Source organism: Equus quagga, chromosome 4 (assembly GCF_021613505.1).
Source record: "Equus quagga isolate Etosha38 chromosome 4, UCLA_HA_Equagga_1.0, whole genome shotgun sequence".
NCBI lineage: Eukaryota > Metazoa > Chordata > Mammalia > Perissodactyla > Equidae > Equus > Equus quagga.
The window spans coordinates 105,149,725-105,438,082 of NC_060270.1; the positions used below are offsets into that span (position 1 = coordinate 105,149,725).

At 37.3% G+C, this 288,358-nt stretch overlaps 2 protein-coding genes across 5 annotated transcripts in view; both read right to left on the reverse strand.

The window, feature by feature from the left end:
* Positions 1 to 37,075: 37,075 nt before the first annotated feature.
* Positions 37,076 to 198,512, reverse strand: COBLL1 (cordon-bleu WH2 repeat protein like 1). 4 transcript variants are annotated; one of them, XM_046658149.1, is made up of 16 exons: positions 198,143 to 198,512; positions 197,385 to 197,502; positions 170,531 to 170,651; positions 105,305 to 105,493; positions 91,650 to 91,851; positions 82,764 to 82,992; positions 81,951 to 81,989; positions 77,059 to 77,156; positions 76,711 to 76,947; positions 59,312 to 59,465; positions 58,760 to 58,834; positions 52,748 to 52,982; positions 51,630 to 51,724; positions 46,165 to 47,732; positions 43,910 to 44,086; positions 37,076 to 38,358 (listed from the first exon to the last, which is right to left on the reverse strand). In XM_046658149.1, exons 1-16 carry the CDS (start codon positions 198,389 to 198,391, stop codon positions 38,272 to 38,274), a joined length of 3,873 nt encoding a protein of 1,290 aa, XP_046514105.1. In that variant the 5' UTR covers positions 198,392 to 198,512; the 3' UTR covers positions 37,076 to 38,271. The 4 variants fall into 4 exon arrangements, with proteins under 4 accessions (XP_046514105.1, XP_046514107.1, XP_046514103.1 ...); XM_046658151.1 differs by lacking the exon at positions 81,951 to 81,989 and adding an exon at positions 57,332 to 57,469 and having other exon boundaries at positions 46,165 to 47,729; positions 198,143 to 198,511; XM_046658147.1 differs by lacking the exon at positions 81,951 to 81,989 and adding an exon at positions 57,332 to 57,469 and having other exon boundaries at positions 198,143 to 198,510.
* A 59,642-nt stretch (positions 198,513 to 258,154) lies between these two features.
* Positions 258,155 to 288,358, reverse strand: part of SLC38A11 (solute carrier family 38 member 11) — a 51,045-nt gene continuing 20,841 nt past the window's right edge. Inside the window, exons 8-12 of the mRNA XM_046659411.1 lie at positions 272,365 to 272,435; positions 271,522 to 271,683; positions 268,383 to 268,495; positions 265,372 to 265,503; positions 258,155 to 258,709 (exon numbers count right to left, since the gene is read on the reverse strand). Coding sequence (XP_046515367.1) covers positions 258,416 to 258,709; positions 265,372 to 265,503; positions 268,383 to 268,495; positions 271,522 to 271,683; positions 272,365 to 272,435 — 772 coding nt within the window. The 3' untranslated portion in view covers positions 258,155 to 258,415. The remainder of the gene's footprint in view (positions 258,710 to 265,371; positions 265,504 to 268,382; positions 268,496 to 271,521; positions 271,684 to 272,364; positions 272,436 to 288,358) is intronic.

Consider the following 288,358-nt stretch of genomic DNA (forward strand, 5'->3'; position numbering starts at 1 on the left):
CCTTTTTAGGTATGTCAAATCTAACTCAACATCTAGTTGAACATGATATATCTGAAAACTGCCATCATCACAAGATAAAGGACAGTGTAATACAACTAGGCAGCAGAGAAAAACCTACCCATACATCTTAAATATTTGTATTTCTTGGTGCTAATACACTTCACATGAGTATGTATCATAACATTATTAACTAGCTCCATTGTTACAGAAAACATCTTTGTGCCTCATCTGTGATTTGGGTGACAGTTTGGGCGAAATGACATTAATACATACAATGTACCCCGGGATCATGTATCTGCCTCTCAAAAGTGGAGGCAATAACAGAGAATGCAATGCCTAAGGTTTAAAATGTGAACACTATCATTTTTAGGGCGTCTTTCTCCAGCTACCCGGGGCTATTCCCAGCAGGAAAGTTTTTGAGGTGCCTCTTTGCCTACTTTCATTCTCTAGGGGGCAGTTGTGGTGTCAAATGGTCCCAAATTGGTAATACTCAGCTTTAAAAAAACTGTGGAAGATGATTTTCAAGTGGCCCCTCCCCCACCACAGACAGTGGTTTTGACTTCACTCACAAGTACTTCTGCTTGAACCTCTGCAGTTTTCCATTCTCCCTGTTCTAAACTGTGTTACCCATCCACCTCCACATGCACTTGCAAACCAATCAACCAAGAAGTATTTATTTACCACGATGGTGTGCTCGGTCCTGTCCCAGAGCTTTGGGGATTTGCATGTGAAGTGTAAAAAATCATTCTTGTTCCTGGAGAACTTATAGTCCAGATAAGAGACAAAATTAGTAGGCATAAAAAGGCATTGATGAGTGTTAACTAGACTTATTGTGGTGATCATTCACAGTATATAAATATGCTGAATCATCATGTTGTATACCTAAAACTAATATAATATTATATGTTAGTTATATCTCAATTTTTTTAAAAGAAGGAATGGTAAAATAAAATCAGTAAATAAAAGCAAAAGAAGCACTGAGTCTTAGAGGACAAAATACAACTACAGGATGTGGCCCTCAAGCTCATTCTGCAAGTAAGAGAGAAGGGCATTTCAGGCGAATGGATGAAGGCATAAAGGATGAATATGGCTTGTTTGTGGACCTAGAGGAGACCTGATTAAAATGGAGTCTACACTGGAAAAAAGTGAAAAATGCGGTTAGTTAGCAAATGAGAACATATCATCAGGACGTTGAATGCTAGACAGAAGGATTTAGATTTGTTTGAGCAGAAAACTTGGAATTATATTTACTCTCATCTTTCTCCCCATGTCCCAAATTTGTAGAGAAAATAAAAAGACTTCTTTTTGTTGACTAATTCCTTCCTGGAAGTCTTCTATTTGTAGTAATGACAGTCAAAACCCTCTGAAGGTATGTTAAGAATAGTGGCCGAAACCTCATGCTGGGATTTTTAGCATTTATATGTTTTTTCATAAGGTCCTTTTGCTATTTTTAAACTTAAATAATTTGGTTTGGAGGAATGAGAGAAATGATCTTTAATGAGAGGTGACTTTTTTCTGACAGCGAATGGATTTTTTATTTCAACTGTGTCTTAGGACACAGTTACTTTCTCCATTTTCATAAGCTACTTTTGGTTTGTTTCAGCATCTGGAATAAAAATATATTCTATGCAGTTGGGTAATGTATGACCTAAATATTAATATATATTTTTAAATTTAAACCTTATTTCTATCACTCTGTGACCTAAATTATCGTCAAAGGAAAGAAGAAAATTTGTGGAGCACCTATTATGGACCAGTGTATTAGTCAGGATAGACTAAGATAAGTTGCTGTAAAAAATTTACTCTCAAATCCCAGTAGTTTAACAAGACAAAGATTTATTTCCGTCATGAGTTGACAGGGGTTCTGTTCTGACAGCTGCTCAGAGACCCTGGCTGACCGAAGCTTCATCATCTATAGCCCCACCATCTAGAACACATGATCTCCTTGGTCCCAGCATCAGGGGAAGAGAGCATGAAAAATCACACACTGACTCTGATGTGCTTTGACACATTGGCCAGAATTAGTCACATGGCTCCACCTAACTGCAAAGAGTCTAGGAAATACAGTCTTCCAAGTATGCAGGACAGGTGGGAGAAGCAGATTCTGGTGGGCACTAGTAAGGTCTGCCATGACTAGACATCGAGCTTCATATATGTTTTATTTAATGTTCACAGAAGCTTTAAGGAGTAGTATCCTCATTTTTGCAGATTAAAAAACCAAGGTAGCATGGTGAGGTAGAAAGAAATTTGGGTCAGAGGTCCTGGGTTGGAACGTCAGTTCAGTTATATACTAGTTGGCAGACAAGTCAGCTGACATGTCACTCCTTCTGCACAATTAATTGTGCACATCACAATTGGATGATTTTCCTGACCTCTTGTTGGTGTTATGTGCCTGTACTCTATTGTGGGAGATCAGAATTAGCCACCCCAAAACATGTCTCTCAGGTCACATTGTCTGTAGTTGGCCCATTTACATTTCCATCTCCATGTAAATTGCCTTCCATCCCGTTGAAGTCCCAAACCACCACTCGCAACATCTTCCTTTGTCTTTAGCTGAAGATGGTATTTAAGATGAGGGCCTCCACCATTTCGGGGAGTTACTTAGTTTTCCTGAGTGTCTCCCATGTATACATGTTATAAAGCTTTGTTTGATTTTCTCCTGTTATGCTGTCTCATGTCAATTTAATTCATAGCCCAGACAGAAGGACCCAGAGGGTAGAGGATTTGTCTTCCTTCCCTACTCTATCATCTTCCCATCATAATCTGTGCTCCTATCCCATCATTGCAGTTATTGTGTTATAACTACTGTTACAATGGTAAATTTCTTTTTTTTCTTTTTAACATTGGCATCTGAGCTAACATCTGTTGCGAATCTTCTTTTTTTTCTTCTTCTTCTCCCCAAAGCCCCCCAGTACATAGCTGTATATTCTAGTTGTAGATCCTTCTGGTTCTGCTATGTGGGATGCCGCCTCAGCATGGCCTGATGAGCGGTACTAGGTCCATGCCCAGGATCTGAACTGGTGAAACCCTGGACTGCCAAAGGAAAGCGCATGAACTTAACCACTTGGCCGTGCAGCCAGCCCCTAGAATGGTAAATTTCTTGAGGAAAAGGGCTGTCCCTACTCATAGTTTTACCCATTGTGTCTAGTCCTGTCTCTAGCACCTGGTAATTGCATAATCTTTATTGAAGGAATAAATTCAAATACTTAACTTTCTGGTCATCTATTGAGTTAAGACATCAGATGAAAATAGAAATGTTGATAATGACACAAAGTAACTTGCCATATTCCAGAAAAGCATAGCCAAAAATATGTACTTTTACAAATTCCTGGGGTTTTATATTTGTAACAAAATTACTTAATATTACATGGTGGTAAACTGTATATGTACATACATAGACATAACACTCAGAGGCATGTTTATTTACTATTGTGCTAGTTTCCTAGGGCTGCCGTGACAAAGTGCCACAAAATGTGTGGCTTAAAACAACAGAAATTCATTGTCTCACTGTTCTGGAGGTTGGAAGTCAGCAAGATTGGTGCCTTCTGAGGGCTGTGAGGGAGACTCTGTCCTATGCCTCTGTTCCTGGCTTCTGGTGATGGCTGGCAATCCTTGCCACTCCTGATGTGGTTTGTAGACACATCACTAGAGTCTCTGCCTTGTTCTTCACTTGGCCTTTTCCTTGTAAGTTCCTCTATTCTTTTCTTATAAGGATACCAGTCATATTGTATTAGGGCCCACCCTCATGACCTCATCTTAACTTGATTAGATCACAAAGACCATATATTGAAGTAAGGTCACATCCACATGCACTAGGGGTTAGGACTTCAACATATCTTGTGAGGCAACACAGTTCAACCCATAACAAATATGAATAGTATTTTTTAAATATTTGACCCAATGTTGATAAGATGTGGACTTCAAATAAAAGTAGACTTCAAATGAATATCTGGATTTCTACTTCTCTCGAAAAATCAGAAGATCTTGAAAGAGAGGATCTGTCTTCCCAAATGGTATCAATCCCCTGGAACTAACAGATAGCTGCCCCTTTACATGGGCCTGTGCTCTCCAGTTTGCCACACTCCCCACTGATCACTGATGTCTCCCTGACCAAGTTTCAACTTCAGTTGACGCCAAGGCCAAGTTTCAACTCGAGTACCGAACATTAGTTATGACAGCATCAAAATGCCAGAATTTTTGCACTCAGCCCACCTCTCTCCACTGCGTTACATCTCTGGCCCTGATGATTTATGATTCTGCAACTCCTGTTATAAAGAAAGAGAATCAGCTCTATAGATGGAGATAAAAGTTTACTAAACTCAGGGGCTGGCCCCGTGGCTCCGTGGTTAAGTTCATGTGCTCCGCTGCAGGCGGCCCAGTGTTTCATTGGTTCGAATCCTGGGTGTGGACATGGCACTGCTCATCAAAACCACGCTGAGGCAGCGTCCCACATGCCACAACTAGAAGGACCCACAACGAAGAATATACAACTATGTATTGGGGGTCTTTGGGGAGAAAAAGGAAAAAAATAAAATCTTTAAAAAAAAGTTTACTAAATTCACTTTATTGTATAATCTTTCTTTAAGACTCACAATATTATTTACTACCAAAAAGACTTTATTCGTGACAAATTGCTTCAGAATGGCTTATTTATAGAGTCTGGAGTATCATCAGATATAGCCCATGAGAAATGCAAAGGTAGTGTCAAAGGAGAAAATAAGGTCAATAATCACTTTTCAACAAAAGCAGCTGAACCGATGCTGGCAATAATTAAGAGGAAGAGACACAAAAAATGATTTGTATTATATGACCCACCCATGGGCAAAATAAAAAGATGCTGTACTCAGAAAAAAAAAATAACACTATTAAAAGTTATAACAGTCAACTTTTAAGGAATACACAAAGAGGATTTATAAGTGAGGAAAGAAAATCCCTGAAGGAACTTGAGAAATGAGGGTAAGATGTTAATTCTTTTTCAAAGTTGTTCTTTTGTTTCTTAAATAGACTAAACAGAAAGTCGTAATTCTGTGCAGCATACGAGGACAATGGACTTAACAAATTGGAGCAAGAATAGATCTTTAGAGCCGAATGCATGTGAAGCTCTGTTCCTCAGTCATTAAATTTCATGTGTCCAAAACCCGTTTCGTCTTCACTTTTCACTTCTTCCACCAAATCCACACCTGCTTCTCCTGTTGGATTCCGTGAGTTAAAAAACAACCCTGTTTTCCAGTCATCTGAGCTTCAGGCACCCCAGCATGCCTCATCCTGCACCCTCAACCTCATCCAGTCAGAGATCTGGTCCTGTCATGTTTGACCTCGTAAATATACTGGGAGAAATCTATTTCCTTTTTTGCATCCTTACTCTCGCTGCCTTCATCATGCCCTCTTCACCACACACCTCTTACGAAACTGAGCTATGAATAATCAGATAAATAAATTAAGGCAATTTAAGTACTCATCATCCCCCACAGGACCAGTGCACTTCCTGGAAATTAGTCCCTACCACATACCTTCCCCAATTTGCTATCTTTTTTCCACACCCACACCATGGCCGTTTGCACTTCCGTGTCCTATATAAAATATTCCCTCTACTCAAATGCATATAATATCTCCCCTTTCACCTTCTATTACTCATCCCTCATCTCCGTCTCACTCTGTGGAGCCTTCCTTGTGGAGTTAGTTTCCTTTCTTCTGTGCTCCTCTAGCATCTCTCTCTTTACATGTCAGGGCACTTGCTCCTCAAACTGTGGTCCATCGGTCAGCAGTCTCCACAGCCTGGGAGCTTGTGAGAAATGCAGCATCTCAGGCTCCACCCCAGACCTACTGAATCCAATCTGCATTTTAAGGTGATCCCCAGGTGATTCTTATGCACATAAAAGTTTGAGATGTGTTGTTAGAGATATGTGATCGGAGGTTTGGATTTCTGTCTTGTACACTGAACTCTGAGCTCCTCCAGATGAGAGCCACATATTTTAATTCTGAACCCCCTAACACAATGTCAGTATATACTGAGCACATGTAAATGAGTAAAAGAGAAAATGGAAACAAATTGTTCAGTGGTCACCCAAGTAGTGGTGGCAAAACCAGCGCTACCCGGGCACCAACATGTCAGAGCCTTTCCATCACCCATGTGCACCGCTTACAAACTGTCTTTCTTTTCCACTTCTAAACCTCAGAGATGCTGGATGATGCACTTACTGTAACCAGGCTATTTTAAGTGCAAAGAGGACTCTAGAACACAAGTTTTTCTTTTGACACTTAGTTGAGGATCTTTCCACTGTGTCATTTGGCCTCTATCTGTCAGAAGAACAAATGTAAAACACATTAATTGAACTTCTGTTCTCACAATTCAAGTTTCAAACAGCATCTGCCACAATGAGTAAAAATATATTTGTATTTCCCCAGCGTGCTTTGTTTCAGTAGGTCCTGGATTATGGTCCGGTAAGACAAGCTCAGTGAACATGTTCATCTCAAAGCTAAGGCAGGGGCTCTAACTGAAAGACAAAAAAAGAGTCAGAAATAATTATATAGAAATATAATGAGTCAATTTGCCAATTTTATTTTTCCTATCTGGTGCAATAATTTGTAGCTTGTAACGTTAAATGCATTTTTGCAGTACATTTTGAAAATGTGTGATGTACAATGATTACAAGCTTCCATTTTGAATAAGACATATTTATACTTCAGATGCTGCATTTACTTATGTATTTCCAGTGTGCTTGAATATTGGGGAAGGAAACAAATAGGATGCTTGCATAATTGCCTCCAATATATTTTGCCTTGCTTTATTTCTCCGTTTTTAAATTAACAACCGTGTTATGTCATAAGCAACCTATTCACTCAGGAGAGCAAGAAATATTTACTACATGTGCACTATATACCAGGCACTATCATAGGCTCTGCCCTCAGAAAATTCTGACTCCAAGAATTTTATGGATTAATAGGGAAGACAGCCCAAGAAGCAAGCAGTTACCATGGAGTTTCATGAAGGACAGTGTGAACACAGATACTAAAGGGCATCTAGGCAGAAAGAGCCCCCGGTCCAGGTTTGGGAGAACAGCAAAGCCTTTGCAAAGAAGATGACCATGAAGCTAAGTCTCAAAGAAGAAATGAATTTAATCAGGCAAATTATGTGGGATGGGACTTTCCAGACAGAAGGACAGCTGCATGTAAAGGCCTTAACTCAGGAGAAAAAATGGAAGGTTCGAAACAACTGCAAGTAGTTCAGAATGGCTAGAGCTGAGTGTTGCTGGTGCCAGGGAGGGAATGGTATGGAGAGTGATGAGGGTTAATGCTGGACAGGAAAGGAGGGCAAGATCACGAGGGGTGCTGAATGCCCTGAAAGGAATTTGGATGTCAAAAGTCCATTTGGATGTCTAAATAATGAGTAACATAAGCAGCATTTCTAGTGCTTCCTATGGGCTCTGCATTGTTCTAAACTTATCTCATTTAGTCTTCACAACTAGTGTATGTTCTAGGTAATGTTATTACTCCAGATTTCGTAGATAATAAAACTGAAGCACAGAGACTAAAGGTACTTTGCCAAAGTTGCACAGTAAGAAGTAATGGAGCTGGGCTCCTAAAGGTAATGAGAAGAGGCTTGATGCAATTTTTGTTTTACAAAGATCATTTTGGTTTGAGTGCAAAGACAGAATTTGAGAAGACATTTCAGTAATCCACGTGAAGTAAGCTGAAGACCTGAAGTAAGTCAAGGCAACAGGAAAAGAAAGAAGCAGATGAGTAGAGAGAAGTTCCAGGGCTGGGATAAGACTTAGTTATGGGTTGATAAGGTGTGAGGCCAAGTATGTGACCAGGGCTTCTCCAAAGGAGGTGTGAGTACTAGATGTTAGGACATATACGATCAAATATGCATTTTCTATGACCATATTTTGAATTAAAATGACTAAAACGAATATCAACTGACCTCTAATTGATGACACACAAATTAATTTGAATGGTGACATAATTTAAATGAAGAAATTGAAAGACCCAGGTTTCACTTTATAAAAAATATGTAATCTACCTCCGGTGTTACTTCGTTCTTATCTCAAGTTGCTTACAGTATAGCTCTCTCTCGCTCTCTTTTTTTTTCCTGCCAATTCTAATTCCGCATCAGAAGAACCTCATCTGTGACTGTGTTCTTCCAACACAGGAACTCAAAATTCGGGTGGTTTCACTGCAAGTTTCAGTCTATCTTTGATAACTCAGATTCCAGGTTGTGAGCATCTTCCTCGACCCCATTCCTCTCTCTATCTTGTCTCTGATTATCCTACTTAGTGTGCCAGTTTCTACACTTGGCCTTTCCACCCTGCAATGCCTGCCGTTCACACAGCTCTGAACCCTGGCCTCTCTAGCTCAGAATCTCTATTACCAGCTGCCAAACCAATCTATCAGTTCATTAACTTGTTCATACTTAGTGGTCTCTTCCCTTCTGCTGTGAGTTTTTTGGTAACATGAATGATGTTATGAGAAAATGAACATCTTTCAAACACAATGTTGTTTATGAATCTTACCCATAATCTGTATTAAAGTGTCAGCTCAGTATTCGTTAGCTGTGTCCAATGGCCTTGTCCATCCCTGAGAAGACACCTTTGAACTTTTAGAACTTTTGTCACTTATTCTTCTGATATGCTTGTCCTTTTTCCTTGGATGTATGGCCAAGCTTTGAACTCTCTTTCAATATCATATCTTCAACTCCTTATCTTTAAAACAATTATCCTTGTGTGTTCATATTTCAAGTTTTCGCCTAAACTATAGTCCTCCCTGTCCTTTTTTTCTGACCTTCCATGTGCTGACCACTTCCACCAGGGCCAATATTATAAACAGTCATTAATCCTCACTTTAGACTAAATTATTATTAGATTAGCCAAAATTGTGATATTACATAGCCATATTTTAAAGATAATGTATCAGTAAAGGGAAAGGTGAGGGAAGAAAATTTTATTTTAATAAAAGGACAGAGAAACACACATTGCATTTATAAAAACCTAAAACATAAAATGATGCCTTTTATCAGGGGAAGGATAAAGAAAAAGCAAACATATCCTTTGTTATCATTTATCTCCCTGATATAAATAATATCTGTCATTTATTTCCTTGATATAAATAATAATACAGCAAATCAAAGCAAGTTTTGAAGTACACAAGATTGAAGGTAAAATGGTTGATTGACAGTAAAAAAAAAAAAAGGTAGTGAATTTGGAAAACACTGTAAGTTCATAAGGAGTAACAAAAGAAGAAAAGTGAATTATGAGTTTAAGATGAAAATTCTCTGCAGAGATAAAAAGTAAAAGTAAATTAGAATGATTAAAATGCCACTATCTTTGCATCTTTATCATCAACATTTAAAAAATTATTCCACTGGTGGATTTTTTTTTATTGAGGTAACATTGGTTTATAACGTTATATAAATTTTAGGTGTACATCATTATATTTCCATTTCTGTGTAGACTACATCATGTTCACCACCCCAAGACTAGTTACCATCTGTCACCGTACCCGTGTCCTTTTAGCCCTTTTGCACTCCCCCTTCCCCTTTTCCCCTCTGGTAACCACCAGTCTAATCTCTATATCTATGTGTTGTTTGTTGCTGTTGTTGTTGTTTTTATCTTCCGCTTATGAGTGAAATCACATGGTATTTGACTTTCTCCACTGATTTATTTCGCTTAGCATAATACTCTCAAGGTTCATCCATGTTGTTGCAAATGGCAAGATTTCATCTTTTTTGTAGCTGAGTAGTATTCCACTGTGTATGTGTACCACATCTTCTTTATTTATTCATCCATTATTGGGCACTTAGGTTGTCTCTAGGTCTTGGTTATTGTGAAAAATTCTGCAATGAACAGAGGGGTGCATACATCTTTTCACATTAGTGTTTTTGTGTTCTTTGGATAAATACCCAGAAGTGAGATACCCAGAGCCTGGATCATATGATAGTTCTACTCTTAACTTTTTGAGGAACTTCCATACTGTTTTCCATAGTGGTCGCACCAATTTACATTCCCACCAGCAGGATATGAGAGTTCCTTTTTCTGTACATCCTCTCCAACAGTTGTTATTTGTTGTCTTTTTAATAATAGCCATTCTGGTGGGCATGAGGTGACCTAGGTCTGATTTCACATTTATTGCAGATGTCAGCAAACTACAGCTGGTGAGCCCACAAGCTGAGGATGCTTTCACATTTTTAAATGGTTGAAAAAGCCAAAAGTAGAATAATATTTTGTGACACATGAAAAATAAATAAAATTCAAAATTCATTGTCCATAAAGTTTTATTGGAACATAGACAATTGTTTATTGTTTATGGCTGCTCTGTGTTACAATGGTAGAGTTGACTAGTTGCAACAGAGACCATATGGCCAACAAAGCCTCAAATACTTAATATCTGGCTCTTTACAGAAAAAGTTTGTCAATTCCTGATTTTGTGACTAAAGTAAATTTTATCTTATTTGACAAAGACCTTTTAATTAATATATTTTGTAAGTATTCTTTTCCCAGAGCAGTAGATGACTGTATAGTACGATAAGATGAAAGTGAATAGAATGACTCATTTCCTGTACGGATTATCATGTCACTTAATTACCAGTCCATACAAAAACAGCGATTTTTGTGGCATATGTGACAGTTGAACAATCGAGAAAACTTATCTAAAATATTTTGTTGCTTGTTTATTGACTTCTGTATACTTCTCTGGAAAGTTCATTTTGAGGGACACAATGAGGTTGTTTTGGCCATACAATGGGAAATAAAAATCCTTGGGAATTCTGAAAAGGAACAAAGAATAATGACAAATGAATAGAAGAGTCTACATAAAATGACTGTCATTTTTACAGCACATAAGAATATCCCTTCAGCAATAAATAGGACCCCTAAAAATGACATATGTTTGTGGAATAAGTTTACCATGCTAGATTGAACTTGACTCCCCTATGTAAAGGCCGCTGAAATCCTTCAGCCAATCTATTGTATTTACATAGGTCTTCAGTGCACTCTATCATTTCATCAACCTTTTAAAAAAATACAAGAGCTTTTGTTTTTGTTTATATATACATAAAATTTGAGAGTTAAGACAACTACACAGTATATACATCATAGGTAAACACGTATAAAAAGTTAACACAAGGCAGGTCGTCTATATTAACCAACAGATTTCACTAAAGTTTAGGAGGAATATCTTTTGCTAAACTGAATTTGAGACACTAACAAAATAAATTAGTAAAATATATTGTAATGAAGGAGAGGTTTAAAAATTGATATTCCAAAAAGGAGTTATATATTCTATCACTGATGTTTTTAATGTATTTATTTCATAAAAAAAAAATTATTCAGCCTGCAAGCATCACAGGCAGTGGTGTGGCTAAGCACATAGGCTGTGATAGAAAAAGACCTGAGTCCAAACCTCAACCCCATCTCTAACTAGCCATGTAACTAACTTTTTTTTTTTCATGAGGAAGCTTGACCCTGAGTTAACATCTGTGCCAATCTTCCTCTACTTTGCATGTGGGATGCCTCCACAGCATGGCTGATGAGTGGAGTAGGTCCACACCAGGGATCTGAACCTGTGAACCCCCCTGCCAAAGCAAGAGCATGCAGAACCTTAACCCCTTGGCCACAGGGCTGGCCACTAACTTTTTTTTGTTGTTCCAAGTTTTTCTCCCTAGAAAGTAGATGTAATTATATACCCATGTCATAAAGTTAACTGATATAAATTGTTATGATCATATTATGCCAGGCCCTGTGTGAAGAATTTTAACCCAACACAAGTGTGAACATTTACTATCTTCTTGATTTTTCCCTCCGTCAGCTCATTCAGAGTATCATTATTCCTAGTCACTTCAGCTGTGTGTTTTTGGTTTTTTTGTAATCTTGGTGCAGTATGGGAAAACTAAAATGTTTCAAACAACACTATGTCACTTATGAAATTTACCCATCAATTGTCCATATTATATATTAAATTGACCACTAATCTTTAGTTGTATCTGTGATAAAATGCGACCACCATTGGCTGCCACAATGTGGGGATTTAGTGTAGCTGGTGGAAAAGCAACTTTCTGAATGCATATTCCTTCTGTGTGAACTTCCCTATAACCATGGAGCCAGTCTCACAGTGAGACTGTGGGAGCCAGTCTGACTATAAGCTTCACTGAATGAAGTCCTGTTCTGATCTGGCATTGCCTTCAGGAGATTGGAGCACACCCAGTGGTCACATCCAAGACCTCATTGGGAATTTCCCTTTAACACAGGCATGACTCAGGTCAGGTAAATAAAACCAAAAGTCCCCAAGTATGGGAATTTCATATTGCTGGCTGAGCAGCCATTTCTGAATGACTATTCCAATTGTCTGGTTTCTCTATGGTAACCCTATCTGGGAATTTGGATCTACCCTATAGTAAACAGCATAAAAAACTGTGCAAAATTTTGGTCAATTATCTTTTTGTCCAAAAGATAAACATGCTTCTCTGAATTCACAAGACATTGCTCTGTTGTGAAAGTTCTGTGCGGCTCACATGGGAGGACTGTAGGAGCCATTGCAAGTGAAATCTTCTCTGAAGATTTGGTCTTGGTTCGGTATTGGCTGCCAGAAGATGGATCCAGGGGGATTTCCTGTAAGCTTGAGAAACTCCCTAGTAGATACACTATGAAAGGGGAAGCCAAACAACTCTGGAGTGCCATCATCTTTTCCTCCAAAGAATATGTACGATCTTTCCCAAAGCAGAGAGAAGAGATTTTGTGTTGCCTTGAAAAGGTTGGACCATCCTCGGAGGTGACATCTAAGCCACTGAAGAAATGACTCAGATGAGGTGAATTAAATGGAAAGTCCCCAAATTTCCTCATAAAGAACCTTGGCACCAAGTCCCTCATGAAGATTTCTGTACCAAGAACCCACACTCTCTTGGGAAGGGTGTTTCCTGAGTTTGCTGTTCTCCAGACTAGAGCCTATCTCCAGACAATCAACTTGTGTTGGAGCTCAGAAAATAAAATTGGACTATGTCAAAAAAAGTCCCAAATTTCCACACGTACAATGGAAAATCGTATTCATGACCATTAAATTTTGCCAACTTTGTTCAATAATCTTTCATTATATGTTTATATACAAACATAAAAAAAATCCATTGTAACAAAAAAAATTAGCCAATTTGGTTCACTAAGAGTTTCTTTAATATTTTAAAACTAGTGCAGTGGGTACTGCCAAGTCCCAGGCATATGGCTCCACCATGTGGATGAGCTTCCGCAAATAACACTGACAGTAATTTTTAAAAAGAAGAAGTTAGTTATAGTGAAAATCAGAGATCAGAGGTCAAATTCTCATTTTATATATGAGAAAAGAGATTTATAGAGGTTAAATGATTTACCCAGACACACAACAACACCAAAGCTAGAATTTGGGGGTTCTTTTTATCAAGTAGTTGCTTGAACTAATTAAATCTTACAATTAATTAATGCATTCATTCATTTTAATTAGTAAACAATCAGATTAAACATGTTCAGTGGGTATTTGCCTGGTTTTTGTTTGCCCATAATCTAAGCCCCCTTCCTACTAGGTAGGAATTCTGCTGTGTGCGTGTGGTGAGGCAAAGCCCCACTTCCCTCTAGAGAAATGGAAGGAACATTTATGTCCTTTTCTCACCCTAAAGCTAAGGTGTATGCATTTCACTTAGGTTTGGCCGGCAGGAAGCTCTGTGCAGGAATGTTGGATCTGCAGGAAGTGACGGAATCAGGGGTAGTTAGGAGTTGTCTGGAGGCAATAGAGCAGTTATGCCACAGTGGTGACATGTCTTCATGTCAGCAACAGTAGCAAGAATCCAGTGGTGGCACTGTTAGTGGCAATGGCCTACCTCGGCTGATCCTGAGACATGAACTTGGCTACATTCTCTGCTTCCCAGTCTCTAATTCAGGCCTATTTTCCAAGCTTGTTTCTTTAGCCCTTGTATAGACTATGCGAGCCAACCCATATTCTCCCAATGTAGTATTTTTCTGCTTAGTAGGACCAGAGTCAGTTTCCATTGTGCAAACAAGACCCCCATTTAAACAGAAATTATTACCAGTAATGAGTTGCAGCACAGACCCTCAGTGAAAGTGGCAGAATCTAAGGCTTTTATCTGGCCTGCCTGAAGGTGAAGGAATTTAAAATCCTGGTCATTTTAGGGATAGAAATTACACCTGCCTGATTCTAGTATGCAAAAGAGAAAGATCAAATTAAATTCTTTCCTGCAGTCACTGGGAGTGAAATCTTTGCGCCTTGTTGCCATCATGCTATGTGATTGCCAGAAGAGGCCACATGTAAGTGCTCCAGCTGCCAGTCCTAGTCCTTGAATTGGTCCAGTCTAGGTACCAGATATGTGAGTGAATGAGCCTTCAATGGTTCCAGGCCATAGCCATCGAGACATCCACAGTCTTCAAGATTTCCGAGCTGAGGCAGCAGGTATGGTGGAGCAGAGAAAAGCCATCCCCAGTGTCCCACCTGAATTCCTTACCCAGAGAATCCATGATCATTATAAAATGATTGTTTTAAGCTGCTAAATTGTAGGTTAATTTTTTTGTGTAGCAAAGATAGCCAGAACAGGAATCTACACCAATTCAGAGGCTAATGAACTAGTTGGATGGCCAGGTGGTTGGAAAGAGCAAGACTGGAGCATCGTGGAGGGAGTTGGGGGAAAGGGTCTGCTGAAGTGACATGACCTCTCGTGACGAGCCTGGAATGTCAGTATATTTCTTGGGAAGTTATCTGTTCACCACAAGGCCTCGAGTGTGGATAAGATGACCCACTCAGTAGATATAGGTCAACTTCCTTTCTCAGCAGTGCCAGTGGATTCATCAAATGTTCACATTCCACAAATGTTCACCATGGAAGGAGTGAAGATTATCCACAGTTTCAACCACATGGAGGTCTCATCAATGGCCATCTGGCTACAGCCTTGAGGAATGCTCCATTTTCTAGTATCAGTAACTGATCATGGGCTCCTGAAAAGCATTATACCTTGAGGAACCAAAGAACTATCTGGTGTCAAGTTGACTATACAGGATATCTATCATATTTTGGGGATCAACAATTTTTCCTTATTGCAGTAGGTGTTTATTCTGGGTTTGTTTTTGTTTTCCATGATCATTTTTCTTCGTCATTATGCTATCTGCAGATTAATAGGTTGCCTTAAGCAAGGCCATGGTATCCCACACAAAATATCTTCAGTTTAAAATAACTAATTTTCTAAAGAAACAAGCAAGGCAATGGGCTAATGTTCAAGGGAGTTATTGGCATATTGAACACCCCATTACTCAGAAGGAAGTGGTCGTTGAAGATTCAGATGAGCTTAACCAGGGTCAACGACCTGGGATTTGAGGTGCTGTCCTTCAGGATGCAGTTTATGCTCAGAACTAATAACTACCACGTGGAGTTCCTTTTCCCCTTGGCCAGACTATCCGAGTCTGAATCATAGGGTTCAAAACTGGGATGGAGGTTCTGAGGATTACACTTACTCACTTGCCAATTATTTGCTTTCTGTACTTTAGATTTGGGATTCTGATAGAATAGCACCAAGAGAAGAGGAAGTCCATAGAATTGCAAGCTACAGCTGTACCTAATAAGTTTGGGTTCTTCATGTCCTATGTAAGCAGGAAAAAACAAAAACGAAACAAAGAAAAGATTGTTACTCCTATTACTGTTACTATGTTTGTTTGTTCTCCTTAAGGGAAAGGAGAGTTATTGCCACATTTGTGGGTAGGAAGAAAATGTCAATATACTGCAACCTGATTTAAGCGAAGGCACCAGGGGCTCAGATCCCTCACCATATTGAGTAAAGAATCATGATCCACTGAGGTTCAAGCTGAAGGCAAAGGAAAGTGTAGTGGAGGACGGGAGTCGCAAAAATCCAGTTAAGGCCTCAGCCGAAGAACAATCTTGGTCGTTCCCATGGTCCCTTTTTGCTGTATCATGATTCTTTCTCGTTGTCACTGTTTATTTGGTTGTTTGCAACCAAGAATTCTGACTGATATAGTTACCTAATTTGTTGTTGACTCATTTTTCTGTTAAATGATACAAAAGTGCTAGTCCAATTTAAGTTTATAACTATTGGAATAATATAAATTTGCATGTTTTAATAAAACTATATTAATTAAACAAATTATAGCTCTAGGAAGAAATACTATATTTCAAGAAAATGGGTGTATAAAAAATTTCAAAATAGAGTTTATTTGATGTAAATATTTCATCAGGCAGTGACTTAAGCCCCAGTGAGTTTCTCATTTTTGGATTTTGTAGTTGTAGAGACTGTACCTGGGAAGTTATTGACTTTTAGATAGTTTTTTATGTTACAAAATGTTTATTTCTCAGCTTCACATAAAATTTTTCCTTATTAACTATAAGAATGACATTTCAACTAGTCTCCACCATGAAAGTGAACTCCTTTCTTAAGAATATTTTTGATGATAAAGTAACTGAGTCTGGAAATAGAGCACTATTACTTTAGTATTGATTTTAAATCTCAGCAAATTTTAATTCTAAGCATTTTTCATTATTGGAGACACTATAGCTCACAATGATAGTATTTACTGTATTAAAATAACACAAATATTTTGAGTTTTAAAAAATGAGAACCAGGTATGGGATAGAAATAAGCATTTTATAAATGTTAGGATTATTTGCTACAGGATAGGAAAATAAATTCCTGAAGGATACAAACTTTGGCTCATGCAAAGAAAATAGGATAATGATTTGGGGTTGTTGGGGCCTTTCAAAATAAATTGGTAGTTATGTAAGAATATTATTTCAGTGTTTACAGAGTAATTTATCACAGAAAATTGTTCAATTAAGATTCCAAAATGATCTACCACAGACATTTTAAGCATATCCAAACATTTCCACATAAATTAAACATGATGTAATTGAGTGTTACATTAAGCAACGCACGACTGTTGATTCTTGTGGAAATCACAGAAGTTTCGCTGATTACTATCCTTTCACTGTGTGTTAATGTAGACGTCACAGATGCCTTCAGCTGTAAATGGACTTTCATGTACCATTTTAGAGACTGAAGCAGAGTTTTCAAAATGTCAGTCTACTTATGCACATTCACCAGATTTTTAGAATTTAATTTATAAATAAGTACTCGTAAGATTACTTTAAGGAAAACCATATGTTTAAGTAAGTCGTTTTCCTATGCTAGCTCTTTGTGTTTATCAAAACATGAGTTAACGTCTGTTAAAAAGTGACGCTTTTTTATGGTTATTCATTTTCTATTTTAGCATAAACATAATTAAGACAATAGGCTGCTTTATAGTTCTGGTCTTTTGGGTTTCCTAATCATCATACAAATTATGTAGTCCCTATTTATTTATTTACACCCAGATATGCACCAAAAACAATTTAAAGATTACTAAAAGTCCTCTTAATATTTAAAATTTTTAAAAATCAGTAAGTGATTTTAAATAAGGTAAAGGAACAACAAGAATGGAAAAGTTAAATGGAGCCAGGAGGGAGGTTAATATCTAAAAAACACACACTTACTAGTGATGAGCTGCAAATTTGGCTCCAAGCTCTCCAGCAGCCAGATATTCCTTAAATAGCTTGGGGCTGTCTTCACACAGAAGCCAAAAACCAGTCTGAATGACCTTGAGGCTACTCAGCCTTGCTTTCTTGTATGGTATAAAAAGATTACAAGTAGACCATGTTTTACACAATAGATTTGTTACTGAGAAACTGTGTGGAAATGGAAATTTTGCACATGCAATTGTGTTGTAAATGTACTGGTGGAGGGATCATAAATGGTTCCTTTTAAAGAAAACCTGCAAATGACTCCTTGTGACACATGCAACTTATACACTCACTTCTTATATGTATTTAAAATTTTTACTATTGGATTTCCTCAAGAGTCAGTGTATAATATTATTGTGCCATCCTTTCATCTCAGTATCATGGTTGTAGAAATATTCAGTGTATGCAATGAATTTTTGAGGGAATGGTTTTAGTCTCTGTGTAAAAACCTCTAACTTCTACTTTGTTGTGTTGAGTTGTGCTTAGTATGTTTCATTTCCTTTGTTCAATTTTCTGAGGGCATAGGGAAACCTATAGTTTAAATTTCTTTGTGCAATACACATATCTTTGAAAATATAAATACACATATCTGTAGCCATATTCAAAGATAACCCTAACATTTACCAGTATTGTCTACCATGGTAAACTCTAAATATTGAATCGGGCATCTCTTAAAATATCTTTATTTTTTCTTTAAAGTTTTGCTTTTACTAAAATGTGTAATCTTATCTGATTCTTGCAATAAAAATGATCAGATTTATTAGAGACTTGATCCCTAAAAGGGCCCTTATAGATAAAGTGTCAGTTTCCCATTTTGCAGGTGAAGAGCATAGGATGCGGAGAGGGTAAGGTTTTGCTTACTGTTGTACCCAGGGCCTCACATTGAGCCTAACATGTAGTAGATTCTCGGTGCATATTGCTAAATGAAGGCCAAGTGTTTCCATAGTATTCCATGATGGCACTGCTTGAATGTTCACCTATGATGGTTAAATTAGCCCTCAGAAGTGCACTTACATGTCGCCTATGAAAACACGGAGTTACATTTCCATTTGGAGAAGCATAAGTTTCTGTACTAATATCTGGTATTTTCAAATGCTAAAAGAACTAAGTCAAAGCATGGAGTCAAATCAGAGTCCTTGCCTATAATCAAGACCTTATGACAAAAATGAAAAGCCCAATTAGTACTTATATGTATTAAGTTGAAAATTGCTTTAGGGCAATGATCCACTTGGAAAGAAAATGTTTCAATGTGAATAACTCAGAAACTGAATCACTAACTCCAAAATGGGGGTACAATGACTGCAGACAGACTAAACAGTAGACACCTTGCTCGTTTACTCCAACATGACTGAAAAATAGAGTTACTATTCAACTATGAGACAAACTGTATAAACTAAGTGACAAAAACTATTTTAATAGCAGGTGAAAAAGTACTGTTAATTTCTCACAGGCATTTATTTATATTAAATAAACCTACAGAAATTTAAAGCATTTCCTCTGTTTATAACAGAGAGTTTCAATAAAAGACAGGAATAATGAGATGTTCTCAGTGACACAAAGCTATTCTCATTTAGTTCTCCTGAGAAATTGCTTAACCAAATAAAGTGTTATTTAAGAGCTGGAGTGGAGTTAACCTTTATTTATGTCCACTACTGAAAATGGAAATGCAGCCAGTCAGCCAAGGTATCTTTAAAAAAGACACAAAGCAGGACGAGAGTCAAAGTACATTAGAGAATCAACTATGAATAACAAATAGAAATGACAGGTAAAATAATCATAACAAGATGGAAGTTGAAGGAAAAAAAATGTACAAAAAGGTACTAAAAAGGGAGCCTTGAAGACACGTTGATGGCGGGGAAAGCAATTTGTAAGAGGAAGGAGGAAAGAAGCAACATTCATGTCTGCTGTGGAATAAGAAAAAAAGAAGGGAAGAAAGAAAAAGACAGGAAGAAAGAAAGGGTATAATCTAATTTTTGAAGTGATATCTTACTGAAAATCGAAGACCCGATTCCAGAAGTTCATTCTCAATCTCTTTTCTTGCTAGAGTGACTATTTCATACATAAGCCCTAAAATCACCAGCTCTCCTTGAAGGCAAATGGCAAGGAGCTTAGTTTTTGATGTGTTTGGTTGGTTGGCATCCATCACACTCTGTAACTGTTTCTTCTTCAATTTTTTAAAATCCTGCTCGAAATATGACAAAGAAAACTTTTCATCCATTTATTTATCTTATTTATTGATTCTTTTGCATATTTCAAGCAGGATTTTAAAAAATTGAAGAAGAAACAGTTACAGAGTCCATATTCCTATTTTAACAACATTGCTTCTGTCAGTCAATGTTTCCTCCCAGTTTATTCACGTCATGTGGTATAATCAAAGTATACAGATCATCAAGTGCTCTGCTTCCTAACTTTTTGTTTTTCTATGTTATTACACAGTTTATGTTTATAATTATTTGAGGGGATAAAATATTCCATGGATGTTTACTTATCTATTTGTCTATTGTTGAACAATCAGTATGCTCCTTAGTTTTTATTTATAATTAACTCTGCATTTGAATTCTCTCTACATTTATGGGTTTTTTTCTTCTTAATTACTGCCTTAGGATAAATTCCCAGGAATATGGGGAACTGTGCCAAATGGTATGAACATTTATAGTACACTTTGTAAGTGTTGCCAAGTTGTTTTCTAAAGGGAATATACCAATTTACACTTTCATCAGCAAACCCTGAACGTATCAGTTTTCTGCAAAAGTTGACATCAATTTTGCTTTATCATTTGACCACATCTGTGTTTGGGGCTGCTTTTTCTTTTCCCTCTTTCTCACTATCCAAAAGGGATGAATAAATGAACATAGAAAGCATGGAACTTATAACTTAGTTTGGAATGACTGAGGAATCCTGTTGTTTTCATTCAATAGCCATTGTTACGTCTACTCAATGAAATATTATGCAGGAATAAATAAGGATAAACACAAATGCTGCATAGTGACATCAAAAACACATTCTGGAATTCAATTCAAAGGAAAAGGAAGACTTAAAGGGTTTGGCTTGTCCACTTATGTTTCCAAACCCACACCATCTGAGAGACAACTGTGTATCCTCAGCCTTGTTTTATGCCAAAGACTTTCTTGCAACACAGTCTGTTTCCAAGGGTAATACAAATCTATTTTTCCAAGAACACTGCTTGCTGCCTAACCATTTCTAGCCACCTACAAAGTTCAGAAGAAATGAATTAAATGTGAAGCCCTCTAATTTTGCTGGATGGGCATAATGGGCCTATTGGGAATGTTGCGAAACATTCTATCTAAAGGTATAGGACATCTAGCTAATTCTTTTCTTGGTATTTCTCTATCTGATCCTTTTCGAATTAATTGCAAATCATGTACTTTTTAGAATGTTTGACTTAAACTAACATTTACAAAAATACCTGCTCAATAATAAACTCTTCTGTATCTGTTTACAAGAAGGGACCCTGGAACTAGGTTGATTGCATTCAAATTCCAGCTTTGTCACTTAGCTGTGAGACCTTGCATGTTACTTAAACTGTATTTGACTCAGTTTACTCATCTGCAAAATGAAGATAATAATAATACCACCTGTCTCATAGGACTGTTGTGAGGATTAAAGGAGTTATGCTATCTCAGTGTCTGGAACCATACAGTAAAGTATTCAATAAATTGTCTATGGCGCTGTTATGTGAGAAAACTGACTTTTCTGTACTGCACTGACTCCAAAAGCCCAAGTCACAATAGCTTGCTAGTGACTTCATTTCCTCCCCTTGAATTGCCATTTTTCCATTTAAAATATAATACATAACAAAGATAATAATAACAATAGCTGACATTATTCAATGCTTATTATGTCTCACACACAGCATTGCGGGCTTTGCATGCATTATCTCACTAATCACCACAATAACGAAGTTGATACCAGTTTTCAGATGCAGTGATGGATGCTTAGAGAAGCTAAATGACTTGCCCAAGACCAACTCGTAAGTGGGAGAACTTGAACTTGAAATCAGTCTTGCTTGTCAGAATATGTACAGAAAAAAGTCTAGAGAAAACGTGCCCCAATATCATCAGTGTTTGTTTCTGGATCATAAAATTAGGAGTGATGTTTTAAAATGTCTCCACATTTACCTCTGTTTTATGTAATAAGTACATATTTCTTTGATAATAATAAGTTATTTAAATCGATTTCAAATTGTGTAGATATTAGCATTTCTACTTCACAGTGAATAGTAGTTACTGTTATTGCTCACTCCTGTGAACTAAAAAGTAATCTATCTTTGAATAGGTCTTTTTATCCTTTGCACAAAGCAGTTCTATTACCGCTTTCTAAAAATGAATATAGTGTTTCAGAATCTGAACTCCATCTATTTGTTCTTAGCACAAATGTAACATGCACAGATTTTTTAAAATTCAAGTTAAAATCCAGCATCAGGTTTCCCTCGGCATCAGAAGGTCTCCTTGCTCTTACCCTTTATGTCCCTGAGGGAAATCCCCCCTGAGTTTGCATGGGGACCAGCAAGAGGGAGGAGAGGCCGAATGGAAGCAGAGACACAGCCTGGGGACTCTCTCAGAGGAGGCTGGTTTGTCCCTCACTAATTCACTTCCAGAACCGCAAAGGAATGGAGAGGAGGAAAGAAAGGCAGTGTGTGACAGATCAGATTCACGGCCAACTACCATTTATTCTAGTGCCTACAGCCCCTAGATGATTTTATCAGTATTATCCCATTTTATCCTCCAAGACCAGTGTGAAACTGGTATTGCTAGTCCCACCTTACAGGTGAGGGCAATAAAGCTCAGAGATCAAGCAGCTTACCCGAAACTATGCAGATGATAAGCAGTGGAAAAGGGATTCGAACCCTGGTCTCCAAATCTCCTACTCTTTTCTCTATGTAAGGCTGCCAACGCATTCTTCGTTCCTAATGCCCAGAAGTAAAAGACAGGCAGTAATCTATTATGAGAAGTACTGTGTGTAAGAAAGTATCCATAAATTGGAAACCTATTAGCAAAGAAAATTAGTAAATAAAGAAGTATGGGTCCATTTACTACACCAATCTGTATTTCCTTCGCTTTTTTAATGTAAGAACCTATTTTTTTATTACATGTTTCAGCTCAAGAAAGGGTTTGCCAAACCTATGGTCCTTGCTATGACGTGCAAGGCAAAATTTCATTTAGTGACTCAATAAATAGTTGATCTTATTTATAAAAACGAATAGTTGGAACCATAATATTACCGTAACTAGAACCACAATCCACAGATGTGTTAATTATTCTCTCCTCTGAGGTCTCTGGAAAGGTGATGATAACCCATTCTGTGACCCGTCTCTAAGGCTCTCATCATCTTTGACGTTTCTGTCAATTTATTATTCTCTATATCTGTCAACATGGAGATTAAACAGAGCAGAGTGTGGACTTATATTGCTTTCAGAACTTTATGAGGATAAGGACATTTAGATGATGGAATATGTTACCAAAGCACGTTATGAAATTTTTTTTTTCCAAGAGGCTGAGCTGTCATTTGCCTGGAATGGTTCAGGACAGTTCTGCCTGGAGGCAGGACTATGGACTCATTAACCTCCTAGCCCTGCAACTCTGTCAATCTCAATTCTCTCCATGGTTTCAATCATATACAGCTGCCTCTATTTTCATTCTGGATGGTTTAGCGTGGCTGTGTGCTCTTGCAATTTTCCGTATTGCAGGGGTAAAAAGCATCTTCAATATGTGTCTGTAGCTGTGCACAAGGCATGTGCATAGTGGATCTTTCGTCACTGAAAGTCTTAGCGTAAAATATATTGTTAGATGAGCACCCTGCTATATAGAAAAGCACCATGTGTCAAATATAGATGATTCTTATGATTTCTCTTTGCATATAGATGAATACACAGCTGCAGCGCTCTCCGGAGGCCTAGGAGTCAACTGGGTCCAAAGGAATGACTGTGCTATTTTTGCACTTTCCCTCACATTATTTCTCAAGGCGTGAGGGAATTTAAATGTGACTTACTTGGCAATGACAAGTCTCTGTCCCCTCGGTGCCTTCTGAATGAGATCATTTACACAAGTCACTTCCCCATAGCTCATTCTATTTCTTCATAGAGAAACAGGGTCACTTAGATGGAATCTAGATTTCAAGAAAGGACAGGTTTCTTTTCCCCTTAAAATGGCTATGTTAAAACATGTTACTATTAAATTCACAGTATTTGTGTGATGATTCACAAAAATTAATGTTTTCTGGAAGAGACAAGGGTCATTTAACAGAACCTGGGTATTGCCGGTGAAGGAATTGCGACTCAGAGAATTCAGTGACTTGGATAAGATCTCCAGGTAAGTTGGTGGATTCACCAAGACTAGAACTCAGCTCTCTGGTGTCCTGGTCCAGCATGCAAACCTCAGCACCTTACTCAAGACTCTCTGTGCTCCCAAAGGAAACTGATTCTACCAAAGGCAATGAAACCTCTCCCCAGTCAAATGTTACTAAACTTATATCATGAAGTAGAATTTTGGAACAAGCAACCATATTTATTAGTACACATAATATCTATTGTTCCTTATGAGTCTAAAATAATTTTATTATTTATGAGATAGTGAAAATTGTCTGTTCCCTTATGGAGATCTGTCAAAATGGAGACAAGTAATAATCAAGTCAAGCTTAAAATACACAATGAATACAAACTCAGAGAAAGTGGCCTTTCAGAGTTATTCTCTTCCATAGAATTAAAAATAAAGGCTTGGCGAGGGGTGGGGAATTGGTTAGAAGCCACAGTACTTTACAGAGTGGGCACTTAATAAATGCTTTTAGGATAGATTAATGAACTCACTTATGTGAATTTCTAAGTGTGTAAACCACTTTTACAAGTACTATGAAGAGTTCTGTGCTTTTTAATGTATTTATGTGTATTGATGGCAGAATATGTTTAAATGGAAATCAAGGCTACTTCGAGCAAATTTAATCTAAATGACCAACATTTGCTTGATATCTTCTTAGAATCTGAGAAAATTCTATAATAGCTACATCAAGATTGAAGCTTGGCCATTGTCATATTATTATGCCATCAATACTATTGGCTACCACTATTTTCTTACAACATTTGCAGGGAGGTGGATCAATATTTCTAATGAGAGATAGAATAAAACTTCAAATGATCTATTTTACTCAGCCACGCTAAAAAAAAAATGTAACTTACTGAATGGCTCATTTGTTGTTTCAACAAATATGTATAATGCCTGCCTAAGATGACAGGTCATATAGAAGAAGGAGGAATCGAGTCACAGTACCTGGGTTATGCTCTGTTCTATTTACTAGATATATCTTGGGTAATTTGTTCCTCAGTTTCCACATTTGTAAGTTGGAGATAATAACAATAATAGCTATTACTGTTATAGATTAAGTGATTAATATCAATAAAGCATTTTGAAGAGCATATCATACGGGAAAATAAGTGTTAGTTGCTGTTATTATTATGTGTTATGGACTATGGATGGAGAATAAACAAGATAGATATGGTTCTGTCCTCATGGAGAATAAAAGTTAGTAGTGGGAAATAGTCATTAAATAAATAATTGGATGAATACTTTTAAATTACAATTACGTTAAATGGTAAGGGAAGTATAGTGTGAACAAGGTAACAGAGATGTAACATCTCTCTAAATGTTCACGTGTCATTTTCTTCTGCTTTGGAACCAAACAGAACCACATTTCGCTATGCTATTCCACGCCCTGGTGACTGAGTCTCTAAATCTTTGCTATTTCCAGGGTGAACATACCCTTTCAAGTGAGTAGCAAGTGGAATTTCCCGTCACGAACATTGTTTTGAGCACACAGCCCTGGAATAATTAATTTTTCCGTTTTTCTTCTCATTTCTCTATGACCACTTAAAGTTTCAAGAAAACAATCCTAATTTCATTTTGCTGCATTCCTTGAGGCACAAATCTCTGTTATGCTCCTAACCTTTATCCTGATAAGAGCAAGTACTTCTGGGAAGAAATGAAAAGACCAACTGCCAGTGTTTGTTGAAGAGGAACTCAGTTGTTCCTCACATTATGCAACAGATGGCATTGACAGCTTGATGGTTCCGAAGGAGGAAACATACATTTCCATTTACCCAACCACCATCATCTTACTCCACAACACCACGTCATAATTACATACTCATTTCTCTTCTTCTGATTCCACTTTTCAGCCTTCTAGAAGCAAGCCTATGTGGGTAATCTGCAAAAATATTAACCAGTGGAGCTGGCCCCGTGGCTGAGTGGTTAAGTACACATGCTCTGCTGCAGCGGCCCAGGGTTTCGCTGGTTTGGATCCTGGGCGCGGACATGGCACCGCTTGTTAGGCCATGTTGAGGCGGCGTCCCACATGCCACAACTAGAAGGGCGTGCAGCTAAGATATACAACTATGTATTGGGGGGATTTGGGGAGAAAAAGCAGAAAAAAATTATATTAACCAGATATCCCTAAACACACTTGGCATTTTGGCCCCCATTCACATATCAAAAATGTCTAAGGCAGATTTTAAATCCATATTTAAATGACTGTTGGCTGTTCCACAGACAGCTCATCTAGACGAGGATTTAAAAAGAAAAGAATGCTGTCAAAGACTCTTCAAGAAGTCAAGCTTATTTCTCTGATTTTTTTTTTTTCTTAAAAAATGAAACAAAACGATTTTCACATTAGGATTCCCCAAATCAAGACTGGACAAAGAGTGAGTCAAAAGTTCCAGGGTTACTAACAATGATTTACTTTATCATCGGCACTTGTATTAAAAATCTTATCCTATTTTTAGACAAGTTTTTTGAGGTCTCTTCTAAAATATAGGGGTAATCAAAATATCTTATGTTTCCTTTCTTTTTTCTTCTTGCAACAACATGGATATTCTTTATGACGGGTGAATGGGAAACTTTGGGCTCATCTTTTCAATTGGAAGACACAGATAATATAAGCCCGGGCTGCCTGCTGGAAGGGAAGGTGCAGTCCAGGACGGCCGCGGGCATATAGGGAAGTGTTACAGCATTTCCGCCGTGTGGTACTTGAGTACGCTAAAAATAGGTAACCCTGAACTATACTGCAGTTGAAGGACAAGATAAAAATAGGAAATAAACTTGAAAAATAATTTGTATAAATAGAGTCCTGGGATTAACAACCTGCAGGGTTGAATTCACTAATAAGATTGGTTATTTTTATCAAATGCAGGAAATAGGATACTATTAAAATATTTAAGAGAAATATTGATTATAGAAGTGTGCTCTGAATTTAATAATGATTGACATTCAAGCAGTGACAACTTACACTGTCATTTGGAATAGAGTTTCTTTAACCTTTTCATCTGGGATGTCCCTTTTATCTTTTAATATACTCCTCCTGGTATAAAAACAGACAAAAATACCACGAAAAACCGGGGCTGGCCCCGTGGCCGAGTGGTTAAGTTCGCGCGCTCCACTGCAGGCGGCCCAGTGTTTCGTTGCTCTGAATCCTCGGCGCGGACATGGCACTGCTCATCAGACCACGCTGAGGCAGCGTCCCCCATGCCACAACTAGAAGGACCCACAACGAAATATACAACTATGTACCGGGGGGCTTTGGGGAGAAAAAGGAGAAAAATAAAATCTTTAAAAAAAAAATACCACAAAAAACCAAACGTGGATAATATCTATCAGTTAGATAAAAACATCTGATCTAGCAGATGCATCTACAACCCAGTGGTGATTTGGAGTGTCACAGCTTTGGTCTTGTTTTCAATTCCCAGTGCGTAGTAAGGACTGGGAAGAGCCCAAGAAATGGAGGCATTCTGTATCATTTAGCATAAATTTAGCCACTATAGACAGCATCAATTGATTTGACATTCTTCTTATCTCCTTAAAAGACCGTATTTAAAATGCCGGTTTCAAAAATTCTGTTGTGGAAAGCTATTGGATTCCTGGATTATTAACTCTTGGCCTTCTATTTCAGTCCTCTCTTATTTTTGCCTCTGCATTTCCACCAAGAACACTCTCTCAGTTATTAGCCCTGCTTCTCTTTCCTTCCCATTCTCTTCTGATGCGACAGCCACGCCTAGGGCCACAACTCCCTCAGTTCACAGTTGGATTTTGGCAAAGATTCTTAACTTCTGAATTTCTGCTTTTGTCCATTTCTTGCTGGTTAAGTTCGCATGCTCCACTTTGGGACTAGGGTTTGCGGGTCTGGATCCCAGGGAGGGACATACACACCACTCATCAAGCTATGCTGAGGTGGCATCCCACATACAAAAGACTAGAGGAAGATTGGCACAGATGTTAGCTCAGTGACAATCTTCCGCACACACACACACAAAAAGTTCAGAAGATTACTTAGAGGATAAATTTTAGACTGTTAGGATAAAATTCCAGACTTTCTAAACCCACTTTTCATTTTTAACAGTAATTAATTATACATTCACTTTTATTTAACCGATTTATTAATTTTAATCCCTAAGTCCACAATCCAATTCATAACACAGAATAAAATATCACCAGGGGCCAGCCCTGTGGCTGAGTGGCTCTACTTCGGTGGCCGGGGTTTCACCAGTTTGGATTCTGGGCGCAGACATGGCACCATTCATCAGGCCGTGCTAAGGCAGTGTCCCACATAGCACAACCAGAAGGACCCATAACTAAAAATATATATATAACTATGTACTGGGGGGCTTTTGGGAGAAGAAGAAAGAAAAAAAGAAAAAAAAAGAAGATTGGCAACAGATGTTAGTTTGGTTGCCATTTTTTTTTTAAAAAAAGACAATTACCAATAACTTACCCAAGTGCTCCTTGCCTACACTGATCCTATCCTCTTTCTTCCCTCTCAGAGGTAATCACTGTCCTAATTTTAGTGTGTATCATGCCTCACTTTTTAAAAGTTTTAGCACATATATGTACATATAAACAATAGACCTTTAATTTTATGAAAAGGTTATCATGCTATATTTTGCCTTCTATGACTTGCTTCAAACTTTTTCCCTTGACATTTGGTTACTAGGACTCATCTATGTTGTTGCATGTGGTTATAGTTGACTAATTTTCAGTTTTGTATAATATTATGTTGGGCAAATATATCACAATTGGCTTTGTGTTCTTTCCCTTTTTTTCCTTCTTTCTTTCTTTCTTTTTTTTTTTTTTTTTTGCTATTACCAAAGCGTATTGCAAACATTCTTGAACGTGTTTCCTGGAATGCATTCCTGCTTTGGTTTCTCTTGGGCATATGCCTAAGAGTGAAATTGTTGAGTTTTAGGTTGTACCAATAAGAGTCCCGGCAGGAACAAGATCAAATTGTGTAGTGATTGAGGAAAGTTTACTACAGGCACTATTACAGGATAATGAAGCTTGCTAGGACTAGCAAGGGCAGGGAGCCATAACCACCCCTATCCCTGAAGAGGTATAAGGGGGGAGAATGATTATTGGAACCCAAAGAGGAGAGATGCAGCTGTAGGAGAGGATTACTCAACAGAGCTCTAGCTTTCAGAAGAACTCAGCGAATCAACAGCCTGTCACAGAGGGAGCTGATCTCACTAAAAACCCTGACCTCACTCTCCACCTGTTTTACCAGCATCTCTTACTGGCTGAACCCAACCAGAAGCCAGAATGCGAGGGAACCCACTGATGAAGATTATAAAGGTCAGCTTCCAAGAACACAGAGCAGCGTGGAGAAGGCTGGAGACTGGATCTAGAGAGGTAAAAGGATATGTGCAAATATTAAATATGATATAATTCCATCCTGTTTCCCAAAGTGTTGGTACCAATTTATACTCCCACCAGCAGTGTATGAGATTCTGTTGATCCATATCTGCTCCAACACGGCATTATTAGATTTCTGAATTTGTGTCAATATGTTCAAGTGGTATCTCCTTGTGGTCTTGATTTGCCTTCCCTTGATTACTAATGAAGTTGAGCTATTCTTTGTGTTTATTAGCCAGAAACATTAACTCTTCTGTAAAGTTCCCATTGATGTTCTGTGGAACTTAACAAGTTTATCGTAAAATTTATATAAAAAGAGGAAAGAGCCAAGAACAGCCAAGGCATTTCTGAAGGAGAAGAAAAAGGAGCGACTTCCCTTCAACATATAAAGGCTTATTATGAAGCCATAGTAATGAAGACAGTGCGATATTGGTGCAGGAATAGACGTCTTGACCAATGGAACAGAAAAAAAGAACCCAACACAGACCAATTCATTTCAAGAACTTCAAAAATGGTGGGGTTGGTGTCAGGTCATTGGGGAAAGGCATGGTTATTTAACAAATAGCATTGGAAAAATGGACCCTTGATATAGGGGGCAAAAGGGGAAACAGATTGCTACCTCATACCATACAAGAAATCAACTTCAGATGCATCCAGACCTTAAATTTAAGAAACAAAACCTTAAAACTTTCAGAATAAAATATCAATGAATACCCCTTTCTGACCTCAGGTTAGGGAAGGATTTCTTCAATATGATGCAAAAAATCTTAGCCATAAGTCTCATATATTTAATTACTTTAATAAGAATTTTTCATTAAAAACACAGCTTAAAGGGCCAGCTCTGGTGGCCTAGTGGTTAAGTTCGACATGCTCTGCTTTGGCAGCCTGGGTTCAGTTCCCAGGTGTGGACCTACACGACTCTGTTAGTGGCCACGCTGTGCTGACAGCCTACATGACAAAAAAAATAGGGGAAAATTGGCCTGGATGTTAGCTCAGGGCGAATCTTCTTCAGCAAAAAAAATCCCACAACTTAAAGAATAGGAAACAACAAGCTACAAACATGAAGAAGATATTTCCAATACACATAACTGATAATGGGCTGGTATCAAGAATATATAACGAACTCCGAAAAATCAAAAATAAAAAGACAATGACCCAGTGGAAAAACAGGCAATTAAATTTTCTAGCATACTTTTCTTTTACGACCATGTGTCATAAACTCTTGCTAGTTTATAGTTCTTGGAGGACTAGAATTGTGTCTTGGTTATCTTTGTTTCCTTACCACCCAGCACAGTGCCTGGTGGAAAGAAAATGGTCAACAGATACTCATTGAACAAACGAGCAAACTTGCCATTCTAGGATAATGTAGACTCTGTTAACAAAACTCACCATATGCCCACTACCCTCAGGGTCCTCGCTCACATTCTCAGCTTAAACACCTCTCCTCCTATATTCATATTACCAACTCCTATCCATCTTTGGAAGTCCAGATCATGGTTCCTGTTTATGTCATAAAGTCTTCACTGCCCCTTACATCTACCAGATATTCCTTTGGGACACCTCATGCACTATTGAGTTGTGTTACTCTTTGTTGAATTGTGTTGAAAATCCACATTTTCACATTGGTGTCACTTCTCTCTGGCTTAGATTCTGAACTCCTTGAGGGCAGGGGCCATCCTCTCGTCTAAATACCCAGCAGCTCTATGAGGTGCTCAATTAACATTCACTGGGGATGTTGCACAACACCCAGCAAAATTAATAGCCATCCTTCAAGTTTCAAAATGGCAGAATAACTTGTCTCAGAGAAATATTGGTCACTACATTTTGATTTTTCCCAGGTTCAGGCAATTGAGATCAGGTTACAAAGGCTATGGATATGCTCTATAAGAGACAATCATTGCAAAGAAAAAACAACTTTTTGAAGATTGTTCAAGCACAAATTTTTGACTGGAAAAAGGCAGCAGAGTATAGTAGAAAAAATGGGGGCCATGGAATCAAATATCTGTCTTCAACCTCAGAACCACCCTAGGTGAGTTCCTTAGCTGTTCTGGGCCTCAAGTGTAAGAAAGATGATAAAATCCACCTCAAAGGTCACCCAGCAGAGTGAATGGTGTATCGGTGGTACTTAAATTTTGTTTTCCTCACTTCTCTCCTCCCTCTTACAAATAATGCTGTGTTCAGTCAGATTTTGGAGTGTACGTTTTTTAGTTAAGACTGAACCATAAAACCCTTCAATAAACTTTGCTGACAGCAAGTTGCTTTTGCCAAATGAATACTTGCTTCGCATCATCTACCCTGACTTGCTGAAAATTCTTAATTTGTAGAAGGGAAACAAATGACCACAAATTAAATCTCTCTCTCCCGACATGTGTATAGTGCAGCTGGTTGCAATAATAGGAATGTCTCAATAATTTATTTCCCAACTTTATTATGAATAATTCCAAACATGCAGGAAAGTTAAAAATCATGTATAATTATAACCACATACCTCCCACCTAGATTTAACAATTGTTATAACAATTATCATAATAATAATGCTGAAGTTAATGAGGATATTAGCAGAATTTGTTAAGTATATTATTTCCTGATGATTTGAAGTTATCTAAAACCCACCAACAGAAGTCATCCAAAGGGTTTCTTCACTGTGAACTCTTCAATGAACTTTTCCACACTCATTACATGAGGGTTACTCTGATGGTGAACTATCAAGGAGAACAAAGGTTGAACTACTCTTTTCCATAATGCCACTTCTTGCTCTCTTGACTTAGCTGAGCCTGGGCCTGCTCGCTTCTCTCTTTTCTCCACATGATGGATGCTCCTTTTTGCTTCTGTTTACTCCTTCAAGATTTTCAATGAAACAGTAGAGTTGCCAGATTTAGCAAAGAAAAATACAAGATGCCCAGTTAAATGTGAAGTTCAGAAAAACAATTTTTTCGTATAAATATGTCTCAACTATTGCATGGGACATACTTATGTTACTGTCCCAGATTCGTTTTTGCCCGCCACCTGGAAAGCCAAACACTGAGATGATGAGATTGCAGCAGAGAGAGGGTTTTAATCACAAGGCAGCCATGTGAGGAAGCAAGAGGAGTCTCAAGTCTGCTTCCCCAAAAATGGGGACTCAGGGATATTTATGGGGTATGAGGGAGGTGGTCTGAAATGTGGAGACAGGTGGTTGGGGGTGAGGAGAAGTGAGGTAACTGATGATCTGTACAAGTGTAGTCAGACTCCACGCCTCTTCATAGGATGCATGTCCACAAAATGGTGGTGTTGGCATGATCTGAGGGAGGAGTTTTTAGCTTCTTGATGCCAAAAGGTCGCTTATTGGGCATCTTCATGGGCCCAGTGGATGGGTTGGTGGTCTCAACTGGCCTGAAGTGGACAAAGGGTTCTAATTCCTGAAAAAACCTCTCACACACCCATTACCATGGTGACCCAGGCTCCAGGGAGATGTTATCTATAGGAAACCAGTGGGAGTCAGATAGCATATTGCCTAAACAGCATAGTTAACAATTGGTGGGTTAAACAGCTAAAAGCTACAATCAGTAATTGCAAAAAGAAAAAAAACCTTTAGTTCCTACCTACTTAATCATCAATGGCTGTTTGCTGGTTTCACTTATACTAAAAAGTAATTCATTGTTTATCTGAAATTCAAATTTAACTGGGCATCCTGTATTCTGTCTGGCAATTCTACGAAATGGACAAATCCAAAGAGCTTCCAAGGGGGCTGTGGACCTCTTTGATAGTTGGGCTCTCATGCTACCAGGTCTGAAGTTAATATGAGACAGAAGAATAGAGAAAGGGAGAGAAAATATTTCTGTACTACAAATAATAAAGGGCTTACTAAGTTAGAATTGTTTTGAAATAGTTGGGAGCTAGACAGTGAGCCTGAGGTGTCTATTTGTTGGATTTAGTAAATAGTCTGTGGGACTCTGTGGGACAAAGGGTGTGTGGACCTGAACAAATTGAGTAAATTTTTGATTAGGGGTCGAGTCATATGTGAAAGAGTTTAAGGGAGCATATGGCATCTATTGCCACATTCATGCTGTGGAACAACCAGCCATGAAAGGGAGTAAGCACTCATCGCCCACACATCAGAGTCAGCTATGGGGTGGCTATGCGGCCCTGCTGGTCTTGGCTGAACTTGCTCACGTCTGGGGGTCTGACTGTAGAATGCTTTAGGCTGGCCTCAGTTGTGAGTTCTCCTCCAGGCACCTCTCAGCCTTTTCTAAGGCCCATTCAGCTAACAGAGATGTCTTTCTCACGGCAACATTTCAGGCACCGGTAGAGCAAGCAAAAACATGCAAGCCTTTGAGGCCTCATCTCAGAACGGGCACAGCGTCATTTTCACCTCATTCTATTAGTTACAAAACCTGCTTCTATGGGTGGAGAAATAAGCTGTCTCTAGTGAGAAGAAATGCAAAGTCACATGGCAAAAGGCGTGGATGCAGGTGAGGTAAAGAATTGGGGCAATCACCATAATCTACCACAAGGGGTGGGTAGGAACATAAACATGAATTGGGAAGTAAAGAAGTTGCTTGTTTTGAAAACTACAAATTTGTTTGGTATTGTAGCACTTTTTCTTCTCCAAGATGAGTAATTTGCAAGACTTCCAAATGAATTTCTCCAGTTTGTGAAGCAGAAATGCCAACAGTTCTACACAAATTACCAGAATGTTTCACAATTCCTCTCGAAATACCTGCAGAAAAGTTCTTCTGAGGGAGCACATGGTGGCATTTTTCTTGCCATAAACAAAATACATCTATCCATATGAAGAGTGTGAGGTGTTAAAGATGAAAACTTGCAGGAGAGTGGTAACATTTAAGAGAAAAAAAGACCAACTGAAGATCCAGAATAAGCAGGTTACTATTTTGGTGTCCCTTGAAATCTAGCACCATTTTCCTCATCATTTGCAAAGTCTGGCTATCGGAAAGAGCAGACTGGAAATCAGATTGGGAATCTGACACTTGTCTGGTTGAGTGACCTTTGTAAAGTAGCAGTCTCTTTGTGTACTTTTTTGGTTCCATATGTGGATCAAATAGCATAAAAGTTCTGTGTAAACTCTGAAGAACCAAATAAATGAGCTATTTTTTACTTCAAAAATAACCTCAGAAAAAAAGCTTCTGTCCATGGAAATCTTCATTGTGACCTCTAATTGCAAGTTCCCTTTTCTTTCAAGTCATTTATCAAAGTCAATAGACAGTAAAAATGCTAAGTTTGATTCTTGGCTATTTTTGTATTTATTGTATCTACTGGTAGTGGGGAGAAAACGAACTGGCATTAGACAAATAATTGTATTAGTTGGGACTCTTCCAGTTTCCAGTATAGGCAACTTTATGTCTCAGGAAAAAGACTGGTCTCATTCAAGGACTTGGATCAGGTGGCAGAGTGTGGATTCGGTTGCCATGCCTGGTGGCCAAGGCCAGATCTGGCCTTCAAATGAGAGGGAGGGTCACTCTTTAGAAGGATGGCGAGTATATTAAATAAATAATACCTGTTCACTAATAGTAGTATTAAAAATAGGTAGCTTTTTAAAACGAATTATATGCTAGACACTTTAAAAATTCATTTAATCCTTACAACCATTCCCATGAGGTAGGTATATTAATAATTCAATTTTTCAGAGATAAAAAGGAGGTATCTAGAAAATAAGTGATATGCCCAAGATCCCATGACTTGTAAGTGGCAGACTTGTGATTGAACCCAAGTATATTGGCTCTAGCCTGAACTATGTACCACTGCAAGAAACAAACAACAGAAGAATGGGAAACTGAAATATGATAGAGTGGATCTATCTATGAGTAAAGAAAAGCTCTTCCAGAACACCACTGGTGTAAAAGGCAAGTTGCTAAAGGGTATTAGAGTGTGATTTTTTTTTAATGTTAAAAAAAACCCAGTAACAATGACAAAACCTCACAAAACACCAAAGCCCAAAGCAAACCTATAGATATATATTGGATGTAAATAGTACACCTATACAGGGATTCATATCGAACCACTCACAGTGGTTATCTCTCGAGAGGGGACTGAGATGCTGGAGACAGAAAAGAGAATATTTCATTTTGTACCCTACAATTTATATAGAATCTGGAGAATTTTAAAATATGTATTACGAAGAAATAACCTGATGGGGGAAAAAGGAAAAGCAAAATGCCTAGATGCCAAAAATTAAATATGAAAATCAAACTTTGTTTCTAGACCATTCCTGTATCTTAATTTTGCTATTACTTGAGATACAACTGGTGAAAACTACCTGTCACAAATCTCTTTCCCAATTGACTAGAGAGGGTAGCACACGTTTTTCTCCTGAAATTTTGTGGAGAAGGCAATATTTTTAGAATGTGTGTGTATTAATGGCTCATGTACATATTCCCGAGTCCTATGTGATTTTTAAAAAATATTTTAATTATAAACTATTTCAAGTATGCTAAAATCTAGAATAAAACTACTTTGTTTTCAAGTGGCATGAAATAAAATACTACAAACACAATTGATGCATCCTGTAAATCTCCCCAGTCCAATCCTCATTTCTTCATTCCCACCACCAAACCTGTGTATTTTACTTTCTATATACACAGCCATAATAGTATGCTTAATAGTATCATTTTGCATATTTTGTACTATTCATAACTACTATCATAAAACACAAATTTTTCCACAATTTGCTTTTCTTGCTCATTATTTTTGAGATGTATCCATGTTTTCATGCATAACTCTGGTTTGTTCATTTTGACAGTTGTACAGAAGTCTGTCATGTTAATAACTACCAATGTTGAGTGCTGGTGAGGGCTCCTTTCTGCTCTTATACACAAGGCTGTCATGAACACTTTGTATATGTCTCTTCATGCACATTCATAAGTACTTCTTTAAGGTAACATGGTAAGAGATTTTTAATTTTACTAGATATTACAAATTAGATGCCAATGTATTTTCCCACCAACAGCAGAAACACTCCCATTGCTTCACTGTCCTTGACAACTCTTACTATTTTGACACATTTTTGCTAATTTGAGGGTGTGATATGGTACTTCCTTGTGTTTTTACATTGTATTTCCTTGATTATTAGTGAAGAGTATTTTTTCCATATGTTTGTGGCCGTTCAGATTTCCTCCTGTAAGAAATCTTTGTTTTTTTAGTGTGTGCTTATTTCTACTGTTATAGGAATTTTTCATGAGTTATAGGAATATTTACATTTTTATAAATCAACCCTTATATATATTAAAAACATCTTCTTACTTGTGCTTATTTCTCCACTTTTATAGTACTTAATGTACATAAGTTTTAAATTTTAATATAAATTTATCATATCTATTTCTTATGACTTTGTGCCTTAAGCACCTTTGTGTCTTACTTAAATAACTTTTTCCACATTGAGGTCTGAAAGCATCTTGAATATATTTATCTAAGTTTTAAAATATTACTTTCAAAAGGCATCTTTAATCCAATCCAGATATATTTATGGTTTGAGGTAGGGATCCAGTTTTTTTTTTTTTTTTTACCAAGAGGAAAATCAATCATATAAACACCATTTTTCAAAAAGCCAGTCCTTTTCTACTAGTTTATAACGACACAACTGAAGTTTCTATATAAAAAGGTCTCTCCAAGTCTGATTCAAAGAAATAGCATCAACAGTTAACACTTAATGTGCACTTGCCCTGTGTCAGGAACTAAACCAAGCATTTTACATGCTTTGCTCATGCATTTTGGAGTTGGAATGCCTCAGCTGAAATGTATACTGGGGAGCTCTGGTAAATGGTAGGCCTTCCTATTACTTGTTTGTTTACTGGCTGATAGAGCTGTGGTCGTCAGGTCAAGTACACAAATATGCTGGTTGACATGAACTGCATTTAAAAAAAAAGCATCCCAAATATATAACTTGCTTTTATTAAACAGGGCAAAAGAATCAACACATTTTCCAAAGAGACAGATATCCCAGTAGCTTTAATGAAAACCAGCTTAACATCAGCTTGTTTGACAAAGCTTTTAGAATAAGTGAGCAATTAAATTCTTAAAGTAGGAATAGAACATCAACAAGCTCTAGACCCCAGAACAACAAATTAGGCATCGTTTTGCTTAGCAGTTTTAGCTTTAATGTAAATATATATTATATTTAGAATATTAGCATCCGAACTACATAATAACTTTATCATTTTATTTTAAGTAAAACCAGGATTTCTGGAACCTCCAAGTAGTCTTTAAAGTTTTCCAATATGGACATAAACTAAGCCCTATTCCTCTCTATATATTGAATGTGAAACAGTTGTCACAATATATCAACATTTTCACAGGAAGATTTTTAAGGCTTCTGGCACATAAAATGTGTAATATCTGTGTGACAATAATGTCATAATTATATACAGAAAATATTTAAAATTCTCTTTGTGCAACTTAAGTTCTAAAGATTAAAAAACCAAGTGTTCCACGTTGATAAAATATTAAAATATTATGAGCGTCCTATAAATTTGACACTGATCTTGTGATTACATAAAGAACGTGCAAGATAAGACTTGCATGCTAAGTGATTCATCACTGAAATTAACTGTGGAACTGAATATACTTATTTGATATCATTAGTTTTCTAGATCATACTTTCAGCACAAAACAGGCTTTAATATAACTTATAAACGTTTCCAATTAAACTGTGACATTGACGCAGCCCGCGTCAATCTATGTTTGCCTAGTTATTTATATGACATACAAATATACGTCTATGAATCTTAATTTATCCTTTTGTCTAAGTCACCATTGTAGAGAATGTGTCAATAAGTAAGTGGAATCAACAAAAGGTGACTATTTCTCATTTGAAAAAAATGAAAGTCATTAACACCTTGTCTTAAAGATCTAAAGCAGCATAATCAGCTCTTAAGGCAAAAAAGGCCAAAAATATTATTATAAATTATAAACTCTTGTAATTCTTTCTTTTGGCATTAAAAGCCACAGCACAAATTCTTACACTTTAATAGATAATATATTAGTGTACATCTGAATATACATTTGCCGACATTCTCCATCAGTATGAAGCTGTTCTGTGAAGTGGAGGTGGAGAAGGGCAGGGCAACATTTAATGGGCGTCCTGGGCATCAGAGGACATGGAACGGCTGAGTCCTGACCTCCCGTTCACAGATATTGTATTTGATGGAACAGTCACCTGAGAGAAAGAAACATACTTTGCACCCATCAATTTAAAACAGGACAGCTATCTAATTTTCAATTTTCAACAGTTACCACATTTTAACTTCTGTTTAATTGTAAATGCTAACATTTAGTATTTTTTATTCAATAAATTACAAATAATCGAGAATAAATGTTCATTCTACCATGAAATTAAAAAACGAGCGAGTTGTTATTTCCACAACAAAGTTAAGTAATCCATTAACACATCATAGTCTTTACAAAATGACCAAATCAACTCAAAGGACAAGAACACAAACAGACTGCAGGCAAGCTGTTAACGACATTTTTAGCTACACTAATTCTGGCTTCCCAGAATGCCTTGGAGAATGTAGAAAAATAAAATGAATTCCACATAGCAATGAATTTTACAATTTTTGTACTGATAGTATAAGGAATTGTTTGTTTTTGTTTTCTTTAGTAAATAAACTCCTAAGTTCCAAAATTCTATGGCAAAGTCTCCTCTTTGCAAACTGTAAGTGAAAGAAAAACACTAATATAAAAATTTTCTAAATAGCTTGAAATTCCAATATTATTTAGAAGAATATAAAGAAAAATCACCTGGATTCTGAATAGGAAATAGGTATAATATTTAGAAATATTATACATAACATATAAGGACAATATATTAAGAAAAATGGTTTATCTCCAGATTATAATCTGACTAGTTTAGATTCATAATTAAAAACAATCATCTTCTCATAAGTAGGGAAGTGAAGTAAGAAAGGCCACAGATTCTGCCTAGCAACAGAGGAAGTTAGCAAAACAGAAAACAAGATTCGCAAATTTAGTTTGGATTTGGTTTTCTTGTGCTTCATTTCTTGCCTTTTACTAAATGAAGATTGGTCATCTAAACTAAGCAATTTTCTTGACTGTCTTATCAATCTAGGATGGAGTAGAATGGTTGATACCATCCACCTGAAATAAATTCCTAACATTCCTAAGAATTCCAGGGGAAGGAAAACTCATGTGCATCCTGTTTAGCATTCAGGTGGAATTCTTTCCAAGTAAAGCCAACAAACAATAGACAGGTAAGAACTTCTCACTGTGTAATCTGGTCTGAAAAGTCTCTGTATGTAGGAGTTATTTTTGTAATCCTTGCCCAAATTGCAGTTCTCCTAATTCTTTGTAAAGTGAAAGAGAGAAAAGTTGTTTTAAGCATTTTAAAAAACATACTGATGGCTCTAAATTTCTACAAGTAAAAGATGTTCATTGCAGCATCATTCACAGAATGAAAAACTAGACTCTAGTTAAATGTCCACCAATAAGGAACAAATAAGCTACAGTTCATTCATATAGTCGAATGTTACATAGTCTTAAAAAAATAGCACGGATATATATATATAATAAGATGGAAAGCTTCAGAGAGAGAGATGTTTATGAATGATTCACAGAGGATTCTATCTTCGTAAAATAGTAGTATGTAGTTTACATACTACAAAAGTGGTCTGGAAGGTTACACTATAATTTATCAAGAGTAGTTACTTTGGGGGGAAAGTGGTATTTTGTTTGATATTTAAAAATTTGTTTACTAAACTTTCAAACATGAGAAGGCATCGTTCGAAGACTCATATAAATTCTGTGAGGTCAGAGAACTTGTCTATTTTAATGCCACTTTATTCTCATGTTTATTTTAGTGCCTGGCACACTGTAGATCAATGAATACTTCTTGAATGGAATATGGTTATTTTTTACAAACATTTATAAAATAAGAAAGTATTGCTAGAATTTCTTGAATAAACATACAATACTTATAATAAAGATCTTTCTTAAAAACAGCGTTTCAGGATTTACTGATAGGAGCATCTACTAGTTGACTCTCCACCCTTTAAGTTGAAAGAATCTTCAGGAATATTCACACAGCTTTCTGATTTCCATCAAGGAGTGTTAACTATGAAACTATCATTTATTTTTGCTTTAAAAATATATGGAAAGAATTGCCAACCTGAAACCCTTAGATAATTCAAATTCAAACCAAGGAAATATGAATAAAAGGCAGACCAATTTAAAAAACAAAACAAACCAGCAAGATTCTGGGTGACTTATCCAGTTTTTTTCTTCCTTCCAGATTTCTATCTAGCCAAAGATAAGTTTTACATTCTGAGGAAACACTTATTATCAAGTACTAAATTATCATTCATTAGTGTATTCGCAGACTTTATTTTTACAAACCTATATTCGACTTGTAATCGTGTAATAATCTTTAGTAACTCAAGCACCGACAAGAACTTTCTTGTCTAGTCGACAATAAAGGATTACTTAATCTGCCTTATTCTCTGAAAAACAATTTGCTGACTCATATAAATCTTGACATCAAACACGTTTCATAAAATACTGAGGTAGATTTATTAGTGCTTCTGTGAAGACCAGACAAATTTCTGTGACTACATGGGGGTCAAGCAGGGGTAAGGTATGGAAAAAACCTTAAGAAACGTGAAAAAACATAGCATGCTCCTGACTACATTTACACTAGAGCAATCAACTAGATAATTGTTCTAATGTGAACCAACTATTATAATGAAGGTTAATTGCTCGGGTATGAACCAGAGCCATAAGGCAGGTTGGTACCTGGAGTTAAATTGAACATTTGGGTGCCAAAATGTAGGCAAACACAGAGCCAACTTTCTGATGAACAATCTAAACCAACTGTCAAAATCACTGGAGATTTTATTTGGCACTGTAACTGCTGTTCTATAAAAGAAATGTTAGAATTTAAAACAAACCAGGAGAAATGTTCAGTACAGGACAGAAATTTGGGACTTAAGCAAAGATCACAAGAAATGAGAGTCTTCTTGTGTCCATCTTTAACCACTTTTTTCCAATATTTTGAAATACACGTACAGAAAAATGCACTGAACTTAAATAAACAGCCGAATGAAAACAAACACAAACATGTATATAACCCACCACCCAGGTCCAGAGACAGAGTACCTCCAGCTCCCCACGGATCTTGTCTTTAGTTAAAATTTTGACATTTTCTTCATCATGGATTTTTACATTAATTTGGACATTTAAAAAATACTGCCTTAAGATTTATCTTGATTACCTAGTTTTTTTTGGTTCCCTGTTAAATTGTATGCCTGTCCTGCTCCAATAAGCCCCTAACAACCCCTTTTCTTCCCCTCTGGAAGTAACCGCTATCAAGATTTTTATAATTATTTCATCATTTTTAAAAATAATTGCTACCTATGCATGCATCACTAAAGAATATAATTTAGTTCTGCATGCTGTCAAACTTTACACCTATATTTTTATATGTCTCTATCTACATTGTTGCATTTAGCTGTATTTTGTCCAATTTATTGCTAAATGATTGTTTATTCTTTGAATATACTATTAATTCTACTATTTTTGAATATTAAGGGTATATTTATTTGGAGCTATTACAAACAATATTCTAGGATATTCTTTTAATATGTGAGTTCTGGTACACAAACACACACCTTTTTAGGATATGTAACTAGAAGTGAAAATGCTGATCATGGAGTGGGGATATTGAGAACTTTACTAGACTAGACCCTGTGTCCATTTTTAGTGGGAAAAAAATGGAAATGTAACAAATTTTCATTAAATAAAATTTAGGAGCTGGCCCTGTATAGACTTATAGACTCAGAACTATCAATAACCTCCTACTGAAAGAGAGAAAATTTAGACTCAATAGAACCTAAAGTAATGAGTTATAAACAGGATACAATTATAGGATCATCATTTAGGGCCTGTTTTCTGTGTTGGTCCACATCCAGGCTCATTCTGGAAGCAATGAGTTTTATATGTGAAGAGACTGCCAAATCAGGGCCCATAACACACCAAGCATACAGCTGCTTGCCTGTACAATTCTGTTGGCCTAAAAGGCAATTCCAATTTAATGCACTGTTTTCTGCACTTAATTCATTGAAATGATTAATCCAGCCACTGACAGTACAAAGACACTGCCATTAGTTTCTGTGTAGGTACTCGGTTCTTGTGCAGGCCTGATGGACCACTGTTTCTCAGTCCCAGGCTGCAAACACCCAGAAGGCTGAGGCTTCATTTTACGCATTTTTGTAGCCCTAGTATCTGGTACAATGCTTGGTCCTTATGTGCTTAAAAGAATGCTTGTCAAATTTATAGACTTGATAAAAAGCTTTAGATCGGAAATGATTGATTTCAAATTTGTCCTTAATTTACAAGATGAGAAATAGAAAAATTTTTATAAATGAGAATGTGTGATTAACAGGGGCATATTTGCCCACAAAAATATAAATATTGTGACCTGTGAGGTACCAATTTTAATATTTAAAGCTATACCAAATTTTTTTGCTGCCTGGCACCTAAATTCAGACTCTACAAATAATCTACAGAATTCAAACCTAATCCCCTGAATTATTCCTTCGTGTTTCCTCCACTCCAGACAGCACGCAATATTTTGCCTTGTCTCCATGTTTGCCCAGATGGGAGCGCCAAGCCCTCTGTGAGGACGGCTGTCACTCATGGCTGCATGGAAACACGCTGCAGAAACTGGCTGGTGTGGGCGAGCCTGGCTGATGTAGATGCGTCCGGGGGCCTTCCCCTTTCTTTCTGCCTTTGCAGCATTCCTGTTCCTTCGTGGATTTCATTTCTGTTGAGCTCAGTGTTTTACTCAACAAGTCTCTTACTCTTCTCTAAATATAGCTTCTAAAATGATGAGGGAAGGAATTCACAAAATGAAATGCCTAGGGAGTCAGTAGAATAATGAGCACTTTTCTTGTCTTGGGTGTTGAGGAACTGGCAACCAAGACAACTGAGGAGAGAACAAGAGAGACATTTAGGGAGACTACAGGCCCTGGGAAGTCCAAGTGATGACGCCAGGCTTCAAGCTTCCCCACCTCCTCTCTCAGTGGATGCCGGTGACAGAGGGAGGAAACTCAGCTGCAGAGTTCCCTGAAAGAATTGGTGGGTGTTTGCCCCAGAAGCAGCATACCTGGTCTCCTGAAGTTCTGCTTCCCCTCAGTTAAGGAGGAGCCAGGCAGCTCTGGCAGGGGAGGATTAAGACTTGAATTTCTGCATTAGGTCTCATCTAAATTCTCCAGATTTCCCCTACATTTTTTGGTTTAACCTGTAAAACTTCCCCCCACCCACAATCCCACATAGGGTAGTAACTTTGATCGCTGTAGGAGTGATGACTGAAAACTTGCAGGCTCCTATTGCTAGGGCAGTTTTTCTGAAATAGGGAGGGATTTTCTTTCCAAAAGAACCCTTCTTGCTGTGCTAACATAATTTCTTAAAAATAAGAGACCAGGGCACTCTCTCTATATAGTTACACAATAATGAGCAAAACTCATGTTCTGCACCTGGCCCGTGTTGCGGAAAATAGACCTGACACATTTTTAAGTCCATGTAAGACTCTGGACTCTCTCAGCTGATACTTCTAAAATGACCCCGACATAAAAAAATAACTTCTGGCATCTTCCCTATTCAGATTTAAATGCCAGAAAACAATTTCCCCTAAGTATTAGTTTGACAATGTTGAAAATAAACCTACTGTCACCCATCTGATAAAGAAAACTTACCCTTTTCAATTTGGCAGCAGCCTCTCCAGAACGGATTGCCGTCAGCAAACTCTGCCGGACCTGTTCTGGGTCAGAGCTTTGGAATGGTAAAGAACTTTGTCTCTTAAGGGTGAATGATGGGCAGTCAGTCAGAGATGGTATTTGGGAATTCTGTTCATTATGTGCAGAGTTATTTTCCTATAAAAATAATGCAAAATATTTATATGAATACCAAGTGAAGAATGGGCCAGTTTTCAAAAATTTTCATTATCAGTTCTTAAAGAATCACCGTTGGCCACACTGCTGTTCGAGGCACAGCTCTGTTTCCTCACTCACTGCATTATGTCTGCTGCCAGGACTCAGTTGGAAGATGAGCACATTAACTTCCCTTCTCTTGAACTCAGGGGGCTAAGGAAGAAAAGTGGTACCTCTCTTTGTTTCATGAACACACGGGTAATTTTAGTGTCCTTGAGTCAAATAATGCTAATTTCTCTAATGGAGTTGCCTAGAAGAGCCAAATTAATAATAGAAATATTCCACAGACTAAAAAATAACCCCTTTTCATAGTGCCAACATATTAGGTTGTGAAATTATTATTTTTGAAGGAAAAAAATGGACAAATATTGGCAATTTCATATTGGTTGAATTTAGCATATCTTCTAATCAAGGAATACTAATTACTATGCTACACATAACAGCTTATTTTGCTACACATAATAGCTTATTTCTGGAAGTCACAGGGACCAAGTGATGGCCATATTTTCTAAAATATGAGGAATTTCCAAATTGAAGAATCAAAAAATTAATTAAACTTCTTAGCAAAGAATATTTAGTAACTGATTTAACTGGCAACTGTTATCAAATAATCTTAAAAATGTCTTTTTCAAAGTGCCAAATATCCTTACAAAAGATGAGCTAAAGAGAGCTCAGGCAATGGCTCAAAAACTGTATTTTCTAAACCCAGCTTCCGTTGTTTAGGAATGGTATTCCATTCCAAGAAAAAACACAGGCTTTGTTCCCAAGTAGAGAATTAATCTCTCTACCATACATCTCTTCCTGACATTATAACAAAGTAATAAACATAAATGTGAAATATATGAAGAAATATTCTACAAGATAAATATTGCTTTAAAATTATGGAAAAATCTTTACTTGGCAATATGGTTAATGTTCTGTTACTCTAGAATGTTTGAAAAAGTAATATAAAATACTTCTGGATCTGTCACACAAATATGAACATATTCTTTAAACACTATCAGAGTAAAAGTACACAAAGCATTTTTTAAAAGTTGCATGTGGATTATCATAATTCATACTGTGAATTTCATCTTCTCCTTTGACCAGACTATCTCAACCTAGGAAATTAGAACATTCAGTCAACTGAACACTAAGTCAACAAATCCCTCTTTTTGTAAATTATTACGGCTACATAGTGGTTAAATGATACTTTGGCCAACATACATATAACTGGAAAAGTTGACATTGAATTAACAAAGTGGGAAATTACAAAAATTACATATTTAAACTCTGGTTTCAATTTAAATTTACATGTAAAAATGTTTGGCAAGCTGAAGTTGAATGTATAGGATAGAAAATGCATAGCTGAGATATGTTTGGTTATTTTATCTAGTCTTTGACACTGCTTATGTTTCTATGTAATTGAAACTATTAATCTTGCTATTATGTAGAACTGGAGAAGAAAATCAAGTAAACTAGAACATCCAGAAAAGTTATAAACAAATTGAGATAGCAAAACACAGGAAAATATAGAGTCAGAACTACAAACTAGTACATTATACAAATGTATGAGCAAAGAAAAGTTAAAATATTTGCTAAGGATACAATTATATAATGATGACCTTATAGTAATACCTGATCAAGTTATGTGAATTACAATAATTCTGAGAGTGAATAATCGGATTCTATGTATTACCACTCTTTTTTCTTACAGCAGCTCAATATTAGATTAATATGAATTCAGAAATAAGTAACAGACATACCAACAAGCTTGTTCACCCCCGTTTAAACCATGTTGTATATGATGCCCTTATTAATTTTTTTTGTGAGGAGGATAGGCCCTGAGCTAACATCTGTGCCAATCTTCCTCTATTTTATGTGGGATGCTGCCACAGCAGGGCTTGATGAGCCACACTAGGTCCATGCCTGGGATTGGAACCTATGAACCCTGGGCCAGCAAAGCTGAGCACTGGAACTTAACCACTAGGCCACCAGGCTGGTCTCCAAGAATCCCTTATTTTTAAAAAGGTAACATTTACCTTATCACTCACACCTAGTTGTGGGATGTCCACAAATTTATCTACAGAAGGAGTCTTCCCTTCCTCTGTGTCAGCTGGAGGTTGGTCCAATGCACCCTCACTGCACGACTCTGTGCGTGATTTGCTGAAAGACTGTGACCGTTTCACTACAGCGAGGGCAAACGGTGAAGGAGCAGAGCTGGAGTAAGGTCGTGGGGCACCAAAAGTTTTCAAAGTCTTCAGATTTAGTGCAGCTAATTGACTCGTGGGAAGAGGAGTAGGTTTCGGAGCTACGGGAGGAGGAGAGGTTTCAGGGGGCTTCTTACTGAGGATGTCATCATCAGTGTTTTTAGTGTGGGGCTGTGGAGAGTGAGCTGTTTTACTTAAGGGAGAAAGAGTTTGCTCTGGAGGAGGTATCATATCTCTTTCCACCTCTTTCTTTATTTGTTCCTTTGGAGTAGGATTAGGGGCAGCATGGATACTCTTGGCAGCTGCAGATGTCACATAGTGACCGGAAACTCTTTTTTGCATCTGCAAGAAAAAAGAACTTGGTTTGGTCTGGGGATTTGAAACCCGAGATTTAAGTTTTGACTCCAAAATGTTGTTTATATCTTCCAAATTCGGTGCAAAAGGAGCTGTGCCAGTGTCTCTTGTCATTCTGGGAGTAAGTTTCAGAGGGTTCGCCGTGGTGCTGTGGGGTGAGCTCTCCATACTGTGCACCTGATGCTCTGTTCTTGGGGCAGGCTTCTGTCTAAGGGCTGCCTGTGGCTCCTTTGAGCTTTCAGAAATAAGATCTTCTGTTTGCATTGCCGTTTCTCTCACATTCTCATGAGGGTGCTTTTTTCCTAAAGTATGTCTGTCCTGATCATCCTTATACCCTATGGTTTCTGATTCCCAATCTTTCAATATTTCCAGGGATTTGGGAGGCACTATTTTATAAGTAGTCATCCCAATTTTGGGTATGTACTCTCTTGTAATTTCATTTGAAGGTTTTGGCTTGGGATTGTAGTCTTGTCTGTAATGTGGATAATTCTTTATATAAGATGCAGTTGAATTTTTATCAATCCCATCGACAGGAGACAAAAGACCATCATTACTTTGTGCACAAATTGGATCTTTGATGGTGAGTTGATCTTCTGAATGTACAGTTAGAGGGCCCTGACTCCTGAATTCTCTTGAGAGATCTATAGAATCTTGTGGACTTAAAGGTGAGTGTTGAGTTGATTTGTTGTTACTTGAAGTTTGCACGCTTTCATCAACTTTGAAGTCAGACAAATTATGATCTTGGTGATTCCCATCAAAACTGGTACAGGAAGGCGTTGTCTGAATTGCTGCATCTTGCATTTTTGTCTTTTCTGCACTGGGTTGATTCAGTTTTTGATCTGGTACTAATGAAGCAGCTGGATGATTTTCCTTGTAACTTCTAGCACCATCAGTTTTATGTGCCTCGTAGTTTGATAGTCTGTCAACTTCCATGTCCACATTGTTATTTTTGGCAACACCTCCTGCATTGATTTCTTTTCTCCACACTCCATTTTTCATATTATCTTCTGTGTTCATTGGAATGACAACTATTTCATTTTCATCTACTGAGAGAAAAAAAATGTCATCAAATATATGAAAAAGTAGAAAAATCTCAAGTTTTCAATGCCTGTCTCCCTGAAACTGACACAGTTAGTTTGAATTCTACGGCCAATTTTCAGCTCATTAATTACACAAAAGCAGGTATTGGCATTTAGAGAAAACGACATGGGCTTTGGTATCATAGAGACCTTGGTCTGGAACCCACCTGACTAATTAGTCTCTGTGGCAACAAAATGTTCCTTAACCCCTTTGAACCTCAGTTTGCTCGGATGTAAAAAGGGGAAAATATGTATTATATTTTTTTATATCACTTACATAACATGCTTTTATGATAGGATATTACCCAGAATAAGCACTTCATAGAAGATAGCTATGTTTCTTATAAGATTTAGTATTTCGGTCATTGTTAAGAATGATGAAAGAAATTGACAAATTCAGAAAATGTATTTTGTATTCTTCTGGGTTTTTTTCCATTTTGATTCTCCCTCTGTCTTTTCTATAGCCCCTTGTATTTATATTTCATACCTAACATTAAAACGGAAACAACCCCAGCAAATGTTATCAGTTTGAATAAAGGGAGATAACGGAAACATTATCTTTAAGAATCTCAGATGATTGTCTTGTTAATTAGGTATGCCTGCTAAAGAGCTTTAGAGGACTTTGTTTTTAGTCATAATATGGGTGATTTCAATTACATAAAAACAATCATGTGGGTTTTGATTTTTCTCTGTGGGAAAAGATATCCTTATTCTTCTCCTGTCAGAGGCCAAGTAGAGAAAATGACCCGCCTGTCCCCTGCACTACTTTTCCTCTTCATCCTAATTCAGACCACCTGAAAATGAAGACCGTCTGCCAGTGTCCAGGTTAACAAAGCAGCAGTTGCCAGCCAACAACATGATAACAAAGAATTGGAATGAGGCTTCTGGAAGGAAACACAGGTTTACTGAGTGTGTACCATGTGTCTGGTACTGGGCCAAGTGATGTCTATAATGTGCTCCTCTAGTCAATTGCCCTGAAGAACCATTTCTCCTAAATGACCAACTAGCCCTCATCTTCAAAATCCTTAGCGGCCTCCCCTTTCAGCTGTGTAATTTGCACAGCATGAGCGAAATGCGGGCTTTGGGAGTCAAATTGGGAAAGAAAGTGAAGTATTTCTCTCTAGTTTTATCATCACTCACTTTCACCTATAAGATAAAGATCAAGTTCACTGCCTAAAATGTCATGAGCTACTTAAAATAGTTCCTCTGTTAAAAAAGAAAAAAGAAAAATATGCATGCAAAAAAAAAAGTCATGTTGCCAGGTAAATTTGTATACAAATAATTTTTGAAAATATCTTCATATTTTTAAACCCTGCCTAATTGTACAACCATTTGGTCATAATAGTTATACTTTATATTATGCTGCAAGCTCCCTATATTAAACATATAATTTAAAACAGAATTCATTTTTATTCTTCCCAAATAAAATGCAAATGATTATCAGGATATGTATTGTCTGTATGAGTGACTTCACTCAATGACTAATAATTACCAACTTTTATAACTTATAAAATTAAGGACACATGATTAGGAACCATGGAAGAAGTACATTTCTGCCTGTGTGCTTATTTACTTGGTTTATAAGTATTTTTAATATCTATATGAAAAGTGGTGCTCTTAACACTGCTATGAGTACAAAAGAATATAAGAAATGATCCTTGGCACCAGGAAATAGCCTAAATGCATTTCCTTCTCTCTTGTTTATTTCTTATTTCACTGAATATAGGTATACCCCAGCTATACAATAGAAATGTTTTTCAAAAGGAAGTAAATCAATGTAAAAATATATTTTAAACTGAATCCCCTGTAACAAACCCTAATTTATTGGTTTTAGAGCTCCAGTTTTCTATTTTTCATATTTTCGGTGGATTACACCTACTTTATCAATGTCTAACTCTGAATGTCTCAACAAAATTTCATGATTATTCCCAACGATTGTCAGGCCTGGAAAGCTAGAATCACTAGTGAATTCATAGCTAATCCATCCTCATACATGCCTGATAATGATGTTAACCAAATGTCAATGAATGGTTAGGCCATTTTCCAAGAATGGCCAGTAGAGGGAGAAGGTATATTTTGTACTATCCTGTCCTTTCCCTATTATGACACCAACACCTACAACCTGACGAAAGGATGATTTAGGTAGGTACACAGGGTAGGTAAAAAAGGAAGAGGAAAACAGAATAAGACTACTTTAAGGATAACAGAAACTATTTATTTTAAAGATCACCTAGAGTTGACAAAGGTCATTGCAAATCAAGTGCAAATCAAAATAAATATTATTACAGAAATATACTTGTGACCCTAGCATTAACTTGATGCCAAATCTTAGCAAAAATGATTCAATTTGACTATGCTTTTAAGAAGAAGGAAGCAGCTTTTAATTCATTATTTCTCAATAGAAATGCTATTGCCATCATAGTATATGCTGTGAAAAACTGAATCAAGAGGAAAAAGAATGGGAAATTATATACTTTTAGGCCTTCTCAGAGTTGTATCTCAAGACAGCATTGACCATGGGAAAAATGAATCAGACACATACATATTCAAATTAACCAACACATACTATATATATAAAATGAGATATACCTGTATATCCACTTCTCTATTTGTTTGTGACACTGAGATAATCCATGTTTTATCTGAATATGAATACATACATTCCTCTGTTTTCTAAGACTATTAACCTAGTTTTGTATATTAACATACATAAATTAACATAATATTTGTATATTAACATAATAGACCATGAGAATTCATAAGCCACTTCCTTCATATCCCCTTAAAATACCACGGTGCATTCCTTGTATCTTTTATTGGCGTAGTATCCATTTTTCTGAAATTCAATCTTAAGTATATATTTTAACAGTATCTCGGTATTCTGCTAGGTGCTTTGAGGAGTTCAAACAAACTGTCAGAATTTCTCTGATCCAAGACTGTTCAGTCTAGTCGAGGAGTCTAGCCCAGAGAACTACAAGGCTTCTAGTAATCAAGTAACAAAATAAGTGAAGTGGCAGGATTTGGATGGTAGTTGAACAGGTGAAGATAGGTGGAAAATTATTTTCCATGCAAAGACAAAAAGGAGCATAGGTCTAATGACAGAACTGAGTGAAATACAGGATGAGAAGGAGAAGAATCTGTTGATTTAGGGGGTGAGGAGTGGGAAGTACTGGGTAATAACATTACACAATTAGGTGATTTGAACCTTAAAAATCAGGCAGATAAGTCTCACCCAAGATATAGCAACTTGGGTATGAAGTACAACAGGTTTGGACTAGGGAGTCAGTAGAAGGAAAAAAAAGAAATATATCACAAGTAGACTCACTGAGTATACAAGTTTAAGACCCAAGATCTAAGACAGGTAACTTCTAAGATTTAACAATAACAAAAGTAGTACACACGGTAGTTAAAAGCACACTTTGGAGTATATTGCCTGAGTTCAAATCCGAGGTCCACCACTTACTAATTGTGGTACCTCAAGTGAGTTACATAATATCTTTGGGGCTCAATCATCTGTAAGATGGTACTAAAAATAATAATACCCATAAATGAGTTAATATACAAGATGAAATGGGTTAGATATAGAGAGTCACACACTGCATAACGATGGTTCACAGCAATGGACTACATATATGACAGTGGTCCCATAAGATTAGTGCCATACAGCCCAGGTGTCTAGTAAGCTATACCATCTAGCTTTGTGTAAGTACAGTCTATGTTCGCACAACAATGAAATCATCTAATGACATATTTCTTGGAACATATCCCCATCGTTAAGCAACACATGACTAAAGTGTTTAGAATGGTCCTTGGCACATAGTAAGTGCTGTGAAAGTGTCGGCTATTTGTGTTTATAGAACTCACCATTCTCTTGGTTTGGGCCCAATGACTTCAAGTTTCTTACACTGTCAACTACCTTCTCTTCATTGCTTGCATTATATACCATAGCGTGTGGTCCCCTGCAAAATACGATATTGTATGTAATATATTGATACTATCCAAACATATACACAAATACACAATGAGAAAACAGGCAGTAATTTCTAAAGACAAATAGACTGAAATAATCTTTTTTTCTGCCAAATACTGGAAATGTAATAGCAAAGAAAAAGAAAAAATACAACAGAGAGGAAATGCTGCTATGAAACATTGGCTTTCATATGGTGGTCTTATTACAGAGAAAGATGCAAGAAACTTGGTAAAATAGACACTTTCCCAAAAACAGTGTCTTTTTGTTATTATCAATTATTTGTCTTTTAAAGAAAAAGGAAAGTAAATGAAACATTTTAGTCCTGCATCTGGCAAAGTCAACTTGTAGCAAGTCAGGATGTGGTTTGACCTCACTGGTTTTTTTTGGTGATAGAAGAGTTTAGTTTGAAGACAATCTCATGCAAATTATAGTAAAACTTTGATGAAGATGGTTTATTTTGCCTAGTTGATTCATCTTTATTCACGGTGTGGCATGTCTAACATAATGTAAGTGTACCGTACTCTATCTTTCAATTCCTAGGATCAAATGGAAAGTGCATTCTCTGCATCATAAAGTTGACTGTGAAAATAATATTAGTAATTTAACGTTAAATTCTAATATGCAGAATTGTCTTACATATCAGTCGGTGAAAATCCTTGGGGAGCATTTGGCGAAAGTTAAAAAGTAAATGTTTCATTTAGGTCAAATAGTTAGTAGGCAAAACAGATAGAATACAAATAAAAATGTTTATATTTGAGTCATACAAATTAGGTACACTTTATGGTTAATCTGACACAGGGATACCAGAACTGTTGAATTTGATTTTATTTAGAAACAATTACATGCAAATAGATACTTTATAAATAAATATTTTTATAATGATGGCAAAAGGGATAGAGTCTAAACTAAAGGGACCACCATATTTATGTTTAAAATATCAGATCTCTATTTCAGAAGACTAGTATTAATTAAACAAAGTGCTCCCAACCCTTCTGGCACCCAGACGACTTACTGTCCATCTGTGTTTCCAGCTTCTTGTTTTTCTTCTGCGGAGTTTGGTGAGGACCTGCCAGTGCCATAGCCCAGGGCTGCGTTGGCATCATTTTTCAGTGTATTTGTTCTATCAGTAGACCCGCACGGAATATCTTGTGACTTCAGAGAAATATTTTCAGCCTCATCTTTAGGCACTTCCCTCAGTTCTTCCTTTTCATCTATCTCTTCGAGGCTATAATCAGAGCTTATGCCAGCTACAAAGAAATGAAGATATAATACTAAATATTAATTTGCCCCATTCGTCCTAGGCAATCCTGGCAAGGAAGGAATTTTTGAAATAATAATTAGCTGAACTTTTAAAAATTCTGGTTCAAAACTAATAGTAAATACTTTTTTAATGGTGATTAATCATGTTAACATATAATCAGATTATCTCAGACACACATAATCCTAAAAATAATATGCCGTCACTCTAGGTTTTATTCATAGTAGAAAAAAGAGATTATTTAAACTCATAAATTTCAAGTTATATATTTAAGAATATATCTTTAAATTCAAATGATTTTTATATTCTTCCATAGCTCTAAATACAAGTTAAAAAAAAAAAAACAAAAAAAAACATGAGATTTTCATATTGTCTACAAGCGCATTTATAAAATTTGGCTCAGTAGTTATCAGTAACTACAATTGAGAATGATCTGAGCCCCTTTTAAAAACACTGATGCTGGGGCTGGCCCCGTGGCCAAGTGGTTAAGTTCGCCCGCTCTGCTGCAGGCGGCCCAGTGTTTCATTGGTTCGAATTCTGGGCGCGGACATGGCACTGCTCATCAAACCACGCTGAGGCAGCGTCCCACGTGCCACAACTAGAAGGACCCACAACGAAGAATGTACAACTATGTGCCGGGTGGCTTTGGGGAGAAAAAGGAAAAAAATAAAATCTTTAAAAAAAAAAAAAACAAAAAACACTGATGCTTCCCATTCCCTACCCCAGACCTGGTAAATCGGAATCTCTAAAGAGTGGGACCAAGAATTTTAAGGCTCCTCAGATGATTTTAATATGCAACAGGGCTAAAAGCCACTGATTTAGATGCTTAAAATAATTTTCAAGATTACAACAAGTATTATACAATGAAAATTAATTTTTATTACCATCCAGTTTGATTCTCAGAGGCAAATCCTTTAACAGATTTTTCCTATACATTATCAGAAAGTATAATGAGCACATATAAGCAGATATGCGTACTCACATGTTTCCTTCTTTCTCTTTTTTTGTTGGGTTATTTAACACAAATGGAAGCATACTATACTTCATGTTTTCCACCTAACTATTTTTTTCCCCACTTGATATTATCTTAAAGATTGTTCATATCAATATGTGTGTGTGTGTGACAGAGAGAGATTCTTTTCAATAGCTGTAGTTAATATTTCCTTGTATAAAAATGTGTTTTTTTATTATTGCTTAGTACCAACAACAAATGGCCAACAGGGTAAAAGAGAAGGAGACATCCTAGGAAGTTAGTGTCCACACCAGCTGTGAAAGTAAATTTAAACCAAAGAATGAGGTTCTGGATCTTTGTTTATTTAAATATAATTCAATACTTCCATTTATACAATAGCAGCTGAACAAAGCTTAATTTTACCATAGAGGAGAAAAGGAGGGCAGCATAGCATTGGATTATAGTGATCAGCACATCTACAAATTTAATAAAATTTTAACACATTTGAAGAATATTTAAAGTACTTAAAATGTATTTATTTAATTTTGTCTTTAGGTATATAGACAGAAAGTGTGTTATTTGTGCTCTTCAATAAATAAATATGGGGAATCTTAATGGCATTTTTCTTGTAAATAAAAAATAGATTACTTAACAGAAAAAATATAAAGAATTTGAGTGTGTGAATTTTTAAATATATATATTTTTGGCAAATTTTATGACATGTGAAATAGTCATTATGATGCCAAGGTACAATATTATGTGTCTATGATAGCATAATACATTTATGTAGTAAGAGTGTGTTTATATAATTTGAAAACTGTATATTGAGAAAAATGAATGGCCGCTCTGGTTTAGACGCAAATGTGTTTTATAAATGGCTCCTCAATATATGTTAAGCTCTTTTGGAAATTAGATTAACTGAGGTAACATTTAGGAAATTACTAATCATTATACCTATTTCTCTCTTGCCTCTCATGAGTATTTCAGACATATACAACTTTTCTTTAAGCATGGACCCTCTCTGAGAAAGTGTTCTCAATTACTTAAAGTATGGAGAATGAGTTATATGTCTCAAGTCTTTTCAAATTATTTTTCTGAGTTGGTAGTTACAAGCATCATATAGGCTTGCTTAAATATATATTTTTCAGTAGCTTGAAAAGCATTCTTATTATTAAAAGTCTTAGAAAAGGCTGTGATTCTTTTAAAAAATTCTAATCATTCAAGAGAACTTTCAGTTTGCTATTTAACTAGTACAGATTTCCCCAAACTTTGAAAAATATTAAATCATATTTGTTTTGTATGTACTAACAGACTGATATGATGGCCAAATTTTAGGACTATAATAAAAAAAATTGGGGTGGAGGCAGTGAACAATGATTAATTTTCACGTGTTATATTACAACTATCATATTTCAGTTTCATAAGTTCTAAAGGAAGAATATTCACTTTCAAAGAACACAGTTGAAAATCTTAGTGTAATTTTAAGATTTAATAACTTCCAAAGTATAAACATTAAAAAATTACAAAAAACATCACTTGAAAGTGTAATTATTGAAACTTCTTTTACATTTACTTAGCTTTAATTTAATACTTGAATACTTTTTATCTTAATTTTTTCAGTCCCTCTAAAATAAAATTCAATTAAAAATTATTTAAAATTCACAAAATGTAAAAGGAATTTAAATAATTAAACTTTCAAGAGACATTTTGTAAGTTTGTAGCATTTTACTTGCAAGTTATTAAAGCTTAAAATTTCACTAAGACTTTTGGGATACCTTGCTTATTTTCCTGGAGATAATTAAAATGGCAAAGTTATCTGACAAATACCACTCTGCTAAAACAGAATTGTATTAAATTAAATCCATTCTGGTGAACTACTTTTTTATTCATTCATTCATTCATTCAAAAAATGCTTATTGTGTCAGACACTGTTATAGTTGCTGCCAAAGTCGTTTTCCCTTTCATTTTTTTAAATCGAGGTATACTCAGTAAAATTGATCATTTTGGGGATACAGATTTGACAGATATATAATCTAGTTGTGTGACCACCACCATAATCAAGATATAGAACAATTCCACCACCCGCCAAATTCCCCCATGCCCCTTGGTAATCAACCCCTCCCCCAAGCCCAGCCCCTGGCAACTGTTATCCCTATAGTTTTGCCTTTGCACGAACGTATCTGAATGAAATCATACAGCATCTAGCCATTTAAGTCTGGCTTCCATCATTGAACATGATGCATTTGAGATTCAGCCATGTTGTTGCATGTATTAGCTATTTGTTCCTTTTTATGGCTAGGTGGTAGTATTCCAATGTATGGATGGACTGATCACAGTTTGTTTATTCCTCAGTTTAGGGACATTGGGTTGTTTCCCATTTGGGGCAATTATGAATAAAAACTACACAATAATTCACGTGGAAGGTTTTGTGTGCAAGTAGCTTTTCATTTTTCTTGAGGAAACACCTAGGGGTGGGATTGCTGGGTGGTATAGAAAATGAATGCTTAAAATTAATTAAAAAAAACCTGACAAACTATTTTTCAAACTGGCCACACAATTTTGCATTCCTATAAGCAGTACTGGTTTGAGGTGATAAGGACTGTTTTTGAGTCACTGAAAAACTATTTATGATAAAATTCAAGTATTACCTAACTATAAAGTTTTGCATCTGGTAACAAAATAATTTCAATAATTTAAAAGTAAAAATCCCATTCAAAAACAATATTATAGAAAATAAGCCATGCCTAGATAACAAAAGAGTAGTTCAACAAAGAAAAACGTGTATATATATATATATATATATAAATAAATATATATATATTTTTTTTTGGTGAGGAAGATTGGCCCTGAGCTAACATCCATTGCCAATTCTCTTCTTTTTGCTTTAGGAAGATTGTCGCTGAGCTAACATCCATGTGAGTCTTCGTTTTGTATGTTGGACGCCATCACAGCATGGCTTGATGAGCAGTGTGTGGGCCTGTGCCCAGGATCTGAACCCACGAACCCTGGGCTGCTGAAGCTAAGCACATGAACTTAACCACTATGCCACCAGGCTGGCTTCTATTCTTTTATGATTATATAGTTACACATCGAAAATAATAAAGTTCAAACAGTTTTGCCAAAAGCAGAAAGTCACATAGAGAAGAAGCTGAAATCCTTTAGAGCCACTGATTTTATTCATCTTGCACCTTGCCATATTCATCTATATAGTTAGGGAGAATATCAAATTCTAAAGCTGTAATAAAATTCCAAGTGAAAAGGGGGAAAGTACTGTTTCTTTATGAGACATTTTTACCCAAGGGATGAACAAGTAACTGAATCTACAGGTGATGACAACTTGACCTACATCAAACAAAGCACCAGGCAGGAAAGGCCGGGTCACCTACATGTCAGAGAGGCCACGGCTGCCTCGGGCGTTCCAGGGCACTCCGAGAGAGAGGTTTCCTCCGTCAGTGTGGGCACAGAGCACTGCTTGTGACTGGGGAGCGCGAGGCCAAGGGAGGCTTCTGCCAAGGAAGCAAAATCTGTGGAAATGGTACTTAGACAACAGACGTAAGGCAAGCAGAGATCACGAAGCATTTCAGAAGAAATCAGATTTGTTAGCTCACAATTATCAATGCATTAGACAAGAAGAGGTGACAGGGAAAAAAAGGAAGAGAAAGATAAAGAGATAGCAAGCAAAGCTTAAATAGTAGTCATACCTTTTTTACTGATACTTCAGAATCTTCTCATTTCACTTATATCGTTTGATATTATCTAATAAATTGCCTTTGTGGAGTAAAATAGTATAATTGACAGTATCATGGGTTGGAGTTAAGAAAAATCATTACTAGTTATCTAACGGTAATTTTTTCTTTTTGGTGAGGAAGATAGGCTCTGAGCTAACATCTGTGGCAATCTTCCTCTATTTCGTATGTGGGACACTGCCAGAGCATGGCTTGACGAGCAACGTGTAGGTCTGTGCCTGGGATCCGAAGCATCGAACCGTGGGCCACTGAAGCCGAGTGTGCGAAGCCAACCACTATGCCACCGGGCTGGCCCTAATGATAATATTTTTAATCACAGAGGAAATCTTCTTTCCTCCATATAAAATGTGTCAAAATCCCAAAGTCCTAAATGTCACTTAAGGATTAAAGATTTGGGGGCATTCGGGTGCCTCTGAATTTTTCCTGTATTTGTGAATATGAATTTATATCATATTCATTTATATCTAACTTTAAGTCTAAGGATTAGGAAATTTTATCATACTTATTCTTATAATAGCTACTAAATAGCTATTATTAAAAATATTAGCAAACAGTACTACATTGAACTATTTTATTTTTACTAGAATTTCATTTATTTGGGGAGAATCCAAAATGAGACCATACAATAGAAAAGATTTCGTGATAACAAATTTTTGCCATTAGATTAAGACACTATGTACTTGAATTCATAGCTAGGATAGTTGCATGAAGAACAGTGCTGTACACCTTCATGTCAGTTTTCTTCTGCACACACCAAGATACATTCCCAACAAAGATGTCTCCTTCCTCTTGGGAAGGAGATTAATAAATGATAACCCGGCATTGCGTAAGGAAAAACAGGAGACCTAACGGGGAAGGTACTCAAGGCACCAACGCAGAACTGAAATTTGGGGTTCTGCCAGTTTCATACAGGGGAGGAATTTTTTCATTTCAATAAAATAAAATTTGGGAAATGGAGTCAAAGCAAGTATCGCTTTCACATACAGAGCATTATAACTAGATTCATTCCTCAACCGTCAGGAAAGCTCTTTGTCAGTAATCCCGTGATGTGGAGTACAGGTGTCCTACCTGGGCTGGACAGACCCTCAGGAGAGTTTGCTTCAGAAACACTGTCAGTAGGAACTGCATGGACTGACTCCAGGGCTAGAAGACAGAAGCAACACGACTTATAAACAAGTCACATTCACAAATGAAACAATGCCTCAGTAGCTTAACTTAGCTATTTCATATAACTCAGAAAGAGATAGCCCTAACCTTGTTAGAAGCCTTTTTACTGTCCAGCTTTAATACAATTAAAATCTACTTAGATTCCCATTCCTACATGTAGTCAATCCCAGAAAGGCGGGATCTTTCTGAATAGATTCACAAATTATCACAAGCTCTTTTTAGTATAATGGAGCTGAACAATTTTTTCATTTGATATTGTTACGTTACAGATTTTAAAAAGGCAGCTGAGAATAACCAGCGACTAAGTATTATTATTAAAATTAATTAATTATAAACCTAAGTTTAAGTACTACTATTTAATAAAATGACATGATTTATAACCTATATCATTTCTACCATCTATTTAAACAAAACACAATGCAAATATAATGTTAATGGGAAAAGTAACATTACCAGTCACAGGACTATTTTCATCACTTTGATGCAGGGACATCTTAGAGGGTGGGGAAGGTGCTTTTCGCTTGGTCCTTTTCAAAGATGAATTCCCAACGGATGTGCTACTGAGCTGCAGCGAGCCTGTCCTCACTATGCCTGCTCCACAGGGACCCTGTGTAAAACAAAATGACCACACCCAATCTCTATTTAGAAAATAATAGCAAACTTTAGGAAGCCTCTGATCTTTATGTCTAACGCATCATATGCCAGTAAGGAACGTAATATTCATTCATTCGAAAAACACGTATGGAGTATCTGCCATGTGCCAGGAGCTAGGCTAAGAGATGGATACATAAAGAAAGACAAAATATGGTCCTTCTCAAGAAACTTAGGCTAGGAGACAGACATGCAAACAACTAATTATAGTGTAGAGGACTCATAAGCAGTACAGTTAAAAACTAACTCTCAAAGAAAACTCTGGAGAAAACATTGACGTAAAGTAAGAAGGGAGAAAGTGAAGAATATCTGTACATTAAGATAGCTTTTGATTCATCTTTCTCTTTTTAGCATTAATGAATCAATGACAAACATTTCAAAAATCTATATGTCTACCCAAGGCAAGGTCATTGGAGGCCAACGACTCTATGCACAGCTAACATTCACACTCATAGCATGTGAGTGTCAGCAGACCCTAAGACAATCCTCCCTCAGCAGGCTGGCTGGTGCCTCCTGGCCCAGTGCCATGTCATCTTGCTCTTTCCCTTTACAACAAACCTGCATAAAAGCATCATTCATAGTTTTTGTCTCCAATTTCTCATCTCCCACTAGAACCCTTCCAATCAGACTTTTCCCAACCTTCATTTCATCAAAACTATTTCTACCAAAGTCATCAATGACCTCCACCATGACTAAATCCATGGTTACTTCTTGGAACTCATTTATTTGACCTATTAGCAGCATTAAACAGACTTGACCACCCTCTTAAAATTCTCTTTTTCTTATTTCCAGGACACCAGGTCCTTACTCTGCACAGATCCAAACTCTGTTTTCTTTGTTGGTTCCTTTTCATCTAAGTCCTTGGACGTAGTCTCCTTAGTATCTTTGTTCATTCCTCTGGTAATCTCCCCTATTCTGTTCGTTTCATGTACTATTTATATGCTAATGAATTCCAAACTTATCCTGGACCTCTATCTGATCTCCACTTAATGTCTAAGGCCATCTCAAACTTGGTGTCTAAAACTGAGATCCTGGTAATCCCTCCTTTCCCCTCCCCCATCAAAAATAATCCTGTTCACGCAGTTTTCCTCATTTCAATAAAGAACAAGCCATTCTTCATCTGTTTAGGCCAGTAACTTTGGAGTCACCCTCATCTCCCTTTCTCACACTCTGCGTAAAGTCCATCCTGTTGGCTCATCCAGCTTGACTGCTACCATGTAGTCCAAATTATCATCAAGAACCTTCTAATTGGACTCTGCTTCTACACTGCTTCCCTACAGCCCTTTCTCAACATATCAGCAAAAGGATCCTCTTAAAACATTAGTCAGATTAGGTCATTTTGTTAGAAATCCACTAATGGTTGCCTAACTGGCACAGAAAAGCCAAAGTCTGTGTAATGACTTCTAAGGCAATTGTCGACCTGGCCCCTTAATCTCTGACTGCCTCCTTCTCCGAGGGTGGAGCAGCTCACTCCACTCCAGCCACACTGGCCTTTCATGCTGTTCCTCAAATGTGCCAGAGTGTTCCCACCTCAGGGCGGTTACACTTGCTGTTCCATATGCCTGGAATGCTCTTCTGATATAACTTGAAGCATAACTCCCTCAATTCCTTCAGGTCATTTCTCAAGTGTCACCTTTTCAAGGAGCTCCTCCTTGACCCCCAACACTTCCTCTCCCTCTTCCCAGCTTTATCCTGATGAGCAGCATTTAATAGCTCTCTAACACACCATATAGTTGGCTTATTTACCTTGTTTATTTTCTTCTTCCACTAGGGTTGACTATAAGGGCAGGGATTTCTTCCCCTCCTATTTTGCTCCCTGCTGTTTCTCCAGAACAATGTCTGGCTCATAGAAGTTTCTCAACAAATATTTGTGGAGGGAATGAAAGAGTGAATGAGATACTGCTTTCTTCATTAACAAACAAAAAGCCTTGATAAACTAGGAGAGCATGTAAAGCTTAGGCCATTCCAATCTTATGAGACAATGTAAGCACACCTAAGGGAAGTGAACTAGTTCATAAGATGTCTTTCAGTCTTTATATCTTGCTGCACACCAAGAAAAACTTAGCAAATTTACTATTCGGTAATTATGTGATATACCTGCCAGAGAAGAAAGGAAGCCTGCCCCAACAAAGAAAAGCTTGAGTTAGTCTTCACCACTGGCAGCTATGTTAGGAACTAAAGGGGAAGGTAGCTCATTTCATAGGGACAGAGGCAGAGTTAGGTTCACAGCCGGAGGGTGTTGACTGAACACACCTCTCACTAACGTTAGCTCCTCCTCACAAGGGGGTGGGATAGGTTAGCATGGGCTGACTTTACTGGGAGTCAAACCATTAAAGTTTTTCCATACCAGTTGGTAAACAGCTGCAGCCACCAACCTCCTCTCCCCTCACTACTCTGGTCCCTCCTCCAGAACTCTTAAGACTTCTCCACAATCCAGCAAGAAAAGAGTTAAAGCCTGCCACCCAAACTCATATTGATTCAAAGTCACTAAATGCAATTCTGATTAAATCTGAGGGTCATTCCTCCATAGTCCTCCACATCCCTCCCCGCCCAGCCCCGCACCTCCCTCCAGAGTGGATATGGGGACAGATCCTCAACTGCAGCTTGGACTTTTGAATCTATCAGGAGAAGGGCCCTCAGCCATAAAGAGTTGGGAGAGAAACGCAGTAGAATACAGCTGGATTAGCAGTATTTAAATATCATTTTGAGTAGAATGTAAAGTTCTTACAGATGATATATCTCTGTGTTTGGACATTTTCATTTGCTAGCTTATAAAATTAACAAATTTAGGAATCATTAGGAAGAAGGCCAAAATTTTCCCTAAAACAATGTGGCACTTCACTTTTTAAAATATTGACCTAAAAATCAAAAGCAGTAGAATCTATCATGTTATTTCTTGATGAATGTGCTCCTGTGAAGCCCTATTAGCATGCCACACTGCACAGACCCAGCGTATCAGGAAGAACACAGCAGGTGATCATAAGTAACAGCCGAATGCATGAACCTCCTGGTTCCATGCTGAAAACTCATTTCCCACGTTTTCACTGATCTGTATATTTTGACAAATTTTAAATTCTTTATCCATAGAAATATAAATATCCTTTACAAAAACAAGTGAGCTTATTTTAAGACCTCTAGGGTCATAAATGAAATATATGAGTCTATTTTTATTCTGTCTTTGAATTATGGATAGGTTCATATAAATTTGTGAGTCAGTGTATACAAATTCTTCCCCTTTTTATTTCTATACTGTCTGCTTTATTATATTATAACCAAAATTCAAGAGCTCTAACTCCTAAACATATACTATTGTCTGAGAAATTCATGTCATGACTGCTTTTCTCAGGTCATAGAAAAGACCACTAAATGAGTTATTTTACAAACGCCAAAAAATTTTCAGTAGCATCCACGAAGACAGTTGAAGGACAAGAAGGGCAAAGCCATCAACATTTTGGAGGAGCACATGTTTTATAACTTTATTCTTTACGACTTATCCACTTTAACCTGTTGTGTGGGTGTATCATGAAAGTAATGGACATATATTTCTAGAGCAGTAGTTGGATCAAAGAGACTAGGAACGAAGACTTTAGGGGAAGAGAGTATGATTGCCACCGAGCAACACCAGGTAGACTTATGTGACCTGTCATAACTAGATTCTATCTGCAATTAATGGTTAAAACTTACTAAGTTTATGACAAAAATATAAATTTAACAACTGATGTAAAATGGGCCAAAGGTAGGCATTTTCAAAGAATAAGAATGGTAAGCTTAAATAAACACCAAAAGATTAATGACAGAAATATAAGTTTTGTCCTGAGATATGAGTGATATCAATGTTAGTGTTCAAGGAAATAGCTCACATATATTTCTTGTCCTTTAAGAGAGAAAGGAAAGAGCTTTTCTTTTCTTTTTTTTTTTAAAGACTGTTAGAAAAGGATTTCAATCAGCTAAGAAGCAACCAAGGAAAGTTAAGGGAATAAAAATCAAACTTGGAGTTATTTTGTGTTAACTCAGGACCTAACTTTAAGAACAAAATGGAGAAACCCTAGGCCTTAAGAAAGAAATGTTCTATATGTACTGAAAACATCCTTTCCTTGGGGAAAAGCCTGCAGGAAAAGAAGGGGCATTTAAGTTAGAAGATCTAGGTGCTTCTAAACAGATTGTAGCCAAAAAAACTAGTGTGTAGTGAGGGATTTGGGTGGAATATACATAACCTGGCACACAGAATCGGAGAGGCTCCTGACCCAAGAAGGACTCCTGCCAAAAAGCAGATCTATTAAACTACCACAGTTATTTAAGTAAACACATCATGAGTTCCTATGTAAAATGTTGAAAAGGGAAAGAAAAAAGGCCATGATGGCCCCCAAAGCATAACCAGCAGCATTCTCAAACCCTTTTTTTCTCTCTGCACCTCAGGAAAAGGCTCCCAATAGGCTCCCACTAGCTCTCTTCTTGCATTAGTCAGGGTTGAGCTACCCAGTATGTCCGAGTGTGAGTTTGTCTAATTGCAGAGAGGCTCCCAGAGGGTTTGCCAGTTGGAAGGCAGCCCAGTGTAATGGTTACCAAACAGATGAGCTCTGGGGACAATGCCAGGGCTTGACCCAGGGAGCGTGCACTGTGACTCTTCCTAGTACCTACGCCTCGAAAGGGGTTGGATGCTTAAGTGAAATGACGTGAAAAATAGTGCTGTCCCCAGCATCCAGCACATGCTCCATAAATATTAGCTAACATTATTCCACATGATTTGTCCATTTTAAAGTACGTGAAATTGCTGTGTAAATAAAATAAGCAAATGATTGTTATAATGTAGAGATTAAAGTAAAAAGTATGGATAAAAGGAGGTATTTATTCTAAGATTGTGTTTTCTCTTTCGTGACAGTAGTGGTGGGAGTCTGATTAGAGTCAGTCTCAGTTACAATCAGCCTTAAAACTCTGACAGCGTCCAACAGTCGGCAACTGGTGCTTGGTCCACTGCATAAGCCAAATTCGTTGCGTGTAATTCACCGTGTGGAAAAATTCCACCTGTAAGTCACCTCAGGCGGCTCCTTTGTACTTGAAAGGAATTTAATAAAAGCTAAATATTTAACAACAATTTTGGATGTATATAATAGCATATAAATTTGAACTATTTTATAAATTTAATGTGAAGAATTAAATGAAAGAACTGTTTACCACTGTCTTTAGTTTTTACCACCAAGATAAATTTCCTTTGGTCAAACTGTGACTGAAATTTTTAAAAAGGGATTGAGATTCAATTATATTTAAGTCCAAAGGGTTTACAAAACAAGAAAATAAGAGCGGTTTCTACTCAGTGGTGGAAAAATGCTTTGGTTAATTATTAGAGATATTCAATTATTTACTTTAGTTAGAGTCACCAAGTCTGCCTGCTATTAGCGAAAACTCCATCTCTAACAGGAACGCACATCACTAAATTTTACGGTCTGTGAAAAGGAAAACACTGCATAGAGAAACAGAATACACTAGGGAAAGTGGCAAGGTCACGTTGAAAACCATGCCAGATACTTAATCCCTCAGAATTCACTGGTTCAAAATGGAACTAAATTTAGCTGAAGAAAACAGAATTGAATGGCATTCAATAGATTTACTGAGTGTTAGCTTTGTACTAGTTATTAGGTCACTTATTAATCATAGTTGAATTATAAGATGTGGGTCACTGAAATCAACATATTCTGGACAAAAAAGTTAAGTGAAAGAATACAAATAGAAAAATAAAAAAAATTTGGATCAAAGGATGGAAATACAGTGGCCCAACTTCAATGATGTTGTTCAATGTTTTTATTAAAAGCTTTTGGCTTTTTATTTCTGTTTATTCATATGATTTCTAGATGTGGGAAGGGTTGGGGTTAGAGGAGAGAACCTGATAAATCTCTTAAAATTATCTTAAAACTCACAAAACTTTTTTTTCTTCTTCTTAAGGGACAGACTCACATTATCCTTCTCCAATCGGGACATTCTCTATAAATCCTATGACATATTATTTAAGTTACTATGAATTATATCCCAGTGACTGAATTTTCATATAACTGAAGGTTAAACTTAAATTCTTTTAATTATTGATGGAAGAACTCTTTCTAAAATAATTTTACAACTTAGACAACAAATCAATTTTCTTAAACTCCAAAACGTATGATATAAAAAATGTAATATAGAAGTATGGGGTACTGAATTTGCAAAATAGGCAAAGCTATGAAGGCAAGTGTTTTTAATCATAACAAAATCAGTTTTATTACTGATTTAATCACAAAATTAGCACAATCTCATTTAAGATGCAAACAATGCATACATTGATGAGGGAAAAAAGAAAAATCCCTGTTAATCCCAATGAATACAGGTCACCTCAAAGAAGTTTTGGTATCCAGGCTTTGACACATATCCTTTATATCTCTATACACATAAATGCATATTTTGGCTTTTATTGAATGAAAGTATACATGCCAGTTTCTTTGTTTATGATGTTTTATAAAATGAAACGCTATCTTTCAGTGGACCAGGGTATGTTTGCTTTGCTGCCCTGAGTCTCCTTGTTCTGGACCCTTTTTCCTCTTGGGTGGCACTTTCTCTCAACTCCTAAAAATTTAGGACTTATGTATTCTATTTTCTTATTCTCTACAGAATCATGGTTGTTTTTGGGGGGGTTATTATGGTGAGGAAGACTGGCCCTGAGCTAACATCTATGCCAATCTTTCTCTATTTTGTATGTGGGATGCTGCCTCAGCATGGCTTGATGAGCAATAGCCATGCTCATATGTCAGTGCCTGGGATCTGAACCCGTGAACTCTGGACCACCGATGCCGAGCATACTTAACCACTACTTACCAATGGGCCGACCCCCATAATCCTGATTTAAGATCCTTCATTGATAGCACTGAAAGTCTTTGTTTGTCTAGGTCAACTTACATTTAAAAAATCCTATCAGTGAAGGAGTATAAGAAATAGGGGTGACATTTCAGGAACCAGACAACTCAATTCCGGGAAAGGAGAAATAGGGCAATATCATCTGAGCCTGGCACTCTTCAATCCGCACTATGTAAGCAGTCATCTATTCTGCCAATTTTAAAGGTGTTCCTATCAATCTCCTGAAATAACCCTATGAGAGGAAGCATTGAGATTAGAGCTGGATTCACTTATAGGTGTCTAAATACTACTACCACTCTTAACTTGTGCCTTTTTGAATTAACTAAAATTAAATCCTTTCAAAGGAATCTGAGTGGCCAAGCTTGCCACTAAATTTCTCTCAAAATTATGTCGTTTTAAAGTCATCCTTAGTCAATGATAACATCTGCATTCTCTGTAACAAGCTCATTAACCTGAGCATATCTTCCTCAAACTTTGTATTTTCTACCCAGTTTTAGTGATGCCCGAAGCACTTGTGTTGACTTTCGTGTTACAATCAGGAGTTCAGGGAGAAAGATGTCAGTCAGTCAAGTTTTATCTTGCTATTGTACTTTAAGATTCAAAAATCCTCAGAGGACTAAGACCAGGACTAAGTATTACTACCCTGTTAGCACTGATCTAACCAAAGGTCCACGAAACAAACCACTTTCATCTGTTAAAGGCCAATTTCAAAAAACAATAAAAGAATAAAATCATCTTATAATACTAAAGTTGGAAGAGAGTTTTGGAAATTTAGTTACAAAAGCTTACTCTATACAGGAGAAACCCAAGCCATAAAGAAGTTCAATGGTTTGTTCTTCAAGGTAGAAGATGAAGAATACAATGAGAAAAATGACAACACAAAGAAGAATAGAATAGACCTAGGAGTAGAGGCAAGCCTCTCTCTCAAGCCCGGTTATGGCTTCTTCTGCCACAACATACCTCCTTTCCAATCCTTCTCCAGGCGCATCAGAGAGAAAACAAAACAAATCTTACAACCTGGGTTATACCCTTGGGAGGTTTTTACATTTCTCCTCCTGAGGCAATCTGTGCTTTCATTTCATCAACCCTACAGTACTTTGAGACAGCACATAACCAAGTCTTACTAGTGGTAATCCTTTACTTGCAACATTTTTTAAATGCCCAACGATGAGGGCCTAACTCAGTGGTATATCTTGGATGAAAAAAGACAAGATGAACCAGGAGGAAGCAGAGCTCAGGACCAAGTTAAAAAGACAGAGGATGTCTAGGGGCAGGTAGGAGAATACTGAACATACACAGGTGAGCTGAGTTTAAGGCCTCTGCTAGAGTAAGTAGCAATCAAGAGAGCAAACTGGGACCAACTCAGTTCTTCCCAGAAAGGGAGACAAGGTTGTATGGCAGGCATTATCCAAGTAACTGCATAGTTTTATCACCATGGCTCCAGGAAAGAGGCCTGCTTCTCTCTGCTCTGGCCTCTAATAATACCTGCTGGTTATCAGAGAAAGGCATGGCTCCTGCATGAGGTCCCAAACGTCACTGTGGTAGAAAGGCCAAGTAAAATTCATACTATGTATGGGACCTTGTAAAGCAGATTCTTAACACTGATTATTTTCAATGATATTTCACTTCAGAGAGTATGCACTTCAGAGAGGCACAACTTTTGTATACTAGTAGATAAGGAAGAGGAATCCACACTAATTCCATAAATGACCTATTGTTCTTTGAATAGTACTGTCCTTTAAAGTTTAACAACTTTATAATGAGTATAGTTCTTTATTTTTAGGTCACAGGTAAAGCTGGCAGAAACCTAAAAAGTAATGGCTCAGAGGATTTTTGTGAGCATTAAATAAGTAACGTGCCTAGAACTTTGTCTGGAACATTAGTAGGTGCTATATAAGCATTGGTCATTACTTTTGCTATTGTGATTATGACCCTTTGAAAATCTGATGAAAACTACAATGACAAAGTATATCTTATATCTGGGAAAGGCTTAAAAAGGAAGTAGATTAAATATTGTACTGTGCTGCTGCATTTCTCTACTGAATGAAACAAGTCATATTTTTGGAAGTACAGACAGCTGTATCCCGTATATCAAACTGCAAATGCCATGGTAACCACTGTTCCTAGGCAATTGTAGAATTATGTTTGTGGTCCATTTCCTATGTAATAAATATAAGTGGAGAGTGGAAGGGAAAATCATTTGTTACGTGATAACCCGGAGAAAAAACTAAAAGGAGGGGCCAGCTCCGTGGCCAAGTGGTTAAGTTCACGCGTTCCGCTGCGGCTGCCCAGGGTTCAGATCCTGGGCGCGGACATGGCACCGCTCGTCAGGCCACGTTGAGACGGCGTACCACATCCCACAGCTAGAAGGAGATGCAACTAAGATATACAACTGTGTACAGGGGGGGTTTGGGGAGATAAAGCAGAAAAAAAAAAAAAAGATTGGCAACACTTGTTAGCCCAGGTGCCAATCTTTAAAAAAAAAAAAAAACTAAAAGGAGGTATCTTTCTTAAAGATTACAAATATCTACTCTATTACAACAACCTTAATGACTCTGCATAAAACAACTAGGATTAAAACTCATTAAATGAAACTAAGACCAAATATATACTTTCGCATTTTCATAAACATATGACAATCTATCATCTGCTTGTAAACCATGATAAATATTAAAAGATAAAATTGGGTAAAAGATGAATAATGTGAAACATTTTTTAAAAAGAATCAAGTCAGTTGTCAAAAAACTAACATTCTAAGTATTAAATTTCACTTGCATAATACTGGATGGCAAAGTATTTCAGTTTCTCAATATCTGAGTGTTTGTCTGCAGTAGAATGCAAAATGAGACCAAACGGAAAACCCAATCAAGATTATTCCGTACGGAATTTCCAGTCCAAAGTCAATATCCTGAAGAAAATGTGGTACCACGTTAACAGCTCAGGAACAGCTGCTTGCTGTCGTATACACACACAACTTCAAGCGGCAAAGCCACACCAAATGTGCAAAAATGAAGAATTCTTCAAAAGGTTCTGTGAATTCTACGGGTCAAGATTACCCACAACTTCTTTCTAACTCTTCTTCCTCTTCTTCAAATGCTTTAAAATTAGCTGAAAAGGATAATTTGTCAATAATACTAGGATATCCTTTGGACACTGATTTTATTCAATGTGCTCTTCACAGACGTGTGGTTGGCAGTTACGGTGCAGAAACTGGATTTCTGAACTTAGTTTCAACCCCAGAATTCTAAGTCATTTTCAATTTAAGTCAACGTCATTGCATTTCTAACTTCTGTCATGTATGAAATAAATGACAATCTTATGTAAATAACTACATACATGTAATCTTATTGTAAATAAGGATATACATTTCATACAGTAACACACGCGATATGGGTCACATAAAGAACAGCATGAGCCGGCTATTTACATATGTTGTTGCACAAATGGCATTTCAAATCTTTAGGCAGAATCATATCCACAAAATACTCCAAAGGTACCAAGAAAAATTGCCAGAAAATTTCTAATTAGATAGTTTCCTTTTCCAAATGAACATTTCCATAGAAGACAGTATATTCACCCTTATAAGGAAAGTGACACAAGGCTTGGAATCATGTGAAAGAGAGTACAGAGAAATTGAGGGACATGAAAAGGACGCTGTAGCAATGACAGTAAACTATGCATTCTCTAAAATATATTCTTCAGGTGGACAAAATAATTTTAGATGCAGAAATGTCCCCAAAAACGTTAGGATAAATTATTTTTCTAACTTGGATCTTCATTGAATCCTCTTTGGAAACCGCATAATCGGTTGCCAAAATTAGCTCAGAAAATCAACAGCCTTTTATGTGAATATTTCAGTTTAAGCTCCAAAATCACTATCCAAATACCTTAATTTGCCAGTATTTAGAAATGCCTTAGAGGAATGAGGCAAATTATTAAATATAGACAGCCAAAAAGTATAAAATAGATGTGGGTGACAAAAGTTTTTCCAAGCGATAGACTGACTTATCCGTAAGCCTGTCTAAGGTAAATATAATGTCAATGACTACTTAGAACACTAAAATGAAATAAAAGCTCAAAAGGACTAACATTGGGCTAATTATAAATCACTTTGTCATGCATTACTGTTATTTATCTCTTGAGTTCTATTTTCTGGCACTTCACCTGCAAGAGATAAGCATTTGCTATTTCTAATATAACTATTGCCAATATTTTCTTTCTGCTTTATTAAAGCATGAGCTGGGGAAGAAACTAGAAAAATCAGTATGCTGTAATTCTGTTAAACAGCGCACCCTTGTGGTTTATTTTGCCTCCTAAACAATAAAAATTACAGGATAAGAATGTATTCAAAATTATTCATGGACTTGGAAATGATTTTGTCATTTACTTTTTTCCCCCAAGTTATTTTTCTCCCCAGCCTGCTATTACTTTCAATCATTAAAAACAGCATCTTTTTAAAATTTCAAATTCAAAACTAAGTTGCTGAAATAGAGATAAAATGTCTATAGCAATGATGACTATCTTTGATTTTAAGTTTAAAATAAGCAAGCAGTAAAATAAGTAAAATTCACCCATAAACTTAAATGTTTCACTAAATTTCCCGAATATTTGCATCTAGCTATATAAACAGTTTCAATTCAAGGGTCAATTTTATTTCTATGCATTATGTATTGCACATTACATTTTAGTTGTTGGTCCTTAAGCTTTCATTACAACCTTGCCAAAATTCTAGCTTTTCTGTAAAAGCTTAGGAAAAATATTGCCAAGAGTTACCTGGGCCACTTACTATAAAAGTAAATGTAAGCAATTTTTAAGTTATCCAGGTATTTCTGAAAATTTACCAGATATACATATGAAAAACTAATATTTTGTGATATTCTGTGTGAAGACATTCTCATTGTATATACTATACCTGGCTATGTGAAAGCTGTGATTAAAGTTTACTTATTGATTCTCTTGAACATCTACTATGTTACAGAATTTTGCTGGGGAACACAATTCCTGCTTTCTGTTGGGGAGAGGAAAAGGGGAAAAATTAATAATGCTAAAAGCTTTAAGCATTAATGTAACCCGACTGTTTATCTTCACAGAATGGGGTAACTTAACCCATAACACGTTATATCCATGAATGGAATATTATGCATCCTTTAAAAAGGAGAAGCCCTTTATGTACTGATAAGGATATCCAAAATGCTTCATTCGGTACCAAAATGTAAGGTATGACATAGCACATATAGCATATGATCACCTGATAAAAAAATCATATGTAGCATGAATATTGGCTTTAAAATGCATAGATTATGTCTGGAAGGATATATAAGAAACTGGTAGTACAGGTTGCCTCTAGGCAGAAGAATTTGGCTAGGGGCAGGGTAGAGAAGGGAAGGATTTCACCGTATTCTCCTTTTTATCTTTAGAAATATATATCCCATGAATATACTACCTACACATATACCTAAATTAAAAAATAAATAGAATAAAAAGGCACAAGAGAGACAAATTCAGAGAAAGTGAGATCACTCTGGGCTGGAATCTTTAGAAAATTCTCTATGAAGAAGGTAAAAGAGGAGCTGTCCTGGTGGTATAGTGGTTAAGTTCGCATGCTCCACTTTGGTGGCCCAGGGTTAGCAGGTTCGGATCCTGGGCATGGGCCTAGCACCGCTCGTCAAGGCATACTGTGGTGGCATCCCACATAAAATAGAGGAATATTGGGACAGATGTTAGCTCAGAACAAATCTTCCTCACACACACACACACACACACACAAAAGAATAGTTTTAATTTGAATGTGTGAGTAGAACTGAAGATGATGGAGCTGGAGGTCACTCTACTCTGAAAGGATAAGAAACAGGATTTTGATGAGTGACAAGTCAAGTCTTCTGGGCAGAGTTAGAAGCATGCTGAAAATGATGAGGAATTAAAGTTTAAAAAAGAACTGTGCTTCTTCACAGCAAAGGAAACCATCAACAAAATGAAAGAGCCACGTATGGAACGGGAGAAAATATTTTCAAATCATCTATCTGATAAGGGATTAATATGAAAAATATATAAAGAACTCATACAATTCAATGGCAAAAAAATAACCAATGCAATTAAAAAATGGGCAGAGGAACTAAACAGACACTTTTCCAAAGAAGATACACAAATGGGCAAGGGGTACATGAAAAAGTGTTCAACGTCACTAATCATCAGGAAAGTGCAAATCATAACCACAATGAGATATCAACTCACACCGGTTAGAATGACTATCGACAAGAAGATAGGAGATAAGTGCTGGCAAGGATGTGGAGAAAAGAGAACGCTTGCGCACTGTTGGTGGGAATGTAAATTGGTACAGCCTCTATGGAAAACAGTATAGAGGTTTCTCAAATAATTAAAAATACAACTACCATATCATCTAGCAATCCTACTCTGGGTATGTATCCAAAGGAAATGAAAACAGGATATTGAAGAGATACTTTCACTCCCATGTTTATTGCATCATTCTTCACAATAGCAAAGATATGGAAACAACCTAAGTCTCCATGAAAGGAAGAATGGATAAAGAAGATGTGGTATATATATATGTATATATACATACAATGGAATATTATTCAGCCATGAGAAAGAATGAAATCCTGCCATTTGCGACAACATGGATGGACCTTGAGGACATTACACCAAAGGAAATAAACCAGACAGAGAAAGAGCAAACTACTGCATGTTATCACATATATGTGGAATCTAAAAGAGTCAAACTTACAGAAACAGAGAGTAGAAAAGGTTGCCCAAGGTTAAGGGATGGGGGAAATAGAGAGAGGCTGGAAAAAGGGGACAGATTTTCAACTGTAAGATGAATAAGGTCTGAGGATCTAACATAAAACATGGGGACTACAGTTGGTAACTCCGTATTATATATTCGAAATTGGCTAAGACAGTGTAACTTAAATGTTCTTACCACACGCACAAAAAAGGTAAATATGTGAGCTGATGGATGTGTTAATTAACTAGATGGGGGGAATTCTTTCACCATGTAAATGTATTTCAAATCACCATGATGTAAACTTTAAATATCTTACAACTTTGTTAGTCAATTGTACCTCAACAAAGCTGAGGAGTGATGGAAGGAAATTAGAACACCACCCTCCCCCCAAAAATTGTGATCATTATAGAGGACCTTACATGCCCAGAAAATAATAGCCAGCTATTCAAATTTTCTGAACTAGGAAGTGATAACACAAAATATAAACATGGCAGCTTACCACGTTCTTTGTATTCTGAACACAAGAAATGGGGAGATGAGTTAAGTCTTCTCCCTACTCACTGCCCTGGGTTTCTCTGAGGCATGACTTCAGCAGACGGAACAGGAGACAGGGCAAGGAGACATTATGAAGGGAGACTGAATGAAGGATTGGTCACTAATTGGATGTGGAACGAAAAAGGAAAAAACATCTCAAGCTTTTCAATCTGGGAGAAAAAAGATGAGTTTGATTTTAAATATGCTGATTTTCAGGTAGTGATGAGTCAATAACAACAGTGAGTTCAAACTGCAACTGGAAGAATATCGGGATTGGAATTACAAAGTTGATGTACTAGTTTCCGAGGGCTGATGCAACAAATTACTGTGACCGGCTGGCTTAAAACAACAGAAGTTTATTCTTTCACAGTTCTGGAAGCCAGAAGTCTAAAGTCAAGATGTTGGCAGGGCCATATCCCTCTGAAAGCAGTATGGGAGAATTCTTCCTTGCCTCTTCCAGCTTTTGGTGGCTCCTCGCATTCCTTGGCTTGTGGTAGCGTAACTCCAATCTCTGCCTCCATTGTCACATGGCCTTCTCCTTTCTGTCTCTGTGTCTCTTCTTATCAGGACACTAGTCATTGGATTTGGGCCCAACCTAAATCCAGGATGATCTCATTTCTAGATCCTTCATTTGATTACATCTGCAAAAACTATTTCTAAAGAAGGTCACCTTCACAGGTGCTGGGGGTTAGGACTTGGACACATCTTTTGGGAAGACACTGTTAAAACCACTACAGTTGAGAACTCAGCAAAGAATAGATGTTTTCTCTGAAAGAGTACAGTAAATATAAGCTAAGACCATGGGTTCAGGTATGTCCAAACTTAGAAAAGGAGTAAAGGAAGTGGTGGCAAGAAAAAAAAATATCTAAGAGAGCTGAGATATACGAAGAGAATCAGGATCATGGAAGAGAGAAAAATCAAGACCAAGGGGGTGATTCACCAAATCAAGTACAGCCAAGAAGTTAAGGAAATAAGTGCTGAGATGCCTAGGAAGGCATGAATTCACATGAGCATGCCCATGTGTACGTATGTACACACACACACACACACACACACACACACTCTCTCTCACAAACAGAACCACAGCTTAATCGTTAAGAATTTTTGTAATGAATAAATAAAAAATAGTTCTTCAGTTTCTCTAGGGAAAAACAAATAATTCTGGGTCCTACTGAACAATACATCAAAGAATTATCCAGATGTCCAGATCAAAAGAAAAAATAATTAGAAAATTGTATAAAGATGGCTAGTTTGCCAAAGGCAACATACCAAAAAAACGATTACTTAACATGGGGCATCAACTGGTCATAGAGCAGAGGGCGAGAATCAAAAGAAACAGCTTTTGGTGAGGTCACAGAGAGCACAGACCAGAATTTTAACAAGCAGACTATTAGAAAGACAACATAGACATCTTTGGGATCCGAGAACAAAGGAAGTTTACTGGAATAGACTGGATGAGGACAGTGGGAATAAAAATTTGTGAGCAGGGGCTAAGATTTATTTTTAAGTAAAGAAAAAGTAGACTTTGGTAGCTTCTCAAGGGTAAAATAACTTACACGCTTAGAATGTAGTTTTATGGTAATTAAAAAAATAAAACAATTCTGAAAATTCTATCTTTGAAATGACTTACTATGAAGAAATATAAGGGAGTTACAGACACAAAATGAAGTCACTGGGGACCCTGACTTGCCCTCGGCTCATATCCCTCAGTTTCAATCTCTGTTTCTTGCTCATGTCCAGGCATGTCATAGCTTCACATTCCTGCATCTTTGAACAGAGTTCCTCTTGACTGATGAACACACTCCCACACAATTTAAGACTGAACCCAAAAATCACCTCTTCTGTGACATATCACCCAACTACCAAGCGGTCACCCTGGAAAACTTTGTCACTGGATAATTCTATGATTTGAAAAAATAACCATATTCCTGCTTTGATGAGATTTTACACCACAACCATTAGACAAAAGAATCTTAACAGAAATAAGAAGGCAGCTTAATAGATAATTTTCCAAGTAACAACTGAGTTTAAGCATTTTGAGGGTTCATTTCTATCTACTCGAGTTGCTATTTACTTTCTAAAGACACATATGATAGTTTAGGAAGGATAGAAATGTTTATTAGTCGGCTGTGAAGACTTAATTTACTTGAGCATTGAATTTAGTAAGCTTCCAGTGGAGAAGGAGGAAATAAAACCTTCCAACTAGATACAAGAAAACTTCTCAGTGTCTCAAATATCTCAAAATAAAATTTGCTCACAAAGTTACTTAAATCATTTTCTGATTACAAGCAACAAAATACATGGTCTCATGTTCAGCTGCATTTACTTAAAACTTCATTTATAGCTCACATGAATAAAGCAAGGAATGTACAGATTTTATAGGCATGAAAAGTAGTCTGTAAATGGATTTCCACAAAACAGCATACTCCATGAAAATCTGGGATTAAAGGCGAGGGATAATAAGAAAACTTGGGGAAAAGTTTCACCTAGAAAGTGGTTTGAACATAAAAGCATATAAGAGTAACTATAACATATTCTATATAAAAGAAGTCTTTTAAAGAAAATTGTTTTACTGTAGAGTATCTATGTACCAGGCAGACACCAGGATTACCCCCCAACGAGAATCTGAGTCTGGTCAAGAATATATATATACTTAAAAACCCATGAACACAACACAAACACTGTATCGCTGTTTAAAAAAAAAGTGTACAAAAATAAGTATTTTCATTCCTAATATATACATCAAGCAAGAGCCTCTGGTTGGGCCTTAGTAAACCAGGACGTTACAGTTTATGAAGGATTTATTTGCTTGAATATGAAAGCTACTTAAAGTTGACATGTTTATTCTTTGCTGCATTGCAGAACTATACATATATAGAGAATCTCTTCTCAGTACCAATCTAATTAGCAACTAGCTATTCATCTTATTGTAACATTAGTAACTGTTACTAACCTTACTAGTAGTCTATTCGAAAAATGACAAGTTACATAAGAGGAAAAATAGATGGTCACCAGCCCCATTCTAAAAACACAAAACAAAATTACGCACCTTATGTGTTTCATCCACACTCATCGACTTCACTACACAAGAAGCTGGCCTTTCCTGGATGTGAGCAAGGTCCTGGGGGACACTCTGTGACCCTGGCATGGGTGGCAATGGAGCGCGCCTCTTCTTGGGTGCATCCGACGGCAGGGTGTTTGAAACATAAGTTTTGGAAATGGTATTGGACCTCATAAAAGTTGGGCGATGCTTACTTACTAGAGGGGTTGCAGGGGCACTTGCAGTCTAATAAAGAATAAAAAGGCAAAATCTGTATGTAATTTCAGGATTAAAAGCACATGCAATTTAAAAAACATTAGAAAAATCGACTACAAGGCTACATAAAAAAATACTTACTTGCTCCCGCTTTTTCTTACTGCGTTGAAAAAAGCTGAAAAACCCTTTATTTTCTTTCTCCTTCATAATGTCGAGGTTTTGTGATATTTGGCAGGACTCTAAAATAGAAGAAAAGCACCTCAATTTTGTACACAGAACTGTATGTTCACTTTCAAGTGTTCCCTCAATTGCTTTGCTGTGAAAAATTTTTCTAATGATAAAAGCTACTAATTATGGTCTATGAACCACACACTCTGCTAGGCACATTATATCTGATTTAATTCTCAAAGCAACAAGTAAATTTAGTATTATTATTTCTATTCCACAGCAGAGGAAACTGGAGCTTAAAGAAACTAAGATACATATTCAAGATCAACAATCAGGAAATGACAGAGCTAGGACATAAACTCAATTCTTTGTGACTCGGAGTCTGTGTTCTATACATAATTACCAACATTTCAGAGTAAAAAGGACACTTAAAATTTGAAGTTGCTCTCATACAGTTTGTCCCATTGTTTATTTTGAATTATAATTTTGTCTCAGAGCTAAGCTATCATGAAATATTTTATTCTCTAGAACATGAGGTATTATAATTACTTAGTACTTTGTTAAACGTTTCATAAGTGTTGTTTCTTTAATCCAGTGGTCTCAACTGGGGGTGATTTTACCTCCCCACCCCTCAGAGGACATTTGACAATGTCTGGGAACAATTCTGGTTGTCACAACTGGAGGTAGGGTGGGAAGAATGTGTTACAGCATCCACCGCGTAGGGACCAGTGATTTTGCCAAACCTAATACAATGCACAAGATAGCCCCCCAACAACAAAGAATTATCTGGCACCAAATGTCAATAGTGCTGAAATTAAGAAACCACAGTTTAATCAGAATGGCAAATGTCAAACTCAGGGCTGTATATGTAATATTTCATTTTCCAAAAAAGTATTTCCTAATGTCAAATGAAAGGGCCTACAAATAATTACAAACCCAGCAGTGTTGAGTCACCTTGGCCCAAATTGTCTCTAAACACCATTTCCCACTAAAAGGAACATGATTGCTCAGGAATGGCTGATTCTCTGTCGACATCAAGGAATGTACAAGATGAGCCTGGACTATCTAGTCATACCAGAGAGAAGGCAAAGTCTAGTGGGATTGTTTTAAAAGAACTCAGGAACCAATCTGATATGGTTTCTACTAGCAAAAGTCAGGACAATTTGGGCATATAGGAATAACTCAATAAATTGAAATATATCACATACATTTAACTCCATGCATTCATAGTGATACTAAAATAATAACTGATCCTCATTGTTCACCTCTGGGTAATGCTAAGGAACGAGTTCATTTTTTAAAAAACTGATGAAGAGAAAGAATCACACTTTTATCCTACCTTTTCCGAATGAATTCTAATTAAGTAGACAAATAGCTGACATGGGGAAATTTGCTTTCTTAGAAATATCTCAACCAATAATCAAAGGAATGTTTGCAATAGATTATGGCCATTTTTCAACTCTTAATTAACTTAGAGAGAGGCAATGATTATCAATAGCTAACATCAAAACAGATCACTTGTCATTACATGTCTGCCAATGGAAATAGACAATACACCTACAAAGCATTCTTGCCAAAAATATCTCACTTAAATCTGAGCAAGTCTCTAGATTTAACAATCAATTTACAGGAAATAGGGAGGGTAGAGAAAAATGCTAAGTGGTACCACAGTATGCTATCAACAACATTCTGAATGTAGGAAAATCTATAAGACAAATGACCTCGTTTCTTTAACAAATAAAGAGCAAATTTAAAAACAAAAGTTAGACAAGGAGTGAGGATCTGTAAATTTTAAAAACATCTCTATAAAGAAACATGGATTTTATGGTAAATCACAATATAATTTCAGTAACATTGGAAAAAAAGTACAGTATATCTAAATTTGTGGGATACAGCTAAGCAGAATTTAGAGGTAAATGTATAGTCTTAAATAAATTTAAATCTTAAGTAAATATCCCTTACTTAGAGGTAAATGTATAATCTTTTTAGTTAAAAGAAATGTTTAAAAAACTAAATTACAACAAAGTAGGGGTTATTCCAGGAAAGAAAAGATAGTTAACGCCAATAAATATATTAATGCAATATGCCTCAATAACATATTAAAGGAGAATTATATTTCACAAAATAAAACTTCATAAATCTGATGCTTCAAATCTTGAGTAAGCAGTATGCATTCTGCACAATGAGTTTATTGACAATGCTAACAACTAATAAGAATGAACATGTGGATAGCACTTCACGGTTAAAGATTTTTTTCATGCCTAATTTATTTCTCAGAACAATTCTGCGAAGTAGGTATCATAACTTATCATTCTGAGCCCTTTGTCTCAGTAGGCGGATGTAAAGAAATGGAAGCAAATGGTATCACCCCATTACATATCTGAGGACCTAGGTGACCAGAGAGTTTGAATAACTTGCACTAATACACATAGGCATTAAATGGTGGAATTAAAACTAGTATGTATTTAAAGATGATTTATAACACTTTTAACTTATCCCCTCCTTTTTTTTTTTTTTCAGAAATGCTACTATTTCATGGCTGGCCTGGTGGCATGGTGGTTAAGTTCATGCATTCTGCTTTGGTGGCCTGGGGTTTGTGGGCTCGGATCCTGGGCACAGACTTGCACACCACTAATAAAGCCACACTGTGGCGGCATTCCACATACAAAGTAAAGCAAGACTGCCACAGATGTTAGCTCAGCATCAATCTTCCTCAAGCAAAAAGAGAAGGATTGGCAATGGATGTTAGCTCAGGGCCAATCTTCCTCACAAAAAAAAAAGAAAGAAAGAAAGAAAGAAATGCTACCATTTCATCTTAAAATAGAATCCTCCACTAATTGAATACAGATATACAATTTTTAATTGGAACAGTAGATGGAAAATTCACATGGTGGTACAGTGCAATAAATATAACGAGAGTATTTCATACAGTTATTTTTGGTAAAGCAATTTCCAGGCACCCAGTCATCTTCCACACTAGTTCACCCTAAGTCTCCACTTAAAGCTCTGTGTCAGGCATCACTGCAAGTCAGAGTTAAAGACAAAGACAAATAAGGGCTTGAGCTTACTTAGAAAGCAACTCACATACTGTAGTTTCCTGTTTCCAGAACAAAGGCTATAAGTAACTGCATGCAAAGTTCTAAACCTTCTGATAATATCAGACAAAATTAGGAGGCAGGGGCAGTTAGAGCCATTGGCTTGACCTTGTAGATTCTGACACTGTAAAAGGAGCTTTCTTAATTTTCCTATTCCAATCTCTTAAAGTTATGTTCACAACACTTAACGTTCTAAATAAACCATCTACTTTTTTGGCTGAAAGAGATATGAGAAGATGCATTCAACACCTTCAAAATGAGATCAACAAGATTACGGAATTTGCTTAGGATTATGAAGGTAGGGAACGGCAAATTTAGGAGCAAAAGCCAAGTATAAGTAACAAATGTTTTTGCTGGAAAGAATCACAGAGACTACTTTTTCCAACCTCTTTATTACAGAAGTGAAGGTGAGATCCAGACACATAAAGCTATTTGTCCTCTCAGCTTGCCAGATGAGTTTGACAGCTAGCATAGCGTCAGAATTAAAAAGCCTATCTTCTGATGATTAGCCAGCATACACTTTACGATCTTAAGGATCTTCAACTCCTTTGATTAGGGTAGTCTTTATAATAGCCACTAGTAATAAATAATCACACTATTACTAATGTGGGCTTAAATCTTGGAACTGAGAGGCTCATTGTGTGATGAGAAAATTGGAAGGGTAAAGAAAGAAGATTCCAATAACACATAATATGTACAGTTTATTAGGGTTATTTTTAGCAGGGTGGTAATTATTACAGTAATCAATTATCTGAGCCTATCTTTTTTTAATGGGGGAAAAAGACTTTCAGGTTTTATTATGATCGGCTAATTTTTAATAAAGTTTTCCTCTATGAAAGTAATACATTCCCATTATAAAATTCTGTAATATAAAGAAAAGAATGAAAAAAGTCACCTGAAGCCCTATATCCAAAAGTAATTATTATTAAAATTTTTTATATATTTTCTTTCAGAAATTTCATGTAGAAGTTTTTTTTTACATACCATATTAAACACACCTAAATGCTTTAAAAGCTAATTTTAGCAGAAGCACTTTCCATGTTATTACAAAACAGTCACAATTTAATGGCTGCCAAAATTTCCGATGATGAATATACCTTGATTATTCTGAATAAGTGTTCAATGGAAATAATCTGAAATCCTTCCATGATACCACCACACTCTCAGCATTTGTATCCAATAAAGATCCTAGCAAAATCATTTTTTCTTGTCTGAGAGTTAAGAATATGTTTCACAACATTCTTAGGATGATATTAATTTTTTAATTTAATTTGTTTTCTTTTTTGAGGAAGATTAGCCCTGAGCTAACATCTGCTGCCAATCCTCCTCTTTTTTTTTTGCTGAGGAAGACTGACCCTGAGCTAACATCCGTGCCCAACTGCCTCCACTTTATATATGGGACGCCTACCACAGCATGGCTTGCCAAGGGGAGCCATGTCCACACTCGGGATCCTAACCGGTGAACCCCGGGCCGCCGAAGCAGAACATGCAAACTTAACTGAGGCACCACTGGGCTGGCCCCACGGATGATATTAATTTTTAAACAATTACTGAAACGTAATTATGGTATTAAATTTAGAAATCAAGGAGGTGCTGTGTAAATTATTTTTCAGGAAGTAAAAACCAAAGAGCTTCTAGGTTAAAATCTTTTACAGAATGTACACATTAGTAATGTTAAGAACAGATAAAATTAGAAGCTTACTTTTAATTTACCCAACAGAAATAGAAATTTCATGTTATAACTCGTTTCTACTGATTCATATGTCTTACCTTGTAAAGATGACTTACTGAAGGCAGTAACAGAAGTGGCTACAGAAGGAGGGGGTAAAAGAGGGTAAATTGACTGTAAAGATGATGTTTGCTCAAGTATAAAACATCACTGAATTGAAATAGTCATCTATGGATTATTTAAAGCCACAATTTCAGGATAAATTTGAAGTTCTCAATGCATAGAGGGTGTATGTACTTATCCATCACTAAACTTTTATTTCTCCTAATCAAACAAATTCATGTTGAATAAAGAAGCTTGCATTTATCTATTAGACATCATAGAAACCAACATTACCTAAGGTCTCCAAATTTTAATACATTAAATTATTTCTATAGATGAATACTGCAAGCTGTATCTATTTAGAAAAATGTTTGGAATTAGACTGATTCATTTTATAAGTCAGTTGATTTGCGGTGCTGAACTCAGAAAAAAATATGTCAAGAAACTTCCAAACCTGAATGATAATTAAGACTCAGAATAAACCATAGTGAATCTGCAGTAATTCACACTTAATAAGAAAAATGAATTGACATGTAAATTTTTATTTTCTGTTCAAGGGGAGATGGAAAAGTGTAAAATGTGGATGACCGCCAAGAAAGACAAGTTTTTATTCCAATTTAAATAACTGAAATCAAGTTAAATTTCATTATATTTACTTTTCTCTTCTTATTCCCAGTGACATGTATTGACTTTTAGCTGTAGGATCCATTAACTTGCCAATACGAACTTGAGAAAATCTATACATAAACACAACACACGCATATATACGTGTATGCACATCCTGTCAATTAATAACACAAAAAGTAACTTACCTCTGTTGACATCCATGGCATACAATTCTCTTAGTCCCAGGTCATTAAGAGATTTCGTCATATCGAGGGGCTCCTGAGATTGATAATCCTTCAACAACAGTGTATGTAACGGATCGAACTCACATTTGCTGCATATAATGGGGGCAAGTTCTTGAAGTGGTGCATGTGGGCTAACTCTCACTATCGTCTTCTGCGTTTTTTTAAAGTTGATCACTACTCTCACAGTTTTCTGAAACACAGATTAGAGCCACAGTTATGTCATAATTCCTTTACCGAGACAAACCTTCTACAATGATGTCTAGAACAATGAGATAATCTACAATTTTATATTCATATAATAAAGAGTATTTTTCTATTTTGGTGTAAAATTCTCTTTTTGATTAATGTTGCTTCCTAAATCCAAAGCAGATTCTTAGCACATTCTGCTTATTATAGAATCTAGGTTAAATTCATTACCCTCATACAGTAAAGTATTAAGTAGATCTAAATGCAAAAGGGAACACAAAAGCCTCACCTGGTACTGACGATATTTCTGTTTTGTTCCTTAAAATTTACTTTAAAATTAGCAAACATATGCAATAATACAGAATTATCCATGGTTTATTCTATCTTTTACTTGAGGAATATTTGTCTAATGGTTTGTCAATTGTCTCAAGGAAAAAAGGGGTATTTTGGTTAAAATATGAAACTTTTGTGCTTCTCTCTATTGGAAATAAGATAAAAGATAATCCATATAAAGAGCTTAGCACAACATCTGGCACATAGTAAATTATCAATAAATAAACATTAGGTATTATAATTACCTATTGTTGTCACTACTACTACTACTTTGACTAATTTTCATATAGTAAGGAAGAATATGAAAATATTCCTTATTTAGACACCTAATACTAATTCAAAATTTTTGAGATTTTCATCAGCATTTTAATATAATTAAATCCTGTACATAAATGTAACTTAGAAACATGACCATGCTAAATAAAATCTACAGTTTGCAGATCTCTAAAGCTTAACATGTATTCATTAAACTAAAATACCATGTATAATCGCATCATAAAGCATAAATGATTTCCATTTAGATACATAGCACATGTACCTAGATAGAAAATAGCCCAATATTCTAATATTTAATATTCACATTTTATAGAAAGCAAATGTTTTAATAGTATAAAAAATTAACCTTTTTGTAAAAAACTTCATAACAATATGAAGAAAATATGTTCTCAAGTCATATGTAGATAAACTATTAATTTCATATACAGATCAGTTATTATTAATATAGGTAATATTTAGTAAATATAACTTTATATATTTCCTGAAGTTAAAAAAAAAGTTGATGTTCCTAATGAAAGAATATTTCTTTTTTTTTTCCTTCTTCTCCCCGAAGCCGCCCAGTACATAGTTGTATATTCTAGTTGTAGGTCCTTCCAGTTGTGCTATGTGGGACACCGCCTCAGCATGGCCTGATGGGTGGTGCCATGTCTGCGCCCAGGATCCGAACTGGAGAAACCCTGGGCACCAGAGCAGAGCACGTGAACTTAACCACTTGGCCATGGGGCTGGCCCCAGAGTATTTTTTGAAACCCATAAACTTCTATCCTTGTTGCTTTAGAAACAGAACAATTTTATAAAGAATTGATGATATTAGAATCATTGTGGTTAAAATTTTTTGCTTAAAACTCATATATTACAGAAAACTGAGTCATTGGGCAGCACAAATTAACAATGATTTAGAAGTTAAGAAGTTACAACCAGTGCTTATCAAGTACAGAGAGGGCAAAAAATTATTATTATTATTTTTTTTTTTTCAAGTTGAGTATACTTTATTCATACTTTCATTGACTTGCTTGGCCTAAAAGTTGATTTGTATTTTTTTCTTTTTTTTTTTCTTTTTTTTTATTAGTGTTATGATAGATTACAAGCTTGTGAGATTTCAGTTGTACATTTTTGTTAGTCATGTTGGGGGTACACCACTTCCCCCTCCGTACCCTCCCCCCACCCCTTTTCCCTGGTAACCACCGATCAGATCTCCTTCTCAATATACTAATTTCCACCTATGAGTGGAGTCATATAGAGTTCGTCTTTCTCTGACTGACTTATTTCGCTTAACATAATGCCCTCGAGGTCCATCCACGTTGTTGTGAATGGGCCAATTTCGTCTTTTTTTATGGCTGAGTAGTATTCCATTGTGTATATATACCACATCTTCTTTATCCAATCATCAGTTTCTGGGCATGTAGGCTGGTTCCACGTCTTGGCTATTGTAAATAATGCTGCGATGAACATAGGGGTGCAACGGACTCTTGAGATATCTGATATCAGGTTCTTAGGATAGATACCCAGTAATGGGATGGCTGGGTCATAGGGTATTTCTATTTTTAACTTTTTGAGAAATCTCCATACTGTTTTCCATAGTGGCTGTACCAGTTTGCATTCCCACCAACAGTGTATGAGGGTTCCTCTTTCTCCACAACCTCTCCAACATTTGTCGTTCTTGGTTTTGGATGTTTTTGCCAATCTAACGGGGGTAAGGTGATATCTTAGTGTAGTTTTGATTTGCATTTCCCTGATGATTAGCGATGATGAACATCTTTTCATGTGTCTATTGGCCATATTCATATCTTCTTTTGAGAAATGTCTGTTCATGTCCTCTGCCCATTTTTTGATCGGGTTGTTTGTTTTTTTGTTGTTAAGCAGTGTGAGTTCTTTGTATATTATGGAGATTAACCCTTTGTCGGATAAGTGGCTTGTAAATATTTTTTCCCAATTAGTGAGCTGTTTTTTTGTTTCAATTCTGTTTTCCCTTGCCTTGAAGAAGCTCTTTAGTCTGATGAAGTCCCATTTGTTTATTCTTTCTATTGTTTCCCTCAACTGAGGAGTTACAGTGTCCGAAAAGATTCTTTTGAAACTGATGTCAAAGAGTGTACTGCCTATATTCTCTTCCAAAAGACTTATTGTCTCAGGCCTAATCTTTAGGTCTTTGATCCATTTTGAGTTTATTTTGGTGTGTGGTGAAAAAGAATGGTCGATTTTCAATCTTTTGCATGTGGCTGTCCAGTTTTCCCAGCACCATTTGTTGAAGAGACTTTCTTTTCTCCATTGTAGGCCCTCTGCTCCTTTGTCGAAGATTAGCTGTCCATAGATGTGTGGTTTTATCTCTGGGCTTTCAATTCTGTTCCATTGATCTGTGGACCTGTTTTTGTACCAGTACCATGCTGTTTTGATCACTGTAGCTTTGTAGTATGTTTTGAAATCGGGGATTGTGATTCCGCCGGCTTTGTTTTTCTTGCTCAGGATTGCTTTAGCAATTCACGGTCTTTTGTTCCCCCATATGAATTTTAGGATTGTTTGTTCAATTTCTGTGAAGAATGTTCTGGGGATTCTGATTGGGATAGCATTGAATCTGTATATTGCTTTAGGTAGTATGGACATTTTAACTATGTTTATTCTTCCAATCCATGTGCAAGGAATGTTTTTCCATCTCTTTATGTCATCGCCTATTTCTTTCAAGAAAGTCTTGTAGTTTTCATTGTATAGATCCTTCACTTCCTTGGTTAAGTTTATCCCAAGGTATTTTATTCTTTTCGTTGCGATGGTGAATGGGATAGAGTTCTTGAGTTCTTTTTCTGTTAGTTTATTGTTAGTGTATAGAAATGCTACTGATTTATGCACGTTAATTTTATACCCTGCTACTTTGCTGTAGTTGTTGATTATTTCTAATAGTTTTTCTGTGGATTCTTTGGGGTTTTCTATGTATAGGATCATGTCGTCTGCAAACAACGAGAGTTTTACTTCTTCGTTACCTATTTGGATTCCTTTTATTTCTTTTTCCTGCCGAATTGCTCTGGCCAGCCCCTCCAGTACTATGTTGAATAGGAGTGGTGAAAGTGGGCACCCTTGTCTTGTTCCTGTCCTCAGAGGGATGGCTTTCAGCTTTTGTCCATTGAGTATGATGTTGGCTGTGGGTCTATCATATATGGCCTTTATTATGTTGAGGTACTTTCCTTCTATACCCATTTTACTGAGGGTTTTTATCATAAATGGGTGTTGGATCTTGTCGAATGCTTTCTCTGCATCTATTGAGATGATCATGTGGTTTTTGTTTTTCATTTTGTTGATGTAGTGTATCACGTTGATTGACTTGCGGATGTTGAACCATCCCTGTGTCCCTGGTATAAATCCCACTTGATCATGGTGTATAATCTTTTTGATGTATTGCTGTAATCGGTTTGCCAAAATTTTGTTGAGGATTTTTGCATCTATGTTCATCAGTGATATCGGCCTGTAGTTCTCCTTCTTTGTGTTGTCCTTGTCAGGTTTGGGGATCAGAGTGATGTTGGCTTCATAGAATGTGTTAGGGAGTTCTCCATCTTTCTCAATTTTCTGGAACAGTTTGAGGAGAATAGGTATTAAGTCTTCTTTGAATGTTTGGTAGAATTCTCCAGAGAAGCCGTCTGGTCCTGGACTCTTGTTTTTGGGGAGGTTTTTGATTACCGTTTCTATTTCCTTACTTGTGATTGGTCTATTCAGATTCTCCATTTCTTCCTGATTCAGTTTGGGGAGATTGTAGGAGTCTAGGAATTTGTCCATTTCTTCCAGGTTGTTCAATTTGTTGGCATATAGTTTTTCATAGTATTCTCTTATGATCTTTTGTATTTCATTGGTATCTGTTGTGATTTCTCCTCTGTCATTCCTGATTTTATTAATTTGCGATTTCTCTCTTCTTTTCTTGGTGAGTCTGGCTAGGGGTTTGTCAATTTTGTTAATTCTTTCGAAGAACCAACTCTTTGTTTCATTGATCCTTTCTATTGTCTTTTTTGTTTCAATATCGTTTATTTCTGCTCTTATTTTTATTATTTCCCTCCTTCTACTGACTCTGGGCTTTGTTTGTTCTTCTTTTTCTAGTTCTGTTAGGTGTCGTTTGAGGTTGCTTACGTGAGCTTTTTCTTGTTTAGTGAGGTGAGCCTGTATTGCGATGAATTTCCCTCTTAGGACTGCTTTTGCTGCATCCCAAATGATTTGGTATGTCGTGTTCTCATTTTCATTTGTCTCCAGATAATATTTGATTTCTTCTTTAATTTCTTCAATGATCCATTGTTTGTTGAGAAGCGTGTTGTTTAGTCTCCACCTTTTTGCACCTTTCTCTGCTTTTTTCTTGTAGTTGATTTCTAGTTTAATAGCGTTATGATCAGAAAAGATGCTTGATATTATTTCAACTCTCTTGTATTTATTGATGTTTGCTTTGGTTCCCAAAATATGGTCAATCCTTGAGAATGTTCCATGTGCACTTGAGAAGAATGTGTAACCTGCTGTTTTTGGATGAAGTGTTCTATATATATCTATTAAGTCCATCTGGTCTAATTTTTCATTTAATTCTATTATTTCCTTGTTGATTTTCTGTCTGGATGTTCTGTCCATTGGTGTTAATGGTGTGTTGAGGTCCCCTACTATTATTGTATTGTTGTTGATGTCTTCTTTTAGTTCTATTAAGAGTTGCTTTACAAATTTTGGTGCTCCTGTGTTGGGTGCGTATATATTTATAAGCGTTATGTCTTCTTGGTGGAGAGTCCCTTTTATCATTATATACTGTCCCTCTTTATCTTTCTTTATCTGTTTTGCTTTGAAATCTACCTTGTCTGATATTAGTATAGCGACACCTGCTTTCTTTTGTTCATTATTAGCTTGGAGTATTGTTCTCCATCCCTTCACTCTGAGTCTGTGTTTGTCTTTGGGGCTGAGGTGTGTTTCCTGGAGGCAGCATATTGTTGGATCTTGTTCTTTGATCCATCCTGCCACTCTGTGTCTTTTGATTGGGGAGTTCAATCCATTTACATTTAGAGTGATTATTGAGACGTGGGGGCCTACCACTACCATTTTGTGTCTTGTTTTCCGGTTTTCTTCAGTTTCCTTTGTTTCTCGTTCCATGGTTTAATCTGTACTGATGTAGAGCTGCTACTCTCTGTTGTTGTCCTTCTACTTATCTCCTCTGCTCTTGGTTTTGTAGCCCCTTTCCTTTTTTGGATTTTTCAGGAATGAGGGTTTTCCTGAGGATTTCCTGAAGAGGAGGTTTTGTGGCAATGAACTCCCTTAATTTTTGTTTATCTGGGAAAGTTTTTATTTCTCCATCGTATTTGAAGGATATTTTCGCTGGGTAGAGAATTCTCGGCTGTAGATTTTTGTCCTTCAGATTTTTGAATATATCATTCCACTCTCTTCTAGCCTGTAAAGTTTCTGCTGAGAAATCTGCTGATAGCCTGATGGGGGTTCCTTTGTAGGTTAGTTTCTTTTGCCTGGCTGTCCTTAATATTTTCTCCTTGTCATTGACTTTTGCCAGCTTCACTACTGTATGCCGTGGAGTTGGTCTTCTTGCATTGATAAAGTTTGGAGATCTATTGGCTTCTGTCACCTGAAGATCCATCTCCCTCACCAGATTTGGGAAGTTCTCAGCCATTATTTCTTTGAATAGGTTTTCTGCCCCTTTCTCCTTCTCTTCTCCCTCTGGTATACCTATAATCCTTACGTTGCATCTCCTAATTGTGTCTGATAATTCTCGGAGAGTTTCTTCATTTCTTTTAAGTCTTGCTTCTCTCTCCTCCTCTGCCTGCAACAATTCTATATTGCCATCTTCCAAATTGCTAATTCTTTCCTCCATATTATCGGCCCTACTGTTCAGAGCATCTAGATTTTTCTTAATCTCCTCTATTGTGTTCTTCATTTCCAATATTTCTGTTTGGTTCTTCTTTATCGTATCAAACTCTTTTGTGACATAGCTCCTGAACTCGTTGAGTTGTCGGTCAGAATTCTCTCTTAACTCATTGAGAATCTTAATGATGGCTGTTTTGAAGTCATCGTCATTTAGGTTATATATCTCATTTTCTTTGGGATTGTTTTCTGTGTATTTGTTACTTCCTTTCTGTTCTGGAGATTTAATGTATTTTTTCATATTGCTTGATGTTGTTGATTTGTGCCTCCGCATGGAGATAGAGTTTAGTTGCTCCTTTCACTTGTTTCAGCTGCTGCGGTGGGAGGAGCAGCTGTTTATACTTCACCAACCAGGAACCCTGTCCGTAGTTGCTAACTGGGCCTGGGCCCCTCTTCGTAGCCACAGTGGCCCTTTGGATTCCCTCCTCTGCCGTGGGGGCCGTCACAGGGGGGCTTCAGGCTGCAGGTGCCTACTGTTGCAGCCCACCTAGATGTGCTCTCTCCTTGGGGTCTGCAACGGTGTTATGGGCTTTTCCAGCGGCCAGGGGTGGGATCACTTATATTTGTCGCTCCGTTGCTGTCGGCACCCACCAAATCTCACTTGTCCTCTATGGGTCGCAGGAGAGCTATTGGCATCTTCTACAGTCTGTGGTTAGTACACCTAGCTATGCTGCTTTTGCCCTGGGGTCTTCCAGCCTTGTGGCTGGCGGCTGGGTGCCTTCTACTGGTGCTGTGCAGAGGCTTTCCCTAAGGCTGCTGTGAGCCTGTAGGGTTTCCCCCTAGGCTACTAAGCTGGGTCTCTGGAACTCTCTCCAGCCCCAGTCCTCTCCGAGATCTCCGGCAATCCCTAGCCTCACGGGGTGGGCAATGGCAGCTGGGGGTCACCCCGCCCTCTGGGATTCTCTCCGGGCCTCTCCCGGAGCCGTGAATGCTCAGCGTGGCCCCTCTGCTAACGGCAGACAGAGAGTTTTGTCTGCTGCCCAGGCAGAGCTCCGGCGCTTCCCCTCCGGGTCGCAGAACCGGCCTTTGAAAGTTCCCCCAGCCCTGGTCCTCTCCGAGATCTCCGGTAATCCCTAGCCTCACGGGGTGGGCAACGGCAGCTGGGGGTCGCCCCGCCCTCTGGGCTTCTCTCCGGGCCTCTGCTGGGAGCCCTGAATGCTGGGCGTGGCCCCTCTGCTAATGGCAGACAGAGAGTTTTGTCTGCTGCCTGGCAGAACTCCGGCGCTTCCCCTCCGGGTCGCAGAACCGGCCTTTGAAAGTTCCCCCAGCCCCGGTCCTCTCCGAGATCTCCGGCAATCCCTACTCCCACGGGGCGGGCAACGGCAGCTGGGAGACCTCTGTGCCCTCCGTGATTCTCTCTGGGACCCTCCGGGCGCCCCGAGCACCAGGCTGGGTCTCCCCGCCAATGGCGGGGAGAGACTCTCCCCGCGGGCTCAGGTGTGCAACTCCAAAGTTTCCCTCTGCGTTTAGGAGTAATTGCAGGGGGTTTAGGTAGGGTTCTGGTCACCTGTTTCCACCGTCGCTCCTCTGTTGTGTTCTCACTCCTGCCCTAGATGTGTGTGGATCCTCTGGGGGCGTCCATTGGAAGAAAGCCGCTTGCGGGTACTAGGCTGCCCGTCGGGGTCGGAGAGTTTTCACCTATTTCCACATCCTCCCGGAGGAAAGTCCATCCGCCTTCCGATGTATAGTCGCGTGGGTGTCTCAGACGTCCTGAGATGCTGTCTGGATATCCTTTGTCAAGCGATAAGTGTCCAAATAATTGTAGACTCGAAGGGCGAGAGACAAAGAGGACTACTCACGGCGCCATCTTGGCTCTTCTCCTAATAAATTCTTAAGCGAATTTTCATTAAAAGATTCTAAAATCTTCCTTTAAGTATAAAATACTTTTTAAAAGAGTAGCTTAAAATACAGATCATTCCTAATTGTCAGATTCTGATATGGTCATATATAGATCACTTTGGATCATCTAAAATCTTAAGTATTCCCCAAATTCTAGTTAATGAAGGACCAATAACCAGATGAATTCTAAATAATGTGGCCTAGGAAAACATGATAACTATGTTCACATCAAATTTAAGCAAGAAAGCCAATTTTTATTTCATTTATACTGAGCTGCAGATAATGACTTAAAAATCAACTTAGTATTTTAGCCACAAGACACCAAAAACTACAGTGAAATTCTTACCTCCGGTATTATAGGTATAGGTTTTTTCTTATCCAAAATTTTTGGCTTTAAAATTACTTTCTCCACCTCCAACATTCCTATTGGTGTGTTTGGTTTAAATTTAATGGGGTTCTTTTCAGCTGACAGCAGATCAATTGTGTAACTTGATGGATTTAAGTGATATTGTGCACAGAGGAATATCAACAGGTCCATCATAGGTTTACTGTAAAATAAAAGTAATGCTGATCATAAAGGTCCATAAAACAATTTCATTAACTGTTAAAGTTATTGTTTCGACTATTCTTCTTAGGGCTTTCCTGACTTCAGTAGATACAATAAGGCTATAAAACAGTATTTGTGAAAGCAGCTTAAAATCTAACTGCAAGATATTTAAGCAGACAAAATTTTAATAGTTAAAAAGTTCTGAGTAGTACTCAAGAGAGCTTGGATCCTAGCGTTGATTTAATAATTACCTATAATTTATCTGCCAAATTGTCTCCATTTTATAAATTTAGAAGAAGTCCTTTCCTGAGCAGTGACTTGTTTAGCAGTTGCTCCTTCATAATACTATTTTGAATACTAGCAGTCTTTAGCTTATGAATTGGTTATATTCCAAAGTTCTCATAAGAATAAAGCATTAAGAACCATCATCATCCTTTGGGCTTTAGAAAGCATAGTGAGTATCTACTTGAGGAAGCCCACAAAATCCTAAAGAAGAGTATAGTACAGATTTTTTTTTTAAGATTTTATTTTCCCTTTTTCTCCCCAAAGCCCCCTGGTACACAGTTATATATACATATATTTCTTTTAGTTGTGAGTCCTTCCAACTGTGGCATGTGAGACGCTGCCCCAGCACTGCCTGACGAGCAGTGCCATGTCCACGCCCAGGATCCGAACCAGCAAAACTCTGGGCCACCAAAGCAGAGCGTGCGAACTTAACCACTTGGCCGCCAGGCTGGCCCCCTAGATTTCTTAATTCATTCAAACACCAGGCACTGAAGACACAGTACAAGTGTTATGGCACACTTGCCCTCATAGATCTAATACTCAACAAGGTGAACTAGATCAAGTGTTGGCAAACTACCATCCACAGGTCAATGTGGGCCTACAGCCTGTTTTTGTTAATTAAGTTTTATTGGAACACAGCCATGCTTATTTGTTTACATAATATCTAGAACTGCTTTTATGTTACAATGCATATTTGAGTAGATGTGACTGAGACTGTATGGCTCACAAAGCCTAACATATTTACTATTGAGTCCTTGACATAAATATTTTATGGGCTCTTCAACTAGACAATAAAAAAGTAACCAAGTTGGGGCCGGCCCAGTGGCACAGTGGTTAAATGCACACATTCCACTTTGGTGGCCCAGGGTTCACTGGTTTGAATCCTGGGTGTGGACATGGCATGACATGGCAAGTCACACTGTGGTAGGCATCCCACATACAAAGTAGAAGAAGATGGGCATGGATGTTAGCTCAGGGCCAGCCTTCCTCAGCAAAAAAAAAAAGAGGAGGATTGGCAGCACATGTGGGCTCAGGGCTGAGCTTCCTCAAAAAAAATAAAAGTAACCAAGCAAATGCATGAGATAATTTCAAATAGTAATTGGTAAGTACTAATGGTAATACAGAACCTATTTCTATAGGAAATTGCACACCCAAATTGACATTCAGAGACACTACCCAATTTTTTACTTCTCTTTCCATAGACTCCAATTGTTGGCATAGACTTGTGTTTTCATTCACACCAACAACAGAACAATGTGGTCTCTGAGTCTTTCTTAATTGTCAGCCCTTAAGAGAAGCACACTGAAAAATTTTTTGTATTATGTGCTTTCCTCAAATGTCTGCCGACTTAAGCTGTTAGTTCATACTTAATACTGAGGTGCTAAAACACTGTGTAAAAGTCCTGTTTTCATGGATTGAAGTACGGGTTAATGGGCTTTATTTGAGGGTAATCAGGTAGCCAGCTATATTTTTCCCTTGGGAAATATAAATGTCAATAAAAAACAATTCTCCGATTTCTCGACTAGAGATATGAACCTGACTACTGGCTTTCAGAAACTTGACAGGGAAATGAGGCTAGGAATCTCACCATTCAGCATGCCATTTTTAACTTAGTAAATCTTTTCATATGCGCCTCACCCTCACCTTCCTAAGTGGAGTCCTCGGGTCTCCAGCCTCTCTGGTTCAGTTTTTCCAGAGAGGCAGTCTTGTCTGACAGTGTGTGTTCCTGAGGTCAAACAGCACTTTCGATAGATTCTCAAACCATCCAGTGACCAGCCCCCTACCTCATCCTCCCCTTCTGTGGTTATTGCCCATTCTTAGGCCATTCCAATCTCAAGAGGTATGTTTCGTAATGGTACCCTCACGTCTCTTCTCCTCCCGCCCATATAAGTAGCACCCCTTACACAAATATCAAGAAAAATAAATAAATAAAAGACTCTAAGTCCCTCACAAAGAAAAAGTTCTCTGAAATATGTTTCAGTCCTCAAAATGTGTTCCCTACATCTTTATTAGATGCTTCCACAATAATATTCGGGAGTTTTATGTGCTTCTCTTGAGCTATCTAGGATGCTTATACCTAAATTTGTCTATAATTGCCCAAATTTTGGCTTTGGATAGTAGATATTAAATTTCATCCAGAGGGAGACTAGCATAATGGTATTATTGAAGTTTATTTTTTAATAACATAGTATGCCATGAGAGAAATTTGATGCCACATGGAAATGGTACCTTCTTTTTCTGATAGCAAATATAGTTAGGAAGGATTAGGTAATGTCTACATAAATACAACATAATTATAAATACAGTTAAGCTGGAAGAGGAGAGAACTTTCACTGCCAACTGAATGGAGAGCTGTCCACTGTTGTCTATGAATAAATAGTGACACGTTCAGATTATATTTCTCTTTCTATGTATAAATGTGCCAAGTAATAAATGTAAAAGTTAAAACTTATACTTCAAACATCTTTTACTTCTTAAAGGTACAGTTCTTTAGAATCTCTGCCAGAGCTACACAAAAGTTAACAAGACAAAAATAGTTATTAAAGTTTTGTTTTTGTTAATCCATATTTTTGTGCCATTTTCATCCCCTTATGTACAAACATATAAAAATTTAAAGAAAAAGATATTATCCATTTTAAAAGGTAAGAACAATTTAACCCTCTTGATGTACACTTCTTATTTAACTCTTCTGATATGCCTTAATGAATTATTGTATTTATAACTGTGATATATTAATTTTCTAATGGACCAAGAATATTATAATAAGGGCCTATTCCCTCAGTCGACTTGGTCATTTGTAATCTTTGCACACTAGACCAGATTTCATGGCAAGAAGGTTGCATGCTGACTAGAGCTATATCATGACCTTTGAACTCAAAACTGCCTAAATATTTTCTAGTAAAAATGCCTCTTTGAAAGACAATTAGAAATCATACAACTTCTTTACGACTTTATTCTCTCATTCTATAATTTTAGGTTTAATTCTTTAGTCAATAATTCTAGAAGCCCAATTTTGTCTTGAAAATATTCCTATTCCCAGACAGATAAATGCAACAGACCAGAAAGTTCTGTGACAGACACAAATACAGATGGAAATTTAATACTGCATATGATAATGGTATTTCAGATTTCTGGGGGAAGAACTGAATTTTCAACAACTGATACTGGAAAAACTGACTAGCCATCTGATGAAAAATAAGTTATGCATCTAACTTATTTCCTACACTAAAGTAAGCTCCAAGTGGAGGAGATATAAAAATATGAGGATATAGCTCTAGGGGGAAAAAAAAACCCAGGATAGAAATTCATCTTTATGCAGGTTAGTTCTAGAACAGTGCTGTCCAACAGAGCTTTCTGCAATGCTGGAAATTTTCTGTATCCATGTTGTCCAGGACAGTGGCCACTCACCACATGTGGCTACTGAGCAATTGAAATACGTTGAGCTGGTGGACTAACTAACTGAATTTTCTTTTCATTTCATTTCAACTCAATTTAAGTAGCCACATGTGGTGAGTGGCCACTGTATTGGGCAGAGCAGTTCTAGTGCATTGGTTCTCAAAGTGAGATTCACGGACCAGCAGCACCAGTACTGCTGAGAACTTGTTAGAAATGCATGTTGTCAAGCCTCAACCCAAGGCTTGACACTAAATCAGAAACTCTGAGGGTGAGGCGCAGCAGTATGTGCTTTGACAAGCACTCCTGATTCTGATGCATCCTATAGTTTTCAAACCAGTGATCTAGAGAGAAGAGGATAAACAAACGAGTAAAATATATAGTATATCAGATAATTATAAATGCTATGATAAAAATAAGATAGGGAAGGAGGTTAGGAAACATCCTAACTGACAAAATGACATTAGAATAGAGAACTCAATGTAATGGGACATCTGGGGAAAGATCATTCCAGGCAGAGCTGACACGTGCAAAGGCTCTGAGGTAGAAGTGTGCTCCACGTGTTTACGGAAAAACAGAAACCAGTCCTCTAGGGTGAAAACAGTAGACGTGAAATCAGAGTGATGATCTTACAGAGCTTAAAGGCCTGGTGAAGACTTGGGGTTTTATTGAGTGAGACAGAAAACCACTGAAGAGTTCTGAGGAGTGATGCCATCTACTTCACATTTTAAAAGGATTATATTCTGATGGCTGTATTCAGAGTAGTCGGCGGGGAGCAGTTACAAAGCTACTGCAAAAATTTAGGTAGGAGATGGTGGTGGCTATGACCCGTCAGAATCCAGATACATTCTGCAAGGAGTTGATAAGATTAAAGCCAGCACAAGAGGAAAGGGGTAAGAAGGCACAAGAAACAGAGAGAAGAGCTAGCCAGTGCAAAGAGGCCAGGTTTGCAGGGGCGCTACAAAGTGGCGGGGTTGCTGAGAGGACTGACGGGAGGCCTAAAACGCTAGTTTAAACTATTTGCTATGTGATATGCTTACTAAGCTCTCCCTGGTGACCTATAAACCATCACCAAGGTCCTGGTAGCCTTGGGAAAGGTTAAATTAAGGAACGAAAGGAAATTTCAGAAGTCAGAGGCTGAAAAACAAGAATTCGAAAATAAGAACGTCAGAGCCAGAGGTGGCTCCAAGAAAACAAATCCTTGGGCATTTACAATAATATTATAAAGGGTCTTGAACTTTCCACAAGGTGGGGTTCAGGTCAATCTTATCTAGACCTTAAGGAGCAGAGTGACCTCAAGCTGGTATCTGGGTTCCATTTCCACCTGGATGTGAACTCCTGTCTAGCAGGGCCATCTTTTAGCAACCTTTATTCCCAGGACCTAATACAATGTCAAGCACATAGTGCGGTCAACATCACTGAATGAGGAATTTATAGGAACCAGCGACCATTTATCTCCAGGTAATTCTGCGTAAATATCCATGAGCTGAAACATATAACAGATAATATACAACTGAGATCTCTGTATAGTATCTGATGCATGAAAAGGCAAAGTTGTTGAAAGGAGATTCAGAGGCTTTAAAAACCACCATACAGGTGTGAAAGCTGTGTTGCTTTTTATTTTATTTTATTTTTTTTTTAAGATTTTATTTTTTTCCTTTTTCTTCCCAAAGCCCCTGGTACATAGTTGTATATTCTTCGTTGTGGGTCCCTCTAGTTGTGGTATGTGGGATGCTGCCTCAGCGTGGTTTGATGAGCAGTGCCATGTCCACGCCCAGGATTCGAACCAACGAAACACTGGGCCACCTGCAGCGGATCGCGCAAACTTAACCACTCGGCCACGGGGCCAGCCCCCCAGCTGTGTTGCTTTTTAATCAACAGACTTGACTAGTAGCCTTGTTGTGTCTAAAGCCATGACATCTTTAGATTTAAGCATTAAGTTGGGCTAAGACCTTTTCCAAAACAGCCTCAGACCAGTTCGAATGCTTGAAGCATTTAATTGAAACCTCAGCAGTTGGCACTAAAAGCACAGAAGAGATGACCCTAACCTAGCTGATTTTGAGGGTGGGAATTACTGACTGTCTAGCTCTACCAGAAAGGAGCTGTAACCCTATGAAAGTAGGACATTACTTTTAAGTGGGGGTCCATCCAGTGGGGCTGCCGTTAGGATTATTTAAGTCACAAAGTGTACCCACAGAAAATGAAATCATCTTGAGCATAGTTGTTTAGAATTATCCACCCGGATGCCAAATTACTTCAACCAAAGACAATCATTTTGGTTTGAGGATAATTATCAGAGCTGACGCACCAAACAGCAGTTGGCTCACAGTTTCAACCACAGGATGACCATAGGAAGGATGCTTGTTTTCTTGTTTGCTAAGGCGGGAGTACTTCTAGCAGTCCACCTGAAAGCTGAGCCAAGTTACTAAAAGTTGAAAAGGACTGGCTGAACTTGATCATCGCTTCCTCACTCAAATAAGTAACAGTCTCTTCCTCCATTATACCACCGTGTCACTTTGAATTTTGGGTTTATTATAGTACTTAACAGAGCATGCTTTGCATGAGTCTTATTTACATATCTTTCTCCTGCAAAATAATGAGTTCCTGGAGGGCAAATTTGTTTTTAAGACTCTTTAAAAACTCTTCTTTGAAAGGAAGAAATCCCTATGAGATTTCCCACTTCCTTTTAAAAATAAATAACAATCCTTTATATTAATTTCATATCTGTTACTTCATTTGAGCTCACAACCACCACAAAAGCTACTCCCATTTTATGAATGAAAAAATTGAGGTTAGAGAAGTTACATGAGCAGACTATGAAGAGCATACATAGAATTAGGGTGCAGTCAGGATTAGAACGTCTTGACTCCTAATGCAGCTACATTTAGCCTCATGATACCATAAGGCAGGATTCAGGCTGGGGCGGATGGTTTGCAACAAGCTATCTGCTGTAGTTTCACTTCATGGATTAATGACATCACTAACTCACCCCCTAAATCCTCTGGTAACCCTTTCTGCGTTCATGACGTATATCACAGGTAATCTTGTCCTAGTTTTGCTACCTGATAGATAATAGAAGACTTCCATTTTTGTGTTTTAAAGATCCAGTTGGGTACCAAAAATGAAAGTCACGGTTCACCACAGAGCTTTCACATCAGCAAGGTGTCCAACAATTGCCTTGGTGAATTTCCAAACTCCAAAGGTGTTTAAACAAAGTCACTTACCAATAAGGTGGCTATGTAATTTATCATCCAACCTGGGACACCTGAGAGTGAAAGGGGGCACTATTAGTAATTACACTGGGATAATAGGTTAAAACAGGGACTGTCATAGGAAAACGTGGATGCATGATGAAAAGTACTTATTATGAATAGATGAGTTTCAAGCATCTTATAAGGGGCTGAACTCTATGAAAAAGGGTCTTCCTCATTATGATTCTTTAAATCTCCCCCAGTATATAATAAACTACTTTACCCATTTTCAATACATCCTCAAAACTGAGTTTGGTTGAACTGGTTCTGGTTGCCCCTTACAAACGCACACTAACAACTCAATTAGACTTACCAATGATGGTATGGGGGTTTTTAGAACATTTCTACAGTTACTGATGTTTGTTTGTCTTATGCTAACCCATCTAGTTCAGTAATGAGTTTGTAAATGAAGCAATGCTCTCTACCTATGCCTGTATACATGAAATGAAGTGGATCAGGTACAGAAAATAAAGAAACCTTGTCTCAAAGTTGAGAATGCTTATTGAATTATGCACAATAAAGAGTTGAAGATAATTGATAATAGATCATATCAGCATTAAGTGGACAAAAGTTCTTATATCAAATACTAAAAACAGATATTTCTAAAAGTAAAAAAGAAAAAAATTGAAATTCACTGCTTTAGACTAAACTCTACCTGGTCAATTATCATGGATGTTATATTAGGAGATAATTATAATTAAGTGCATAAATACTGTGATTTAAGGACATACCAATTAAAACATATACACATCCCTTATAAAAACAGAAATATCACAAATATATCTCACTGCAATTGGGGCAATTGAAATATGGACAAAGGATAAGGTAAAATTTTATTGACATGAAAGTTAGAAATCATTGACTGAAAAAAGAGCAGGTAAACAGATAGCATGTGCAATATGATGCCATATTGGTAAAAAAAAAAAAAGTGCCTATATAGGCATATGGATACAGAAACATTTGTGTGTGTGTGCATACATGTGTACGTGAATAAACGGTTATACACCACAATGTTAATCGTTGTAATCTACCTGCTTAATAATGCCATGGCACTTCAAATTTTTTTTGGCTTTTCTGTATTTTCCTACTTTCTCTAATGTTCAACTATTGCATTTGTAGCCATGAAAAATCAAAAACAAAAATTAACAAGGGTCATTCTTATAAGGCGAAGCTGCCAGGAAAGGATAGGGAAGACGGTGGCCCTCCTAGGAACGATACCCAGAGAGCATTTGTGAGGATTCTGTCACCCATTCTCAACCCGGAGAGCAATCAGCCAACAGATGCTTACATGCTCCCTGGCTCAGGGCTGTGCAGGGCAGTCCCAGGGCCTCAGTTACAGCATTCTTCAGTTCCACCAAGTGAAAACTCAGGCAGCACTGTTACACTTAAATAACAGTTAAAATTCCAACGTTTATTTTAAGCAGCTACAGTTGAATTAGTATCTAAATCAATTCTTTTTCACAGAGTTCAACTTTGAAATCTATTAGCCTATTATATAATGTATTTATCACACATTTGTCATCATTTGACAATTTTCAATAAATATAAGTATGGAAGGAAATTTTGAAACTCTTTGAGATCTATACTGCTGTGTTACTGTTTTTTTTTTTTTAAAACACAATTGACCCACATGATCCAGTATTATCTTGCCATTTTCCATAGTCTACTTTTTTCCAATAGGTGGCACTGCAGTCCACGTAAAATGCTCCTAAGCTAGTTATCTGACCCACCCAACGCCAGTCAAATCTGTGGGCTTATTCGCAACACTGCTATAAACTGTGCTACTGGACAGGCAAATCAGGCCACAAATCATGTGCAACATATCCCTGGGTCATTTTACAGGCAAAGGCCAGAGAAGTGAAGTGACTTGCTTGAGGTCACACAGCAAGTTATGGAATCAACTATAGGGCCTGAGATTTCTAACTTCAAGTTCTATGCTTTCCTTATTTGTGTTTCCATTCATGGCATTCTCAGATTTGCTCAAATCAAAAGAAATTCCTATGTATGGTAGGGGCATAAAAGAGAGAAATATTCTCCCCTGTGATAAATGGTATTGATTCCATCCTTCCCTCTGTAGGAGAGCAAGTGTGCTAGTATAGCCATAGGATGCTCTCCCTATAGGCTAACAAAGAGGATTAATGCCCATCTTTCAAAAAATTTCTCAAATGAAACTGCTTGTAAAGTGTCCCAGAGGAAGAGAAAAGAGGAAAACGGAGTGAACACTTATTCAGTGAGGAATAATTACATACGGGGCAGACACTGGCTACAAGGTAAGGACCCCATATTTCCTTGTTCTCTGTAGTATTTATCACAGTTCAGCATATAAGCTAATTTTCATTAAAAATTAACTTTTCCCAAGTCCTGGTACACACCACCACTTAGGCTGTTGCGTAGGGTGGCATTTTCTGAGGAGGACAGCCTCTAGGCAGCTGGTCTCTAACCACAGTCACCTTTAACGCTCACTTTAGAAAGGCACAGAGCTGCTGTGTCAGGTGAAAAAGGTCGTTCACTATACCAGCACACTCGTACATATATACATAAATATATATAGGTATATATACGCATATACACATACACATATATAGCTATACTACAGTATACTTTATGTTATATATAAATAAAATATTTTAATTCCTCCTTCCTTCAGCCCAACCATCCATCATATGAGGATACACAGAAATGCTCAAGAGTTTTCCGGCTGGCCCTGCAAAGGATCACAAAGGCAAGATGGCAGACACGAGGTGACTTTTGGTCATTAAAGAGCCAGTATCACTAAGCTCTGGTACCTAAAGATTGTTAAGCCAGAAGAAGGATACCAACCCAATTCAGGATAACAAGCTTTTAGTCTCCCCCTGAGCATAAAGTCTATTACCAACTCCAACTTTATTGTGTTCCCTAATCTGAGTCAGCTCTTTGGTGAAAAACCAATGTACAGCAAGTGCATTCTTCTGAAGATAATGCTGTGTGTTCACATTCTTGAAAATGGAACATTCTGAGCATAACTCTGCATGAGTTGTATTAGGAAGACAGAGGGGAATTTTCTAACAATCTCCAAGAATACATTGTGAGCAAAAACAATATTTCTGAAAAGTTAAATGAAACATATGATAAATTTCCTAAATATTTATTTCAGTCTAATATTGATATTATTCTTCAAAGGAAATGCATAGAAATAATACTATCAAGATAAACATATTTATATTGGAATATGATCTACATTGGAACATAATTATAAAGGAATATTTACACAAATTAAGAAAAGATGGTCTCAAAATTATATTAGAGACCCTTCACAGTGACATATGGAACTCTGATTTACCTAAGAAAACCTTATGCACTCAAACTTATTTAAAATTACTCCTCCCTAGGCCCCCACCAAATTCCTGTATCATTTTGTTGAAACTTTTCCTATTCCATTTATAGTAATAAAGCCATGAAGAAATTTAAATTATCTATGTCACAGGTCTTCACATTAGGTAGCTAACATTTTTCAGAAGTAGAATGTATTTTTCTATTTAAACCTTTATGTTGTTGTTGTTGTTATTGTTAAACTTTTTTTTTAAACAATGGGCCAAGAGTAGCTGCAACATTCAATACATCCCAAATCACACTCTTAAGATATCCTGAATCATACTCTAAAAGATCTAGAATCATTCCTAAGATATCCAGAATCATACTCCTAAGATATTCAGTCACAGAACCACTTTTAATCATAAAAGCTTAATATAAAAACTTTAGTCATAGCATCTACAGCTTGAGTCATTCCTGAATAAAACTATTAGGAACAAAGTCCCTAAATCAACCCCCCTAGAAAAACATTGATATAAAACAAATTCTACCCTCAGAAAAATTTTTCAGCCCTAAACAAAATGTAAAAAGCAATCAGTATTTGGAGCATTTGCATTCCGGGCATGCTTGCCTTGCTGTCTACCTGGAGAAAACGCCTATATTTAAAAGATCCTGGGGAAGCAACTAGGGCCCATTCAAATGCCTCTTCAAAGCACCTCATTTAAGTTGCTACCTCCGTCTACGTATAAGGGTCTAGGAAGACTTTAGTTACTACATTGCAAGAATGTGCTAAACACTATGAAGAAGAGTAATGATGTCCATATGAACTTATGGTTTATTCAAGAAGACATACACATAAATTATAGCATAGAACATATACCATTTGATAACCATCAATGGTATGAAGTGTCAGAAGAGTTTGGAAAGCTTAAGATATTCAAAGGGGAGTATCAAGGGAAAAGCCTACTTAATTTCAGAGGAGAAGAAAATAAGGTGTCCCAATCTCCAGGCTTGGTACTCTAGACTTCCTTAATTTGGTATTGAATTGCTCTTCCTGCAGTCTTTTATCAAAGTAGTGCCACAAACAGAGGGTGTTTCAGTCAGATTAATCCGAGGGTGGAGGGTAACTGGGGAGAGCCTAGGATAAGGAAAGCAGTTCTCAATAGAAAATGGAGGAAGCCAATACTTGCCAGGCACTGATAGTATTTCACGTAATCCTAGGAAGAATTCAGTTAGAAAACATTTTTATAGATAAGAAAAATAATTCAACAACAGTTCATCGCCCAGAAACAAAAAGCTGATTGATGAAAAATTACTCAGGTTTAGGGATCTGGCAGGCAATTATGCTGGGAGGTCAAAAGGGTGAGGGAAATCTAGGGTCCTTGTAAGTATGAATGTGGTAGAAACGACTGATGCAGAATCCCAGTTAAACATGAGGAAAAACGCAGCAACTGGAAGACCAGTCACAAAGTAGACTTAACAAGGAAGATGAATAACAAATCCAATTAAGAAAGAGAAAGTGGGTAAGCTAGATGTCAAAAAGGTTGTGTCCAAAGAGGGAACACCTTAAGATCTCAGGAATGGAACAGGTTGGAAGTGATCAGTTACCATCCTGGTGGACAGGGGAAGTAGACTATGGATGTAGGTTCCCAGAGTTAAGGAAATGGAAGAAAAGTTAGCCCAGGGGAGCATGTGGAGAGGTCTAAAATAATTATGATGGGAGACAGGAGAGGACACCCTGATTCTAATACTGAGGTCATTAAGGTTAAAAAAAAAATCTAAAGAACTCAGAAGGCTGATAGCAGAGAAGACAGCAGTGTAAACAGATGACTGGTGTGTCCAAGAAGAAATTTTGAGGAGTACTGATAATGAAACCACTGTCACCTGTCAGCATCAAGAACTAGGACAGACATTGCCTTTTCTTTTTTTAAAGTATGTTCAATTCAGGGAAAATTAGATGAATTGCCTTTATTACCCCCAGCCATGTCCATTATTGTTACTATTTTAAAACTGGGGTAATGGTATTATTTCAGGGATTGAAGATGATGACTTACAAGATGCCTTCCTCACCGAACAGAGGAATAACCCATGTGATTACCTGCGTCTTAGGTCGAAAGCCCCCAAGGACGTTCAGAGGTTTCTCAACCTCACAAATATGCTTCAGTGTGTGATCTCCAAAACTACTTTCGATACATAATAAATGGAAAAACACGACTTACTTAAATTTGATGAGAATTTAATATACAATACTATGTATTGTTTGCTAATGTTGAGGTTTTCTATGTTCATGTTCTTGCAATAGTCTGTAAAGTTACAGATAACCTTGACAATAAATCTTAAGATTAAGGTTATCTTGAATGAGTTTCTTCTAGATAAAACCACATTGTAAGAATGCAATACCCAATATATTGCTTACTTATTCTTTTGTTCTTTACACACACACACACACACACTATACTAAGGTCAAAATAGCTTGAATTTCTACAACTTGACTCCTGATAACAAATGCGCAGTTGAAGGTGAAATGTGGAAAAGGACCAATACACAACTCCCGTAACTTTCCACTTCAAAATGAAATGGAAAATTATACTTGGCTCTATTCCATTTTTCCAATTTTTATGCAGTTATTAAAAATAGGCCTCCTAAATCACATCTTCACTTCTGAGTTAAAGTTTAATTTTACATTTCTATTAAATTTATCCACATTTAATAAATTAATTAAATCATTCAATGAAATTAAAAATCCTGCTAGTTTTACAGATGGATTTATCTCTTTTGATAAAAAATAGAGTATTACATTTTAAAAGTAGTTAGTAACTTCTGCAAAATCAAATTCAGAGAAGCAGCTTAAAAGAGAAAGAATAATTTGGAGAGGAAGGGAAAGGGTTCTTTTTATGGGTCATTGACTTGCTTTGTAAGTTTGTCTTACAAAAGCAATATAACTGATGACCATTTTTCTGGGAAAGGCTATTTTTAAAAAAATTTATTAAATGACTAAATATAAAATAGCTCTAAATTTCAAGAGTTACTTGACAGGGGTTGTGGAATTCATAGCATTGATATTAAAACATCATCAGAAAAATTTTAATACCTTTTAGCACTTTTTTTAAATAGATAACTAAACTAAGTGATAAATGACATATTTTGTCAAAGAAAAAAATCAAGAAGTATACAACAGAGGGTTTCAATGACAGAAGAAGAAAGAGAATTCCTGGTATTTCATGCGCTCCACCATACCTGCCATGAACGGTAGTAGATTTGATAACATCCCCAGGGAGAACCACTGAGAGTTCAACGTCTTTATCTACCATGTTTTCTTTCTGTTCCATGATAAAAGCAGAGGATTCTATAGAATCATCAACTGAAGAGGCATCAAGGTATTTGGTCTCAGCTGGAGGAAGTGGTGCCTTCGCTTTTGTTTTTTTCCTAAAATAAAAACAAAACATGAAAAATAAAACATATGTATTTTAAAAGTAAATTTTTACTATGAAAAAATTTCATAAAAACACAAAATGTGCATGTATACATGATTTTCACATCTAGACAAAAAAATGCACCAAAATCTTAACTGTTAGTTTACTAGGGATGATAGAATTAAGGATTTTCTTTTTGGCCTGTCTTAATCAGCAGTTTTGCTTGTTTGTTTTCAACAATATGCCTACATTACTTGGTAATAAAAAGAAACATGATAAAGAGATTTGATATTCGCAGCCATTAGGTTCAATTAATGCATGCTCACTATAGCAAAGCAAAAGTATAACATTTTCTTTGATGAGATAAATTATAAAAATCCTCCTTTGGGAGCCAGCCCCGTGGCCAAGTGGTTCAGTCTGCACACTTTGTTTGCGGTCCACCGGTTTGGATCCTGGGCACAGACCTACACACCATTTGTCAAGCCATGCTGTGGCAGCATCCCACATAGAAGAATTAGAATAACTTACAACCAGGATATGCAACTATGTACCACTGCTTTGGGGAGGGGAAAAAGAAAAAGAGGAAGACTGGCAACAGATGTTAGCTCAGGACCAATATTCCTCACCAAAGAGCGTACCTTTAAAAAAAAGAAATATCCTTCCTGTCAATATCTCATTCTCACACCTCGTTATAGCTCTTGTGCCTTTTATCTATTAATTTCTAATCTAGTGTGTTCTGCCTCTCTTCCAGATAAACCCTACATATCCTTCAAAGTCTAGCTGAAACCAATCTCTCCTTCCCACCCACCCCCTACACAGAGTCCCTCCCTATAGAGCACAGACAACAGATTCCATAAAGGAAATATTTTTTCCATTTTTTCCTGGGTGTCAGTTCCACCTCTTTGCCACCATTTATAACTCTCTGCAAGAAAGAAGCATGCTGTATTTCCCACTGAGCTTCACAATCAATGATGAACTGTGATTGGTTATTTAATAAATTATTTTTTCTGTTTCAATGAAAAATGTTACAAATAATTATTCTAATAAACACACTTCAGTGTCCCTTACTAGGACGATCCCTTAACTGATTTATAATAGAACTAGGTAGCAAACATTCTGAAAAAATTCACATGGGCCAATTCAATGATTTGATGGGTTGAAAAAGGAAACGAAAATAAATATAAAGTAACTACAAGTAATAACATACACATATTTTTTTGAAAGTCTTGCAAATTAGAACTTTTGAAAATGTTACCATTACAGGCCGATTGCTTTTGGAAGAATAAATACTACTGCTTTCTATTCAGAAAAACACAAATTTTGATTCTTCCCTCTCCCCATTTCCCAGGAAAAACAAAAACCAAACAAGATAAAAGGGCTTCTTTGTCGGTACACATGTAACATCCAGCCATTCAGTATGTTCAAAATTTACGGCCTCACAAATCTAAGCACATTTACACATTCAGCATCATGAAAAAATAGAAGCAAGTTTCCTACATTGTACATAAATTTTCTAAAATAATAGGGCTTTAATTTTTAGGAGTATAATTTCAGAGATATATTGCACTTCAGAAAAGATTTCTTTAACAATAGTGACAAAAATGAAGTTTTAAAAGTGTTACAATAAATATAACACGCTTATAAAATCTATATGAAGAAAACTTTATCCAATTTCACAACATTTTTAATCCACAGAAATTGACCACTCATGTATTCAAGAAACATTTATCCTGTAACAGACAATCATGTAGCAGATTCAGCTAAACACTGGGGATGTGAAGATGACAAGACCCAGTCGTCAGTTCCTACCCCTAAAGGGTTCATACCCCAAAAAGGACTGATAGATATACACAAAATTACAATAAAGTTTGATGATTGCTCTAATATAGGTCTGCAGACAGCACCACTAATGCTCATAGAAAGAGAAACTTTCTTAGGAATCCAGAAATGTTTTATAGATGAGAAACATGAGTTGGGTTTTGGAGAATGAATAGAAACTCAGGGAAAAAACAAGAAATAATTGATATTGCAGGCAGAGGAAAGCAAATGGAGCCATGAAACAAAGTGGCACTTTTTAGAATTGAACAGTTTGGTAAAATTCCACAGAGAACTCACAGGAGACAAGAAATCAGTGAATCAATTAAAAAGCTTTTATAAATAAGAGAATTTGGCAAGAATTGTATAAATAAGAGAATTGGCTTGGTACAAAGGTAACAAGCTAAAGTCAATAGTCTCTGTAAACATAAGCAAAAACTAGTCAGGAAGTATAATGAAAGAAAAAACTTCTTTTACAACAACAAAAATGAATTGTAAAAGTTGTTACAATAAATATAACAAGAACTTTGCAAAATCTATATGAAGGAAATCTTAAACACAAAATATTCAGCTGGAATCTCTCCCTTTGACTCCAAATTTGTAAATCCAATACCTACTTGACATCTGGACTCAGATCACTAACTGGAATCTACAACTTCATTTAACTTCCGATTCCTCTCCCCAGCTCCTCCAAACCAAATCTTTTCCTCTCCAAGTCTTCCCATCTCAGTAAATCACAATCCTTTCAGTTGCTTGGGCCCAAAATCCCCTCTCACACACACCCTCACGATACAACCATCAACAAATTCTGCCAGCTCTCTCTTCTACAAACAGACCCGGAATCCACCAACACCCTTGCTCACAAACACCTCTGTTCCAGCTGCTAACTGGTCTCCCTCCTGCCAACCTTGTCACGTTACATTCTATTCCCAACATGGCAGCTGGAGTGACCCTTCCAAAATGTAAGTTGGAGCACCACACTTCTTCTCCCACCTTCCAATGGCTTCTGGCCTCACCCAAAGTAACATGCACAGTCCTATGATCTGTCCTCTCCTACCTCCAGCCTCTCCAGTCTCCTCTCCCTGCCTTTCTCCCTAGGCTCACTGCATTCTAATCTTATGACTCGTGCCTCTTCCTTGAACACACTTAGAACAACCCTGACTCAGGACCCTCTACAGAGTTGGCTCAGGACCTTAAGATAACACCTCTATTTCTCTGCTTTACTTTTGCCTTAGGGCTTACCAGCCCTTAACACACTTGTTTATCATGTCTCCTTCCACTAAAGAGTAATTCATCCCACGAGAATAGAGACTTGTGTCCACTGCCATGTGTCACACATATTTGCAAATGCATAGAACCTCTGGAACAATGCCTGCTACATAGTAGGCACTCATATTTACTGAATGAATGAATTCGGTGAATACTTCCACAAAGATGAGTGTACAGTTGGGAAGGAGAAAAGTTCTTACCACGAAGGAGGAAAATGAAATTTTATATCAGATTATCTCTGTTGGATTTTGGAAATTGATTACATTTTATTTTTAAGGAGATGAGTACTGACAAATACACACTAGATTTATTGGCAAGGGTAACTGGGAACTTCAGGGCTTTAAAAGAGCTTCATGGAGAAGGCCAGAAGAGAGGCCCAGCTGCCACAGACAGGCAGGTGAAGCAGCAGGAAGAACTCGGTCCACAGAGGACCAGGCTTTCAGGAGAAGCAGCAGTGAAGAAGGTCTGATGGGCACCTCCAGCAGCCAGGGGGATCTTCCCCGCCCCTGCTTTCATGATTCCAGGCACCTTCCCATGGTCAAGTGGTGCTCATCATGATCTCCATTTGAATACCCTCCCCATCCTCTCTGCCTTTACACATGCTATCTATCCTTCAAGGTCCAGAGTGAGTCACAATTCCTTGGGACGTCTTCCCTGTCCACTGCACACTGCAATGAACTCCTCTGGCTCATAGTTTTAATGTTCTGTGTATTCTGTCTCATTTCCTAAGGTAGTTTGCGTCTGTGATGAAAACCTATCTCTAATTACTAAAGATAAGCCTACTTTAAAAAAAAAAAAAAAAAGGAAAGCAGAACAAAGCACTAATTGAAATATTATCTGCATAGAACTTCTATTAAGAACATCTTAATATTCCCCAGTATTACTTCAAATATAAAAGCATCTGTCATCTTTGGTCCTGAAAATTGGAAAGCACACGTGAATCAGACCAAGATCCTTCCACACTGAACTAGAAATCCAATAGGGAAGAAGCAATGTGTAAGTAATTAAATAAGGAATACAATTCAAAAAAGAAGTGTCATTAAACAGATGGGCAACCTTGAAAATTCAGAGCAATGAGCGCAAGCTGAAACTAGCTCTGTGGGGGTGGAGAAGCAGGTATCAAGGTGCACTTCAAAGGGAAGAGGCATGTGACTCAGTTCTCGAAAGGAAAGCAGAATTTAAACAGGTAGAGCCTGTAGGATCAGGTATATGTTGGTTCCCAATTGTGACCTGTTTACATTAAATTTAGGAATGTGTCTATCTGGTTAAAGTTTGCTTAGCACATAGTACAGTTTAGTACAAAGAATACAGGTAGAGGCCTGGATTGGGCCTGAATCCTAAGTAGCTTTAAGACTTTGTTAACTTATTTGACCTTTTACTCAGCAGCAAAATTTTTAAAATACCTTTTAGCTAGTCACATCTCTCCCAATATTCTTAATTTTTTGACTGAGACAGTTTGAAGCAATAACAAAATTAAATTAAATGTTACCAAAGTCAAAGATCTAGTGAAAATAATCAAAGGTTGTAACTAAAGTGTAGGAAATCCTGGGAAAGCGGAAAAAAAAAAAAGTTAACACATGAATCTGCAACAATAACTATAATTTAGTGCTTAAGAATACTAGCTTTCTTTAATATTTTAAAATCACCATAACTGCCATTGAAGGCCCCCACGACTTTTAAACAGGAATGTGCAGTTTTCTTACCCAAAGGATTTTCACATAAGCTCTTCATCACCAGTGGCCTAGTTTGACTATCAGTTTCTGCACCTTAGAGGGTGCTACTCTTAACAGTCAACAATAGCAAATTTCAACAAAGGTGGGTGGAAAGGAGGTTATACTGAAAAGATATTTGGGACAGAAAACTTGTCTAGGTCAGGGCAAAAATTCACTAATCAAGCCTTAAAAATCACAAGCCATAGTAAATTATGGCTTAAGTAAATTACTGCTTTATTCATGAAGATTATCTCAATATGATGATTGATTTTCATAGTGAAAATTAAGGTGAAATTTCATATTATGCAATAATATACTTAGAAAATATCAAAACAATCTTAACACAGAATTGGTATGCTGCTATTACTACTGATTAGTCTTTTTATCAATTGATTTATAAAGCACTTCAAAATCATGTGTCCATACTAATCATTATTCCATTTCCGTCAATATTAATATCCTTAAATAAATGAAAAGAGGGAATAAAAGAGAAAAACAACAAAAATCTACTCAAATACCTTTTCTTGGTTTGAAAAAAAACAAAGCTTTAAATTGTATACGAGATATACTTACATCCTTAATAAGCTACTCAAATCCAACAGAATCTCATGTGTTTGCAAAATCTATGCAGAATTCTTATAAATTCACTAAGAGAAGTACTATGCAAACTGGTTTTAATATTATAATGACCAAAAAGGAGTGTAATGGTCACCTTCTCTCAGTACCGATCATCCAATAGCAAATGCACTGTGACAAGCGTTGATGAGGAAGTCCTTCAAAATAACCGGCAATGTTCTGACGGTCCCTAAACTACACATTTCAACTAAAAAGTGGAGACCAGTTCCTCAAAACAATTTCTTGGTGTCTCTCTCTGGGCTTAATCAAATAGATTTTATTAAATAAAAATTTGTTCCAATGGTGGGCATAACATTGTGCTATGTGCTTGAGGAAATGCAATTAAGAACACCAAAAGGTCCTTTTTCCTGATGAACCTAATATCAGATCAGAGGGAATATATCAAAGTGGCTTTAAAAGATAAGCAATAATGAAAAGCAACAAGGAGAGACTCAAGGCGTTACATGACTCTTGACAGACACTTCTCATGTCAAGGTCACCAATCGCCTATGTGTGTCTAAATCTAATAGACAATTATCTGTCTCGTCTTGGTCACATTTAAGCAAGTTCCTAAGTTCCAATCAGGAACACATTCCACAGCTGCCCAAGCTCTCTGCTTGGCCTTCTCTTCCCTTGGCTTCTTTATGTGACAACATAATCTATAGCTTTCTTGCCTCTTCACTGACACTCCTCAGTCTCCAACGCCCTGATCTCCTTGCCTGATTTCTCAGCACCCCAGGGCTCTTTCTCTGTCCTTTCCTCTTCTCTTTCTACAACCCTCACTCCCCACCTGATTTCAACAAATCCCATAGATTTAAATACATCTACAAGTTGATGACTCTCAAATTCACATCTCCAATCCTGACCTGTTGATTGAGCTCTGATTTATATGCCCAGTAATCTCACGGCCATCTCCGTTTGGATGTCCCATAGGTATCTCACAACCAAAACTCTTGATCTCCTCTCCACCCCCAACCCCTATTCTCATCCAAACCTCCCCCAGTATTCCTCATCTCTGCAAAGGGCACCGCACTCACTGCCCTGTTAACTCAAGCAAGAATCCTAGGCATATTTTGATTATTCTCTGTCTCTATTTCCTATTTCCAATCCATGATCAGGCCCTGTGGACTCTTAACTCTAAAACATATCCTGAATCTGTGTACTTTTCACCGGCTCCTCTGCTACCAACCCCAGCAATTAAGCCATCATCTCTTGCTTGGACTGCTCCAATAGCCTCCTCACTGTCTCTCCTGTTTCTCCTCTCGTCCCTTAAAATCTATTCTTCTCTGCAGTAGTCAGAGAAATCTTTTAAATACGTAAATCAGATTACATGACACATCTGATTCTTCACTGGCCTCCCAGTACATTGAGAATAAAACCCAAATTCTTTTCCTTGGTTTACAAGGCCCCAGATGAGCTAGCCTGGTGGTTCTCAAAGTGTGATTTCAGAGCAGCAGCAGCACCTTGGAAGTTGTTAGAAATGCAAATTCTCAGGCCCTACCCCAGACCTATATAATCAGATACACTGGGTAGAGCCCGGCAATCCTCATTTCACAACCCTCCAAGTGATTCTGATGCATGCTAAAGTCTAAGAAACCACTGAGCTAGCCTCTGCCAACATCTGAGCTCCGCTCTTACCACTCTCAGTTTCAATTCCCTGTTTAATTCACACTGGCATCCTTTTCCTTCCTCAAATAGATCCAGCCCCCTCACAGCTGAAGGACTTTCACAGCTGTTCCCTCTGCCCAAAATGCTTTTAACCATTGAACTTCAAATTGCCTGCTCCTTGAGCTCATTCAGACTTCAGATCAAATATTTCCTCTTCATGGAGATATTCTCTAACCACTCAAAAGAGGTGCCAATGCCCATCCCTACCCATCTCTGCCCATTCTTCACATAACCCTGTTTTGTCCTCATCACATTTATCATTATCTGATATCATCCTGTTCATTTATTTATTTATTTGTTTATTATTTGAATTTAGCCTCTAGAATGAAAAATTCCATGAGAGTTGGGACCTGGTCTGTCTCATTCTCTGCTAGTACCTAGAACTTTGACACAAGATGGAGTGGGTGCTCTATAAGTGTTTGCTGATTTAAGTGAGGGAGGAAGAGAGGGAAAATTACATCAGTTCCATGAATTCATAGGAGAGTAAGAGCTTGGTGGGTTGCTGAGAGTCAAACTATTTTGTACCACAAGCTATTCTGTGACCCGTCAGACGTATAAGAACTCCACAGAGACTTACATAGGTAAAAGTATTTAATCCTCAGGAAGATATTAAATCCTCTACCTATTTGGGGAAAAAATAGGGCTCGGGATTAAATTGAAAGAGAATGAATTCTATAGTGGAAAGACACTTCCTTCATTTTGCCCAGATGTTCAATGACTTGGCTGAGGCCACGTAACCAATCTGTGGGTCAGAATTCAGATGTCCTGGCTGTAGCTTCCCTCGACCAGTGAGGATCATGATTAATACGAGGGGAGAATAACTTAATTCTGTGTTACCTTTTCACTTTAGGAATGGAACTCATCTTTCAGGTACATTTGGCATAATGTACCAAATGAAGAGGCAGTAGGTATCCTTCGCATCAAAGTACGTACTTATTAAATGCTAGTGCCTTCATGTTCCAAAAGTAAGTTCCAATGAGGACATAAAGGAAACATAAAATGGCTTTTTTCTTATGTTACTATCGTATTATCCACAACAGCTAACCCCTGAGTGTTGACCACGTGTTGGAAATCGTCCTAGGTGTTTCCCATCTACTAACTCCTCCTCACAGCGCTGTATGAGGTAAGTGCCACTATCTCCCCATTCCAGATGAGGCAGCTGGTGAGCAGAGAGGTTAAGTGCTGGAGTGGAGATTTCAATCCAAGTCGTGAGATTCTAAAGCCAGTGCTCTTAACTGCTACACTATATCGTCCCTTTGGGAACTGAAACGTTAAAACAAAATAAACTGACAACAACAAAAATGACTGAGCACAAGCCAAGTGCTAGAGGAGAAAAAATGAGAAGTTATTGAATATCTACTGCTAAGCACTGTGCAGGTGCCTTTTTTCTATTTAATCTCATGAGGCATTTGTCATTGCCATTTAGCTGGGGTTTACAGAGGTTAAGAAACTAGCCCCGAAGCACACAGAACATAGTACCAAATCCTCCTGATAACCTTGACAAGGATCATGTAAATAATTCCTGATGCTTAAATAGGAACACAGATGCCAGACGTAGAATGCCCCACTCACACCAACCAAGGCTGCTGCTTCTGCAGGTGGAGTTGTGGAAACAGTGTATTGGGAATCAAAAAGCATGGGAGTATCCTAAATGGCTACCTGTGTTACCTTAAGTTAATCACTTAATTTCTCTGGTCCTCCATTCCCTCATCTACAAAATACAGGTATTGGGCTAGATGATCTCAGGTCCCTCCCACCTCTAACATACAGAGATTTATGCATAATAATTTACTTAAAAACTGAAAATGGAAGCCTCAGTAAGGTATTTTAGGCCTGGGGGCCGGGCACAGTGGCTGAGCTAATTTACAATTACCATTTGCTTAAAAGAGGGATATGGACAGGACCCCCATTCCCAGGGAGCTCTTCCTATCCTGAGAACAACTCTGGTCCTGGTCAGGAAAGGATCTCTTGTGAGGCCTGCAGGAAATGGTTCCATTTCCAAGCAAAAAGCCTCTTGAAAAGCTTCTGGTTTCCATCTCCCACACTCAGTTCCTGTACATTTCAACACCCAGAATACAAGATCACTATCACAAGCCACTCGTCACGTCAGCTTTTTCGCCCCATTGCACCTCCACTCAAATCTGACCAAAAATCTAAAGCCACTATATCCTGTGTTTCCATCATCTTAGATTTCTTTCCTTCTCCCCAGGACACACACAAAAAGTGCACAGATTTCTGTTATTGTAATTTCCACTTTCCTGCTCCTTTCAAATTCCATTTTATTTCCCTCCTTTTACAGCCAAACTTCTAGAACTTTGCTGTCCAATATAGAAGCCATGTGGCTACTGAGCACTTGACACATGACTAGTGTGACTGAGGGACTACATTTTTAGCTTATTTAATTTTAATTTATATTTTAAAGCTGACACTTGATTCAGTTATTGGAAAATATTTAAGTATATTTGGAACAACTTAGGTGTGTAGATTATTTTCAGGTGTAAATGTTATGACATCAAAATATAGATCAAGTATACCCAATGGAAATATAGCATCTGAATTGAGATGTGCTACAAGTGCAAAATACATACTATTTCATAGACTTAGTACAAAAATATTAAATATCTATTAGCAATTTTTATATATTGATAACATATTGAAATATTTTTTGATATGCTGGGTTAAATGAAACATATTACTGTGGTTGGCAGCCTTTAAGATGACCCCCAATGACCCTGCTCTTCCTTGTGTAATCCCCTCCCCTTTAAGTGTGGGCTGGATTTAGTGATTTGTGTCCAGTGAACAGAATGCAGCAAAGGTAATGGGATGTCATTTCTGAAATTAGGTTACCAAGACTGTGGCATCCGTTTTGGGTACTCTTACTTCCTCTCTCTAAACAGAAGCCAGCTGCCAGGTTGTGAGCTGTCCCATGTCTCTGGCCAACAGCCAGGGAGGACTTGAGGCCTGCCTACAGCCACAAGAGTGAGCTTGGAATCAGATCCTACCCCAGGGGAGACTTGAGCCCTAGCCTATACCTTGATTGCAGCCTCGCCTCCCTAACCAGCAAGCTAGAGAACTACAGTTCTATATAAACCTTATACCTCAATTTCAGCTTCAGGTGATTTAACATACATGCTATGCTCTAAAGCACCCACTGCTCATGCCATTACCTGTACACAGAGGACATCTTTACAATCCACCAGTGAAAATCGTGTCTCTCTTTGCATCCTCATCTTTCAAGAACCTTTGTTGTTTTACCCACGAGTCCTTCTACTTTAAATTCTTTCAGTATTTTGTTTATATCTATAGGAGGACACGTGTTCAGAGCCTTTTGTTCAATAAGTAGCTATGATGATGTCCCACACCCATCACACTGTGGAGATGGAGTGGGGTAAATCCAAAGACAAGACATAGGTCTTCCCCTCAAGCACTTACGGTGTGGTAGAAAGAGCGAAGAAGTAGCCAGTATCAGTAGAACTGATACAATGCAGGAATAAAGCACCCCAGGCTACCTTGTGTCTTATAGCATAGTTTCTACTGTATACCACCTTATTTGCCAGATAAGGTAGCAGAAATCATGAATATAATTTTTTGTATTTTTGATTAATATCATCTTTTTCAGTGTTTGCTCAATTATTTCTTAAAGAATGAATCTACTTAACTATAGTTTTCATTATGTTCATTCACATTTTTGTAATCTCTCTCTCAAATCTTCCCCTTTTCCTGCTTTCGGGAACTTCACAGTTAAGTAAAGTGAGGGACAGGGACACAATAGAATCTCTTTGTAACACCAGGTCTTTGAGGATAAGTTAGCATGAGTAGATGAAGCTTATGTGGTGATTTAATTGTCATATAACCAGAAAGACATAACCTGCTCTATATTCTGACAAATAAAAATGGCAAGCAATAGGATATATTGGAGAATATGAGGAAGCCATTTGGTATAAACCTAATTCGGCCTGACCTTGTCTTTCCAAAAGGGCCTGACCTTGGCTGTTGAGCATGCATTGTATATCTGCTTTAGATATTCCCTATGGCAAGAACAAAGGCCCTTGAGATAAAGGTGCAACTTCCCTCCCCCTCCCAACCGTTGGCATCTCCTTAAGGATTAAGCATCTTTCCTTAGGCTAGAAACTGATTGCTGCACTCACCTGTGACCACCCAGCTGGAGACAATAGATTTGCCTCCTGCTACGCCCTCTGAGATAGCGGACCCACTACCAGCTGTGTTCATCAAGTGCTGTGCCGACAGGGCGATCTTGTGACTATTGTGGGAGGGACATTTCAATCATATGTGAAACGTCCTGCTTGGGGGTATATAACCACTCTGTGCACCTCACTTCTTTGGTGCCCTTTCTTCCTTCAGGAAGAAAAGCCCCGGGCCATGGTCCTCAGATTTCAGCTCAGAATAAACTCACCCAAATTTTCATTTATAGATCGGATATGGATTATTTTTGTCGACAATTCTAATTCATGCAATAAATGTGTCATGTAATAAAGACAGGACTCTTTAAACTTAGGTATTGACTCAAAAGCTGATATTTCTTAAATCAAATTAGACAGTTCAGCTGCTGCTTAAATACACTGTCCCCTTAAATCATATAAACAAATTGACAATACTTATTATTCTGTTACACTTACATATATACATATATATAAATCACTACAAGTGCAAAATACATCTCAAATACATCTTATAAATAGTTCCGACTCATGCTTAATTATAATTTCCTTTCTTTAATAGACACACACAGTATAACCTTCCAGTGACAACATTAAGACATGGCAGAAAGGTACACAGTGATAGAAAAAAGGTATACGTTTACAAGTAAAAATGAAAAAAACTACATATTAATCACCAAGTGTTACCGATAGTTTAAGATTTCAAAATATCAGAGATCTTGGTTTGTACCTGGATCTGCGCTTATTAGTTATTACGTCATTTAATCTCTCTGAAAAGATTTCTCCAACTGCAAAACTGGATAATATATCCTGCCTCACAGGCTGCTGAGGGGGTTAAATGGGTAACGTATATTCATTGTCTAGCCCACTGGTTCTCAAACTTGGGTATACCATGGATTCGCCTGAGGAGTTTTAGAAAATGCTAAAGCCTAGGTCCCACTCCCAGAAATTCTAATTAAATTGGCTGTGGGAATTTTTTAAATTTCCCCAAGTGATTCTAAAGTGCAGCCAAGTTGGAGAACCACAGGTCTAGCATAATGCGTGACACACGGTGATACTCAATTAGAGTTAATAATACACCTTGATAAGAACTGTGTAAACTCTGAAACACTGCCTGCAGGTTGCTCTCTAGGGTCAATCAAGTTCATGTAAATTCAGGAAGGTCTCAGAATCAGTGAATATAACAAATCTTAAAAGTTGTGCAAAAGTTTAGTAATAACTTTTTCAAATTCAAACCCCCATTATATTTTTGGTTCCTTTTATCAAAGAAGGAAATTCCTTACGAAAAGAAGGAAAACATAAATTTCCCTTGATATTTTTCACTGAGGCATAATTTATATACAGGAAATTTATAAATATTAGTGAATACATTTTAACATATATATACACACTCAAGGAACCATCACAGGGACTAAGATATAGAGTAGGATAATGTATTGATAAATTAAAAAGTAAAGATTAAATTTCTCATATCTGTCCCATAAATGTCACCACAATTTCGGTTTGTCTCGGGGCTTTCCTAAATATCTTATGGGGATGTTTATTTTATGCAGAGTTAAGAAAGTCAAACATCAACAAGAAGACAGTGAAGAAAGCCTCTGGTAGAAATGGGCATATCAAAGGAGGAGATAAAAAAATTAATCAAAACAAATGAGCAAAGTGGAAAAAAACAGACTTGAAAGCAATATAAACAATGAGTCACAAGACAGTCAACAGCATTTACTGGGCACCCACTGCATGCTCAGTGCTATAGAAAAAAACTGGGTAGATTAAAGACATACTATATGAGTGCTCAGATACCAGTAGCTTCAAAATGAAATGAGTCAACCCAAACAATTTCAAAGATACTCTAAATGGACCCTATAAAAAAATTCTAAACTAACTGAATGCTTATCTAGTTCCAGGAACTGTGCAAATGTTTTACGTTGGTAATCCCTTGATAAATACTGTTCTTTTTAAAAAATATATTTCGGTACCTTAATAAATTCATAAACATTGATAGAAATTAGCAAATAATTTCTCTCAAAAATAAATTGAAGCTCCAAAACTGTGACCCAGTGCTCGCTTGCTGTTCCACTCTCTCTATGCACAGATTTCTGTCCAGTGAGCAATAAACATCAGTAGCAATGGGCTCACCATCATCCACTGAAAGCTTCCTTTTCACTTTGTATGTGTTGCCTTGCAGGCAATGCATGTGGGAGAGTCAGCGCAGTTTATGAGAATTAGCCTGAAAAGGTAATAAAGAATGTGATTGACACTACAATTTAAAAATTAAAAAACGATTAGCAAAAACATGGGGAGAGAAAACTGTGCAAAACTGCTTGAGGCTTTTTCCCTTGCCACAGAAATATTAAGTATAAAAAGCCTTGTTAGAAAGAGATATTTCTACTTTCAAAAAAGGTTAAAGACTTACAAAAATTCAAAGAAAAAATTACTGATTAAATTTAAGATGAAAAATTATCCATGGGATTGTTTTATCTTATAAATGTAAAGAAAGAAATGTTCACCCCTAAAATTAGGAAGTTAAAAAGTTCCTGGTTGCAACCAAGATGGCCTTCAGTAGGTGAATGGACAAATAAACTATGGTACATCCAGACAATTGAATATTATTCATTGCTAAAAAGAAATGAGCTATCAAGGCATGAAAATAATGGAAGAACCTTAAATAGAAATTACTAAGTGCAGGAAGCCAGTCGAAAAGGCTTCATATTGTATGGTTCCAACTATATGACATCCTGGAAAAGGCAAAACTATGGAGACAATAAAAAGAGCAGTAGTACCAGGAGTTGCAAGGGTTGGGAAAGGAATGAATAGGTTGAGCACAGAGGACTTTTAGAACAGTGAAAATATTAAATGATATTATAATGATGAATACATGTCATTATACATTTGTCCAAACTATAAAATGTATACCATCAAGAGTGATCCCTAATTTGGACTCTGGATGATTATGATGTGTCAGTGTAGGTTCATCAGTTACAATAAATGTACACTCTGGTGGGGGATAATGATAATGGGGGAGGCTGTGCATGTGTGCCTGCAGAGGGTGTATGGGAAATCTCTGTACCTCCTGCTCAATTTTCCTGTGAACCTAAAACTGCTCTAAAAAATTGTCTTTCAAAACAAATGCTCTTAGTTGGAATGTTTTCCCAATTTTCAAAAGCATGCTAGATTAGGAACTAAAAATCACTGAATGTGGATACTATACTTATTAAAGTATATGCACATATTCATATCAAGTAGTGGGTATGTATATGCCAGCCAAGCAAGCACACTGGTAGGTTAACGAACCATAAAATGAAAGCAAAAGTTGCTTTCGAGTCACAGTCTCAATAATCTACTCTCAAATATATACTTTGGTAAATATTAAACAGGATTTAGTCATTAGTCTCTTAAAGTTTTAAATCTGTTTTGGGGAGTGGTGTGTGTTGGAGGAAACCATATTCAAGATGAAAATTCACTGCATACTGATAAAGAAAAGTCCTTCTAATTTTCCTAGCTGCAAATTTTGTTAAATACTGGTGAGAAGAACTACTTGAAGATAGTGTCTCAAAGTTCAGAAATATTAAAATTTAAAGTAGTACCTTATACAAAAATTAACCTAAAGTTGATCTAAATGTAAAACATAAACTTACAAAATGTTTATACCAAAAAATGGGAAAATCTTTGGGACCAAGCCTTAGGCAAAAGATTCTTAGACATGATACTAAGGACACAATCCATAAAAGAATTTTAAAAATATCGATAAACTGGCCTTCATCAAAAATTAAAAATTTTGTCTCTGTGAAAGGCCCTGCTAAATAGGTGAAAAGATAAGCCACAGACAGGGAGAAAATATTTGTAAGTCACATGTCCAACAAAAAAGATTTATATGCAGAATATATAGGAGCCCTCTAAACTCAACAGTAAGAAAACAAAGAATTCAAATATAAAATGGGCCAAAGGTTTGAACATTCTACTAAAGAGGATATAAGAATGGCAAATAGGCACATGAAAAGACGTTCAACATCATTACTCATTAAGGAAATGCAAATTAAAGCTTTGGGGAGATACCACTATACACCTAAATCAAAAACTACTTGATAATATCAAGTGCAGACAAGAAAGTGGAGAAACTGGATCTTTCATATGTGGCTTGTATCATGTGAATGCAAACTGGTACAGCCTCTTTGGGAAACAGTTTGCCAGTATAACATGAAGCTAAACATCCACATACTATATGACCCAGTAATTTACTCCTGAGTATTTACACGAGAGAAATGAAAACATATATTTACACAAAATCTGTACAGGCATGTTTATGGCAGCTCTCTTCATAACCCCCAGCTGGAAACAACTCCAAAGTGCTTCAGTGGGAGAATGAATAAACACACTGCGGTGCATCCACACAATGGAGTATTACTCAGCAAAAAAAGCAGTAAAGTCTTGATACACTTAACAGCTTGGGTAATCTCAAGAGCATTATGCTGAGTGAAAGAAGCCAGTCTCAAAGGGTTACATACTGCGTGGTTCTATTTATATGAGTCCCAAAGTGAAAGCAGATCACTAGCTGCCAAAGGTTGGAAGCAGGGTGTGACTGTTAAGGGGAAACACAAGGGAGTTTCTTTGTGATGATGCAACAGCTTTGTATTCTGGTTATGGTGATGCCACAAGAATCTGCACATGCAGTAAACTTTCTTAGAATCATAAATCAAAATAAATAATAATAGTAATAATAATAAGGAATGCGCGTAAAACCTGATGAAATCCAAGTAAGGTCTGTACCTGCGTTAATAGTATTGTACCAACATCACTTCCCTGGTTTTCACAATGTACTATGGTTTGTAAGATATTATTATTGGGGGAAGCTTGGAGAAAGGACACAGGGAAACTCTCTGCACTAATTTTTCAACTTCTTCCAAATCAAACTATTTAAAAATTTTTTAAAAAACTACAAAAAATATATCTAAGGTAGTGATTCTCAAAATTCAATGGACATTAGAATCACCTATGGAAATTATTTCTGATACAGATTTGCCTGGGTGGCCCCACACTGTATCTATTTAAGTAGAGTCTGCATATGGGGCCCAAGTGATATATACTCATGATCCAGAATATTACTGTTTGAGAAGCAAGGAACTAAAAAAAAAAGGCAAAAGTATCAGAAAGAAAAATAATGATCCGCATCAATATGTATTGTTCTATTTAGCGGCTAAGCAACAAAGAAGTCCTACCTCAAAATCTTCATAGACTGTATAACTGGGCCAAGAGGCTCTCATTTATAGATACAGTGCAAGACAGGCAAATTAAATTAATTCTTGATCTATTTAAAAAACATAAATACTGTTACTCATAATAGAAATCTGATATAGCAACACAGAATCGAAAATGCTAATGTAAGAAAAAAACCAATGCTATTAAAACAAACACGGGTAGGGAAAACAGATCCTCAATAAGAAACAAGGGTCACATTTTTAAAGTCTATTAAAGGTACTTACCTGCTTTCTGCGTAAAATAATGACTGTTGCCAAATCACGTGCACATCTATAAGATCAAGGCATTTAATTTAAAAGATTCTTTTTGTTAGGGAAAAAAAAAAACATTAAAAGATCAACCCACATATATTATAATATAGTAAGAGTTAAAACCCAAAAAGTAGGCTTCAATTAATCCTTCGATTAACCTTCGATTATTCCCTCCCAGGAGGCTGTTCACAGGAATGGGTAAGAGCCCATGTTTTCAAGCCCCAGATCCACGGTTTTCACATTGACATCAGATGTCTCTACGCCAAGCACCTACTAGGCCCCTTTTACCTTTCCTCAGGGAGGAATGAATCACAGTTTCCTACTGTCTCCTATCCATCCTATTACCAGAAGAAATGTAGCAATGTAACAGAGAATAAGTCAAAGTCTTAGAACACCATTTCTGAAATGCCGCTAATCTCTACCTTAAACAGTTACCACAAGCTCTTAAATACTAGCTCATTTGCTCTCAGCCATGTGGAAAAATAAATTCTTTTGGATGAAAAATTACAGTCATTTTCTGATTATGCTCAAATATTTCAGCTGTTTACTATGGCTTCAAGGAAATCTTCAGTCTTTGGCTTAATCCCTCCCTATAGGCCTATGTAATCTGACCACGCTCCTTGTTCACAGGTGACAGTGCCAACCACCGAGCCAGTAAAAAGTGAGCATCACTGGGCAAAACAAAAGCCAACTGAGCACGTGTGTTTGAAGAAGGAAACCTCTATGACAACTCAAAAAGTACTTTCAATATAAGGTTGGCCAGTGGTGCCATCTCCTCTACCACAGATGAAACACAATCTAATATACAGTGTCCCGAACAAACCAGGAAGGGCAGTGGGGCACTAAGAAAAAAGCACTGCATTATGAGATGGTAAACTTCAATTCTAGTATCCATCTAACACATACTGAGTCCGACTCGTTAAGTGATGTTAAATGCGCATCTATTATATGAGAAGAAACTAGCTAGCTTGGTACACATATCTGGTCATTTTAAACTGTCTACATTTTTGGAGATGGCATAAAGCAGGGGTCAGATCTATGGCCTGCAGGCCAAGTTCAGCCCATCACTCACTTTTTAAATAAAATTGTATTGGAACACAGGCACACTACTTGTTCACCTATTGTCCATGGCCGCTTTCACGTGGCAACAGCAGAGTTGAGGAATTGTGCTGGAGATCCGTAGGGTCTGCAAAGTCTAAAATATTTACTATCTAGCCCTTTATAGGAAAAGCTTGCTGGTCCCTGGTATAAAGGGTAACATCTCTGATAACAAAGTTATTATACAATTTAAAAATCCTCGATTTTACAAAAAGACACTTCTCATCTATGAGATTAAAAGAAAAAAGGCATTTGACAACATACTCTATTGGTGAGATTGGGAAAACAAGCACTCTCATACACTGATGGTGGGAGAGCTAAAGGTAGAAATTTTGCCTATGGAGAAAAATTTGGCCATATCTAACAAAATCAAATATGAGGTTATCCTTTGACCCAGTAATACTACTACTAGGAAGCTATCCCAAAGAACACCAGCTAACCTATTAAATGAACCACATGTAAGGTTACTCCTTGCAGCATTATTTTTAAGAATCAAGATTTTTGCATGAGAAGAGATAAATGTATACGATCAAAGTTCAATACAAACCCTGTAATCTTAAATTTGATTAAAATTATTAGTATGGAAATGATTTTCTTCTTTCAAAAATATACATTATCCAATTGTCCACTGAAAGTAATCATTCATTAACAATGAGCATGTACAGATGGTCTGTAAATATATTTTCCACCAAAGGAACGAGGGTTCCCTGGAAAAATGGCTGACTCCAAGTGTGGGCCAGGAAGCATAAAAGACCTTTTTGGCAAACAAGATGTTCTAGGTCAGAGAAGGTATCCCAGACTAGTGAGGTCATGTCAAAAGGACTTGCAGGGTGGGGGTGGGGGTGGGGGCACAATTGGAAGGGGCTCTCATTGACCTAATATGGGACCAGTTGAACATCAAAAAATGACTACATTGAAACACATAAAACTTATAAAAATCTTTGTCTTCTTAATAATAATAAACTAAACAGTTACCACTGAAGTTTGCTAGGTACACTTAGTACTCTGAAAATGTAGGGAAAGAATCAAGTATTTATGCTGCCTGAAATACAGTTCATTGATAAACAAAATATTTGATGAGCAAAGATTTTTTTAAAGAATTCCAGCTAATAAACTGCATAAGGAATAAAAGAATTAAATAATTATTGGTTTCAACCCTTAGTCAAAAATGGCTTTAAGCAACCATTCATCAATGGACTTTAAGTTGATGGAGAATGTCATCAGATGGACACCCCCTGAACCCATGTTTCAAATTTAACATCACTAAATATTGGACAGACATCATGTGCTTCATGATGTGGTGCAACGACAAATACACAGTATCACTTATGAAGTGCTCTTGCCTAAACAAATTTAATCTGATTCAACTACGATAAATTGAAAAACAATATAAACACCACCACACGAAAGTAATCGGCAAAATCCAGAATGTGGATAGTCTACAGGACTAATAACCTAGTTTCTCTAACAAATCAATGATGTGGGAAAAATAGGGGGCATGAACTGATAAAGAATGAGAGATTTAAGTTACATAACCATCAAAGAGATGTGTGAAACTCATAAACGGAAGATAAAAATACAAAATAAACACATAGATACAGAGATTAGATTGGCGATCACCAGAGGGGAAGGGGGAGGGGAAGGCAAAAGGGGTGACTGGGCACAAAAAATAGATAAATAAATAAATATTGATCTCCTAAATGAAGGTCACTTCTGTCTTTTTATATGTAAAATGAAAAGCTGTGCAAAAAAAAATTGTGTAGTTTCTTCCACTCTAACATTCCTACTAAGTGCTTTAAATAAGGAAAGATCATCATTTTTCTTTCTAATATCTTTGCCCTAACCCATCTTCAGCCCTAAACCACTAATCTACTATCTGTCTCCATATAGCTGCCTTTTTGGACATTTCATATAAATGGAATCATACAATATGTGTCCTTTTGTGCCTGGCTTCTTTCACTGACCATAATGCTTTTGAGGTTTAGCCATGATGTAGCATGTATCTGTACTTGGTTACTTTTCATTACCCAGTGGTATTCCACTGTATGACTATACCACATTTTATGTATCCACTCACCAGTTGATAGACATTTCAGTTGTTTCCACTTTCTGGCAATTGTGAATAAAGCTGCTGTGAATGTTCACGTGCAAGTCTTTGTACACACCCCTTTCGGTATGTCACTCTTGTTAAGATTTCACAACAAAATTAACAGAGCATGTTCCTAGTACTTAGTGTAATTTTCCCCACTTTCCTCTAGATACACGGGAATAGTTCAAAGCCATGATTTCCCAAAGTTATTTGAAGTTACTGGCATTTAAAATTACAACATATTCAGTAAAAACCAATAGATATTTAACAATTATAAAACACACTTAGACTATACAAAACACAGCCTCAGACACAAATTGATTATCCAGGAAACATTTTGATTATGATTAAAATAGCTCCAAAACCATAAGATTTTGCTTTTCCATTGAACAATTCTTCTTTCAACTACAGATTAATGGGTCAGTATAAATATCAAATATACTATATATAATGAATACTATAATTAAACACATTTGTTTTAAGAAAAGTTACAAAGCAGCAATCATTGAATAGACTAACATATCGAACAAAGAAAGAGGTAGTTGGTAAAATGAAAAACTACATTTAACTTATGCACTGGTTTCACTGCTTACACCCAGAAAAGATAGGATTTCTCCATAAGTGTTGCTTATGCAACAATGTGTAGTTCAAAATTGTACTTATTTTTTGCTCAGGAAGATTTGCCCTGCACTAACGTTTGTTCCCAATCTTCCTCTGTTTGCTTGAAGGAGAGTCCCCCTAAGCTAACATCTGTGCCAGTCTTCCTCTATTTTGTACATGGGTTGCTGCCACAGCATGGCTGCTGATGAGTGGTGTAGGTCCATGCCCAGGAACTGAACCTGGGCCACCAAAGGCAAGCATGCCAAACTTAACCACTAGGCCACAGGGCCAGCCCTCAAAATTGTACTTTTAAACTCGCACATAAAACTGCATCAATGCTTTTACTATTTTTCTTACATATTTAAATAAATTCATTTTGGGGAAAAAGAATTTCTAGAGTTCTTACATATATAAATAGAATGGATATTAGCATTATCTTACAGAAAACAGTTTGAGAAAAATGATTTAAGAAAATGATCAAAAAGGAAGGCAAATTAACAAAAGCTCTCTAATATTTCTAATCTAGATTAGATTATAAAAAAGTCATTTAAAGTGGGAAATCTAAAGTTCATGTAAACTTTAAACATTTTATTTTAACTTAAAATACATAGATATAAATTAATTCATTGGTCTTCAATGTAGAACGAATGCTTCTTATTGCAAATGCACCCAATGATGGGATTTTCACCCTGTCCTTCTTGAATAAGAAGCACACAGAAGAAGTGCTTGCTTTCCACTTCCAATTTTTTAAAGTGAACTAAGGATTTCAAGACACCCACAAGCAATTTGAGTGTAAATTCCTTGATTTTTCATAATTTTGTTTCATTCTTTTACTTGTCTCATTCATATATAATTCAATAGTATATTTTTTTTGGAGGGGAGACTCACCAAAGATTCTTTCTAAAGTATTTAACTTTGCTTTTATAAAAACGACACTCTTACTGAATTCAAATCACATGTTTAAAATATTTAGTTAAATTACATTATTACAATCAGTAATTATAAAAACAGGCCTTAACAGGTTAGGAAAGAGTCAAAGCAAATTTTTGATGAAGTATAACAACAGGCAAGAGCAGGTAATGTAGAAAGTAGCCTACTGGATTTGGGGGTTCATTGTGCCAAGGAGAGCCGTTGCGTATATTTTACCAAGGGAGTGGAAATCTTATTTGACCCAGTGAGTGAGCTGACTGAAGTTTAAGAATTTCTAAGTATCACTAGATGTAGGATTGCTGGAGAACTCTGATCCATACGCTGACAAATCTTTAAGAAATCATGGACCCAAACTCCATTCTTTTAGTTCATACTTGTAGGCCAAGTAAAAAACACACCAACTACCCCTTAATTTATTACATGATTGTTAAGAAACGTAATAAAAAATGAGAACACTGTGGTTCAGATCACACACGCCAGAAATGATATTAATAATTCTCTCAATAGAATAATTATCTAAGCAGTATACAATATAAATTCGTAAGTATAACTCTCCAGAAACCATCATTTTTCTCCTTCTGTAGAAACAATCCCTTTTATTTGGGAGAGAAATGATCTGGAGCTATCCCATTTCTATTAAATGCTTTCATGACTATTTTCAATCCCAAAGTAAATAAAAGTAAAAAAATCTTATTTGTGCCATCAGAACTGAAAAATTACAATGAAACTGAAAACCAAATAATAATTATTGACAAAGAATATTGATAAAAAGACAAAGAACTCTGTGAAAGAGATGGTCTTCTTATTTCCTTAATTATTTTTAGGTATTTCTTTATTTATCACAAGCATACAATGGTATACTATGCAAAGAAATCCCTGTTTACATACTATATATTTTTCATACAGCAACAATAATGTTCAAATGCCTTACTGTAAACAGTCACAAGTCTGACTAGTGATTAGTTCAGATTAGTGAACTCTGAATAGTAAATGGAAGCTCACCGGGTCCAGGCATTTTAACTCTCTGGTTTAGTGCTATATCCTGAAGGATCTAAAATATTCTTTAGCACAAAGAACATGCTTAATAAAATACTGTTGAATGAATGAATTCCTTCTCTTTTTCAGATAAATATTGTCACACACACACTGGCATTTGCATGAGTACACACACACCTACAGAAAGTCAAGTCTTCAAATGTTTTACCAACTAAAAAAAATCCTAATTTCTTAAAAGCATGCTGGGATAGGACATTTGATGTATTTGGTGTGAAAGGATGGTCTCCTTTCACCATTTGACCGTGATTCTCAGAAAACAAGGAGAACTTGCATAAGGAATAAATTATTCTCAGTCATACAAAAATCTGGTTGTCTTTTAGCAATGTATGAAATAACCAACCAAACATTAGCATTCCAAAATCTATTCTCTTCCTCCTCCCATCTATCATAAAGAGTCATTTACCTTTTACTAATATTTTCTCACATTGTTAGTCTGACAACTCTTCCAAAGAAATTATTTTATATATATTCTCCCCCAATCATCAGCAAATAAGAATGTACTTGATATTCCTGTCTGTGAAGAAGGGCAAATTATAGATTAAACAAAATGAGCTCCCTTAATATAGTAATTGTCCAGAGTTAAAAGTAATGATATGTGTGAGAGAATTCTGAATGAGGAGGTAAAGAAACAAGAGTTTTCCCACACACACTCCCACACAACGAGCATTTATTAAGCACTTACACTGGCTTTGGGTAGGGAAATAAATGCAAAAGTTCCTTCCCTCAAAAATTAATAGTTTAATATTGTACAGTTTTACTCAACTACACATAAAAAGCTCCAAATGCTACCTTGCTCTCCCTTTCTCTTTTGGTGTCTTCAGTATGATCAATCAATGAGCACTGGTGAAACACCCATAATAAGACCAATAGTGCAATTCATTAAGCTACAACGGGCAGGAAGCTATGTATGCATTACAGTTAATTCTTACAACAACCTTCTGAGTTGCTGTTATGTATATAACACAGCGTGAAGAACAAATTAGCGAGAGGAGAATTAACTTGTTCTCGGTCACAGTCAGTAAACTGGAGATTTAGGTTTTAAACCCAGGATAGTGCATTTCCAAGCCCATTTCCTTCCCCCCATGTCATCTGCTACTAAATGTCCCCTGTGTTTGTCCAGCACTGGTGAAACAACTATCGGAGACCTCAAAATTCTATTTGGAGTGACAGATGGAAAAAAAACAAAAACCAACATTGTGTGAACCTACCCAATAAGTACAATTTATTATTATTTTCTCTGGAACAACGTTTAAAAGAAGCACTGACTCACCAGAAGAAAACCATGAGACATGTGTATGCTAAAGACTAATTCAGCAGAACCACAGCTTTCATGATCTATAAAACTATCGTCTTTACAAACAAAGGAAATCACCCACATTCTAAAAAGTTGATAATGTGTCATCTGTCTGGTTTAAGCAACCTAAAATACTATTCCTGGCCCTCCCAACCACCACACATTTCAGTTCCACAGAAAGGTAACTAATTTAGCGTAGAAATACTGTAAAATCCATTGCAATTCTTCCGAGAAACAACAAAAGGAAATGACAAAGAAATATACAGCGGCCTCATTTATACAAACTTTCCCTGAGGAAATAGGTGGATCTAGAAACAAAGGCATACATACATGCCAAGTACCGGTGGTCAATACAGCACAAAGTCTTAGCAAAGATTGTGTTCAAAAATAACTCTTACGATATCAAAGCCATTAGAACAACTTTTTTAGCACAAGTATTCTGGTATATAGGTGTGGTCCTGGTATTATGAATGCCAAGATAAAATAATAACTGACACATTCATTTTTTGATCCTAAAATAAAAACCAATCAGATATATTTACTGGAATGATCTCACAAAAAGATTACATTCTACTTTTTGTCCCCAAAATTTCATAAGTGCTATTCACATTCTATTCTTACTCTATTTTCTGAATCTCTATCTACCACTTTTCTTAAGGAAAACTAAAAAAGTAAAAAATAAAAGCTAGAAAAGATAAAGAATGTCATTTATATTTTACCTCAAAAGCAAAACTAATTCTTATCCTATTTCTCTTTGGTAGATTATTGCATATTTTCATGAATTTGATAGGATACCTTGTGTTTGCACTTTAAGAAATGAGAGCTAACTTTGACCAACAACTTAACTCTTTTCCAACTCACTATTAAAATTGGAAAATCATCTTTATGTGATTCCCCAAGAGAAATTCTCAAAAAAATAAAACCCAAAAAGCCTGAAACAACCAATGCAACCAGTCCTCAATTTAATACTCCATCCAAATTTTTTTTGTTTAAACAACAATTTACACTATTTTCTAGAGTTTCTTTCTGGGGGAAAAAAATAAACAGGTACATTTTTTACAGGAGGTGAAAACCTTTGACAAACAAGTTACCCCAACAAATGGAATTATTAGTGGACTTTCCAAATGACTTGAGAGTTCCATGACGTAATTGACAATAGAATGAAGTTAAAAAAAAGAGAGAAGGGTGTCAGTACCAGGCAAAGCATTGTGGGAAGGTTGAAACAGCAGGGTTTAGAAGGAACGAGTTTCTAGCTATACATCTCCCTATATATGATTTATGGACTAACCACCACATTTTGTCTTTGTATGAATAATTATCCTCTTTCCTTTGACAAGGTTAAAGAGGGATAAGAAGGCATGCAAACACCCATTTAGAGTCATAACTATATAACTCCAACTCTGTGGAAAACACTCACCCAAATTTAATTCTAAAGATTAATGCATAATCATTTCAAACATAAAAATGGAATATAATTATATTCTTAATATTGAATGTATAATGAGTTTATGTTAAATAATTCCATTACTCACCTTAGTTTTTTTCCTTATTTCATCTGGTTCAGTAATTTGCTTTCCAAAGAACATATGCTTAGTGGGAGTAAACAAGATACCCCAGAGGTACATTCTCCTCTTCCTTATTAATGACATTATTAAATCTGCCTATTTATAGTCTCAGCTATCTGACCTCCCGGCCTACACGGATAAATGGATTTGTTTAGCTCTTAATCCTCAGTGTGTGCTTAGCAGCAATTAACCAGAGGCAGATAATAACTTGATATATCTTTTTGATCTTTAAAATAAAATATGATGTGATTGCATTTTCTGCTGTGTTGATTTATGTGAACTTTAAATATGATAAGGTTTCTTTGTGAGTGAAATTTAAAAAATAAACATCTCATGTATTTATTTCTATGGGAAAACTGAATTTGAATTACGCGGGCCAGATTTCTACAAGGTATTTAGGAACATAGTCCTCGCTAAAAAAAAAATGTAACCATTCTGATCTTACTGAACTATTATTTTTCAGGTTTTAGATATATTTTATAGTAATAAGTTGATTTATAATTTGAACACTTGGAATCTTTCCTAGGTACAAATAATTGTTACTTCTCCTCCGCTCTCTATGGTTCTTATAATCTTATCACTTATAAGAAGACTTTTTAAAATACTAAACAGCTATGTTATAAGAAATCCTTTTGTGCACTGTTGGTAGGAAGGTAAATTGGTACAGCCACTATGGAAAACAGTATGCAGGTTCCTCAAAAGATTAAAAAGAGAACTACTAGATGAGCTAGCAATCCTACTTCTGGTTATATAAGGAAAGGAAATGAAAACAGGATATCAGAGAGATATCTGCACTCCTATGTTCATTGCAGCATTATTCACAATAACCAAGATACGGAAACACCTAAGTGTCCATCAATGGCTGAATGGATAAAGAAGATGTGATACACACATACACACACACCCCTATATACACACACAATGGAATACTATTCAGCCATGAGAAAGAGGGAAATCCTACCATTTGTGACAACACGGATGACCTTGAGGGCATTATGCTAAATGAAATAAGTCAGATAGAGAAGGACAAATACTGTATGATATCACCTATATGTGGCATCTAAAAGAGCCAAACTCAGAGAAACAGGCTAGAATTGTGGCTACCAGGAGCTAAGGAGTGGGAGATGTTGATCAAAGACTACAAACACAGTTATAAAATGAACAAGTTCTGGGGATCTAATGTACAGGTGGGGATTATAGTTAATAACACTGTGCTATATACTTAAAAGCTACTAACAGAGTAGATCTTAAATGTTATCACCATTAAAAAAAAAAAAAAGAAGAAGAAAGAAAGGGTCGGGGCCAGCCTGGTTAAGTCTGCACATTCTGCTTTGGCGGCCTGGGGTTTGCCATTTCAGATCCCTGGTGTGGACCTACGCACTGCTTCTCAAGCCACGCTGTGGCAGGTGTCCCACATATAAAGCAGAGGAAGATGGGTACAGATGTTAACTCAAGGCCAGTCTTCCTCAGTAAAAAGAGGAGGATTGGCAGCAGATGTTAGCTCAAGGCTAATCTTCCTCAAAAAAAAAAAAAGGTGATTATGTGATGCAATGGAGGTGTTAGCTAAAGATATGGTAGCCATCATTTTGCAATATATGTGTATCAAATCAACATATTGTACTTACACAATGTTATATGTCAATTATATCTCAATAAAGCCAGAAAAAAAAAACCCTTTCTATCACAAGACAATGTTATTAGCTCACATCTTTCTTCACCTTATTATTTCTTTTAAGTCACCAAACCTCCAATGGGAACCATTTGGAATTTCAATTAAAGGGAGCATTTCGATTATCCACAGATATTCTAACCCCAAATTTTACCATACACAAAAAGACTCATTTTCACATTTCATCTAAGATTACATAATGCCAGGCATTTATTTTAGGGATGAAGTTAGTGTGGTCTTTAAAAAAAGAACTAAGTTTCAGCACACACATTTTAACAAAAGAAGTACAGTACTATAAGCAAAGTGATGAGTCAGGTTATGTTCTTGGGTTAGTTAAGGAAGCCGAGTCACACGTAATCAAGTACCAGCCAAGTCAGAATTTCCACTAGCAACCTTCTTACTCACGGCTCATGCTGACAGACTTAATATTACATAATGCAAGGTCTGCTCTGAGAGTAATGTTTTAAGGACTGGTTGTTTGTCTTACCATTTTTTTGTTTTAAATTCAGGTAAATCTGACTAAATGCTATTTTTACTCACTACCTAAACGCGTGTTAATACAGAGAGGCCCTATGCAGGATGGTACAGGGGAAAGAGGACCAGTCTAGAGATCAAAATGCTTAATTCTAGCTTGAATTTCTCTAAGTAACTTAGCACCTCTGAATCTCAGTTTACTTACTTATTGACGTTGAATGAAGAAAATATTCAAAGTCTGCTTTACAGGCCTCTTGTAAGTGATGAAAAAGACGGTGATTAGTATTTTGTAAAAGTGAAAACCCTAGATAATTGTAATTATCATATTGTTCATCGAAATGTTCATGATAATTTGAAAGGAACTTCACATCTTAAAGCTTGAAAGCATATCAAATAAGAATATAACAAGCAGCGGCAACGAATTTTATATACTCACGGAGTTTAATGGATTAAGCACTATATTTCAATTACTTTTTCTTCTCCAACAAGCATAAATTACAACAAGCACATATATTTAGTGTGTCAAAGAATATACATTATGTAATTTACCCTCTAAAACATCAGTTCACAAGACCATGAATTCTTTAGCTTTTTCTACAAAAATTTTGACTGAAAGAGTCCTCAAACATATTAAAATGTTTAAAAGTAATAATAGTTCAAATGAAAATATTAGACCCTTTTTAAAAGCAGATGAGTAGAAAATATTAAATTATTTTGAGTTAACAAATCGTATATACTTACAATTCTTTCAGAAAGTCTCTATGAGGCAGTACAGTTCCTGTGGCCATTTACTCTTAGAGAATGCTAAACCGACAGCCCTGTTCTCTTGCTAACTCGACTGTTTATCATGTGTGTAAGTGCCAGGCACTTCTTACCTCTGGCAAATATATAAAAGAAGGAATTCATCGGTCTTACAAAATCGTTCCGGGAATGATCATGTAACATTTTCACAGGTCCTTTTTCCAAAGAGAATGTGTTTTACACAGTAGTTTTAAAAAGTAGCTCCCTATCAAGCAATTTAAAAAACAGAGAATTGAATGTTTTTGTCTCCTTTATAAAGTTCTAAATGCTTGCAGATTTCTCAACGTAGACAAATATTTTAAAAAATGTTTAAGTCACATCTCACTCACTAGGTAATTTAGTTAATCATTAGATGTTAGTATTAAGAAACTCATCTGTATAATATTAAAGAAAAATCTTAACGTTACTTGTAGGATGATAGTTTGAAGAAAGCTGGGTATGTGAAAATAAAATTCAGAGAAAAGATCAGCCATTTAATTTTGTAAAAAGGAGAAGGAAACAGGTAAATTCTCTAAGACTTCTCCCAGTTGCTTCAAGGGAAACACCATTTTCCACCATGAAAACCCCAATACAGCCAATGGAAGCTAATACGTGAGTTACACGACCTCACACCTACTAGCCCAGAGGAGTATGACCCTCAAGTGAATGCAGTGGAATCTGAAAGGTTAGATTTTACAGTCAGTGCTTTTATAAATCAAAGCTCATCTGTGCAACAATTCATATTTTTTTAGGGTATTCAAAATCGAATACAGATTATTCAAATAACAGCAATAGACACTATGATCCAAAATTATGTCCCATTATTTTCACTAATAGGAGCATTATTTCTCTTCCCACACGAGCAATGTTGACTCTGATGCAGCTATAGCCTAAAATAAAACAAGAACTTCCCCTGGGACTTCTTTGCAGGCTTGATGAGACTCAATAGTCTCTTATAAGCTCTAGCTATTTTTCACCAACATCCTCTCCACAACAAAATCTCTTTGAAAGGATGTCTACAGTTTCTGTCTCTACTTCCTTACCTCATATCCACTCATGAGTCCACTCCCACTTGGCTGCTAGCCGAAATCCCACTGAGACTGTCCTATATTTTTATTATCACCAACGATCTTCATGTTGCTCTGGATACTGAAGAACAGACCTCTTCTCTGTTCTTATCACACTTAACTTCTTAGCACTACTCTAAACATCTGATATTGCCAGTCCTGAAATCTTTGCCCGGAACCAGACTCCTACACGTAATGCATTCCAGTTTGTCAAGAGAGTCCCAATTTGCCTCTGTTGTCCCTGCTTTAGTATTTAAAACCCCAATCCCACCACACCCCACCTTTACTCTCAAATGTGTCCTAAGTTGCACAATTACATAGTCACCCTACCTGTGGTACTATTGTCCATTTTCTTTACATCTCTTCTTGGCTGTCTAATTAGGCATCTCAAACTTGACAACGCCTGAAGTGAAATCTTCACCTCTCCTCTCTCAGTCTTCCCCATCTCAATACACAGCCTATGAAAGCCAAAAATCTAAGAATTAACCTGAATTCTGCGCTTTCCCTCACTGCCCACATTCAGTCCAAAATAGATGCTGAATCCATACACTTAATTTCTATTACAAGCATCCTAGGTCAACCCACCATCCCCTCCCGCCTACATCACCATTACAGCCTCCTTCCCTCTGCTCTCACACTGCAATCAGATCTCTTCCAAAAACTTCAGTGGTGATCATTTTAAAATATAAACTCTATCGATTCATTCCCTGTTCTAAATCCTCCAAAGACTTCCTATGGCTCTAAGAATGAATCCCAAAAGCCTCATCCTAGGGAATGAAACCCAACCAAATTGGTCCCATCTGGCTCTCACACCCCTTTCATCAGCCCACTATGCTCCAGCAACATGGACTTTCTTGTAGGTCTGTCATCCATAAACCCTCCCCTTCTCAAGGGCTTTGCCTCTGCTCTTCCCTAGACCTGGAATTCTTTTCCCCTTGAGCTTTCTGCATCACTCAGATCTCAGTTTAAATGTTATCTTCTCACAAAGATTTTCAGGGATCTTGTTTAAAGTAGCAAACCAGTTGCTATCACATCACCCTATTTTAATTCTTTTCAAAGCATTTATCACTGCTGTTTTTCTTTTATTTATTTTGTTTGCCTGGCTGTCCTCCCAAAACCTTGGTCCCCTCAGAATCTAAATTCTGAGAAGAGATACCCTGTCAGTCTTTTCACAGCAGGATGCCTCCCAGCCTCCCACAGACACTCAGGCTTGTCTCGTCAGAGCAGGAGGCTCCCCTGAGAGTCCCTCCACCAACAAGGTCCTCCAGCTCCTGCAGCAGAGACCGCACAGACTAGGGTGCTTCCGCCAGCCACTGTCCCAATCATTCAGTCTAGGAGGAAAGAGGAAGAGTTAAGGTGATAGAGCGCCACTAGCTGAGATGCAAAATTAAACGGAGAGTAAGAGATGTGCAAGCTGAAAACGTGGGTCAGGCCTTCATCTGCGGGAACTTTCCCATGTTGCACTTAGGCCTGAGATGAGGCCAATCGAGAACAAAGTTTGCCTCATACACTTTTTATATTTTCAAAGGTAAAAATATAGGATTACTCTTATTTCTTTTGTAGTTTAGAGACATAATTACAGCCTCACTCCTTGATCCTACAATTCAAGCGAAGTGCTACTTTTGCTAGATAGGAGGCAGTCTAGTAAGACAGAGCCGACCCCCTGGGCTGATTCCCAGCTTGCCATTAACTGTCTATGTGATCTAAGGCAAGTTACTTATCCTCACTCTATCTTAGATCCTCATCTGTAAAATGGGGTGGCAATAATGGATACTCAGGGGTTTACTGGGGAAATCTGATATGCTTACATGGAGAAAGTCCTTAGCACAGTGTCTGCAGCATAGAAATGGCTAGCACTTATTAAGCGTTCTAATGCTCCCGAAGAGAACATTAAGTAGAACTTTGTAGCAAATATTTTTGAATATGAATTAATTCTATGCAATCTCTTCCTTTAAAAAAGGGTAAATCAGTTAAAAATTTTAAATGTATAAGTTATTAGTCAATTTAAACTTAAAGACACACACACAAATATTTTTTAAGGCCACTAAGTGAGTCACATGGAAAAGTTCTGAGATTTTTTCATGAGGGCTTTTTCTAAATCAACTTTTTTATTGTGGTCTCTCCTTGTAAAATAATTAATAATCAACATTAACTGAAGAGCTAAATATTATTTTCCTTGGCTTCCAGGATATTGGGTTATGAGCTCTACAAAGACACAGACATTATTACTGCCAAGTATGGACAGGAGTTGCAATACTCCTATTTATTTAGCAACCACTCCACTTTTGTTATTTTCAGCTTTGTGCCTTATTTAGAAGCCAAATGGTGTTTGCCCTGGGCGGTGCTGTCAGTGTCTCTGCCGGGCTCAGTGGAAATCCAAAGGCAGCGTAAGCAAAGACACAGTGGAGAGGCTGTATTTTCTGAAGACACACTGTCGCCTTGTGAGGTCTCTGGGCAAGGGGTACATATAATTCTCAGTCAGTAATTTGCTCTTCCACTTAGTCAATCACTAGAACAGACACCCTTTAAGAATACCTTGCCTGCGATGTGCATATTTTCCCCCGGGTGTTTCCTTCATCTTGGGAGAATTCCAAATACACACACTTCCCTTTAGAATTTCAGGAGCAGTGAATAACGTGTTGCCCTGTGTAATAGTGTGAATTTCGTAAAGTTACATTTTAATTGTAAAAGTAATTTTCACTACTTTAAAATCAAAAGCACGAAAATAAGATTCAACTCCTTATATAGAGATCACAATGAATAGAGAAACAGAGAATTATCTTCTTTGTACTGATTTAAGTTATAAGACTTTCTTTTTTTAATCAAAAAGGCTCTAATATTTTAGGTGCCTCATCTCCATATGAGAAAACCAGCACCATAATGGCCCATGTCCAAAGAAAAAAGTATGTGAATACTTAGGGAGAGAGGTTAGAACAATTTAGTGAAAGGGCGCTGAAAATAAAATTGCTCCAAAAAGCTGTAGAAGTGTCGAGCTGACGTTTCACTTTTTAGACTAAGAATGGTTTGGCATCACCACGACCCTAAGCAGCAGCTAACATTCACAGTGCACCTAGTGCAGACCAGGCTCTTTGTAAAGGGCTTTTCAGGCACTCTTTCCTTCTTACAACAACCCACAAACAGGCCTGCTGCTTATTTGCAAGAAAGCTAGTTCTTACCTAAGGATGAGAACTATTTAGAGAGTCAGTGAGGTAGGGCATACACCTGGGCGGGCAGGATTTGAACCCAGGCAGTCTGACTCCAGAACTGCATGCTTATCCACTAAACTTAAAGTCAAACTTAATTCCAAATGTGTTCCAAAATTACATCTTCCAACCTGATTTTGTTTCAAAGGCCTTATCTGTGCAACAGCTTGAGTACATAAGCACTCTGTTCTCAAAATATTAAAAAAAAAAAAAAGCATACGGGAACTATACACACAGAGAAAACCAATAAAATAGACCTATTTTCAACAGATATCAGAAGCATAAAAAGGTTTTCAAACCTCACTACTGCTTTTTAGAGAAAATGTAAAAATGCTTTCCTAAATAATTGATAAAATTATTAATTATCAATATATACAATTTTAAAAACTGAACAAAGCCATGCATTATTTGTTTAATGGTGTTTTTTCGTTAGCCTCAGAGAAGACTATCCAGTAGAAAAAAGGGAATTTTTATCCTTGTAATACAGGATATTTTTCATTTAGACAATACTTTTACTTTGCATTGCCTTTTACTTTTGTTTTACAATTTTAGATTTCCAAAGATGAGGAAAGCGTGAATAATCTTGATGGCTAGTGTGATTATAGTAGTTAATGCTCGGTATTACGAAAGCTTAAAAAAAATGCCTGAGGGCCAGCCTCAGTGGCCTAGTGGTTAAATTCAGGGCTCTCTGCTTTGTCAAGCCAGGTTTAGTTCCCAGGCATGGACCTACACTGTTCTGTTAGCAGCCACGCTGTGCTGGCGGCCCACATACTAAAAAATAGAGGAAGATTGGCATGGATGCTAGTTCAGGGCGAATCTTCCCCTGTAAAAAAAAAAATGCCTGACCTTTATTCTATTACTACTTATTTTTAATGTTGTGAGTTTTGTTTACTGCATTAATTATTAATGTTTTAGTATTAAATAACATTTCTAAAGTAGAGCCACTCATCCCTTAATAACCTCTCTACATTGGTTCATGTTTTTTCAAATGCTCACCTAAACAGAAAATTAGTCTAATAAACAGAATAGAAAAGTATTATTATACCACCATATAAACTGAGCAATAAAGATTAAACTATCATATTTCCTTGAATTTGCAAGCTATGACATCAGTGTTTACATCAAAAATCAAACAGAAAGCAGATTAGTGGTTACCAGGCCATGGGGGAGGGAGGATGTGGAGCGACTGCTTAATGGGTATGGGTTTCCTTTTGGGATGTTGAAAATGTTCTGAAAATGGATAGTGGTGATGGTTGCACAACACTGTACTTGTACCAAATGCTACTGTATTGTACACATTAAAATGGTTAAAATGATAAAGTTCATCTTATGTGTATTTTACCACAATTTAAAAAAAAAAACAGCCAGATATTTTAAGACTGCTATTAATATAACAGGTAGATCTCTGATGAAAGATTTATACTTAGATAATAGCAATTAGGATATAAAAGTAACATGTCTATTAATACATTACATATTAAATAATGTTTAACAAAAGTTTAAAGGATTAGCATGTTTGAAATACTAAGCAAATCCATTGCAGGTACAGTTTTATCTCCTGGAAAATTATAACTTCCTCTAAGGAAAGATATATTTAAAACAAAATGCTTATGTTTAAAATGTTCTCAATAGTTCAGTAGATTGTCAAGCTTTCCAACATTTTTTCTTATATGATGTAAAGGGACAATTAAGCCTTCAGTATGTGATTATGATAACTATGTATTTTTGGGCTTCCACAGCAATAATCCAACAATAAATGCCAAAATCCCACAGGTCTTTCAAAAAGGCAAGATGCATGCCTCTCAGGTTGTGGGCTGCGGCCCTGACAAAGGCCATCCAGTCAATCGGGAGCATCAGAAACACATGTCCTAGCTGGGCTGGCCAGAACCAAAACTAAAATCTCCTCCTCCAACCCAGACATTCCAAGCACATCCAAGATTGAGAGATAATGGCATCAGACATTTTAATAGTGTGAGCAAGAGGTAAAAATGAAGTTAAAACCATCAAACACTACTGATGGGAGTGGATACTGTCACACTCTCTTTACAGGCGCTGAGCTAGGCCATAAGGAGGTGGCAGCAAGACCAGGGTCCAGGCAGGAGAAGCAGCAGATCCAAGTGGATCGCTATAACCTTCTCAGGCTTCCTTTCTCTCCTCAACTCATGGGGATCTCTCTCATTTCACAGTGTTCACAGTACTTATCTCTAACTTCATTCACATTAATTTTATAGAGTAACTAAAATGCTAAGTTTTGATATATGCATGTTTTATATTCTCAAATAGACTTTAAGATCCTCAAAGAAGTGAGAACTGTCACCACAAGTACAGTACACAGAAGTCCCTCAATAAACACTTCCTATGCTTATAACCCTAGATTGTCTTACTACTCTATTTTTGTATCTACAGATTGTATCTCTAACTAAATTTTAAGGTCTTTCCTTTAAAGAATAATTCATACATATTTCTTTAGTATCTCAAGTTCCTTCTACACTGCTAAAGCATACAGAAGGTGCTCAATCCACATACATAACTATTTTGCGAGGCTGCTTCCATGAATTCCTTGGTGATGTGTGCATATCCATTGTCCAAAGCACTGGTTCTCTCTAACAAGGCAGTTCTAATGTTAATTCCTCTAAGAAGACATCCTACTCTCTCCCTCTTCTTCCCAGTGGAACACTCTAGACCCCTGTTGTGCGTTCACCAAGCACTTAGAGGAGGCCAGTCACTGGTATTTGGAGTACAAAAGCTCTATACAGTGCTTATTATGCATTAATCTATTTCCCTTCCTACATTGTGGATTCCTTTAAGGTAGGAAATTTAACATTTTCATAGTTCAATTCCATTGGCACTAAAAGAGGCCATAAAAGATTTTTAAAACGATGAATATAAAGTGTAAATGGATATAAAAGGAAGGGTATTCAGAGATTCACAAGAATACTTCTAGAGAACCCCATGAATGAACTGAAGTAGTCAAAGATTTAAAGAGTTGGGGTGTTTATTTGTTCGTTCGTTTGTTTTTAAAGCAAAAAAACAATAGGTAAAGCTCTTCATGATGAAACAAGGAGAGAGCCACAACTTCCAGTAAGGTTTAACATAGGAAGTTACCCAGAACATTTTCATGTGAGCTAGGAGCTCCAAAAGCAAGAGACAATGTAACTGCTGGTAGTTGCTATGGTAGCAAAAATAAACCTTATACAGATATTCCAGTCATTATTTAACTATGCATTCCACTTGCTAGGGATTTTCAAGGATGTTTGAGAACAAGAAAGGAAAAACAACATCTGAGACATATTCTCCAGAAGAAAATAGGAAGCTGATACATGGGCTACAGCTAAGACCTGCTTTGATTAAAAAATAGCTAGAGGAAATCCCCAAACCCTCCCAAAAGGCGGGGATTTTTATACCAGACAGGTATAAAACAGGCAGCTAAAGGTGATAAAGGGACTGAAATAAAGCAGTGACATTAAAAAAGGATAGTAAATCTAACTTTTTAGACTAATAAAATGTCTTAAGTTCAATTTACAGTTTTTCTAAGCATAAAAATAATTCTAGTTAGAAAGTTGACCCTGCTGCATGGAGAAATGAAATCAGGAATATTTTAACACATGGATCAAAACTCCACTCATCTGGAGGGCTCTCCCTACACTGCACTTGGAATCCCTTTTGACTGCCCTATTCACAAAGGTATTTTACACACACAAAGGGCAAGGCACCATGCTGGATAGTATAGGAAAAGTACCGTCTGGTCATAAACAGACATAAAATAACATGGGTGCAAAACATCTTCAAAGTCATGCCAAATAAAACAGAGGATATATCTGGGCAGAAGTATGAAGAAACCATCCTGGAGGTGGTGGGGGTTGACACAGTCTCATGGGAGGTGGATTATAGATGGTGAGATGGACTAAGAGAGACATTTCTGGAAAACTGGATGTATAAGCAGAGGCAGGCATAAATGGGGCTTGGAGAATAGCGAGCAGCTCAGTTCATGGGGTAGTCTAGGAGGAGTGGCTCAAGGAATAGCCAATGATAAGACTAAAAGAAAAAAAATAGTCTCAAATCACACCAGAGAGAGCCTGAATGAAGAGCCTTTATTTTGCAACTCCATGTTTCTCAGGCCCACAATTCCTAATCACTGCCTCGAGTAGCTTAAGTGTCATTTTTCCAGGTTCTTTCTCACCAAACCTGACCTATACCCTTTTCTATCATACTTCTTGAACTGCTACCTAATTCCCAAGAAGCTTGGTACACCATTCTTAACATTTTCTACAAAGATTCCTTCTACTTCCTTGCCTTAATGTATGTTGTCTTCTCCTCAATTATGCCATCTGCATCATAAACTTCTCAAATGGAGTCTGTTCATCTTCCCCTTGCCTCTGAAGACCAGGGAAAGGGAGCAGAGTCAGCAGAGTCAGCATTTCCTGAATCCCTCCTGCACCTTCCATGCTAATGTATTACTCTAGTTCACTAACAACCACTCCTCTTCCTCCAAGAGGCTTGCCATCTAGGTGCACTGCCACCTTATCCATGTTAATCACTTAACTCCACACTGCCTTTTACAAACATTGAGGAATTTTACATCTGGCTCGTAGTACACTTACCCTGCCTATTGCTGTCACTACTCTATAAATTTCAGTGCCCATATTGATGGTTCATTCAACATCCTACCTAGTTCACCGGCCTCTTCACACCTGTAGCCCATCACCACAGGACCCTGTCATTGCCTGAAATACTGCCACATCAGAAATATCAAACTTTAATACCCCATTCCGATTATAACTGCTTATATCTTTTCCACTCCTGTATCCCTGCTCTGTGTACTTGACTCCTAAAATAAATACCCTCGCCTCATTTAGTTGCCATCCATGTAGACTATTTGCAAATCACCTGAGCTATGCTTTCACCTACAATCTCAATTACTCTGCATTCTAGATCATCCAGCTTGTAGGACTCATAGAAGCCCAAGTTGGAATTACTATAACACTTTCCCTACTCTCATATGGGACTTCTGAAGAAAGTAAACCCTGCAAAATTGTTCCATTATTGATTTCAGACTGTCTTCTCTCATGATTTAAATAAATTTTCTAAATTTCTGTAAACAAACGTGAAATAAACTATTAGAATTTGAGAATGTGAGAAGCCCTTTCTTTATAGTGAGTAAAAATATCAGCCACTGGAACAGACTCTTGTCAGTTGCTTCCCCAGCACCCAATTCATACTTCTTGCACAGTTTAGCAGTCCTGGTGACTAGTTTGGATGGATTCACATAAACTAGCCACATAAGTGGGCCCTAATTTGCCTAAAAGAAGTAGCAAAATCTCACAACCTTATTACTGTGATTAGCAATAACTCAAGAGCAAACCAATTAGAGGCTGGCATGACTCTGGCATAGGAATTGCTATGGAGACTGGCTTAAAGCCGGTCCAGAGTGAAGCCCGGGAGTCTTTTTGACAATGAGGGGAAGTGAGACTTTCTTCTCCAAGAAAGACTGATATGCAGATGTGGCATTTGGAACACTGCATCCATTGTGCTGTCTTGCATCAGAAGGCCTGGGTTCAAACCCAACTTTGCAGTACCTTCTCTTTTTTTTAAATCTGAAAAAAAAAAAAGTGATAGCAATAGCTTCCAGGGAGGTTATGAAAATTACATGAGATACATGCAAAGAATCTGCCACCAGGTTATCCAGACCCACTTTCTTTCTCCAATAGCATCCAGCAGCTGAAGAACTGAAATGGGAGATACTACAGTTTAGACTGATTCAGTTTTATGGTCAGAGGCATGTTGAGCAAAACTTTGTCCAGGGAGAAGAGAAAGCTTGAAATTGAGCCAACTATTGAAGGGAATTAAAATGACTGACCCTGGAGTTTAGATAGAAGAGAGAAATAAATGCATGAGAAGCGAGATAACTCGAAAAATAAAAAATGTTCAAGAGAGGTAAAGAGCAATAGAATATGTTTAGTAGGAAAGGGCAGATAAGAATCTGTTGAGTGAGTAGAATTTCTGAATTTACCATTTCAGAAGTATGCTAATTCCAGTTAGTATCAAGGGAGATGGTTTGCAGAGGTATAAAAGAAGTTTTTTTGTCTTTTTTAAACAACAACCAAAGCATTAAGATAGGGTAGTGAACGAGTCAAATATCCCATCTTAATGGAGATCATGATGGTCAGAGGAGAATGAGGAAAAACTGGAAGGGCAGCTCTGAAGGTGATCAAGAGTGTTGGGCCAGATGTTATCCATCTCCAAGGTACAGAGACTTCTTGATTGTTTACGTCTTGTCTTAAAAGGAGTGTAGAATAATATGAAGTAAAGACAAGGCATAGGGAAAAGCCAGTACTAATACTATCTCTGTGCTCAGGAGAATGAATATCTTCCAAAGGAAATGCAATGTTCTCGAAGAACAAGAATAATGCAAGGAACAGAGGGAGGTGGAAGTTGAAGTTGTGTTTGTCATACAGTAGAGGTTCAGAGGGGACAGCTGAACACGTAGCTAATCCATTAATTCTCAAAAGTCTGTATTTTTAGCATTGTATTATTTCTATTCAGATTTCAGAATAGGTGAGAATATAAGATTAATTTAATTACTACTTAAATATCTACCTGAAAACCTATAATCAGCAAGCCTATTTCTCCTATCAAAATCTAGATTGTAATTGCAGATATTCTGTCTGCAATTACCCCTTTTATAGAACATTTTCAAAAATAAGTAATAATTGAGTGCAACTGGATAATTCTCAGCTAAGATTACTACTTATTTTCCTGCCCTTAAGTTGATGGATGTTTTACACATATTGGGCTGATTACATCACTGTGAAGACTTCCAAAATAGCCAGCTGGTTTTTTTAGCTTATCAGTTGTTTTTTTTTCTCCTCATACTCAAATGCATTGAAAGGAAACAGATTAAGGAGATAAAAATATAGATATCAAGATAAAAATATGAAATACAAATACTCTTTATAATTAAACATGACCAAAGATTCCTTATTCAATTTTTTCTCTTAACTTATAAAGTGGTAATCATATATTTGCTCATCAAATATAAAAGCTTTTAAGAGGATAAGTAAAGAAAGAAAATGGAAAGACTACACAAGAAACTCAGAAAACATGGTTTACATAACACAGCACCGATCATTGAGGGAAAGTGCTGTGGGGGACACTCTACTTCTCTCTAGAAACCAATTCAACCTCTGACAGTTTTAGGCACCTGACCTAAAAACACCAAAAGACATAATTCTAGCTTAGAAATAACTTCCTTCTTTTCTACACTTCTGCATCACCTGAACCATCCTCTTCATAAGGTGTTCTCCAAAGGACAACTCCCATCAGAAATCTCCAGAAAAATCCACATCTAAATTACTTTTCATTCAGAAAAAAAAATATATAAATATATATGTATAAGTTTATACTGTATATACACACTTGATTCTCTGCAGCTTACCTCTGAAAAAGTACCCTGCAGAATACTCCCCCAAAGATATAACAGATTTAGAACACTCTTCTAGAGTTATAGCCACTAACTAGTTTTTTTCTGGTATTTTGGGATTAAGTGCTAGAGCTTAGCTCTAGCATCCCTTGCTCCACTTGCTATAATATCCAACTTCTCAAAATTAAAAAAAAATAAGTATAACTGCATATATTAATCAAATATTTAAAGTATTTATTCACTGAGAATATCTCTGGTTTAAAAAAAAAAAAATTCTTGTCACCTATATATCTACACACTCAAAACATTAGAAAGGAAAAGTCAAAAAATCTTCCACAGGACCCCTGACCAGAAAGGCCAAAGGTGACATTTTAGTGAGGGCTGGAGGTGAAGAAAGTCAGGAAATGTGACCATGGAAAATAAAGCAAAGTCTCATCCATTGTGGTGATTTTTTTCACAGTGTGGTGGATAGAGTGGACTGGCGCTCAGCCTCTGTACCAACTTCCCTCCTGTGTGCCCTCCTGTATGACAGAGGCCAAAACCCTAAACATTTCTTTTTCCAGGCTCTCTTGCAACTAGGGGTTTAGATTCACAGGCATGAGATTAGGAAGGAGAAAGCGAGCTAAGCAAGGTCACGAAGACACTGGGTTTTGTGGCAGGAGCACTCCACTGTCCAGTCCCTAATTTCATGGGTGTAAAAAAAGCAAAGCATGAGACACTCATTTTTTTGCTGAGATGAATCCAACTTGCACAGGGTGGCTTCGGAGTGACCATTTGCAATGAAGTCTACGAGATTCCTGGGTCACATCTAAGCTCCAGGGCAGCTTCTCCACCTTCCGGAGGGTAGAGAGGCAGCAGTGCCTCTGGCAGCCCAGATAAATGGCGCTACCACACCCAAAGGCCTAGCCTAGGTCCAGCAGCCTCAAACTGCCAACACTCTTATAAGTATTATTCTCTGTACTAAATTCTTTTCTGTTTAAAACTGGTAGTTTTTAAGTTCTAAAACTAAGAACTGACAATAATATATGTATATTAAGATATCAAAAAGAATCAGGTAAGTGCTCCTTTTATTTTGTAATCCAAATCCTCCTTTGATAAACACAATAAGAGATGCTATTTTAAGTAAGGAGTAAATACACTTCCCAAACCAATTCCCAGTGGCTCCTGAAAGAACAGAGTTAGCCTCTGGGTTATCTCATAACTGGAAATGGTCAGCTTTTGACAATAGGGTCAAGATTAGGAAACATAATCCAAGTTGGAAAGACCTAGGGTCAAATTCAGACTCCATTACTCACTAAGTAACTTCGGGCAAGTTATTTAATTTACAGAAGTAAGCCTCAATTTCCTCAACTTTCAAATTGAACAGTGCCAGTCACATAGTGTTTGTATTAAAACCACATATATAAAGTGCCTTAACAAGCATGAGATGTCATGAGGGGAAAAAAAAATTCCCTTTTCAAGTCACTTAAAAGTTTTTGGTTCAAAGAGATTTCTAGAATATTTAAATTTTTGAAACATCAAGTTTTTACTAATGTTTCGTATGTAGAGAGAATACTTTTGAGCATATACTCTTTCTCGGTGGAGATCTTCTCCCTCAGAAACTCCTGCCCTAAACTCAATATTTAGGAAGATTAAGTGACTGACTGCTGCTCCATCCCAGGGTTAATCCCCTTCCAGTCCTGTTAGATCCTGGAATCCTTGGAGTGGACATTCCATTGGAAGACACACCCTACAGCTCCCACCCATAAACGTTCTTACCACAAAACTCCACTAAATTTACACTCAGGGATCACTATTTAGCCTGGGGGAGAAAAGAATCACCAAGCTCATCTGCTTCTTTCTTCCAAAAGGCAGTCCTGAGATAATAAACCCCTAGAGCTGCCCACCAAGGGCAGCAACTCTTAAACTTACCCTCAGGACCCAGACCCATCTCCTAGTTAAATACAACTAATCTCTCTGAAACACTCAATTTATTCCTTCTGATGAGACTTCTACAGTATTTAAATTGTAGAAATAAATGGAACATTTTTTTCAGCTGGAATAAAACACTACTTTTAAAGAAAGGTTGCAGTCTTCTCTTTAAAAGAAATTAAAAAGAAGGGACTTCATACCATCTCAGATTTCCAGCACGACCAAAACTGAACTTTTTGACAAATGTGATATATTTTAGTTAAAACTTAATTTCAAGTATTTTCACATGTAATTTTGACATATATTTTAAGTACTGGAAAATACTAGAGGAAAAACAAATGAGATACTGTTGTGATAAGGTTTTGCCCTAACGCACCTACGTTTTTGCCCTGATCCTTATGACTGAAATCACTAGTGACCTGGAAACATGTTGCACTGAAAGACTTTTGTTTTTATAGCTTTCATGTGATAAGCTATGTGAAATCCCCTTCCATTATTAATGGGTCTACATGTGACCAGAAATGAAATGCAAAAAACAAAAAAATCCCCCTAGTATGTCATACAGTAAGAAAGACATTTGTATGAAGAACCATTCAACAAATCAAAACCAAGCATAAGTGTCTATTTTATAGCAGGCTGGGATTAATATCACTTTGTTTATCTAGAAAACTAGTAAAACCATAAATATTTTCCTTAGTAAGCTGTTACAAAGTATGAATATTATTAGGGTCATTGACAAAAAGCAGTTTTCAATTACAGATTAGAGATTTGTGTATGTGTATGTCTCCAAATTCATATTATGGGCAGTTTTGCCGACGGTTAAAACAGCTTTTATGTAAGTTACTTAATTATTTAATCATAATTAGAACTTCTCCCCCTCAAATGATATGGTTTACTATTTACAAGCACAAGGTCATACAGACTCAGAAGAGGAAGAATGAATTTGAAGGAAGAAACAGCAGAACTCTCTGTGTCAAGCAAAAAAATTGCCTTTTTAATGTGCCCGTCTCTTTGAAAGGAAAAACCCAAACCTCAAAGCTGAAGGGGTGGAAGCTTAGGCACAGCCTTCCCATCTGTATCCTGTGATAGCTGTGCCTATTCTTACAGCGTCATTGTAAGGCTTAAGTTCTGTATACCATAAATCATTGCACAGATGTAAGATAAAAGAAAACTGTGCTTGTCTAAATGCTCCATATGAGGGATAGAAAGAATGCCCTTATGTTTGAGAGGTACCTTATACCTGGTGGAGGTTCTGGTAAGAATCTTCAGAAGTATACAAACAAAAGTTCATTTCAGGTCATTTGGGGGAGGTGCATAAGGTGAGGCAGGTACGAAGACAAAAATCAAAAATCAGATGAGGGCAAATGCAGACACACCCTGAAGAATTATACAATGCCATATTTAGAATTCTGACATTTCAGTGACCCTTTACTAGGCACAGTGATGGCCCAGCAAATTCCACTGCTCAGTCAGGTGCAAGCTCATGAATGATACAGTGAGCGCAGAAAGGAGAAGAAAGAACAGGACTAACTGGGGCTCAGGACATACACGGCACAGGTTCTTAACTCCCCAGGAATCACAAGGAAATTTCATTCTCCTCCACAAAAGCTGACGGTTCAAAGACGTGGACACCCTCCCACTACCCCTCCCTACACTCCTTGCCCTGGGTTGCTCTACTGTTTTCTTATTAAGTCAATACTATTTATATATAAGAGCAAAAGACATTGTTAAACTCACAAATCCTTTCCCCACCCAATAAGTACTAGTGTTTAAGGCCTAGTATTGTTAGGAAAAGCAAAGACTATGACTTTCTAAGCCTTCTAAATCAATGCCAACAGTGAGAGCCAATACAAACAAAAGGGAATTGTGAGAAATAGTTATCACATTTACCAGTCTTCACTAGGCCCATTTCCTTCTAGGACTCTTCTCATCTTCACAGCTAGGGAAAAGTTGCTTCCACATATCAAGTAATCAAATATGTTTATTTTGAAAGGGAAACTACCCTAGATGTTTCTTTTAAAGTTAGTTCTTTTTAACAACATTCTAAAAGAAGATCCTTTAAAATGTTTTTGAAAGGTAACACGGTATTTTGAAGCACTCACAAGTCTAAAAAGATATAAACTGAAAATTCTTCAACAAAAGAGGAATATTACGCATTTTTTTGTGTGTGTAAATATATAGAGAGAGAGAGAGACCAAGAGACAGAAATTGCAATGGAAAAATGATACCTTTTACTTTTGATAAAAATACGCAATTTCCTCAAGGTTTAGAAAATGAATTAAATGCCACAAATTTTTTTTTCATGGCATTACTACTCATTATTTCCATTTATTCATTATACTTTATTAAACTTATCATTTCAAATATATTTTAAACCTTTCTTGCCCCGGGAGTAGATAGACTGACAAATAAGTCACCTCCCAGTTAAATTAATTCTCTCCAGGATTGTATGCAACATCTTCATCATAGCCCCTTACAGGCTTTAAATTGCCATACCATTTCTTTTTAAAAAATCCTACAGAATATACGTCTAAAATATCTAAGATGCTTTACTATTTTCCTCAGATCAAAGATCCCACATGATGAAGTCTAAAATAATACATGCTTAACGTTAGAGAAAGCATCCGATAAGCAATAGTTTATTGACAACCTTAAAATGTATATTTGAAAAAAAATTTCAAAGTTTCACTGGAGACACTAAAAAAAATGTTTAAAGGAAATGTATAACTTTCTTATAAGGTTGAAAAATTATGATCTTCAATATGTAGTAAGGCCAAATACAAGAAATAAAAGCTTGGCAGACTTAGAAAGCAGCTCTGATATTGGGGTCTAAAGAGTGTGCCACATGAATGGTGGCTCCTCTGGATACTGTGCCTCCTGATGTAACGTGCTGTAAAAAATGACAAACCTACAATATATTCTAGCCAAAAATCATTTAACTTGAGTCTATGTTGCCTACATCCAACTTTTCCATATTCAAGGATTTAAGAACAAGCTACTACCACCACCACAGGGAAGCAACAGAAAAATCCAGAAAGTGCAATATTTTATAGGGCAACTTGCCTGGTCTCTTCAAAAGGTAAGTGTCATTACTTGAAGAAGTTTACAGTACATACCTGTAAAGCAATGTCCCAGATTAGATCCTAATTAGAATAAAGTATTTGTAAATGTTTTAGGGGCAATTGAGCCAAAGTGAGAATGAGCTGGGTATTACAAAAGATGAAAATGTATTGACATAGAAAGGTGAAGAGTATTATCAGAAAAAAGCGGTTGATAAATCAACATGACAAAAATAGCATTCCATCTTGTAAAAATAAATTATGTGGAAATAAATGGATCTAGAATTCTACACACTGAAGTATAAATAAGATAATCCCTAGATAAGAGAATGTTGCTTTCTCTTACTTTTGCTTATTAATATCCTCTAACTTTCTACAATGAATATATGCTATTTATAATAAAGTAATATTAATATAAATTTATTACAATTAATAAAAACCTTAAAAAGAGATTGAGTTTCCGTCCAAGCAACCAATCTGTTATAAAATTTTATGGTGTATGATGACAGATGGAGTTGCGGGCCTTCCAAAAAGAAGGGAAAGGATTTAGTAATAAACTTGCCTGATGGAAAAAAATTAATTGAAATCATTTCACATCTAATATTGCCCATAAATCTTCTAAAAGTCAATGCTATTCACAAGGCTAGAAGAAAATGAGGCATTACTTCTAGGAATCTTGTTGATGTCATCAGTTACAGATAAAATGTCAATGTAACTAAAAGTCCTTTCTGTGTAGGCAGTACCAAAACAGGCAATGTTGGGTCTCTGCTGGATAATTCTGCCAGGCAAGGTTGGAGAGGGGATGATAACAGGTAACAGACAGGGAGAGATGGACCTGAAGCTTCTCTCCCATAAACTATAAACCCCAAACACCCTCTGCCACCAAGATGATCATCAGTAACTTGAGACCAGCTGCTGCAAACTTAAAGACATTCCAGAAGATTCAAGGGATGTTAGGATCAAAGTTCAGCAAGTCTTTCATGTACCTTTCGTATGATTTAAGTTCTCAGTTTTCTAAATCATTCCTTCAGAAGACAGGAAATTGTATGCAAGGCAAAATGAGTATCAAGTTAACATTTTGCATAGTCTACAGATTCAATATGCTGGCATAACCACTCCCTTTCCAAAATGAAAAATGCTGTGTGAGTTATCAATTTACCGGCTCTCAGTTCCAAATGTACCCTGCAACGCAGGTCCTGCGATCAATAAACCATGGAATGCCTTTAAGCATCTCTCCTTTAAGGTAGGCATGATGCTAAGCTTTTGTATACAGGGCACTGGAGGGACACGGCAGAGGAAGGGGCTTCCTGGAATTTCCAGCCTGGGCTGAGGGGTTGGGAGCATACGGGTCAAGACACCTGGTAGAACCAAGCCCCAGCCACAGCCATAAAACACCATTCCCCTGAGATCTTGCAGCCTCCTCCTGGAAATAACCTTTCGGAGGCCCTCTTGTCATAGAAACCAGAGCTTCTACACACACAGAACGCTCTGAAGGCTCTTGCCTGTATTGGTGTCTGTACTCTCTTGGCGGGACCCCTTGCGGCATGCACAAAGTCACCTGTGGCCTGGAAGGTCACACTCGGGGCAGCAGCTGCTTCTACAAAGCCCCCCCCCCCCCCACACACAAACCTTCATCACCCCCACCCTTCCCATCCCAGCCATCCCATGCAATGGGAAGGACTTCTGCCTCTGCCAGCACTCAGACTCCCACTACACGTGAACGCCTGCTCCCACCTGCACTGCAGAGGGTGGACTACTTGCCCAACAACTCAACACCAGCCCCAGCCTGACAAAACTAGCAAGTTTCTCTGCCCTCCGACAGGCTGAACCACACCTCCAAGGAGGTCTGAACCCTTTGCGAGTGTTGTTCCTTGGTGACTCTCCCTCAGTCCTAGGGTACCCTAGTGTTTCCTTATATATTACAGTTATTTTTTTATCGCAGTTAATAATTCTTTATATTACATTTCCCATGTGTTTTCTATCTCCTCTTTGGACTAAACAGCTAGAGATGCCAAATAATATGGTCTGTTTTCTCAGGCACATGCAAGTGAGAAATTCATATAATCACCCCTTGGCCTATTACTTTTTATTCTGCTCCTTCTTATCAGTCTAATATCTTCACAAGCTCACCTTAAAGACTAAAATGTCTAAATAAAACCACTACGGGTCTTTAATGACACCATCATGTGATACAGATGAGATGGGGCCTAGAACATTTGTGTTTGTGAGATGGCATTCATGTAGTCACAAAAGAGAAAAGTTAAAAGATGGAAAAAAAGAGCCTGCTAACCACAGACACAAGGAGAGTATCCTGCCTGAACCTTACTCTAAACCCACGACTCCCCTGTGTCTCAGTTTTAGGGAATGTAAGCAAAATAGGGTACTCTGGTCAAAAACTAGGCACCCTATTAAATAAGCTAAACATTTTCCTTGCTATTCATCAAGGTTGAATATTAGCAAGTGATCTTTCAGAAAGCTCTGAGCTATTAAACTACCTACTCTTTTGCTCTAGCTGATGTACAATAAAGGCACTATTTCTTCTTTTTTTTATTATTAATGTTATGATAGATTACAACCTTGTGAGATTTCAGTTGTACATTTTTGTTAGTCATGTTGTGGGTACACCACTTCCCCCTCTGTGACCTCCCCCCACCCCCCCTTTTCCCTGGTAACCACCGATCAGATCTCCTTATCAATATACTAATTTCCACCTATGAGTGGAGTCATATAGAGTTCGTCTTTCTCTGACTGGCTTATTTCGCTTAACATAATACCCTCGAGGTCCATCCACGTTGTTGTGAATGGGCCAATTTTGTCTTTTTTTATGGCTGAGTAGTATTCCATTGTGTATATATACCACATCTTCTTTATCCAATCATCAGTTTCTGGGCATGTAGGCTGGTTCCACGTCTTGGCTATTGTAAATAATGCTGCTATGAACATAGGGGTGCAACGGACTCTTGAGATTTCTGATATCAGGTTCTTAGGATAGATACCCAGTAATGGGATGGCTGGGTCATAGGGTATTTCTAATTTTAACTTTTTGAGAAATCTCCATACTGTTTTCCATAGTGGCTGTACCAGTTTGCATTCCCACCAACAGTGTATGAGGGTTCCTCTTTCTCCACAACCTCTCCAACATTTGCCACTCTTGGTTTTGGATGTTTTTGCCAATCTAACGGGTGTAAGGTGATATCTTAGTGTAGTTTTGATTTGCATTTCCCTGATGATTAGTGATGATGAACATCTTTTCATGTGTCTATTGGCCATATTCATATCTTCTTTTGAGAAATGTCTGTTCATGTCCTCTGCCCATTTTTTGATTGGGTTGTTTGTTTTTTTGTTGTTAAGCAGTGTGAGTTCTTTGTATATTATGGAGATTAACCCTTTGTCGGATAAGTGGCTTGTAAATATTTTTTCCCAATTAGTGAGCTGTTTTTTTGTTTCAATCCTGTTTTCCCTTGAAAGGCACTATTTCTTAATAAGTATATCACCACATGGCAGGCACAGGTTTGGGTCCCTTTACAAATGTTCTTGAATTTCATAGAATACGTGTATGAATTAAGTAGGTAAATCAAGCGTACCTAAGAGAAGAACCTCGGTTATTAAGCAACATATCCATCATTTTAGTGACAGAGTTTAGATTCAAATCCAGGTCTTTCTAATCCCAAAGTCTACGCTTATTTCATCATGATCATGCACCCATTCCTCCCTTCAGACTCCTATCCTTCTTCAAAATGAGACATAGCAAATATTTTGTCAGTCTTTTCAAGAAGTTCTGATTATATTTTTTTGGACTATGGTACACTTTTCCTCCAAGAAAGCAAGAAAGAATATAGACCACTCTACCCACTTTTGAAAAAGCAGGTGAGTACTTTCTTGTCCTACGACAGAATTGAACTTTGCTTTCTTTTTCCACATGCAAGAACATGCTACAAGTATTTTCAGTTTGAGGTAAAACCAGATTGAAACTGAAACTATATAACTCTACCCTTAAATGATTATGCTGAGCTACAGTATTATCAAAATTTACATTGAAAGGATCAGTTGTTACTGGAGATGAAGTCAGAAATCCACGGTTATACTGGCTTGTGCTTAGCATACCTAAAGCAAACCTTAAACACAAAAGTGAACAACAAGTTTAAAAGAAAGTGTCTCTATCTGGCCTAATTTCAACACAGAAATTGTCAATGCAAAATTCCTGGCTAGATAAATGAGCAGTTTTTACAGTAGTGAATAAAAAATAAATAAAATCTGAGATTCTTATGCAAATTAAGAAAGTTTCTTCCTTCTTTAGAATATCTGCCTCTACATCTCATCATTTATACAAATTTTTTTTTAAATGAGTAACATCAAATTTCCACATAATTTGCTTCATACAGACAAGTTTGTTTTCAAAATATTAATCCTCCAATCCTCTCTTATATTTGCCAAGGCTGCCAGCAGAAGCAGTCTTAAATAACTCAAATATAATTTTTCAGATACTACCATGATTTCTCTTCTTTAAGGAAAATTGTCACAAATATGTTACTCTGACATCACATACTCAATTACAATTATGCAAACCAAAAATTTTTATTTTCCCCGAATAGATACTTTACAACTATGAATAGGAGCTGGGTATTCAGAGTTGGGCAAAGAGTTATTCGGTAACTTTCTTGAAAGGGAGGAGACAAGGAAGAAATGTTACCAGATCTCAACACAGAGGGGGATTGTCTGCTAACAGCAAACAAAATCTGAGATGTGATTAATAATACTTAATTTCAGTCACTGCAAAAGAGATTGGTCTTAGTTCTAGTTTCAGGAAACATGAGTTAAGCACACCCTACCCTGTCTCTTCAGCAGAATACAGCTCTAAAATTCAGACAGAATGCATGAAGTGTTAATTTGAGGACTCTGAAAGTAAATTAGAGCAGGTGGATTGGAGAAGATCAGCATTCAAAGTACCACTGAATTGGCAGTGAGCTAACCACTTTTCCCCTCCACTATATCCCAGTCAGGACTCAAGGCAGCCTAAAACTCAGAAGTAGACAATAGATGCAAAGAGAGGGTACAAGGAAAAGCTCTATAGTTCCAAGGTTAAGGAGCAGGAAAGGGGTCTCAATGCACAGAAAGAAGAAGGAAAATGCCCTTTTTATTTCATTTTGCAAAACCCAAAGGTATTTCTATAGAATAGAATAGAATGGACCATTTAAAAATACCACAGAAATGAACTACCTGGGTATAACTCCATCAAAATGTATACAGGATCTGTATTCTAAAACCTACATTACACTGATAAAAGAAATCAAAGAAGATCTAACTAAACGGAGAGGGATACAATGTTCATGGATTAGAAGATTCAACACAGTAAAGAGGTCAGTTCTTCCCAAACTGATCTATACATTTAACACAATCCCAATTTTATCTACAAAAACCCCAGCAGGATTTTTGTAAATATAGACAAGCTTATTCCAAAATATCTAGTAAGGCAAAGGAATGAGAATAGAAAAACAATTTTAAAAAACAAGAGCAAGCTGGAGAAGCCACACTACTGATTTCAAGACTTACTATAAAGCTACAGTAATCAAGAGTGTAGTAATGACTAATGGATAGACATAGAGAGCAACAGAACACAATAGAGTCCAGAAATAGAGCCACACAAGTATAAAGAACTTATTTCTAACAAAGGTTCAAATTCAATACAGAAAGGATAGTCTTTTCAACAAATGATGTTGGAATAATTGGACATCTATATGCTAAAAAAAAATAATAAATCTAGACCTAAATTTTATACCTTTAACAAAAATTAACTCAAAATGAATGCTAGATCTAAACACAAATGAAAAGCTGTAAAACTTAAAAAAAAAAAAAAGCATAGGAGAATATCTTCATGATCTGGGGTTAGGCAACAAATTCTTAGACGAGACACTAAAGAATAATCCTAAAAGAAAAATTTGATAAATTGGACTTTACCAAATTAAAAGCTTTTGCTCTATAAAATACACTGTTAGAGAATGAAAGGATAAGCCACAGTCTGAGAAACTATTTGCAAATCACATTAGACAAAGAATTTATATCCATAATATATCAATAACTCTGAACATTCAACAATAAGAAAATAAACAACTCAGTTTAAAAATCAGCAAAGGACTGAGTTCACTACAGATGGCAAATAAGCACATGAAAAGCTCTTTAACACCTAGCACCACTAAGGAAATGCAGATTAAAAACAAAATGAGATATCACTACACACCTATTAGAATGGCTAAAATAAATCCAGCCAATACCAAGTGCCAATAAGATGGAGAGCAAATAAAACGCTCATGCATTATTGGCAGGATGCAAGATGGTAAAGCCAGTCTGGAAAATCACTTGGAAGTTTCTTATAGTTAAATACACACTTACCATATGACTCAACAATTACCTTCCTAGACATAAGAGAAATGAAAACTCAGTGTTTACACAAAAACCTGTACATAAATATTCTATTCATAATGACTCAAAACTGGAAACAACCCAAATGGCATTCAGTGGGTGAACAGATAAACAAACTGTAGCACATCCATTATATGGAATACCACACTAAGCAACAAAATAGAGCTACTGATACACATTAAAGTTGGATAAATCTCAAAGGCCTTATTCTGAGTCAAAGAAGATGGTCCCACTTTTATGATTCCACTTTTATGACCTTCTTAAAAAAGTCAAACTATAGTGACAGAGAATACAGGTCTGTGGTCACCAGGTGTTAGTGATGGGAGAAGGTCTAAATACAAAGAGGGATTTTTCTGGAGGATGGAACTGTTCTGTGTCCTGACTCGGGTGGAGTCTTCATGAATCTGTGCAGGGGTTAAAATTCCTACAACTAGACTCCCAAGAAAGGTTAATTTTACTGTATGTTATTAAAAAAAGTTTAATAGAATGGCCTTTATTGATACCCAGACTGCCACATAATTTTCTATTCCTGCCTCCACTCCACTTTAACGTAAAACTATCCATGACAGAAGGCAATTGCACAAGTAAATAACATTTATTTCCATTATCTGTGAACATGCTGTATATTTCTAGCAGAATGATGGGCTCCAGAGGCTGAAGGAAGATTGGCCTATAGTACAAACTCCTACAGACAGTGCTAGTCCTTTGAACCACATGTTTTATTTATTGAGCATTCAAAAGGATAAAAAAAAAGAAGATAATAATGAATTTTCCTGACTTGAAGTAAACGTAAAAGTTCATTTTAGCTTAGTGTCCAGAAATAGAGTTTAATAACTAAATCAAAATTTACATGAAAAAATAGATATAAAATATTTAACCATCTTTTATGTTATTTACAGTCAACTCCATTATCCAGTGAGCAAATTAACATTCACAAATTAATGCTAGTAACAAAACGAAAAGCATAACTTTAGAGAAATTAAAGTTAAGAATCTGCAAAAAAGAAGAAAAAAACTTGTATTTTTGTAAACCTCATAGCATTCAGCCATGGGACGGCACGTGGGATGCATTCATCATAAGTCCATAAGATATTGTCTAATAGCAGTGAATAGGAATATTCAACATAGAGCCCATAGCTCAAACATGTACCTCTACTGAGGGCTAAGCTTTAACAATTCACGCATACAAACGTGCACATGCACCTGCCAGTAATGAATTTGGGGGCAGAGGATGATCTAAATGTGGAAAAACTGAGTTCACGTGGCCCAGTACAGCAGGAAAAAGCAAGGGATGGGGGTTATTGAAGTCACGAGAAGGTTGTGTGCCCTGCTTCCATTGCATCACTCATCAGACAGTGTTGACTTACTTTCCAAGTAAGGTCCATTGTATGATGTGATGGAGGAAGTCAGAGCATAAATATGTTCAGGGATGTAGGCTATAGGAAATTTGCAACAAATTACAGTAGAATTCTGGGGTGGTTTATTTTAATACTAACAGTTTTTGTACTTTGAAATACCAGTATTTTGATACATAACTATTTTTCTAGGTCTATACAATTTTCCCAGAAACATCCAGGTAGATTTGCTACCAACAAGTTGGGAATAACATTTTAAAATCAAACTCAAAATAAGGGAGGGAGGGAGGAAGGAAGGAAGGGGAGGGAAAGAGAAAGGAAGGCACACAGACATGAATAATTAAGGCAAGACATGTCTAGAAGTTGTCCAAAATCAAATAATAATCAGGTCACATAATAGTACTAGATGGTCCTTCCCTTTCTGAAGAACAGAAATTGCCGTTGTAATCGAGGATTAAAGGTTACAATACAGAGTTCTAATTCAATTTTTATGACATAAATATTTCCTGAAATACAGGAAAAAATTTTCTCACTATCTAAAGGCTTAGTAATCTTATCATAGATTGTAAACGTGGTCATAGAATAACAACCAGAACTTCTGGAGGAAGCTAGGAAGTAACTTAGTTTAGCTATTTTACATTAAGTAAGTTGAGTTATTGCACATTTCCCTGCCTTTCAATAACTGTATTATTAGTAATAATATACAATATTGTCTTTAATAAGTGATAAAACAGTCATAAAAGAATTAAGAAACAAAGTTTGGCAAACAAAACTAGCATTATTTTTCTTCATCAAATATGTTTTGAGATAATCAGGCTTATAATATCTTTATCAACTAACATTGCATAGGGGCCTTTTTGCATACCATTTCTCTCCTAAAACATGGTTTTAATCAATTTATCTAATTATAAATTTGTGTTCCAAACACTAGGACAGTCATGGTGCTAAGTCCTAGAGATCCCTGCTGAAGTCTGTCACAATGGCGACAAGCAAATAGCAATGGTCTAGGCCAAGCTGACTGGACAGTGGGCTGCATAAGGGGGCACCTCACCCAGGTTTGAAGTAGAAAAGGCCTTTTGGAAGCACTGACACCTCAACATACCTGAAAAATGAGAAAGACACAGCCTAGTGAAGGGGGGATGAAAGTCCTCTAGGCAGTGCTAAGGGAGAGAAAGATCCTCTAGGGACAGGGATGGGAGAGGGTAAGGCCTGGAGAGGAAGACAGGGCCCCTAGCAATGTATCTTACAGGACCAAAGTTGGGCCTTAGCATAAAAAAGTAGGGAGGGGGCTTGCCCTCTGGCCGAGTGGTTAAGTTCACACACTCCACTTCAGCAGCCCAGGGTTTTGCTGGTTCAGATCCTGGGCATGAACATGGCACTGCTCGTCAGGCCATGCTGAGGCGGTGTCCCACATAGCACAACCAGAGGCACTCACAACTAGAATATACAACAATGTACTGGGGGGCTGTGGGGAGAAGAAAAAAAAAAAGATTGGCAACCGCCGTTAGCGCAGGTGCCAAACTAAACAAAAAAAAAAAAAAAGAGGAAGTGTTTAAATCAAAAAAGTGACAGAATCAGAGATGCATTTTAGAGTGCTTTCCCTGGCTAACATGGAGCCTGGATTGAAGGCAGGTAAGACCAGAGGCAGGAAAACCAGGTAGACTAATCCAGACTGGAAATCTGGATCTTATTTGATCACACAATTCTATCAGTGAAAGGAAAAAGTAGACTCAGCAACTCAATTATAAGTAACATGTGTTGCTGTATTCATGGGTCCTTTTTCAAAAGTGAAATTGAAGGGGCTGGCCCCACGGCCTAGTGGTTACATTCAGTGTGCTTTGCTTTGGTGGCCCAGGTTCACAAGTTCGGGTCTTGGGCATGGACCTTTACCACTCATCAGCCATGCTGTGGTGGTGACCCACATATAAAATAGAGGAAGACTGGCACAGATGTTAGCTCAGGGCTAATCTTCTTCAAGCAAAAAAAAGAGGAAGATTGGCAATAGATATTAGCTCAAGGCGAATCTTCCTCAGCAAAAAATAAAAAAAGTGCAATTGAAGAGTATGATAAAATGAAACAAACATTTAATATGTTTTATGTATTAATGGTATTTATTAGTAAAAAGTAGATGTAAATTCTTATTTCAAGTAGTCTGATAACTGCTTTTGGGGCTCCAATTCTTATCAGATCTGATTGCTTCTTATAGCATGGCTGACAACAAGCTTATACTAAAATAAGTGTCAACTTTGCTGTTTCCATGTAGTTCAATTGTGCTTGTATTTTTATCATATTCAACGTGTGATTTCTTTGCAGATATTCACATCTGTCCATCCTGAAGATTAGTTTATAAATATGATGTGTAAAACACTGACAAACATGTAAATTGCAATACACTGAAAGATAATAACGACATGAGGTTAGCAAGGTGGCCCCAGTACGGCACACTCACCCTCTCTTGCTGTGACATAACTCTCTGACCCACAAACTGAGTAACTTCTTCAGTGCCTAACCACGCTTTAAATATCAATAGAGCTTAACTTCTGGGTTTTTGTTGTTGGGTTTTTTTGGTGAGGAAGATTTCCTCTGAGCTAACATTTGTTGCCAATCTTCCTCTTTTTTCGCTTGAGGAAGATTAGCTCTGAGCTAACATCTGTGCCAATCTTCCTCTACTTTGTATGTGGGATGCCTCCATAGCATGGCTGATGAGTGGAGCAGGTCAGTGCCTGGGATCCAAACCCATGAACCTGGGCCGTTGAAGCGCAGTATGTAGAACTTTAACCACTCGGTCACGGAGCTGGCCCCAACTTCTAGTTTTATAAAATTACATATTAATGGAAGTTCTAATATTTTCTTTCTCTCACCAATGAGTCATCTCCTGTTCCCTTCTCTGCAGATGCCACTGTTTTGGAAGTAGATAATGATGGCCTAAAGTGGCTAAGGGGCAAGGATGCAGATTTTTCCATATTAATTTTTTAAATTAACAGACTTTATTAAAAAGCAATTTTAGGTTTTTAGAAAAATTGATTAGAAATTACAAAGAGTTCTCATATACCCTTAATCCCTTCCCCTGACAAGTTTCCTCTATTGTTTACACCTTTTACATTTGTTACAAGTGATGAGCCAATATTAATACATTAGTATTAAAGTCCATAGTTTACATTAGGGTTCACTCCTTCTGTTGTACAGTTGCATGGGTTTCAAAAAATGTAATGACATGTGTCCATCATTACTATATCATACAAAATAGTTTCACCACCCTAAAAATCCCACACTCCACTTATCCGTTCCTCCCTCTCCTATCCCAAACTTCTAGCAACTGATTTTTTTTCACTGTCTCCATTGTTTTGCCTTTTCCAGAATGTCATGTGACTGGAATCATATAGTATGTAGGCTTTTCATACTGGCTTCTTTCGCTTAGCAATATACATTTAAGTTTCCTCCATATCTGTTCATGGTTTGATCATTCACTCATTCATTCATTTTTGAGGAAGATTAGCCCTGAGCTAATGCCTGTGCCCATCTTCCTCTACTTTATTTGTGGGATGCCTACCACAGCATGGCTTGTCTGCACTGGGGATCTGAACAGGCAAACCCCAGGTCGCTGAAGCAGAACATTTGAACTTAACCGATGTGTCACTGGGCTGGCCTGATCATTCATTTATTTTTATTGTGGAATACTATTTCATTGAATGGGTATACCACAACTTATTTATCCATTCACCCATTCAGGGAAATCTTGTTTGCTTCCAAGTTTTGGCATTTATGATAAAGCTAATATACACAATCTTGTGCAGGTTTTTGTGTGGATATAAGGTTTGAATTCATTTGAAATTCATATCTACCAAGGAGTGTGATGACGGGATTGTACGGTTAAGACTATGTTCAGTTTTGTAAGAAACTATCCCACTGTCTTCCAAAGTGACTATACTATTTCGCATTTCAACCAGCAATGAATGAGAGTTCCAATTGTTCTATATCCTTGTCAGCATTTGGTGGTGTCAGTATTTTGAATTTTAGCTATTCTAATAGGTGTGTGCCTATCAATTTTTATATCCCAACAACTTTCTAAACCTTTGTATGGGTTTTAAATGTTTTCCTTTGATTATCTTAGGTGTTAGGCAGTTTATTTACCAAAGGAAAAAAAAAAGAAGAGAGAGAAGGGAGGGGAAAAAAGTACACTCCTTTGAATCTGTATACCTCTCATTGTCATATCTTATCCAATGGCATTATCTAAAACTTTCAGAAAAAAAGTTAGTAACAGTAATGGGAGGCATCTTTAATTAATTCCTGATTTTAATGATATAACTGCTAATATTTCATCATTAACTATAACGTTTTCTATCGGCTTAATATATATGTTGTTTAATTAATAGTTTAATCAATATCCCTCCATTTCTAGGTTTCTCAGTTTTTAATTTTCCATCATCTTTTGAGAAGAACTATTCAGTGGCCAGAAGAACCAGATTTAATGTTTTGTCTCTCTAGAGGACAGAATTATATATAACTATATAGCTATATGTATATAACTATACATAATTATACACTAGAAGTTATAAAGACACACACTTCAGTTCCATACTGTTCACACTTTCTGAGCTGTCCTATTATACCATATGACCTTTCCCAATCTTTGTTTCCTTTCAAGATTTTCACCATATTAATGTAATATTAATGTTTTATTTATGTATTTTAATTACTTTCTCTTGTTTTAAGCAATAACATACTGAACCCATGAATTGATACATATTGTTTCCTAATAGAGTAGAATAAACATGACCATTAAAAGAAAAAAACTACCCTCTCAAAAACAGTTCATTACAGTATTGAGAAGTACTGACGGACCAGGGGCCTTTCCAAGCAGGAAGACTCTCTTATTGATCTTTGTCGCCCCAGACACCAGCACCACGGCTGGTGCTGGGCAGGCACTCAGCAAACATTCACAGGATGAATGGACAAGCATGCAATATAGCCCTAGACTGGCTCAGGAGGCTGTGAGCCCCTTGTCTTGGAGTCATTGCAGCATGAATGAGATAAGCATTTGATAAAACTGAGAGACAGGGCAGGACAGGGGGCCTCAGAGAAGTCTAGGAGAAGTATTTTAATTTGTAAGGAGAAATAAGAGTGACTTCCCAGGGATGGATAGTGACTGGCTAACATGTGCATCACAAAACTGACTTTGACACCTAGTTTTGCCACAAACAATGTAACCTTGAGCATGACTTTCCCTTTGAGTTATTAATGTAATATATAAACAGTTTTCTACTTGTAAGCCATTTTTGGATTCCCACAATAATCCTACTTAGTGACAGAGTAATATGCTGATGAATTTAATTTTATTTTGCAATTTTACAGTTGCACTGAAAAGAGAGGATGGCCTTTTCATTTCGTACAATTTCTTTGCAAAATGTCAGTACAGATATGCTCGTTAAGTAGAATAAAGTCAGAAACTTCCTAGTTTTTTCTATGTTCTGTAAAGCTTTAAAGAATGTTATCCCAGACTCATAGAAAAAAAGATCAGACTTGTGGTTACCAGCGACAGAGGGTGAAGGGAGAGTGAATTGGAGGAAGGTGGTCAAAAGGCACAAACTTCTAGTTATAAGGTAAAGGAGTACCAGGGATGTAATATACAACAAGACGACTATAGCTAACAATGCTGTATGATATACAGGAAAGTTGTTACGAAGGTAAATCCTAAGAGTTTTCACCACAAGGAGAAAATTTTTTTCCTTTTTTCTTTTTATTGTATCTATATGAGAAGATGGATGTTAGCTGAACCTATTGTGGTAATCATTTCACAATATATGTAAAGGAAACCATCATATTGTATACCTTAAACATAAAAATTTTTTTTCCAGTAAACTCAATAAGAAAACCAAAAAAAACCCAGAATGTTATGTGTTATCTATTCTTTAGAAGACCAAACAGGCTTGCCTCCATAACTAATCCCAGAACCTTCTGGAGGATAGAACCTCTGATAACTTCTTCATCTTGTTTTTCTATAATCAATTGATTTAACAACTCTAAATCTTGATTCAAATTTTTATTTCATGCATTTTCCAGATAGTCATCCATTTCATCTGGAATTTCTAACCTATTACCATAAGTTATACCTATTATTCTTGTAACTTAAAAACTCTTGGAATCCATAAGATTTTTCTTTTCTCCTCTTTTTTCATCAAATTTGAAAGAGAGCTGTGTTGCCCTCCCCTCCTAAAAAAATAACTACATAGTTTTGCAGTTCTGTATTTGTTAAATCATTGATTTCTGCTTATATATGTATTATTTACTTCCTCCTTTCATTTGTTTTGTTTTAGCATCATGAGCTGAACTTCTTAGCTCATGTTCTCTTATTTTTCACTTTGATTCTTATTTCACTTTGATTAAATTTCACTTTGACTACTATTTCCATGTGGTTGAGTGGTTTTTGTTTAAGCTTTATTTTAACTAATATCTTTGGGTCAAAGACTGTCTCTGTACAATTTCATACTTGTGGAAATGAACTAGCTTTTCCTTCTGGCCCAGTCTATAATTAATTTTACAACCTTCTTAAATATATTAAACACATTTTACCTTGGTTTAGTGCCTTATGGTCTCTTTTTTAACTTGGTAAATATTATTTTCAGTGTTATGTCCTTGCTGGATTACACAACACCTTAGAGGCTTACCGATGTGCATGGGCCCTCGTGGGAAGGTCCGTGGAGTTCTTGAGTCTAGTTCTAACAGTTTTTCTGTCTCCTCACTTTCTTCCAGTCATCACTTAGTGTGTCACACTTTCAGTACTCCATCTCCACTTTGCTAAATCAGTACTTCTAGCATCTGCCTTTGGTTTTGAAATCAAATAGTCCTGTCTATTAGAATTAAAAGTTAAAATCTGATCAGGTTTGAGTAAGGAATCTGTAGGTGCCCTTTGAGAAAAACACTTGAACTTTGGAATATCTGCTTTAGCTACTCCGACCTTATGTTATTTACTTACTTCCTTGTTCTCAGTTTAGTTTTCCAAGGTACAGTGGAACTTTAACTAGTATTTAAAGATTAGTTAAATACTTAAAGGTACTTCAGTACTTTATTTTTAAAGATTTTTAAAGTACTTAAGTACATGGAAAAAATAAAAATACTACACTATTGTTTTTTTAAAAGTTGAAAATTTTGTTTTAAGTATATAGCACAAAAGTCCACAGTATTTTAAAGTATAATTTTTTCTATATCACTTCATTTGAAAGATTATCACTAACTAAAGTGAAGCTGTTTCAACCAGAAATAGCTGGTTTGTTGCCCCACTCACATAGTCTTAAAAAAGTACAAACAATGTTTCTTTTTATAGCTAAACAATGTGGTATTTTCCACAACATTCACTAAATAGTCTCAATGTACATTAGACAATAGCACTAGACCATTTGTAATTCTGTCATCCTCAAAAAATACCAATACATTAAGTACCTTAAATATTTCCATTTTTGTCTAAAACAGTATTTTCTTGACATAAAGGATAAATTCTATCATTTAAATTAGATATGAATAAAATGTATACTTGATGAATTTTAAGAAAAGAATTAACCTGCAGCATTTTATGCCCACATTTCTGTAGAAATCAGAAAGTTGAAAGATATATGCAGCTTACAAATTTTAGTATTCTGGTAGGTATGTTTATATAAGCACTTTAAAAAATACCCAACTACAAAGGAAATAAACATTCACTATTAACTAACATCTGATGGTGAATTATTTGTTTATTATATAATAAAATGTCCCTAGACAGCAAAATCCCTGTTGCTGAGGTTGTCATTCTGGGAAGTCCCTACTCTTCATCTATAAAATCAGAAGATTAATATAAAAATCATTTCTTGGCTTAAAATTCTACAGGATTACATGCCTAAGCTAAATGTAAAACAGCTCAAAATTACAGAATTGGTCTTTCAAAAATTACCCAAGTCTCAGAGTATTAAGAAATCCAAAAATGACAATGACGAAAAGATATTTAACTTTTAAGTAACTGACTTTTTCATTAAGTAAATTTCATATTTTTGGTTCTAAAGAACATAAATGGTGACAAAACAAACTTGTAATTCTTTCATTCAGAGATCTGTCTCTTATTATCATTTTAAGACAAATGTATTGATGTACCTATTAGACAAGAGAACACAGCATTTTCTTGTACTATTATACGAGTGAACTTCAAAGTTATATACAAATACGATTTTTTAAGTTTCTGAATAAATTGTCCAGTTACAGACTACATTACTCAGTCATTTTCATTAAATATAACACAAGATTATTTATTTTTGAAATACCCAGATTCAGCATCTTTTTACTATTGTGAGTTGTCCTGATCATGATATATCATCTTTCAAACATAAGTACCCTATATACTTCAGCTCAATATTTTACGCAATAAATATATTCTCACGACATTAATATCATATATCCAGAATTTTGTATTTAAAGAGCCACACAATTCTAGTAACATTCACTTAAACTCTCTATAAAGAATTTTAAAAATCAAGTCTTTAAAATGAATTCCAAATAATTCATTAAAAATCATGTACCTTATTTTACTTTGAGATGTTCAGAAAATTTTATCTTAGAAAAAGGTAAAACATCAACTTAATATCACTAGATATATTTTCATATGTATGAAAGAGAAAAATATAGTTAGATAAGAAAAAAATGAATTATTCACTTTTATCAATCTCAACTTGAATGGATATCATCTTATAATCATAATATTTTCATTACTTATACTTCTAATGAAAAGATACATATCTTTGTATGCTCGCCTATGGAATATTTTTCCTTTTCTAGTATTTGAGATATATTCAATTCAAGATCTTTTTTCTTAAGAAGAGATTTGAAAATTAGATTTGGGGTCAGGGGGTTATGCTCTAAAAATATGTGTGTCTTATATGTCATATTACCAAAGCAAATATTTATCAGGAAACTTAAAAGTTTGACTTCTAAAAATCCAAGTTATTAGAAAATAATCCAAAAGCAATTCTATAATGAAGCATGTGCCATTTAAGAGTTAAATAAATGACACATCAATGCAATTGAATATGATGTAGATATTAAAATTTTGATGAAGACTGAAGCAATGTATTTATGATTATCATAGAATAAAAATACAGGATCTAAAATTTTTAAACAGGTAAAAGAAACACCTTAATCAAAATAATTATTTTCTTTTTATGGTAACGTTAAAGTTAGTTGTTTATTGTTATTTATGCCATGAATATATTTTAAAAATTTATAATTCTCCAAATCACCAAAGTTCAAAATTCTTACTGTTGAATTTTCTTCAGTTCTCTAAAGGGAATTCAGATGTCAGAAATCTGGTTCACAGCAAGAGCTTTAAAAAATAATTCTATCCTAAACAAAAGTTGTTTGAAAAGAAATATAAAATAAAATAAACAAATATATGAAAAGCATGTGCCAATTAAGTAAATTATAAAAGCATTCAGTATCATATATTGTTTATACTTATTAAGTATAAAAATGAGATCAGAAAGATGAACATTATTAAGTGATATTGGTCACTTCTACAATGTGACTAGGACAGGAGTGGTGGTTACCTATAATGTTTTATTTCCTAAAGAAAGATGATAAAATGACTTAAAAAAATGTTAAATGATTTCTGGGTGGTGGAAATCTGAGTGTTTTGTACTTTCTGAATTTATCAGCATTTAACTTTGCAAAACAAATACAAAGAGTGTAAGAACATTTCAAAAATCTTTTAAACATTTGAGCAGTATTATGCTAAAGTCATTTATGAATCAGGTAGCTGCCATGACTGAGGAAGGAACTACCACGTGTCTATCTCATGTCAATGGTCAAACTCATGTTGGACTTTTCTGTCACAGCAGGACACATCACTACATGTACAGGGACACAGAATTTCAGAAGATGATAGAGAAGCTTAAAAGTCTCGAGAGTTACAAACCATTCATTTTAGGGTAATAGATTTGTAAAGAAAAGAGAATAATATTTTTTTTCAATACTGATTAAAAGAGAAATAATGTGTGAAATCTTTTATGCTAGTATTCATTTAATCCTAACAATCCTCTGAGGTAAGTATCATCATCATCTCATTTCTCACATGAGAAAAATGAGACTCAGAAAGTAAATAACTTCGAGAGTCACAGGTTAGTAAGCACAGAACCAAAATGCAAATAACTAGTCTGTCAGACCACTGAGCCAATCCTCTTGCTACCATCCCACACCTCCTGTTAGAACAAAACATCTCTCCCAGGAGTATTGTGAAAAGCACCTCAAACGAGCACACAGAAACCCAGTATCTGATCCCAGCTTTGCTTCCAAAGAGCTCTATTGACCCCAAACTAATCCCTGTGTACCTAAATCTCCTCATGCATAAAATTGTTAAGTGGTGGACCTAAAAACCATATTTTACCAATTGTAAGCCACACTTTTTTCACTTTTTAATAAGTGTGAAATCTAGTTGTATCTTACACTCAACGGCATCTTTCAGTTGCTGTTGCCCAGGTGATAGTCATGATGCAAGTATGCCCATATGTGGTCCCAGGTGTCCATGTTGTCGCCAACCCCAGAGAATTACGTGCATCGTTGCTGCTACACATTAGTACTGCCAACCAAGCAAAACAACAAGAGGCAAAGTAACTGCCAAATCTCTTGGACAATATGAAGATATGTGAAAGCAACAAAAAGCTAATGAGACCAATCATTTCATACATCCAGCAAGGCTAACATTAAGGCTTCAAGCATCAATTTGTCAGAAAGTTCCTACTGACTTTGAATCGAAGCTGCTTAACTTCCAGTGATGTGTTACTATTGAGGAAAAAACAAAAACCACAGTTGTTAAAATAAGAAAATGGTGGCTGAAACTTATGTAATGGACATGAAAATCCCAGGAGCCATAGTAGAATATATTTCCAGAAGTGCTGTATCCATGCTCTGGACTGCATGAGGACAAGAGTGAGTGAAATAACAGTCACTGACAATTCAATTCAAAAGAAGAGTCAGACTGTGAATATGAAGTTTAAGAAAAACTGTAAAATTATTGTGTTTATATGTTCCTTTTTTAAGATTGCACAAGAATGACATGATGAAAACGTGAAATTAATTTAAAATACCTTTCAATTTCATTAAATGTAATATAAAAACTAAGTCGTAATATGTTGTGTATGGACTTGTTCTATATCTCAATTGCGATGGTAGCTGTGATGGTGTGTCATGATGGCATGGGTTTGTCAAATGTGAACTACACATTAAACTAGGTAAATTTTGGCATATATAAATCATGCCTTAATAAAAACATTTTTAAGAGCATTGTATCAATTTAATTGGACAAGTCTTTTCTTTTAGTGGTACATAAAATAATGGTGAATCTGAAATTTGACTGCATCCTAGATTCAATGAAATACAGTATGTCTAAAGATTGACTCTATTAGAGAGCTAAAATCTATCATGTGTGACCAGTGTACTATTTTGGGCTCTACTTTCCATACCCAAATGCAAATATGTGCACTAGTTTCTCTCTCAATTTTCTTGGCTCTATGACTACTGTTTTTAAAAAGGTATTTTGACTTCCAGAAAAAAAATCAAAGTTAGATTTTCAAAAATCCCTCTCTGAAATATACTAAGGATAGAATCAATAAGAGATAAGTTTAAAAAGTGGCACATTCAAAAGGTAAATCCAGGTTTCTGTCATCAAGGTAAGACTAAGAGTAAGTCAAGACCCTGAGCAACAGTCTGCAAAAGTTCAGGAAAATAAAATGTTTTCATTTATATTCTCCAACTCTAACTCTAGACACATCTACTCACAACTATTAATCTAAATTCATAATGCTATATGGTATGGATGCTATATGGTAGCATTTTTGTCAGACATCACAACTGGCTAGAGGTATTTTGCGATGTATTTTCACCAACATCCAGCACTACAAATAAAAGAACCCTTTTGGTTTCTGACACTCATTGCATTGTATAAGAAACTAGATCAGTTAAGAACACTCGAACGCCTTTCAATAGTGAATGCCTGTTTTCCAGACAAAATTAAAATCATCATATATGATTTTTTATACCACTTTCTACAAAAGCATGTTTTAGTTGATTCAATTTTAAAAATGAATGAACTAGCCTACTGTGTCCTAGGCATATGTGATCAATGTAGGGAAATATGGAAGGCATACATTGTCCCTGTCTTCCTAAGGTTTTAGAATCTACTTGGTTCACATCTATTATTTAGTTATATTCTAGAGTAAAATATTAAAGATAAATTTCATTTACACACAAAAAATCTCACAGCAAAGTGAAAAAACATTTTTGTAATACCGTAGAAGCAACGGCAGCCCAGCGGTTAAGGGAATGTGAGTGGGTCCACGTGCTGCTTCCATCACCTTCCAAATCTGCAGCTTTGGCAAGATCTCACCTTTCTCTGCCTGCATTTCTCCAGCTGTAAAACAAGCATCTTAGCACCCATCTCTGAGTTGCTACAAAAGTAAAACACACATTAAGCTCTTAGTGCAATGTCTAGCATATAGTAAGCACTTGATAATTGTTAGCTGATTTTTATGTTAAAAATTAGGGCCCGGATTCATTTTAACATAGCATAGACCTTATAAAAAGAAAGTCATTACCACTAGAATATACAACTATGTACTGGGGCTTTGGGGAGAAAAGAAAAAAAAAAAAGGAGGAAGATTGGCAACAGATGTTAGCTAAGGGCAAATCTTTCACAGCAAAAAAAAAAAAAGTCATTGTTTAAGGATTATTATGCAGTTGCAAACCATTATATACCAAGATAGAAATAAATTAATCTTTTTTGTATCTTTCCCATAAATATGGCATAACCAAATAAAGTCCATTTATGCAAACTCAAATAAATTAGGACTTGATCATTCACCTCACCAAAAATTTCGCCATTGATTTCTTTCAATAACAACTTCTCTTTCAGTCCATATAGGACCAAAATTAAATTTCCAAATTTTAAAAAACTTGATTTTTTTAACAATTTCTCCAGAATTATATTTTAGAAAGTGTTACATACTTCTAATTATGATTCATATAGGTATATCATCAAATGGATTGATGCACATGGAAATGTTAAATTAATATGGTATTACACAACTTCACTGTAGTCAGTTGTTACTTTAAATCTAGTTTTTCAGCACAGCTAAACGGAACAATACCCTCAAAAAATCCACACTGTCATATGACATCTTCGTTTAATCAACAACAAAGATTTCATAGTCATGCACTTACTTTAAGCACTAGATAAACAATCATGTACCTTCAAAAGACCTCATGGGGGTAACCAAACGTTACGAAATTATAAAGTCAAACTGGGCACTCCAGAAGCTTATCTGTGAGGAAAGCTTTTATCTAGAATCAAGGCTGTGCTGTTTAGCTAAAGAGATAGAAACAGCATTATTCCTATTATGCAACTGACTCCCACTATCCAAATGGAACACCCAAAGGTTGATTATTGCTCTTCGCCTGACTGCGGAGTCGGTAGCCCTTTCAAGCATCAAGAAGTAATAAAAAGTCATGAGTTAATTATTAGATGAAAATATTTCCATCCCTCTTAAAATACGAAATGGACCACAAAGTAGCAACCTAAATACAAGACTTCCAATTTCAAGTCCAACGTTTACTCTCCAGTATCACAACTGGACTTCTTAAGTTGCTGGAACTCCTCAAGTTGTTTACAAGCAAATTGTTGGTAGTCAAGCTGAAAAATTCAGTACTATCTTTCATTTCATGGAAAAATAAGAGGAAAAGAAATGGGAACTAAGATTTTAGGGTCCTGTGCTTTACATATACATGCAAAATGTGGTTTTAATCCCCATTTTATGGGTAAAGGTACAGAGGCTCTGAGAGGTTAAGTAACTTGCCTAAGGTCAACCAATAAGAAAATGGCACATCTTTGATTCAGACCAAAGTCTACGTGACAAAGTCAGAACAGGCAGACAGAACGCTATTTTTCAAGAAGTTTTGGAAAACTAATCTCTAAAGAAAGTCTTTCACTTTCACATGGAACATACTAAAGTCATATACGTATACTTTTAATGGATGGATCACAGTAGCAAGGTTACCAAGTATGATCCTGGAGAAGTTGCTGCCTCTAATTGTCTCAGGTTTTTTGTTCATCTGATAAATAAGAACCAAGACAGAAGGATCTCTCACACAAGGTTGTTATAATGATAAAATTCTATAATATATTTAAGATACTTAGCATTAAGACCTAGCATCTAATAAGGTCTTAATAAATGTGGGTCAACTTTTATATTATTACTCTTGTTGTCATATGTAAAATTAGAGTCTTTACTCTTTGCTGGGTCAACAATTGAGAGGTCTCTGAGGAAGTCACAGGGTCTGTCTTATCCCCTGTCCCAATAGAGAGTCTGGAATATAAGTCAACAGTCATTGAATAAACAAATCATCTAATAATTTAACATTCACATTTATCTCAACATATAAACATTGATGGATAGTTAACTAAGAAGGTATCCATCTTGCTGATCTTTCTTTTTCTCCACAATGATGCCTTGATTCAAAAGTTCTCTGAGGACAAAAGATCCTTCAGAGGAAGTCCTACTTGGTTAAAGAAAGAGGAAAAACAAACAAAAAAACCCCCCAGAACTTCCATACATCATGTAAAGAAAAACCAGGCAGACATGCATGTAAAAAATACCTCAATTCACAGCTTTTTCTTCTCCACTTGAAAGTAAATCACCCTCCACTCTAGAAAAATGTATAAATTCTCACTGTCCTCTTAAATCTTCTACTACCCTCCAACAGGATCTCTTAATTACCAGTCCTCTAACCATACAACAAAGAAAGAAGAGCCAAAATCAATCAATTCTTTGTGTTTGCCCATCGACTGACTGCACATGACATAAATGTCTTTAAACCAATATTTACATTTTTAACTTCATTTTCTTATCTATAATTCAATTTGATAGGTTAAGGTACCTTGCTGACATCTTAAGCATCTATAATCTGATAAGCACTAGTTTGGAGATGGGCACACACAAATCAATTTTTCTACTGTGAGCTGATCTGAAGCAGAACTTGACTTGTTCCCTGTAGCAGGAAGGTGGGGTCAGAAATGCCTACTTTCCAAATGCTTAGGTAAAGCAGGAGAACACAGTGATGAAGAATGCTGGCTTTGGAATCAGACAGACCTGACATGAAAACCTGGTTCTATTCTTTACTTAATCTCAGCTAAGAAATCTGTATGAGCCTCAGAGTTTCCTCCTGTATAAAAAGGGATATAACATGAACCTCGTGGAGTTGTTGGGAGGATTAGCTAAACCAAGATAGGTACTTGGTATTAATAATATCAATAAATGATAAGGATTATGATCTATTTTCAAGCAATTTTCAAATAAAGCATTACAACTACCATAACTAGTTAAAGGTCCATGGAGAGTGTCCCTTCCCAAACCATTCCTTCTCACACAGCCTCAAGCATTCACCCAAATCCTCTATTCCTCCACTGCACCCCTTTTTGTAAAAACCAAAGTTTCTTAGACCATCAAAATCCTAACACAAACAAAGCATTTATTGAAAACCCAAATGGACAAAATAATGTGAGGGAGTGCTACCATGGATAAAAAGATAACTAAATCTCACTCTTAAAAAGCTTACAACTTGGGGCTGGCCCCGTGGCCGAGTGGTTAAGTTCGCACGCTCTGCTGCAGATGGCCCAGTGTTTTGTTAGTTCGAATCCTGGGCGCGGACATGGCACTGCTCATCAGACCACGTTGAGGCAGCGTCCCACATGCCACAACTAGAAGAACCCACAGCGAAGAATATGCAACTATGTACTGGGGGGCTTTGGGGAGGAAAAGGAAAAAATAAAAAAAATCTAAAAAAAAAAAAAAAACAAAAGCTTACAACTTGAGAAAACAAGCTTATAAACAAAACAAAAATAGAAGATAGACAGTCATACATGCTCTGGCAGAGTTAGAGGCAAAGTACCATGAAAGCCAAGTCAAGAAAAAAATGCATCTGGCTCGAGGATCTATAAAAGCTTCAAGAAGAAGGTGGAATTTGGAACTGAGCCTTGAAAAATGTGTGGATTCCTCTGGGCAGTGAGGTGGGCCAGTAGAATTCCACACTGAAGAAACACTAGAGAAAAACAAGGAGGTTGAAACTCCCCAGTATTCAGGAGATGTCACAGGCTGTCTCCCAGGTCTGAAAAGAATGTAGGTGGGAGACAAGGCCCGAAAGGAAAGTTAGGACCAGGCATCCATGCATTCTCAATGCCTACCACAGAGTCTGGCCTTTACTGTACAGGTAGCAAACATTATTTTGGGGGAGAGCAGGGGAGCTTGATATGAATTGACTCATGGCTTGGAAATATCCCTGTAGTATATAAAATCTTAAAAAATAAAAACTAAGGGTAAGAAGGAGCCATCAAAACAGTCCAAGCCTACACTAGGACATCAAAAAATGGAAATAAGAAAAGACATTGTACTGCAAGAGCCCACAGGATTTAGCAATTTGTAATTCTTATAATATACAAATACATTTCCTCTACTTGGAGTAAAAGTTAATAGCAGGCTGAGTGGGGCTGAGACAAGAGGGCCTGACCAGTCATGTGTAACCTAAAGTCACAATAACCCCCAACAGTTGCTAAGAATAGGTTCAATATTGGTTTTAAGGGGTACCTATACTATATTAAACGGGTGTCAGCTGGTGGATGAAATAACAGCCAAGCTCTCAAGGCACTTGTGGTATATGTATAAGTCAGGTTAGGGGTGTGGTCAAGATTCCCAATGGTCTCTCTGATTCACAGCAGGCTCACAACTGCTTACTGAGGCCACAGAAATCCAGGCCACAAGGGGAAAATATTAGCTAGCCAGGGAGTCAGGGCCCAGCCAAATGACCAAAAGTTTAGGACAGGACTCCAGTGCAGCATAAGAAACATCCAGGGGCTCAGTGGGGAAAGTCCTGGATATATGGATGTTGAGAGCACACTTAACAAGGAAGCTTCAGGAGGCAAGAATAATTCCAGGCCACACCAACTGGTGGAAGAGGCTTTGTCTGAATTAACTAATGAACTTTCGCACCCATAGGTTGAAAGTCTTTAATATTGAGAAAGGCTGAATAGGACCCAAACTAAAACTGCGTTATACGAACATGAACTTGTAACAGAAATGTTTTTCTGAACTCCTAACCTAAATTCCCTTTCTGATATGAGTGTAATGACATAGGTTACCAAAAAAAAAAGGAAAGAAAGATGAAGACCTAGCAACAACTGAGATAAAATACTTTTACCAAAAAACAAATCTAAATATTAAAATGAGAAGTCTTTCAATCTACCATAACCTTAGGAAAACTTGCGCAATTGGGCCCAACTTCACCTCTAGCCTCACCTGCCCCTGCCCAGTCCATATGCTCTACTCACACCAGACTACTCCACATTCCACAATATTCAGGTCACTCTGGTGTGTTGAGGTCTTCATTTAGAATATCTGTCGTTTTTTCTGGCTCGGCAACTCCCATTCAACCTTCAGGTCACATATGCTGTAAGAGTCTTGGTGCCTTCAAGCAGAACTAATCACTGAATGAGTTCCTATAGCATTTTATACATACTTCTCCTGGATGTACTTGTCTTTCAAGATCAGCTCAAGAGTTCCCTCTTCCAGGAAGCCTTGGGACTCTCACAGCCATCCACGTCTGTCTTTATTCCTAGCCTTGCAATTGATAGTCTCACATCACTTGGCTATTTCTACCACCCAATTGTGAACCACTCATGAGCCACATTTAAAACTTACTCATCATTTTATACCCTCTACTTAGAGCCCAGTTTCTGGCATAAAGTAATTTATCAATATGTTGAGTAAATTAACATTTTTCTAGTTTGCCAATAACTGATAAGGTTTTTTGTATTTACATTTTCATTTTAATCTTTACCATTTGAATGAAGATATTAGCCCTTATTTCATTTGCATATTCTAGTTACCCTTCCCTCAATTTCTTAAAAATTTGTTATGATAATTTTTTAAAACTAGAGAAATATAACAGTCTTTAATTTCATTCAATATAACAATGGAACTGCAACAATTTAATCCTCCACCTATTGTTAACAGGAAATTCAGGGATTTCACTAATAGTATGCCATTGTGTGTCTGCCCACTTAAAAGGTGCCAACCATGAACAAGACTGAAAATGTTTATTCTCACCGTCCCATACCAGGTTATTTTTATGCCCTTCTTGGCATCACCCATTATCTAGAACCCATCAAAACCAGCAACACCCCTTGCTTTCCAGACCTTTCCCTCCATTACCCTAGACACCACCACTACTATCTAATACTTATTTTGTGCACTACTTCAGCCCTTGCTTATTAGAAACAATCACAGCTACTCAGTATCTACACTCCTTGTTTATGATACAGATGATTCTTGTAACAGCCCATATTACAGATGAGGATATTAAGACAAATATAAAAGTAACTTATGCAAAATACACTGTAGTAAAGGGTTAAAACAGGATTTTATACCATATGACTCCAATGCCTATGCCCTATACACTACACCAGAGGTTCTCAGCCTTTCCCATGCAAAACAGATCGCTGGGCTCCTTCTCCAGACTTTCTGATTAAGTAGGTCTGAAGTGGGTCTGAGAATCTGCATTTCTACTAAGTTCCCAGTGGATACACTGCTGATCAGGGATCACACTTTGAAAACCACAATGACAAAGAAAGTTACTTAATAGGAGACATTTGGTTAATTCAACAGCCCTCAATATGATTTGCTCTTGACGGAGGGCACCTACAAAGGCATACTTTTCTAAAATCTGATGTCCTATGACAGAGAGGTGAGCCATCAGGGGAAGAAAATAGTGCTGGAGACATGTCCCTGAATGGAAAAATTCAACATAGTAGTAATATCAACTCCTTAAAAATCTATATGGAAATTCAACGCAAGTAATCAATTCTCATTCCCAATTCTAAATTCAACATGGAAAAACAAATGCCTGAGAGCAGCTAGGAGAATTTCTAAAAAGAACATTGACCGTGATGACTTACCCTACGAGATCATTAAAACATACTATAGAGACACTGCAAGTAAAATATTTTGGATTGATAGAAAAGCATAAAAATCAGTGCAGCTGAATGGAAAGCCCACTAACACACACATGAATTAAAATAAATTTAACATATAATCAAGGTGCCATTTAAAATCAGTGGGAAAAGATCAACTGTTCAATAGACAATGCTCAGGCAATTACTTTTTTTAATTTAGACCCTATCTCATACCACAAGAGAATAAACTTCAGTTTGTTTTCATCCAATATTTAATCTATCATAAACTTCAGGGAATATTTCAAAGACCTATAACGTACATGCATTTCCAAGTAAGACAAATGAAAACACTTGGAATTGTCTCTAAAATAATATGAAACTAGAATGCTTAAAATGCTTCCATAAGCAAAACTGTATGATAAATGATAAAACTGGGGAAATATTTAGAACATAAAATATAAAAATTCAATAGGTTTTTAAGAGAAAAATACATATTCAGAGCTCTTACAAAATCAATGACAAAGATGAATATAAAAACATAGAAGAGATAAAGGGTATGAGGTGAATTTTTAAGAGAAAAGCAAGTGAAAATTAAATATTTTAAGAGCTTCTCAAACATTATCAATGAACTAAAAAATACAAATTTAAATAATCATAATCATTTTCCCCTATCAGACTGGAAACCATCTAGGTTTGACAATGTAGAAAGTGATTTTTTTTTTTTTAATCAAACTCAAAACTGGAAAAATGCAATGAAGGCTCGTGATGTCAGGAAACGTGCTCAAGTGTCAAACACAATGTGAATGTTAAGTGGAGAAGGAAATAACTGTTCAGAAACTGGATATGTTTCTACTCTTTATAATCCTGAGGCCAGGCTTTCATTGACTGTCATTTAAAGTGTGTCCTTGACTTAAAAAGATGGAAAAATTTTATAGGCTTTTGTTCATTTTTGGGGGGGTGGGGGAGGAACAGCTAGTTTTGCCCCTTGTTTTTTGTCTTTTTTTTAACTTCATGTACTCTTTCTCTGTTTGGAACAGTTTAGTGCAAAGAGCAAAATGCTGTTATTTTCATAAAATATACAAGTACTGTCAGGAAATTCAATGATGCTTGACAAACCTTTAAAATTGCCCACTTCTCTGAAATCACAAAATAGTAATGTGTGACAAGTGTTCATACAGTTCAAATAACAGCCAGTTTCAATAAGAATGCTTGCATTTATTAGAAAATACACCATTTCAAAATGTGAACACACTTTAGTAGGCTACCCTCTTCCAGGATCATATCTTCCTTCTCGATGACCTTGAGGGTTCACACCAATTTTTAATAGTTTATGACCAGTGGTAACCTGGTTGGGATACCTTAATGAGGAAAAAACACAGCTGTTTGCTTTAAGACCAAAGTAACAATCTGCGTTCCTTCAGAAATGGCATTGACAATTTTTAATTGGATGAGTATCCATGTGGAAATGAATCTGACATGACATGAAGATGACACCAACAAGCTCAATGAGAAAGAACATCTTCATGTAGATGTCACCTCACACTCCCAAGAGAATCTGTGCTGTCAAGAGAACCAACCTCATCAAGAATTTAGAAAGGAAATGCATAACCTATTCAAACTGAATCATTCATTTCAAGACAATTATTATCAACCAAAAATTCATATGTGGTTCTCATCTAACCTAGCATTTTTAACGTAAAGGGGCTATTTGTAGTTTACAGATGTGGAAAGTACGTGACCATGTGGTGAGAGGTTCCCAGCCTATATTCTGTTACTGCAGCTTCCTAAAAAAGGGATGGAACCTGAGCTGTGGATAGGAAGGTACAAAATAAAAATCTAGTCTTCTCATACAAGAGGGAACTGTCTGGTAGTCTCAAAGATAAGGTCTTTTCATTAGGCACCGCTGCCAACAATGAAGGCCAGTGAAAGAACATATTTGGTTAGTTGATTATTTTCTTTCCTAGAAGAAAAAGGAATAAAAGTTTACAATATACACATTGTGTGCTCACTATCTACACATCTTACCGGGTAGAGCTTTTTCTAACGATTGTAAAGGGCAAGAAAATCTGCTTACAGAGAATCACATTCTATGAACTAATGAGTTACAAAACAGCATTATTTATATTTGGGAAACAATGGTCCTTAACCAAATAGCAACTATAATTTACTGAATAGAAACCAAGAGTGGTCAGCTTAAACCAATCTTGTGAATTTTTCATTTGACTGATGTTCAAAAACTTTAATAATTCAGCTACAATTAATTGTGAAATTAAAATCACAGTCAGTGAGAGTCTTATTAGTTGGTCAATATTTCATGGAACACTTCCAATTAATCCCAGGCGTAAGCCAATTTGATAGGTAGCTCTATTTTCAGATGAAAAAAACAAAAAGAAGGAAAGAAAACAGATGCAAAGAGGTTAGATAATTTGTCCAAAATTTCCTAACTGTTCAAAGGCTGAACCAGAATTTAACAACAGGGCTCCCTGAAATGCCAACCCTGTGCCCCTTAGACTATTCCCAGGGCTTCTTGATTGTCATTTCACATAGATAAGTCGTAAGTTTAAGGCGACAAAGGTGACTGTTAGAGTCTAGTCAGATGAAGAGTGAGAGCTGCTGCCTGATGTCAAGCTGGCAGCTCTGCCCCGTGCCTCCTGAGCTGGGGGCCCTGAAAGTCCGGGCACGGAAGGAAGAGGCCAGAGCCAACAACCTCTTGCTGTCATAGCAATGAACCTCAGACCTGCTAGGCTGCTGGATATTCCCTTTAGGAATTTTCCCCTTGGCACGTCCTCGAACCTTGCAATCCACCGCCCCAGTGAGGCAGTTTTGCCATTAACAATCCTAGGCCGAGAGAGGCAGTTTCGACACGCAGTTCTGGCCAAGAAAAGTCAATACTAACAACTTCCCAGAGTCCAGTGAGAAGAACTCATCTCAGGGAGAAGTGTGATGGGGGCAGCGAGAGGGCACATATACATTTGCAAGTTCTATATTTGTGTAAACCTTCTGAAAATCTGAGGGACCAGATATAACGTTAACTAAGGCAAAAAAAAGAAAAAAGTATTTCAAGCTGCGTAGTAACTGGCAATTCAGAGATTTGGACTTATTTTAAAACAGAGAGAGTATTGTTTCCACTGCCTTGGAGGTTTTCAAAGATGTGTATTTTTAATAAGATTGAATCATGTTTTCATTCCAGCCAAAGTGACTTGATCCCATGAATAAAATTTCCACATAAGGTACAGTAATATTTTCAATACAATTAGCTGTCAGTGCCCAGCCCAGCACCTGAGACATAGTTAGCTGTCAAAAGTACCTGTTGAATGAAAAAAACCAAACAGGAACTATTGGTTCTTTTAGGACGATTTCTTACTTTTGTTGTTGTGACAATGGGTTATCTATTAAGTAGCTCCAAACTCAATCCTCCCCAACTAATCCAAGTTTAAAACTCCCTTCTCAGAATCCATACGTGTCCCCAAGCCCAGCTTCCTCACTCCTCAACGGAGCCTGAGACCCCCAGCTTTCTTACCATCCTTGACCAGAGCAAAGTCTAATAACCAGAACTCCACTTGCGTCCAAGCTTCCCCAGTGCTGCTGGGTGGAGACCAAGCCTGGCCTGGGGACCACCCAGGCTGCATTTGAAGAAATGTGTACTTCCAAACCAAATAGGTAATTGCACACACACACCTACCTTCTCAGCTCATTCTAACAGCTGACTACTCCTATTTCCCAGTAAGAATGTCCTTTCTTACACATGTCTCTCTCCCTGACAGCATGTCATAGGGCCATCCCATACAGATTTCTCTGAAACTTGTGATGGCTTTCACAGTTTCTAACTGGAACAAACCCTGGGGCTGGTCTCCTCACTGCTGTAGACTTTGCAGTCTTTCAGTTCTGGAATCACGTTCACCCAAATCTGAAACTCATACTCTTCCACAGTTAAGGATTTCATTGGAAATAGCCCAAATGTTTCACAATAGGCAAAAGGTTAAAAAAAAAAATGCAAACACACACTCAGACATACATATGGTTTGTTTACAACTATTTCAAAAAGGATTTTTAAATGAGTTTTAAATAACTAAAACAACCTATAACATAATCCTGGAGAAAGGGAATATAAAAATAGAGTATGTAGCTAAAAATCTAAATGTTTATTTAAAAGTCTGGAAGTATGCACTCTATCCACAGCATTACGTAAAAACTGTATCTGAAAGAACACTGGTTTCAAGACATAAATCAGTGTTCTTCAGATAAATAAATTTGGAAATTTTTACTTTCTATGTTTCCACTTTGGAAGCCCAGTATGCATATTAGCATATTAAATTCCCTTAAAAGACCTAAAGAGAAGAAAACAGTTTAATTTTGTTTAACCCAGACTTTCCCAAGATTATTTGACCATGGAAGTTGTTTTTGCAGAAAACATGTTAACTTGGATCTTATTCAGAATGCACCTTGGAAAATGCTAAAATGCAAATCATGTTAACAGTTGTGCTTTCCAGGTAGTCTAGATGATGATTATTTTTCTTTACATATTCCTATTGCTTTCAAATATTCTGTGATAAGCACGTCAACTTTGTAATTAGAAAAAAAAACAGCAAAAAAATGTGTAGTCCCATTTAACATCATTCCTACTGTTATTTATCATATTGGCTTTGCCACCCCTGGCACTTTGAAGGGTGGAGGGGAGGGGAGTAGAACACAAAGTGGTCAAAGCAAACGGATTTCAAATGGCATCTGGATTCCAGTCTCAGATCTGCCACTGCCCGGCCATGTGACCTTGGATACGTTACACTCTAAGCCCCAGTTTCCTCTTCCGCACAAGCTGGACAACGACCACATCTACTTTACAGAGTGGTTGAGGACTATTAAATGCAGGAACATGCGTCATACATTTAACACAGTACCTGGGGAATACTCAGTGTTCAGTAAATGTTTGTAACTTGTGTGACCAGTCATACAAATCACTGCCCATTATCCTTCAATTACAGTGACCCTGATGCTTTTAATTAGTGGAAATCTGAATGAATTTACAAACATTCATTCAACCTCTGAAGCAATTAAGGCTCCATATTATTTTACATACTGTCTTGTAAAACATATTATTTAAAAGTAAACTTACCAGGAACACCTTAATGCTCAAGAAACTTTCCAAATGCAGTCTGTGCATGGGTATAATTCATTCTGCCTGAAAATTTTCATTATACTTACTAAGATAAACTAGATCACAATCATGTTAAGAAATTTTGAATGATGGGGCCAGCCCCGTGCCCAAGTGGTTGGGTTCGTGCGCTCTGCTTCTGCGGCCCCGGGTTTCGCAGGTTCGGATCCTGGGCGCGGACATGGCACCGCTCATCAGGCCACACTGAGGCGGCATCCCACATGCCACAACTAAAAAGAAATATACAACTATGTACCGGGGGCCTTTGAGGAGAAAAAGGAAAAATAAAATCTTTAAAAAAAAAAAAAGAAATTGTGAATGAGTCTTTCCTCTTTGACATTAAAACTCACCTGCAAGAATATGGAAAATATTCCTAAATTACAAAGAGTGAATCCAGAAAAATATAAATAAATAAGACTACTGAACTGTACTTGCTATAATAAAGGCTTTTTGTCAAGGGTTTGCAGGGTTACTTTTCAGACTGTGTCATCATCCTGCCACCAGAACTTAAAGAGTTACAGCTTGACTCAACCTGGGACAAATGCTGCCCACTTCCCTCCCCTGTGACTAAATGATACAGTCACAGTCATCCTTAAGGATGAAGGAGTCAGGACTCAGAGATTCCTCTTTCTCTTATCAATAGCTAAAGTTATTTTCTAGATTGCCACTTAATTCTACAGCATGTGTAGTATAGTATAAGGCCTCAATTTCTTGTTTACAGGAAGAGGAAGATTTGATTTTTAATCCATGTGTCAAAAAAAAGAAGCTCTCTTCAATATATGATAGTCTATAATTAGAACAGTGTCTCAAATTCCCACTTCCTCTTTTGAATAATGATGTTCTTGTGTGTGACATTACAATTGAAAATTTTCAGTCACTGCACATCAGTCCTAACAAAATCAAAGAAATGCAGTTAGAGTTACTCTCATCTTACATAGAAAAAAAGTGAAACATGAAAAGGTAAGGCAATTCTCAGAACGCGGAAGTGAGGAAACAGCCAGAATTACAATCACCCTGGTAGCATATTCCTAATCTCAGAGGGGGCATTTTTCTCCTCTAAAAGAGAATGTGATTTTCATTGAGATTAGTACCCATTTTTTATTCAGTGTTCCAAGAACAACTTCCCTACATCTCGCACAGGGACTTTCACAGTGGACTTACGAAGAAAACCAACCCCATCTTCTACTTCCCAGGAAAGGAACATGGCGTGTTCCCTCACTCCTTGGTTTCCAATTAGAATAATATCGATGCCAGCATTACAAAAGGCTGTTTTCTAACAAAGCAGACAATATTTAAAGTTTAACAGGGGGCGCCCGGTGGCACAGTGGTTAAGTTCACACGTTCCGCTTCTCTGCCGACCGGGGTTCGCTGGTTCAGATTCTGGTGCAGACATGGGACTGCTTGGCAAGCCACGCTGTGGTAGACGTCCCACATATAAAGTAGAGGAAGATGGGCATGGATGTTAGCTCAGGGCCAGTCTTCCTCAGCGAAAAGAGGAGGATTGGCAGCAGTTAGCTCAGGGCTAATCTTCCTCCAAAAAGAAAAAAAAAAATTAACAAACATATACTGAATGCCTGATAAGTGTGGGTGTTACTTCCACACTTTCATTCTTGTTCTTGTATAATTATCTTGTATACTTATACATTCTTGTATTATTATCTTGTCCCACCACGGAGGAAACTGAGGCCCAATGAGGGGGAAAGAAGGTGCCTTAACCAGCAAGTGGCAGATACGAGATTGGGTTCCAGGTCTTCTGTCTCCAAATCCGTTCTGCAAGAGCTGCTATTCTGACTTCTGGCTGGACCAGTTTTATTTGAAACCAAAACCAATGCTGTTAAATGCCCGAGAGCCAAGTGCACTGGTTCACCCCACGAGACAAACGTAAGGCAGCCTGCAGAGTTAAATGGAGAGTACTGGGCTCACTTCAAATGCTGTATGGAATGTGGTGTCACCTGCCCATACATTAAATGAACAAGTTTTTTTCCTGATGAATCCTGGCTTAGAATTTCATCTTATTTTAGGACAACGTAAAATGTCAACTTATTGCCAAAAACACATTCTTAGGAAAAAATGGACAAAATTGTTATCTACTATGATATTTGCAGTTTTGTATCCACTTTGAAGTATAACTCTCAAAAATACTGAGGAGAAGAAGCACTCAGACTGATTTTTCTGCCCTAGGTGCCTATTTAACAATTTAATTTCTTCCATTCATACTAACTCTAATTCTCAATCTCTTCTTTCAGGAGCTGGAAGAAAATACCCTTTATTATTTGGTTTTATCCTTCAGCCATTGTTGGTCACATCAGAAGGCTAATTTCTTCCACCAGCAGAAGAACCAGATCAAAACAGCAAGGCTCCTGACAATTTAGATTGCAGGGTGTTCACACAAATAATTAGAATTTTAATCTACCAATTAATCATATAATTAACAACTAATGCTTTGTTCTCAAAAGCAATAACTTATTCTATAAATCAAATGTTACTCTGCTATCATTATTCAAATAGGAATATTTAGGCTGTAAATAATAATAAAACACTTATGTTCTGTTAAACAACACTGCCCATGATGGCCAAACTTTTCATTTTCTCTAAATTTGAGGAGGTAATAACATTTCTCAGAATTTTCACTTATAATACTAATGAAATGCATACTTCTTTTATAAACACCACTGCAGGGAACAATGCTGAAAAAGAATCTCAAACCAAGAATGGAATCTTATAATAGAGTGCTGAGAGATTCACAACAGCCCTTTTAATGGTGTAGCATTTGATGGTGGCTTAACAACAACTCATTGATTAATGGCTGCAAAAATGAATGTTAAATACTTAGTTCGATTCTTTGCATAACTGACCTGCTACCATGCTAGTGGATGAGTAATTCAATGATCTCCACCCCCAATACTGACCTCTTGCTCAAGTTCACGCAAATTCAAACAATATTTAGCCACTAACTAATAATTATGTGTCTAGGTACGTGCAGGAAATTAAATTAAACCCAGCAGTACACACAAAAGAAGTAGTCAAGAATATGGCCTCTGCTTTTTAGGGTTTCACAATCTAGTTAATTTAATCAAACACACCAGCAAAGAGTATTAGCACAGTAGATTGTAAATTGCATAAAGGATGCTAAAATGACCACTTAATAACAGCAAACAGGGCATGAGGGGAGAGAAATAAATCCAAGTATCCATCAATAGGGGACTGGTTATACAGATTCTGGGTTCATCCCTAAAAGACATAATACAGAACTAGGGAGAAAAAATTGAGCCCTGTATATAATGGAATAATCAGCAAGTTATATTGTTAAGTAGAAAAGGTACAAAGCAGCACTAATTGTGTATAAAAGAGGGAGAAACGATACGCTTACACACACATTTGCTCCTGAGTGTGAGGAGATCCACCGTCAAATGCGGTAGCCGCCAGCCACATGAGGCTCTTCAGCACTAGAGATTCGGCTAGTGTGACTAAGAAATTTTACGTAATTAATTTAAATTTCAAATCTGACTCAGTGTAAAATATTTTTGTATTAAGGACCATTTTGTTGTTTTGTAGAACTGGAATCATGTTAACCATTGTATCGTGCAACATATTATTGAAATGGAATTTTTAATGTAGCAGCTAGAAAATTTAAAATTGCATTTGTGGCAATTATGTTTCCATTGCACATCACTGGTATAGAGTATCCTACCAAGGTTCACAAGAACAATAACACTGATAGCCTCTGGGGAGAAAATCTGGGGGACAGGAGCCAAGGGGCTGGGGGTAGATTTCTCACTATGTTGTCATTTTTTGCTCTTGAATTTTGTGCTGTTTGAATATACTGCCTATTAGAAAAATAATGAATAAATGATGTGACCTATAAATACCACTGTAAAGATTTATTGTCATTGCATAATTATCAGTTTAATTTTGGATGGAATCTCTCCCCTAAACAGCATCTATGGTACTTCTAAAGAGGTTATAGATGGTCTTTGGTAGAAAATGCTTTCTAATAACCTAAGATCACAGAAGGGTTTCACAAACTAACAGCATCAGAGTTATAAATCGAACATAAGAGATTAAAGCCTTCCAACTACCAACTGCCAGTTTAACGCCAGCACGGCCTCACATTTAGCACTGCGGCCTTTTCTCCTGCCATCAGAGACTCTTCTGTTTTCCATTTGTCCATTCACTGAATATATTTCTTGTTCTTTTCTTCATTTACATCCCTAAGTAAAAATTTAATTATCTCTACATTTCCATTTAGCACAGGATTCATCTACTTGGCTAACCAAAGAAGGAAAAAAGCCAGGAAAATTCTCCCCTTCATAACCCATGAAATTTAATGCTTTTTCCATGATGCAGTAGTGTAAAAACATAAGCAGATGACATGGGTCTCAAGCAAAGGGAGTTAATGAGTATTATATACACAACTGAGATACTCTTTATGTATATAAATATAAAATGAAAAATCAAATTGCTTTATCTACAGGGTGTTACCACTTCTTCCAAATTTTCCTATTTTATTTTAAAAATAGACAATTTAAAAAGATTTTTCCATTTAGTCATGGCCAATTTTAGAGCTTAAAAGGCATATATCAACGAAAACTGTTTCTCACTAGCAGAGTTAAATTTCAGCTGGGTGGTTCTCTAGGATTAAGGAAGAAACAAAGCCTCATTCTCAACTTCTAAGCACTCCCCCTGTTCTCACTCACTGGCCTTCTTCCACAAGAATGTCTGACATAGGGCTGCGCTGGTGAGTATCACTGAGGAAATACTCCTCAGGCCACAGAGACCACGTGTGCAAAGCCATCCATGACAGCTCAGCCCCTGGGTCAGACAGCTTCCTCATCAGTCACGAAATCACGCACCAGAATGAATGATCATCACGATAAACAGAGGCTTTGGTACTTAATTCAGAGAGCAAGGCATGCTAGATAGCCTTTAACTATTAAAACACAATGGCTAAGTGCCAGAATTTTTAAAAACTGCTTCTTGACAGGGAATCTTATGAAGCACCCTATGAAGACCAATGGTAAAAGATGTCACCAATGGAATTCAATAGGTATCACTGTACTGCCTCCTAAACTAGGTACGGCTCAGCACGGCACATCAGTTATTGGTGCCCCAGGGCTGTTCCTTTAGTACCAACGGTATTTGGGTACCTTTGTGTTGGAACCATTCCAATTATCTGTGGGGTTCCAGAAACTTGTTCTTTACCTTGCCAAGGTTTTCCAGTGATATAAGGAAACTGTGAATGCCCCAAATCCCTGATATTCAAATATGCATTCCTGCAACTTCAACTTTTGGTATGCTTAATATCTGGAAGAATACAAAAAAGAATGGATTTGGATTACAAAAATTACAGCAAATATTCATTCAACACCTTCAGATAACTTTCAGAATTGCCACTTAGTCTAACTTGCATAATCGGCTTAGTGTCCTAAATAACTATGATTCATAAAAAAATGAAAATCCCAAAGTCTGGCACCCCAAACATATATATGAAATCCTGAATTTGATTACAAAATTCTAAAAAGGTCCCTAAGCAAATTCAAGGCTATACCACTTATAACCATTCAGTTAGTTGGAAACACGTTCCTAGGCATCACAAAGACACCAGCACAAACTTAAGGACTGCATTTTCTTAGCATCATCTAAGAGTGAACTTCCCATGTATTTCTACATACATACAGGATCACAAACAGATGATGTGAACGACTCTAGGATATTGCTCCTTTCAGACCAGATTAGATTTCAAAAATAATATATGGTAAAACAGAGTAAATTACAGGTTGGAATAGGTTCTAAATACAAAATTTGTCCCAATTAAAATGTGAGGAGAAAAAAAATCCACCTGTTTCCCCTTTCGGATCACTAGTGTTACATATTTTTCATTCAGATGAAGTCACACCCTACTTTCCTAGGGGGAAAAAAGTTCATAGGTAATAAACCACCATAGTCCAACTTACCCTCTTTTAGAGAAAGAGAAAACTGAAGATAGAAGGCTAGCATAGGGTCACAAAGTACAGTGTAAAAATCAGTTTCTTTTCACCTGTTAACCTTATTCTCTGCACTATGCTCTCCTGAAACACAGCAAAAATGAGCTAGCTGCTCTCTGGGAATGGACATCTTATGTAGGCAAAAGACGGGAAGAAACCACTCCTGTAATCTGGTACAACACTTTGCTCCGTAGTTTTGCTGCCAACTAATAACCGAATCATGAACACCTAATAATAATTAGGGCAGCCTCAGACCACAAAATACAGATGCTGTCCCATAAGACAGTGAGCCTGTCTCTTTCCTAATTCTTTTAAAGCAGTTGACTATCAGGCATAAAAGAGAGAAACAAAGGCTCGCCCCTCTCTCTGACATGTGTGCTTTCCGTACAACCTGCATCTACTTTAGCACAAAGGAGAAAATAAATTCAGTGGCTCTTATACTTATCTTGACAACTGTTGACTCAATTGGTCTAGAAACTACCGCACATCCATCAGACCTGGGAACGGCAGGGTGGTAGCCATTTTCAGATTTAGCAACTCAATTTCCTGTTTTTCCAGCATATCTGAACTGATACATGACTGGAGCAGCTGTTAAAACTCTGGCTCCTGTCACCACTATCCCCTTGGGCACATCTAATACTTCCTCACTTCCGTTTCTCCTGAAATCATAGCACGTGTACATGGGCATGTGATAACACGTGTGCAGGCTAGAGAGACGAAAATCCTCAAGGACTAGTGATAAACGTCCCACCCAGGTTTGAACGTGGTAACTCTACTTTCTTGCAAATATATCTTGGTGTAAGTACAGAAGCTGTAATGTTAGACTACAAAGTGAAATGGTGTATTTAATTTTAACAAATATACCGGAATGCATACAAATTACTTGGTATTAATATTTCATATTAATCACATTGAGAAGCAATGCACTTTTTCCAATGATCCTATCATTTAAATAACAGATTCTAATTTTCTTTGGCATATTCTTTGGCATTCAACCCTACTTAAAGTCAACTTACACCCCATACAAGAAAATTAGAATCATTATTTTATAAGCACAATCATATTTTGGACCCAAACTATTATCACTTAGGTTGTTTTTCAACCCTATTTCAGAGGCTCGCCTCTGAACCACTTTGGTTATTTAAAAAAAAAATCAAATCCCCCCAAATATGGCATTTTCAGCTTTTAATTCCGTCCAAAGTAATTTTCTACAAGTCTGAGGCAATAATAAAGGAAAACTTCTGTCCTATTAACCCATACTTTTTAAAATATAATTATTTATATTATCTCTAAAGCTGATTTCAATAGGGGGTTCCAATAGGGAGAGAACAGGAGTAACTAGAGGCAATTAAAATGAGGGATTCAGAGGTCATTCTTCCCCCTGCTCACCTAGCAACCCCATCCTCACTACCTCACAACCACAAACCTGAAAGCCTTAATGGGCTACAGTTTTTTCTAGAGAGTAGGCAGTTAAGAAGGGACCTAGTTCTATAGGGTATTGTGCCTTCCTCCCACCTAATTCCTAGAGGCCTGCCTCTGAACCATACCCCTTAGCTACAGTGCATAAGGCACAGACAAATACCTTTATTTGCTGCCTATGAAATTTGCAAATTCTGATCTTTGTAAGATTTACAACTATTTAAAATGTGTTAAAAGTTACCAATAGTACTAAGTTTTCAGCTTTCCATGAGTTGAGCTTAAACTAATTCTCTTGCCTTTGCATTCTTCATCTTCTGAGATGACCATCCAATTAAAGTATTTCCTTTGTCAAACTACTCCATAATTCAGCTCCACAGCCTTTTTTTTATGTCTTAAGTCAATTAATAATTTTAGCTTATTTAAATTTATAAACAGCACTGTAAACTTAAACTATATGAAAAAAAATAATAACCCAAGTTCACTCTAGCATTTTTCTAAAGTCATTGAGAGCTTTTTCCAAAGGATTCATTCCGCAGATATGAAGTTTATAGGCAAAACTGAAGACATTTGGCCCTTTATAAATAGTCATGGGAAACTTCTTTCTCCCATACTTTTAGTTTGTTTTTACTGTAACAGATGGAGAAAAAATTTAGCAAAGCAAAGTCATAAAAAAAAAAGAAAGTCTTACAACTATAATACTAATGTTAGAACACTAAAAGCTTAAGGATATGAAATATCTTTAATAACAACAACAAAAAGACTTGCTGGAAATTATAAAGACAGTCTGACTTAACTCATAAAATAAGTATAGACTCAGAAAACTAGAGAGGAACTCCTTCCACCTTTGGTCCAGCTCCTCCTAAGCACATTTGTTTCTAAACATCTTAACCACGGAGCAGTCACTTTTTGTGAAAGTGTCTCCAGCTCAGTTTAGTACTTCTCTTTAAAATATATTCCAATATCATACAAATGTTAAAATTCTATAATGCTTCCCAAGGGGCCAAGCCTAAGTCTTTACTTGAAAAAAAAAAAATCAATCACTATCACCATTCTGCAGAATCGCTTACTGTAAGATGTATCTTGCTTTATGCAAGCATAATATTAATCCTTTTGTTACAATTTATATTTAAGTTCAATACTTAGAAGTCCTCCTCAGTAAATAAATTTTGAATTAAATAATCTCTGCTCCATTTACTGATTTCACAAGTTAGGCCAACTTGTCAGAGGGTCAGAAAACTTTTTCCATATATAGGCAGAGGGAAAATACGTTTAGCTTTGTGGGCCCTATGATCTCTGTGTGGCCTATCCATCTATAATGTGCAAGCAGCCATAGACAACATGCAAAAGAGTGGCTATGACCGTGTGTCAACAAAACTCTACAAGAACAGGTAGAGGATAAGAGATTAATATTCAGAAAATACAGAAAACTCCTAAAACTCAACAAATTAAAAAAGCAAACCCAGTTGAAAGACAAAGGACTCGTATAGACGTTTCTCAAAAGAATATATATGAATGGCCAATAAGTACATGAAATGCTTCATATCACTAATCATTAGGGAAATGCGAATCAAAACTACAATGAGGGGCCAGCCCTGTGGCTCAGTGGTTAAGTTCACGGGCTCTGCTTCAGCGGCCCAGGGTTTCACCTGTTCCGGTCCTGGGTGCGGACGTGACACTGCTCATTAGGCCACGTTGGGGCGGTGTCCCACGTGCCACAGCTAGAAGGACCCACAACTAGAATATACAACTACGTACTTGGGGTATTTGGGGAGAAAAAGCAGAAAAAAAAAAACTACGAGATCCTACCACACACTCATTAGGATGGCTACTATCAAAAAGAGCTAGAGAGGATGTGGAGAAATCAGAATCAGAAGCAACCAAGTGTCCATCGACAGATGAATGGATAAGCAAAATGTGGAATATTATTCAGTCTTAAAGAGGAAATGATGATATATGAGACGACATGGATGAACCTTGAGAACATTACAGTAAGTGAAATAAGCTAGTCACAAAAAGACAAAGACTGTTTAGTTCCACTCATATGAGGTACCTAGAATGGTCAAAATCACAGAGATAGAAAGTAGAATGGTGGTTGCTGATGCAGGGTCGGTGAGCTGAGGAGTCGAAAGAAAGATTTCTTGGACTCTCAAGATCTGGCGGTAGTGCTCTTTTATTTAGAGAATAGTGTGGAATAGCATGGGGACAGGACCCATGGGCAGTCAGAGCTGCTGCTGCCGACATGGGGACAAGACCCATGGGCAGTCAGGCTGCTGCGTGGGGACAGGGCCCATGGGCAGGAGGAGCCACTGCTGTTGCCCCTACTACTGCTGCCATGGGGATAGGACCCATGGGCAATCAGAGCTGCTGCTGGCACGGGGAGCTGCTGCTGCCGTGGGCATGGTGACAGGACCCATGGGCAGGCAGAGCTGGTGCCGGCATGTTGCTGCTGCTGCTGCTGGCATGGGGACAGGACCCACGGGCAGTCAGAGCTGCTGCGTGGGGACAGGACCCACCGGCAGGAGGAGCCGATGCTGCTGCCACTTCTGCTGCAAACATGGGTGGAGAGTAAGGCTAAATTTAAGGCATAGGTATGTGAGCCATCTTTTTACAAGACAAAGGAAAGAACATGTAAAAAAGTTAAAATGGTATCAGTGCAGGTGGGGTCTGACCATTGGGTGGTCCCACAACTTTTAGATAAGAATCAAATCGGATTAAGTAAAGGCCAGAAGCCACCACCCTAAATCAGTTACATGAGGTTGCCAGACAGTAACCAACTTAAGTCCTTGCCTTAGTTTCCAGATATAAGGCCATCCTGCCTTCCTCCCGGTGCAGAGGGGGAGGCATGGAGATTTCCTTCACAAATGCAAATGTCTCTCAAAGGGCAAGCAAACTCCACTCCTTGAAGCCTGCTTCTCATCTGCAGTTTTAAAATTAACCAGCCTAAAATCCTCATCAGTTGCCAGGGGCTGGGGGTGGGGGGAGAGGAGAATGAAGAATTATTGTTCAATGGTTTCAGAGTTTCAGTTTTGCAAAATGAAAAGATAAACGGATAGTGATGATGGTTGCACAACGATATGAAGGGACTTAATATCACTGAATGGTACACTTAAAAATGGTTAAGATGGTAAATCTTATGTTATAAAATTTACACAATAAAAAAATAATTGGACAAAAAACAAAATCAAACAGGTGGAGGGCCCACTTCGACCTTCTGGACATAGTTTGCTGACCAGTGAGTTAGGCTATTGCATTTTAAGTCCTAAGTATAAACACAATGTTTCAAAGCTAACATCAAAGTACCACTTCTACGCTAACATCATGTTCCTTTGTTTTTTCTGGCATAATTACAGATAGTTTCTTTAGTAAAGCTCATAAGATCAGAAGCCAATCTCCCAGTGCCTAGAAAAATGTGTTTTACATAAAATAAGGGCTCACAAGTTCTGACTAAATAAATGAAAAAAGTTGTCTCAAAAACATGAAGCTTGACATTTATTATTATATAAATGCACCTGGCATTTCGATAAGGTCAGATCACAATGTTATTCAATTACCCTCTAACACATTCAGAGGAAATTAGACTTTGAACAAAAAGTCTAGCATTATCTTAACAAACAATTTCATTTTTCTTATTTGGTAGTCAAATCCTACTTTTGAAATTATGCCATAAATTTAATAGCTGCCTAATAGCAAAAATAAGTACAGAGTGTTATATGACAAAAGACGGCTGTCCATTTACTATGAGTTAAATTAAATCACCCCAAACACATGAAAGTATTAAATATGATTTTGAAGACATAAACCAAATATTTAAGTTCCCTTTAAAGGCTAGGCTTTGGGTTTTTTCATATGCATTAGAATTTGTAGGAATTGTTTAAAAATATAATATAAACATGATTTTAAAAGGAACCAAGAAGGGCCAGCCCCAATGGCCTAGTGATCAAGTTCAGTGGCACTCTGCTTTGGCAGCCCCGGCTCAGTTCCCAAGCATAGACATACCCTGTGTTAGTGGCCGTGGTGTGCTGGCAGTCTACATACTAAAAAACAGGAAGATTGGCATGGATATTAGCTCAGGGTGAATCTTCCTCAGCAAAAAAAAAAGAAAGAAAGAAAAACAAAAATCAAGACAATGCATCTAGAAAGCCACTTGAAATAAAAACTCTTTAGCCATTCTGTATAATCCATGGTAGCAAACACCCTGGGAGACAACAGGCCTAGTGATGAAGAACATAGGCTTGGAGATCAGACCTTGTTTCTGACACTTTCATCTGTTAGATTTGTGTGGCCTTGAGTATGTTAACTAAACTCTCTGAACCCCAGTTTCCACGACGGTAAAATGCAGTTAACATGCTTCCTCAAAAAGGAGTAGCACAGTTTCTTCAGTAATAATACTGTAAAGCACCTAAATGGAATCTTTAAAAAGGCAAAATAAAGCCGAAATTAGGATCTTGAGTTCGCTAAAAATGATTACTAGCAGCCTCCACTTCACTTCTGGCTTCATCTCCATCTCAGCTGTTGACATCTACTTAATCAATGACTGTCAGATCTGGTTGCATATTAGAATCACGTAGCAGCATTTTAAAATTCTCAATACCCTTGGCCCAGCCCAGGCCAATTAAAATCAGAATATGTAGCGGTGTGAGAACGTGGGTCTAGTTTTAAAGATCCCCAGGTAATTTTCAGGCTGAAACTTCAGCTAAGGCATTCAACTTCTAAGTACACAATAAATGTTAGCTAACAAGAACTCAAGTTTCTACAATCAGTAAAACTTTAGAACCAATAACACACCCACATAAAAGCTTAAGAAAGCAGCTGCTAAATCCCTTCTTAATTTTTACCACACTTTCAATTAACTCCACAGCTCCAAAGCTGCAAACATTATAAAGACTTAGGGTTTTTTTTGCCTGATCATTCTTGAAAGATTGTTTCAGGATCAAAACGTTAACGTTCCTTAAAGCAAGGTCACCTACACTTTTGACATTTAAATTTCAAAGAGTTAAAAAAAAAAGTACTTATCTGTCTGGGCAAGTAAAAAACTCAAGCACTAGTAGTTCTAAAGATAAGGTACCTACGCTGACTCTTTGAAATTTAAATATATTATATTGTGGCCAGGAAAAGATTAAAAGCAATTAATGCAAGGAACTGGGAAACTAAAGTACTGGGTTTTCCTTCAGGTTTTGTCACAATTTGCTCTGAGTCTTCAGCAAAGTCACTCAGTGTCTCTGGGCTTCAGATTCTCATTTGTAAAATATGGAGTTGCACTCAATTTCTTTAAAATGGTGTTATGACAATGCAGAACTTGGAAAATTACAGAGAGATTCTTGAGAGCAGTAACATCCAAGGATAAGGACTCAACTAGGCCTCATAGGCTATTAGGGTAATGAGTCATGATTTAATTAGTTTTATAGCAAGGAATTTACTTTCCAAACCAAACAATTTATTATAACATATTGATTGCGATTGGTCCCTGCCACCTCCCGAATACTCACATCTAGGATAATTTTTTTCCCCACAATTAAAACCTTTTTAATGTTCTGGGTCTTTGAGCAAAAGAAGAAAAGGAATACTGAATATTCAATAAACATTTTATCACAGGCAGTTGGGTATGCCTAGGGGACAAGATAGACAAGTGGAAGAAGACAAAGTAGAGAAGAAATATTTTTATGCTTATACTTTTCAGAAATGGATAACCTCTGAATAAAGTAATGCAAAGTAAAATGACACAGTGGGGGTGTTACTTTAGATAAGACGTAGAAGCACATTTCCAGATGTTCCTCCTTAAATTTGCAGAGGGGAGGGCAAAATTTCCTTAAAGGTATTTTCTTTATATTCGAGAAATTAGATAAAGCAGCGTTGTACATTCTTTTGAAGTAAAGAATTTATCAGGTTAAGCTTCAAATTCTCAACAGTAAAATCTGAAGTATCTTACTACAGTCTGCTTATCACCAGGAAGCTTTTCCCACTTCCTTCATCTCAGAGCACCTGATGTCACCTGACTATTTTACTCAAATGTATTATTCGATTTCTGAACACCCCTAAGTGGATTTGGTGTATGTGCATATGCTAGGTTCTTTTTTTTAATAATACCTTAACCTAATCCATTTTCAAATCCACCAATTTAACACTATCTTATGTTGTGGTACCTGAATACATTTCAGTAGTATTCCTGAAAGCTCTCTCATCTTCAACTTACATAACTACAGCTCCATTTACAGGCCCAGGACTTTATGATTAATATCTTTCTACCTATGTATTTCTTTACTCTTACATCCTAATGTGAGAATATATGGCAGAATACATGATAATGTCTAAACAATGAAAAAACTGGGGAAAGAGCAGGAGCAGAAGTCAACAGTAATAAAGCTCCTTGCAGAGGGGAGAAGTTAACTAATTGGAACAAAATGAAAGAATTCATACACTACATATTCCTTCCATGTAAGCACCATATGAAATATCTTTTACATTCGTCATGTTTCTTTGAGACTTTTCCATGTTTCCTCTAGACAACTGCCAGTGTTCGCATGCTCTCTGATGAATAAACATGCTGTGACTGGCTCCTAAGGAAACGCCTGTCATGTTCCAGGGAAAAATGACTTCTCTACGCTTAAATCAGGAAAACTGTACAACTCCTCTCATTCATTAGTCCCAACGTCGATTTTTCCTTAACGTTTCTTTTCTGAGATGTTCATATTCTCTTTAGGGCATTTCTGCGTTCAGATTAACTACCAGAAAAGAAAGTGAGCTGGGGCAACACTCATAGGAAAAAGTTATACTCCAACAAAGGAGTTTCCCACTTCAGAAGCTCAACTAGCATCCAGCTTAAGCCTCCACTGTTAAGCAGGACGAAGGTTATTTTCAGATTCTCCCCATCTCCCGCAGAACTACCTGTTCTCATTACTGTTTACCCAAACGCTTAGCAAGGTGATTATTAGCATATCTGGCAGGAAGACATGCTTCAGTTAATATTAACTCACCATGTGACAGCCCCTTCCCCTCCAATCTCTCCTCAAACATGTGAGGATATAAAGAAAAGTTTCGTTGTTTCCAGCCTGACTGCGCTGGGCTTTGGCACCAGCAATTGGCCACAGGCACACACACCCCCCAATCAGAGGCGCGCGGCCCGCCGGGTCGGGAACTGTCAAGCAGGCTGACAGCTGGCACACTCCCTGTCGCCCTCCGCCCGCCCGCAGAAAACCCCTTCCTTACAGTCACCTTGACGTTGCTCACCTGCCTGGGCCTCAGCCCTTGGCCGAGGAAACTTTTCTCCCCCTTCCCAGGAGCTCACTTACAGGTATCGCCCGCCGCTCTTCCAGAGCGCCAACAAGGGGCCCTTTGTTACCATTCCTGCTCCCAGACTCCTCACCCAGTTCCTGGCATTCAACCGCCCTCCAGCAACCCAGGGCCGCCCCAGTCGGAAAGCGATCGCAACCGGCCAGAGCCCCCACCCGGGGCGGCCTCCGAAGAGGCCGGGGGAAGCCGCGTCTGCGGCCGCGTGTCGGGGCCAGCGCGTCCGGCCGCTGGCAGGGCAGCCCGGTCCGGGGTGGCGGCCTCGCGGTCCTCGCCCTCCCTGGCGGGCGGCGCGCGCTCGCGGCTTACCCTGCGGGGCCGGCGGCCGGCGGGGGCGCCGCCGGGGCGTCCTGCGCGCGCGGGGCTCGGCCGTCCATCGCCAGGCGGGCCGCTGCGCGGGCTCCAGCTCCGAGGCGGCGCGTCGCGGCTGCAAGGGGAGAGGCCGGCCGGTCAGGGCGGGCCGCGCCTGGCCCGGGCCCGAGCGCGCCTGGCCGCGCGTCAAGAGCCCGCCCGAGCCGCCCCAGCCCCGGGGCCGGCCCGCCTCGCCTCGCGTCGCCTCGCTCCCGGGGGCGCGTCCACCTGCGGGCCCCGCTCCCAGGCGGCGGCCCGCTGGAGCTGCGGGCGGCAGGAGGTGGCGCTGCAGCCCCCGCCCCGCGGGGTTACTGGGTAGCCATTTGGCGCGTCTCGGGGAGGGAGCGGACGGCCCAGGCTGGAGGAGGAGGAGCAGCGGGGCGAGGGGCGAGGCGCCCAGGCTCCGCCGCCACGCCGGCAGCGCAGCCCGCGGCTCCTGCGGCCGAGCTGGCCCAAACCAGACGCCCTGGGGAAACTTTCCTTCCGGGGAGAAAAGGCGGGAGGGCTGATTTCTCTTTTCCCACCCAGGGCTCCGACTTGCTTATCGAAAGGAGACAGTGGCTCGCCTGTTCCCGCCCGCGGCTGCCTCTCCCACTCTGCCCTCCCCGGGCCGCGCGCTCGCGGCCGCTCTCGAGCCGGGACTTGAACGGAGGAGAGAGCGCAGCCTCCCCCGGGCTGCGGGTCCCGGCGGGGCTCCCCCCGGTCGGCTCACTCACCCTGCCCCATGTCCCTGTCCGGAGCCCGGGAGCTCGCTGCCACCTCCGCCAGACGGCCACCCACAAGTGGCGACGAGGCTCGGCGGCATCGGAGCGAGGGAGGCAGCGAGCCGGAGCGAGAAACGGGGCGGGTGGGGGGGGGGGCGCCGAGGAGCGAGCTGGCATTTCCTCCCCCCCAGGGCTTCTGGTCTTTGGGGTCCGGCGGGGCCGGCCGAACAGAAAGGAAGCTCCCGTGCGGAGTGTTCCCATTCCCACCGCTAGGGCGTCGCTTGGGGAAGCCCAGCGCGCCCGCGGGACAGGTGGGGAGGCCGGGAGGGCACCTGCCCTGCGAGGACGACGGGAGCGCCCGGGCTGCCGCGGAAGTGGGGAGAGAAACTCGCAGAAGGAACCGGGCTGCAGCTGGCCCTCCTGCAGTCTGACCTCCCACCTTCTGGGTGTTTTGTTTTTCAACCTGACCTCTAAGATTGCTAGTCTGTTAAAAGCGTACCTGTGACACTGATCTTTCTGATCTGCGGCAGGTTTAAGCTTGCCCTGTCTTCAGAGGAATATTTCCTTTTTTTTTTTTTTTAAGCCTGTAACAGCTGTGACATGAGAACTGAACAATAGCGTGTCTGATGACGATTTATAAGCCATGAAGCGAATGATGGATTTTGTTCACTTCTTGGAAGTTTTACACGAATAAAGGAATCACATACAGAGCTGCGTGCTTGTTTGTACGCTTTAGTTCCCATGTGCATGCTCTTTAGCTAGTTATTTACACCTGGCAAACAGGTGTATTTGCATATCTCGTATATTATTATAAGTGCCAGTTGTTGTAAGGTGCAAGCAATTTTTGAAGGTCCAAAAGCTTGTTTTCAGAAAAATAACGTGAAATTAACTTTACAGTTTAAAAAGAAAAAAATGCTGCAATAAACTGTTGTAGAGAGGGTAGATGAAACAGCATCCTAAAGGATGCCTCTACTGTGGTATTAGCATCAAGTAACAAATCTGTTAGCCACTTCATCCTACCGGTAGGATAATATTTGGTAGGTGGTGAAAATTAAATTGGTACTTAGAACTAAGGCGAGACTAAATGCTCCTTTAGTTGTAGCAACCAAAAAGATTGCTGAAATTAAGTAACATACTAAATACCCAGTAATATGCCATTTGTCTATTATGGACACTCATTGGTATTTATTCCTTCCTGTGCATCATATATTCCTTTCAGTGTATCTTTACATAGGAAAAGAAAAAATGGTTTATTTGGATTACAATGTTGGAACCGTGTCAGAAAAAGTTGCTATTTAATATTTTACTTAATATTAAATCAATTCATTTAAATGTGTCTGGATTTTAGCCTTCAAACAACTCAGGTTAAACAGTTTCACGAATCAATTATGCCTCTAAATGACTAGCTTTTCCAGTTGCTTGCTCAGACAATAATGCAAACGTTGAGTAATAGTGAAACTACTTAAAGTCTATAACTTTCAATCACGAGATCAAGATTAATCTTTAATTAGTTTCTACCTTAATTTATGACATGTTAGTAATATTGACTCCATTAAGCTAATCTGAAACATAAAACATTTTCATATCTGCTGAAGGCATTTTCATTGCTCACCAATTCTTCCTGCCCTTCCTGGTTTTAGGCTAGGGGAGGATTGTACTAAGCCCCCCCTCTGCCCCCACCTCGCCACCTCCCCTGAAATGAGGTATGGTAATGTAACTTGTTTGGGTAAGTAAATGTGAGCAGACAGTGAAATGTTTCATTTCCTGGTGGAATCACTTAAGGGCTACTGTTGACTCTATGCTCTTCCCTTGCTGCTGGGAGCATGGAAATACATATTAAGATGGAGGTAGCACAGGACTGAAGGATCCTGGAATGCTAAACTATTACCCTGAGCACAGCTGCCCTGGAGAGCCCCAGGACCTACAACAGAATCTTTATAAACCAGAATAAACTTGTGTTGGGTTAAGCCCCTGAAATATTGGAGCTATCTTGTCATTGACTAATTGCCCTGAGGAACTCAAGGGAGATTTCAGAAGCATTTAACTTTCTCTAAATCATTTTTTTTTTGTTAAGAGATGCAATCACCAGCCACCCTGAACCAGTCCAAACCCCACCACAAGAGCCACGCCTGTGACTCCTACGCAGTTGGGCTGAAAAGTGCCTGAGAGATGACCTTTGCCTCACTTTTTTTTTTTTTTTTTTTGAGGAAGATTAGACCTGAGCTATCGACTGCCAATCCTCCTCTTTTTACTGAGGAAGACTGGCCCTGAGCTAACATCCATGCCCATCTTCCTCTATTTTATACATGGGGCGCCTACCACAGCATGGCTTTTGCCAAGCGTTGCCATGTCCTCACCTGGGATCCGAACCAGTGAACCCCAGGCCACTGAGAAGCAGAACGTGCTAACTTAACTGCTGCGCCAACGGGCCAGCCCCTCTTTGCCTTATTTTTAATGCTAAGATCTCCACAGTGAGGAGCTTAGGCCTTATTACCATAACCTGCGATGTATGTGGAAGCATGTTTTCCATCTGAGCCTGCACAAGCGAATTCCCACCTCTCCCTTTTGAATATTCATTATGCATCTGAAATCAAAGGCCCCTGCTGTCCTGTGCTCAGGGAGAGCCACGGCTTTGGAAACGATTTTGCCTGGTCTCCTATTTGCTGTAAAGAAACTACTTTGTGTGACAACTACTTCTGGTGAAGTGTCTGATTTTAACTCACCAGGTAGGGAACCCACTTTGGTTCCGTAACAGTCTGTTGCCCAGCGTTACTTAGGCGACCTTGGGTATAATAATGTTTGGCAACTTTGAGAATCACTAATGGCTAGACTTGGTGTTCTCATGTGATGCTAAACTATCCCCCCTGTAGTCTGCTGGGTACATAGTTCATTAGCAAACTGGTAATCCAAGTTGCTATAATTTATAACATATAAAATAAATGACATACTCTAATGAAGTGGTTATACAACTATTCATATTATCAAGTGTTTACTATAATGTAGGCCTCCTCTTTAAGTATTGTAGATCAGAGGTATGTTTTTAGAGGGTGAGTGTGGAGGACATTATATTTTTATAGTTGTTTTTACACAATTAAAAGAAAGAAAAGTCCTATTTGGCTATTACATTACTAAATATAAGTAAACCCCTGTTTTTCCTCTGTGAAGTTTAATATTTACCTATATCAGACTTTGAAGAAAATAAGAACAATACTATTTATAAGGTAAAATGTAAATTACGCTGTTCATGGCCCTATGTTTGGAATTATAATTGTATTATCACGTTATACATTTTATCTTTTGGGAGGCTATTTATAACCAAGCATTCTAGAGATTAAATGTAGAATTAGATGTGCTTTATTGTCAATTTTAATGAGCTTTTAACTCATCAGATTTTATGTGTTGAAACTTGGACAACCACTTTCTTAGAATTTCTAAGTAGATTATATATTCATGAATTAAATTTTATTTCAATAAAGGGAATATTTATTGAATGTCTGCAATACCAAGCATTGGACTAGGGAAACAGACAGCAAAGACATTGCCTCTGCCCTGAGGGGCTCACAGACTTCTGGGTGCAATAATGCTTTTGTGGCCCTCGGTCAAGTGAAAATCTAAAGGAAATAGGTCAACGATCAGTGTAGGATCCTCTACCTCTCTTCTAAAAGATAAAATTAAACATTTTTTCTATCCTAATTATCAAAAGAAGAAATGACTGAGGTTAGTATACTAACCTCTCTTTATATCTCTTATAAATGACACTATATTTTTGTATTATCCTATACATTTCTAGGCCAAGACTCTCTTATTAACATGCACACATTCCAGGATAGAGGTGAGGCCTGGAGAAACGTGCATGGACATGCAGACAGGTAAAATATATAGTACTATGGGCACAGTTTTCAGTCCCTATTCAAATACCAGCCTACACATTCTGATGTATCAGCACCAAGTTGTCCAAAATCCACTTTCTCATGCCCTCTTTAAGATGGCCTTTTGTCACAGTGAATTTCTGTTTCTGGATTCTATAATTCTGTTCTGGTTGGCAGTAATTTTCTTACTCATCAGAAGAGAATAAACCCTTTTATGTCATAGTATCAGCTCTGTTTAAAGAACCCTCATGATTGAAAATTTAAACACCATTCAAATATAGATGTTTCTTCTCTTCTCTTAAAAAAGAACCCAAACAGTCTAAGGGTAAAAAAAAAAATTCAAATTATGTTTATTTGATATGATACTATTAACTAAATCTTGGTGTTTAGCATTTTAATATTGCCTATTAAATTGTAACCATAACTGGGAGCTGTGTTTCTCCCTTTATAAGTCTTAAAGAGTTTGGTAAACTTTTAACTGCTTGTCAGTTTCCATGTATTTCAAAATGTACAACGTTGAGCCAGGCAGCCACTGACTCTGGCTTTCCAGGCCTAAAACCTAACAAGCCTTGGCATATTTCCTTCTTGCAGGGCTGTCTTCCCCTCCTCTGCCTTTTCTCTTGGGAGGCTGAGCATGTGTGTGGTTAACTAAGTACCCCAGCTGTTAAGAGCTCAGCCTCTGGAGCCAGACAGATTTGCGTTTACATCTCTGGCTTGGCCACTTACTGTCTGGGTGACATTAGGAGAGTTACTGTTCCTAGCAAAGAAAAAGCATCCAGTGAAGATACAGTAAGCGTCCAGTGAGGGTAATGGAGACCCTTTTTTTAAAGAATGTTACAAATGGGAGCTGCCTGTGTCTTGCTTAAAGTGGGGTCTGTAAAGCAGAAGTCTTCTTGCCCACGCTGAGAGGTCTGGCTTCTTATTCCCATGATGACCTTGATTAAGTGACTTAACTGTGGAATCTTCAATTTTCTTACCTCTGCAATGAATCTATAAATATTCTATGATCTGAACTCTTTTCTATGTTGAGTAATCAAACTCACTGTGTTAAAAACTTTTGAATTTATATATATGGACGATGAATAACAAGACTTTATGTTATAATACCTTGCAAAGTACTTTCATTTACTGAGTCTAGTTTGAGCCCTTTAAGAGCCTACAGAGATAGACACTCATATCCCTACTTTACAGTTCCGGAAACTGGAGCAAATGGCTTGCCTGAACCCTCGATACTAGTGAAGTGGCAAAACTAAGATCACAAGTTATTTCTTGGGGCTGGCCTGGTGGCGCAGCGGTTAAGTGTGCATGTTCTGCTTTGGGTACCTGGGGTTCGCCAGTTCAGATCCCAGGTGCAGACGTGACACGGCTTGGCAAGCCATGCTGTGGTAGACATCCCACATATAAAGTAGAGAAAGATGGGCACGGATGTTAGCTCAGGGCCGGTCTTCCTCAGCAAAAAGAGGAGGATTGGCAGCAGATGTTAGCTCAGGGCTAATCTTCCTCAAAAAAAAAAAATTACTTCTTGTTTCTATTTTTTATTTTTTAGAGATATTACAGCTAACTTGCTGCAAGCACAGCACATTTTTTTAAAAGTTATTCCACAGCAAATTAATGTTATTGTGTAAACAGCATGCTGAACATCTTTTCCCGTCTCTGAATGCTGTCAGCTTCAAAGGTACTGGCTACCCAAACCTGCCTTATCCCAAAGGACTCACTCTCGTCTGGGGAGACTTTGAGATTGTGGATGTTTCCAGTTTCACCCAAGGAATCTGAAGGTCAGGGACACAAAACAGAAAAATTCAAGGGTGGTCAGAAATTCAGATGCATTCTGGAGTGACCTACCCTTGACCAAACCAAGAAAGCAGATGCTATAGAATGTGAAATCCTGTTATTAACAATCCGTGTTCTATTCTGAGATCACAGAACTGCCCAACATATTCTGAGAATTGTACAGAACAGAGTTAAGTTGAGTTGCATGCTTCTGTATTCCTATTAAGATCTGCCCTGTGAGGTATTTGCAGTTAAATTAATTACACTGTATATTTCCCCCTCCTTACAAGAAAAAACAAAATCTATCTGCATACACAAAGGCTGCCAGACAAGGAAAATAACGCAGAAAATGTATATTTGAAATACTGATAGTATGATGGAAAGAGCACACCACCAAAAGTCCATCTAGTGTGTAGAAATTACTGTACTGTTTTATATCTTTTTGAATATTAATTATTGGCTATTTTAGCTATTTTGCTCTGGTGACTGTAGTAGAAGTGGAAAGATGTGATAGGAAAGCAGAAAAGAATGGAGTTATAAACTGATTTATGTGTGTGAGCATGTCAACTTTGAGTCTTTTTTTTTAAGCTCATCTAGTAAATGGGAAAAATAATACCTATTTCATTAACAGACTGGACGGAACTAGCACACAGAAGACACTCCAGCAGCTCTGGCCATATGAGTCTAAGTCTGCGATTAAAAAGTTACTAGAAAGAGCTTTGCAGAAATCACTGTTGACTGAAATATTTTCTTCTAGGCTTGCAGTATTTATCAGACATCACAAAACGAGTAGGTAGAAGATGAAATTACTTGAGTAAGGTGATTTTCCTATTTGGTATGTTTTTATATGATTACATATTTACAGGAGCTATTGTGTAAATTTCAGGGGTAGTAATAGCTATTTTCTAGATCTTTACGATTTTCTGTTGTAATAAAGTAGATGACTTTGGTCAGCAAGGAAAGAATATTCTCATACAGAGATTTAAGAATGTACTAAATAAACATATGGTTGCCTTTGGAATAAAAACATGAAAATGGGATTAAGATGTTCTTTCTAAGGGTGCTAAAGGAAATGATGTACAACCATATTGGTTTTAACCTCTGAATTCCCTGACTGCATAGGAACTATTCATGACAATCAGTGACCTTTTCCTTGGACTGTTACTAAGACATAGTTTTACACCTGGCAAATGTGAGGCTACTTTCCTCTCTATATATCTTGATTTGTATTAAGTGTTGCCTCATAGCTCGAAGCATGATTCTTCTGCATGTTATAAATTAAATTTTGCAATCTGTCAATACTGCAGAACAAGCTGAGCTATTACTAACACGATTTCAACACCCAAGAGCTTCCTTCCAATTCTTTCTGAAATAGCTCACCTTTTTTTTTCCCACAATGTTAGAGGAAGTTGAGGAATTTAAAAAGTAAGTTGGTGAAACATGTTAATGGTAGGTTTGAAATACGATTCTTCTATTGGTGAGTTCTGTGTTTCAATTGACATTAGTTATAGCAGGCTAGAGGAAAACAATAAATTACCTAATTATTTCAGTATTAACATGTCTTTAAATTTCAAAGTCAAGTCAATTCAGTGAAGCTAATCCTTCTACAATTACCATAGTTTTATTAGTGGGAATTCATAATCCCAAATCTGAAGGAAAATTTGGAAAATAATTTTTTCTTTTTTAGTTTCATCATAAATAAAATGGTGACAAACTAGTTGATATTCTATGTTGCAAGGTTTGAATTATGAATATATATGACAAATGATTATAGTTGATAAAAAAAGTCTAACTGTAACAGATAGGGATCATACAATGTTAAATTTGAGAAAGACTTTAGAGGCCATCCATTACATTTATTAGAAAAATGAGACATAAATAGGATTGTCAGATTTAGTAAATAAAAATACAGGATGCTCAATTAAATTTGAATTTCAGGAAAACAATGAATAATTTTTGGCATATGTATGTGTTATAAATATTTAATTATACTAAATAATTATTTGTTGTCTATCTGAAATTCAAATTTAACCGGGTATCCTGTGTTTTATCTGGCGATACTACCCATAGAGGTATCATAATTCTTTTCAAAGGGCATACGGCTAACTATATGCTGATGCAGGAATAGAATCTGAATAATTAAGGAGGTTACAGAGCATTCCTACAAGAGATTAAGTTTTATACTAGTATGTTTTAGAAAAGTAAAATAACCATATTCATAACCTTAACTTCATAAGAAACTGAAAACAGTCTAATCATTTAAAATGGAAACTTTTGATTCTATTGACCCTAGTTACCAAGCTCTGAATTACTCGATTCTCTCAGAAATTGAAAACTGCTCACATTTAAGGATCAGGGTTTCTTTTTTTCTTTTTGTCAAAACATGAGTAGCTCGGTTAGACATCACTGTTAACCAGAACTGAATAGCAGCCATTCCTCAGAGCATGTTTTCTGAATACTTTTAGTCAATAATTAAAGTCATTTTTAAGTGTAGTAAAATCTTAGCTAAAAAAAAATAAGAATTAGAATCTTTCAAAATCGTTTTATAGCTCTATTCTGATCTGAAGTTGATGTTTTAGATTGTTGTCACTTATTTTATATTTTTGTTTCTCACTACCTTTATTCATTTTTGTGTGTAACTTAAAACAAATCCAAGATTTTAGCATTGAAGTGCTAGTATATTAAACAGCCTCAGTTGCAGAGGCAGATAGGGATGTCACTCAGGGGACTTCCTGGAAACTGAGGCAGGGCCTATTGAATTGGCCTTACCTAGTGAGGTCACCAAAGCTCTTAGGCTTCTCCATTTCTCCTTGAGTAAATTTATCCTTTTCATATAAATTTCTTTTTTGAATTTTTTGAATTTTTTTTTTCTTTTTGAGGAAGATTACCCTGAGCTAACTGCTGCCAATCCTCCTCTTTTTGCAGAGGAAGACTGGCCCTGAGCTAACTAACATCTGTGCCCATCTTCCTCCACTTTATATGTGGGATGCCTACCACAGCATGGCTTTTGCCAAGCAGTGCCATGTCCGCACCCGGGATCCAAACTGGCTGAACCCTGGGCCACCGAAGCAGAATGTGTGCACTTAACAACTGTGCCACCGGGGCAGCCCCTGAAATTTCTAATTTAATCATTTTATATAGGTTTTCAAAATTATCAACATAAAATTGATAATAATATCCCATTTGTTTAGTTTCTGAAAAGCTGTAATTACACTGCATTTTTCATTCTAAATGCTTTTATTTATGTCTTCTCTCTTTTATTCTTGTTAACCTTGTCAGAGTTATGTCGATTTTATAAAACTTTTTTTAATAACCAACTTGTGGCTTTATGATCTCCACTGCATATTTATTTCCAAATTTTTTAAATGCAATGCATTGCTCTGTGAAATGGTCCCTAGGAAAAGGTCAAATTGGAGTTAGAAGTCAGTTTATGAGGCAAGTTATAGAGATGATTACCTGCCCTTAAGGGGAAGTTGGACCAATGTTTTCGATACCCTCCAAATCTAACAAGCTTTGTTTTTGAGAGCTGTGCACATTTAGTAATTGTAGCTAACTCCAAATTATAATTCTCTTTTATAAAAGTAGTCCTTAGATATCTGAAATAAGAAAACATGATCAAAAATAAAAGATCTTGAAATTCTATAGAAGAGATTTTATTCAAAATGCAAACTACAAGACATGTTGCCTTCCAGCAAGCTATAAAGAGAAAATCTCATACTAATGTTACAGTAATAATATGTTTGATATTTGTTATATTTACTTTTAAGGTGGTAAAGAGCTCTATATATTTTAAAGATGTAATTAATTCTTGTGACACCTCATAAGGCAAAGAGATGGCATAATTATTCTTGGTTTAAAGATGAATAAAATGCAGCTCAGATTTGTTATAGTATTACCCCAAGGACCCACAAATTAGTGGAAGAGTAGTGCTTAAGTCTCCACATCTTTAGTAAAGAACACAGTACGTTAGCTTACCTTAATGCCAGGAATTATTTTTAAATTACTTAAGGAATATAACTTTATTTTCAGTTATTTTAGATTAAGATTATTCTGATTTATTATAATTAATCAATGATAATAGAATCACTGTAAAAATAACAAAATGGAGTAAAAATGGATTAGAACGTTGTTCAAATTTCTCCTATAAAAATAATCAATCATGCCAGGATGGCATTATCCAAACATACTGTTTTATAAGAAAAGTGCAATATACAGATAACTTAAAGTCTTTTAAGCCTTAAAATAGATCTCAAAATCAACTATATATTTTGAAATCTTTTAAGAAAGAAAAAATGGGTAAATCACTTTTTAAAAGAATATGTCAAAATGTTGTTTACTTGTCATATTTTTTGTCTTCATAAGTAGATGGCACTTGTAGACAAACAGTATTTTTCTATAATTATCTTAACAAGTTTACTCAAGCTCATAGGAGATGCTTTTAAGTGCCGGGTACTTTTGGAGGGTTTTGGTTACTAAATGTAGATAAATTGAGGGGCTGTTAAAACAACAGCTGAGTGGTGTGTGGGAATATTTCCAGGGTCTGGGAACTATTTTTATGTTGTGAGTATTATATATTTACTGCTTAGTACTATACATTTGGTTTTATTTGTGCATTTAGTTTTACTTCTACATTTTATACGTATGTGTAATAATAGTATTACACATTTGCTATGTAGTATTATGCATTCACTATTTATTTACGCTTATTATTTATTTACATCTACTACCTAGGTATTTGACAAAAATATATTAATGAAAATTAATATTCATATCTAAACAAAATACACTATTTGATATTTGGTAAATACTTGCTATGATGATTTACACCAATAATGACAAGATTCCAATATCACCTTGGCAAAAACCCTGAGGAGTCACTCATCTAAGCCCCATTTTGACTCTCAGAGCGGTAAAATACCATGGCCAGCCTCCCAGATTAGGGGGCAGAGCTGATATTTAAAGATAAATTCAAAATGTTTAGTTTATTATCATTGGCCACTAATTATGTTAATAAAGTCTAACTTAAAGCAGAGGTTAAAAGAAGTATCTAGATAAGGCCACAATTATAGAGTTTAATAATCCTGTGTCCTTTCTAGTGTTTGGTCTTTATCAAAGACAGGATTTCATACCTGGCTGAGCAGTATAATCACTTAGTGTACATGTTATGTTAAACATATTGATTCCTGGTTTTCTCATCCTCTCCCACCCTGTCTTAAGATAGAAATTGATGTGCTCTGTAATGTTTTGAATCTCACACTCTTTGGGTCTTTCGTCATCTCAGTGTCTCTTCCAGTTTTAACGTTCGCCATTTTACCTCTCCTGTCTGGATCGCCATTGACTGCTACTTAAGCAAACTGCTCCATAAGGTGACACTCAGCAGGCACAAACTCACGTTTGCTTTACCACAGGAGATTAAAAACTAGCCATGTAGACTGCAAACATTTTCTGTCTTGAAATTCAAACGAACTTGAGGCTAAGACACGTAAGAGCATGCATGTATTTGTTTCTGACTCTAATTACACATTTATGATTCCTAGAGGGAAAAGTTTTAGGGCAAAAAAAGGCAAATCCATTTTCACAAAAGTGTTCTTTCTTGGAAATCACTACCTCATCATATTTGAATACCTGGAAAAGTAATGGAGAATTTTCATTTAAGAAATTTCCATTTAAGTTCAACTAATTTTGCAAACTGTGACTCCTTTAAAGAACTCAGACTCCTCTTCCTTGGCGGCTCTGTGCTGGAAGATTGTGGCTGCACTCACAGAACTCTGTTCCGAGAGAGACTCTGGTGAGGCACTTCAAAGGGCTGCGTGTGGGAACAGAGAGCTGATGCAACTGTGAACAATACGAATGCATAATGAATCGTAATAGATAGTGCCAGCCAGCGCCAGGAGGACAAGACGCAAAAAGATTATTTAAATCTTCTAAGTTGGCTTCTTTACAGTCACTTTTTAAGCAGTCTTTTAGATTTCTTCAAACAACCTCAAATCATCTGTCTTCTGCTAAGAAGCCAAGAAAAAAAATAGCGACTAACTACCATATATTTGAGACTTACTGTATTGCAGGCATTGTATTAAGCACTTTGTAGACGTTATTTAAGAGTCAAAAAAATACAGCATGGTTATCATTACCTTCGTTTTACTGATGAGAAAAAACTTAATCACTATCGCAAAAAGCACGTCATAGTATTATAGTATAACATGCATGAGCCACTAGCACGTTTTTCACAAACCTAAAGTGGGGTATAGTAGAGCACCACAATAGGCTCTTATTAAAAGACGCTAATGAGTTTTTATATAAATACTAATATTGACTCAGAGCGTTTCTCATCCAAGAAGAGAAGGCCATGGCCCATGACAGGCAAATAAAAGGCAGATCCTTCAATAGTCTTTTTAATTTCTGTCCCACATTCATCCAATTGTATTGTCATCAAATATCTGTGATTACCTTCACATAAGACATTTAGGTAAAGGAAGCTTTGGTTGGACAAAATGGAAACAAATGACATTTATTCTTTTCCAACTTTTTTTTTTAAAGATTTTATTTTTCCTTTTTCTCCCCAAAACCCCCCGGTACAGAGTTGTATATTTTAGTTGTGGGTCCTTCTAGTTGTGGCATGTGGGATGCCACCTCAGCATGGCTTGATGAGCAGTGCCACATCGGCGCTCGGGCATCCGAACCGGCTAAACCCTGGGCTTCCGAAGCAGAGCACACAAACTTAACCACTGGGCCATGGGGCTGGCCCCCTAACTTCTTATTAAATATGTAATTGAACTTTTATTGTATAATTCTGGCCTTAGTGCCCTCAAATGAGTTCTACACCTGTTCGTTTTTTATTGGACATACCCCACACTTTTACTGTGGGGTAAGTTTAAAGGTTATCCAAAGAAAAAATCAGTGAGGTCTCTATTTGCATTGATGTTACTAAAATTATTGATCTTTATTGAAGAGAGGCCTAGTCCTTTTCAATTACTCTGTAAGGTAGGGGTTTGTTAGAATTCTATTACCATGCTGTCTAAATTCCATCTGCCAGTCTCAGTACTAGACAGTACAATTAGAAGAAATCGTGTTATATTATTTTATAGCTATACTTAGAGATTTCTTCCTCACACAAACAAAAACCATATACATATCTTCCTATTCTGATTGTTATTTTTCTCAATAAAGAAATGTGTAATATCAATCATTCTTCTCATTAAAAAAAGTAACATTCATTCAACAAAAAACGCAACAATGACTATACTTGTGCAACCATCCTATACATATGAGACAAGAGGTTCCTTTCTTTGAAAGAGATTATGGTAACTTTTCTTCATGAGTACTGCCACACATGAGATATCAATCTACTCGAGAGGGCAAAGTTGTGCAAATATTGTTTTATATTTGTTGTTGTACACTGAATAAATAAGCAAACCTGTCTGACTCCCATGATTCATCATAAGATTAAAAATAAAGTCGGGGGACCGGCCCCTTGGCCAAGTGGTTAAGTTCGTGCGCTCCGCTGCAGTGGCCCAGGGTTTCGCTGGTTCGGATACTGGGCAGGAACGTGGCACCACTCATCAGGCCACATTGAGGTGGCGTCCCACATGCCACAACTAGAAGGGGACCTGCAACTGAGATATACAGCTATGTACGGGGGGGATTTGGGGAGATAAAGCAGAAAAAAAAAGATTGGCAACAGTTGTTAGCTCAGGTGCCAATCTTTAAAAAAAAACATAAAGTCGAGTTAGTGACAAATTCAGGTAGATGTTTCTGACTCTAAAGTTTAATACCTTGTTTTTACCAACTTAAACATTTCCCTCCACCGAAAGATTCTTGCCCTATGCAGGGTACATGTGAAAACGAGTCATAGTCACGCCACTACTGATTTGTACCTGCCAATTTATGATTACTGGTATTTAACATAATTATGAATAATCGTGATTCAAAATGTGGAAAGTCACACAAGGCAAACAGGCCAATTCTGATATGTGTCACATGTAACTAAGATAACCAGTCTTTTGTTTGCCTACTAGTTATGGAAATGCTGACTCCACAAATGAGTCTAACGCAGCCAAAGGCTAACCCTGGCATAACTTTAGCTATAGTTTAGGATAATAATCTCCCCCTTAACAATTATCCACCTTGCTTAGTTATTAACTTACTTCTTGAGGGGATAAACTGGAGATTCTATTCAGCCAAAACCAGGTGCATACCTGCACCTTTTAAATCCTTTATCCTGGCTTAAATTCAACTTTTTATTCTGTTTAATAAAAACAAGAACAACAGACAGCAAAGGAGGTGACTTACAGTTTAGATAGCTGCTATCTCTTAGGACTGGTTGACTAAATAGTTGAGCTGTTGTGTATAAAGATGAAATAGTCAAGAAATAAATGAAACAAATATAGTCAGAGGCACTGGGAAATTGTCTTTCAGATCAGATGGCTTAAAGCGCCTCATGCGTCTCAAGTTTTTTCATGTTAATTATTGCACATTTATATAAAAATATGTATAAAATGAGCCTAATTGCAGTAGTAGTTAATCACTGTCTCATAAATTTAATACCCCCTGAAGTCTTCCATCTTTTCCTTATGATCCCAGACCTGGCCCTTGATGGGGTAGAAGTAATCATATTCTAGGACACAAAAGAGATAAACCAATTCTGTACTCCTAAGAAATCACCCCTTCCCGTACTTTCCTCTTTTTAGTCTCTGTAAGCTCCGTTCCGTCTCCTTCAGCTGTCAGGGGCCTGGAATTTAATCCCTATTAGACTATAAAGGAGTCAATATGTGCTCTATGCAATTTATGGAATTTTTCAATGCAAAGCCACAATTTGCATATTTGCTTTTTATGGCATTACGCAGGGTCTTTGGTGAGTTTTCTTTTCAGTATTTTCCTCTTATTTTTATCCCTGGCTTTAGGGTTTGCAATCCTAGATGAGATCTAAAAGATTTATAGTTTTCTAGTATGCAAGATACAAATGAAATGCTAGATGAAGTTTAGACTCTTATTTAAAGAAGTAACATTTTTATCCCCTTAAATAATGTGATGTGATTCAGAACAAGTGAGTTCTCTTTCTGCCAGTGCCCTTTGTCTCTACATATTTCAAAATTACAAAGAGCAAGTACGGTTGGAATCAAATTTCCTGTCTCTTTGGCTACCATTACTATCATGGGTAAGAAGACTGTAGGGTGAATGGGCCAGAAAAAGCAAATTCCTTCTTAAAATTCAAATATATCAAAATGTTAACAGTCATTATTTTCAGTGTTTGATATTTTTCTTTGTACTTTCCTTAAGTGTGCTTAAGAATTGTGCTTTCTTTTTTTTTATTATTTTTTTTTTAAGATTTTAAATTTTTTTCCTTTTTCTCCCCAAAGCCCCCCCCGGTACATAGCTGTATATTCTTTGTTGTGGGTCCTTCTAGCTGTGGCATGTGGGACGCTGCCCCAGCGTGGTTTGGTGAGCAGTGCCATGTCCACGCCCAGGATTCGAACCAACGAAACACTGGGCCGCCTGCAGTGGAGCACGCAAACTTAACCACTCGGCCACAGGGCCAGACCCAGAATTGTGCTTTCTTAAGCAGTGACATTCTTTTCCTTTTGCATCCTGTTTGTAACATTTATCACACCATACTTGTCTAGACAGATACTTGTCTAGGTGCCATACTTGTCTGAAGGCAGAGATTATATCTTAAATCACTTTGTGTAGCTTATATGAATTGCAGGGAAATTTACATTTCTTTAATTGTTATGAGTTGAATTGAATCTCCTCCAACATTTGCCAGCTCACCTGGAGGGAAACCCATTACTAGCCTATTGTTGGGTTATCCTCGTGCCATCTCCCATTAGTTGGAGCAGAACACGTGGACTGAAGCAACCCAAGAAATTAGGGAGGGGCCCATCCTTGGCTTGCTTTGGTCAATGGTGTTCCTGTAGCTTCTCTTTGCTCAGGCTCCTTCTGTTGTAAAGGACAGTGGCTCCTCAGTGTGAGCCAGCGGACAGACCTGCAGGTTCTTTTCCATTTTTAGCAAGTCTGATACACTATCAGTTCCCAAAGACTATGCTTCCTCTGGCAGCATACTTTTGAGTGACTCCCAGGCTCCTGCTGCCTGCACAAATCTCTCAGTCTCGGCCCTTCTCTCACTTTAGGCGCTAACGGGTTTGGGTTACTTCCTCCCTTCAATTCAATACACCAGCAATCATGCCCTCCACTTTCTTATCAACTCCAATTAATTCCCTGATGGACAGAATCTTCCAGAACAAAATAACAGCATCTCCTCCCCACCCTACCTCACGAAGATCATGACGAGGCTAGAAATACCCCTTGTAAGAAAGAAGATGAAAATAAATATATGTTCTTTTTGCTTATGAACCCTTGTCAGAAAAAAGGCCTAAGTTAATTTATTAATAATTTACCCTGCTACTGTATTTTGAGCACTTCCACTCTCGTTTGTCAGGCAGTGAAAGAATTACTTCTAAATGAGTGAAAATCTCTTTGCTGACTTTATTTTTCCTATCTATGGATTCAATCTTAATACTGGACCCATATTTTTCAGTATTTTTTCAATTTTATATATAGTTTTTGAGGAAATTCATCCACTGTCATGGCTTCACCTAGCATTTTTTTTTTTTTTTTTGGAAGATTGGCCTGGAGCTAACATCTGTTGCCAATCCTCCTCTATTTTATGTGGGATGCCACCACAGCATGGCTTGACAAGAGGTGCTAAGTCTGTGCCCAAGATCTGAACCTGTGAACCCTGGGCCACTGAAGTGGAGCATGGGAACTTAACCACTACACCACCAGGCTGGCCCCTAGCGTATTTTTTTTTTTTTTTTGAGGAAGATTAGCCCTGGGCTAACATCTGCTGCCAATCCTCCTCTTTTTTGCTGAGGAAGACTGGCCCTGAGCTAACATCCATGCCTATCTTCCTCTACTTTGTATGTGGGACACCTGCCACAGCATGGCTTGACTAGAGGTGCACAGATCCACATCCAGGATCAGAACCTGCAAATCCTGGCCTGCTGAAGCAGAATGTGTGAACTTAACTGCTACACCACTAGACCTGCCCCAGCATATTTTTTTTTTAAAGATTTAATTTTTCCTTTTTCTCCCCAAAGCCCCCCAGTATATAGTTGTGTATTTTTAGTTGTGGGGCTTTCCAGTTGTGGCATGTGGGATCCCGCCTCAGCGTGGCTTGATGAGCGGTGCCATGTCTGTGCCCAGGATTTGAACTGGCATAACCCTGGGCCGCTGAAGCAGAGCACTCGAACTGAACCACTCGGCCACAGGGCCAGCCTCAGCATATGTTTTTAATAACTCCCAAATCGACACTAATAGTTCTCCCAATTTTACATCTATATATACAATAATTTGTTATTTAATATATTACATATTGAAATTATGAAAGTTCGCAAGTTGAAATCTGAGTTCATCACTGTTTTCCTACTTTTCTCATCACCAATAAATCATTATCTTTTGAGTAACATAGACCACCAGCTTTGAAATCTATGTCTTCAGTTTTCCTTCCGTCTTTTATCAACTATTGCTGACTCTTCCCTTTTCTCAGTAACATTTCAAGTTTTCAGTCCTCAAGTCCGTTAATACTTGGTTCACATCACCTGGCATGTGATGGCATTGAACAAATAATTAAAGCTAACATTTAGCAAGCATTTATTATTGTAGTAGTAGGGTATTCCTCACCAAAATTAATTTTAGCAAAACGCGTTGCCAGCCTGTTCACCAGGGACAGGAAACGACTTTACAATCATTACAGTGGTCAGGAAAGACATTTTAGCACCTTCATTCCCGATAAGGGAGGAGATAAAAAAATATTTTTCGATAGCAACTAAACTTCCCTAAAAGGATCACTGTGTCTCCTGTAAGGCAATCCAATATAATGTTGCCTTGGAAATCGTCTCTCCATGGTTCCCACAGTAGTGTAATGAGATTCTAAGGATATTATATTTTATGCCCTATGTTTGTTCAGCGTAGACCTCCCTGCCTCACGTGAAAGCTCCTTAAGAGCAGTGGCTCTAATTGCTTTTTACACTGCTGTATCTCCGACATTTCAAATAGTGCCTGGAAAGAACCTGTGGGTCTGTCCACGGAGGAACCACTATCCTATACAACAGAGGAGCCTGAACAGAAAGAAGCTACAGGAACACCACTGACTAAAGCAAACCGAGGATGGGCCCTCCCCTAATTTTCTTGGGTTGCTTAAGTCCATGTGTTCTCCAACTAATGGGAGATGGCACGAGGATAACCCAACAATAGGTTAGTGATGGCTTTCCCTCCAGGTGGACTGGCAAAGGTTAGAAGAGCTTCAATTCAATTCATAAAAATTAAAGAAATGTAAATTTTGTTGCAATTCATAAGTGTTCAGTAAGTTTTTGAGAGATGAATGAATAAATGTATGATATTCTATTATATACATTTAAGTATTCGAGGAATATTGATACATATTTACTCAAATAGTTCTCATTCTCACATAATCCATAACCTCATTCATGTTTTAAGAGAAAAAGAAAGAATCAATGGTATGGTCTCTCCCACAAATATTTTCACCCTGCTTTAAAAAGCAAATGTGTTCCCAGATGCTGGAAACTGTAAATGTCTGTAACAGAAATACTCTATCTGGCATGATACCAATATATCTTCATGCTTAGTCATCTCCAGATCCTGGTGATGGAGCTGCTTGCTTTTTTTTTTTTAAAGATTTTTTATTTTTTCCTTTTTCTCCCCAAAGCCCCCCAGTACATAGTTGTATATTCTTCGTTGTGGGTCCTTCTAGTTGTAGCATGTGGGACGCTGCCTCAGCATGGTTTGATGAGCAGTGCCACGTCCGTGCCCAGGATTCGAACCAACGAAACACTGGGCCGCCTGCAACAGAGCGCACCGACTTAACCACTCGGCCACGGGGCCAGCCCCTGGAGCTGCTTGCTTTTGAGTACGTGCCTTATACAGCCAGATCCTAGGGTATCTGCCACTAAGTAGAGAAACATAACACCCACCATTAAGGCTCAGCCAACAGCTAAGTCTTCCTTGAAGAAAGAGGCTGTAACTAAACTGAAGTCCTTGCCAGAGAGGAAGAGGAAGTAGAAAGCTTAGCTTTTCCAGCCTGGGAAGTAAGGAAAACTGATAGAGGCAGAGGGAGAAAGTCAGATCTTGTGTCCTCATCTCCTCTCTTGAAAGGTGCAAATTCCAGAAAGGAGAATGTATTAGAAATGCTCAGATAATACAAGATAGCCTGAGAATGCTTAAAGCATGTGGCCTCCTACACTAGTAGGAGCCAGCTTGGTGACATACCAATGTGGTGCCTTGGTGTAAGAGCTTGGTGAGATAAGCGAGCTCAACCCAGTGCTCCAGCCTTCATGCAGTCTTCCTTGGCCAGATGCTCTTAGAAGGTGTTGAGAGAACCATAAGGCTGATATAGGCTGGCCTGGGGTCATGACAAAGAGCGCTAGTGTACGAGGATGCCTCACATGCAATAAGCATCCAGTTGCATCATAGTGCTAACAAGTACAGAGATCAGCCTGGCCCAGCAGACGGCACATGTGTGCATCTCTGGCACCATTATCCCTTTCCTCCATGAGTTCACATAAGCCCCTATATGCCCAGAGGCCACATCACAGAGAAATACATATGAAAAACTTAAAGTTTACTTAAAGAGACTGAACCATTTAAAATTGATACATGGAACAGCAAGATTACTTCATAACCCTCATGCCATGTCACTCACGGGTGGGAGCTCACGAGGATTAGCATGATTCAGCCATCCTTCCTTTAAGTACACCGAGGTATCAAGCAAAATGTGCTTATTCTGGATGGGGCAGAAAAAGGGATGATCAACCATTGCTTATGGCAGTCTGGAGACAGGAAAAAAGCAAGGAAGTTGGTACCCAATCCTCTGATTCTGCGCAGCTGTTTCCATCCTCGCCCTCCGTTTGTAACTGTCCTCTTTCAACTTGACGTGGTTGGGCTGGCTGTAAACTGCGAGGGTTTGGCTGAGGAAGCAAGGGTGGCTCTCTTTGATGTCTTTGGTTGTTGAAGTTGTTTTAGTTAAGAAATACTGCAACAGCTGCTTGCTTCTTGTCAAAAAACCAAACCAAAAAACCAAAATGCCATTTTTCAACAAGCATATGAATCATTCCTTTTCCTTTTTTATCCTAAACTCATTCTAAAGCTAGTTATTGCTCTCTTGGATTGCTTTTTTTTCATTTTAGCATGGCACCTGTAAGAACTTGACTGGGGCTAAAGAAGGGAGATGTACCACATTTAGTTCTAATTAACTAGGCAAAAGCAAAATCAGTAAAGAAATAGACAATCTGTGCAACACTATAAATCATTAAGACCTACTTGACATTTATAGCCCAATAGCCCCCCAAAAGTGCAGAATATACATTTTCAAATGTACATGATATGTTCACCAGTATAGACCATATGCTGAGCTATGAAATAAACCTCAGTATATTTACAAGATCTGAAATCATACAGAGTATATTCTCCAACTGCAATGAGACAAAACTTGAAATTAGTAACAGTAACATATTTAAAGAAAATTTTAAATATTTGAAAATTAATATACTTCTACATAGTTCTTGGCAAAAAGAGAAATCAGAGTGAAATCATGGATGAAAGGGAAATCGGAAAATATTTCAGGGCCGGCCTGGTGGCATAGTGGTTGAGTGTGTGCACTCTGTTTTGGTGGCCCAGGGTTCATAGCTTTCGATCCTGGGCACGCACCTGCACACTGCTCATCAAGCCACACTGTGGGTGATGTCTTGCATACAAAATAGAGGAAGATTGGCACAGATGTTAGTTCAAGGACAATCTTCCTCAAACAACAAAAAAAAAGAGGAAGATTGGCAACAGATGTTAGCTCACGGCAAATCTTCCTCACGAAAAAAAAGAAAAAGAAAATATTTCTAACTTTGTTAATGAAAATATATCAGATAAAAATTTGTGGAATGCAGTTTAAGCAGTGCTTATAGGAAATTAACATCGTTACCAACTATTACATATCTTAGGGTGACTCATTTTAATTAGATTTTTCAAAGCTCAGCTACCTTCTCTAATTTAGAGAAAAACGTCAGTGGAAATGCAGGCAAATCTTGAGAATGTGTACCATATGCATGTAAAGAGGGATTTTTAAAGTAAATGCTAGGATTAAATGTGTTGTAACAACGTTTTTGGATAAACTTTCTTTAGTGTTTAAGTGTCTCTGAAATGTTGCGATAAGTCGGTGAAAAAATGTGATATCACACTCAGATGTTTGTTTTTTGTGATGATTTAATGGACTACATCTAATGCAAAGAGCAAAGTCAAATATACAATGTACAAATGAAAAATCTTATCTATTTACATAGCACTTAGTTTATTGTTATCATTTGGTACAAACGTCCTCATAGTACTATGTACGTACTAAATTCACAGCACAAATTGAAACACTGCGGAAGTATTATGCAGATAAACACAAAATGGAAAGCCATTGGTTTAGCACTGGGTTGAACTGAATGGGGAGGTAGATGGATTTTTCTGGGTTTAATAATTAGTAAATACTGATATTTTTGTGAATATACAGAGATTTTTTTTCAAGGCTTTTAGGGTGCCTAAAGTATTTCTCTTGGTGCTTTCTAATATTTGAGCTCACAGATTATTAGTGGATAAGTATCATTTGTTTAAAAAAGAGAGGATTTGGATTGTGCACAGGGCTTTTTATGCAACTTCATTAGTTAAATTATAACCAGAATGTCCTTTTTCAATATTTAATGTTGATGTCATACCTCTTCTCTAAGCTGAGGTCAAATCATACCTCCGTCAGGCAGCCTTTCTTAAAATCCACTCCCCACCCCAAAACAGACAAGCTTTTGCCTTACTGTTAGCTGCACAGTCTCTTAGTTTATTATGTCTTGTCCTGTCTTTACTTGTACTTCCCTTATTCCTTTTCAATATACACACCCTTGATGTCAGGCACTCAAAGTACCTATCATAGTGATTTGTACATAGTAGGTGCTAATAACATCTGGGAAATGACAAATATAATAATAGCAATTACTAACATTTACTGACTTTTCCCTATTAGAAAAGGACCTGAGAAATGGAGACGATAGACTTCCCTTCCTATATCAGCCCTAAAGAGAGGTTGAGTTTTGTGGCTGCACTGTTCCATGAGAGCAGTGTTCCATTCTCTGTCCCCATGACTACTAGATGCTGGCTTGAGAAGCACTCTTAGGGTTTGCCTAATAGATGGTGTAGTGGAGGGCTCAGCAAACTGCCAGCTAAGATTGATTTTTATATTTTTTAATGGTTGAAAAATAGTGAAAGAAAAAAATACTGTGATGCATGAAAATTATATGAAATTAACATTTAGCATCTATAAAGAAAGATTTTTTTGGAACACAACTACACTTATATGTTTATTGTGCATATCTTCTATGGCTATGTTCATGGGACTACAGAATCAAGTAGTTGCTGAGACAGAAACTAGATGACTCATAAAGCCTAAAATATTCACTATCTGGCCCTTTCCAGAAGCTTGAATTATCATGTCAATATGCCATATCAAATCTTCTCTTTTAACTTTTATATTGTATAAATCTGATAAAATTTCATAGGCAGGATGTTTTCAAATATACGTGTCTGGGGAAAAACAATGAAGAAGTCCAATGCCACATATTCTTTTGCCAGGCTAAAGATTCTGTGTCGCATGGATTACTTTGTTTCACGTTCCCTAAATTCACAGTGAACCCTGGATAGCAGTCATAAAAATAGAGCATAAACTGAAGTGGATTTGTGTAATTTCATCAGCACTGTTTGAGTAATAATTTACTGTTGACTGTCCTGCTGAGAGTAATTAATAGCATCGTCTCTGAAAACAAAGATGACACCTTTTTCGTAGCACCTCTTATCTTGTGGGTTCTCATAAATATGAGCATTTCAAACATTTTAAAAGGCCTTAAAAAATAAAGCAGTGTTTGTTCTATTATAACATAGGACATTTTGTGCTCTGTGGGTGATGTGGAGGGATAATACCATTTTGAATTAAAAATGAGAGACACGGACAGGAAAAGAAGAGGACAAAGATGACAAAATAGGAGTTTGGGGGGCAACATTTCTTCCTTTTAACAAAGAAGCTATTCCTGAACAGAAATTGTTATTACCTGGTCGGTTTTTCAAAAAAAAATAGTGATTTGGTGTGACTCTAATAGCAAGAACTCAAATAAAAAGAAAATGGAGTGTAGCTAAACCTTTAACTACTTTTTCTCCTTTAAAATCTTTTGTCGGGTCTGGAGAAGGCAACGCGTAGATTGGGAAAGATGTTGGTGTTCAAACTCAGCATCTTCTATGTAGTTGAGAGAGGTTTAAGAAGAATATGAGGGGCCTCCGGTGGCGCAGCGGTTAAGTGCGCGTGTTCCGTTTCGGCGGCCTGGGGTTTGCAGGTTCGGATCCTGGGTGTGGACAGCTTGGCAGGCATGCTGTGGCAGGCATCCCATGTATAAAGTAGAAGAAGATGGGCACGGATGTTAGCTCAGGGCCAGTCTTCCTCAGCAAAAAGAGGAGGATTGGCAGATGTTAGCTTAGGGCTAATCTTCCTCAAAAAAAAAGAATATGAAACATGTAAAAATCTCCCACACTGCTATTATTTAATGACTCTAACTGCTCTGAAAATGTCATTTATAGGTAAGGAGAATTGAGTGTGAAATTATGAAGTAGCAATTCATTTGTAATACTCAGAATATTTCTATGTAGAATTGTCAATTCCCACATTTTCCATATTCTTTTCTTAAGAAATACATTGATCAAATCCATATGAAATAGTTATGTGACACTTCAATAGAAGATTTTACTCTTTTCCATTCTGATACGGGTAGTTATTATAATAAATTAACCTTAAACTTTGTCATATAATCAGCATGTGACTTCTTTCCTCTCTTCCTTCTCTGAATGCTCTGATCTAAACTATAGGCTAGAAAGAAAGAAAAAAGAAAATCTCAGAGCCTTGTTAAAAGGATTATGTAGTAGGCAGAACCCTAAAATTCTTCCCTCCAACCCCCAAGATTTCCCTCTTAATCCTCAGGACTATGAATGTCATATGCTATCAGGTCTGTGATTATGTTATGTTACAGGACAAATGGGATTTTGCAGAGGTAATTAAGATTACTAATCAGTTGCCCTAAAAGAGGGAGAATATCCAGCTGAGCCTAATTGAATCACATGTGCTCTTTAAAGGAGGAAGTTTGCTCTAGCTGGTGGCGGAAGGGAAAGCCAGAGATAGTTGAAGTGTGAGAAGGATTCCACTCACTGTTGCCGCTTTGAAAATAGAAGGGGCTAGATGTGGAGGAACACAGGCAGCTTCTAGGAGCAGAGAGTGAGCTCCGGCTGACAGCCAATGAGACCTCAGACCTAGAGCAGCAAGGAAGTGCATTCTGTCAACCACCAAAATGAGCTTGCAAATGGGATTCTTCCCCAGAGCCTCCAGTTAAGAGCCCATTCCAGCCAAAATCTTGATCTCAGCGTTGTGAGACCTTGAGGATTGAACCCAATTGAGCCCATGAGGACTTTTGACCTACAGAACCATTAGATAATAAGTGGAAGTTGCTTTAAGCTGCTATATTTGTGATAATTTATCATACAGCAATAGGAAACAAATATGGACTGTACCTTGTACTCTTAACTATTGATATTTCAAGACAGAGACTTACAGGTGTAGGATATGGATCTTCAACTGTCACCAGTTAGACAACTGTCACCAGTTAGACAACTGTCAGATGGCACTAAAAGATCCAGTCAGGATTTTCAATACTCTTTTTAATCCTGAGAAAGACAACTGCACAAAGCAGACTTGACGTAATATCAAAGATTCAAATAGGAGAGAAATCTAACTGTTGACATTATTTTTTGTGTTATTTTTTTCTGATTGGGTATATAAGGGAAGTTTTTTTCTTTTTTTTGATCTCTCTCCCTGGCCCTCAATTTAGGAGACTATCTCATTGCAAATTGAAATGAAACAGTCTTTAAATGGTAACTTATTCTCCTAAGGCTTCAGAGTTCGGGAACAAATACTTTCCTCAGTCTTTTAGCTTTTTTTTTTAATGGCAATGATAGTTAATTTGTACCTGTTCAATGAGAATCTGTCCTTCTTTATACCAGGACGTAACTGGATAAATTGATTGTGCAACCAAGACCATATCTGGAAGTGACAAATGTGAGAGGAAATCTCATTTCATCAGTTCTGACAAGCCCACCATGAAGGAACAAAGGTTATACTTCTAAGGTGAAACCAATGCCCATAAAACAGTCTCAGAAAATTGGTCTGATATGCGTTCTAGAACTTACAGGCTATAAATAATGTCACTCTGTGGCAGACCAGAAATCTCATTGTATTTTAGGGACTTTGAGGAGAAGAGAATTTACCCAAATTTATAGATCCTACAGGTGAACTCTGTTGAGATGAATTTCTTGGTTTGGTTTCTTAGTCTCAGAATAAAATAGCCAATAAGAGCAATTTAAAAACTATTTCTGGAGTAATAGAGGCTATTGAAACGGCAACCTGAGATTCTTTATGAAATTTTCACAGAAGTAAGTTTTCTGGCCTGGGTAAGTTGTTCAACACTGTATGGCTCTAGATGAGCTGACCTCAACAAGGAGATTTATATGGTTAATTAACATCTCCTGTGACACCCACATGTCAAGATGAAAGGAGACCAGCCTTCTTTTGTTTCCAAGAATAACCTTTGGAGATTATTTGTTTGGTGTTTGTTTTTTGTATATTTGTGAGTTCAAGTGAATTGGGAAATATTTTATGCCCACTAAAAAGAACAAGTTTTTGAGATCTGGACTGGTAATTTTTGGTATGTCTTCTCTTGGAACCAGATTTAACATCCTGTTTCCCCCATTAATGAGCTAAATAAATCTTTGACACGTGTTTAGTCTATATTCGTATTAGCGTCATGTTTTCAACTTTTTGAAAATGATACAATATAAAAAAATAATTAAATCCACTTTAGGTTTCACACCTAACTTTTTACAATTTTATTGTGATTAATGATTTTTAACTTTGGGATTTTATTCCAAGATAAAGCTTGTTTAACTTTTAAACCATTAACTTTTAAAATCTTAAAGGAAACACTGTATAATTTGAGGATCACCTTGCTCTTGATCTCTGAAATTTCTGCAACGTTAAATGAGAAGAAAAGATTATATTTCTCTAAACCAACTGGTTAATTCAGATTATCACTCTGTTTGAACGTAAAAATCACCAGATCTATTTTTTGGTAACTTGTCATCTCCTTACTTGTCTTAAATTTACAACAGTATTTTCTCATCAGTAAATTCATTGCTTACTTTGAAAACTACATACATTTCTAGCCATTTTTACATTAAAGAAAGCTGAGAGAGCATACTTTTTGAGTATGAGGTGTTACTATTTAGGAGCACCTGCAACTGGCTAAGTGCGAGCTGGTACTGGAGACTGAGGAGTAAATACCAATCGTTGAGCGTAGAATGTGGTCAATTGGAGAAACAGGTAGAGTATTAGCAGTGAAAGAAAACTTTTTAAAAAAATTATTTTTCATGGGGCGAATGAGATAACTTTTTAGTAAATTGCAAATGGGAAAAAAACAGTGAAATATATGTATCTCACTTCACCTTCGATTTCTTATACAATGTCTTTCATTTTCATGTACACATTAAAACCAGTTACAGTATTTTAAATGACTTGAATACCTGGATCAAAATGATATTTTGTCAAATGATATTTCAATTACTCTTGCCTGTCTTATTCTGGGGAGAGATTTTATAAGATGGATAGAACAGTTGGTTTTGGTTAGTCAATAAGTCTTCGTGACCATCAATTTTCCCCAGCAGGTCTTAGACACCAATCTATAATTTAAGTAATTACTATGGCGTTAGCTTAATTGCTTAGCCAGGAAACTCTTCCTAATCAGTTACGGACAAACAAAAACAACAACAGGATATAATTCCTTATTTTTATTTCAAAAATAGTGATTAAATTCATCAAATGATAGGTTAAATTCCTTTATTACACGATCAATGCAAAAGCTGAGATTCTATTACAGATGACATTGAACTAGACTTTCCCAGATAAACATAGAGTTAAAGGAAGAAACTGCCATTAAATAAAAACAAGATATTTTATATGATTTTCAAGGAAATTTTTTCATTCAGAAGTGTTACGTTTATTAAGGGATTTCCTGATTTGTACGTTTTACCTGAAGTCACACGACCATATATTTGGTCAGTGTTCCATTTGGAGACACTTTAGGGTGTGAGTTCCTACTTTGGCTATTGATTGACTGACTACTTAATGAATATAGAGGAAAGTATGTCCTGAATTTCCTTGGAACCACGGGAGAAGAAAGTAGACTAAACTATGTATACATCTTTTTTCTACACATATAATTTTGTATTTGATAAACTTCTGATTATGTTGAGAATCAACATTTCTGTTATTACAAAAGCTTAGTTTTCCTGTCTACATAACTTTTCTCAGAAGTGTAGACTCTAAGACCCTGGACAGGTTTGAAATTCTTTCTGGTCCTTATAATGATCAGTGTAAAGTAACTGATGAAGAATTGATTATTTAGATCGGTTTGTCATCAGCCATAGTATTTTAATTCAGAACTGGTTAGAGAGGTAAGGGGTGATGGATCTCTTGTGGTTGTAGGGTAGAAAATTCATTATTATACAGACATGCAAAGAATGCATGACTTCTGAGCCAGCTCTGATGGCCTAGCGGTTAAAGTTCAGCACACTCTGCTTCAGTGGCCCAGGTTTGGTTCCAAGGCACAGAACCACAATGCTCATCTGTCAGCAGCCATGCTGTGGTGGCAGCTAACACAGAAGAATTAGAATGACTTACAATTAAAATATGCAACTATGTACTGGGGCTTTGGGAAGAAAAAAAAAAAGAGAGAGAGGAAGATTGGCAACAGATGTTAGCTCAGGGTGAATCTTTCCCAACAACAATAACTGATAAAATTTTCCTGAGACCTCAGTTCACTCAGTGGGGGTAATTGAGGTAGGGAATAAAACTTCAATTTGCCAATTCGAGGTATATCATTTTCTTTCAGTTTAGACAGTTTCTTTCTGTTAAAACAATTTGATTAGGTAGACATTTAGTCCATTCAAAGATCAACTCTTTATCAGGACTGTTTGTCCTGTGCCTACCTCCTTCATAAGAGGGCATCTAGAGAAGGGGAAAGTATCCTCATGATGGTCTTTGTGATGGTCTGAATTTACAATGGTTGGTGGTTGATATCCACTGACTTATGATCAGTCTGGTCCAGTCCACCAGCATCTTGCTGGTTTTCATCAGTGAAATCTTTGGCTAAGAAATTATGGTCTATCTTGACTAAGTCAGAACCTAATTGTTTTCCCTTTAACTACATACTATCTTGATCCTAGCACTACGGATCCCCCATTTGTTCTGGGTGTGTCTCCCTCTTGCTGGCTGGTCTGAGTGTCTGCCTCAAACTTCTTTAATATGGGAGTGCTTTGATTTCCTCATTGTAACCACCTTTTTAACCACTTCCCTCCACTGCCTCAACACTGTTACAACTCTCCTCTCCCTGCCTCAGTGTCAGTGTGAGGATGGTCTCCCAGTACCTACTCCCACGGTACTAATTGGGAGATAGGGCCAAAACTCCTGCTTCTGGCTCTCCTTTCAACCTAACTAATATCCCACCTGCCATGATTTTACTCCTGAGAGGTGCAGGCAGGTCATAATATACATCTGAAGGGCTGTTTTCTCTGCCTCTTTTCCTTCCCAATATCACCTCTCCTGCAAGAGAAAGGCTTTCTCCTCTTTCCTTCTTTCTGAAAGAAACTTGCTGATGCCAGATCATGGGTTTCCTCTTCCCTGTGGTTTAGAATAAAACCTTGCCATCCAATTTTCTCAACCTTGTTATTAATACATTAATGGGAGCTAAAAAAATTTGGAAAATATTTTGTTTCTCAACAAATTTTGATATTGAAACCTATTGATTACCTGAAAAATTACACCTTGGTTGTCAAAAGCTGAACATTTTCTTCTTTGCATTTCTACTCTGTTCATCATAACTATCCTAGAGGCAAATGGATGCCTCTGAAACCCTTTGTTTATTCTTTCATTCAGCAAAAATGCATTGAGCATATGTTATGTGCTTGGCACAGTTTCAGGTACTTATATGCTAGTGGAAGAAGCAGACAATCAATAAGAGATAAGAAAGGTTAGGAAGCGATTAATGCTAAAGAGAAGAATGAAGCAGAGAAAAGCAACTGGAAGTGTTGTGTGGGGAAGTTGTGCTATTCTCCATGGGGTGGATGGTCTCCCTGAGAATGTGTCTTTTGAGAAAAATCTGAAGGAATTGAAGGAGTTAGTCATCCAATATCTAGGGGAAGACCATTTCAGGCAGAGAAAAATATCAAGTTCAAAGGCTTAAGGGAAGGAAGTGTGTCTGCTTGAAACAAGAAAGGAGTAGGAGATGAGGTCAGAGAGGCAATGAGCAGTCAGAGCATATATGGCCTTGAAGGCCAGAATTGGCCTTTGGTTTTTACTCTGGGTGGGTCAGGAAGCCATTGGAGGCTTTCAAGTGAGGAATGACGTGATCTGAAGCAAGCTTTAGTAGTCTGTAGGAGAGAAAGGGGGGAAGTAAGGAGACCACTGGAAGTTATTGCAGTAATTCAGGTGAGGGCTGGTGCTGACTTAAACCAGCCTCTGACTGTGAGGAGGGAGCTAAATTCTGGATGTATTTTGAAGTCAGAGACATCAGGATTTGATAGCAAACCAGATGTGGAATGTAAGAGAAAGAAAAGAATCAAGGATGGCACCAAGATTTTGGTACTGAAAACTTGAAAAATGGAATTGTACTGAACTGAAAAGTAAAATGAGCACTTTTGAGATGAGGAGGATATCAGGAGCTTAATTTTGGATGTGATAAGTTTGAAAAGTCCATCAGACATTCAAATGGAGGTGTTCAGTCCACAGCTGGCTCTGGAGGTCTGCAGTCCAAGGGAGAAGTCTGAGTTGGAAACATACATTCTTTACATTATTGCCATATTAATTTCTTACCTAAGGTTAATGAAAGCTTGCCATATTTGACAGGAAATAAACAAAAACAGCAAATTGAAAGAAGTTAATGGAATGCCTGGAAAACAAACCAAAAGTTCTAGTTAATAATAGATTTTAATGAACACTTAAAATCTCCCCCCCAACTTCAGATGTTAAAGCAAAAAGATTACAGAAGGAAATTATTCAACAGTTCTTAATAATTGATAGTATTCAGATTATTATTATTATTATTATCATTTGCTGAGGAAGATTAGCCCTGAGCTAACATCTGTACCAATCTTCCTCTATTTTATATGTGGAGGAAGATTGGCCCTGAGCTAACATCTGTTGCCAATCTTCCTCTTTTTGGTTGAGGAAGATAAGCCCTGAGCTAACATCTGTGCCAATCTTCCTCTGTTTTATGTGGGTTGCCTCCATAGTGTGGCTTGACAAGCGGTGCTAGGTCCTCACCCAGGATCGGAACCTGTGAACCCTGGGCTGCTGAAGCAGAGCACCAATTTAACCACTATGCCACTGGGCTGGTCCCAATTATTTCCTTCTTAACAAAGGATACCTTGACCAATGTATTTAGGGTTAAGCCTAATGCTTTCACCCTACCCATTCCAAATTTCCCTACACTGCTTTACTTTATTTTTTATTTATCAATAGCATTTGCCACTTTCTCAGATACTATGTGATTTACTCACCTTTAGTCGTTATTGCATTGAACACAGCTTGTGCACAGCTTTCAATCCTGCTGGCCTCACTTATGTTTCCAGCTTTGGCAGTGGTCACTAGTGTCCTGCAGGCTTTGACCAGCTCCATGCAGTTGCAACCTGATAGTGCCTTGTCTCAGACCCACATCTTAAATTCCTGCTTTAGGGCTTCTCTGATATTGCAGACTGCCTTTGGGAACATTCTGGGTACAAAATTAGTGTAATCTGAAGGTGGAGGAGTTAATCCTGCAGGACTACCCTTGACCAATGGGCGGTGGGCATTCTCTTCCCTCAGGCTGATGTTCCAGGGTGCTTTTCATGAAATATCCCATGGAATAGAACGCCCAGTTAACCAGAGTGGTGGCCAACTTATTGCATCCATTAACGGATTCTTCCACCATTCTTTTTTCATTCCCACATCCACTGAGATCATACTCTTAACCACTTATATTTAATTAAGCCTTGGTCACAGGTGCTGCTTTATGAAGAATTCAGATGAAGAATTTTTTTGTCTCTGTCTTCTACCACTTCAGCTACCCAAACATAGCTAATATATCTTAAGCATATTGTCTAGCATCTGACAGGTTCTCCAGAAATATGTGTTGAATTGAATTGAATGTAATTAGGTTCTCTAATTACTAAATCAGGCAAAGATTAGAAATTTGCAGATTCATTGACAAAGTACCAGTATCAAAATGACACTACACTATAGGGGAGTTCAAGCAGGTATGAGAATCAAGAGTAGGGGTTAAATGGCTTGTATTTAGGAGGCATCCTTGGGTTATGTGTCACTTGCTACATCTATAAACTCGGAAAGTTCTTTAGCCTCTCTGTGCTACAATTTCCTCATCTCTAAAATGGGGATAATCATAATCTCCAATTCAAAGAGTTGTTAGGATTAAATGAGTTATACAGAGAACATACATGGCATGTAGTAATATGTTGGAATATATAGAACATACATGTTTCCTGTTATTATTATTGATTTCTGCCACACCTAGTATGGAGAATCAGCATCAAATTAAAATAAGTGGATTTGCCAGATTTTAAAGAAATCTAACCAAAGTTTTCTTACCATTTTCTTATATTTTACTTGGTATTAGTTCTAATTAATATTTAGTCTAATAAACATTTAAACAGTTAGAAATATATAAAGTCCTACAATATGTTCCACTGCCACAGCCCAGCTGAAGTTGCATGTTATTCATGTATAAGTTCAGTGGTTTGCTAATAATATCAGCCCAATTTATAAATGAATTAACTAACTCATGATAAATGTTAACATTTGATCATATATTAGCTTATCCTTGGGCCCCAATGCAAGGTGCTGACAACATCAACCTATTTTGCTGCTCTGAAGCTATGGACAAAACATTAAACTAACTTTCAGAGTCCTGAAATGTCATCATTTGTGAAGTGGAGATTGCCATGCCTACCCCACCATGTTTGAGGGAGAATTAAATGTCATAAGGTTCAAGAAGCGTCCTGGCACAGGCTCTGGCATGTCGTTGGAGGTCAATAGAACCACTTGAAATCAATGCCAATTAATTGAAATCCCATCCATATCCCACACTTCCCTGGGTGCTGTGATTTCCTTAAGAACTCAAACACAAAGTTTCAGTCCTACAAATGTCTCATTAGTACTTGGCAAATGGACCTCACTTTCATGAAAATAAATGTTCCAGAGATGGGTGTTAGAGACTGAAACCTTTTCATGAGCCATAACAGCGCCAGTTACAGGGTTATTTCAGCTGCATTTCAATTTGTAATTTGATTTAGTAGGTCATAATGAGAATTACTAAAAGCAACACAATCCGAGTTCTTTGGATTCTTTGAACTTGGCATTATGTCCTGAGCAAATGGGTTTATTAAGCAAGCTGCTTGTAAGGCATGATACCTTCATTCAGATACTAACCAGTGTTTTACAAAGTTTACACTTGTAATGCATGCTGAGTGTGATTTTTAAGGTAATAAAGATAAGGTAATAAATGGAACACTAGACTTTGTGTTAAAAAATTAATCTCTAACTGGATGACCTTGATTTAACCCTTACTTTTTAAGTCTATAAAAGACGTAGCCATAGGAATGCAGAGGAGATTATAACAGGTATCTCCTATTTCCTTCCTTGGTATTTATGCCAAAAAACTGTACAAGGAAGGTTCTATTTACGTTCAAGACATTATTACTTTAGAAGCTGGGACCCTCAGAGTGAGAGACAGACTAACGGAGTACTTCCACAAATAGGAAAGAGTTCTATTCCAGGGAGCTTAGTTTTATTCCAGAGAGCTGCCAACTTGAGGATGTGCCACAGTCTTTCTTTTTTATTATCAGGTGACTAATGGATATCATTATATATGCAGCTCGGCATTTATAGTGCTTTAGGTTAAGTACCATAAGCTCTTGGGATCTGTAAACTCACACATAATAAAATCCAGAAGATGAGAAACACGTGATTTCCAACCATTCGGCCCTCTAATATGAATTTATTTACAACCACTTTGACTCCTAAGACGATTTAGTCCTAATCACACATTACAAGTGAGATAATTTAGCATAACAAAATTATGCCTTTTCATATCAGTGCTAATTGAGTGCCTGAGGCAGAGCAAGTACCAAATTAAATGCTAGGGTAATAAATTCCCGTGTCTTCATTTGGGGAGAAATGACTAACTCTAAAGCAAACTAAAAAAATAGGAAGAAAACACATATGACATTTTTAAAAGGGATTTCTGAAGCTCAAATTGAGCTAAGATTTTACTTGAAATAATACTGAATAATTACTGAAAAGAGTGTGTCTGTATAAAAGCTTTCGCTAAAATCATTTTCAGAACAATTCTTCAAAATTATGAATCTAGACTGTAATTATCCCTTTCTGCAACCTTAAGAATGTATTTAGATGATTTGAGGCAACATACGATGTTAAAATCAAAATGACCCCAAATCCGAGAAATAGAGATGAAAGTACTCTATTAATTCTAAACTGTTTGAGCTTATCATTTTTCAAAGGTCTTTCCTGCCCTGTTTGAAATGTCTGGTGCTAACAACGATAAGCAAACAATTCTGTCAATAGACCGCTTATATTCCTTACACTGTTCTTCTCAGAGTGACAAAGCGCTTTGATTCCAGCCATGATTCCCAGTCTGCTTTCTCCTCGGGTTTCCATTGTGACCCATTAACTGCTGAAACTGAGCCCAGAGCCCAGGATCACAGGATCTGAACGTTGCAAGAAGCGATTCGGAAGAGGTAAATGAACTCATTCCTCTGCCTCTAGGAAGGGCAGGCTGTGCCCAAATATTTCCAAAGGATTAATTTTGCATCCTAATGAGAGTGAAAAACTAAGAAGCAGGAATTTCCTTGAGAAACTCGTTTGCATACTTTTGGACTATTTCTATGCTAATGCAATTGCAACAGGAAGAAATGTTCTAAAGGGTAGAGGGCAGTGCCTCCCCACACAGCCAGATGAGCGCCTGACTAGGATTAGGCATCTAGCTGTTACAGAATCATTAATTTGCCTGAGAAAATTCCTTTTACAGATTAAACAACCCCATAGAATATAATCGTTTTTATACATCTTATTTTCCATGAATAAACATTTCTACTCTCAGTATTTTTCCATCTCTCCCCTCCCTTTAACTTCCCTCTCCATTCTTTGCTTTCACTTTTTCAAGGCTGTCCTCTTTCTTCCTGGCCTGCTCTCTACCCTCCGCCCATTTAATGGTAATGGCACCACTAAACTCCAAGTTTAAAGCCTGCTACCTTGGCACCTTCTTTCCCCTGACCTTTTATATTCTGTTGGATGCCAAAGCTGCAATTATTGCTTTAAAAAATGCCTCCTGAATCAGTTTCTCTTCATCCTGTTGCCACTATCTTACTTCAGGCTTTTATTAAATGTTTTGCTTGGATATAAATAAATCCCTTATTCTTCTCCTTGCTTTGGTTTCTCTCCAGCTCCCAAGTATTTTAGCCCTGCTGTCAGAGTGGTCAGCACAAAGCGCAGCTTGGGCTTAATCCTGCATTGAAACCTTTGGGGCTTCCACACCACCTGCTGAGGCATCCGAACTCCTTGACGTGGCTCTTCCACCGCTCTCTGCCCGCTGCCAACACATCCTACGACCCAGTTCCAACCTGACTTTCCAGCTTTACTATCCCTTTTTTCTCTTTCACATGAATGACAGTCTTCCTAAACTACACAAAATTTCCTGAATATACTCGAAATTTTTTTAAATACTTTTCTCCTAATTCCATGTTTTTGCAATCTTGTTTGCTTCATCTAAAATTTTATTCTGCCAATATTTACGTATTGCAATCTGACTCCTCCTTCAAGTCCTAATCAAACAACCAAGGACCCAACCCACCAAACAATAATAACAGCAGCTATGCTTTGCCCTGAGCTCCTAACATGTCAGGATCATACTGAACATTGTAAATACATAATCTGTAATTCCCACCCAGACACCTCCTAGCAAGATATTATTACAACCATTTCACAGGTGAAGAAATGGACATTAGCGAATGGTAGTGATTTTCACCCTGGGCTGTACAACTGATAAACGGTATGTGGCACATCTGAGTACTTACCAACCTACACTCTTCCTTCCTTTTTTTCTTCAGCAGAACCCTGATTTTTTGGGGGAAGGGGAGTAGCAGTGTGACCAGCTAAGACAAAAAGAAAACAAAAAACTAAATATTCCAACCTCCTTTATAACAGGAATGAGCCTTTTGACATAGTTCTAGCCAAGGAGACTTAATGTCAGTCTTCTGGGGATTTTGGCAATATGTTGTTGTCTCGTCCCTGTCACTTCCTTCCTCTTTATTCTTTAGGAAGCAGGACCGAGGTGCCTGGTGAAGCAGGAACCATCTTGAGACTATCAGGTTGAGTCGAACACTAAGGAAGGTAGAGCAAAAAGATGAAAAGAGCCTGCTGGGATGACACTGGGAGCTGCTGTACTGTCACCTGTCCAGAAATTCTTGCTGGGTAAAAGGACTAAAGCTTAACTTGGCTAACCTATTCACTGGGTTTTCTGTGGTTCATACTTGTCACAATTTCTAGCTGGTTCTCGATAGATCTGGGTTTCATCCATAGATCTGTGTCACCCGGATTCTACTTTAAACTGCATCATCACCGCATCCTTCGTGGAGCAAATCAAACCGTACTCGAATCCCCACCTCAGAAATAAATTTTTCCTTCTTCTGTACTTCCATAAAATTCTGGGCTACTTTTAAGGTCCTTATGATTTCCTCTTTTTATTTGGAATTTTTTTAGTAGATTGTAAATTCCTCAAGAGCAGTCTGTAACTTCCTTCCTTCTCTATACATAAACATTGAGTGAATGTTTACTGTGTTGTATTAAAATCTATAACATTCACTATATAGCTTCCTATTATCTGAGGCTTCTGTGAATTATTTTTAATCTTCTTTAAATTTGATATGGACATAAATGTAACCCAAATCACAATGATTTGAGCTCCCATTGTGTCTGCCAGAAACTAGAGAGTTTCTCGGTTTTATTAAGCCTCGGGGGTGCTTAGAAACCAGGCCCTCCTGTTGGTTCCTCTGCTTGGCCTCTTCATCTCTTCCTCTGAGCTGCTGCCCCCGATGCTGCTGAGACTATCTCTCTGCCCATTCCAGAATTTGGGGAGGAAGCACTGGTCTCACTACCCTTTTGCTCTGTACTGGGGCACAGATCTTTTTCTATTTACTCATTGTACAACTGAGACCGTGTTATAGCTTTAAAGAAAACAACACAAAGGGAGGGCATGATGCAATGGAAGGAAAACACACAGAATATTTACAACTACTCTAGGCCCAGATGCACTGGCTTCCAGCTTTTTCTTTCCAGGCCTCTTTCCATGACCAGGGCAGTTCACTCCCACCACCAGAAATCCCGTGGCTCTCTAAGGCTGGAGTCTAAGCAGACCACTGGTCCCAGAGACAGACCGAGCATGTTTTTTCCTCATCCATCATAAGGCCTCCTTCCTCTGGGCTTCATTTTCTCATTTCCCATGACTGACAGTGGGAATATTAACTTCTTTTAAGGGATGCCCAAGCCTCACCCATAGTGAGCCTGTGGCCCTGACGAGTGTATCACAAAATGTGACTCAAATTCGGTTTGATTGGAGTTATTCTGATATCTGCAGAAACTTTGTTATGTGAATACAAACCTGATCATAGTCAGAGTATAGTGGACAGATTACATTTTGTATCAAAATTAGTTTCCAATAGTTGAAGAATTTTCTTAATACTCTAACATTGTTATTCTCAATTGCTAGTGACACTGGGATATTGTCGCTAATTTTCACAAATAACAACTGAAATTTTAAAAGATGGTGATGAAGTCTTGATTTGAAGTGGTTTAAAGAGATGGGAAGTGAGTGCAGATAAATTTTTAAGATATTTTGTGGAGAAGGAAAGGAGTGGGCATCAGGACTACATTTGGAACTTGAGAGAGTGTTAGGATCAGGTTTATGCTAAATAAAGAAACATGAAGAAGAAGGAAGAGGAGGATGGAGAGGAAGAGAAGTGGAATGAATGGGAGAAGGGAGAAGAGGAGAAAGAGAAGGGAAGATGAAGAGAGAGAGAAAAAGACCTTTCAGTAAAAAATATTAATTATTATAATTGACTTGGTACAACATTTAATTAAAGTCATGTAAGAAATATCCTGGTATTCTCATATGTAGTGTACAAAGAGTGCTCTGTGCTTATGGATAGGAAGAGAAAGTACAAGAGATAAGTCTTAGAAGAGAAATTATTTAGGAATTAAGGTGGAAAGCATTTAAAATCGTTTTTTTTTTTTATTATTTTTTAGGAAGATTAGCCCTGAGCTAACTACTGCCAATCCTCCTCTTTTTGCTGAGGAAGACTGGCCCTGAGCTAACCTTCATCCCCATCTTCCTCTACTTTATATGTGGGACACCTACCACAGCATGGCTTGCCAAGCGATGCCATGTCCGCACCCGGGATCCGAACCGCTGAACCCGGCACAGTTAACTGCTGCACCACCAGGCCGCCTCCTAAAATCAAGTATTTTTTCAGGCACAAGAACAATATAAGTAAACTATGTTCTTTTATATATAGCCAGTAGTCAATACCACATATATACATTGTGTCAACATTCTGTTGGCCAGTTTATAATTTTGCAACAGTTTTTGATTCTTTATTATCAACCTCAAAATGAGGTAGCCTTTGATAACATATTCTGATTTTAAAAGACAATAGTAGAAAGTTGTAAAATCTATTATTTTAAATCTTTTAAAAAATGGGACCGTCCAACCTTCTCCACAGGACTGATGCAATAAGAAGCTGCAGGGCTGTTTGACCTTGGAATTCAGCTGTTCAGAGACAGCTGCCAGCTCTGTCTTACCGACAAGGCTGTGTCTGCTTCCCTCTTCTCCGGCCTCCAGCACAGAAGACGGGCTGCTTGTAGCCTTTGTAAAATGGAAGGTAGTTCTGCCCTTGAGGATAAGACCCTCATTTGCTATTTGATCCCTTCCTAGAATCTTAAGGTGGTAGAATAGACACCGACAACAAGAAAGCAAGTAATGAAGAGAAATTAAAGGACACATTTCAATGATGAACTTTATAGATGAATTCATAATGATTGTTGGGTGACACATAAACTTTCTTGGTTGGCTTATGATAGATGTAATGAACTCTTTACATTCTTTCAAATTCTAGAATATTTTATATTTTTGGAGGTAAGTTCTTTCAAATGGAGTGATTCTGGAACATTTAATTTATGTTTTTTGAGGTCTTTGGAATGTGTCAATTACCACGAAGAATATAATTGATTTGTGAGATTTAATTAAAGTCACGTGAGTGACATGCTGGTATTCTTATTAAATGCAATATACAAGCAGTGCTCTGTGTTCATGGATAAGAAGGAAAAGCTCAAGAGATAAGTCTTTGAAGAGATATTATTTAGGAATTAAGGTGGAATGTGAAGTTTGATGCCTGAGTGTACGTCAAAGGAATATATCCATTCTGCCCTTGGAAGGAACTATCTTCTCTCTCTTCCTCCATGTTTTCTTGTTCCATGCTAGCAGAAAGCCCCCATTTTGAAGCCTGCTTGTTCCTCCTTAGTAACTGTCACTGTCTCCTGCTGGTCTTTCGTTTAGCAGGAAAGGAAGTCAAATGAGTCTTAATAGATCCTCATTCCTCTCCTTCCCACCTCTCTTGAGCTCTGCTATTATAGAATTAAATTAAATTGGTATCTACATTATCTTAAATGGTCAAACCTAACAAGCTGAAATTTAGTTGGTTAAATGTAAATACTGCTTCCCCCTCTGGATCCCGTATCCCAAATACTACTGTGAAGTGGCCAAGTACAATATAGAAGAGGCATATTAACAGTGATTAATAGAAAAGTTTATTTTTTGACACTTTTCTGTTTTTTCCTAAAATAAGCAGTTATTATTTTTACAACAAAAGTTTAACCACTATTTAAAATTATTCTGAAAGCTTGAAAGCTCTCAATAGATAAAGCTATCCCCCACCTCCCCCAAATTTTCTGCCTCCAAATGTTTATGTAATGCTGTGAACAGTGGGCTCTGATCTTTGCCACTGTGTTCCACTTTGTCAACTCCATGAATAGTCTATCATTCAGCATCTAGCCAGGAAAACAGAAACCACCCTCAGTCTTTGGAATAGAGGAATTAATACAGGGAATTGATCACCCAGGTGATGGAAAACAAAGCAGCTAAACATGGATTGGTGAGGCAACGCAGAGAAGCGCTAATCACCCTCAGCCGAGGACGACAACAGGTGATTGTGTGGTTACCAGAAACCAGAAGCTGGACTCAGGTTGGAGATTGAACCATGATGAGAGGCAGACCAGTGATTGCTGGGGGCAAGGGGTGGGGGTGCTGCCTAGAGGAGTTGGAGCCGTGGGCAGTGTCAGAGATTCCTTAGGACACCAGGAGAGAAGGGAAGAAATACCCTAACTTCTCCCTGTAATGAAAACTGTGGTAGGATAACAGAATCTTGCTTGTGTCCCTCAAAGGCTCCTTCTGGGTTTTGACTCTGAGGGCAGGAATCAGCCATGAGCTAAACTGAATTTTGCTCAGTAGAGACATTCCGAGTCCTACAGGACCCAAGTGAGTAAGCAGAAGGACTGGCTTATCAGAGATCAGATATTTATCTGTGGGGCAAAGCAAGGTTATCCCTGTATCCTTCTTTTTATGTTGCAATGTAAAATGTACTGATTTAATGTAAATTCTATCTTTGATTTGTGCCTTTCCGTTTGTCACTATATAATGTGAGGTTAATAATAATAACTGTATTTATTTATACTTTCTATGTGCAAAACTCTGTTCTAAGAGCCTTACATGTATTAATACTTTTAATTCTCAAAGCAACCTCATGAGGTAAGTACTACTATCAGCCCATTTTATGGAAGGAGAAGTTGAAGAACCGAGTGGTTAGCTAATCGGCACACTGTTATATTTGGTGACACAGTTGTATTTTGGGGTACTGAAGTGACCTTTGTAATCAGCTCTGCCATGTGATTATTGCTGCAAAGACAGTCCTCAGATAAGCCCTTCTAACGTGGAACACTGTTTTCTTATAGACATTCCCTACATACCAGCACCTTAAACCAAGTCACAATCTTCTATTACCATACCATTACAATGGACTCTGCATTGATCTTCTCACTCCCATTCTTGTCCTCTTCAGTTTATATTCTGCAGAGCAGCCAGAATACCTTCTAAAAACACAGCTCCTCTTCTTAAAGCCCTCCAGTGGTTTTCTATTGTTGGTAAAGTTCTACATTACTTAAAAATACTATACCGTGGGTTTTTAGCGGACAGGCATAACCCAGTACATTTGGAGTGCTGTTGCTTTCCTGGTGTGACTGAGCAGCCATTTATTTACCTACCTACCTCCTTTTGAAGGAATATTGTCTTTACCTCTTATACTCAGAGGTCATGGGCAAGTTCTGTAAATGACTCAGAAAAGTCGTCCTGAAATTATCCTCACCTTCTACTTAGGAGAAGAGCATTGATCCTTAGGCAGCAGAGAGTTCCAGAAGGTCTGGAGATTTGTATGTTTGACTCATCTCACCCCTAAAGACCCCCTGAGGGCCTGTGAGTCTGCTGGAGCTCCTGGCTAAGTTGACAGCCATTTTGTAACGTCTGTTGATGGTACTGTTTGTCTTGGCCTTTCTTGGGTAAATTTGGCAGACAGCCAAGGCAACAAAGGGCCCTCCTCAGATTAGAGTTGGAAGAGGAAGCTGGGGTGAATCTCCAAGTAATAGAGAGGGGTGTAGGGCAAAGGAAATTGGCCAGGGGCACACATGAGCTAAATTTCACAACTTACTTGCATAGATTTGAACAAACAGCAAAAGCTACAAGAATGCTACAATGGGCCTGAACATGCTGGAAGGAAGGCTTGATCCCGGGGTGCTCTACATTTAGTCCCTTTGGTGATGAATCAGGCCAGGGATACACCCTAAGTGCTGCTCTTAACCAGCAAAAATATCTTAGTTGTCTCATATGTGTGATTAATACATAAGGGACAACGTGAAAGGCTTGGCACTGTCATTGGGTTGTCTAGATGTATTTATATTTCTGAGAAATGAGAAAGATTAATTGGTATGTAAATATAAGGAATATGTACTGGCTGTTAAATAAAGGGCATGATAAAATACCTTAGGAAAAAATTTGTGTTCTCATAGACTAGCAATAACTGATCAAAATTATTAGAATAACTTAAGAAAAAGTTTTTGTTTTGTTTCTTGTTTCATGAAGTTGACAAAGCTGGGCTATCCATGGTGACTACAACTAGAATAATGCTATTACAAGTTTTCATATTTTAATCTAAATAATTTGCCATAATTCTTCTCAAGACTTCACTGCTTATGAATTATATTGAGTCCTACGGGTTCTGTAAAAGAACTTTGAAACGGCTTTCATTGCTTCAGGTTTTACGCAGCCAAAATAATTACTGAAGACATTTCAGCTGCCTTTTCTCAATCCAAAGGTTATTCACACTGACTTTTCTTGTTTTGACTTCATGCAAGACATCATTAATTACACGTGCTATTAAAATGTTAACTTTCCCTTCAAACTCCTTCTTAATGTACAAGTACATTTAAGTATTTTTTTAATCTGAATTAATGAAAAATACCTCTTAGGTGAAAGAAAATCTCATTTGTTTTATTGCATCTTGCCTTGCAAGACATCACAATCTAGTACCTCATAAATATTTTTCCTCTTTAAATCGTTGCCTGGAAAATAAATTTGTCTCACTTTTTCCATAAAGCTGAAGTTGTACAGGTCAAATATTGTAGATTATACAAAAGAGTTTCCTCCGTGAATAAGTACAAGCTCACACGACTGGAAAGTCGTCAAGAAATAACACAGTTCAGAGACAGCCCTGATGGCCTAGTGGTTAAAATTTGGCAAGATCTGCTTCAGTGGCCTGGGTTCTGTTCTAGGGCATGGAACCACACCACTTTTTGGTTAGTAGCCATGTGGTGGTGGCAGCTCACGTAGAAGAACTCGAAGGACTTACAACTATAATATACAGCCATGCACTGGGGCTTTGGGGAGAGAAAAAGCACAAAGAGGAAGATTGGCAACAGATATTAGCTCAGGGCAAATCTTTCCCAGAAAAAAAAAAAAAAAAAAAATGACGCATTTCAGCCTGAATCCAGATGGGTCCACTACACACGGACAGTTATTGTATTGTTCAGACTCCCTGAGACAAAGTACCCAGAGCCTCTTGCTACAGTAGCCTGTCTCATGTTAAATCATCCTGTCTTGTTTGTTTGTTCTATGAAGCTTTATCTGTCTAATTTCTGTTATTAAGAATTATGCCCATTCTTGCTATGATTTTGCTCTTGAAGACAGAACAGCTGGACAAAAGACATACTATGACAGTGATTACTGAGTGAAAATTGAGCAGGAGCTGAGATTTGGTGATATTTTGCTATTTTAGATGTTTTAATGCTTTTTGAGTGTTGATATAGAGATGTCACAACTAATTTAATTATTTCATACAAATTTAAGGGAAGAATAACTGTGGAACCTCTCTTACAAATGACTGAAATTCTTACATCAACACTGTGTCATTTTTTATCTACTGTTGATAGGAGAGCACAACTCTTCTCAGCAGAGGTGTTCTATTTCCTAAATTAGCTCAAGTCTCTACATTCTTGCCAATGGATTAAGGCAAGTTTGCATTTGATGTATGAGAAGTCTGAAATTGAAGTCAGATGTACTCAATAGCATATAAAGCACTTTCTACAGGCTTTCCTTAGAACCACAATATTAAAAGCAGTGACTAAATTTGTAAAATGATAACCAGATTATGACAAGTGTAAATCTCAAAAACAAGTCATTACTACATCAATGTTTGCATTTAGGGAAGACAAATATTAAATTCTTGTATCTTCTGTTTAACATTCATCTGCTTATGTAAATAGATGTTGCATTTTTTTTTTCCTCCCCAAAGCCCTAGTACACAGCTGTGTATTCTAGTTGTAGGTCCTTCTAGTTCTTCTCTATAAGCCACTGCCACAGCATGGCTACTGACAGATGAGTGGTGTGGTTCCACACCTGGGAACGGAACCTGGGCTGCCGAAGTGGAGTGCACCAAACTTTTAACCACGAGGCCATCAGGGCCAGTTCTTGATGTTTCTTTTTTCATTAGGAGTTTTTACATGTGCATAGGAATTTAGAATTTCTATCTGTAATATAAGCACCAAAACCCTTCCTCATATCTTGGTGATGCTCATTGTGAAATATCTTGCTTAATCAGTTAATGAACACAAAGCTAAATAAGAGCTACTTTTTTTCAACCATAAAATATCATTTATTTGGCAGATATCAATTGTGTTCCAGTATTAGGCAATCTACTAGATGGAGGAAGCATAACCTGTGATTTTCAATATAAATAACAGTAATCTAGGATTTTTTTCTTTATGAGCTGTTATAGGAGATGTCTTGAAAAAACTGTTAAAATTGAACTTACGTATTTTAGGAAGTTTTGCTATTTAAATATTTCTATTTTCTTTGATTTTATTGTACATGTATTTAAAATTTATCATTATGAAAATAGAATATTCTTATAATAGTCTCAAAAATAGACAAGTAGGAAAACAACCCAACATAAATATAACATTTTGGTGTATTTCCTTTCAGATTTTTATACATAGTTTAAAAAATGTCTATATGTATCATATTCATAACTGAGAAAAATCTGAAAAAATAAAATTAAGTGGATTTATTCACCATAAAAATGTGTCCATTAATATGACCTTGATGTATTTCAACATATCTTTATAACATGAAAAAACATTAAGGATACAATAAGTGAAAAAATTCACAATATGAAATTCTATATACATAGTTATACTTAAATATCATATAATAAACTTGGAAACATCTTAGTTTGACTTATAAACTAAAGCCAATTGTTCAAAATGGCTTCTGGAACTGATCATGTTTCTGAACAATGTGTTACAAATAAAAGTAATCCAGAACACTTGGGAGCAAAGTGACAGGTCGAAAGATTGTTTTCAGCCAACTCTATGGACAAATTAAATACTTTATTTTTCTTGGAAATTTATTTTAAAAAAACCCCTCCACATGAGTTTTGGTTCTTAAAAATATGAAAATTGGACACGAGTGTTTTAAAAAATTATCACTCAAGAAAATAATACAATATAAAAAATTAGCAGGGGATAATTTTATCTCTAGATTTTTGGGGCAAGAATAGAGTGCAAACTTTCTCTCAAATTTTGCTAAATCTGGAATGATCATCTGTACAGAATGCAAAAGATTGACTGTAATGAAGTACTGGCATTTTTATGGCATGGACTCAGGTTGAATTCTGCAGAAGGTGACCCTGAAATGAGGATTCATGCATAAATCTTCGAGATTTATTAAGGAGGTGCTCCTGGGAGAGGGAGGAAAGGGAGTGGAGGAAGCAGGACTGGAAAGAAGGAAGAAGACGAGCACAAGAGAAATTTCAGGTGATTTCTCAGCTTCAGACCAATTCTGCACGGTGCTTTGGAACATAAATTACATCTCAGATTTGTCCCACTTTGAGGTACAGGATGGGATGTCAAACTCTCACACAAGTCAGTACTTGGTTATGAGTTTTCCCGGGAATGTCGTGCCTCTCAGGCACTTCCGGTTCTCTGTACAGAACACAAGGGCAGAAGGGGCTCTAGCAGCTCAAGGTCAGTCCTCGGAAGAGAGGATCCGAGGGGGTCTGGGTGATCCCCAGGGGTTTTGCTACACATGGCTGTCACAAATCTGCCATAAATCTGCAGTTAAGCTGGGAACCGTGATTCTCCAGGTTTTCTGGGCCAAAGGCTTCAACTGTGAGGCAGAGGTTACAAGTCCGAGGACACACCTGGAACTTGGGCATTTTCAGAGAAACTGTAATTGAAATTGCGAGTGGAGGTTGGTAGGGGGGAATCCTTAGGTGTCGTGATCAGGATGGGAAAGAAGACACTAATATTAGTTACTTAAAATTTGAAACATAGGAAAGGGAGGAGAAAAAAGCAAAATAATTAAGAGAAACATATGCATTCAGAGCACATTCATTCAGAACATATTCATTATGGGAGGATGCTTAGCTCAGGTAAACTGTGTTATTGCCCACACTGCAGAGGAAGCTTGGTGGAAAAATTCTCAGTTCACATTTGGAGCTACCAGAACAGTTTTCAAGTGAGCACAGAGAACCTGAGTCAGGCCCCAGGCTGGAAAGGAGCTTGGCTTTCTAGGGGCTGCGGAAATCTGTGGAAGTAAAACTCAGAGGAGGCCTGGGATGACGGTAGGCCTAGCCAGAAAGGACAGTGACCCTGGGTCAAGGCCAAAGGTGGGGCCAGCTGCCTCCAAAGGGAATAAAAGTAAGCCATCCAAGAACTGACTGTTTAAGGCTTTAAACTTGTGCCAAGTTTATTGAGGAATGTGAGACTGTGTACTTGCAAATTACCTCAACGCTATATAATTTGTGTTCTGAAATTTTCTCACACTGCAATAGAGATTCAGAGCCTTTCCCAATGTTTCAGTCTAGGATTCTGTGATCCTAAAGAGTTGTATGTGTTAATGCATCCTGAGGATGCTGTGTTGCTGTGAACAGCATGAAGGCTGAGTATTGCTGGGAGGAAAAGTGAAAAAAGAAGACAGTGATCCTCCCTCTGTGGTCTTGTGGGAGCTATCCTGCCCTGTGATTATCCAGAAACTTCTCCAAAGCAAGTGTCAAAGGGAACCCACTAAGGAGAGGCTTCTTTTCGTGCCTTAAATTTGAGTACCCTGTTTGGACACTGTATGTCTTTTAGTCACATGTGTACGCTGGCAAACTATACTTAAAAAAAAAACTCACAGCAGATAATAATTATAAGTCTTCAACACTGTTAGAAGACAAGCTCGCTTTGTCTATATTCTAGCAAACTCCATTTTTAATATTAAAAAAGAAAAAATAGAAAGCTAAGAAGGGAGAATACTTGAGGATAGTATTTTCACTTCCATTTCAGTTTTGCACCCAAGAAAATAATTATTATTTGGGAACCGAGAGCCGTTTCTATCCTCTTATATCATCCTTTAAGTTGGGCACAGGTGTTGGTTCAAAGATAGCATTTCTTTTACAATGACCAGAAGATTGTGAGCTCACACTTTCTTTTTTGGTGAGAAGATTGGCCCTGAGAGAACATCTGTGCCAATCTTCCTCTGTGTTGTATGTGGGATGGTGCCACTGCGTGGCTTGATGAGTGGTGTGTAGGTCTGCACCCAGGATCCGAACCTGTGAACCCTCGGCCACTGAAGTGGAGCACATGAACTTAACCACTATGCCACTGGGCCAGTCCCTCACACATTTTTTTAATGCTCAAAAAAATAGTTTCAAAAAGTGTCGCATTATGCAATTTCCTCCTTGTAGGCCTGGAAAGTTCTTTGTAATTAGATTCATTCCCTCTTCTCCCCTTTTGGAGGACACTCCAAAACTATTTTGTTCTTTTTAAAACATTTTTTTTGTGGAAAATTTCAAACGCATACAAAAGGAAAGAATAGAATAATGAATGCCCATGTCCCTATTACCCAGCTAGACAAAAATTACCATCTTATGAACAATCTCTCATTTATACCTTCATCCACTTTGCTTTTTACCTGATGGATTATTTTGAAGCAAATCTCAGATACCATTTCACCCATAAATAGTTCAGTGTGTGTCTATAAAAGATGAAATCCGTCACAAAACAGAACCATAATACTACTTTCACACTTAAAAAAATTAAATAATCCTTTAATATCATCAAGTACTCAATCAGCATTTAAATTTTCCCATCTCACCCCTTACCCCAACTTGTTGGCTTTAATCAGAATCTAAATATGAGTCATACATTGTGATTGGACAACATGTCTCTTAAGTCTCTTTTTTTTTCCTGCTTTTTCTCCCCAAATCACCCCAGTATATAGTTGTATATACATTTTTTTAGTTGTGGGTCCTTCTAGTTGTGGCATGTGGGATGCCGCCGCAGCATGGCTTGATGAGCAGTGCCATGTCCGCGCTCAGGATCCGAACCAGTGAAACCCTGGGCCTCTGAAGCAGAGCATGCAAACTTAGCCACTCAGCCATGGGGCTGGCCCCCTCCTAAGTCTCTTTTAATCTATAAGTTCTCTTCTTCTCTCTCTCTCCCCCTTCTTCCCCACCTTCCTTCACTCCTCATCTTTATTTTTTGCAATTTATTTGTTGAAGAAACTAAGTCATTTCCTCTGTAGAATTTTATATAGTCTGGATTTTGCCAATTGCATCCCAGTGGTGTCATTTAATAGTTCCTCTGTCCTCTTTCTTTTCTACAAATTGGAAGTTAGATTTAGAAGCTTGATAATTCAGGTCTGAGTTTTTTTTGGATAGGTGGGGTTGCAATTTTCCATTGATGGCATACAATATCAGGTTACCTCTTTTTGTGACAGCAGTTGATGATCATTGCTTATGCTCATTCACTAGGAGTAAAAAATGGTGATATTTTAATTCTACATTCCCTTTTCATTTATTATTTTGAATACTTCAAAAAGGGAAACTTTCTCCCATCAAATCTTTGGTTACCTAGTAGTACATCTTGTAAAGGAAAGACTAAAACTGCTTAATTTTCCTCTAGTTTATTAGTTTTCAAATAATGCATTGGTTCCTTCAAATCCTTCAAAGATGATGAACGAGTTGGGTTTTTAAAACACATATACAGAATTTAATTTAAACCACTGCTATTATTGTCCCAATTGATGTTCATATTGTCCCATCCTTGACCAATGGGAGAAAACCTCTTTAAGTTGACTTCCAAGTTCTTTTGATGGTTTTGCTTCTTTGCTTTCTGTCATCAAATGATGCTCCATTCTTATCTTGTATATTTTCTGTTCTACTCCTGAAATAAGCCAATTCTTCAAGAGGCCTGGCTTCCTTTTAGTGGGAAAGGTATTTGGAAGCCACAGTCTTGCCGTTGCTGTGCTCAACCTGTAAGCATTCATCATTGTTTTTAGGCCTTGCAGTGGACAGAACTAAGAAATATATTTTTAATTCTTTTAAGAAAAAAACCTTTTGAATTTATACAAATATTTTCAATTCAATTTTAGGACTACAGGAATTTTACAAAATGTTATTGATGTTATATCTGCATCCCATGTCAAAAATCTTGATTTTGAAGGACATCATCATAATTAATCATTTGCCTTGAACCACAATATCTACATAATAATCTTGGAATAACAATTCCTACACCACCACAAATACCATCAATAAGATTATATAAAACTGCAGGGGATTTGTTAATGTTCTTTTTGTTTTAAAGTATATTTCTCTAGTGGTGTACAGTCAAAATATTGTGTTTTAAAGTCATTTAGAACAGCTCCTCTCTGATGGCTAATATTTTTAAATGGTAACATATAGTGTTAATGTGTGGCAAATGGACCTTCATGCATACTTGCGAAATTTTAAATTAGTATAGCTTACTCATGTTACTGAACCAAAGTGAGTTCCCTTCTTGGTGAGTTACAATCAAAGTCTTTCCCAGAAGCAATTGTCACACAAAGTATAATTTATTTGCATCACTTAAGGAGACCATGGGGAATCATTTCTAAAGCCATGGCTCCCCCAGCAAAGGAAAACAGATACCTTTTATTTCAGGTGGGGAATGAATATTCAAAAAGGAATTTTCATCATCACGTGTAGAGGTGGGTATAAGCTCACACAGGCATAGTTTGAACACCCACTTTCACATACATCTAATGTTATGCTAATAAGGCTTAACTCCTCCTGGAGCAGAGATCTTAACATTAAAATGAAGCAAAGGTGACTTCTGGACACTTCTCTACCTGTCTGTGAAGATGTCACTCTTGTGGTGGGGTTTGGACCGATCAGGGTGACTGGTAATTGCTTCTCTTAACATAACTGAAAGCAACTTTAAGAAACAGTTAAGTGCTTTCAAAATCTCCTTTGAGTTACTAGAGGCAGTTAGTCAGTGACATCTAGAGTTCATTTTTTCAGAACAAAAAAAAGAGGAGCCTTAAAAATTCTATGTTCCTTCATTTAGTAGTGGTATTCCTAGGAATTTATCTTAAGGATATAATGGTATAATGGATAGAATTCTCTTAAGGATATAACGGAAATATGGTATGAAGATTCACATCAAAGATTGTTCATTAATGTTATTTATAGAAAAAATGAGAAATAGCCTAAAAACAACAACAGGAGAATGATTACGGAACATATGAAAAGTGGAACGTTATGCAGCTGTTAAAAATGTCTACCACGAACACTTTAATAACAAGAGAAAATGCTCTAATATAAATATTTTAAAAAAATGGACGCTGTACATTATATATAGCTAAAGGAAAACCTGTTTCTCTGACATCACAATGCTTCTTTAGTCACCAAATGTGTGAACTTTTTTCCCCACACTGACCAATTCTCTGGTGCCACCTGGGAGTCTTACAATTCGATTCGATTCTGACACTATCTACCTGGAGTTAGCATCAGATCCCACACATTAAGGGCCCAGTCCCACAAGACTGCCCCTACTTCAGATACCAAAAGCAAGTCCAGGGTTCCCATATTTCTGACCGACCAGTTATAAATCAGTTGTTCCCACAATATCGTCCTTGGGTCAGATAATTTGCTAGAAGGGCTCACAAAACTCAGAAAACAGTTTACTTACTATTACTAGTTTATTATAAAGGGTACACCTCAGAAACAGCCAAATGGAAGAGATGCATAGGCAAGGTATTGGGGTGGAGGGCATGGCAAGGCACTTCCACATCCTTTCCAGGCATGCCACCCTTCCAGCAACTCAATGTATTCACCAACTAGGAAGCTCTCCAAACTCTATTGTTCAGAGCTTTTACAGAGACTTTATTCCATGGGAAAGGTTGCTTAAATCCTGAGCAGTTGGTGACTAGCTCAGTCTCTAGTCCTCTCCTCCTCCCCAGAGTTTGAAGGTGGAGATCAAAGTTCAACCTTTTAATCATGCCTTAGTCTTTCTGGTGATGAATCCTTATCCTGAAGCTGTCCTAGCCACCACTCATCTCATTAGCATACAAAAAACACTCTTATTACTCCAGAGATCCCAAGGATTTTAGAAGCTCTTGTGTCAGGAATCTGGGTCCAAGACCAAAATTAGAACAAAAGATGCTCCTAGCACCCGTATCACTTAGGAAATTCCAAGGGTTTCAGGAGTTCTGTGTCAGGGACTGGGGGCAGAGACCAAATATATATTTTTTATTATGTCAAAATTGCATTATCCCAATTTTGGAGAAAATATACAAAGAAAAATGGCTGGAAGGTAGTAAACCAAATTATTAACAGTGCAGTGATTTTTATTTTCTCTTTACGCTTTGTTATTCCACTTCTATTTACAATATGCATTTTATAATTATATATTAAAAATACTTAAGAACATGAGTGAATTGTAATTAATTCAAAACTAGAAGATAATTTATGTAAAGTATTATCTAGAGTTGAAGAACATTGATAAGAACTATTGAAAAAACTTAAAAACAATATATTTGGCTATATAAAATGAAAAACATCATTAGGTAAAATAATAATTAACAAAGTTGAAAGGTAAATACCAAAATTTTTTAAAATTACTACAAACATTATTCATAAAGGCATGATATCATTAATTCATCAAGGAAAAAGCAAAAATCTTATTGGGAGAAAATAAGTAAATGTAATAAATAGTATATAGTAATTCAAAAGATCAATAAACGCAGGAAAAACTCTCACAGAAACCTAGTATATAATGATTTCTTCATTTTACAGATGAGGAAAGTGAGGATCCAAAGATTAAATCACTTGCTTACGTGAATAACGACAAAGTTGAGATTCATCCTTCTGACTCTGGACTCAGACCTCAAAAGCTATTACACTGATGACTGAGGAAACCTGGGTGGCCCCCACCTAGCCAAGACATTTTGTGGCTCAACCTCCTAGTCAAGAGTTCTTGTGGTTAGAATGAGGAATATTTTCCCTTCTCTAAATACCAGACACTCACTAATTTTAAATTAAGTTGTATGACTCAGTTATCACTGGGTTCTAAATAGAGCATGCTTCTTTCATTAAGCTTTTAATGTTAAAAAGTAATTACGTGTGTATCTCTATTAAAGTAAAATGTATTTTAAGCTCTTCCTCAGTCTAATTGGAGAACATGTCTTACGATAGTGAATATTTTGTTTAGTCAACCACTTTCTCAATCTAGAAGCAACATGGAGAGTATTTTTGAAGACTTTCATACATTTATCTAATACGTTGTCCTTGTAATGCATTCAAATATGAATGCCATGTTCAGGCTTTAAACATTCATTGCACTGATGCTCCTCCACCCCCGATTTGTTTGATTACAGATATGACCATAAATTCAAAGCACATTCTCACACTAAAAACTTTCTGACTTATTCATTGGGGCTTTTTCACATACAAACTAGAAGTCAACAGGATGTCTTACAAGTTTTCTTCATTTGTAGCATTGTTTCTACTATAGTTGAAAAGAAATTGCCATTATGAGCTAAAGAGAAAGCATGGCTAGTGTGTTGTAATTTTAGACAATGTTGGGGAAAACAATCATTTTTTGACTGCATGATTGTTCTGCAAAAAACCAGAACAAACAGAAATTGTGTTATTGCCATGAATCAATGATTTACAATTGTTTTACCTCCCCAAATCTCCAGAAATGTGTTATCACACATTCTCATCAGTGCCAGAAGCCCTAGTGTGGGCATGGTAGACTCTGAGAGGTGGTTTCTTATTTAACAGTTTCATAGCTGATTCCGATATGACCCCAAAGGACAATAGTGCTTCTCAAACTCGAACATGAACCAAACTGTGGCTGTTGTTATAATGCAGATTCTAGTTTGGCAGGTTTGGGGTGGGGCCTGAGCTTCTGCATTTCTAAAGAGCTCCCAGGGGATTCCAGTGCTGCTGGTCCACAGACCATACTTTTCCAGCCGAAGCAGTATAACCACCTCCCAGCTCTTAATCGCCAATAGATGCCATACATCTGTGAATCCAATTATGGGTTTGACGCATTTGTCTGTATCTTGTCTGTGACTGGGTTCTGTTCTGCTTTTAGGGAATTTCCTCCAATCAAAGGGGGCAGTTAAAGAATTTATAAATCTATTTGCCACAATTATTAAACAGCTGGTTTAGTGTTTCCTGCAAATATATTTCCCCAAGCAGAAAATCAAGAACGATGACAAGAAGGAAGAGAATGAAACCTGGGCTTGCATGCTGGTTAGCAGTGGTGGCAATGACTCCTGTGCAGACACAGTGGGAGAATAAATGAAGATATTGAAGGGCCCTCTCACTCCCTATGAGCTTCCATTCTTCCGTGGGACCTAATCCCCAGAGATCTGGTGCTTCGTAGGGCTGCTCCACATATGCTTTATTGACTCCAGGTTGTCCTCCCTTCCCTTTCTTAAGCCCCCCTCAAAACCAGCTGTCATGGTTCAACCCATACATTTTTTTGACACTTATTTTGTGCAAGTTTGCCTAAGCACTGAAAAGAGATGAATGACCTCATCAGAGAATGAGGCATTTGGGCAGAATCTTAAGTTCTGCTGGAATTTAGGGAGGTGGAGAGAAATGGGGAGGGCAGCATTCTCATCCTCTTAGAGGATCCTAATTGTTAATGTGGATTCTCTAATTATTGCCCCAGTCTTAAGGGATGGCTTTATTTTATTTTACTTTTTAAATTTAACTTTTTTATTGAATTATAACTGACCTACAATATAAGATTAGTTTCAGGTGTACAACATAGTGATTCAACAATTTTATGCGTTACAAAATGATGACCATGCTAAGTCTAGTCACTATCTGTACCTTTACAACGTTATTACAATATTATTGACTAAACTCTCCATGCTGTACATTACATCCTTGTGACTTATTTAGTTTATAACTGGAATTGCTTTTACCTCTTGATCCCCTTCACCTATTTCACCAATCCCTTCACCCTCCCCCACCCCAGGATGTCTCTATTTTAAATACTAATGAGCAATCAACAATATGTCAGATACTATGGTATCATTCCATAGAAGATATATGAGAAAATGAGTAGAGAGACTTTTCAGATTCCCCTTACTTATAAAGCAGATGATTATTCACCCACTACAGCTAATTAATTCTGAAAAGCCAAATTTATCCAGAGTGCAAAGGAAGTAGGCAGAAACACAGCTGATGTTTGGAGAATAGTACAGGGGGTGAGGTGAAAAATTACAATGGCTGAAGATAAGCTATAGGGGCCGATGGAAGCACAGCTTTAACCCATGTGGGTTTACCAAGTTGGGAAACCACAGTGGGAGCTGGTCAACCTTCTGTTCCCTATTTTGATGGAACAGGTCCTATTTAAAGCCATGAAGCCAAGTTTTAATTTTAGGCAAGGCAGAAGTCTTCTGGGCTTCTCTTTTTATGGAGAGCAAGTCATCAGAAATGCAATTCAGAATATAAATGACAGGGCACCTATTTGTAAGGAAATTGAAAAATATGGCTGTGTTGACAGCTTCCATCTTCCTTCTTCTTAGGAAGAGAATGGCATTTGTACTGGAAAAATACCATGACATGGTGTGGGGTAAAGTGGGAGAGTGGCCATCTAGAGGCCTGGAATTGCTGGGACTTCATTGAGGAAGTCAGAGGGAAATATTTGCTTGTTAATCTGGAGAAGGAGATGGAAAATGAGAAGAGTAGAGGAGGAATTTGGATGGAGAAGCCTGAAGACTGGTCAAAAGCCATGGTCTAGGATGTGACCCTTACTTGTAACCACTCTAAATCTTCGAAAGATGCAACAACAATGAAAAGTTAGCACAACGCATGATGTGAGTGGATTTTTATGGAAAATGATGAAGGGATTGTGTTTTGCATCTGAAGTACTGTGGAGTTTTACAGGTACAAAGCGAAAGAACACAGGTTTATAGTGGCATAGAGATGCATTAGAAAGCACATCAGAAAAATTTGCCAAAATTATGGAGTAGGCTCCTGATCGTGGAATGGATTTTAAGATCAAGTTTAAACAGATCACTTGGAGGTAAGGGGTCCTCAGCTGACATTCAGGTTACACATATAAAATCATTTATTCCAAGGAAGTTTTCTGCCTGAAGCTAATATTTTTAAATTTCTTATTCTCTTCTTTAAAATGTCTACTTTGAAAGGGCAGATTATCTTTAGAAGAGGGAGCACCTCCCACTTGATTGTGCAATCTAGAAGTCCCTTTTATGAAACCCAAAGATTTTCTAAGACCTGTTTTTCTAAACGTTTAAAGTTAATTTCCTTCCCTTGTCTATACGTATAGTTCTTGAAACAAATCTAAATTCATTTGGAAATGCTTTGAGACATAGAGCACAGAAAACCCAAGGTCATATTCTCAACTTCCAGTTTGTCTACATCTTGCACATGAAGGAATAACAGTTAAAAGAGGTAACAGAAAATTTTTGTTAAGACTTTATAAGAATCCAAAATTATGGAAGAAAAGTCAGAAGTCACCCAAAGGCTGCTGTTCCAGGAAAAAGGGATTTTTCTTTTTTTCTTAGAAGATGCTTTACTATTTTCCCTCTCAGAACCTAAAGAATTAAAGAACAATGTTGTTATGCGATGGGACCTGACTATGAGAAGCCTGGATGGAACTCATTTTTCTGGCACTGGCTCTGTTGTCTTCCAGCAAAACAAAATTAAAAAGTGATAAATACATAGCTGCCACTGTGCTTTGCAAATAAAAATTTCCAAAGTCTTTCCAATTTTAAACTGCAAACTGACATGTTGCCTGAGGTGTTTTTCTTCAATTGTTGCTTGTGTGTTCCTAAAGCAACTCTTCTTTCCAGTGCTCTATCAAACTACTGAGCTGTCTGCAGAGGTTAAGCCAGTGGATAATTGCATTTAAACCATAAATACATTTCAGTTTAAAGTTTTGACTCTCTGTTTCTTTAGAAATAATACTAAATGAAGGGGTTAACGTAACTTTTCCTGGTGGGTTATAAACTTGAGTTAAATACATCTCAATTAGATAGATTCCAGTCATTAAATGTTTATTGAGCATCTTGAATGAGTAAGAAATATGAGCATCTGGCAAAAAATAAGCTTAAATATGACATGGTCTTAGGTCCTAAGGAGCTTATAATTAAGAAAGATACAAGTAAATGTTTAATTAGCAGTCAACATAAGTGAGAAGATAAGCACCAATTGGTATGCACTTAAAGAGTCCTTTTAAGAGTATTTCAAATAGTTTCTCTGAAGGGTCTAGGCATAATAAAGCAAAATAAGAAACCCAACTTAACTATCTAAACCGGCGTGTTGGATGAATGACTGCATCACATTAAATCGCTACTTTACTGAATGACAATCATTATAGCTGGAAAAATCTAATAAAATAATTTGTATGGCCATTGGTACAATTAACCATTTTCTTTTTCATATCATCAATCTCACTTCAAATACTTAAGTGTTTACTACATTTAAGGCACCATGCCATGGGCTATAAAGAATAAAAAGAGGTTTTAAAACACAGTGATCTCTCTTTAAAACACACTGTCTGCCTGGTTGGCCCCACAAGGTTTTTTCATATAACCTAACTACAAGAATTACAGAATTCCAAAGGAAGAGGAACTGACTTGCAGTTAGAGTTGTCAGGGATGGCACAAGGAGAAGACGGATCGATTGACAGAGTTTTGATGGGGGGGTTTGGACATTTCAGATTACAGAATGGCAATAATTCAGGGACAAATGCAAAGGCACAGAGCAATTTCTGTATGAAGTAATGTTTTAGTTATGCTAGAATAAAGGTTCCTTCCCACAGATACAAGAGATAAGGCCAGAATGACATGTTGAGTCCATATTATTATGAAAGCTTCGAATACAGGCTATGGAGTTTGTCTTTAAAAGCATGAGAGTTTCATGGAAAGCTTTTGAGCAACCAAGTAGTGTTATCAAAGCATCAGGTTAATAAGAGGATTCTTAAAGTGATGCATAAATCATCTTGAAGGGAGAAGAGCCTGAAGGCAGAATGCTCAGGTAAGAGGCCATGGCATAAGTCTGAGTGGGAGGTGGTAAGGACCAGAATCAGGTGGGAGTTAGGAGTAAAGGACAGACTAAATCTGTATGTGCTTCTTTTTTTATTTTTAATTTTTACTTATTTATTTTATTTCAATTTTTTTGGTGAGGAAGATTCACCCTGAGGTAACATCCATGCCAATCTTCCTCTGTTTTGTATGTGGGGCGCCGCCACAGCATGGCTTGATGAGTGGTGTGTAGGAATGCACCCGGGATCTGAACCCATGAACACCGGACCACTGAAGTGGAGCCAGTGAGCTTGACCACTGTGCCACTGGCCAGCCATTGTGCTTCTTTTTTTAAATGGAGCATTTAACATATCACTATAAATGAATAATATAATAAAAATTCCAAAGCTAAATTTATTGATACTGATCATTGTCAGGGAGCAAACATTAATGGAATGATTATTAAAGTGTCCTATAAAAGACAGCGACATGAATTCTTTACCTGCATGACGTTGTTATGAGTATAACCCAGTTTTACTCGATTCCTTATGTAATTTTCCAAGTTAAGACATTCCAGGGAGAGTCTGGTCCTAGGAAAACTTGGTGTACTTTTGAGAAACTGGTATATTTTCTTCCTTCTCGTACTAAGAGGATGACGCTTAGGCAATCGTCCCTGAATGCCGGCAGGCTCCAGACCAGACTTTCAGCTTAACCACTGCAGCTGTGTTGACTTTAGACCGTAATCTGTGTTTTCTCCTTTGTTCTTAACTCTCCTCCTCTCTCTTGTCATTACTCTTCACTAATCTTGCTGTCTTGGTTTCTCCTGTCCCCTCTGTAAGCTTCTCTAAATGTTTTTTTAAAAAAGGCACAGGATAAGTGTATTTAATATGTGCCAATAGCTCTCCGTCCTATGTCTCTGGCCGCAGTTTCTTCCTTGAGCTCCCGCATGGCATCTCTACATCTTGATTGTGTTTTGACCCAGCCTCTAAACAGATGGCCCTATCCAGCATCTCTCTTATGTCCAACCTCTAACATTATTCAAATATGATCTTGAGACCAACAGTAGTAGCATCACCTGGTAACTCCTCAGAAACACAAATTCTCAGGCCTCACTCCAGAGTACTGAATAGAAACTCTGAAGGTGAGGCCCAGTAATCTGCATTTTAACAATTCCTTCTGGTGGCTCTGACACATGTCGAAGTCTGAGAACCACTGCTCCAGACAATGAATGTATTCTTTCTTTCTCCCCCTCTGTGTTCTCCAGCTCATGGTATCTCTCATCCACTCTACAGGTTGGCTCTGTTATCCTGGCAAATCCTTTAAATACTTTTTAGAGTAATTATAAATTCTTAAAGGAGCTTATTGGATTGGTGTCGCTAATTATTACTCTCAACACCTCATGGTCACTGGCTGATTCATGCTCAAACCACACGTGGACGACCTGACAACACCTGGCCCAGTCAGTGGCCAGCTTTATTGAAAAACAGACGAACACTGCTTTCCTGTGAAGAGTACAGCAGATAAACAGAAGGAAGGCTGCTCCTGTCCAATAAGTTAGTTTCATTAGGTAGATGAATGCAGTATGACTCCAGCAGACTAGTTGGGATTTTCTTAGTTGGATAACCTGGATTTCAGAGTCCTTTTAGGACAGATAAGAAGCAACAATTATTGCTTGACATTGTTGGAAACAATCAGAGGAGAGGCAGTCTACCTGTTCTGATATTTGGAGATCTCAAGTGAGGGTTGAGAGCAAAGGTTCTATTAGAAGTGAAGTAGACAAGGACCCCATGCATAAGTTATACAGATGCCGTCCAATTTATACCCTCAAAGGAAACGTATTGCTGGATGCTTACATTAGTGTGTAAAGATATTAGCCCCTCTCCTCCTTTTGTAAATTAAGAAGGACTTTATAAGTTTAAACGTAGTGACAACTTTAAAAATTGGTTTAAAATCTTCCAGTTGCTTTGTCAGGGGCAAGAAGTAGCAGGGAGCAAACGAGTCTCAGTGGAAATCTCTTATTAAACTGAGGCAGGAAATAGATGGGGGGGGGTGGTTCTTGAAGTTCTGCATGGTGGTAAAATAAAAAGACGAGTATTCTTGCAAAATAGACTTGAGTTCCTAAGATTTATTTTATCATAATTTGAAAGATGTTGGTAATCCATGCAGCTAATAACTGGGTCAAAGGTAGTCTTGTTCCACAGTTGATTATGAAAAAAAACCAGAACAAGTATTTATTAGGCATTAATATGGCACTCAGTTCCTACCAGGAACTTTTTATCTATTTGAAGAGTCAAGGTTAAGGAATCTGAAGCAACACCAAGAGTTCATGATAATAGAGGCTAAGTGCTATATTACGTTATCCTTGACGTACTTCTCTTTGTACTCTCTTGGAAATCTCATCTCTCATGACTCTATCTAATAACTATGTAGGTCAGTGTTTCTCACTCTTGAGTAATGTAGGGATGGACTGCTGCAGAAATTTCTTATATTCCCCCAGAAGGAATGAAAATATTTTTATCATTATTTTACCAAAACATACATCAATCTAAAAATAGGTACAAGCCACTTAACGTTAGGATTCTTAAACAACTATATAAAACAGATTTACAAATTAAATACAGAAAAGCTATACAGCCAATAGAATTTAAATCAATTTAGTGGCATAAATAATGTTTAATGAAGCCAAAATCACCACTCAAAGCCGGAGCCTGCTTCTGCCTGCTAAGGTGCAACTTCCTTCGTGTTCAATAGGCCTTTCTTAACATGAGTAACACGATGACTCAGCGCTCACCACTTCTTTATTCAAACTGCTGTGAAACCATCCTTTATACACTTCCTGTGGGATTTTTTTTGGGGGGGGGGCTGTGATTTGTACAAAGACTTTGTGTATATTAACTCTGCTTGTGATACTTTCTATTTGGCAACAATTAATATAGTACTATGGATTGTCAACTTGATGGAAATACAAATGAAAAGGGTGAGAGCCCAAATCTTGGGTGATACTTGATATATTATATATCAACCTAAGGTAGCCAACCAGACGGTTCCCAATTTTATTCTGTTACTTTTTAAAGATTTTCATAGATATGAAGACATGAAATCCTCATTGAGAGATATAAAGCCCGCATTAAAAACTGAGGGCAGCTGTGGTCGGCACAGCTGGGCCTCCCAGATCTCCTACAAGGAAGCATGTGGTGCCCCACCTACCAGCCTCCAGCTCTCAGTTCCTTGAGGGTTTGCTCAGCTGCAAAGAACTGCCTAGCCCAAGGGCTTGTCCTTCCACAGGTGCGCACCTACAAGGACTGCTGGAGAGAGCAGTGTTAAAACCCGGCTATTTCCCCTGAACAGGGACAACTCTGAAGGACCACCTATGTTCTAGACTCCCTTTTGGGTATGGCTGAAGGTTTGTCAGCCTGCATTGCAGGTCCATTTTGCCCTCCCAGTCCTGCTTTGCCCCTCTTTCCCAGTAGTTATGATCCCTAATAACCACCCTGCATGCCGGACTCCATCTTAGTGTCTGCTTCTGGAGGTTCCAGCCAACAAGAGCTCCTGAGAATCTCTCTGAGGGCTCCCGGAGGAGTAAGAATGCCTCTTCTGTAGCCCTGATTCTTCTTGCAAGCTTCTAGTCTGAAAGTTCAGCTTCCAGGTTTATATTCCCGCCAGCATTTCAAATTCAACCAGTCCAAGGCTGATGGATAACAGATCTCTTGGGCTCGTGCCTAAGAACAACTTGTGAGGTATTTTTTTCCTGTTTTATGATTTGGTTAACGGCACTACCATCGTATTCCCAAAGGATCAAAACTTGGGAGGTAATTTTGATTTCTCATACACCTTGCTCTGTATATTCAATCTATTATTCGTGCTTCTTAACATGGAAAGAAAAGAACTTTACTCATTTCTCCAGGGAGTCACTTCTCTCTAAACAAGGATGCAGCTGAAATTATAATGGAGAGCTTCACTTTGCTCTCGAAATATCTACTCTCTTTAATAATTTTTTTCCCCTTCCCTTCAATTCCATTAACTTTAAAACACTTTTTTTTTTTTTCTCATAAAGGACACACACAATTCCAACCCATAATCTTCTACTTATTTGGGAGCGCAATATGTCGGCTCATGTATTAAATAAAAGAATAATGCTTTGAGAGAATGGCAGCTGATGCCAAAGGCTTCACTGCTCCTTCTGCAGTTCGAATTAGTGTAGCACAGTTATTAAAATAAAACATTTATTTTGTCCCAGTTTAAGACAAAATACAATCAACTTTCTTTTCCTCTTTATCTTTTATATTGGGCTGAAGAGTAAAGAAAACCAAGTCTTGATAAATGCCAAAGTAATAATTTTACAATATAGACACTAAAACATATGTGAACGTCATGTGGTTTAGAAGTCTATGAAAACATACATATTTTTTAAAGCAGTCAACTCACTGAAAGATAGTGACATTTAAAACTGAAAGTTGTGTTGTCAGTTGAAAATGAGTCACTGAGATGTTTGTGAAGGAGAAATTGTCAGGAAAGCAGTAGAACATTTCCTGCCCGTGGGTGCAGTCTTGAGGATTTCTGACGGCCATGACGAATCCAACCACCATCACCACCGCGCCGATGGGGAGCATGACGCAAGACATAATCTTATCCGAGTGTGTCCTTGGTTCTTCAGACAGCTTCAGATAACATGCCGATGGAATGATAAAAATTAAAGGAGCCGCACAGAGCGCACCCTGAGTGTTGAAAACAAGACACGAGATAATGTCACTGGAGGGAGCATTCCTGGGGTAGTTTTCTAAAAACGTTTACAAAATGTATCTGTCATTGCACTGGTTAAAAGTTTGATAGGTTCAGTTGAATCAAAAAAAGGAAAGAAAAAGAATTACAAGAAAGACGAGGAATAGGTTTTTCTTCTTCTGATGGAATATTTACAAAAGAGAGTAAAATAATGTAATAGTATATCAGACTTAAGAAAAAATGATCAGAAAATAATATGGAAAATAAAGCAGATCGTAGGACGGACTTGTGGCAAACTCTTGAAATTTCCCATATTTTCAGTTACATCATATTTCCTTGTACCTTTCATTACAAATTTCTGTGTATTTACTACGCTGGTCAAATCTGAGAGGTCTATTTCTGATTTGTGTACGAGGGGACTTTTGGGAGGTATTTACGGCATATTGTCTTTCCTCTTCACCTGAGTTTGTATGAAAGTAGGTGCCTGTCTGTATGAGAAATGAAAACTATAACCCTAAGGGTACTTAACATGAAACAGCATTTCTAAATCTTCTTTCAAGTAAAACTAAACACATTAATTACCCTAGAAAATTGACAGTGGAACTAAATGTTTATGACTCACTCAGCCTCCCCCACTTTAGCTTATGGAGGGGAATGTCAGGCTGAACCTTATGGAGAATATCATAAAAATACCAAGAGTTGCTGACTTCAAAGGAAAAGAGACTTTCCCCTTGAGGCCAAATTTGCTGTGGAAACTTTGCAAATGAAATCACGTTAAAATTTAATGCATTTTAGGTAATATATTTTTCTAATTATATTAAATATTAAGCAAAATATAACACATTATTAACAAAATATATTAAATATAATTCTATGACAAATAATAGTCACTTAAACCATAAAACACAAGTTTTTTAAAACAGACACTCAATAGCAAATGCGATACTGGTTTAGAATTAAAAGCAAGTTTTCCATAAAATGCATGTTTGCTATATTTGAAAAAGTAATTATGATGGAAATTTGTAAATATAGAGAAAAGTAGGAAGAATAGTATAAAGAAAGCTTCTATACCTACCACCTATGGTTTGAAAGCTTTTTGATATTATTTTGGTAGATTTTTCAAGGAAAAATTACAGAAAACTGATTTTGAAGTGGATGGTATAAAAGAACAGATTATCCTTTAAAAATAGTTTAAAAGAAATATTTTTTCAATATCACCATATAATAAAATTACTGTGTTTTATAATAAGTACCACCCTCATACCAGAAATATTACAACTATGATTCCAAAAATATCACTTTTTAATTTTTTTACAAAGACAGCAACAATCCAGAGAAATGGCAATTAAGGAGGACACACTATGAAATCAGACTAGCCGGGCAGTATCTGAAACTCTGAGGACGAACAGAAGGGACCACAGTTCATGGAAAATATTTCTACCGTCAGTGATAAAGCAGTGAGAAAATACTAAGAGGTACCAAATTGTATTCTATTTTAAAATATATGGACAATATAATTTTGCTACTCATAGAAGCTGAATACAAATGAATACCTGCAAAGGTCCATAGTGTATAAAAAGTGAGTTTTCATATGGCTGGAATTAAATGAATTATGGATTCCTTAGACTGTATCATGACACTTGAAACTGGCAGTGTTGTTTAAGTTATGGAAATACTGTAGAATTCAGTGTGTTTACAATAATTATTATCCTTTGATTTCTTTGAAATAGTTTTTGAAAACAATAAAATAGTAATTAAAATACAAACGTGTGTGTGTGTGTGTGTGTATGTGTGTGTAGAGAGAGAGACCCTTGTAAAAACAAACGTGAAGCGAATGCATCTAGAACTGCAGAGTGTGAAAATGCTATCAGGATGAAACTGCCACCAGCTGCTGCTTAGAAGCTGTCATCAGTCAGCATTTTGGGACTCTTCCAAATCTAACTTGCTGGGCAGTGCAAAGCAATGGGTGTTCTGTTTATGTTATAATTCCTAAAAGTTGAGAAAGTAGCAATTAGTGGGAAAACTATATAGCTGATGTTTGTACTGGAAGAAGTCCAGTTGGGTATCTTGTCTAGATAGCACTTACTTTCCTAATATTTGAAAGCTCATTCTTATAAGAGGTTGTTGCTAGGACCCAAGACCATCAGTAAAACGATAGTGCAATTCCATCTGTTCTATTCCCTATGAATTAGTCTGGCCTGCTTGATCTGTTTAATATAGTCTTGCTTGAGAATATACCACTGGCTTTAAATAATTTTTGAAATTGCTTGACAGGATGTAAATACTATAACTGTTTATTAAAGAGACAATAAAATATAGTCACATTTATAAAGGCAGAATAGCTCTATCCTTTGATGATAATACGATGGAGGCCATGGCATTTTGCAGTTTGCTGTAGGGAAATAGCAGAAGACGTTAAAGATTTTTACTGGCAATACAGATTGGAAAAGTATCTGAAATCTCCTACCTGAATAGAAACCTCTCAAATGATACAAGGCAGCTGAAAGCTAAGTTTAAATAATGCTTATACAACTTTTAAATGTATGCTTTGTCATCAATGTGGACTCATGATATGTATTCTTATACCTTAAAAAGAAAATCTCTCTAGCTCAAGAGGTCTTTGGTAGCTGGGACTATGGCTTGCTCACCCTCATGACTGTATCTCTCTATCTGGGCTCTTGCTGGGTAATTGGCTTGCTTTCTTCCCTCCACTGTAAGCTGCACACAATGCTTGTTGGGCTGGTTACTCTGGCCACAGGCACCAGCTGCTTCATCTTTTCTCTTTGTACTGCTGCAAGTAGAAACCCATAGGGCCCAATTACTGCAGATGCCTCTTTTCTCTAACACTAACATCAGTGCCAAGATGCTGGATTCTTATCACCAAGTTATTTTATTTGCTTCTAAAATGAATCCTGTAAAATTGAGAGTGCGTTTGCTTTGGAAAAATATGTCATTGTGTCTACCCTGTGAAAACAATGAAATAAAAGGGAAGCTAAGTTCTAACCAGGGTTTTGCTTTTTATTAAATAACTAATACAACCACAAATAATTTATCCTATATTATTTTAGTTATACTCAGTAACAGCATTTCCCTAACTTTGCAAATTGTAGGTCTGACTCTATTACATGTCTCATTTATGAAGATTATTATCTACTTAGTGATGATTCAGAAGCCACAATAGAAAAGAATTCCAAAAGTACTACAGTTGTTAACTAGGATAAAAGCTGTTGGCTAACAATTATTAATTTAGATGAAAAAGTTTTAGTTCCATTTTATTTCATCTCCTGATATTTATTTTAACTCATTATTCAAGTCTATCTGTGCATGTTACAGATTACTCTTAACCTTACTTACAGGTAAGCTCAATGCATAGATCTTTTAATTTAAAAAATGAATAGAGAAATGAATGTAATTATTTTACATAATTTAAAGCCTATACTTAGGAAACCTAAGACTAGCATAATGATTAAAAAGATGGGCTATAGGGTCCAAGAGCCTATGTTCAAATCTTGATTCTGCCACTTACAACTAGTGTGACCTATTTAATCACCCCGTGCCTCAGTTTCTTCATCTGTAAAATTAATATAGATCAAGGGAGATAACACATGCAACACACTTGGCACAGAGTAAATACTCAATACATGTTGGCTCACATTGTCATTCTGAAGTGGAAGACAGCATGCTTTGGTTACTTCTAATGTGATGCATGACCCAGCCTGCATTAATTACTGACAGAAATGATGCTTGATCTGGCTCTATTAAACATGACAAATGCCCACACAAAAGGGAGTTGAGTAAAGACCTGAATACGTTATTGTGCACACCAAAAGACTTTTGTTGACTGGAAAAACATACAATCAGGTGGTCTGAAAGAGAATGGAGATCCTAGATTTTAACAATTCCTACAAAGTGCTTTAAAACTAGTGTAATTGTCTTTGGTTATTAGATCATAACAGATAACTTAGCACTTTCAATTTTTTTTTTAATGAATATCTATATAACCAGGTTTTAGAAAATCTAAGGATTTAGAATCATGTTTTAAATTTTAAAAAGTAGTCCTATACAGCCAGCTCAGATCTTGACTTTATAACAGATATTCACCAAATATTCTCTGATTACTCTACAATACCAGAATTCTGTCTTAACCACAAAAAAGTTTCAACATAAGTACAGGAGAAAATATTTAATGTCATTATGTGCTTATGATTTTGTTGTGCAAGTGTCAGGGAGATTAGCAACTAACAGAAAGTAATGGTCAAATTTACAAAAATACATCATTCCTAAAAAATAAGCAATATATGTGTGCTTGGTTAACTTAAAGGGAACAAAAAATTGTTAGGCTATCAAGATGTGGTGAGTGGTCAGGCAGTTGATAAACATATTTTCTCTCATATCAACATCCTACATATTAAAAAACAGCCCAAACGTGAATTCAAATGAGTCATTTCAAAAAACAAGAAATAATAGAGCTGGGAATGATTATGTTGATCATCTCAGCACAGTTGAAGGATTACTATTACTGTCAACACCAACCATTTTTTGCAACATTTAATTTCCTGGTGCTACACTAAAGAGTGTCTCTTATGTCCAAGAGCATTTGTAGAAACAGTTCCTGAACTGTGGTCCTAAGTGGCAATCGCCCATGCAGCAATTTGAGCACTGTGTTCTTAGCACTATGCCAGGTGTTGTGGAGGATGTAGAAGGCAGCTGAATTCATTCTTGTCTTCAAAAAGCTTACAATTTGGTAGAGAAGGCAAGCTTATGGACAGTACAAACAGTACATGACATGAGATAGTGCATTAAGGCAGCAGTCATCCATTTATACAAATCAAAGTTGGAACATGAAATGATTTTGAGTGGACCTACTAGCCTTTGGCCTATGCAAAATTGGGAAGTAGGTAAAGGTTCCTTTGATAATATTTAGCCACCTCTCCTATGAGCTCTCTTTTCTTTACTGGTGGAATAGATGATTCCCCAGTCCCCTGTGTTTTGGGGAAGCTGTCTACTCCCTACTTTCCATTTATTCTACTGTAAGAAAATCCCCAATAGCGTGCTCTTGACTGAATCTCCTACTGCCTTTGTCTGAAACTTCAAATCCACATGACATCTGAAGGGAATAGTAACTTGGGCACTGACAATTAATACCTTGGTCTATCCCTCAACTCTCAATGGAATGAGTAAATGATGACTTGGGATCCCACTTGTAAAAGTGTGTCCTCCTCATGGTGCATGACTAATAAATGCTAAATGGTGTGATTCTGAATAGAAATTCCATAAGGATTGTAGAAGAGAAAGATTAATGATCCTAGAGTGGGAGAGCTACTTCGATTCATCTCACCAAACGGCATCATTATCCTGGTTCCACAAAACTGAACCAAGGCATCACTCTTGATATGTCCCTCTATCCCTCTGTGCTCCCAATGGAACCTGTCCACCAAATCTTTTCTCAAAAATGTCTTTTGGGAGCCCATCTACTTCCCTTTCTCTTCTTCATCATCTATATAGCAGCTGAACTTTTACATTTATTTGTGAGTCTGTAAATTCTATGAAAGCATGCATCCTTCCTGATTTCCTCCCATCATTGTATCTCTATTGTGTGGCACTTAGTAATTACCCAGTATATATCTGATCAACGAATAAACGAGCTAGAAATTACATTAGACCTTAAATCTTTGTAAGATTTGGACAGAAATGAAAGGAAAATAATAATTACAGGAAAGGATAAACAGATAAGCCAAAGGATAAAAGGAAGAATTAATATGGCTTACTGACAGGTCAAAAGTAAGATTGGCTAGAGCTAAGGGTAGATTTGGGGAAGTAAATAGTAAATAACTTTCCATAGGAAGCATGGGCTCAGATTTTAGAGGCAACAGAGTTTACACTTGCTCTGGCTGGAAAGTGAACGTTTTTAAACAAAATAGTGAAATATTGGAAGCCGAACTTAAATATGTGCTAGTTGAAGCAAAAAGCCACTATTAATTCAGATGAGGACCTATATTTGAGATGTAGCAGTAGAGATTCCAAAGGAAAGGTCTAGAGAGAGAAGAAAAATATTTTAAGGAAAAAGAACTTGGGCCATGGTAAGTGAATGTGGAGTATGGAGCTAGCTCTCTTCATTGACTTGTTTTTAATGAATCCCTCTAGACCTATTTTCTCAGCAAAGAACATTCTAGATCTATTTAATTTATAGTTATTTTTTAGGAATATCTATATATTATAGAAAATAAAATATGTAAAAGTGCTCTAAACCAGGGGTTCTCAACCTCAGCGTCACTGACATTTTTGGTTGGATAATTCTTTGTAATGGGTTGTCCTATCCATTGTGGGATTTTAGCAGCATCTTGGCCTCTACCCACCAGATGCCAGGAGCACCCGCCTACCCTGTGACAACCGAAAATGTCTCTAGACATTGCTAAATGCCCCCTGGGGGAGGAGAGGCAAAATTCCCCCATTGGAAAACCACTGCTCTGAAAGTATACAGTCCTATGAAGTACACAGCATCGTTATTATGAATATTTACTATAATATAACAAGCACATTTTCATTTCACTTCAGAAAGTGATACCTTGTTAAAGAAAAGACACCTGATGTTAAACGTAAACATTATCTTTTAAAGGGACTTTTAGAATGGAAGGAGTAAATCTTTAAATGTACTTACGTTGAGTTCTAAAACTATTCCAAGGCAATCAATCAGCAATGACACAAGTGTGGCAACAGTAATGATAACCACTGTTACAACAATATGGACAACTGATGAAAGAGTCCCACCAAAAAACACATTAGCAATTACCTGCCAAATAAACAGATTATTTAGAGAGGCACTCTCAGACGCATGCAAGACTTATTAAGAGAGTATTTCATATTATAGCACCTAGGGCTGTATAAAACACAACAAATATGGCAATCAATTAAATCTTAAGTCACTATGAATGTTCTATCTTTTCCAAAGTATTTACACATTGTACTCACACATATCAATAACAAGTATTCTTTGTTGAACTATTAGACAGGCAATGGATTATATTACAGACTCGGGACATAGCACATGAATGTGTGAATAAATATCTTTCTCAAGTATAAGAGAGACTTGGGAGGTTACCTTATCCTTCTTCCCTGAGTCCAACAAGATTACCACTAATACAAACTACAGACGCTATTCAGATTATTTGAATGACCTCTAAGGAAAGAGCTACACAATTTCCTTTAACAGTAATAGATGTGTAATATCCTTTAGTAACAGGAAATTAATTTTATATAAAATAAATCCTATTTGATATAATTTAATTCTATTTTATCTTGCCTTTCCTCAACAAAAATGAAGAAGAGTTGATCACCATTTTCCACTGATATTCGGATAAGGAAATCAATTAACAGTTACCTATTTAATGCATCTCACACTGTGACATGATTTGCAAAGAGAAAATGCCTAGGAGATGATTCCTATTCTCAAGAATTAACATTCTATTTGGAGAGATCCAACCAATCTAATAAAACAAATAAGCAATCAATCTATGAGAGGATAAAAAAGATCAAATACAATTTAGAACTAGAAGGAGCTTTGGGTATCTAGAGCTGTCTCCCTTAGAGTAATTGGCTTTACAGCATTCCAGAAATGTACTCGTCCCACCTTGGCTTGACATGGGGCTTGAAACATGGATAGGATTTAGAGCAGAATTACAGACTGAAGCAACAGTGTGAAAAAGCAAAGAGGTAAGAACAAGAAAGATAACTATGGAGAGGACAAGGAGGAGACACTGAATAGGGTGGTGACTGTGCAAAAGAACAATGAGACAAGAGTTGGAAATGGTAGGAGAGGGTCCGATGCTGGGGGACCTTAAAACCAACTCTCCAAACTATGATAAGTAACACTCCCCATAGACTAGATGCTGCCATAACTCTGCTCACAATTTAATGGGGATACTAACAACTTTTACTTATGTATGGTTTACAGTTGGTAATGTCTTTCTTAATACTATCTTATTTAAAATTCATTTTTATAGATGCCTCTAAAATATGATTGTTAATAGTGGAAAATCACTTAGTGAGGCAAGCTAGTGAGGGAGATTTATTAGGGGTAAACAGGCTTTTTGCCATCCTTGTATGTGGTTGGCCACCTCACCTATGAATAGAAATGGCTTAGATTCTGTTTATATGTTTATACCAACTGTATATTGTGTGTGTGCGTGTCTGTGTGTCTGTGTGTATGTGTGTGTCTCTAGAAAGGAGAGAGAGAGAAAGGAAGTGAATGGGCAAGGCGTATGCACGGTCTCTCTGTCTAGCATTTGCTACCATGGCAGAGATCTTGATTTAGTTCTGTCTTCCTGTCATGGCAGCTAGAAAGGAAACACAAGTTCCAAGTACTGAAGACATAAGCTGCGCAGGTGGAGTGACTCAGACCTTCCACAAGCAGTTCACCAGAAACCGCAGGAGGACGAGCCATCTGTTACTGCTGATCTAGAGATCAGATCGGAACCCAAAACACTGGGCAGAAGCTAAAATAAAACCATTTCCTGCATCCAACAAAAGTTAGCAAGATTTTTAAAGCCCCTTAGATTTTAAAAATCTTCATAAAATAGTTCAGTTTACTTCTCCCTTATAGTCGAGGTGGAGAACTTTCCCGTGAGTTGCACATTTCTAAGTGAGGACAAATGCTAATTGTAAAGGCCATACACAGTGCTGAGCATTTCCTTATTCCATTTCCCTGGGCAGTTCCTTATCCCCATAATTGGCATAAGGTAAGCACTGGTCTGCCTCAAGAAACCTGCCGATCAGTTAGTATACCCAAAGCACTGTAGGTGTTTTGCTTCACACATTAGACCCATTCAGATGGTGCCCCTGTGTAAACAGCCTCTAGGAATAGATTCTAAGACTAAGCACTTTTCAGTGTGATTCCTGAAAGAACCACTGTGAGCAGGATCATGTTTTTCTGCTAACTGGTACAGTGGCCTTGTAGCCGACTGCACAAGGGATTCCCGACAAGTCCTTGTCCAATTTTACACAAAAAGAATTAGTTCTCTTTCACCTAATCTTCCTCCACAAATCCAGTGGACTATGTAACATACTTGGTGTTGATGTAGAAATGAAATATAGATATGAATAATATACTACCTATATTATTCATATGGTATACAAATATAAATAAATAAACATATTAATACAAATAACATATATCTACAAAACTAATGGTTTAAATGAAATTTTGGTTTCCCCTGGAAAACATTTTAGTTTTTTAAAAATAACAAAACTAATCAGAATCTGTTCTATGGTGTTTTTAATACATGTTGACTTATAAAACGTCTTAGCAAAAGACAATTTTGTAAAACACATTTTAAACCTTAGTACTTAATTTCTTTGCAAGAATGTTTTTAAAACAACTTTGGCTGTATTAAAGGCTGGCATTCATTTTGGAATGCAGTTGTACAAATATTTATACTTAAGCTAACATAAACTAAACCACCAAACAGAATTTTCAAATCTAACTTTTGAAAAAATATCTTGTAAACATTTGAATATAAATTTATCTTTAAACTGGTTGAAAAAGAAAATTTTGTAAATTACATTACTTGTCATGCACTTTGGAATCTGTAGAATCGAGTTATTTGCAAATCTTCCTAAATTAAATATAGTAAGGAGATCATCCAGGTAGTGTTGGAAAGGAATTGTGCTTACCTCTCTAGTCACAAAGCACTCAATTGGGTACGTCATAATGACAGTGACTCCATAGCAAAACCTTCCAAATGTTACTAGGTCATCATTTCTGCAATAATTTTCGAATAAGTCTCCTAAAGAATAACATAAAATAGATACTGAATATCTAAGATAAATATCTCATAAATGAGATATTGGATATTTATTATGTAAGTGAAGCTACAGAAACTTCATTTAATTTAATAGAATAGATTAGAATGTCAAATATGTTTTTACACTCAGTAAGTACATAATTATTGACTGATAGTAAAACTAGTACATGTTCCACTTTAAGACGAATTCATCATTAATAGTTTTTCTCTTATTCTCATTGTTTGTTTTGGGCAGATTTTCCTTAAATTTGTACTAACTTCTAAAAAATACTTTTATCCATTGTCTTGTGTTCACACAGAATCAACTCCCTAAATTCTTGCGCATTGGTTTTATAAACTTACTTCTGGTCTTTGTTTCTGGTAAGTAAATGACTTCATTATTTTTTTTTTTAAAAAAAGGTCTGTTAAAATAAACAAATTTCCTTTTGAACTGCCGTTCTTAGATCAAGGACAATCCTGAAAGGAAGAGTAGACCAGTACGTGTGGGGAGCTGAATTTCCTGTACACCACACTATGGGTTCAGTCACAAACACAGGGCCACAGCAAGGAACCCAAGCATGCATTATGTTTCATGGCATCCAACAAACTGAAGTGGAAATGCACTGATTGAAAACTATGAAAATATGGTTATTTCCCAGGAAGACCACTATATTTTATTAGTTCCAAACTAAATGATGGACCATATATATATATATCTCTTGAGCCAATTCTTATTTACAGACTGTGTTTTCTCAGATACCTATGAAGAGATACAGGGACTAAAGAGGGCGTAGAAGTCATATTAGCAAAAAAGAATTTCCCATGCTGAAACAAGGAATATTTGGGCTTGTTTATTTCCTAAATATAACATGCTTACATTTTATAATCTTGGTCACATTTTTCAATTAGACTGAATCGAAAATTAGATAAAAGCCACACAGTACTACATTGTTTAAAAAGAAAACAAAACGATACTTCTGTACTCTTTTTTCATGAAAAAGCTAAATGTCTTACTGCTTCCCAAGACGTAAAGTGACTCTTCTCTCCTCCCACCAACTAGAACAAATGTACATTACTTTTTAGTGTCCCTTTTGGGCAGAAGAGGATTCAACCACAAAGCAGTAGTGGCAGACACCTGCCCTGAGGTTGACTGGAAAGGCTCCAGCAGTCTGAGAAAAAAAGGACTGAAGCTCCCTGTTCACTAACCTCCGCTAGAAAAATGGGCCTGCACCTTTTCAAAAGTCCCAGGGAGTATCAAGAACAATCTAGAATTCTTACTGCCTCACAAGCTGGAATTTATCTACGGAAACGGAAAAGAAAAGAAGAAGGCAGTTTGCACAAACAAGACCAGATTTGCCTAAGGTGAAATGGCCTGAAGCAACAATGTCAGTTTAGTCCAGCTTGAGTCTAAGTGGATTTTAGGGAATTACGGCTAGGAAAAAAACCCGAAAACTAAAAACCAAAACCAACCTGTCAGCTTTGTTATGTAAAGATTTAATTATATCTGAGTCATACCACCGGTAAGGTATGACTAAGAAAAAGGGTTTATGTCTTTTTTACAGAGAAGGCATTTAAAAACCAAGGTTTTGTACAGACCAGAGCCTCCAGGTCATTTGTCTTGGCAATAGTGACACGTGGCAGAAATGTTTTGAAACACAATTCTTACCAAGACTTTCAAGGTACTCCATTACTGTACTCTAATGGCACACATGTGTATTCTATTTTTGACTGCACAGGAATTACGTTAATCACTCTTTTTTGAAGCCATCTTTCTTTATTTCTTGAGAAATCTTTGCCTATAAGTCAGTCACCAGTAACCTCTACTTGAAACAATGCACTAGCACACAATGTACCATCCACCATCCACCCAGTTTTCAGCGTCATCAGAAATCTAAGGTAAGAGGAGCTGGAGGCTGAGAGATAGCTTTTAATGGGTCATATTTGACCAAAATGGGGTAGACAGCAAGGTAAAAGGGAAAGAAAATTGGACTGGAAGTCAGGAGACTTGTTTTCTACTTTGTCACCAGCAGCTTGGGCAAGTTAGTTCACCTCTTTGTGTTTTAAGCAGGGGGTAAAACTAGTTATTCCACTTGCCTTCATAGGGTTGTTTGAAGGTCGAGTGAGATAATAGACCTGCAAAAGCTGTGAAATGCATGAATCACAGCATTCAGCAGGCTGTCAGGATACCCTGAATAGCCTACTACATAGATGTGGGAATGTCAGGGTCAAAGGAAGCAGAAGAGGTGACCACTCAGTTGCGCCTGGGTGAACAGAAGAAAAGGGAGGTAACCTGGGTGTGGGCAGTGGGGGGAGGGGTGGGAGGGGCTCTGCTTTTGTGGGAAAGATGATTTTTGTGTTTAAGGTAAGAATGGGACAACTAAGTAAAAATGTCCTGCAGGCAAGAGGCTGGAAAGGAAAAGAAATGTCTGGACTAGAGTTAAAACAATGAAAATCTCCAGAGAATTTGTTCAGAGAAAAAAAGGTAACTTGTCCAAGCCAGTTAATGGGGGGGAGGGGGCGGGTAGGCGGAAGAGAAGGGGGAGAGGAGGCAGGAGAAAGCAAAGGTGAATGACAGCGAGAAAAAAATATTCACAGAGTGGATAATGGTGTGGTAGTGCTCTTCTCTCTACGAGAGGAAAGAAAGAATATTTAGAACTCTTCAGTGATTCAGAGAGGTCCATGAGAATCAGAACCAAGAAGATTATTAGCTTTCAAGAGCAGGAAGATATTGGTGTCTTTGAAAGTGAGGTTGCAGTGGTGTAGTAGAGGAGGAAGCCAGAACTCACGTGCTTTGAAGTGAAAGCACGAAAGGAGAGCGAATAGAGTGCAGAAAGACATTTAGCAGTTTAAAAAGGAGAAAATTAGGAAACAGAAACAGCAGAGAGGCAGGAAGGTAGAGGAGAGAGTGGGTAGAAGACATAGTGACCCTTTGAAGCAGAACATTGGGTATAACTGTACCCAAAATGAGAAGTGATAGCACCACTCCACGTGAAATCCAAAATATGTTAAGACCGAATCTCTCATTTTACCTTGGGTGAAGCCAGTAAATGTCAAGTATCCACACGTAGCAAAGAGAATACTGATGAATACAGAAATCAAGGTGGACACATGGATGATGCGGGACCACTTAGCTACTGTGGGTTCTTCCAAAGAACCATAAACTAAGAAACAGTTATGGTGGCAAATAAACGCTGCAATACAAAAAAAAAAAAAAAGCATTATTAAAGTAAGCACCACGGTTCTCTTTTTACTTCTGAAAATTCAGAGATATATGCTACTTTGGAATGCTAATGAACCGAAGTTCAAATATACTAATTTACTAGCTATGTCAGAAAATAATCTTTCTAACAGCTCCAGGAATGAGAAATTTCATTCACGTTAGGCTTTTGTGGTCTCTTCATGTCACTCTTGATACAGACCAGGTCTATCCAACTTTCTCTCCCATTTTCCATTTCCTAGTGGCCTTTCCAATCTTAAGGGAAATCTCAACAACACCATATTTTCAGTCTGTGGCTTCCTTTCCAATCTGGGATGTGGCAGAGTAGTTTCCGATGTCTGGCCAATTTGTAATACTTTGTGTGCAAGGTTTGAAGAAGGACATAAAACTTGCTAGATTTTCAAGATGAACAAAAAAATGACTTAAATGAGTTTTATGCATGAGAAAGAGACTTGTCCAAATTGAAGCAAATTTTAGTGATGAGTGAGAGAAGTTTGAGCCTCATTTTATGTTGGCATAAACTACATCATGTGCCGCTAATAGGAAGTCTAAAACTTAGGACATCTGCTCTCCAGACACAAACATGAAACAGTGCTTTTTCATTGCTCAGAAGCCTCCATATTGAGAAAGGGCCTTTGAAACTATATACACTCACCAAACGACATAACACCGACGGCCTGGATGGCATTGGGCTTTGCGAATACCCAGGCATCTTCTGTTTTTGGTCTAGAAGAGAAATTAGTTAATTTGATCAATGATTAAAGAAATGCAAGCATAAGCATATCAGAGAACAAGAAATGACACAATATAACCTGAATATCTTTAAGAGAGAAATTAATAAGAGGCCCCCATTGATTGTAAATAAATTTCCCAGGAATATTAACGTTACCTGTTAACCCTAGTCTTCTAAAATGCATTTCCACTGACTACTTAATTTTGTGACTTTCTTTACTCATCAATTTAACAACAAACATTTTTATGCACTCTTCATTTGAGATACTCATTGAGGGAGATACAAAAATTAATAATGCTACGTTCTTCCTCAGTTAATCAACGCTGCCCTTATTCCCCTCTAACTCATTCTTCCAGGCTCATCACACCCAAAGGAAATGCTTAGTTGGCACCACAGTTTATTGAGGAATATGGACATGGACTAATATTAATTGAGGATGCACTTAACTATGCTCTGGCAACTATCCTATGTTATCTCAAGCTTCACAGTAACACTTAAGTACTATTATCACTATTTAATACATTAGAAAGGTTAAGCTCTGGGTGGTGACAGAACTTGTCAAGCTTCCACACATAGTAAGTGAAGAAGTTGAGATTTCTCTCCTTGGTCTGTCCATCCCAGTATCTCTTCCATCAGTGGCCTCAAATTCCCAGCTGTGGATATACTTCTCAAAGAGGTTTTGGAAATATACACACTTGAAATAGCTTGAAGAAATCTATTTCTTAGTGGAATTAAAACACTTGCCAACCTGTTTATTGCCAGGGATTGGTCTCCCTGATTAACGGATCCTTGAGCAATGGTGAAGAGCAAGGGCTCCAAGGTCAGACAGCCTGTGTTAGTCTACTGGCCCTGTCCACTTGTTAGCTGTGTGATCTTAAGCAGGTTACTTAACCTTTCTGTGCTTCACTTTTGATATCTATAAAACGGGGATAATAATAATAGTACCTAATTCATTGAGTTATTGTGTGAATTAAATGAGATAAAATATGTAAAACTTCTAGAAGAGAGCCTAGCATATAGTAAGTGTTCAATAAATGGTCATTAGTATTAGCTTATATATTAATATTGTTATTATCCACTATCATTTAATAAAAGGTAGCAAAAAATCTGAAAGTATGGCCAGCTTCCCTGAAAAGGAAAGGCCTGAGTGAGACCCAAAAGAATGCATGAAGATAGATGAAGGGGATGGGAGAGAAGAGTCTAGAAAGCACAAAGGCACTAAGTGTAAAGCCATCTATTTTGTGTCTGTTATTCATTCTCGATGTAAAGCAGACACAAAAAAATACCATTTGTTTTGTGAAAGTTAGTGGGATTTATGTGTTGTATCATTTCTTTCCGTATTTGAAACGAGCAGTTATACAGACAAAGAGGGTACTAGCTGGCCTATGAGGGAGGCCTCCGGCGGGAACGGCTTGCTCCAAGTCCCACAGCTTTTTGAGTGGGAGCTGCTGCCACCTGCTGCCTCCACTCCTCTCATTGCAGCGAACACCACCAGCTGCAGCATACCTGTCAAGTCCCAACGTCAACATGGAAAAATGCCAACTTTGTCCACGATCCTTAAACAAAAAATCATTTAGAAAAGGCAGCACTGACAACCGTAGAAGCTTAAAGATCTTTCACTTTCTAATATGTTTGAAATGATCTACTTTCCCTGTTAGGGTATTTGCATGTCAATAATACTCATCTTTCCCTCCAGTACAGATGATGGTGGTGTCCTACTTTTTAACTCTTATATTAGTAATGAAAACGTAGGAGGAATTTGATTTTCATCTTATTTATTCTATTTAAATTTCTGAAATTTTTCCTGATTCATATGGTTCCTTGAATATATTCCTAGATGAGATGGAGTGTGAAATGTACCTAGAGATAATTTTGGATTTTCTGTGTTCATCTTAATGATGCTGATTTTATAAGATGGAAAGTACCAAAAAACATGCTACAGAAAGGAAAAAGTGTATTTCCAAATCTAGATAAGGAGAAGGAAAGAGACAGTGTATATGGTTTTCCAATCTTTTATACAATAGCCTGGGATTGAGCTCCAGAAACAACCAATTCCACAGAAAAGAAAGAGCAAGTTCCTCGGTCTATTATATAAGGTTGCTGAAACCATGATACCCAATGTGGATGAGAAAATGGAGTTATAGACCGCTCTGACTTTAGACTATAGATGCTCAAATAGAAACTGAAATATTATCGAATGCAATCAAGCAGTGTATCAGAAAAAATCAAGAAGAGTTTTTACAATGAATGCAAGGAAGTTCAATAATAGAAAAATCTATTAAAGTAATTCATCACATTAACAGATTAATGGAGAACAATAGCTTATGACTATTTCAAAATATATAGAAAAGTATTCAATTTGATAAGCACACTAAGTAAGCTATTAATAAAATAGAACTTCCTTAACCTGATAAAGAATATCTACCAAAACCAATAGCAAATGACATATTTAGAAGTGAAAAGTTAGAATATTACAATTATAGGCAGAAACCAGATAAGGATGTTCACTCTCACTGCTTTCAGAATGTATTACTGGAATTCCTAGCTGATACAAGAAAATAAGAAGCAATAAGACATGTAATCATTGGAAAGTGATAAAATATTTGTACACAACATACGTACACAGAAAATTCAGGGGCATCTACTGACAAGCTATTGGAATTAACAAGAGTATTCAGAAATGTTACTGGATACAAGCTCCATACACAAAAATCAATAGAGTTGATGGACACAAATAACAACCAATTAAAAAGTTTTTTAAATGACAGTGACAACAAAAACACTAAGTACTTTTAAAGATACGCATAATCTTAATGGCATTATATAATTTTATTGAAAGTCACAAATAAATGGAGAGATAAACCATAACCATATAGATGAATGAGAAGACTCAATATCATACAGATGTCAATTCTCTCCAAATTAATATTTAAATTCAAAAGATAAAATATCGGGGGCCAGCACGGTGGCATAGCGGTTAAGTTCGTGCGCTGCACTTTGGCGGCCCAGGATTCACTGGTTTGGATCCCGGGTGCAGAACTATGCACTGCCTATCAAGCCATGCCATGGCAGGCGTCCCACGTATTAAATAGAGGAGGATGGGCACAGACGTTAGCTCAGGGCCAGTCTTCCTCTCAAATAAATAAATAAATAAATAAATAAATACATAAAATATGATATTGAGGGAAGAAAGACTTTTTAAAAAAACCCATAAAAGCTAAAATCATAAAGGTAAAGATTGATAAATCTGATGTAACTAGTGGCAGATAAGATAAAATGTCTATTAGATAAAGTAATTCATATACAAACTTAAAAAATAAAGAAAAGCTAAAAACCGAGAGATGAGATTTGTTATGCATATAACAAAGAAAGGGTGACTATTCAGTGTATAGTACAAGCTCCTGCAAATCAATTAGAAAATGATATTCCAGTGAGCAGTAGACAACAGTTAATTGATAGAAAAGGAAATAAAAAATGGCCAATAAATATGCTACAAGTTGCTTGCTTCCTTAATAATTAGAGAAACTCAAGTGAAATCCACAAAAAAGAGCATTTTACATCTAATTCAATAATTGAAAAGTTGATAAATTGCTGGGAAAGAACAACTTGCAATTATTATGGAGGGAACTGTAAACTGTCAAACACTCTGGAGAAGAATTGGGGAGCATCTAGTAAAGTGGAAGGTGCTCAAAGCTTGTAAGCAAACAATTACATTTCTAGGTCTGTAGGGCACATGTGCACACGGGGATCTGGATAAGGATGTTTACTGCTGCATTGTTCATATTAGCCAAACTTTGGAAAGAAGCTCAATGTCCAGCAATAGAATTGATAAATAAATCCATAACTAAAATATGGCACCATCATAAGATTGTGTGCTATAGAGCAATTAAAAAGAGTCATTCAGTGCGAAGTGTATCAAAATAGAAACGTATAGAATACAGTATATAGAGGAAAATAGTGAGTTATAGAAGGGAATGTACATTTTTCTACCATAGTAATTATTTATGTATATTTTACAAACATACTAATCAATACTACATATTCTGTCAATATATAAATGCACAGCATAAGTATAAAAGAAAGAACAGGAATGATTCAAACCAACTTAAAGATAATAATTTCCTCTAAGAAAGAGAAATGAATCCAACTTAAGAATAATAGTTACCTCTGGGAAAGAGAAATAAATCGACTTTTAAATATGATAGCCTATTGTTGATAAAGAGTGGAACGAAATATAGAAAATTATTTCAAAAAGACCTAGCCGAATTTACTGCTCCCTGAACTTTATATAATTATACAATATTTTCTACATAAAATCTTTTTGGATCTGAACTTAATTTTTAACCGTGATTTTCCATAAATATTCTATAACTGAAACTACATTCCTCCTGCTTTCCAGTCACTTATTCAATTCATTCAATTTTCAACAAATATTTGCTGAGCACTAGTGATGTGGCAGTCACTGTGATAATCACTAGGGATGCTGCAGAGAAAAAGACAAAAGAAAGAAATATTTTGGTTTATATTCTATATCATAATGTAGAACAGCCCTATACAATAGTGCTTTCTGTGCAGGTGGAAATGTTCTATCTCCATGCTGGCCAATATGGTTAGCACTAAGATGCACAAGACTATTGAGCATTTAAAATTATGGCTAGTGCAACTGGGGAATTAATTTTTAATTTTATTTAATTTTATCTAATATGAATAGTCTCACGTGGCTAGTTGCTACTGTATTGGATAACACAGATCTACATGAAGTCGTGTAGGTAATTTTTGTTTCAGAAAATGTAATTATCTTCTAATGGTCTAAAAGAGTTAAAGAAATTACTTAAAAAGGTTTAATTTTTCTTGTGGTGTAGTTTATGTCATAAGTTTCAGCTATTATCTACCACTTGAACTTTCTGAGAGGCAAGGAGAAGAATGGAGGAGTTGAGTATAACAATAAGTAACAAGAATACTTTATTAACTTATAACAAATCATGGCTATTAGAGAATTTGAAATAAAAGCAAAAAACAACAAACTTGGAGAAATAAATCAAAATTGTCATTATGAATAAAGACTGGAAAAACATAGTACATAATGGTGATATTGAAATATTGCAAAATGTCAATCAACTAAAAACTTAATTTGTTATTACAAAATGATTAATATAGGATGAGCTTTTTCCTTTTTTAATTTTAAAGCGTAATTTATAATAAGTTACTTGTAAACAGGGAATAGCTTTCAAATGATTATTCAAATTCAAACATATTAATTAACATACAACTCTTTAGCAGTATTTCTTTTGCATAAAGTGAGGTCAGTTTTCTTCTGAAGAAACCCCAAAATAAGAACTACTCTCCAATTTCTTTTTGTTTGAGATTCTTCTGTTGCCACTTTCGAAATTAATTTCCCCGAGGAACTGAAACAAACCTCATTTATTGATGTGTGTCTAGAGTTTGCAAAGGAAGCCAATAGTTCTGAAATTAGTCGTCTGTGGTCGACAGCGTCTCTTCAGCAAGTGTCCACGCTACTCGCTAACGAATGGGACAGCTCAGCGCCCTCCTTTGGCTCCTACCTGCTTCTTTCATTTCATGTGATTATTTGCTGGCTACAGATCAAACCGCGGTTAATATTATCGATAAAAAGACAACTAGAACAATAATGAACTTCACTTCCATTGTGAAGGACAAACTTCCTCTTGACTAAGGAAAACCATATGGAATACAGCAAGTGGCATTGGGAAACAATACAGGTTTTGGGGCCAGACAGACCTTGATTTAAATCTGAACTTTATGATATACTATACTGTGCCCAGAGTGACTTTGGGCACATTACTCAACGACACTGGTCTCAGTTTTCTCTGCTGTAGAACACAGACAATGTTAATAATTGAATTTTACATATCTGACGTAAAGGTTAAATGGCATAATGAATGAAAGAGTGTGGTATATAGTGGACAATCAATGTTGAAGGAAACCACCTTCCACGCTTTCTTTCGTTCCTTATTTTATCATTAAAGTAATGATACACGTCTTAGTTTGGATGTAAGGACCTGCACATACATGAAATGCAATCTTCATCATGGTATTCATATTCTTGTAGAGAATGAAGAGACCTTGGGGAAGGCAAGCTATCTTATTTAAAATAAATGGATGATTAATCGTAATAATATACATGCAACCGAAAGGGCAGCCATTTGGATGATAATGAAAAAGATGAAATGCTTCGTTCACGTTTTGGATATTCACAGTAAACATTCCATATTCTATCCCATACACCATATCCCATACAATTTTCTGCACAACTGGGTCTGCCAAATTGGTGCAACTTCCAGGTGAATTTTAAAGCCATTTTAGACGATCTCGGGGGATTTGGAGCTGCTCACCTCCCTCCAGGGATTATATCTTAGGCCAGCCATCAGTCTCCCCCACTGAGCTGTAGCTCTGTGGCGATATAATAAATTTTGCTACACTGGTGTGGAGACTACCACCAATGGAAGATAATTAAACATTTGAGCAAAAGAGGACACTCATTAAACCTTAAGATATTTGACATCTAAAATGGATAGAGTAGCAAATTGCCTGATTATTTAATCACAGGATAACATCTGAGACTAATCACTTGAAGGAAAATAAAGTATAAAATTAACCTTTTACATTTTTAAGCTTCTGTCTACACACACACACATACACAAATTGAGTGATTCTTATTATTTTTTTGTTATATAATTTTCTGCTTATAGAAAGAGTTTTATTCTGTCAGTGTGGAAAAGATAAAATTTCTTCCTTTTGCATTTCACCACAGGGAAATATTATGAAGGCATATATTTATATTTCACCATTGACATTGATAAAATATAAGTGCAGTGACATTTATTTCTTGATCACTTAGCACTACCTTCTTATAGAGAGACAGAGACTACCCTACTTGATCAGGAAACTGAGACTTTCACTTTCAGGAATTATTTGGGGGTCCTGAATTTTGTTTTAATAAGGTGAAATGGCCTTGCACATCTTGTAAAATCTTAAGGTGTGTGTAGGTGTTGAACGGTCTTTGGAAGCAATGGGAAATTAATCTGTCATGATTTTTACCAAAGTGAAGACATGGTAACTTTCACTGAATGCATGAATAACAGGCAGCAGTATACGATTCCCAATTGTGGGTGCTAAATAAAGAAATATCTAGCAAAACAAGATAAAATCTTATTCTAGTCATTGTTTTTCACCCATATCTCTTCCCAAAGCTTTCAATTAAGTGCTAATAGAGATAGTGTTTGTTCTTCCTTTTCTTTCCTAAATTCTTGATCAAGTAGAAAGTAAAACTGGCTGTAAACTAAGAGGTAAACAAGGGGACCAGATAAGCTAGTAATCAGATAAATTTTGAGAGAATTTTCTAATCATCTTCCTCCAGTACACGAGGTCTGCTTTCCTTCAAGCCATAGTGCAAACCCCACAAACAATGAAATAATTTCTCTGAGGAAAATATATTTTAAATAGAATGTTTGAATTTGTACTTCAATCCTCAGGCAAATTAATAATTGAAAGTTAAACTTGGACATCCAATTAAATATGGTGGATGGAACACATAAACTTTTCTTCTTTCTCTCCTCAGACCTCACAAGAACGCTACTAAATGAATTTAAAAGGGAGATTAATCCATGAGGGAGGGGATAGTGGGAGAAGAGACACCAGGGGAGATGACATTTTGGGAAAAGGAAAGCAGACGCCTACATGGTAACTGCTGAGAATGGAGAAGTTACCACCACACAGAAGAAGCTAATGATGTGAAGGAGCTGATTTCATTTTGCTAAACCCCTGTGTGTGCAGGACTCAGAAACACCACAAAGCTACTCAGGATGCTCCAGCAAAAAGAGAAAATAGAGAAAAATAAAGATCACAATGCTGGATACAACGTATCTAACACAAAAATGAGGTAAAGGAAGTCCTGGAATAACAGTGGGACAGCAAACTGAGACATCAATCCATCTAGAAATGAACAAGAATACAGAATGTTCTGGGAGGGAGTTGTCCAGGAAAAATAATAAAATTGATAAATTACCTTATATGTTTGAGCATTTGGAAAAAGAATAAAGAAAATGATCAAAATCAAAAGCTAAACTAGGAGAAAATATTTGCAAAAGACACAATTCATGAAGGACTTTTATCTAAAGTACACAAAGAACACTTAAAATTCAACACAAACAACTCAATTAAAAAAACGGGCCAAAGACCCATTGAAACCTAACAGACATCTCATCAAAGAAGATATACTAAAAGGAGCAAGCTTATGAAAAGACACTCCACATCATATGCTATCAGGTAAATGCAAATTAAAACAACGATGAGATACCACTACACAGCTATTCAAATGGCCAAAATCCAGAACACTGACAACACCAAATGCTGACAAGGATGTGGAGCAACAGGAACTTTCATTCATTGCTGGTGGAAATGCCAAATGGTACAGTCATTTTGGAAGAGAGTTTGGCAGTTTCTTGCAAAACTAAACATACTCCTAGCATACGATGCAGTGACCATAATCCTTGGTATTTACCCAAAAGATCTGAAAACGTACACATAGATGTTTACAGCAGCTTTATTCGCAATTGCCCAAATGTGGAGGCAACCGAGATGTTCTTCAGTAGGCAAATGGATGAAGACAACTGATATATCTTGACGATGGAATGTTATTCAGTGCTAAAAAGAAATGAGCTATCAAGCCATGAAAAGACATGGAGGAAACTTAAACGTATATTATTAAGTGCATGAAGCCAATCTGAAAGGCTTCATCTTGTATGATTCCAACTATATTTCATTCTGGAAAAGGCAACACTTGGAGACAGTAGAAAGATCAGTGGTTGTCAGGGGTTGGGGGTGGGGGAGAGGGATGAACAGGCAGAGCACAGAGAATTTCTAGGGCAGTGAGAATACTCTGAATGCTAATATAATGATGGATATATGGCATCACACATCTGTCTAAACCCACAAAATGTACAACACCAAGAGTGATCTCTGATGTAAACTGTGGACTTTGGGTGATTGTGATGTACTAATCCAGGTTCATCACTGTAACTAGTGTTACCACCCTGGTGGAGAATGTTGATAATGGGGGAGGCTATGTGTGTGTGTGGCTAGGGGGTATACAGGAAATCTCTGTACCTTCCTCTCAACTTTGCTGAGAACCTAAAACTGCTCTAAAAAAAAGTCTTAAAAAAAACCTAAACTGAACATCCAGCTAAATATGGTTAAAAACAAACCGAAAGCAAGCATTAATTCTAGAAAAAAATGTACAAGAAGAGAAATATAACAAGTTAATTTTGGAAGTTGTGTTATATCTCCATGTATTACCACATAGTAGAGGTAAGAACATTTGAGAGAGCTAAATCCTCATCTAGCACACAATAAGGCAACAGTGAGATACCAAAAATAGCAGTTATAATTCCAAATTACCTGGAAGGAAAGATGTAAATGCCAAAAGAGACAGTGAAATAGGGAAGGATTTGGTGGGAGGCTGCTCTATTTTCTTAAAAGTTATTTGTAATGCTTGATTTTGAAAAATATGTGAATGTATTCTTTTGAGCAAAAATAAATCCAAATGAAGGCAGTACTGGGAAGAAGCAGGATCGTTTAAAATGTCTTACAAAGCTTTGAACAGATTGAAGCTTTGCCATTATGGCCACATAATGGATGTTTACTATAAGGTTCAGCTCATTTAAGGAGCAACGAATGCTTCAAGTGTTTTAATATATTTTAATGCTAACAAAAACAGAGACTGGCTTACAGCAGTTTGCAGTCTTGGGATGACAAATACTTTTAAAAGAATGATTGCTTCCTTTCCTCTGAAAAATTCAGACAGATGCTTAGGTTATATACTTTCTAGAAACCCTTGTGTGTAAGGGGTGGGAGTGGGGAGGTTTGGGGGCGTTAAATTCATCTTGCAAAGTCATCTCAGTTTGGATTCTTGGATTCAGGCGTTTCATCCTATTTTGAAAGATACACTCTGCCTTAGCTTCACAACAGCTGAGCAGTTAATAAGCCCTAGGAAACAGTCCTACTGAACACATCTCCATCCTTCACAGACATGAAAACAAGCTTCAGGGCGATTGCTTCTGATCCCCAGAACATCAGACTTCTGATCAGGAGGACGAAAAAACAGCACACTTCTCTGTGGCACCTGTCCAAACTCCTTTTGGCTAAATACGGGTACCTTCCAAATCATACAATCTCGGCAGAGCCTGCGTTTCTGTTAGGAGAGCTTTACATATTCACCTCTTCACCCAGACACGTCTGAGAGTGAAGTGCTCTGGCTGGCACACAAAGGCTCCACGTTTCCTGTCACACCACAAGCTATTAACGACATAGGCAGATCTGCCCACTTCCTCAGCTCAGCCTCAGCTGACGGCTCTCTGCCACTTCCTCACTCCCAGCTCACTTCCGATTCTCTTCTGCAGACAATCGTGTCTTATGTGAACAGATAAAGCTGTTCAGGAAAATTCTTCTTGGGAATCACTCTAAACATCAAACTGGCAATTGTTTCTTTAAACACAAATTTTAAACAGAGTTGACTTTGAGTTAAAATTTACATAAAACTTTGTGTTGATATTTTTGGGCCAAAATGTAATTTTGATTTTTCATATGAATCATATAAAAACCTTGCATGGTTTGGCACCATAAACAGCACAAATATTTCCTTTTTGCCATTTGCGCAACAAACTCCTTTGATCCTTATTCTGTCACCTACTTATTTTTCCCCACTATTAACTCCAATTCCTCTGTCAACTCTTTAAAAATGGGTGTTAACTGTTTTTGCGGGTTGGGATTGAAAGGGCAGGGAGTGGAGGGGAGGGGGCAGGATTCCACTTTTTAATACAACAAAAACTTGTTAGAACCATGGGTGTTGCTTTGGTTCTCTACTGTGTTTTTCACAAAACAAAATTAAATTAAAATATAATGTGTTTATATTAAAAATAAATGTAGTTTCATACATGAGCTCCAGATAATTATTTTCCACTGGTGTTCTCCTTGGGTTTCACCTCTCATCACGTTACATGCTGTCCCTGTGCAATCTTGTCCATACCAGACCCTCCCTAAACTCCAGACTTGCATTTCCAACACTCTGGGTGACTTCTCCTCCTTCTTTACCCTCTCTCCCCATGCCAAGGAAGTTACTCAAAATCAAGATATTAAAATAGTAAAAACTTACGTTTTTCCCAGATCTGCTTCCTCTCCTATCCTGGGTAACAACTTAAAAGAAGGTGGGGTCCTTTCTCTGTGTTTCCGTAGCACCCTTCTCATAATTCTATTAAATAATCTATTAAGGTTATCTTTTATGTGTTTATCCACCCGACCTTGCCCTCAGTAAATTTTAAGAGACCTGCAGAAAGGGATTGTGCTATATCTTCACAGCCCCAGTACCAGAAAAGTGACTGACCCAGTAAGTGTTTAGTAAATGCTATTGACTGAACACACTCTTCCATTTCCTCCTTTTGGTGGTGAGTTCTGGACCATACACCAGCCTGCTTGACCAAGCTGGAAACCTTGGCATCACTCTCGTCTTTTTTTCCTCTTGATTCTACCAGCCTTGCCTTCATACTGTTGCAGTTGTCTTTAGCCTGGATGCTTGCTATAGATAGCCTCCTTCCAGGTCTTCATACCCCCAATCTAGCCTCACCTCACCTCTGCTGTGAGAGCAGTCCAATTGAAATGGAGGCTTGCTCTGGTTCCTCTTCTGCTGAAGAACTTTCAGTGCCCCATCAACTAAAGACCAAATCCAAGTTTCTCAGCACTACACACGAAGCTTTCCTCTCATGGTGGTCTCTGCCAACCTCTCTACCATCATTCCTTTGTACCCTTTAGCCAAACTTCCAGCTCAGAATAAACAAAACTCTAATTATTTCCTAAACACAGAAGCTGTATAGGTGGTGGTGATGGGAGAGTGGGGGTCAATGGATTAGGTAGGCAGCATCTTCAGCAGTTTTTCAAAAGGGATTATATGGAGACATGACTGTTGTTAGAACTGTGATAAAATATATATTTGAGGAGCAACATAAAAGTGAGATAGAGTTTATGAGAAAATTCTCAGAGAAAGCACCTTTATTTTTATTTGATAGTTCCCCTAACCAACGGTGGTGACCCTCCTGTCCTAGGCCCTCCTAATGTTAGAATCCTGAACTGCTTCTACCATTATATGCATCACACCTCTGGGCCTCACACACTTCTGCTAACCAAAGCTTCCGACCTCTCCTCCCTTCCTTTTTGACCCAATTAATGTTAGTACATTTTTCCAAGCAGCAGATGAGATATTGTCTTATCTTAAAATACTTCTTGCCTGCCCAGGTTGGGCAAAGGGCCTCTCCTCTGTTTCCATGGCACTTTCCCATAATTCTGTTAAATATTATGTGGAGATTGTCTTTTAAATGTCTATTTTCCCCATCTACAAAGTGTAGACATCTGAGGTCAGGTTCTGTGCTTTCTTCGTCTTTGTAGCCCCCATATCTAGAAGATTTACTGGCACCAGCAAGACATTTAATAAATGCCTGTTGGCTGAAAGAACAGGCTACTCTATTTTGCTCTCAGGTTGTGAATCTACACCAGAGACCAGTTTGGCTTCTACTTGGAGATAACAGACAAGTGGCAAAGCTTACTGAGGCAGCCATTTACGAACATAATGGATAATGAGTGGAATGAGTTCCTAACCCTGGGCAGCCTAGGCTGTTCCTCCAGCTCCACTAACACAGCGACTGGACTAATCCTTTCTGAGAATATATTGTCTTGCAGCTGTTTTTCCTATTTTCACGTAGACTCAAGTCAAATGATGGTTCTCTCTATTGCTTCATGTAGGCAACTGGTCAGCTAAGACTTACCATTAACTCTGATAGGGCTGCAGAACTTGGAGTCAAATGCTATTTTGGCAAATGAGTTAGCAATTTTGCTAGCATGGAAGCAACCTCAGGAAAATTTTCTCTGACGAGAAATGTTTTTACGTAAAATTTTTATTGTCTCAAGATGATTTTTATTGTCTTATTACTTCAAAATTTGGGTCAGTTGATCTCTAAGCTGAATCAACTAAAACCAGAAGGCACATGGATTCACTCACTTATTCAACTGATCATTCAACAGTTCTTTGTTGAATTCTAATTCTGTGTTAGGCACTGTGCTGAGTAATGGGTATACAGTGTGAAAAAGCAAATGTGATCCCTGTTCTCGTGGAGCTTACAATATGGTGGGAAAGACATAAAATACAAGAAAACACATAAAAGATCAATAAAGATAGTCTGACATATAGCATGATTGTTTTATTTCTATGTGTAGATCCCTTCTCACTTCCTATGGTGAAAGTTCCAAATTTAACCAAGCAAAGGATTCAGGTCCTGAACATACCCTTGTCTACCACACTCTCAGATAGTAATCTCGTCTCTGAAAAAATAGAGGCTATTAGGCATGAACACTCAAATTCCCTTCACTGGTCTTCAGAATCTGTCCCTATTTCACTCTCCATAGTCTTATCTTATTGTTTCAAGAGGGAGAAGTATCCCAGTTCCTCTCCAAGGATTACTCTATATTAGCAATTCCAACTTTTCAGGATCTCTTAGGGGACTTGAGCTCCATCTTTTGGCTTGGTCTATAACATGTTCAATATCTCCCATGGTAAAAAAGGTACTTTTTAGGGTTCTGACTGCCTCAACCCACTGTTTTGTCATGTTATTTTCATTCAGTGATGCTCTTAAAAAACAAAAAGAGGGGGAGATTTGCCAAATTCACTTCCCTATCCTTCACTTACATCTTAATTCTCTCTAACTTGGCTTCCACCCATATCGTTTGATTGAAGCTCCTGAAGGGTACCAGTCACCTCATTTCACCTGAATTGGACATCTGTAGTTTGCACCATGCAATGGCTAATCTCTCTTCTTCAGGCATCATTGCCTTCATTTCCTTTGGGACCACCCTCTCACCTACTCTCAGTTCACATGCTTTTAGATGGGCTGACCCTAACCTTAGCATCAAGGGAGGGATGTAACCTAAATATAAGCAACTCCACACAGTCCATGACAACAGGGTTTGGGATTGGCATGGGTCCTCATTAGAGTTAATCAGAACGAATACTGGAAGTGAGGTTAGAGGTAACCTAAAAGAAAAAGCTCTTTCTCTTTTTATGGACTTGGACTTGAGTGGATATAGGCTAAGACTGTTGTTTCCATCTTGTCGCAATGAGGGGTAAGCCTTTCAGAAACTAGAGCCAAAACAGGAAGCAAAGCCAAGATGAAAAAAGAGAAACTACGTCTGATTTCATTGATTGACCTCCTAAATCTAACTAAATCTAATAACAGAAATACCCTTGAACTTATGTGAGTCAATATATTCTCTTTTGCTTCAACCAGTTGGGGTTCTATGGTTGCTGTCATTTGCAACAAAAAGGGCAATAATTTATACATCATCAAAAAAATCAGGGGCCACTGTATGACACAACTAATCGTTTCCTTTTTCAAATATGCAGTATTCCTCTGTCTTTGCCCATTTTTTCCTTATCCTTTCTTTAATTCCCTCTAGTTTCTCTTTTTGTATGGCATTAAATTGTAGAATTTCAGGGTTAGACTGGATAAAGGGCAAAGAAACTAATAGGTGTTGAGATCGTTGGGGAAGGCACGTTTTATATGCATAAATACCTGTTGAAAGTAAAGGTACACTTTTCAGAATTATGTTTTGAACGCCACACTATTGATTAAAAATGCCATAAAAGAGATGTTATATGAAGAGAACACAGTCGTCAATTTGGACTGCATGCTATCATTTCCATCCTGAATGTAAAGAATTGAATACTGATAAGGCACAGAATGAAGGTTTTCACAGTGATAATGCTTCTGATTGTAGTTTGGAAAAGAAATGAGAGACCTGTGTTACTGTATTTTGATACTAGCACACTTTCTGGGAAGCAATTAAATTGCCTTGCCACCTCAGTCTTTAGAAAGCAAAAGGTTAGAAAATACAATAAAACTGAACATTATTTCCAAAAAGAAGTGAAAGCCATTGGACTGTGAGATATTTGAAATCATATCAAAAAGCAGAATTTATAGCCTTATGAGGTATAGAAAAGGAAATTGAATTTTGTGTTTTATTTTTATAATACAATCACTAAAAAGGTGTTTCCATAGTAACAAGGTCAACACCAGTAGCTATGACAGACCTTCCTCTGCTCTGATAGTGGGTTTAAAGACCTGCTTCCAACACCACTTTAAAAGCCCTATGAAAAAGTGCAGCTTTTCTGATCACTCATCTGAACCAAGAATGAGGAAAACACACATGGAGTATTGAATTTCTCATGTTTTATGGATTATAAGCATTCGTGGCTGTCATATTTTCAGAAAGACGCCCGCCTGCCTAGCTCCTAAGCCAACCACTGAACACAGGATTTCATTAGCCTGACTGTAAATCTGGACAAACAGAAGTTGTTTGCAGTAGTATTCAAACAGAAATAAAAGGCAGCACAGTATTAAAAAACACACTTCTTTAACATCTAAATGTTGAAAGAGTTAAGCAAATAATCCCTGTTATTAGAGAAGTTTCAAAGGCTCAGATAAAATATGATATCACCACTAGAGAAAGGTTAGAAAGATACAGGCCACATTTTGTTCACAACAGAAATAAACAGCCCTTTGGCCATAAAATCAATTCATTTACGCCACCAGGAAGTGTCTCTCCTTCTGCTTTCCTTTGTATCAAGATACAATGCCTATATGATGCTCATTTGTGTTGCCTTATCTCCCCCTCTAAGCTATGAGCCTCTTGAGAGCAGATATTTTATTTCTCTTTGTATTCATAATAATATTTTATATATAAAAGATACTGGAAAAAAAAGGGGAGAATGAATCATGAAAAATAATGATACAACAGCAACTAAAATAACACAAAATCTCCAGTCTAATTTTAGAAATGA

Bases quoted from the DNA above. Each gene is read 5' to 3' on its own strand.
- COBLL1 (XM_046658147.1), bottom strand. From the start codon at position 198,391: ATGGGAACACTCCGCACGGGAGCTTCCTTTCTGTTCGGCCGGCCCCGC. The intron at 197,503-198,142 runs GTGAGTGAGCCG...CTCCCCTTGCAG, and splicing joins GGACAGGGACATGGGGCAGG to CCGCGACGCGCCGCCTCGGA. The intron at 77,157-82,763 runs GTAAGTTACTTT...CTTCTATTTTAG, and splicing joins TGCCATGGATGTCAACAGAG to AGTCCTGCCAAATATCACAA.